At 47.1% G+C, this 287,245-nt stretch overlaps 3 protein-coding genes, 1 long non-coding RNA gene, 1 other non-coding gene and 3 pseudogenes across 14 annotated transcripts; 2 read left to right on the top strand and 6 right to left on the bottom strand.

Annotated features, from left to right (window-relative positions):
* The first annotated feature begins 18,310 nt into the window (after positions 1–18,310).
* On the top strand, positions 18,311–34,133 carry LOC112444193 (uncharacterized). The gene is made up of 3 exons (XM_059881100.1): positions 18,311–19,050; positions 26,567–26,639; positions 31,120–34,133. Exons 1-3 carry the CDS (start codon positions 19,001–19,003, stop codon positions 31,768–31,770), a joined length of 774 nt encoding a protein of 257 aa, XP_059737083.1. The 5' UTR covers positions 18,311–19,000; the 3' UTR covers positions 31,771–34,133.
* On the bottom strand, positions 32,837–99,182 carry MALT1 (MALT1 paracaspase). Of its 2 annotated transcripts, XM_002697836.7 has the most exons (17): positions 98,787–99,182; positions 84,508–84,674; positions 74,014–74,135; positions 69,756–69,915; positions 68,071–68,249; positions 67,546–67,642; positions 66,925–66,957; positions 63,892–63,918; positions 61,956–61,988; positions 54,044–54,247; positions 45,458–45,635; positions 44,752–44,826; positions 43,949–44,076; positions 39,282–39,431; positions 38,772–38,929; positions 37,484–37,609; positions 32,837–35,443 (listed from the first exon to the last, which is right to left on the bottom strand). In XM_002697836.7, the coding sequence occupies exons 1-17, from the start codon at positions 99,059–99,061 to the stop codon at positions 35,003–35,005; spliced, it is 2,553 nt and encodes an 850-aa protein (XP_002697882.2). In that variant the 5' UTR covers positions 99,062–99,182; the 3' UTR covers positions 32,837–35,002. The 2 variants fall into 2 exon arrangements, with proteins under 2 accessions (XP_002697882.2, XP_005224416.1); XM_005224359.5 differs by lacking the exon at positions 66,925–66,957.
* Positions 84,681–98,726, bottom strand: LOC132343799 (mitochondrial import receptor subunit TOM5 homolog; annotated as a pseudogene).
* A 22,271-nt stretch (positions 99,183–121,453) lies between the features above and the next one.
* Positions 121,454–124,038, bottom strand: LOC100295728 (BET1 homolog; annotated as a pseudogene).
* Positions 124,039–125,032: 994 nt separating this feature from the next.
* LOC101907607 (uncharacterized) lies at positions 125,033–176,379 on the bottom strand. 4 transcript variants are annotated; one of them, XR_003032365.2, is made up of 6 exons: positions 176,258–176,379; positions 173,360–173,467; positions 133,091–133,459; positions 131,125–131,294; positions 128,809–128,868; positions 125,033–128,710 (listed from the first exon to the last, which is right to left on the bottom strand). It is a non-coding gene; the product is annotated as an uncharacterized lncRNA (long non-coding RNA). The 4 variants fall into 4 exon arrangements; XR_009492768.1 differs by having other exon boundaries at positions 128,809–131,294; XR_815277.4 differs by having other exon boundaries at positions 125,033–128,868.
* Positions 129,637–262,260, top strand: ALPK2 (alpha kinase 2). 6 transcript variants are annotated; one of them, XM_005224149.5, is made up of 13 exons: positions 129,637–129,725; positions 144,632–144,759; positions 149,113–149,230; positions 176,280–177,999; positions 220,429–223,768; positions 229,879–230,026; positions 231,110–231,237; positions 231,334–231,369; positions 234,114–234,388; positions 235,931–236,019; positions 242,471–242,688; positions 248,125–248,173; positions 261,371–262,260. In XM_005224149.5, the coding sequence occupies exons 2-13, from the start codon at positions 144,636–144,638 to the stop codon at positions 261,585–261,587; spliced, it is 6,462 nt and encodes a 2,153-aa protein (XP_005224206.1). In that variant the 5' UTR covers positions 129,637–129,725; positions 144,632–144,635; the 3' UTR covers positions 261,588–262,260. The 6 variants fall into 6 exon arrangements, 5 of the variants coding, with proteins under 5 accessions (XP_005224206.1, XP_059736771.1, XP_059736772.1 ...); XM_059880788.1 differs by lacking the exon at positions 261,371–262,260 and adding an exon at positions 256,769–260,668; NM_001192248.1 differs by lacking the exons at positions 129,637–129,725; positions 144,632–144,759 and adding an exon at positions 133,662–133,707 and having other exon boundaries at positions 261,371–262,143.
* A 17,548-nt stretch (positions 262,261–279,808) lies between these two features.
* On the bottom strand, positions 279,809–283,224 carry LOC781927 (tripartite motif-containing protein 64-like; annotated as a pseudogene).
* Positions 283,225–285,999: 2,775 nt separating this feature from the next.
* MIR122 (microRNA mir-122) lies at positions 286,000–286,084 on the bottom strand. Its single transcript, NR_030958.1, has one exon. It is a non-coding gene; the product is annotated as a microRNA mir-122 (primary transcript).
* Positions 286,085–287,245: the final 1,161 nt, after the last annotated feature.

Raw genomic sequence — 287,245 nt, 5'->3', positions numbered from 1 at the left:
CTCATATCTGCAGTGGAGGAGAAAAAAGGCTTTCCTGAGCTGCAGAAGAAAGGAGAAGGGCGGGACGGAGCCTGAGGCACAGATTAGAGAATTCGAGGGAGATCAGATCAGGGAGCACGGAGAGCTCTGGTCACTAAAAGGAAAGACTGAGCGACTAAGGGTTGAGAAGTGAACGGAAACGTTTCACTTTCAAGCAAGGACCCCAATCAAGCGCAGCTCCAGGCTCTAGGGGATGAGTTTAGGGGAGGAGAAATGGGCCTGCTAGCAACGCTGAACGATCATGAACCATCTATAGTCTCAGTTTAGGAGACAAAGTCTCTGAGTGTGGCTATGAACTTGTCAGTTATACAAGCCCTGGACTTGTTAGAAGTGATCAGCTGTGGTTGCTGGGGACGTTCAGTTCCCCCCACCACATGTGTGAGCTGCCCATATTGGGAGAGGCCAGGCCAGAGGTTGCTGTGCTTAGGATGGAGGTGGAGACTGGATGGGGTAAGACCCTACTACCCTCCCCAGTTCCTGCTCCTGCATGCACGCTAAGCCCTCGTGGCAGGAGGGATCTTGAAATGTGCCACCTCCCCCCACCCACTCCGCCATCCCATCCCCCCGCCCACCACGATGTCCTGTCCTAATCCCAGGGTCTGGGAACATGATGCAATAGCGTGTGCTGCCTGTGTCACATTACATGGCAGAAAGGGAGTCAGCAGATGTCGTTAAGGTTATTAATCGCTTGACTTACGGTTAATCAACAGGCATATTATGTGGATGGGCCTAACTGAATAACACGAACCCCTTGAAAGCAGAGAGCGTCAGCGGGCTGAGGGCAAAAGGAGAGGTCAGAGAGACTGACAGTGTAAGGAGCTGATGCCCCTTTGTTAGCTCGAAGATGGAGAGATCCCACACAAGGACCGAAAGAGCAGCCTCAGCAGACAGCCAGAAAGGGAACAGGCACTGGAGTCCTCTAGCCACAGGAGGTGAGTTTGGCCAACAAGCTGAAAGAACTTAGAAGTGACTTCCTCCCTAGAGCCCAGCTCAGCTGACATTTTGTTTTCAGTCTTGTGATGCCCAGAGCAGAGCATTAGGTTAAACCTAACCTGCAGAACTGCGAGTTAATAACCAGGGGCTGTTCCGAGCGCCTAAGTATGTGGCATTTGTTACGCAGCAATGGAAACCGATACAGCCTGTGGGTGTTGGACACTGAGCTGGCTAATACAGAGACATATCTGCTGCCTTCAAAATCTTTCATCCTGTGGGGATGACACAGGCAGGCAGGCTGGTGCAAAGAAATGCAGAACTGGACTTCTCTGGTGGCCCAGAGGTGAAGAGCCTGCCTGCCAGTGCAGGCGACACGGGTTTGGTCCCTGGAAGGGAAAAGTCCGCATGCGGGGGCAGGGAGGTGGGCGGGGGGGCAACTAAGCCCATGCACCACGATTACTGAGCCCGGGCAGCTCAGTAGTAGATCCAACGGGCAGCAACTACTGAAGCCCAAGTGCTCTAGAGCCCATGTTCCACAAGAGAAGCCACTGCAACAGAACCACAATGAGAGAAAGCCCGTGCACAGCCGTGAGGCCCCAGGGCTGCAGCAGAGACCCAGCACAGCCAAAAATTAAAAACTAAAGAAGCAATGCGGGATTAAAGCGGGGCATGGAAAAGTCTCTGAAAGATCACTGCTGAGATGTTCTGGGAAGAGGGGACTCTGGGCTGTGATGGTAAGGCCTGGGATCAGGGATGCTGTGAGCGGCTCCAGTTATAATACAAGCCCCAACATTCAGGTGGTCCTGGCGCCCCAAGGATGCTCTGTGGAGGGCTGGGGATGCACATGAGAGCAAATTTCCCCCCTCTTTTTGCTGTCAGAAGCAATGGGAAGACAACCCAGAAGGGCCGACTGTACAGCACATGGAACTCTGCTCAGTCGTGTGGCCAGTTGGGTGGGAGGGGAGTTTGGGGGAGAATGGATGCTCGAGTACGTATGGCTGAGTCTCTTTGCTGTTCACCCGGAACTATCACAATGTTGTCTACTAATCGGCTACATCCCAATACAAAATACAAAATTTAAAAAAAGCAGCGAGAATTTAGTTAAGGGAAAGATATAGGGACCAAAAGGCCGTTTTTGCTAAAAATTAATGGACTGCCCGCTATTGCGTTTATCACAGATACTATTCGTAGACCATCTCTATTTTGCTGTAAAAAATGCTGCTAGTGCCCAGTTATCCAAAATTCTGTTTCTTTTTCAACAGTACTTTATAAAATGGCAACACAGGAAAACAAAAGGAACATTCGGGAACCCAGGGGAGATTAACTGTCAGCCAGCTGAGGCAGGTCCTCTCTTGGGGACAGCTTCATTCCTTCTCTTTTTATCTCTGCAGACTTTTCCCCAGGACCCCATCGGATGAGCGTTTTAGTGAGGAAGATGCACCTTCTGCAGCTCCTCCACTCTCAGAAGGGTGGGAGGCGGGGGGTCAGGTGGGGTGGGCAGTGGCTGATGGGGAGGGGGAGGGGAACTAATGCTTACTAACTGTGGCCTGTGCAGTCCCCAGAAGAAATGCACTTCAAGGGTGTCATTTGCCTCCTGGCAACTAGCATCTCGAATGACCTTGACAAATGACTGGGAAGACATCCCCTGGCTTTTGCCATATCAGCAGCTTGCTTAGCCCATAGCTGTGTGTCTCCTTCAGATTCACTGAACATTTGCCCTCTTCCTTCCCAACCTAAAAGGTGAAGAACTGGAGATTCCAGTGACGAAAAAGAGGTTCAACTGCCCAGACCCACCTGTCAGCTTCCACTCACTTACATATCTGTCTTGAGTTTATATATAGTTTTTCAGTTCTTTTCCATTATAAGTTACTATCAGATACTGAGTTTTCTGTGGGTGCACGCTCAGTCATGTCCGACTCTTTGAGATCCTACAGACTCCGGGGGATCTTCCCGACCCAGGGATCAAACGTGTGTTTCTTGTGTCTCCTGCGTTGGCAGGTGGATTCTTTACCACTGCGCCCCCTGGGAAGCCTTAAGTATCTGTCTTCAGTATGGCTGTTGGTTGAATGTTTGTGTCCCCCTCAAACTCATATGCTGAAATCCTAACCCCCAAGGTGATGGTAGCAGGAGGTGGGGCTTGAGGGGTGATTAGACCACGAAGGTGGAGCCCTCGAAAGTGGGATTGGTGCCTTTCTAAGGAGACCCGAAATAGTTTCCTTTATGCTTTTTGCCATGTGAGGACACAAGAGAAAGATGAAGATCTCTGAAGGAGTGGGCCGTCGCCAGACATTGCATCTTCTGGGGCCTTAAGTTTGGACTTTCCAGCCTCCAGAACTTTGAGAAATAAATGTGTGCAGGTTTTTTGTTTGTTTTTGTTCAGGTTGTCTTGGCCACACGGCACAGCTTGTGGGACATGGACCTTAGTTCCTCAACCAGAGATTAAACCTGGGACCCGGGCATTGAAAGCACAGAGTCCCAAGCCCTGGGCCACCAGGGCATCCCCAGTGTCGGTTGCTTGTAAGCCGCCCAGTCAGTGGTATTTGCTATGGCATCCTGAACACACTAAGACAAGTACCATGGAACCTGTCTTGGGGTTTGGGCACAGGAGGGAAATTGAGGACGGACGTGGTGCCGATTCACTCATTGTGGCATGATTAGCTTCTTGAAGGCGCCCTTGCCCTCCTGTGATGGCAGCCTGTGAGTACTGTCATGCAGGACGTGTGCTCAGCCTTGCTGCAATGGTTCACTCATTTGTCTCCTGCAGGGAAGTTTCCGCATCGTGGCCTGCCACGTGTTGTTCCTGACCACCTGTCTGGTTTCATGTTTGGAATTCTTCCCTCCATACTGAGAGCTGCAGCCACTCTGAGCTGTTTTCTCCTTGTGCCCTTTCTTCTCCTTTGAGAAAGCATTCTCTCCATCTAGAAGCTTCTGGACACCTCCTCCTGTCTCCTAGGCAACCTTTTTTTTTTTTTTAACAGGTAAAGCGTTTTTTATTTATTTCCTTATTTATTTTGGGCTGTGCTGGGTCTTCACTGCTCTGGGGGCTCTTCTCTAGTTGTGAGCAGGGACTGCTCTCATGTAGAGGTCCTCAGGCTTGATTCTCACTAGGGTGGCTTCTGTTGTCGTGGAGCAGGGGCTCCCGGGCATGTGGGCTTCAGTACTTGTGGCTCAAGAGCTCAGTAGATTGTGGTTCCCACGTTCTGGAACACAGGCTCAATACTTGTGGCACACGGGCTTAGCTGCTTTGAGACATGTGGGATCGAGCTTCTGGGACCAGGGAACAAACCTATGTCCCCTGCATTGGCAGGCAGATTCTTAACCACTGGACCACCAGGGAAGTCCTAGGCAGCCTTCTTCTTCTTCAAGTCTCAGAGCAAACTCTGGCACTGTTACACTCTGTGATGCTCTCAAACACACAGGAAAGGGTTTCCCCAGGCTCCCACCAAACCTGAGTGGCACGTGTTACTGTCCTTGTCTGCTTGCCTGAAAGGCCCTCCACTGGACTCAACTGCTTGAGGTCAAGATTCTGTTTTGTTTTGCTTATTTTCGTATTTGTATCAGTAACATTATCTTCCTTCCATAATACATATTTGCTGCCCGAATGACTCTAGAGATTACAGGGTGCCGTGGAGGTGACATGTGTAAAGGGTCTGCTTTCTAGCAATGCTCATCCACTACAGGTGTTCATCCCGTGTGGAGCATCCCGTGGGAAAAGAGAGATCACACTGGGAAAAATGCAGAACCCTTGAGAGTGAAGCCACTGGAAATGCCAATATCCCTGGGGGGAGGGTTTATTTGAGGTAGAAGCAGAACAATGAGACTTTGGAAAGTACTTCTGAGACTTTCAGCTTTGGGGAACTTGGGGTGGATGACACATCAGGGAGGAGAAAAGTCAGATCCCAGCTTCCCCTTGGCACTGGTGCTCATCTGCAGTCTTGCGGGTGTCAAATGCTGTCCGCCCTAGGCAGAGCAAGCACACCCTTGTCTCCTCCCCAGCGATTGCACCTGAGCTGACAGGTACATAGGAGCGTTAGGTCCGTTTGTTCTCTAATCACGGTTCCTATGCTCAACAATGATGAGCAAATAGTGTGATAAGCTGTCATTTTAAAAAAAACTTAACAGAGGAAAGAATAGAAGATTTGGAGTCAGAAGACTCCCCAAGTTCCAGCCTTGACTCTGTCACGCTCTGCTTCTGTGATCTTGTCAGGCGAGTGTATTCTGCTCGGTTCTGTCTCGTCACAACAAAGATTTGGAGCGACGGACATTAAAGCCCTCGGCGCGTCACAGCTCTCGGGTCTTGGACAAACCATGTTATAGCTCTTAGACAAATCAGTGTTACAGCTCTATTTTATTTAGAAGATAGCAGGAGAATCCATCCTCGAAGCGTAAGGGCATGCCAATCCAAAGACGCTAAGAGAAGAGAGTGGAGAAGAGAAGAGACAAGAGCACACACACGTGGGGAGGGGTGGGGGGTGGAGAGAGAGAGGGAGAGGGAGAGGAAGAGAGAGAGAGAGCCCTTTGGCTCCTCTTTTTATATGTTTTTTTCTTCCTCCGGGGCCTGCCCTATGCAAATTGGGCTTAGTCAGGAGTTCTGTTCTACCTGAAGTCCTTACTACGGTCCTCGGACCTTCCTTTGACCTTCCTCTATTCTCTTTTCGCGGGCTTTTCTCATTCTTGTCTTTTAGCCACCGCCATTTTGGACTCTTTTTCCCTATTCTAACTACCTAACATGCCCCCCTCAAGAGATGGGAGGCCCAATTCTTTAAGAATAGGGGCGTCGAGGTCTTTCTGGCTACTTCCTGCTGAACGGGGACGGCGAGGTGTATTGGGCCTCCCCGCCTTGCTAGCGTCAGGCCTCAGAGTCCTCATAGCGGTGTCTCTAAGGGTGAGTGATATTTTCCGTGGTCGGCTGTAGTTTTATATCTTTGTTGAACTGGCACTGCATGTTGTAGCTTGTTGACCCGGTCAGAGACAAAACAGGTTAGACGATTGATAATACATGGAGCAATCATAAGCAGCATCAATACGGCATAATAAGGACTAGCAGGGGCATTCGCCAATTTTAAATCCACATCGCCAGGATGGCTCAAGTCCCTCCTTGTTCAGGGATCAGGAGATCTATCTCCTGTCTGTTTTGGAGTACAGTCTCTGTCAAGCTGTGTTGGCTCTTTCTACTTTTTCTGAAGACTGAGGCCTCCAGGCACAATGGAGATAATAAGTAATGCCCAATGCTTTGGAGACCCCTTGGGTGACCTTAGAAGTAAATGATGTCTTCTTTTTCCATCCAAGACAAAGCTGCTTCCATCAGTGTACCGGATTTCCTTAGGACTGGTCAGAGGATCTTCCGACAATCCCTCTCGGGGTTTTTTCCAGTGGTTCAATGGTGGTTTACTTGGTGGTTGGTAAAAATAGTTAGTTTGCCCCCAAAGGAGAGTTTTAAAGCATCTTCTATCATGATTGCAATAGCTGCAAGATTTCGAAGGCAGGGGGGCCAGTCTCGGGCAGTTGGATCGAGCCTCTTGGATAAGTAAGCTACAGGCTGGGGCTCAGATCCCAAACCTTTGAGTTAACACTCCCAAGGCTATTCCCTCTCTTTCATGGACATAAAGTTGGAATGCTTTTTCTGGGTCTGGCAACCTCAAGGCAGGTGCCTGAGTTAAGGCCTGTTTTAGTGTAGCCTCTGCCTTCTTTTGAGGAGTTCCCCACATCAGTGGGATTGAATCATCCCATCCCTTTAAGCTTTCGTATAAGGGCCGGGCAATTAGACCATAGTTGGGTATCCAGATTCTACAATACCCAGTTAGCTCCAGGAAAGCTCAAAGTTGTTTTCGAGTTGTGGGAGAGGGCAACTGGAGGATTCCTTGTACCTGATCAGAGGACAGCCTCCTAGACCCGTGTGTAATCTGAACTCCCAGGTAAGTGACCTTTGTCTCGACCATCTGTGCCTTAGCACGAGAGACTTTATATCCGCTTTCTGTCAAGAAGTTTAGAACCTGAATTGCATGTTGTTGGGCATTTTCCTCATCTGGAGAGCAGATTAATGGGTCATCTACATGTTGTAATATTTTCCCATTAGGTCCCAGGTCCAGATGTAGGAGATCCCGGCTAAGGGCCTGTCCAAACAAGTGGGGGCTATCTCTGAACCCCTGAGGTAATACTGTCCAAGTCATCTGTTGGTGTTTTTCTGCGGGGGCCTCCCACTCAAAGGCAAAAAGATATTGGGATTCTTTAGCCAGTGGTATGCAAAAAAATGCATCTTTGAGATCCAAGACTGTAAGCCACTTGGCACTGGGTGGGATTTCTCCCAAGATTACATAGGGATTGGGTACTGTGGGATGAAGGGAGACTACAGCTTCATTTATGATCCGGAGATCTTTAACAATTCGCCAGGTTCTGTCCTTTTTCTTTACTGAGAGGATTGGGGTGTTACATGGTGAACTGGTGGGGACCAATAGCCCACAAGCAAGGAATTTATTTATTAAAGGCTGTAGTCCCTTTAATAAATAAATAAAAAGAGAGCCCCTCCCGAGGCTCTCTTTTGAGGGGATATTGTTTCCGGTTGGGAAACCGAGTAGGATCTCAGAGGGCAATGATGACCGGTTCAGCTTGGTGGGCTCGTCCAGGAATCCCCTGGTCCCACACCTGGGGGTTAGTCTTGTCCTCCCATGGTTTTTGGTCCCTCTCTATTGGAGAAGGTGTACTGGGTTCTTCAGTAGTAACCAGGAGCTGTAGGACCCTAGGGGCTGAAAAGCTTTCCATCACAAGGGTGGTCCCCAGTTTAGTGAGTATATCTCTTCCCAATAAGGGGGTAGGACACTCAGGGACCACCAGAAACTGGTGGGAAGATATTTGTCCATCCCAGCAACAAAGAAGTGCTCAGGTGAATCTTTTAGTAGTTGCTTTTCCTGTAGCACCCAAAATGGTACAGGTTTGGGAGGAGAAGGCTCCGGAGTAGGAGATCAAGACAGAGTAGGTAGCCCCCGTGTCAAGCAAGACATTCTCAGACCTACCTGCCACACCAGCTGCACCCTTGGCTCCAGCCCCGTGATGGTTATCTGTGACAGGCGGGCTGCCTGGAGCGGGCCGCTTCAGTCCTCTTGAACCATCGTGAGGGAAGCCTTGGCACTTGACCTTGAGGCTCTTGGGTCCCCAGGACAGAGTGCTGCCCAATGTCCCAGTTGATGTCATTTGTGGCAAGCTGTTCTAGGAGACTTGTCACGGTTTGGACACTCTTTGGCCCAATGCCCCGCCTGTCTACAGATCAGGCATTTGTCTCGTGCCTTGTCCTTCGAGGACTCGGGGTTTGCCATAGGGCTTCTCTGGAGGGCGGCCAGCATCTGGGCATGCCTTGTCTCTTTCCTTCTCTCCCTCTCCTGGGCCTTGGCCTCCTTCTCCTGTTCTCTGTTATAAAAGGTATTGGTGGCTGTCTGGACCATCTCATCTAAAGAGGCAGCAGGGTCCTGCTGCTGTAGCTGTTGTAACTTAATTCTGATATCTGATGCACACTGGGACAGGAATTTGTCCTTTAAAATCACCCGTCCCTCGTAAGAGTCTAAGTCCAGGTTGGTAAACTTTTGGAGGGCCTCTTTTAGCCTCTCCAGAAAGGCAATGGGGTTCTCATTGGGCTCCTGAGTTATTGCTGAGACCCGGGCATAGCTAATTACTTTTTGTTGGTCATTGGGCTCCTGAGTTATTGCTGAGACCTGGGCACAGCTGATTACCTTTTGTTGGGCTGCTTTCAGTCCTGCCTTCACACGGATTAGAAAATGATCTCTTTCCCAGATGTGCTCAGGGTCATTATAATTCCAATTAGGATCGGAGGAGGGGACTGCAGTTTCCCCTACTGGGTATCTATCACTGGACATGTGAAGCCCCATTGCATACCTTTGGGCTTCCTTTAAGACCCTAGTATGTTCAGGGTCAGATAAAGTTTGACTAAATATGACCATTATGTCCTTCCACATCAAGTCAAAGGCCAAGGTAATATGTTGGAACGTATCTATATATCTGCCTGGGTCATCTGTATAGCTTCCCAGGTCTTGTTTGATCTGTCTTAGTTCTAAGAGGGAGAAGGGCTTATGGACCCGGATTGGTCCGAATTCTCCTTCAGTTTCAACTAAGGGACATACTCGAGCTGGCTTTTGTGGAGGGGTGCTCTGGGGTATGGGGGCACGTTTGGATACAAGGAAGAAGCACTAGATAATTCGGGAGCTGTGGGAGGCTCCAGCCTCTTTGGGGGCATGGGAGGTGAGCCTTCACGGTGGGGGTTCCTCCTCTTGGTTGCCTTATGACTAATACCATCTGCCTAGTGGGCTCACTTTTAGGGCATACAACAATCCCATACTTAAGACATAGTTCCTTCATATCTCTTGCTGCTGCTGCTGCTAAGTCGCTTCAGTCGTGTCCAACTCAGTGCAATCCCATAGACGGCAGCCCACCAGGCTCCCCCGTCCCTGGGATTCTCCAGGCAAGAACACTGGAGTGAGTTGCCATTTCCTTCTCCAATGCATAAAAGTGAAAAGTGAAAGTGAAGTCACTCAGTCGTGTCCAACTCCTAGCGACCCCATGGACTGCAGCCTATCAGGCTCCTCCATCCATGGGATTTTCCAGGCATATCTCTTAGTCGAAAGAAAATTTGGACATAGGGGATCTCTGTCCATTTCCCTTGTCTTTTGTAGAAGAATTCTAGCTGCAGGATGGCATTGTAATTTAAAGTCCCATCCTCAGCTCAGTGTTGCTCGTCCCCCAGTGGATACTGTGGCCACGCAATATGTGGCACAAAAGAATTTCAAGCGACTCCTCCTCATAGCTAAAGGATCAAACAGCTTCCAGTTATCAAGAATGCATCTCAAGGGTGTCTGCCGGGAAGTGGAGTGGTTATTTCCCATCTGAAAGACAGTCATGACAGGGAGGAAAAGGAAAAGAAAAAACTAATAGGCCTCCTTCATTTTCCATGGGTGGACTTCCTTAGGGGAGAGTCTTTCTGAAGCTTATCCTACCCAGTACTGTTGCAACCTGAGAGCCAGGCGTCCCCAGGTCAGGGTGCAGATCCCCATGCAGGCTGAGGCGTGACAGCCTCCTAGAGATCGAATCCCCGGGCAGGTCGAGGCGTGATGACCTCCTGGGACCCCTGGGACTGGAGGATCCCGGAGCAGGTTGAGGCGTGACAACCTTTCGAGGACCAGATCCCTAGGCAGGTCAAGGCAGGTTGACCTCCTGGGACCCCCGGACTGGAGTTGGGCGTGCCCAAGGTCTCCAGTGTGACCAATGCTGGGTAGGATTAAGGGGTTGTAATCTTAACTCATTGCTGGTTTGCCCACCGTGGATGGGAATAGATATCACTCTCTGCTTGTGTGATCTGAAGTGGTTTTTTTTTTTTTTTAATTTTGTACTGGGGTATAGCCAGTTAACAATGTTGTGATGGACATTGTCCCAGGAGGACAGCGAAGGGACTCAGCCATACATATACACCTGTCCATTCTCCCCAGATTCCCCTCTGACCCAGGCTGCCACATTTATTCTTGTTTGTTTGTTTTTTTGGCCAGCCACTCCCTGACCAGGGATTGAACCCAGGCCTCCACGGTGAAAGTGCCAAATCTTAACCACCAGACCACCAGGGAACTCCTTATCTTAAGCTCTTGGTTTCTCAAACATATCATCCTCAAAATGATGTGTGACAACAGCAGTGATGGCTCCACAGGGCTGTGCTGCTGCTGCTGCTAAGTCGATTCAGTCGTGTCCAACTCTGTGCGACCCCAGAGATGGCAGCCCACCTGGCTCCCCCGTCCCTGGGATTCTCCAGGCAAGAACACTGGAGTGGGTTGCCATTTCCTCCTCCAATGCAGGAAAGTGAAAAGTGAAAGTGAAATCGCTCAGTCGTGTCCAACTCTTCATGACCCCATGGACTGCAGCCCACCAGGCTCCTCCGTCCATGGGATTTTCCAGGCAAGAGTACTGGAGTGGGGTGCCATCGCCTTCTCTGCCACAGGGCTGTAGTGACTGTCAAATGAGATTCCTTCAGTTCAGTTCAGTTCAGTCGCTCAGTCGTGTCCGACTCTTTGCGACCCCATGAATCGCAGCACACCAGGCCTCCCTGTCCATCACCAACTCCCGGAGTTCACTCAGACTCACGTCCATCGAGTCAGTGATGCCATCCAGCCATCTCATCCTCTGTCGTCCCCTTTTCCTCCTGCTCCCAATCCCTCCCAGCATCAGAGTCTTTTCCAGTGAGTCAACTCTTCGCATGAGGTGGCCAAAGTACTGGAGTTTCAGCTTCAGCATCATTCCTTCCAAAGAAATCCCAGGGCTGATCTCCTTCAGAATGGACTGGTTGGATCTCCTTGCAGTCCAAGGGACTCTCAAGAGTCTTCTCCAACACCACAATTCAAAAGCATCAATTCTTCAGCGCTCAGCCTTCTTCACAGTCCAACTCTCACATCCATACATGATCACAGGAAAAACCATAGCCTTGACTAGACAAACCTTTGTTGGAGATTCCTTAGATATTGGTAAAAGATCTTTTCTTTCAATGGCAAAATTATCTTTCATGAAACTATGAAATAAACAAAGGTCAAATTTTATCTAACTCATTGGTTAATGTGCATATCAGTAAGATGTTCAAACTAGCTCCAGTGAAAATTTGAGTTACAGAGATTTTTATTCTCCTTGGGACACAATTCCTTTGTATTGTCATGAATAGGAAAAAAAAATGTGTTGTCAGTTTTCTGCAACTTAACTTCTATCCCTGCAGAGCTGTTAAATAGCTTAGTCCATCAAAACCCATCCAAAGTGCACAATGAATGGACTCGGACAATCCTTGGAAGGTCCCCTAGAAACGCCCCCAAGCGCTCTGCTACAAGGATGCCAGGGTTCTCTTTTGCCCATCCTGACACCCAGTAGCTGGGTACTGTGGGCCCTGGATAATTGTCTCTAGTCCTCTCTTTCTCCTTGACAAACACTTCACATCTGCCCCCACCCCCACACCCCACCCTCTTCTCCTCTGGACTGGATCCTTAGAGAAAAGCCTGGCCCTTCTCTTCCAAGGCCACTCTCCTTTAATTAACTTTCCTTTCTTATTTTTTTCAGTGGTTTCCTTCTTCCTCCCTTATGGTTCCTGCTTAGAAACAGCTTCAAATCCCTGTTCACTTTAAAAACAAACAGAAAAAAAATATGAAATTGCTCACTTGTTTGTGCAGTTATGCTCTATAACAACAAGAAAAAAAACTTGCACATTTTGATAGCTTACAACAGAGATCAACAGACTTTTTCCTTAAAAGAGTCAGGTAGTAAATATTTTAAGCTTTGCGGACCGCGTGCGTTTTCTGTTCCTATTTACTTTGTTTTTCTTTACAACTCCCCAAAAATGTGAAAGTCATTTTTAGCTTGTGGACAGTACAAAAAGAGGCTGCTGGCTAGATTTGGTTTAGAGAAACGTGTTTATTTTTCACTCCTGCTTCTGAGGCAGAATGTATTTGCCCCTCTCCCCACTGATGCTGGGTATGACTGTGTGCTAGTCTGGCCAGGGGAATGTTGGCAGATATGAGTTGAGAAGTACAGGCTTGAGTGGCAGCTGGTCTGAGAAAGATGAAAGACAAATGGAGCAGGCCTGGACCCAGAGCCCAGGGCAGAACTGGAACCACGCCGGCTGAGCCCAGCTTAGATCAGACAGACCGTCACCAGCCTGCGACGGGCAGAATGGATGCTGTGCTGTGCTTAGTCGCTCAGTTGCGTCTGACTCTTTGCAACCCCATGGACTGTAGCCTGTTAGGCTCCTCTGTCCATGGGATTCTCCAGGCAAGAATAATGGAGTGGGATGCCATGCCCTCCTCCAGGGACAATGGATGATGGACTGCTCAAGTGTGAACGGCCTAAGAGGGGAATTCAGCAGTTGTACTTATTTACAATCTGTTTTACTGGTGAAACTCTTAGACTGTGTTTCTGAAAGTGTAGTCAGGGATCACCTGCAAAGTGTGATCAGAACACCTGGGTTACCTGTTAGTATTAATATCAGTTCCCCAGGGCCTCCCCTTGGTGGGACTAATTTGGAATACCTGAGGGGAAGACTTAATAAGCTGCGTTATTACTAACCTCCCTGAGGAGTTTGAGAATTGCCGTTTCAGACTCTTCGTGAGTCCTTTGTTTCAAATGTAATAACTGCCTTCATTGGAAACCTCCCATGCCCCAGATGCTTTGCATATCTGTATGATCTTAGTTTTAAATCTTACAACAACTCTTAGAGGTAGGTCTGACTAGCCCCATTTTACAGCTAGGGAAACTGAGGCTTGGAGAGGTTGGATAACCTAGGATCACATGTCTATGATTCTTCTACTCTCCCGATGCCCACTGGCATAGCTTAAGTTGGTTTGCAGCTTTGGTGTTCCTTGACAGACACAATTATGCAAATCGCCCTGTGCTGTCAGTTCTAGCCAGAAACAAGCTAGTGACGCAAAGGGAAGACTAGAGCCAGGGAAGCCCATGGGGTCGCAAAGAGTCAGACAGGACCGGCCCACCGAACACCACCAAGAGCAAGGGGACGGGAGAGGATCTGAAAATGGCAGGAAGCTCTGCCTGAGGACAAACGTCAAGGGAAGGGGCGGGACCAGGGCTGCTGGTCCGGGTTGATGGGCTATTTCTGGTTCCCAGAGAAAGGAGGGAGAGAGGGGGAAGGGCCCACCAGGCCCAAGGGGCTGAGTGGTCCCACCTGAGACAGCTCAGAGTGGCGCCAGAGACTTTAAAGAGAGCAAACATCACACAGGTGGCTTTGATGACCTTAGAATTGCCTGGAGAGGGTGTTTAAAATGCTGTTTTTCAGGTTACCCCCCACCCCCAGATTCTGACCTACTAGCTCTGAGCTATACCCAGGGATCTTCCTTTTCAGCAAGTTTTCTGAGTCTGATGTTGGTTTTTTGAGATCACACTTTGAAAAACTTTGAACTAAAGAAATGATTCACAAATGCTAGATCTTTCCCTTTGAAAAAACCACCTAAGGAACATGTATAGTGTAAATTCTAAATGCCGAAAAATAGAAGGAAAAAAAAAATTGGAAATCTTATCAGTCAGGGATACTACTACCAACATTTCGATACGTGAATTCTCCCACATTTTGTGTGTGTGCACCTCATAGATGGGGCCGTGTACTATATTACTCTGTGGCTTGCTTTTTGCATTTAACCATATGTGTTAACATACCCTCGAAGTCAATAAATGTAAACGCACCTCATATTTATGGTAAGTTTTTAGGTATCGGTGGAATGCTTGTTTGAGGGGATTCACATCCGTCTCGACTTGCACTATTAAGCAAACACTACCCTTGGGTAAGGCCAGAGCCTGGGCTCGTCTACACCCCAGTGCCCTGCCTCAGCCACACTCTACAGAGTCCTGCCTGGGCTGGGCGAGGAGGAGCCCTTGGCTGGTTCTGGGCAAGCAGCATACTTTACCAGCATTGCACGCACACACTCAGGGCTTCCAGAAAGCCACCCAGGGAACTGTCAGCCTCTGCTGCTAATCCTGAGGGTTTTCCGGCTCCAAGGCTACCGTCAGTTCTCAAGGCTGGCAGCTCTGAGCTAAAGGAGCGTCCATCCCCACCCCACCCCTACCTCCCACCCAGGGGAGCTCCTCAGGGACGGGGTTCAAGACTGACTTAAAGATTGAAACCATGAGCCAAGTGAAGAGTTGCCTGAGTCGGCGGCTGCCTTTGAACTGGAGAGACGGCCACCTCCCCCAGGCTCTCTCCTCCCGGGGAGCCCCACACCCCTGTCCCCGCCCAGGGGCCCCAGCAACAATGCAAAGTTCAAATCTATGGCTACAACGAAGTGCATTTGGGAACAATCAGCAGGCCCCTGACCTCTGACCTGTGACCCCAGGGCTGCCCTCCCTGCTTCAGAGCCGGGCCTTGAGTCCTTGGAACCAAAGGAAAAAAAAAAATGTGTATAGAGGCCCATTTTTGAGAAGAAATGAACTTAAAATACAATCACTAGTAAAACTTCTTTAAAAAAGTGATTGGGATAATAGGCTTCAGTCTGAGAGATAAACAGACAACATGGCAAATCCTTTAACCTCCTGTCCGGGCCGTAAAGGGGCCTGCGTTTGTATTTTCCTGGTGCTTTTATGACCTCGCCCCGGCCTCTCTCTGCCTCTGGACCAGCCGGCACAAAGCCCAGCTAATCACAGAGCAGTTTCGGAAATGAGGGTCTAGAATGGAATTTCCTCCTCACGCCCTCCAGGCCGCAGCCTCTTCATGGCCCTTCCCTTTCTGGAAGGCTGTGCTTCCCCCGCCACCCCCACCTCGGGAAACAAAGGGGCTGTTTCAAGCTTTCCTTGGAGCCTAGCGTGCCCTCTGGGGGTACAAAAATTCAGTGAAAGCACTTCTTTATGCTCCCTTCCCAGGGGTAGGGCTGTCAGAGGAAAGAAAATAAATCAAGTACCCCACATTTGAAGGCAGGAGGAGAAGGGGACGACAGAGGATGAGGTGGTTGGATGGCATCACTGACTTGATGGACATGAGTTTGACTAAGCTCCAGGAGCTGGTGATGGACAGGGAAGTCTGGCATGCTGCAGTTCATGGGGTCGCAGAGTGTTGACTGAACTGAACCCCACATTTGTGGGGTATACTATGTATAAATACCTGTGTGTGGGGGGGATACAAAAGTGCATCTTGTAGCTAGTAGGAGCCTTGCCTTCAAAGAGCTTCCTGTTGGAATACCATTGCTTATCAGAGCACAGGGGGGAAATCAATTCACAATTCAAGACTGCAATCCAAGCGATCCTGCGACAGAGGAATGTCACAGGCCTTAAGAGTTCAGGAAATGTTAAATATTCCTTGAACATCTCTTCTGCCTGCCAATCAGGAGATGCAGGAGACAGGGGTTCGATCCCTAGGTCAGGAAGATCCCCTGGAATAGGAAATGGCTACCCACTCCAGTATTTCTGCCTGGAGAATCCCATGGACAGAGGAGCCTAGTGGGCTATATAGTCCATGGGGTCGCAAAGAGTCAGACATAACTGAGCATGCATACACACACATTTCCCTTGCTGACTCCCCAGGCAAGAATACTGGAGTGGGTTGCCATGCCCTCCTCCAGGGGATCTTCCCAACCCAGGGATCGAACCCACGTCTCTTACATCTCCTCATTGGCAGGTGGGTTCTTTACCACTAGTGCTAACTGGGAAGCCCTATTGGATAAGATAAGGGATTGCAAAGACCCTTCGGTGGTAACTTGTCTCAGAAGGTGGTTCCCATCTGTTCTTTCCTTCCTTCTATACTTAGGCCACTTCCTCTTGGAGGGGTGTAGTCTAGTTCTTTGCTTTCTTGAATCTGCACTGGCCTCTCAGTGCTTTGACAAATAGAAAATGGTGGAAATTATGTTCTGCCAGTTGCAGCTTAGTCGGTCAAAAATCTGCCTGCAATGTGGGAGACCCCGGTTCGATTCCTGGGTTGGGAAGATCCCCTGGAAAAGGGAAAGGCTACTCTCTCCAGTATTCTGGCCTAGAGAATTCCATGGACTGTATAGTCCATGGGGTTGCAAAGAACTGGACACAACTGAGTGACTTTTTCAGTTTGTTCCAGGCCTGGAATTTAAAGGGACTGGTGATTTCTGCTTCTTTTCTCTTATGAACCCAGCAGACATTGGAGCCCATTACTGCCCATGTGAAATGGAGTATTTCCCACCATATCATAAACAAGGACGCCACAGCCATCAGGGATTCTGGTCTTGCACATGTGTTTCTGAGCCCAGGAAGGACAATGTCTTCTATCAGGCGGTTGCTGCCATGAGCCGCCACCACTCCCTGTGGTGAGTAAGGAACTAAGGATGTGAAATATCAAATCACAGGATACTGGCCCCAGACAGCTGAGATACAGGTGAAAGGAAGGGTTTCAGCAAGCCCAGCCTCTTGCATCTTTTCACATATAGAAAAGCAATACATTCCTTAACTTGAGATGTCTGATTTTCCTTAATTAACAATAATCTTTTGATATTCAGACTACCTGACCTTCTCTCAGGGTTACTTGAGGTGCTGCCTACTGGGCTTGAAGTTCTAAAAATTACCACGCAGCAATGAAGACCTAGCACAGTCAAAAAAAAAAAGTATATATATATGTGTGTGTGTGTGCTTAGTCACTCAGCTGTGTCGGACTCTTTGTGATCCTTTGGACTGTAGTCTGCCAGGCTCCTCTGTCCATGGAATTTCAGGCAAGAAGACTGGAGTGGTTGCCATTTCCTTCTCCAGGGGATCTTCCCATCCCAGGGATGGAACCCAGGTCTCTTGTGTCTCTTGCATTGGTAGATGGATTATTTATCACTAGCACCACCTGGGAAGCCCATATATATATATACGGAGGAGGGCGTGGCACCCACTCCTGTATTCCTGCCTGGAGAATCCCATGGACAGAGGAGCCTGGTGGGCTACGTCCATAGTGTCGCACAGAGTAGGACATGACTAAAGTGAATTAGCATGCACGCACACATATGTATTAAGAAACAATAAAAAGAACAAACTGCCAAAATGTTGGGTACTGAGAATAAACGCTGTGAACAATCAGGAAAGGGGAGATGATGGCTCTGCAGCATCCAAAGGGCTTGCAGTAGAGTCAGGGGCGGGCTCTCCCTGAAAGACTGGGAAACCAACGTAGGGGGACTGTGGGAGAGAAGGATGATCACAGCCAGTACACATTCTTTGAAAATGTGATTTTTAATGATTACAGAATTTTCCGTCTCATGAATAACCACAATTTATTAACCTATCCCTGTAATTTTATACATTGATGAGGTTGATAATTTTGGCTATTTTAAGTAACACTAAAATGAAAGTCTCTAAAAAAGTTTTTGCATGCATCTGATCATCCTTTGAAGAGAGATGACTAGACATGGAATAGTGGGCTGAAAGGCGAACATTTAAAAATATTCTTGATAGTCATTGCCAAGCAGCCTGCTAAAAAAAAAAATTGCCCACTCACACTTTGTCCAGCTGTGTCTAAGAAGCCCGGCCTTTCTTACTTAGGTTACAAATGAATGAAAAGAAGACATAAAACTATGTACTGTCTGACCTTTTTTGTAAATATGTGAAAATAGATGGAAAATAACTCAAAATGTTAACAGCGCATAACTCGGGGTGATGAGGGTTTATAGGTAATTTGAAAGGAAATGGCAACCCACTCCAGTATTCTTGCCTGGGAAATCCCATGGACAGAGGAGCCTGGGGGCTACAGTCTATGAGGTCACCAAGAGTTGGGTGCCACTTAGTAACAGAATGTTTTTCTTTATTCCTTTCTATATAAATTTCCTAAATACGATGAGCATTACTTTTAAAACAAAATTTTTTAAGCAGAAAAAGGAATATGACAGAAAGAACACTGCTCAAGTCAAAGAGAATGGTGTTGTCCCAGGTCTCTGTTGGCAGGGTCAGCTCGCACAGGCCAGGCAGCCCTGCTGGGCTTGGGGCTGGCTCATCTCCACCGGCCACCAGTGCGTGTCTGCTCAGAGAACCATGAAAATCACCTGAGCACTTACAAACGTCCTTCCCAGAGTCCCAGCCCAGACTCACTGAATCTGAACTTGTAAGGGGTGGTAGGATAGGGTGCGGCATCCGCATGGATACTTGTAAACAGCAGCTGCTGCTGCTGCTGAGTCGCTTCAGTCATGTTGGACTCTGTGCGACCCCATAGACGGCAGCCCACCAGGATCCACCGTCCCTGGGTCCCTGGGATTCTCCAGGCAAGAACACTGGAGTGGGGTGCCATTTCCTTCTCCAGTGCATGAAAGTGAAAGTGAAGTCGCTCAGTCGTGTCCGACTCTGTGCGACCCCAACGGCAGCCCACCAGGCTCCCCGGTCCCTGAGATTCTCCAGGCAAGAACACTGGAGTGGGGTGCCATTGCCTTCTCCGTTAAACAGCGACTCATGTCCCCTAATGAGCAGTTTCGGGGCGAGCACCCCGCACTGCACCCTCTGAGGAAGGCCCCGCGGGGTGTGGACCGCTCCTCCCAGCAGAGCTGCAGCCCCACTGCGGGGCAGAGCGGGAAGGGCGGCGGCCATGGCGGAGGCACACTGTGCGTTCTCCCGGCGTCTCGGCTGCAGGCAGAGGTGAGACGCGTGATCCACACGCACAGACAGTGAGTCGGAACCAAACAAAAGCGCGTGTCTCACCGGGGCCGCCGGTGTCCCCTTCGTGCAGGTGCCCTGGGGGTCAGAGGGGCACCTTCGCGGCCCCCCGACTCACCTCGTGTCGGGGGGCTGGGGCCTGGCTTTTGGGGGGTCTGTGGTTGAGGAGAGGCCTGGTGGGGGTCAGGCGAAGGGAGCCGTTAGGACGAGGCCGTGCGTGGCCCTCTCGCCGCGGGGCCAATGGGGCGCGGCCACCCCGCGCTGGCCAGGCTCCCGGCCGCCTCTGGAGCCTGGAGATGAGGGCAGTTCCGTCCTGCGCGGGCCCCTCCGGCCGCTTCTGCGGGAAGGGGGCTGGGCCTGCCGCCGGTTCCCTCAGCAACGGGGCCTGGCCCGGCTCCCCCGTGCGGGGCCCCGGCCGGGAAGAGGGAGCGGCGGCCTCTCCGGGCCTGACCTCCTCCGGGGCGGTGGGCGCCCCCGGGCACCCGCTTCCAGCGGGCGGTGCGACGCCTCGGGCCCTCCCTGGACGGAGGAGGCCGCAGAGCGGCCCGTGGGCGCAGCCGGGCTCGTTGTTTCCGCGCCGAAACGCGGGTGCGGCGGGGCCGGCGGGGAGGAGGCGGCAGGAGCCTGGGGTGAGCCTTCCCTCCGGTGAGGAGGCGCGGCCCCGCTGCCTGCGGCTGCCCCTGGCCTCCCGCCCCCGAGCTCGCGCTGGGCATTTTCTGACCAGCCTGTCGAAACGAGTAAGCATCCTTCTCAGCGTTTCTGTTTCCAGGGCCTCTTAATGGCTTCTCCCACCGGATTCCCCTTGGCCGCGGGATCCGCAGGCTTCCGCCCGCCCCGCTCCACCTCCTCTCCCGTGTTGCCGGGTCCTTTCTCCCCCGCTGCCTCATTCTCTCCCCCCACGTTGCTTCTCGCCACCTGTCTTTTATTTCCTTCTCTCACGCCCGCGCACACACACAGACATGTGCACACACAGACACGCACATACACAGACATGCGCACACACACAGACATGCGCACACACACACAGACATGCACACACACGCACACACAGAGACATGCACACACTCAGACATGCACACACTCAGACATGTGCACACACATACAGACATGCACACACACATGCACACACATAGATAGGCGCACACACAGATACGCACACACAGACACGCGCACACACAGACATGCGCACACACATACATGCACACATACATGCACACACACATGCACACACATAGACATGCGCACACACAGGCACGCGCACACACAGACATGCGCACACACACACGCACACAGAGACATGCGCACACACACGCACACAGACATGCACACACACAGACATGCGCACACACAGACGTGCACACAGACATGCACACACACACACAAACAGACATGCGCACACACACAGACATGCGCACACACACCCTGTTGCAAAGACGAAAAGCCTCCCATCTTCTTTCTAGCCTCAGTTTTCTGTCAGGAAAATAAAAGTCCTGATGGCCTTGAGGGGAGTCGATAAAGCCATCCAGGCCTAGAGACATTGGCAAACTTTGTGAACCGGAGAGGCCCCGCTTTAGAGAGCTGTCCCTACTTATGTTTAGGTGTCTTGGTACTGAGCGATGTGAGCTTTCAGATCTGGAAACAGCTGCTGCACAAGGACCACTTTCCTGACCACGCCCGGGGAGAGAGATGCTAGTGTACTTCACACGCTTTACATTCTCAGAAATACTATTGCTGTCTTCCGCAGGTACCCCTTGCTGTTTTAAGGGACTTCCACAAGGCCATTTCCTTAGGGACTGTTGTTTCAACCTGGGAAATGTCATGCTGTGGAGTGTCACGTGGAGCGGGTTCTGTCACCCTTCCATGAGGTAGCTTTTTGTTGTTGGAGCATCATCAAAAATACTCAGGATCCAGTGAACTGAAAGTCCCTCAGTCGTGTCCAACTCTTTGCCATCCCATGGACTATACACTCCATGGAATTCTCCAGGTCAGAATACTGGAGTTTGTAGCCCTTCCCTTTTCCAGGGGATCTTCCCAACCCAGGGATCGAACCCAAGTCTCCTACATTGTAGGCGGATTCTTTACCAACTGAGCCACCAGGGAAGCCCCACACGTCCCTGACCCACAGCCAAATAAAAAGATGCTGGTTCGTTTTTCACAGGGAGGAATGGGACCCCTAGTCCAGCCAGCATCTTTCTTAAACCTGCCAGCACCTTGGTCCCCAGCCCTTCACTTCCAACTTCTGCAGGTAGGGTTGCTGTGAAGATTAAAGCAGTTTATGTGTGCTGAACTTGGAGCTCAGGGCCTGGTGCACAGTGAACAGTAGTAATAGCAATAGTAATATTGCCTTTGACCTTCTGGCCATGGGAATGAACCTCTGTTATCTCCATGCGTGCCATAAACTAGTGCAAGGGTTATTAACCTTGATTCACAGAGATGGACGCTCAGGCAGGTTCAGGAACCAGCCCAGGGTCACCCAGCCAGTTAGACGGTGCCCTCCGGGTTTGAACTCAAAGCGCTCAGCATCACACAAGCTCTGTCCCAAGCGTTCGCTGTCTTTCCAGCCGTCGTGACAGTATTGTAAATGGTTTGCTTAGCCCGAGTCCCTGGAGGTTTGTTCTGTGGCGAGAAGTCCATTATGTCAACGCCTTTGAAATCAGCTGGAGGCAGTCCTCCGGTGCGTGGCTTTTAGTGCCTCCTGAGCAGGTGGAGAAAGAAGAGCAGTGACCCTGGGGTGCTTTGCAGCTCGAGCAGGGCTCCTTGTGCCCCCCAGGTTCTCTGGCGAGGCTGGGGAGGCAGAGGAGATGGCTGTTCCCACGCTCTTGTGATTTGCAGGAAAAGGAAGGCTCCCTACAGCGTATCCTCTAGATCCAGATGGTCTGATATGAAAGCATCCGAAGAGCCAACATTAAAGAATCATTTTTCTGAGGTCTTTCCTCTCTCTAGAGTCCTCTTTCCAAAGGAAAGATGCCCACAAGCACCAGGGTGACCATCTCCCTGCAGGGCAGTGAAGCGTCAGCATCCAGGGCTGGGGAGGAAAGAGAACTCGAGACAAAGGAGAGAGGCGGGCATCTCGGTGTTCTTCCCAGGCGTCCTGGGGAGTATGTTTAATTCGATGTTGGTTTCATGATCTTGGTGGGTTTTCTTGCTGCTCTCTGCTCCTTTTTTGACCAAGAAGGGGAAAGAGGGATGACAGATGAAGGGGTGTGGGTGGAGGGTGGGAGTTAAGGGAGGGATTGGACTTCTGTGGTGGCTCAGAGATAAAGAACCCGCTGCCAATGCAGGAGATGTGGGTTCGATCCCTGGGTCGGGAAGATCCCCTGGAGAAAGAAATGGCAGCCCACTCCAGTATTCTTGCCCAGGAAATCTCATGGACAGAGGAGCCTGGCAGGATGGAGTCCATGGGGTTGCAAAAGGGTATTGACTTAACAAGGGGAGGGTTGGCTGCCTGGCTGAATGGAGGTGAATGGATGCGAGGGAAGTTGTATCTCACCCCTGGCAACCCACTCCAGTATTCTTGCCTGGAGAATCCCATGGACAGAGGAGTCTGGCAGGCTACACTCCGTGAAGTCTCAAGAGTCGGACATGACTGAGAGACCAAACCACCAACACACGCGTGTGCACAGATGCCACAGACACACCCTATATGCGGACTCCCCCCCTCCCCCTCCCCCTGCAGTATTTAAAGAGAATAACAGTGCCCCCTGGTGGCTATTTACAAACAAAGTGAAGAGAAGTCGCTCAGTCGTGCAGACTCTTTGCGACCCCATGGACAGTAGCCTGCAAGAAGCTCCTTCGTCCATGGGATTTTCCAGGCAAGAGTAGTGGAGTGGGTTGCCATTGCCTTCTCCAGGAGATCCTCCTGACCCAGGGATTGAACCCAGGTCTCCCGCATTGTAGGCAGACGCTTTACCGTCTAAGCCACCAGGCAAGAGTTACAAACAAGACGCCTCTAAACCTCCACTGAAGAAGACACAGTTATGCTACTCTGTACGTAATTTACACGGGGCAGTCGAAAGTGCCCCACGGCCTGCTTGTCCTTTTCTTGGAAAATGAACCGAGCCCTAAACGTCCTTCTGAGAAGACTTTTGTAGCATTCCCGGGGGTCGTCAGGGTGGGCGGAAAATACCTAGAAAACAGCTCCCAAACAGAACGCCTTGTCCTTGGTATCTTGAGTCCCTGGCTTCGTGCTTACTTGGGAAAGAAGCAGCAGGCTTAAGGAACGGGGATGGGTGAAGAAAGTCTTGATTTCAGTAATTGATTCCAGCCACCGTGTATTTTATCTGTAAGCTGCAGCAAGAGCAGAGAACCCCGCACCGTCAGTATCATCAGTTTCTGCTTCTCTGACTTAAGCTTGGTCTCTCCAGTAATGGCCTGTCTCCCCTCGATACAATTAAAAGAAAAGCCATCCATTTGCCTCTCCAAATTCCTATCCTGTAGAGGCACTGTGCATGCGAGCTGATGACATCAGGGTGAATGCAGACATACCTGTGGAGCTTTGTTTTCCTCTTAGGAACTCAGACAGCCCAGGTCACAAGTGATCTTTGTCTTATCTTTATCTTATCCAAAAATCAATGAGATTGTGCATACACTGAGCTTAACTCACTGCCTGTACCTCCTAATTGTTCTGTAGCAGCAGCTCTGAATGTATCTGATATGTCTGGAACTCCATTTATGTATAGGAACTAAAAGTTATTTCTAGGGAGCAACATGAATTTTTAAATACTTTGGGATTTTAAAAGGACTCATTAAAAGGCATCGGGATTTCCAACTGTGAGATTTTTTATTTATGTAGGAGTTCAAAGAGTGCTTTGTAAATGCTAGCTTATGAATCTTCACAAAATCCCTTGGAAGTGACTGGCCAAAAAAGGGAACACAGATGAACTGTTAATCTGAGTAATATGGCAGTAAAGTCAGGACAGGGCAAGGAACAAGCTGTTCTCAACCCGCTGACCCCGAGTCTGAAGCCGTAAAACTCCCCTGTAAACAACCTGGATTTGCACTGTGAGTTCTAGGTAAGGGACACTCTTTATTTGCCCCAAGGTGGGGAAGGAATAAAGCTCTGAAAAATAATTGTGGATGAGCCAGGAGCAGGATAATAAGGGAGGAGAATGGAGGAGGGTTCTTGTTTGTCCCTTCTCCTCCCCAACATTTGATTACAGGTGAAATCAGCTGAGAGTGAGAATCAAGAGATGCAGAGAGGAGCGATGTAAGGGGCACCTGGGGGGCTTGCAGGAGGTTTTGGGGGAGGGTCTGTGTCCTTGCCTTTTCAGCTTCTGTTGGCTGCTTAGGTTCCTTGGCTTGTTGCCCCTTCCTCCACTTTCAAGGAGCACCCCTCCAGTCTCTGCTTCCATCATCACATGAGCTTTTCCTTTTTTCTCTAGCTCTCCAGATTTCTCTTGAGAAATCTATATGCAGGTCAGGAAGCAACAGTTAGAACTGGACTTGGAACAACAGACTGGTTCCAAATAGGAAAAGGAGTATGTCAAGGCTGTGTATTGTCACCCTGCTTATTTAACTTATACACAGAGTACATAATGAGAAATGCTGGGCTGGATGAAGCACAAGCTGGAATCAAGATTGCCGAGAGAAATATCAATGACCTCAGACATGCAGATGACACCACCATTATGTCAGAAAGTGAAGAAGAACTAAAGAGCCTCTTGATGAAAGTGAAAGAGGAGAGTGAAAAAGTTGGCTTAAAGCTCAACATTCAGAAAACGAAGATCATAGCATCTGGTCCCATCACTTCATGGCAAATAGATGGAAACTGACAGACCTTATTTGGGGAGCTCCAAAATTACTGCAGATGGTGACTGCAGCCATGAAATTAAAAGACGCTTACTCCTTGGAAGGAAAGTTATGACCAACCTAGACAGCATATTAAAAGGCAGAGACATTACTTTGCCAACAAAGGTCCATCTAGTCAAGGCTATGGTTTTTCCAGTAGTCACATATGGATATAAGAGTTGGACTATAAAGAAAGCTGAGCACTGAAGAATTGATGCTTTTGAACTGTGGTGTTGGAGAAGACTCTTGAGAGTCCCTTGGACTGCAAGGAGATCTAACCAGTCCATCCTAAAGGAGATCAGTCCTGAATATTCATTGGAAGGACTGATGCTGAAGCTGAAGTTCCAATGCTTTTGCCACCTGATGCAAAGAACTGGCTCGTTTGAAAAGACCCTGATGCTGGGAAAGATTGAAGGCAGGAGGACAAGGGGACGACAGAGGATGAGACGATTGGATGGCATCACGGACGCTATGGACATGAGTTTGAGTAAACTCCAGGAGTTGGTGATGGACAGGGAGGCCTGGCGTGCTGCAGGCCATGGGGTCGCAAAGAGTTGAACATGACTGAGTGACTGAACTGAACTAGCTCTCCCCACATTCCTGCTATAAGGATCCTGGTGATGCCGTCGGCTCACTGGGGTAATGCAGGATCATCTCTCCATCTCAAGGTGGTTAACCGCGTTTGCAAAATACCTCTGCCATGTGAGACAGCATTCCCAGGTCCTGGGGACTTGGACACCTCTGGGAGCCATTGTTCTGCCTCCCACACTGAGAAATCAGGGCAGAGAGACTCAGTGACATTTCAAAGAGAAACCTCTATCATATGGAAATCTTTCCATAACATCTGTTTCTCTGAGTCCAAGGAGTGTGGACCATTTCACGTACGAGTTGCCCTTGCACTTCTGAAATATGAAGATGGGACCTGTGCTTCTCCACATGTTCCCCACCTTGGGGGCAAGGGAGGTCACAGCTGGGGCTCTCCTGAGCTAGGGGTGGTGAGACCCTAAAGTTGTACACGTCTTCCTCCAGAAAGTAGGGTGAGCCTTTTAAAGTCCAGCCTTCCATGGGGTCTTAACCACTGGACTGCCAGGGATGTCGCAAGATAAATATTCAAAGCATCAGAGGCAGACACGGCCCCCCTGGAGACAGCGGGCGGGGCTTTTATTGTTCCAATTATTTTTTTTAGTACCCAATATCTGTTGAAACACTTATCTCAAAGTACATTCAAATATCACCTACTTGTACCTATACATGAAAGCAGACCTCGATTACAAAAGATAATGAACGGATAACAAAGGGAAAACGGAAACAGTGTGTTCAAAATGCCTCGGCTACAAACCAATCACCTCCCGGGCTCTGAAGGCTGTAGGTTTTGGTCTGTGAGTGTAGCTGGGTGATGAGGGAATAAACAGACGTAGGTCGTCACCAGTTAGAGTGGCTGACAGGTCCTTCCACGCCGCCGGCCTGTGACAGTGAAGTGGGAGCAGGTTGAGGGGGAAGGTCAGATAGAAAGAGAGGTTAATTAAGCTCATTGTTTGCTCAGCTGCCTGGCGCAGGTGAATACTTTCAAACCTTTTTTTCCCACCACCTACCATTACTTTGAAATAAAAGAGCCAAAATGTATTAAAGCGAAAACAAATGAAGTTCAGGCAAATCAGTTCAGAAACTCATTCGGTGTTTCTTGTTCTACTTTTTCTTTTGGCTCTTTCAGATCAAGGGATGACACGACCTCCTCGCCAGATGCTCTCAGTTCGGATCCCTTCAAGAGCTGGCAGCAAAGGCAGGTGTGAAAGGGACGAAGGGCCAGGCTCGGGGGGTCTTCCTGCTGGAGGGTTCAAGCGTTCTGGGTGTTCTGAGGTGCTTTGGGCAACTTTTTTTTTTTTTCTTTTTGCACTAAGGCGGAAATGGAGGGCATGTGTTGGAAAGAGGTGGTCTGGCTGGTAAGCATGTGCGTGAATGCCCCTGTTAACATTTTTCATGTGCGAATTTACCAATCCAGATGGACAGATTAAGGGCAGTTGGAACTGGTGGTGGCTCTGACCTTGTTCACAGATGGGAAACTCACCCTTCCCCAGGCTTCTCGGCTCCCCTGAGCCAGAATTTCTGCAGTTCTCTCTTAGACACTGCACTTCAGCCCCCGGCAAGTCAGGCAAAGCTGTGTTCACTAGCCAGTTACCTGGAGCTGGTCTGAAGGGTCCAAATGCAGGCTCCACCATTTTCTTCCTCTGTGACCTTGAGCAAGTCCAGCAGTCCTGGGGGCTCCAGTTTCCTCCTCTGTAAAACGGACACAATACCTCCATCCATCACAAAAGCCTGAATGAGAAAAGCAGCTGACATTGTGCCAGGCTCATAGGACCTGCCTGAATACTAGCTGTTGTTGTTATAGGGATTCAAGTTCTGTCTTGCTCAGCTTTGGAGCTCATCAAAGGCCAAATAACCTGAATGCATTTTATTGCTTAAAGTGTTTTGCTGTTTTAGTTGCCAAGTTGTGTCTTGCGACCCCATGGACTGTAGCCTGCCAGGTTCCTCTGTCCGTGGGATTTTCCAGGCAAGAATATGGGACTGGGTTGCCACTTCCTTCTCCGGGGATCTTCCCGATTCAATCCAAGGGATTGAACCCTTGTCTCCTGCACTGACAGGCCGAGTCTTTATCACTGAGCCACCAGGGAAGTCTAAAACGTTTTGGGGCCCAATTATCATCACTTCCCACTGACATTTCATTTGCATACTGTACAGATTGTTTTCAGAGTGATATTTGAGAGGATTTTGAATAACCTTTGGGCTTCCCTGGTGGCTCAGCTGGTGAAGAATCTGCCTGCAATGCAGGAGACCTGGGTTTGGTCCCTGGGTTGGGAAGATCCCCTGGAGAAGGGAATGGCTACCCACTGCAGTATTCTGGCCTGGAGAATTCCGTAGACTGCATAGTCCACGGGGTCGCAAAGAGTCGGACACAACTGAGTGACTTTCACTTTCTTTCACTTTGAATAACCTTTGGTTCTGTTTCTGAACATGGGCAGGGATCCCTTTGGGGGTGCTCCCTACTACTCCCAGTTGAGTTGCAGGTTTTGTCTGGCTAGTGTCTGGGGAAGGCTGGGGGCAGATGTGACTGAAGTGGACAGGAAACCCCCACCCAGCCCCTTGAAGCAGAGGGGTCTGGAAAGTTTGTAGGCGCACCATAGCCTGAGAAACCTCTGGGGCCCACCTTGGAATTCCTCCTTTATTTTTCTCAACAAAAGCAATCTCCAGGTCTCGGCCTTTTCTCTGAATTTCACCATATCTGTGCCTTGGGTTCTGTCCATGAAAAATCACAAACTCTAGAGTGGGAGCATTCTGTGCGCACTGGACGGTACTGAACGGTGCCCTTGAAATGGTTTAGATGGGAATGCTCAGGTTTAGGTATATTTGATCCCAGTTATGTGAGTGCCAGGTGGCTTCAGGAGTGTCTGGCTCTTTTTCGACCCCACGGACTGCAGCACCAGAGTAAAGCGGTGAGGGGTCAGGAGGGGCAGTGGCCACTGGCAAGGCCTCATCATGGCTTGGCTGAGTGGCTGCGAACACCGCTGCTCCAGTGGCCCTTCCCGAGGCTCCGGCCTTCCCTGTGCTCTGGGCTGCAGCGGGAAGCAAGCTCTCAGGTTGTAAAAAACCCACGCAGAAGTGAAGGACAAACGAGCTTGCACTGCCCTCTGCTGGGCTCCCAGCGCATACCCACCACTGGAAGGACATGCTGAAGCTGAAGCTCCAACACTTTGGCCACCTGATGCCAAGAGCTGACTCACTGGAAAAGACCCTGATGCTGGGAAAGCTTGAGGGCAGGAGAAGGGGATGACAGAGGATGAGGTGGTGGGATGGCATCACCGACTCGATGGACATGAGTTTGAGCAAGCTTCGAAAGTTGGTGATGGACAGGGAGGCCTGGGGTGCTGCAGTCCATGGGGTTGCAGAGTTGGACACGACTGAGCGACTGAACTGAACTGAACTGAACTCACCCAGAACTCAACAAAACACAAGGTAAGGCCTGGTCCAGAGAGCCAGGCAGGCCCCGGAGGATGGTGCAGACCTGGAGTCCTGAAAGGGGGCCCCCAACCCCTTCAGGCCCGCTGGTCCCTGCTGCTCAGGCCCCAGAGTTTCTCACTGGGGTCCGAGCCCTCCTCGGAGGGTGCAGCGGACGTCACCACCAGCAAGCCGCCCTGGCTCTCCCCTTCTGGCTGTGAGCATCAGCTGCTCCCCTGCTGGGGAGGGTTAGTCACTGAGTCTGTCTGACTCTTGCGACCTCATAGGCTGTAGCCCATCGGCTCCTTTGCTTCTCCGGGGGATCTTCCCCACGAGCTGTTCGTGTGTTTTGGATCTGATTAGGTTGAAGTGAGCTGACAGGAGTTTGTGATCAGCGGGGGAAGGTTTGAGTTCATTTCTGTGTGACAAGGTCGAGGGGACCCCAGGGAGGTGCGTGGTTGGGCTACCAGGAACAGTCCTCCGTCCGGGAGGAGCGGGTCAAGGAAGCGAGAGGAAAGCTGGGTCATCACGGCGGAGCTGAACGTACAGAGCAGTGGGAGAGGACAGAGCGTGAGAGAGCAAGACACGGGATAAAGAGCTGGCTGTGTTATTCAGGACGAGGGGAAAGAACGCGTGGTTTAAAATCCTTAGAAACTTTTTTGGGTCACGCCGTGCGGCTTGTGGGATCTCAGGTCCCCGACGAGGGGCTGAACCCAGGCCACGACGGCCAAGGCGCCAAATCCGAACCACTGCGCCACCAGGGACCTCCCTGGAGACAAGCTTCTGTTTTAAATGTTGAGATCCCCTCCGTTCTGCCATTTCTCGAGACAGTGAGTGTCTGGACTGGCGGGGGCGCGCGTCTGCCTTGGGACCAGGAGGGGGCGCAGGAGACTAACAGCAGCGGGGAAGCGGCCGCTCGGCCGGCTCCGCCCGCTCTCCGCTCTCCTCCGTGTCCTTCCCAGCCGCTCGGGGCTGGAGTCGGAGGTGCCTCACCCGCGAGCTGCCATCCTGTGCTGGTTCCTACGGCGGTCACAACCCATTTTCACCAGCTTGGCGACATGAAACAACGGAAGTTTATTGTCTCCAAGTTCTGGAGGCCAGAAATCCAAACTTCGTGTCAATGGGCAGAAAGTGAGGTCTTGGCGGGGCCGTTCTCCCGTGGGAGAGTCTGCAGGGCACGCCTTCCCTGCCTCTTCAGCTTGTAGGGGGCGCGCGCTCAGCTTGCGGCTGTGCCGCGCGTGCCCGCCTCACCTTCACACGACCTCTACTGGGCCTTGTCTTCTTTTCCGCCTCTTACACGCACAGACACTTGCCACTGGGGTAGGGACCGCCCTCATTCAGGATGGTCTCGCATCCAGATCCTTTTTTTTTTTTTTTTTGCCTATTTTCTTATAAATGTTTTTCGGCTGCACCACGCGGCTTGCAGGATCTTAGTTCCCCACCAGGGACTGAGCACAAAGGATTGTGCTTTTCCTTAGCAGTGAAATCACAGAGCCCTAATCGCTGGACCACCAGGGAATTCCCTCCAGATGCTTAGTTATATCTGCTAAGACAATATTTCCAAATAAGGTTGCAGTCACAGGTTCTGGGGGATTAAGAGATACCTTTGCTGCTATTGCTAAGTCGCTTCAGTTGTGTCCGACTCTGTGCGACCCCATAGACGCAGCCCACCAGGCTCCCACGTCCCTGGGATTCTCCAGGCAAGAAAACTGGAGTGGGCTGCCATTGCCTTGGTGTGGGGGGGCGCTATTCAGCCCACTACACCTTTCTTTTCTCTGCAGTTTAATAACCTGGTGGGTGACCTATGTTTTGTTTTTACTATGTGCCTGCTCATGCTTTTATTGGGTGACCTTACCTAATGCTTACTAGTACGCCTGAGTATTCAATGGAAGGACTGATGCTGAAACTCCAATACTCTGGCCACCTGATGTGAAGAACTGACTCACTGAAAAAGACCCTGGTGCTGGGAAAGATTGAAGGCAGGAGAAGAAGGGGACGACAGAGGATGAGATGGCTGGATGGCATCACTGACTCGATGGACATGAGTTTGAGTGAACTCCGGGAGTTGGTGATGGACAGGGAGGCCTGGCGTGCTGCAGTCCATGGGGTTGCTAAGAGTCGGATACGACTGAGTAACAAGAACAAGGAGCCCTGCGGCAGATGGTACTTGGGAGAAAAGTGAGGCTTAAGAGATGAGAGGGCTGGGCTTTGAACCCAGGGGAGCTGTCCTCTTGAGCCTAAGCCTTTTAATTTCATGCTGCCTCTTCTTGGTAGGATCACATCTCTACCAGGAAGGCTGCTGTGGCTAGAAGCATCAGAGTGGCTAAGGAAATCTGCAGTTTTATGGAAGAAAGTGGGATTGTAGCTTCTCAGCTTAAGCCCTGTAATCCCGGAGCAAGCCTCGTCACCAGCATCGTCACGGAGAGGACACAGAACGCGCAGCATAGGGAGGACACCTCTGTCCTCCCGCACAGCCACCTGCCCCTCTCCAGGTGCCTGGCATTCTGGACTTCAGGCCCGTGGGCGCCAGTGTGGGCGCTGCCTCAGGGCAGGGGGCAGCCTGTCGGTGGGCAGCTGCTGGCAGCACGCCCACGGTCACCAGCCCACACGGGGGTGGCAGCAGGTGCCCAGGCAGCTCAGTCCATGCCCAGGCGCCACGGGTGGAGGCTGAGGGTGGGGGGCTCTAAAGAGCCACCTTTCTGGTCCTTTTATGAGCGGCACCTGCAGGGCGCACCCGGGCCCTGCGCTAAGGAAGCTGGCCGAGCTCAGGGAGGGCTGGGGCGGTGGGGGCCCGACGGCTTCTCCCCTGGCTCCCGGCTGCTCACCCACGAGGGCAGCAGTGGCCCGAGGTGGCCCTGGAAGCAGACACAGGGCGTGTGGCGGACTCGTCCGGGGTCGGCTGAGCCTGCCGGCACCTGTGCGTGAGGCACGGGGTCTCTCTGAAGTCCTCCCCCAGGGCTGATTTAGGAATCGGGGACTCTGGAGAGCCCCAGTCTTCCCACCTAGGCGCCCCGGGCATCTGAAGCTGGGCTCAGCGTCGACCTTGGGCATGCTCACATCCTCTGGACCAGACGTGAAACCTGGGGGCCTGCAGCCTACAAGGGCCCTTCCATCCCCTCACGGCCCCGCTGTCGTCCCTGGGGCTGTGGCTTCTGGGACGAGGTCTCGGGAGGCCGGCCCCAGGCTAACCGGGGCCCCGAGACCGCAGGCGTGTGCTCAGAAAGCTAGCTCCCAGGTGGTGCCAGCCGACCCTTCCATTTTGGAAGCAGGCTGCCCGTGGCCCAGCCGCAAAGAGGCCTCTGTCCACCCATGGGTCTTCAGCAGGAGGCTGGCCATGCAGCTCAGGTGGGCAGGACACTGTGAAAGTCCTTCTCCTTCCTCACTGCAGTCTTTGGGGACGTCCGTCTGAATCAGCAGACAAAGCAGCGCTGAGGTCTCACCACCATTACAGTTCCTGCAGCCCCGGTTTGGGCCCCGGTCAGCCGTGTTGGTGACATCTGCCAACAGGGTCCAGGGCCTAACACTGAGGGGAAAGCTGGTTCTGAGGGTCACTTTAAGACACGGACACTTCATGGGTCAGGCCTGAGATGTGTGGAGTCAGCAGACAGCGGCTAGGATGGCTCTCAGACCAGCAGGGGGAGCCTCAGGGCGACCGGGGTTCCGACTGCTAAAGACCTTCTGTCAGAGAGTTTGCTGGCAGCAGACGTGCTGTTGACTGGACTCTGGGCTTAAGCGTCCAGCTCGCCAGCAGCGTTGGTTAACGAGATGGGTGTCTGGGTCAGTTCAGCCTGGATCCCAGATTCATCAGAGTCTCCCCTGGTTCCTAACATGCTTACAGTCTCTTCACCCGTCCCCATGGGTGTGCTTCCAGGGAGGGCTCACCTGGCCGTCCCCAACAGGCACACTTCATCTTCCCGGTGGGAATGCCACTGTGTGCCCCGAAACGAGGTTATTTCCTGGGACCACAACAAGGTCAGGTGACCCCAAAGTGTAAAATCCAGTTTTAATTTATTGTTAATGAGCTGTACCCCAATACACGATGAAAAGTTAAACAAAACAATGTTAATGGTCACTTTTCTCTTTATGAACAGGATCCTCACTCACGATTCTGTGTGAATTTGCCAATTTACTTATTTATAGTTTGTTTATAATCCCCAAGTCAACACTTGCAGCCCTTCGATGACCATTCATGGACGTGTGCAGACGGTTGACGAGTTGATCTCCCCGACGTGCATGTTCTCAGCTGAGGAGAAACGAGGCCGCGCCCTGCCTTCTTGTTTCAGCTCCCCTGCAGACATGGCCAGAAGATGCAGGCAGTGCAGGGCGAGCTCTGCCTCTGGGCCCGCCCGATGGGTCTGGGTCCCCACGCTGGCCCGTTAGCCAGGGGGCCTCAGCCAAGTCAGTCAGTACTTCTGAACCTCATTTTTTTAATACAGCAAAACAGATCTACCAGGATAAATTGTTTTTAGGAGTTAAGGTTATAGTCTAATAGTCTATTTGAGATATGTATGTGTGTAAAACACACACACGCTCCCCCCAGGAGCAATGGCTCTGTATTTGCTAATTTAGTATTCACAGTGACACTGCAGAATATTACTATGGTGAATAACAAGATAATTTATATATGACTCATTAAACCAAGCTTGCATTCCTGGGGTATATCTCACTTGCTCATGGTGTAAGACCCTTTTTATATGTTGCTAGACTTAGTTTGCTAGGGTTTTGATGATTTTTTGTGTCTATAGTCATAATAGCTAATACTCTACAGTTTTCCTGTGATGTCTTTGATTTTGTATTACGGTATGCTTTTGAACTGTTATGTTGGAGAAGACTCTTGAGAGTCCCTTGGACAGCAAGGAGATCAAACCAGTCAATCCTAAAGGAAATCAACTTTGAACATTCTTTGGAAGGACTGATGCTGATGCTGAAGTTCCAATATGCTGGCCACCTGATGTGAAGAGCCGACTCATTGGAAAGGACCCTGATGCTGGGAGGGATTGGGGGCAGGAGAAGGGGACGACAGATGAGATGGCTGGGTGGCATCACCGACTCAATGGACATGAGTTTAAGCAGGCTCCAGGAGATGGTGAAGGACAGGGAGGCCTGGTGTGCTGCTGTCCATGGGGTCGCAGAGAGTGTTCTCTCCTCTTCTACTTTTGGGAGGAGTTTACAAAGGATTGGTGCGCCTTCTTTAAATGTCTGTAGAATAGAGCAGTGGAGACATCTAGGCCTGCAATTTTCTTTGGGGATGTCTTAAAATTACTAATTCAACCTTTTCCTTTTACTGCCAGCTGCTTTTTAAACTTGCTTTTTGTAGAACCAAAGGTGATTATCTCCTAAGGCCAGTAAAATTCAATGAGAAAATACATGTATCAAGGAAGTCAGGTCCAGGGTTTATAAGATTCAGGTAAACAGCTACCAAGATTATCCAGTAGCAATATTATCCTGCTGCCTAAAGCTTTACCATAGAAAAACATTTTATTACTTCTCATGTGCTTTCATGACCTTAAGAAATAAGACATTTCAGCCCGTTCTACAAAGACTTATACACAAACCTAACTAGTATTTGTAGCCAAGTCCTGTAATCACAAACTAAAGTTCATGCGCTCCTAGATTATACACATTCTTATTTACACGTCTTTGAGTCTATCTACAGAAATTGTCCTTGTCTCGGAAGCTGTCAGGAAGGCAACGTGTAGTGGAATGAACACTGCAGTAGAAACCTGGCGGCCTCAGCTCCAACTCACAGAAGACGCCTCAGTGCGTTTCTCCCACTGACAAAAATTAGGTGAAGCCTGATCATCACCAAGGTCCTTTTCCTGGTTCTAGAAATACAATGACTTATTCTATAGTAATGCCATTCCCACTGCTCATACTTCAGAGTGGTCAAGAGGAAAACACTGTTATGTACATAAACATATACATGTCCATACTTCATACTTACAGAACAAATTAACCCATCCACAAAATCGTAAGAGGAGGTCTGTAGTTAAATAATTCCAACATCTCAAAGTCCTGAGTTTGCCACGAAATGCCTGTTAACTAATTTTCTCTTGCTACATGTATATCTATTTGCTTTCCCCCTAATATCTCACTTTATGTAAGTACAGTTGGATGAGACATCTATTAATTATGAGAACTTTCAAGAACAAAGAAGTCACTTTTCAGAAATTCTAAGCCCATCAGAGAAAGTGAATGGAATTTCATCCGTTGTCTCTACTGGCACGTTGCTTCTGCCAAACTGACACGAGTAATGGTGGGTGTGATGACTTGAAACGAAGGCGTCCGCAGTCCGACTGCAGCGACAGCCATCTGATGGCATCACGTTGCTTGAGTTACTGAGGTGGGAGTGGTAAGCACCGGAGAAGGAGTCCTGAGGTGGGCGGTAGCGGGCCGCCCCCGCGGCGCTGGCGGCAGAGCTGGGGTAAGGGCCGTTACACATGACACAAGTCTGGAAGCACGTCTTCCTCCCCGAGCCCCGGTGAATGTCGAGTTTAGCAATGAGAGGTTTTCCCACGTTCACCTCCTGCTTTTCCTCTACTGTGTCTTCCAGTCCTGAGTACTGATACGACAGACAGACTGTGAAGACCAGATGCTCCTGGGAAGGAGAAGAGATGAGCTTTGTCATTTTCATCAACCAGGAGAGTGGATCAGTCTTAGAATACCATTCACACACACATCCAGACAAAACCAAACAGCAGCCAAAAAAAGCCAGTCTCACTCTCCTTTCCCAGGTTCCAGACCCTCAAGGTAGTCTTTACGTTTTCCTTATACTAAGAAAGACTAGCTAGAACCAGCTTCCACTTTCCTCATTCCATATATTTAATTAGTATAGACAGAATCACAGAGATCTTGTGTTACATTCCTGATGAACAGTGAAGAGATATTTTTTCAAGCAGCGGAGCTTGGAAAACTGTCTTTCCCTATTACTGGAGACGGGGAATATCTTTTAATGAAACAATAATCGGCTTTATGGGACTTCCCTGGTGGTGCAGTGGATGGGAGTCTGCCTGCCTGTGCAGGGGATGCTGGTTCGATCCCTGTTCAGGGACGATCCCACGTGCCGAGCAGCAAACAAGCCTGTGCCCGCAACTACTGAGCCCACGCTCTAGAGCCTGCGGGCCGCAACCACCAAGCCCGCGGGCGGCAGTCGCTGAAGCTCTGAGCTGGAACTGCTGAAGCCTGTGCGCCTAGAGCCTGTGCTCCGCCACAAGAGATGCCAGCCTAGTGAGAAGCCTAAGCAATGCAACCAGGAGCAGCCCCGCTCCCAGTGACTGGCGGGACGCCCACGTGAGGCCCGAAAACACCCCGCAACTAACGGAACGCCCATGTGGGGCCCGAAGACCCCCCGCGACTAGCAGAACGCCCACGTGCGGCCCAAAGACCCCCCGCGACTAGCAGAACGCCCATGTGCGGCCCGAAGACCCCCCGCAACTAGCAGAACGCCCACGTGCGGCCCGAAGACCCTCCGCGACTAGCGGAACGCCCACGTGCGGCCCGAAGATCCCCCGCGACAACCAGAACGCCCATGTGCGGCCACGAAGACCCCCCGCGACTAGCAGAACGCCCATGTGCGGCCCAAAGACCCCCCGCGACTAGCGGAACGCCCATGTGCGGCCCAAAGACCCCCCGCGACTAGTGGAACGCCCATGTGCGGCCTGAAGACCCCCCGCGACAAGCGGAACGCCCACGTGCGGCCATGAAGACCCAGCACGGCGCCCCCGCCCAAAAAAATCAGCTTCATATCCAGGTGAAAATTTTAGCTGTTTTAAAAATATTATGAAGTAATAACCCACAAGCACAAGTGGAGACGTATACCTGAATCGGAGAATGGACAGAAGTTCAGAGACACAAGGCACGTGTCGGCTGACCAGCTGGGAACAGGCCGGGGCAGGTTTATGACTGCCGTTCTGGTGTGACTGTCAGTAGTGCTCACTTCACGCCCCAGGGTTTGGCTAAGGCCTCCTAGGGTCATGTAGCTCTAAATAAAACTCGAGTCTGGCAAGAATATGGTTCTATTGCAAAGCTCAACCCTATAGACCATGAAAATCATGTAGTTTCTCATGCGTAAGGTCAACAAGAAATGAAAAAAGATCAAAATAAATTCCCATTCTAATTTGTTGTGTTTTGCAGAAAGTCACCGAGCTGGGAAATGCTTATTTGAAAATGCTAAGGTCTTTACAAGTAGACTATGCTCTGTGTCTCTAACTTTTTAATAACATGGAGGGTAATGACATGCATTCTCACACACAAATCCTCGGGCCATTATTAAGAACAGAATACAAAATGTGAAAAAGGTCACTGATGAGACTTGCGGTAAAGCCGTTCTCTCTGCTTCAACTTAATATGCGATGAAGCAGCACATCTCTGGCCCAGTACACGGTTCACAGGCACAAATGCATTTTCACTTTCATAAAGTTTTCCTTCTGCTCAGTCACTCTCTGCGGCCCCGTGGACAAGCCAGACTCCTCTGTCCGTGGGATTCTCCAGGCAAGAATCCTGGATCGGGTTGCCATGCCCTCCTCCAGGGCATCTTCCCCACCCAGGGACTGAACCTAGGTCTTCTGCATTGCAGGTGGATTCTCTACTGTCTGAGCCACCAGTTATGAGCCCAGTTATAAATAGGAAAAGTAGTAACCTTTAATTTCTGCAGTGAGCTGAGTCTAGTGTACAGGCAGTGCTTGGGAAGCTCCTTTGATACTAAATAGCTGCCGGTCTCTTCAGGGGTCCCTTTATTTGCATCTTTGGGATCAATATCTAGATCCTGTGAAAACCAGAAAGCGTTATTAATGAAATCAATGAAAATCACAACATCATCTGTGACCATGAAACATCTTAACAGGTGCTGCTCTCCAATGAACTGTGATCTGAGTAGGTAAACCCTACCCAGGGCTAAAGAAACAATGGAGATAACATTCTAGAATCATAATAATGAACGGAATTCTAAATTCCTCACCGATACACTTAAGAAGTTAGCTCTGGAAGGACGGTTCCTTTCAAACTGTTTCTGCAAGCACTCTGAAGAAGCGTCCCCAGGTTTCCTTTAAGTTTGCCCCATGAGCCTGTGGCTCCTGGACTCCCTCCCCCCTTAGTCATCACTGTGGGGAAGGTGCAGGTGGATTTATGTGACTTGTATATTTAACAGGAATAAATGGACGTGCCAAAGGCAGCTTCCCCTACCCTCCTTTTTCTTCTTTTGCAGCCAACTGCTGCCAAGAGCAAGCGATCTGCGCTGTGACTTGAGAGCAGCCTTCAGGCTTGGCCGGCCCAGCGTCTGGGGCCCCATCCTGGGCCTGGGCTGCCAGGACTGCGGGATGGATCCGTCTAGTTCTGGGGTCAGTGCAGGCCGCAAGCTCTCACACAGGGCACCACCCTCCAGGAAGCCCAGAAGCGAGGGAGACGTTCTGGGGTATGTGCCTTACTCCGTGCTTACGGCTCAATTTACCGCAACGGTGCAGGAAAAGGGATTTTGTCTGGTGGCTCCTTTAGGCCAAAACAAAATGAATATCGTATCCAAGTGTTTGGAAAGAGCTAGGTTTCTATTCCAATACACTACTATAGTTTGACAAGTATGACTCCCGCTGTTGTAGTAACTATTTTGGGGCAAGTTTTTAAGAAGAGATTAATTCTGGACATATGTGTAGCACGTTTTATTCCTTCACATGTGAAATACTATTTAGGGTAAGAGAAATTAAAGGCTTATTTCCTGGGTGAACTTAAGACACTCCTAAATTTAACATATTTAAGGTATTTTGGCGATCAGTTTTTAAATATTATGAGTATTAAATACAAATATTTTTATATATGTAATATATGTATACATACTTCCTTTATAGTTAATCATAAACTTTTAAGTTTTCAAAAATTTAGTCTTTAGTGAGGCTATACCATTATAGTTTAAATAAAAGAAAAAAGTAGAGACTTACAAGTGGAAAGTCAGTAACATAGGCATCGCACATTAATATATCGGGTGGTTTGTGGACTATACTCGTATAGATTATCATGACGTTGGAAAACTCGGCTGCAAATCCTAATTGAATCTGAACACCACACTGAAATTTAAGACACATACTTTCTGGAAGCTCTAAAAAAGAACAATAAAAACTTATATAAATAATTAAAGAATTTTTGGTGAGTTTTCTGATGATAAATAAGCAACAAACAAATATTATTTATGGGGCAAAATGCTATTAGAGCTATTTCTGTTGCTTAAAAGTGTTGCAGGGAATTCCCTGGAGGCCCAGTGGTTTGGACTGTGCTTTCACTGCCGAGCACCTGGGTTCAATCCCTGGTTAAGGAACTAAGATCCCACTCACTAGGCTAAAACATATTCACAGCAAAGTCTGGAGGAAATCTGTGAATTCAGAGGGAAAGACGACTTCATGGTTTTACATGAACACATAATGGAGAGAGAGCATAAGAAGATCTCATGGTACCGTGTGCCTTGGCCCACTGGAGGTTTCGCACCAGAGACTCCGCAGAATGTGCTGCTCCCTGGATTGGGTCAGTGAGGGCTCTCTTCTCAGATAAGCTACTTCGAATCTCTAGAGCCTGCTTGCCTTTGGTAAGGTGACATTTACCCATATCTAAAAGATAAGACATGAATATAATGTTTAAGACCACATCCTTTCATTTTGGCCAAGAACCCTCCTACAAATCAAGTTATATTCTCAACATCACTTACTCACTCCAGACACCTACCAAGAACCTACTATGTGCCAGGCATGGTTCTAAGTGCTAAGGATATGGTGTGAGCAAACAGATAAAAATACTGGACCAGCTCACTTCTAAAGGCCCCTTTCTAGCTTTTACCTTCTATAATTCTATTGATGAGTCCCTAATATGCTAAGCCTTGAAGTTCACAAAGAAGTGAAAGTATATTACTTTACTGTAAGAGCAGTCATAATAAGTTTATGTGTACTCTGTGGAGAAATACGTTCAGTTAATAAACAAATGACTACACAGCGAAGAGAAAGTTAAAATATTGTGGTGTCTTTATCTCAGATTTATTTTTTAGAAAAGAAATAACGTGTTAAAACAATGTTAAAACACCATTACTGTCTCCCCAATTCAAAGTAACCAAAGTACTGTGTATATTCTTACACATATTGTAATTTTTACTCATGTAAGTATTAATAGTATATGTCAATGTTTTAGGTTTTGAACTTACTAAAAATGTTATACACGTGCTTTTCTAATACACTGTTTTCATGCAACATAATTTAAGACATGAATACTGACAAATCTCAATTTAAATTTATAAAACCATATTACATTCTTTTGCATGGATACATTACAACAAATTCATCCTGCTAAGTCACGTCAGACCCTGTGTGACCCCATAGACGGCACCCAACAGACTTTCCCGTCCCTGGGATTCTCCAGGCAAGAACACTGGAGTGGGTTGCCATTTCCTTCTCCAATGCATGAAAGTGAAAAGTGAAAGTGAAGTCGCTCAGTTGTGTCCGACTCCTAGCGACCCCATGGACTGCAGCCTACCAGGCTCCTCCGTCCATGGGATTTTCCAGGCAAGAGTACTGGAGTGGGTTGCCATTGCCTTCTCTGAAATTCATCCTATTTCTGTAAATATTATTAATAAAAATAAATTAATAACATCTGGTCTTGGAAAGTAGTTTCTTATCTGGGAAAACAGATATAAAACTCTAAGACTTGATCCCTTTTACTCAGAAAGAGATTCCAAATGTTTGTCTTTCACGAATAACAGTAAGGTCAGAGAGACAGAGGGAAGTTACAAAACAACTAAATTAAAATAAGGGCTTCCCTAGTTGTTCAGATGGTAAAGAATCTGCCTGCAATGCGGGAGACCTGGGTTCAATCCCTGGGTTAGGAAGATCCCCTGGAGGAGGGCATGGCAACCCATTTTAGTATTCTTGCCTGGAGAATCCCCATGGACAGAGGAGCCTGGCGGACCCCAGTCCATGGGATCACAAAGAATCAGACACAACTGAGCAACTAAGCACACAAATTAAAATATTCCTACTTTTTGCAGACATACATAAACTCAGTTAAAACTATTTCAGAAGCAAATCAAGGGAATGATAAGATTTAGAAGGATGCACACGCTAGTAAAGTAATGTTCAAAATTCTCCAAGCCAGGCTTCAACAGTATGTGAACCATGAACTTCCAGATGTTCAAGCTGGTTTTAGAAAAGGCAGAGGAACCAGACATCAAATTGCCAACATCCGCTGGATTATCGAAAAAGCAAGAGTTCCAGAAAAACATCTGGTTCTGTTTTACTTACTATGCCAAAGCCTTTGACTGTGTAGATCACAACAAACTGTGGAAAATTCTGAAAGAGACTGGAATACCAGACCACCTGACCTGACTCTTGAGAAATCTGTATGCAGGTCAGGAAGCAACAGTTAGAATGGGACATGGAATAACAAACTGGTTCCAAATAGGAAAAGGAGTATGTCAAGGCTGTATATTGTCAGCCTGCTTATTTAACTTATATGCAGAGTACATCATGAGAAACCCTAGGCTGGATGAAGCACAAGCTGGAATCAAGATTGCCGAGAGAAATATCAATAACCTCAGATATGCAGATGACACCACCCTTATGGCAGAAAGTGAAGAGCAACTCAAAAGCCTCTTGATGAAAATGAAAGTGGAGAGTGAAAAAGTTGGCTTAAAGCTCAACATTCAGAAAATGAAGATCATGGCATCCGGTCCCATCACTTCATGGGAAATAGATGGGGAAACACTGGAAACAGTGACAGACCTTATTTTCTTGGGCTCCAAAATCACTACAGATGGTGACTGCAGCCATGAAATTAAAAAGATGCTTGCTCCTTGGAAGAAGTTATGACCAACCTAGACAGCATATTAAAAAGCAGAGATGTTACTTTGCCAACAGAGGTCCATCTAGTCAAGGGTATGGTTTTTCTAGTAGTCATGTATGCATGTGAGAGTTGGACTATAAAGAAAGCTGAGCACTGAAGAATTGATGCTTTTGAACTGTGGTGTTGGAGAAGTCTCTTGAGAATCCCTTGGACTGCAAGGAGATCCAACCAGTCCATCCTAAAGGAGATCAGTCCTGGGTGTTCATTGGAGGGACTGATGTTGAAGCTGAAACTCCAATACTTTGGCCACCTGATGTGAAGAACTGACTAATTTGAAAAGACCGATGCTGGAAAAGATTGACGGCGGGAGGAGAAGGGGATGGCAGAGGATGAGATAGTTGGATGGCATCATTGACTCCATGGACATGAGTTTCAGTAAACTGTGGGAGTTGGTGATGGACAGGGAGGCCTGGCGTGCTGCAGTCTATGGGGTCGCAAAGAGTGGGACATGACTGAGCGACTGAACTGAACTGAACCCCATGAAAGGGGGAGCAAGGAAAGAGATAGAGGGAACATATAGTTGGATATAGGTTACTGTCAAAGTCTGAGATTCATGCTGAACATCCGACTCATAATAAAAACCGTCAGAAGTATGTTCCAAGGGACTTAGTAAAAAGTACATCACTAATTGAATAAATATTTTTTTCTAGCAGATTGTGGAGTTTTATAGAGCAAGATGGCATTCAGGTACCTTAAATGCCATATTGCCAGAACTACATAGGAAAGAATTTATCTTGCAGTTTCAAGCAATTTCATAATGCTGTTTCAAGTACAAACCCCAAAATCTGGGGTCACAGATTGACAGCAGGAACCTTATAACAGCAACCAATTTATTTCCTCTTTTGTTTCACTGGCACATAACTGAAACCGGAAAGGTGGTTTTTCTCCTCAACTGTTCGGCCTATGATCTTTGAAAACTTAAAAGTATTCAGAATAAATTATCCTGAAGAGTTCAAAGTTCAAATGTATAATAACATATAAATAAAAATATAATCCAGAAGTTCAAATATACTGGGATGCCATTTATTGACAGAACAACAGGTGGGTGAACTGGTGCTTTTTATTAAGTTTTAAGATAGTGATAGATTAAAATTAGAATAAAACATTTTAGAGTCTTGGGAGCAGATCTCACTTTGAAAATAACTGACACTCCAAAGGCTTTTTTCTTAGGCACCGGAACTTTGTCTTCAAATGAGAACTTTAAATAGAAGCCCACACAATATGTAAAACAGATAAAAGCAGAACTTCTTTGGTTGAAGAAGGAGGGTCAGGGCCCTGGCTGTCTACATTAAAGGGGAAAGTAGTGAAGTCAAATGATCCCGCTAAGGACGTACACTGATAAAAACATGAAAATAAATGAATGTGACTAATGAGCGGGTCGTGAAACATTCAGATGCCATCTCTGGAACATCCATGAAGCTCCATTTTCTAGGGAGCCAGTTTCCGAAAGAACTGCCTTCTTTTTAATATGACTTACGAGCTTCCCTGGTGGCTCAGATGGTAAAGAGTCTGCCTGCAATGCGGGAGACCTGGGCTCGATTCCTGGGTCAGGAACATCCCCCGGAAAAGGGGATGGCAACCCACTCCAGTATTCTTTCCTGGAGAATTCCACAGACAGAGAAGCCTGGAGGGCTACAGCCCATGGGGTGGCAAAGAGTCGGACACGGCTGAGCGACTAATGGTGTTAAAAAGAGACGCGTCCATCTACGGGGTAACAGGTGCTTCTCAGGGAGCGACATGAGCAACAGAGAGCAGCAGGGACGGCAGACGTGTGCGGGGCAGACCGCCAGGGTCCCGTCCTTCAAGCAGGGTTTCAAACTCCCAAATTCGTCAAACAAAAAAAAAAAGAATCCAGCCTTTTCCCACAGGGCCTCGAAATTTCTATAGTTTCATCTGTTTGACCCTGAAAGAAAATACTCATTGGACAACTTTTTTTCTCTTTTTTCCAAATAAGCAGACTGGGTGGCATCAGGCACTAAGTATTGAAAGAAGGTAAAGAGTTTTGAGGATTAAGCTTCATTTATTTCACAATCGTGTCTGGGCTCAGCCTTGCAGGTCAAAGTAATGCTACACTAACGCATACAGCTAAGCCAATGAGGAAAGCAGCAGTCGTATGAACGTTACATAAACTATTTCATTGTTCTATGAAATAGATACTAATTCCAAACCCTTGTAATGACTGTAGGATTAAAATACTCAAGAGAACCATAAGTAGCTTTCTCTTTAGTTTTTATTTTACCTTCTGCAACTTCATCCAGTAACACAGTAATTTTCTTTTCTTCTAATAACCTATCCTTTAAAAACTTCATGAAGATTCCATTTGCCAACCCAGAATGCTGTATTTCAAAAGCTTCTGCTCCTTGACACCTGCAAAGAAAGACATTTAAAAAAAAGCAAACACTTGCCCCACGAGGCTCCTATAAAAACTAATGAGTCTCATGTAATACCCTGCCTCTCACAGGGCATCTTAATTAAAGAATTGACCTTTAAGCAAGAATTAAGTGCTTTGGAACTTAGAAAAAAGATGCCAAGCTCTAAAGTGCTGAGGTCAATTATTTAAAATTTTGTATTAAGAATATCGAGGCAAATTTATGCCTAGATGGCTATGGATATTTCTAGACTTCTAATCTACAATCAAAAAGAAGTCATTGGGCTTCCTTGATGGCTCAGTGGTAAACAATTCACTTGCCAAGGCAGGAGACACGGGTTTGATCCTTGACCTGGGAGGATCCCACACGCTGCAGACCAACTAAGCGTGTGCGCCGCAAGTCCTAAGCCTGCGCTCTCGAGCCGGAGCCGCAAGTCCTGAGCCTGTGCCCCAGAGCCCGTGCTCTGCATCGAGAAGGCTCCACTGTGGGAAGCCCACGCAGCGCAATTAGAGAGTGGCCCCCACTTGCCACAACTAGGGAAAAACTTGAGCAACATCGAAGAGCCAGGACAGTAAAACACACACACACACACACACACACACACACAGAAACCCTGCTGTATTAAAAAAAAAGTCATCAAAGAATGACGGAATCGCCAACACTGAAGTCTCACGTGGCATATCCAAAGACAATGTTGGCAGTGACTCTCAGGGCGTCCAGGATTGGGATGGTGTCATCATAGTCATTTCTATTTAAAAGGCAGAAGATGAAAAGGACAGATACAAATACAAAAAGTTAAAATGGCATTCTTAAAAGAGCACAAATAATACAGTGAAAAAATACACTATTCTGTACCACATAAAGGAACTCTGAACCTATCACTTTCAACCAGCTATGTATTTACCAAATGTAATCCAGGACACCCCAACAACTGAGACAGCAGAGAATCACCCTTTTTTCTTGTTAGCTTTTAAAACTGGAGTTGCACTTGAACTCGGGCACTGGATTTTGATTGGTAAAAGCTGAGCAAGCCAAAAGATGCTAAGGGCCCCCACTCTTTTGAGTTTTGAGTCTGCTAATTCCTGGAGGAATAGCTGCAGGGATTGTAGAAGATGTTCTAAAGGCAGTCTGAGGGGCTATATGAGTTAGTACCCATGCCCTTTTGCTCACCACTTCTATTCTACAGCAGGCAGGAAAAAGTTGAAAACACACAGAGAAAATCTATTTTCTAGTTTTCTTCTTAATCAGTCCCACTCTACAATCTAAAATTCAGCAACTCTAAGTGTTCGAAGGCTTCCTGGGTTTGCCATCAGATTTAGCTTGTCGAGGCTGATGTTTAACTGCCATCAACAAGCCTCCGCGTGGAGACTGGAGTCTACCTTTTTCTGCACATGTCCAGCAGGAACACGTTGAGTCCTGTTTCCTTTTCTTGCATCAGTTTCAGTATATTCTGTACACACAGACAGTTTTCAGACCTATACGGATTTGGAGCATCCACAGGGACCATAAAGCTGTTCCCGAAGTTCTCATATCCATGTCCTGCGTAATACAACAGCCCTGAAGAGCAAGAAAGGAGAAACTGCAATCTGAGCAGGTAGCAGTCTTTAAAACAAAACCATGACTTACTTTCTTGACATGAATGCATACTTATTTAAGAGAGATGCAACTACGAACACATTCAAGTGTTAACTGAATTTGCCTTGAAAATTATCTTGGCAACAGTCTTCATTTAAGTACTGAATTTTAAACCAACATCAGGATGCTATCCTGTGCAACTAGAGAAGCAAGTCAGAAAGAGAAATACCAGATGATATCACTTGTATGTGGAATCTAAAATGTGACATAAATGATCCTACCTATGAAACAGAAACACGGACGCAGAGACTAGACTGGTGGTTGCCAAGGGGCTGGGCTGTGTGTGAGGGGCTGGACTGGGAGTTTGCGATTAACAGATACAAACTGGTATATACGGGATGGAGAAACAACAAGGCCTACTGCCAGCACAGTGACCTGTGATAAACCATATGGAAAGGAACATGAAAAAGAAAGCACACGCACACACACATATACGTATAACTGAGTCACTCTGCTGTACAGCAGTGATTACCATACGATAATTCAACCAGTACCTTATATGTAAGAAATTTTTAAAAAGATGCTCCTCTGAAGTGTATTTTAATTCATGAAAACGGCACATCTATAACCAACAGTATAACGCGGAATGCAATTTCACCTCAGGATGTTTAAAAACAAACAAGGCTGAGGGCTCCTGTGGCTCATCTGGGGTCTCTGAAAGCAGGGCTTCTCCAGGCAGGGCAGTCTCTCCTTCATCTGTGTGTTCCTGGCACACAGCAGGAGTTCAGTGAGTGTTTAACCGATGAAGGAATAAACACAGTTCAGGGGAACAGCCACTGCCATGCCAGGTTTAAGAGATTCCACAGCATTTCCTTATAATATTAGGGGGTTAGAAAAATACCCATGTATCTTTTTCTAGGCAGGGAAGGGAAATCTCATTTCGTGGATTGCTATTTTTTTGTTGCTGCTGCTGCTGCTAAGTCCCTTCAGTTGTGTTCAACTCTGTGCGACCCCATAGACGGCAGCCCACCAGGCTCCCCCGTCCCTGGGATTCTCCAGGCAAGAACACTGGAGTGGGTTGCCATTTCCTTCTCCAATGCATGAAAGAGAAAAGTGAAAGTGAAATCACTCAGTCGTGTCCAACTCTTAGCGACCCCATGGACTGCAGCCCACCAGGCTCCTCCACCCATGGGATTTTCCAGGCAAGAGTACTGGAGTGGGGTGCCATTGTTATGCAGGTATAAATATCATTTACTTTCTATAGTCTGAATTAATCTAAAATCTGTGTTAGTTTTAGTGTTCACAGATGAGTTATTATTTCTTTACTGAGAAATGGTACTATAAAAAATCACACCAAACAACTCTAAACACCTTCTTGAAAAGAAGTTGGTTTTTGTTCTTAAAAAAAATTCAGTGTGGGCTTCCTTATAAAAATGTTTGACATTCCTATTTGCTAGGAATACTTGTGAACATAGTCCCCTAGGCCGGCACTCTGGTGCCCACTGATTCTTCTCCGTCAACAGTCTGAAGTGATGACTTCTTTATGTGTATTCTACAGTAAACAGTAAAAAGGCATTTAGAAGGAGAAAAAAAAAAAGCTAATTCAGCTGCAGCCCCCAACTCCCAGCAAGAACGTGGTTTTCAGCAGGAAAGAAAACTTGCTTCCTTGGTTCCACAGGGCAGGATCCAGGTTGTCAACTTTTCCTGAATTCCTACTTAAATAAGAAAAATGGTTCTTTCATATGTATCATTCTGGGTAAAAAAATGACAAAATGGACACACACTGGTTTGTTCATTGTGGGTGCTCATCATCATGTACGTGGCAGGGACGATGAAAAAGAAATGAACACAGAGCTCCTGGCCCTGAGGGTCTTGCAGCTCATTCAGGCACGCTCACGCTATCAGTCACACACAGAAAAGCCGGCGTGTAATTAAATAGCACACATCATGGGATTAGAGCAACGCTGTACGAGATACATAAAGTGCCGAGGGGAGCATCAGCATGAGGGGAAGCGACAACGGATGGTCCAGAGAGAAAGGAACAGTCTGGAAAGGCAGGGAGGAAGGAAGGTGCCTTATAGGCAGCGGGCACAGAGACCAACAAGGCCTGGCCCTGGAATGACAGCTAACAGAAAGGAGACCAGCCTAGAAGGAATTAAATTATTGCTGTAAATCAAAGTGTTTAGAAAATCACGGTACACAGTGGGTTTAATTAGTGAATCAATGAAAATCAAGTAAGTGAAAAGATAACTCACAGAATGGGAGAACATGTCCGCATAGACAGATTAGTATTTGTGAGGACACATTATATATCTACAAGGACACTTTGTATCCAGAATGTATGAAGAACTCTTCAACAAGAAAAAGACAATTTTAAAACGTGCAACAGACTTGAATGAACATTCCTCCAAAGAGAACATACAAATGGCAAACAGGCACAGGAGGAGACGCTCGATATTAGCAACCATTAGGGAAAGGCAGAACAAAACGGTGTGACGCCCCTTCACACTCATCAGGAGGCTGTGACCACAAAGGCGAGAGCGAAGGCAGGCGAGGGTGAAGAGGGAGTAGGAACCTCGTTTGCTTCTGGCAGGAACATACGGTAGCGCAAGCCCTCTGCAATCAGGCGGTTCCTCAGCAAAACAGCATTCTATGACCCAGAAATGCCACGCCAAGGTAAATATCCAGGAGAACTGAAAACACGTGTCCACAAGAATGTGCACATGCACTGTGTTCACAGGGGCACTAGTTCTAATATCTAAATAGTGGAGAATGGTTAAATGTCCATTTGCTGATCAATGAATAAACGTTCTCTATCCACACAGTGGATGATTAATTAGTCATAAAAGTAACGCTACAACACAGAGGAAGCTTGGATGCACTGTGCCAGAAGTGACTGAAGCCAGACCCAGAAGGACTGGCAGGGAGTGACTCCATTCCTAGCAGAGTCCTCGGGAGACAAACCCAGAGGCAGCGAGCGGTTTGCTGCTGTCGGAGTCTGGGGTCAGCAGGAATGAGGAGGGACAGCGAGTGGATACAGGGTCTGGGGGCCGATGACAACGTTCTGGAGTTAGCTGACTGAACGACATTGTGTGGACACTGAAAATCACTGAACTGGGACCTGCTGTGCAGCGCGGAGCAGGGAGCTCAGTTCAGGGCTGTGCGGTGACCTGGAGCGGTGGGACCGCGGGGCTGGGGGGAGGTCCGGCAGGGAGGGGGTCTGTGTACACACGGCCAATCATCACTGCACAGCAGAAACTAACGCAACGTGGGAAATAAACTACAGTTCAAGAAAAATGTTTATAAAATGAGGGAAAGACCCATGTACTTTAAAAGTGCAAGATTTACACTGTCTAGTATTCAAAATCTGACTCCACTCCCTGTCCGTCTCTTTCCTGCTTCCAGAGCAAGATACGCTTATTTGCAATCTCCATGGCCCTACTCAAGTCACACTCTCTTCCCATCTACCCAAATCTTTGCCAAGGCTTGGGCTGATCTCAGGTTCAGACCCTGGGCAAGTTATCACCTGGCCTTCAGCTTCTGAACACATTTCAGTCCCACCCTGCTGGGAAATCCTACAGCAGCCTTGACACTTCAAATCACACACGGGCACTTTACAGTTCTATGTAGACACAGTTTCTTTGATAAAAGTAACTGTAATAAAGAAATTTTATATCTGCATGGCATTTTCATGATTTTCATAAACATGATCAGATTTTAACCTGTAACAATTTTTAAATGACCTACTTTATAGGTGAGAAAATAAAATTTTAAAACAAATAATATGCTTAAAATCATATAGCTGATAGGTATTTGCATTCCATACATAGCGTTTTCCCCGTCCCATTATATTAGGGGGCTTATAAATTTCCTCAGATGGTAAAGAATCTGCCTGCAAGGCAGGAGACCCAGGTTCGATCCCTGGGTTGAGAAGATGCCCTGCAGAAGGGAATGGCTACCCACTCCAGTATTCTTGCCTGGAGAATCCCGTGGCCAGAGGAGCCTGGCGGGCTCCCATTGTGTCATTTAACACATCTGGCTTCAGCAAGGCTTGACTTGGGAGCAAAAGCAACTTCAAGGGAGGGAGGGTTTAGCCTCCCTCATGCAGGAAAAGCTAGGTGTGGTCCAGTGTTTCAATGCTGTATGCCCAGGTCTGCCATCACTGAAAAGGCACTGACAACAAAATACCGTTTGATCACCACAGAGCAATTCATGACAAATGTAATAAGCATTTTGTATCAAAGTCTACACACAAATTATACTGCAGGAGGGTAAGCATTTTTATGTAAAATAACTAGGCCAAATGACTGTATTTTAAAAATTCCATCTCTAGTACTATTTGTACATTTAAACCACTCTTATTACTCAAGGATAGAAGGACAAAACGGATCTCTTTTAAAATGTCAAAGAATTCAATGGGGTTAGAAATAAAACCTTATAAAATAGATCTTTTAGGAATTTTATTTCTTGGGAATATGATTTCCAAGGTTACAGTCTGTCAGAGAGACTTATTTTTTGTCTACAGAGAACACAGTTGCTTAAATGGAAGGCTTTCCCGCTTGAGTGGCGCTGCCGTGCACTTGGCACAGGGCTTTTATTGGAACGTGAGCGTCGCCACCACCAGCGACCTGCAGAGCGGTTACTCGAACACATCAGGCACTGCTGGAAGCCCGAGCTTTACCTCAACAAGCTCACAGGCGTCCCACGACACGTGCCTCATAGTGAGGCAGCAGATGTCGTCGCTGCCGCCCTACAGATGCGGAAGCTGAGACACGGAAGCGTTCGACAGCTCACCCACTTCACAGACTAATAAGGGGCACTCCCAGAAGTGAGCTGCCAGCTGGATCAGCTGCTGCGCTAGGTTATGCTGTCTCCTTACAACCTTCTGCTGGCTTTCAAGGTAACGTTACTCTCAGAAAATAAAAAATGTCGGTGTACTGGTATTTCCACGATCTCACCATGCCATCTCTTTAAAAACTCCTTTTTTTCCCCCGATGAAATCTTAGGCTGAACCTTAATACATAATAAGAGATAAAAGTCAATTTCTCTATTGAGGCCTGAAGTGGAATGTTATCCAAATCCCCTATTCGTGAAGGAAAATCTGAACTCAGCAAACTACGACAACAACGGCTACAGTATTTCGAGGCTTTAGCATGCCAGATATGTGGCTGGTTGTTTTATCTTACTTGTCCTGTAACAACCGCATTAACTTGTCTATCCATTGTATACATCCTTTCTGGCTTAGGAAAGTGAAGTAACTTGGTCACAGACACATAGCGAGTGAGCAGAAAAGCCAGAGTGTTGAGTCCAGGGTTCGTGACTGTTGGGTCTGCTGCTTAACCCCTGAGCTACACTGACGCGAGTGGTTCCAGCGTGAGTGAGGCTTTGGCCCTATTCTAGCCAGGTTCCTTGAACCTTCTTTTCTATTGAAGCACAGCTCAGCTGCAGCAGGTGATGAATGTAGACAAGTGTTAGGTGGGGTGGACACTAAGCCAAGGACTTACTCCATCCTAGCTTATCTATATCGGAGAAGGCGATGGCACCCCACTCCAGTACTCTTGCCTGGAAAATCCCATGGACGGAGGAGCCTGGTAGGCTGCAGTCCATGGGGTCACTAAGAGTCAGACACGACTGAGGGACTTCACTTTCACTTTTCACTTTCATGCATTGGAGAAGGAAATGGCAACCCACTCCAGTGTTCTTGCCTGGAGAATCCCAGGGACAGGGGAACCTGGTGGGCTGCTGTCTATGGGGTTGCACAGAGTTGGACACGACTGAAGCGACTTAGCAGCAGCAGCAGCAGCTTATTTATATAACTGAAATCTTTATCCTTATTTATCTTCAAGGACAGGTAACAAATAGGTCAGTTATTCCTGTTTCTAGCTTGTGTTTTTAGTGCTTATATATGTTTAAAAACTGAATTACATATTCTGTTCTGCTAATTTTTATTTCCTTCACAAACCCAAGGGCAGTATAATACAGAAGGGCATAAACTTCAGTGCCCATGCTTTCCACGCTGACACTGCTCTTCTGAAACTCCTGTGGCTCTAGCTCTGCCTCCCCTGCCCCCCCAAAGTACTCCTGGTCCCCGGGGCTGCCAGCTGGACGTGAGGGCACAGCCCAGGGAACATGCCTATGCCCTCTGGCCTCTGCCACACTTACATTGAAAGCAGATGTGTCTGGTGTTTGGGATATTCACAATACTTCAAAATATTATGCAACCACCCTGTTAAGACATGAATCAGTCGTATTTAAACATTTTTCTAGCTTTTTAAAAAAATATATATTTATTTTTATTTGGCTGCACTGAATCTTTGTTGTGTTATGTGGGATCTAGTTCCCTGACTTGGGATCGAACCCGGGCCTCTTTACTCTATATTTCAAGTTGATGTTTTTATTTTGGGGCAAAGCTTCAGCATAAGATAAACTCTTCTTACTAGAACTTTTAATATTTCTGGTTCTCAAGTTTCCAGGGGCAATTAAAATTTAAGTTTTGATTTTATTTTTAAGTTTTGATTTAAAAAGCTAAAAAGAATTTAAAGCCAAGGTAATAATGCTAATAAGAAATTACAATAAATAATCAAATTCATAATTCTTCATATAATTCCTTAACTCTTAAAATACTTCACCAATCTCAAAACCCAAATTGGTAAATATTTTTTCCTTGCACCTCATTACCTCTGGGAAAGTTTTAGAAGCCTTTTCCTGTTTAAGCCATCTATGCACTTAACAACTGAGATAAATTATGTAATATAAAATTAATCAACTAACCACCTTATTAGAGACTAAAACTATAAATCAAGTACCACAGGGGCACATTTGTATTGTATAGTCTATCATTTTCATAAGAAAAATGGATTCTCAGAGTCATTACTTTATATGCTCATGAATTAAGATTACATTGTTAAAACATCAGAATAATGTTGAAGTCCCAAATCTGAGATATTTACTTTGCTGATTCACTTGCGTAGCAACTGTAATCCTTGGTACTTAAGAAGAAACTCATTTAAAACTTACTGAGATTTTAAGATTTTCCCCCATCCTATATACAGTAATGTGCTAAATCTTGAAAGAAGTTAGTTTTTTCTTCCATTAAAAATTCTACTTTGAGTATCTTTGTTTCTTTGTTGTTAGGTGTCTAATGATGTCTATCTTCTTTGTGAATTGTACCTTTTATCATTAAAAATTATTCATCTTTGTTTAATTAAAAAAAAAAAAACTTCTACTTTGAGAACCTTTAGCAATTCTATCAAGTTTGCCTCATCATATTAGTCTAATTAGAAGTAAAAAGGCTAAATAAAGGAATTATTGAAGTAAAGTAACTGGAAAGATATAGAAGCCAAATCAACTTGGTTTAGCGTGGCATCCTGACAGCAGGTCTGGAAATGTTACTTTCCTGGCAGCTGGATGTTATTATACAACATCGAAGGGAGCACAGCTCTGAGAAATGCAGCTGAGAGTGACAGCTGGCTTCCCATACTTGTGGCTATGCCCATTAAAAGAAAATCACCAAAGAAACGGCTTATTACTGACAGCATACTCTCTCTTTAAAGAATCTTTACCATAAATTTAGTGTTCTTAATATATTTAAATGAAAGAATGAGAAAAAACATTAAAAAAAATTTACTCTTAGTATTCTTGTGGAGGTCCATCTTTAACCTGGGCTTCCCGGGCGGCTCAGATGGTAAACAATCTGCCTGCAATGCTGCAGACCTGGGTTTGATCCCTGGGTCGGGAAGATCCTCTGGAGAAGGAAATGGCTACCCATTCCAGTACTCTTGACTGGAGAAGTTCATGGACAGAGGAGCCTGGAGGGCTATAGTCCATTTCGTCGCAAAGAGTCGGACACAACTGAGCAATTAACACTTTCATCTTTAACTGTATCTGGGTAGGACTTTAGTTTACTGATTGTTCTCATATGTCTCACTCATCAATATTTCCTTGTTAAATTTTAGTTCCCACTAAAAGGCCAGAAAATACCATGCAATAGTTAGAAAACAGAAGAAAACATGTGGAATGTACATTCGGGTACAACTTTTTATACTCCACACACACACATGCATATTAGTATTTTACATATATGAATATACAATTTGCTATCTGGTCACTGAACTTTACTGTAGCTCTTGTAGTCAATGAAACAAAATCACGTAAGATAGGTTGAGAATTCTACTAAGAACAACACTGTTTTGAGACGTGAAAGTAAAGACATCAAGTTAATTAGTCACATGGAACTAAGGAATGAAGATCAAATCCATCTTCTATTACAAGAATAAAACTTTTCAACAGTCCATTTGCCATGCCTTTCTCTGCTTTTCAATTCTCAACCTAACTTGTACAACAAAAAGACAAGGGGATAATTACAAAAGCGAAGATGATAAGTATCTTACCATAGACTCCTTTGTCTAAAAGCAGTAAAAATTCATCCACGGCGTTACGCATCTCATATTCAGTAAGATCCAACAGTGAAACGACTTTGAAATCTAGCTGTCTTAACAAGTTGGTCAATTCATACACATCCACCAAAGGAGCTTTAAGCTTGGGATGCTCCCAATAATTCATATTTCCTATCAAAAGAGCAACCTTGTCCTTTGCTGTTAAAAAAAAAAAAGAGGAGGAGGGGGAGACATTTAAAGGAGGATATAAAGTTTAAAAACAAAACGCAAAAAAAGAAGGCTTTACAGATAAGATTTCTTCATTTTATTTCATTTTAGAGCTAGGCTATCACTTTATGTAGTAGACCAATGCACTCTACTGAGGAATACAGAAACTGGTGAGTCAAACAACTGAAATTCAACTTAATTGATGCTTTGGAAAATCAGGCAAAGGATACTAACTGTACATGAAGCGAACAGTAACTAACATTACAGTAATACTTTTACTGATTTATAACAGAAGGAAAGAATGCTCAGTATAGACTTTTAGAGCAAATTTAAATAAAGAATGTTTGGAATTGGGTTCCTATCAAATTAAGTTCTGTTCTACTGATAACAGAAGAGGCCAGAAACAAAACGGAAGAGGCCAGAAACAAAAGGAATACCGAAACGAGGGACGAGAAGAGTTCCCATCAGAGCAGGTGAGGGGAAACCAAAGACAGAGAGCAGAGCTTAACAAACACTGCATTCTCTATTTTCTGTTGCTGTACTGTCTCCTCTTCGCTTCTTTTTTAAAAAAAAACCTCCCATTTGGGTGAGATGTGGCTGCCTCAGGGCGGTGTGAAGCATTTTTGTATGACTATCTTAGTAGTTCATTTTCTGACCTTAGTGAACTGCTGCTGCTAAGTCACTTCAGTCGTGTCCGACTCTGTGCAACCCCATAGACGGCAGCCCACCAGGCTCCCCGTCCCTGGGATTTTCCAGGCAAGAACACTGGAGTGGGTTGCCATTTCCTTCTCCAATGCATGAAAGTGGAAAATGAAAGTGAAGTCGCTCAGTTGGGTCCGACTCCTAGCGACCCCATGGACTACAGCCTACCAGGCTCCTCCATCCATGGGATTTTCCAGGCAAGAGTACTGGAGTGGGGTGCCACTGCCTTCTCCGTTAGTGAACTGAGGCTTTGCTAAAGACGTGGTCTCATAGAAAGAGCTTTTCTGTCGTAAGGGGCAAAAAGATCCACGTGTTGTGTGCTCAGTCATATCCGAATCTTTGCGACCCCATCACCTGCAGCCACACCAGACTCCTCTGTCCACGGGTTTCTCCAGGCAAGAATACTAGAGTGGGTTGCCATTTCCTCCTCTGGGTGATCTTCCTGACCCAGGGATCAAACCCACATCTCCTGCATCGGCAGGCAATTCTTTAACTACTGAATCACCTGGGAAGCCTAAAAAGATGCACACCTGTGCCTTTAAAAGCATCAGCTGGCTTTATTTGGTACACAGCTTGTCCAAAAGAGTTGTGGAAGGCTGAGCATAGTCTAGTGCTTAAGAGGTCTTCAGAACTGTACTCTTGCTAGCGGGGGTGGAGTTAAAAGTAGACTTGAGACTGTGCGTGATACGAGAAATCTGAGGTTTCTCTCGAGGGCTGGCAGCAGGGTGTGTCCAGCACACATTGGGGTCTAAATCTGTGATGGAAACAGCAGGAAGCAGTGGAGAAGGTGTAACAGGAGGGTGCGGCAGCCCCAGCCACACCCTCTTGAATCTCTGCAAGAAAATTAGAGATACCAAGGGGACATTTCATGCAAAGATGGGCTCGAAAAAGGACATAAATGGTATGGACCTAACAGAAGCAGAAGATATTAAGAAGAGGTGGCAAGAATACACAGAAGAACTGTACAAAAAAGATCTTCACGACCCAGATAATCATGATGGTGTGATCACTCACCTAGAGCCTGACATCTTGGAATGTGAAGTCAAGTGGGCCTTAGAAAGCATCACTATGAACAAAGCTAGTAGAGGTGATGGAATTCCAGTTGAGCTATTTCAAATCCTGAAAGATGATGCTGTGAAAGTGCTGCACTCAAGATGCCAGCAAATTTGGAAAACTCAGCAGTGGCCACAGGACTGGAAAAGGTCAGTTTTCATTCCAGTCCGAAAGAAAGGCAATGCCAAAGAATGCTCAAACTACCGCACAATTGCACTCATCTCACACACTAGTAAAGTAATGCTCAAAATTCTCCAAGCCGGGCTTCAGAAATATGTGAATTGTGAACTTCCAGGTGTTCAAGCTGGCTTTAGAAAAGGCAGAGGAACCAGAGATCAAATTGCCAACATCTGCTGGATCATCGAAAAAATAAAGAGAGTTCCAGAAAAACATCTATTTCTGCTTTACTGACTATGCCAAAGCCTTTGACTGTGTGGATCACAACAAACTGTGGAAAATTCTGAAAGAGGTAGGACACCAGACCACCTGACCTGCCTCTTGAGAAACCTGTATGTAGGTCAGGAAGCAACAGTTAGAATTGGACATGGAACAACAGACTGGTTCCAAATAGGAAAAGGAGTACATCAAGGCTATATATTGTCACTCTGCTTATTTAACTTATATGCAGAGTACATCATGAGAAACACTGGGCTGGAAGAAGCACAAGCTGGAATCAAGACTGCCGGGAGAAATATCAATAACCTCAGATATGCAGATGACACCACCCTTATGGCAGAAAGTGAAGAGGAACTCAAAAGCCTCTTGATGAAAGTGAAAGTGGAGAGTGAAAAAGTTGGCTTAAAGCTCAACATTCAGAAAACGAAGATCATGGCATCTGGTCCCATTGCTTCATGGGAAATAGATGGGGAAACAGTGGGAACAGTGTCAGACTTTTATTTTTGGGGGCTCCAAAATCACTGCAGATGGTGACTGCAGCCATGAAATTAAAAGATGCTTACTCCTTAGAAGGAAAGTTATGACCAACCTAGATAGCATATTAAAAAGCAGAGACATTACTTTGCCAACAAAGGTCTGTCTAGTCAAGGCTATGGTTTTCCCAGTGGTCATGTATGGATGTTAGAGTTGGACTGTGAAGAAAGCTGAGCGCCGAAGAATTGATGTTTTTGAACTGTGGTGTTGGAGAAGACTCTTGAGAGTCCCTTGGACTGCAAGGAGATCCAACCAGTCCATTCTGAAGGAGATCAGCCCTGGGATTTCTTTGGAAGGAATGATGCTGAAGCTGAAACTCCAGTACTTTGGCCACCTCATGCGAAGAGTTGACTCATTGGAAAAGACTCTGATGCTGGGAGGGATTGGGGGCAGGAGGAGAAGGGGACGACAGAGGATGAGATGGCTGTATGGCATCACCGACTTGATGGACATGAGTTTGAGTGAACTCTGGGAGTTGGTGATGGACAGGGAGGCCTGGTGTGCTGCGATTCAGGGGGTCGCAAAGAGTCGGACACGACTGAGCAACTGAACTGGACTGAACTGAATGTCACCAAAAATCTCTTTGGAATTTCTTCCTTTTCCACACTAAGGTCGAGGGTTAAACAAGGTCTGGAGAAAAATTAGAACCAACTCAAAGACAGTGACTCCCTCAACGTGGCAAAATACCCCACTTTGTGAGAAGACTCAAATACTTTTTTTTTTTTGGCCTCACCATGCAGTTTGCACATTCTTAGTTCCCCAACCAGGGATTGAACCCCAGGCCCTCAGCAGTGAAAGTGTGGAGTCCTAACTACTGGACTGCCAGAGAATTTCCTTTGTCTGGTATCTTTGTTCTATATTCACATTTTCAGAGATACCTTGCAAACTGCCTATTCTTTTGAGTGCACACATTAAAAAAAAAAATTAAACAATACTTAAGCCACATTTCTGATTCAATAAAAGTCACTTTAAGTCTGGTACAAATGATAATCTCTTCTCCTATCCCAAAGAAAAGGCCAGTTTTCAAGACTATTTTAATAGGCAAATTCAGTCATAAAGCCTCTACTGTCTTTCATTTTAAAACTCAAAAAAAAAAAAAAAAAGTTAAGAATACTCAGGGTGGATTTCAGTTAGGAGGCAGTATAAGATTTACTATCACCTGTATTTCCTTATTTTTTTTTTTTAAGTTTCTTCTTAAATAAACTAGAAATGTACTGTTACACTAATTTACCCACTATATACCAAGACATTAGCTGGCTAATCCACAGAAATATTTCAGAGCATTGTTTTCTGAGCCCATTAACCCTATCAGAGTTCAGAACCAATCTTAATATACTGATGGACTCAGACTCAGTTCAACTTGCTCCTCAGTGAGGGGAGCTGGAGCCTGGGGTGCCGGCCTTTCATCATTATAGCCCCAACCAGGGGCCTCCCAGTGAGATTCTCAGAGTAAAGAGTCTGTGTTGTACAGCGGATTTCTTGGTGGGATATTATGACAATTTAGTATGTATCTTACACTGGGATATTATGACAATTTAGTATATATCCTACACTAAGTTCTACTGGCAGAAAAAAGTTATGAGATATGTAACTGAAAAAAATCACCGGGGTCTTTAGAGGGGAGGAAACAGTTGTTAGACTAAGCATGCAGGCTGCTCCTGCTAAGATCACTGCTTTTGTCATCTGTTTGGAAGGGACACTTGGTACAGTACACAGATGCAAGGGTTTAGCCACTCGAGAACCATGGGGCCTAAAAGCTATGTATCAGTAATTGACCACAACTCTTCAAAAACTTTTCCCCAGTGATAATGTGGGATCTTCATTCCCCGACCAGGGATCGAAGCTGCCCCTCCTGCATTGAAAGTGCAGAGTCTTAACCAATGGACCTCCAGGGAGTCCCCCAATGATAATTTTAATGCTTAGTTCCTAAAGTGTCTTGAGGCATCTTCTTGAGTTTGGTAATAGAGATGATGGGTCAGAAACTTACCTTGCCCACTCTACTTGCAAAACAGTTCCTGAACGATAGTTGAACTGGGGTGGATTTAGAACAGAGAAGTAGACTGCGGTGGCCGAAATAGGAGATGACAAAGTCTGGTTCCAGGAATTAGTAGTAGAAAGGGAAAGAAAAAGTCAGGGACATGACAGAGAAAGAAACAGTAAAATTTGAAGTTGAGGAGATAAGAGTAAGGAATCAAAGAAAACTTCAAAATAACAACTATATAAGCAACTTATGATGGGTTTTCAAGTGATTAAAAATAAATGAAACTTTCTGTAGAAAAACATTTACTGTAAGAGCCACCCACAACTTCTTGAACACATACCATTCACTGGAAAAAGGGAACACAGACACCAGCTGATTAAGCAACAGAATAAAACCACTTCAGAAAGATATTTTCACTGTATGATCCTAGACATCTTCTAAAGCTTAATGAAATGTATTGCTTAAACTCTGGTACAAGTTACACCATTAATTCCCCGTCTGATTATTCTAATAGTGTGCTACTCATTTCATCCAAAAATGAGTTAATGTTTATTAGCAGCTGGAGAAGGACCTGGTAACACTGAGCGCTCCGTCAGCATCTGTTAAATAAAGAGCCTCCGGCCATCTGTCGGTGACTGAGCCCTGACACCAAGTCTGAGTGAGTGAGCAGACGGTCCTTGTTGGTCCCATGCGTCAGGTCTTCGTCTTTCTACGTCCTTCAAAATAAAGCCCAAGCTCCTCAGTCTGGTGACAAAGCCATTGGTACTCTAGTCCCGGCTGCCCTTCGAGCTGTGGTGAGAGACGGCCCCCGAGGGTAGCCCCTCATGGCCTCCTTAGGCAGTGAGGCCCCTCACTCTGCCCCCTGGCTCTGGCTCCGAGTCTGGGCTGCCCTGTGACCCTGTCTGAGCATAATATAGTGGGACACTCTGCCAGTTCTGGGTCTAAACCTTAAGAAGTCCTGAGAGCTTCCGGTCTGGGGACTCAGCCACCGTGCAAAGAAAGTAAATTACCTGGTGAGACCACAGGTGGGGGAGGAGAGGAGAGAGTGAAGTAGACTGAGAATATTACAGGACAGGAAAACAGGGGGCCATATGCCCCTTTAAGGGGACAGCTACTATTTAGTCACAGCCTACAGCTGTCACTCTAAAGCTACCATTTTTGAGAGAACTTATAAACCTGTATTTGTATATGCTGTCTGATCAGTGACAGCTGATTCTGTCTGAAGCCACTGTGCGGGACCCCTCCCGCAGTTAGTGCCCTTTCTCCACAGCCTGAACAGTCCCATGGAAGCTCCCCTCCGTGCTGTCAGCCTTCACCTCCATGCTGACGATGCTGCTGACTGTGTCTCCGAGCCTGGCCTCTCCTTAGAGTTCCAGACCCATGTGTGCAAATGCCTGCTGTGTACCTCTGCCTAGACAAGACACAAACACCTCAAACTGGTTAGGCCAAAATAAGAGTCCGCTGCCGTTTGAATCTTGCTTTTGATCCTGTGCTCTCTAACTCAGTGGGCTGTACGACCACCTGCCTCGTGGCCCAAGTACGAACCTGAGCAGGCATGGTGACGCCTCTGTACTTTTTGTACCCTAGAGTGAGGTGATGAAAACAGCTTACCGATCCCATCATCTCAAGGTCTCCTGAACCTGCTCTGTCTTCTTCTGCATTGACTTGGTACTAGCCTGGTTTAGAGTCTCATCATCTCTTTATCTGGACTATTGCAACAGTCTCAATTTTTCTCTTAACTTAAACAATGTCTCCCTTCCAGTTCATTTTCTATACACTGATACAAGACTGGTCTTTTGGAGGGACAAGCTCACCCCTCTTTCAAAGCTTCCTTCCAGTGGCTTGTCTGAGAAATGGGGCTCCTCACGACCTGGTCTTAATTTGCTTCTCTAAGTTCCTGCTCTTCCTGCTCTAGAGCAGGGGTCCCCAACCTCCAGGATCTAATGCCAGATGATCTGAGGTGCAGCAGATGTAATAATAATAGAAACGAAATGCATAATAAGCATAACGTGCTTGACTCATTCCCAAACCATGCCCCCACCTCCAGTCCATAGGAAAACTGTCTTCCACGAAACAGGTCCCTGGTGCCAAAAAGGCTGAGGACTGCCGCCCTGTGGGCATGGTGTGTTACTCGCAACTTCCCCAATACAACAGACACCCTGTCTTCTTTCTCTACGACGTTTCTTTAGGATTTCACGTTTCCTCTGTCTGGAAGGCCCTTCTCCTATTCATCCTTCAACATGCAGAACTGCTATAGCAACCTCTCAGGTGCTTTCCTAACCTCTAACCCCACCAAGATACAGTATTAGTCGCTTCTGTGTGACCTACACATGCTTCTTTCTGCTTTTATGTTTATTTTTTTGCACATTGCCAAACCAGAAATCACTGCACAGAAGCTGACCTGGCCTCAGAAACTGAATTCATAATCTTTTTATCTATTTATTTTTTTTTTTGAATTCACAATCTTTTTATTTATCTTATTTAAAAAATGTATTTATGTGGCTGTGATGGGTCTTAGTAGTGGCACGAAAACTTTCATTGCAGCATGTGGGATCTAGTTCCCTGACCAGGGATTGAACCCAGGCCCTCTGCATTGGGAGCATGAAGTCTTAGCCACTGGACCACCAGGGAAGTCCCTCATAATCTTTTCAAAGTCTCCTATTCTATACTTTCTTTTATAAATATCCAAAATAAAACATGTTATTCAAATATTTTACAAGTTGTCAATTTTAAAAGTCTCAAATCCCTTCATAAGCCCCATAAAAGAGTTGTAAGCTACAATTATATTTGGTTACAGGGCTTTCCTGGTGGCTTAGATGGTAAAGAATCCGCCTGCAATGTGGGAGACCTGGGTTAGATCCCTGGATCAGGAAGATCCCTTGGAGAAGGAAACTGCTACCCACTCCAGTATTCTTGCCTGGAGAATCCCTTGGACAGAGGCACCCGGAGGGTTATAGTCCATGGGTCACAAAGAGGGGGACACAACTGAGTGACTAACACTTTCATTTTCAAGCGTTTTAAAGCTCTACTTACCCAAAGGTTGGTCAACTGTTTGCTCTTGATTATCTACAGAAAGATAAAAACAAAAAGATAAGCGAGTTGGTCCCCATGACACATCTCCGAGGTTAGAGGAAACAGTGACAGTCCCATCGGCAGTACAGCGAAAGGCAGAGTGGTTACAGCTGGTTCATGGTTTTGAGGTTTTCAGGTTCCTGATTAAAAACTTGTACCTGGATGGGAGCTGGAATCAGGGGCAGGGAATGGCTCTGGTAACAGATTGCTACAGCTGAGGGTGATTCTCTTTAACATGTTAGGTAGAAATTACAGCCTGAAAACAGTTGGTGGTGGCCATGAAGAGCAGCAGGAACGGTTAACATTTACTGAATGCTGGCCTGGGACTGTTGCATGTGTTGTAAATATAACTGATTTTAACAACCACACTTTGTGAGGTATATACTGCTATTACCTCCATTATATAGGTAAGGAGTCTGAGACAGAAAAAGACTGAGTCACTTGCCCAGTGTTAGCAAGCTAGGAGATCTCATTCCATGGTTATGCTCTTTGCCATCATCTATACATAATATGAAATACCTCCAACTCTCAGGGACCATGCAGGAAGACACGCTGGGGAAGATGGACTTCAGATGGTCACGTGTCTCTTGCTATAGACAGGGTAAGTGTTTGCATTTTTAATAATATATATGCTCTAAGAGTCCACTGAAAATATATTCAGTTTTTTCTTACATGCTTTGGTGTTTCTAATTCTTGGGGAGCAAGGATATAATGAAAAAGGTTGGGGAAATTTCAGAAGCTTAGTGCTGTTGGTATGCAAAAGTTTTCCTGAAATAGCTTTTCAAGATGCTCACTGAAGAGCATGAAATAACAGACACATTTAGGAAAAGGGGAATTCTAACCAAGTCAAGAGAGGCAATCAGCTACAAGACGAGGATGGCTGTTCCAAAATCACTTAGTTTTGAGTGTTTGAAGCAAATCTCACGGAGGTTTCCTGGAGCTCGAGGCTGGCCCAGCAGGAATGACACCCTGGTAACAGGGCCCTTCTGCTTTGTTTCGTGGGCTTATAGTAATCAGCAAGCCCAACCATCGCTCACAACAAGAGATGTTTAGTAATGAAACATAGGCACAAAACTAAGCAAACTAGTTATGGCGTGACAACAACAAGAAATAACACATCAAGAAATAAGAGGGATCGCTACAAATATTAACTGATGTAGCTCCCGTCTGATCCCACTCTCTCGAGGTTTCATTTTCAAACAGAGTCAGAGGTTCCCTCAGTGCCTTTCGGACTCATGCCCTCTGCCTTCACGATTACTATGCCTTTTATCTCAGGCAAGTCTGCTCTTTAGCTTAACTTGTTCAGAAATCGGTTCTCACAAAATTGGCCAAAGAATGATAAATATTCCTGCCAACTATTAGTCTCTTCATAGCCAATGATCAACCACTCGTCTGCAGAGCATCAACAGTCCCCACTGACAGTGGTTTTACTTCAGATACAGACACCCACCCAACTAGTTCAGACATGTTCAATGTCTGAGCAGCTCTGAACGGGGACCCAGGGGTCTGGCGAGCTCAGAAGTGGAACTCCTGCCACTTTTTCATAGGCTGCTTCTTGGCTCTCAAATTAATTTCATGCACTTCTCCATTTAGCTGCCTTCTTTATTTATAGTCATTCACAATGATAAAGAAATACACTGATATTTTATATTGCCTCAGTATATTTATTTTCCTACCCTACAGTCTTACAATTTAGGGTCTTTTTAATATTTTCACTTGCATGAAATTGAACTTCATGTTAAGTACTGATTTCAACCCTAAATTATGATATGTCAATCAAGGGGAAAAACCCCCACTAGCACTGCTACAGCAAGAGAATACTGCTAGTGTCTTTCTAAGTTACTGCATTCAATAACCTGGAACTCTAAAATGAGTGTTTTATGTTTGCATTACTCACCAGGATGCCCGAGATTAGTCAATTCATCTAAAATAAAATAAGAGAAAACAGATGAAATAATCTTTAAATAATTTAACTGCCAATTTAGTGTATATAGGAAGACTGATCAAAGAAGTTGACTCTGTGCTATTAAATCATGTTACAATGTTTTATCAGGTTAGAACTTTTTAAATGCCTTAAATGAGAAGTCATGCACATTGTGAGGAGGGGAGTATGCTGTTGTGGACATCAGTTAGGACTCCTAAGCTATTCCTATGTTCATCAAATGACAAAAAGCTAAACAGACTCATCTTTAATTTGATCAAAGTTTTGTAGATGTTCTGGCTAATTATGGGACAAAAACAATCAAGAGACAGGTTTGTCTATGGCCTCAACTATACACTTCTTGAAACTAATTAAAAACCTCAAATGATATTTTTAAAAATAAACGAGTTTAGAACAGTTTAAGATGTACAGAACTATTTCGAGGACAGTGCAGAGTTTCTGCATACACCCACCTACTTTCCCTATTTTTAACGTCTGACGTTAGGAAGGCATATTTGTCACAGTTAATGAACCATTAATGTTCTTTTTTTGTTCCAGGACCCTGTTCAGGACACCACGTCACATTTACTTGTGTTTCCTTGGGCTTCTCTTTGCTGTGACAGTTTCTCAGACCCTCCTTGTTTTTAATAACCTTGACCACTTTGAGGATTACCGATAAGGTAAGGTATTTTGTGGAATGTCTCTAAATCGGGAGATATCTTATGTTAGACTGGTGGAATGTGTTTTTAAAGGTATTGTGGTTTCAGAATTGTTCATCTGTAGCCCCTTGGTGGCTCAGATGGTAAAGAATCTGCCTGCAATGTTGGAGACATGGGTTCGATCGCTGGGTTGGGAAGATCCCCTGGAGGAGGGCATGGCAATCCACTCCAGTATTCTTGCCTGGAGAATTCCACGGACAGAGGAGCCTGGTGGGCTACAGTCTGTAGGGTTGCAGAGTCAGACAAGACTGAGTGACTACACACAGCACACAGCCTCTGGCTAATGGAGGGAGAGAATCATCTAAGCAAATACCTATGACATTACAGCTACCTATTTTTCCTTTACAAATTTTATGAAGATAAAAGTTAACATTCACAATAAATTACAAATGCTATACTACTCATAAAATGTGCAGTAATTTCTGTGATATAAAACCAACTACACAGTGGTATTTGCTACAGTATGGGGTCATGTACAATTTCTTCCATCTTCTGTGTTCACTCCTTCCCAGGTACTCAGGCCAGCACCTGTTCTTCCATCCTATAGTCAGTGAGGCTCAGATTCTTATTATCCGGCTGTGCTGTGTCTTCATTCGTTGCTGCACGAGGGCTTTCTCTGGTGTGGCTCATGGGCTCTAGAGCAAGGCTCAGCAGTCGTGGCGCACAGGCTGAGTTGCTCCGAGGCATCTGGGATCTCCCTGGACCAGGGATCGGACCTGTGTCCCCTGCATTGACAGGTGGGTTCTTAACCGCTGGACCACCCGAGAAGTCCAGGTTTAGGTTTTTTGTTGTATTCTCATTCCATCCTGGGCCTCCCCTCCTCTGACCTCCTAAATGATCTAAAACTTGCACACATGTATTCACCACTACAACTGTCAGAGTGTTTTCACTGCCCTTAAAAAGAAACCCTGAGTCCCACCTATTGAACCCCTACCCTCTGTCCCAATCAGGGATCTGTAACAAAGCACATAAAATTAAACAGATCACATCAGGTTCTACAGGTAAAAAAAGATAAGGTATGTTGTAGGACATCGCTGCTGTGTGCCCATCCACCAACTATAAAATGCCTCAACGCTGCAGATTTTTTTAGAAAGAAAAGTTGGATCTAATTTTTCCATCTGAAATTTTGGGAGTAATTTAATAACAGATTTACTTGAAAATTATTATCTAGTAGTATGTTCACCGCTGCAAAATTGTAGGGAGATTCTTGCAGGTAAAAAACCAGCTAGGAGGTAACCGACACGCATCACCCTGAAACCAGCGATACTAGTTTACTCTTTTTCTTAGAGGTCTGCAGTGTTAGGAGATTTTAAAAATCATGCAATTAGGTGAAAAAGAAGGAAGAGGAGTCTGTTTAGGATCTCTTTACAAAGATTCCCTCATGCAGGGCCCACAGACCACGGGATTACAGTGCACCCTTATGCTAGAGAATTCTTTTTGACAACTAAGATTGGGATGAAAATAGTAATTTCAGAACTTCAGAGTGACACCATAGCAATACAAAGGACAGGGAAACCAAGAAACATAAGAGGCGACATTATTTTCTTACTTTGCCCAAGTAGAGCCAAAGATGTTTATAACAGGTTAAAGAGGCAGAAATTGAAAAAATACTTTGCTATCCATAAATCTCATTTTGCAAAACAGTGTGGCACCACAGCAGGGCAGGCAACTTAAGCTTGAAAATTTACTCATTACAACTTATGTATAAGGCTTTGGTTAATCAAAAGAATTTGGAGTTTATGTTAAAATAACTTGCAGTTCTCTGTGTAGTATGGTAAAGGTGACATGATACCTTAATCTACAGTCTTATAACATCAAAGAATGGATCTTATAAACTTATATTAAAACAGTATACTTATTATTACATAAAAAAATGCATTAAACAATAAATCTCCAGTCCTGAAACTGTTATAGAAATTACGTTTGCATTTGAGAGGCATTTTGTCATGGCAAACAGATAGATAAAATAATCTAAACAACTATCCATGACAGGATAGCCATGTATTTTTTTAAATTTTATGAAGACAAAAATGAAATTAAGAATTAATCACACTGTTCACTATCCGTAAGATATTGTTGGAAATTAGTTATTTTAATAATGTGTCAATTGAATAGTGTCTGGAGCAATTTATGAACCCTTGAAGACTAAGATACAGTATCCTTGCATTAAAATCTTTTCTTATAGCCAGTATTTTTTCCATCACTGCACTCAGTAGGCCAGGGCACTCCACCAATCCCAAGATGAACCAGCATGCAGGATATTTGCTTTCAAACCAAAGGATTACGCTACCTTCAGTGCATTCCACTGCCTCATCTGTTCTTCCTTGTTCCAGAGAAAACAAATGTGAATACATTGTGATTCATGATCTTAGGAAGGGCGGTCATCAAGCAAACAGAGATAAATATCATAGAAATATGTTGGCAAACCAACATACGTATCAATTGCATCAGTATCTCCTACTATTAACAACATCACTACATGCATGAAGCTGAAACAGAACCAACTCCCAAATTATGTATTTCGTAAGTGGCACTGTTGATTAATAATCATTCTGCATATGTCTGTGATGTTTGTTTATTTAATAATGTTTTATTAAAAACCTTTTTCCATTAAACCCAGGGTTTTTTTTTAGCTAAAGCTCAGAATACATTTTTTGCCATAAATGTTTAATATAAACTATAAAAAACTAAAAAGGTCTAAATAAATAATCTTTTTTGGTTCTTTTCTGTTCTTTATGTGTGAATCCTCATTATTAATTTAGGATGCATTCTCTCAAATTTCTATTTAAGCAAAAATAATTCCAGATGCTTAACATACCATTAAATAGAATGGGTGAATAAAATTCCCACTGCTCAGTATGCTTCATCTTATATAGCTCCACTGGTCAAAACCCTGAGTGGGACTGCTTACCTACGATGACGTCTACTTTCTTGCTGTCTTGACTCTCTCGATCATTATATACACGACACCAGTAGGTTCCTTGATGCTCCAAATCCACATAAGGTACCTAAATCAGTATCAGAACATGCACATATTGACCGACTCTTTAATTTTAATTTAAAATGGCTTGGAGAAAATTATTATTATTTTTTTAAACCCTACAAAACTGAACATTGCAGACTTTCCTCCATTTTTTCCATTCATTACATTAGGTCAAGTACTAGCAAGCAAATAATACAATGACTCTAACGGTAGTGAGTCTGATGCGACACTAGTTGACACCTTTCAGGTAAGCACTTACATATGGGCTGGCACGGTGTTCTAGCCCTTTTGTAAATACAAGAATCAATTAACACTGGATAATAAAGATCGTGAAAAAAAAAAAAAAAAAACTTGAAAACACCCCAAATATGAATCACTATTCACTGTGATTTTTCATTATACTATTTATTTCCATATTAACCACCCCAAATGTCCCCGAGACCAACTTCCTACCATGTATAGCTTTTTTGTCTCGTGTGTTAATCGTGATTCATTTTTGAACCACTGGTACTGAGGAATGGGGCTTCCGACAGCCACACACTGTAAGATCAACGTGCTGCCAGGCATCAGCTTTTGGGACTTTGGTTCAACACAGATTTGCAACTTGGATTCAGAGATGCCATCCCAACTGCCTTAAATTAAAAGAAAAATAGCAATGAACATAAAAGCTCTAAGTTAAAAAAACCTTTTAAAACTTTAATTAAAAAAAAAATGCTTTCAAGTTCATCCTTCATTTTTTTTCCCCACAATCTTTAATAGAATCTCCCAAATGATATTTCAGAAAACTGCTGCACTTCTAGAAATATTAAGAGATGTTCTATGGATAAAGGATGCTATGGACAAATAAGTTTAGAACATTCTGGGTTAAACAAAGTTAGACAGATTTCTTTACTGCAGAACTTCTCAAAGTATTAGCATGCACTATATATTTAAGAGGGGAAAATAGTTTATGTGGTTTCTAAATGTGCTTAGCCATGTTTGGTAGAGCAAAGGACTTAACATCTTGAGTGACATTCATGTTAAAAACAGAAAGTTCTATGTTCCGCTGTTTGATTTTACTTGCCTTTTTGAAATCAGGAGTTTTGCAATTAGCACTGAATAAATATGGATGGGTTATCCCTAGCATTTCTTTCCAAGGCAGATATCAGAAAGCATTTTTTATTGAAGGCTCATCTGTCAGTCTTTAAGAGCCTTGAGGAAAGAGGGCTTGTCAATGAGATGTGGTAACAATGAAATTCTGTGTCTAGCACATTGCAGGTGATCAATAATATTTGTTGAATGAACAATATTCTATTCATAAACATGAAAGTTCATTACATGCACAGAAATACTCTAAAAATATATAAACCACTCTCTTAATTAATCATGACTATTTCTAGAGACTTTACTCAGGTGTGGGAAAAGCTAAACTGAGAAGAAGAATGGAAGACACAATTGGTAACAAAAGTCTGTTTCCCCCATGCTGTTTGTCTGGCAAAAACAACAAACGTGGTTCCTGACTGTGTGTGTGAATAAACAAAATAATACCTGACGGCTACTCTTCAGAAGACCTTGGGGTTCTTCCTTGATCAATACCGGTTACTGAACTAAAAAGCGGACGGGCAAAGAGGGGAAAACTGGCTGGATGGAAGGCTGCATTGCAGTGACTGATACACTGTAAGCCCTGCCACGCCAGGATCAACTCTACAGACGGACTTTATTCCATGACACAACTTTTTAGAAGTAATACAATAAATAGTTAGGGAGAAAAAAACACAGTATAGAAAGGAACTCAAAAGTGACCAAGATTGCATTAGATTTCTTTTCTCCTCCAAAATCAGAGACCACAACATTCAGACCCATGAAAGGTGGCAAGTTTTCAGAGGTCGGCAGCAGGGCCAGATTGAGAAAGGTCATTTTATCCCCAAACATCTGCATGTCTCTCTTTGTCTGTCTGTCTGTTCATCCATCCATACAGAAAAAGAATCAAAACACATGGGATAAAATCTCAACGACTGGTGACATTACACCAGGGGAAGCACATATACATTATATTGGGTGAGTACTGGCTTTGATACTTTGAAATGATTTAAAAGCAAACATTTAAAGTAAAATTCAAAAGACGCAATTCCCATCCCAGCACTCAATTTATCACTTACTCTGGAAGCTTTCTGTTACTTCTGTGATATCGCAAACATCCAGCTGTGACCACTGGCTAAATTCAAAGGTGAAATTATTATTAACTCGACAGACATAAAAGCCTGCATCTTTTACATGCACTGTGTTAAAAACAAGTTCCGATGCATTTCCATTCGGGATCTGTGAAAGAATCAACACGAGGGTAAAAGTGAATGACTCGTCAAAATACGCCTTATAAACTGTGCTGTGCAAAGTGTATGATTTCCTGGGAGCTTTGAAAAGTGTATCTTTTTTCTCCTCGTTCTAAAATTTATGTTCCTTAAGAAGCAAACAATAACATGTTGAATAATTTAGGACTGAAGTCATTGAAATCCAGTCTTTTACAAATCTGTTAACCAGCCAGTTAAGCTCTATCCCATATATCTTTCAAAAACTCACCAACAGTGAAGTGTCTATTCTGTCCTTTAAAATTGTTTGATCATTAGTATTTACAGGCTTGAGAACCACAACATTCATGAGCTCAGTAGCCATACCATGAAGAAGTAAAGAGATCACGGAAAGTCAGGCCTGGCTGCACATCTCAGCTCTGATCAAATTAGCTGCGAGCATATGAGCAAGTTTTACCGAGACCCCAGTCTCTCACCTGCAGAGTTTTATCCGAGGGTAGAGGCCTTGACGGCACACTTCTCCCAAGGCCTGGGAAGTAAAGAGCTATGGGAAGCCTGTTGGTGACAGGAAGGACTGGCCATTCAGGGGTATCCCAAGCCTTCCTCCCGGGCTTGGGTCATCTCAGCTGCTCCCATCAATTTACCACCACCATCCAACTCTGGCACATTGCCAAGGTTTCACCAGGTGCCTCCTTATACAGGGGCCCCCTTGCAAAGGACTTTAACACACTCCCCCCTCCAAGCCCCAACCAACTGAATTCAGCTCGCTCTCTTCTCAGAACCAGCACCAGAGCAAGGCCGTTTTGCTCAGGATCTGACAGCTGGGATGGAGACTGCCCTGAGCACTGCCTGCCCACCCTCCCACATGAACCCACCTAGTCTGCTTTCCTACTAGAACAGTCCTGGGTACTTCCTCTCTCCTGCAACCCCACTCCTCTCAGCCACTGACTTCAGATAGGAATCTCTCCTCTTCCAGCTGCTGCTGCTGCTAAGTCACTTCAGTCGTGTCCAACTCTGTGCAACCCCATAGATGGCAGCCCACCAGGCTCCCCCGTCCCTGGGATTCTCCAGGCAAGAACACTGGAGTGGGTTGCCATTTCCTTCTCTATTCTCCCAGAAACCCCTCTGTAGGTATTTACTAAAGAAACCCATGTTTCTTCCTGTAGAGGCTCTTTCTTTCTCATCCCTTTCCTGTAACTTTAACCCAGCATGGAACTACTGCTTTTGTAAGTTCCCACATGAATAAATTTTCTCTTCTCAATCTGTATTCTGTCAGTTGATTCACTGGCTCCCAGGGACAGAACATGAGAGGGCAGAGGAAAAGTATTTTCCTCTCTGACAATTTGATTCCCTCTGGACTTGCTCCTTCAATTTTCTCTACTTTAGCATCTCTTTTATTAGAGCACTCTCAAAAACATCCTCTAGTACCTTTATATCTTAAACAAACAAACAAAATCCCACATATCCTGCCCTGGACCCGTACACCTCTCAGCAGCACTGGAAATGCTGACCACCCTTTTCTTCCTGAAATACTTTCCCAGGGGCTTCCGACCATCCTCTCCTGGTCATGCTCTGTCTTCTCTTGCGAATTCTTCTTAGTCTCTCTACTGCTGCCTCCTCTGCTACACACACTTTCAGTGTCGCCTCCGGGGGTATCCAAGCTGACTTAGATGCATTCAGACATGAATAGGCACGTCAAACTTCATGGGTCTGAAACCACACTCCTGACTTTTCACCCTGAATCTCTTCCTCTCCCAGTCTCCAATACCTCAGTATATAAGAGGTCCCCAGAGGCTGGAGTGAAACATCTAGGGTCATTCTTGGGCTCTGTGCCTCTCCCCTCGGGCTCCCTCCCCATTTAGCCCGCCAGATCTGATGAGCCCTGTCTCTAAAATAAAGCAACGCACCCACGCTGCTCCGTCTCCCCTGCCCTGTCCGAGCTCACACCACTGCTATTTCCAGTCTAGTGTAGGCGTTAGGTAACTGGTCTTTTTGTTATGCTCTTGCTTCCATTTAAGTAGTGAAGCTGGGGGACTTGCCTGGTGGCCCAGGGGCTAAGACTCTGCTCTCCCAGTGCAGGGGGCCTGGGTCCGATCCCTGGTGAGGGAACTAGGTCCCACATGCCGCAACTAAGACCCGGTGCAGAGAAATAAACACAGACTAAAAGGAAGCAGCATGCTGGTGCTTTAAGAACATAAAGCCTCCCGTTACTTCTCCTGTTTAAGACCTTGAGTGTCGTCTCCCTTGGTCTCACTCTGCTTATCTTCTACAGCTCTTAACTCACAGTTATCTCATTTGCTCCCTGTCTGTCCCCAGAGGAGGGGGCAGGGCCCTTGGGTGTCAGGCTTCACCATCCGGGCCTTAGAACCCGGACAGGTGCCCCACAAGTGGTTGTGAGACGAATGCCTCCTGTATCAGACTATGAATCTAAGGGTTGAGACAGAACTCGACTGGTGAGAGCCTTAGAACCCATCACAGCTCTTCAAATCCAGTGGGCACGCCTCTTCTCCTCAGTTTCTCCCCTTCTCAAAATCAGGACACAGTTCACACGTGATGTACGGGGTGGCCAAACAGCTCCTTGGGCTTTTCCTGTGACACCTTATGGAAAAACCCAAACGACCTCTTTGGCCAACCCATTACTTACCATAGTAAGATCTGCCCATGATTTCTTCCTCAAAGGCATTCACTGAAATGAAAGCCACTCTGCAGTTGAGAGCTACGGTAAAAGTGACTTCAGTTACCACCCCTCGAGAGCCTAGGCACGTAAAACGTCCTCTCAGTCAGGCGCTCAACGCCCAGCGATAGGAATGTGAGGGGCTCCTGACAGTCAAGCGCCCAGCACAGGCCTGTCTGCCACTGGCGCCCACCCAGTCCCATCGCTGCGGTTCACAGCTACCCTGGCTCACCCGGGTGTGAGTGACAGATATTAAAAGCTGTACAAATCCCCATGCTTCTTCTGAGGCACAGGGTGACCCCATCAGAGGAAAGAACGTCATTTTGGAACAACTCTTGAGCTTAAATTCATATTTGCAAATGGAGTTTTAGTGTTGAGTTGAGAAGAAAGTTTGGTTATGTGACTCACAGGCTGAAAAGAATAATGGAGTTTCAAGGTGCCATCTGGAGGGCAGGCAAGGAGGTGGGTGGATGAGGGAGAAGAGAGAAGCTCGCAAGAGTGGAGCTCGACGGCCGGACCACTGAGAAACCCCCAGCGGCGGAGTGGCTCAAAGAACGTTTAGTGACTTTTTTATCATCATTACTTTTAAAATTGGCCTCACTGCACAGCATGTGGGATCATAGTTTCCTGACCAGGGACTGAACTTGTACCTCACGCATTTGGAGTCTGGTGTCTTAACCACCGGACCACCAGGGAAGTCCTTTCAAAGACTGTTTAAGAAAAGAGAATTTCAATATGCAAATTTAAATTATTTGTTCCGTGGCTCAGGGATATAATCCTTTCACGAAAGGCACAAATGTCTCTCTCTACCAACCTGAATTTTACTTCAGAAACTACCATCAAAGCCTAAATCTTTTGATATAATAGTTATGTGGAATGCTAAAAACAATACTGCCTTTCATGCTGCTTTGAAATCCTCTTAAAGATTATGATTGGAACAATCTGTTGTAAAGAATTCTGTATATCTATGTCAGAAGGTATTGGTGATGTTTCCCGTTTACTAATATTTTTGCCCCAGGTACTCCTGATTTTCCACAGTTTTCAGAATACAGAACTGATCTTATTACTGCTTAAAAAGTAATGATTATTGAATGCATCAGTAATAACACTGACCCTTTAACAAGGACCTATCAGGCCCTTTAACAAAATTCCTATAAATATATTAAAGACAGTAAGGTTAACTAATTTTCTTTTTCTCTCTTTTTTGTTGTTGTTCACTCAGCTGTGTGCAACCCCATGGACTGCAGCACGCCAGGCTTCCCTGTCTTTCACTATCTCTTGGAGATTGCTCAAACTCAGCTCCATTGAGTTGGTGATGCCATCCAACCATCTCATTCTCTGTTGCCCCCTTCTCCTCCTGTCTTCAATCTTTCCCAGCATTAATCTCTCTTCTTTTTACAGAGGAATTAAAAGACATTTAAAAGACATTAAAATTACCTCTTTATTCATTTTGAACCATTGATATTGTACAAAAGGATGTCCAGTTGCCCGGCAACACAGCTTCACAAACTGTCCCGCCAAGACTGCTTTGGATTCGGGGTTTACAGTGATCTTTATTCCTTAAAAAAAAAAAAGAAGTTATATAAATAGAATCAGAGAAGAGGGGCTTTCCTTGTTTATGTTTCTGAAACCAAAAAAAGAAATATTTTGGAAATAACCTGCATATTCATTCTTGCTATAAATCACTTATTCAGATCTCTTCCCCATCAGATGGTGAGTCTGTGAGTTCCAGGCTCTGTAAAACCAGGAGGAAAGAAACTCACCTGCAGAAGACTTTGATCGACCACATCCCCCTCAGCCCTGACGACTGGGGGTGAAAACTTTTCACTGTATTTCTTCAGTTCTGAGAAATATTTTTTCCACGTCCTAACGCCTCTGAAATCAGGATGTGCCTTTAGTAACTGTCTGAGGGAGCAGTCAGGGTGCACTCTCAGGGCCAGCTCTGGTACTACTTGATCACAAGTGCTTATACGGTCAGCACTTCAACTCAGGTAGGGGCATGGTTTTGTAAGACAAGTGCGAGTTTAAATGCCATTGAAATGTCTTCAAAAGACATTCCCTGGAGGTCCAGGGGTTAAGGCTTTACCCTGTAATCCAGGGCATGTGCGTTAGACCCCTGCTTGGGGGAACTGAGATCCCATGTGGCTCCTGGCCAGAAAAGATGAAACATAAAACGGAAGCAATGTTGTGACAGATTCAATAAAGACTTAAAAAAAAAAAACTGGTCCACTGGCGGGGGGTGGGGGGGGGGGAGAATTCCAATGCTATGGTTTAGCATTAAAATAAAACTATTCTGTAAGCAGAAAGGCAGAGAAACAGAAGAGCCCCATAAAAATTTGATACATGTGATGCAAACATTTCTCATCTGAGCAATGACTACCAGCATCAAAACCTGGAAAACTTTTTCTTTTTGCGGGGTAGGGGGTGTGCCACATGGCTTGTGGGATCTTAGTTCCCTGACCTGGGGCCTCAGCAGTGGAAGTCTGGAGATCGAACCACTGGATCGCCAGGGAATTCCCCAAACATGGAAAACTTCTGAGAGGAGCTTCTTGTCAAGAATCCTGGAGTCAATAATGGAATGCCTCCCCCTCCCTCTCTCTCAATCACTCCCTCTGGGGAAGCCCGATGAGAGTCCCTGGGGACACCTGCGCGGCTCTGCAGAGGCCTGGGCGGTAAGGAAAGCAATGCGGGCCTCCTGCCAGCACCCACGTGCACGAACCATGTGAGGAGAGGATCGCCAAGCCCTATTTGGACCTTCAGATAGCTGCAGCCCCGGCCGATGGCTGGACTGTCACCTCATGAGAGACGCTGAGTCAAAACCAGCGGCTCAACACTCCTGGATTCCTGCCCTCAGAAACTCCGAGATAATCAGTGGATGGTGATTTGAAAATTCTCAGTCTTGGATAATTTGTTATGCAGCAGCAGATAACTGACACAAAAGGAACCAAGGCTAGGACATTTCACACTTGCCAGGGTTTTAATACATAAATCTTGGCTTTTGTGCTAAATCACTTCAGTCGTGTCCAAGTCTTTGCGACCCTATGGACTGTAGCCCGCTAGGCTCCTCTGTCCATGGGATTCTCCTGGTAAGAAAACTGGAGTGGGTTGCCATGCCCTCCTCCAGACCCAGGGATCAAACCCACGTCTCATGTCTCCTACATTGGCAGGCGGTTTCTTCACTACTAGCACCACCTGGGAAGCCCAGCTGGCTTTCAGAAAGGAGAAATCATCATTAAAACTTATAAAACATACTTTCCCGCACCTATTTTTATTTTTCCTCACATATCCTGAACATGATCTCATATCTTTTTCTTCTACAACCCAGTAATGCAAATGATCAAAACAAGATTACCACTGAAGAGGAGACAGACCTAAAGAACAGCAATCTTAATACATGAAAGGTACTAAACTCTCAAGGGGAAGAACAGTATATAAGACAAAACAGGCATGTGAAATCCATGCAGGAAAGACACTGAATAAAACCAAAATTCAAAACGAGTAAACACTTATTGCATTCCTGTCATATCTGAGGGTCTGGAGAAACTCTGGAAAATCAGTAAATACAGCAGGGCCTCTCAAAAAAAAAATTTTTTTTTAACTCCTGCCAAGGAAAAGCTTTCATATTCATTCATCCTTTATGTGGATGCCAACTGGGCACAGGATGGCTGACATAACAGCTTTCCTGAATTCTGTTATCCATGTTAGTAGGAAAGTATATGTTGAAGTCAGAAAATGGGATGAGCACTCTTACTTAAGCCAGAAAATTCACACACTATATTTTAATGCTCGCATATACTGTTCAACTGCCAGGAGAGACTTACAACTTTAAGACGCAAGGATTCTCATTTCCAACGTTTAAGCATGATAAGAGAGGGAAGAAAAAAAGTTGCAAAAACAACAGAAGGGAACGAGTATAAATTTGAACTATAAATCTAGGCGTTGTAGCTAAATTGGCTTTAAAATGAGGGTGCCTTACAGCCACCTTGGATGTACTGTCCCCAAGCCCTCGGGACACAGAGCCTCCGCGCCTCCTAGACCCCCCAGGCTTCCCCGTCTCAGGGAGGACAGACCAGGTCTCAGCCAGCCCCGGGCCTCCAGTGACTCACGACAGACCCTCCGCACACTCCCTTCTTCTCCACGCGTAATTCAGCTGCAAGTCCTGTCAGCTAGGCTTTCCCACGTCTCACCATCTCCCACGCCGTGATCTCAATCCAAGCCACCGTCCCTCCTGACTGTTGGCCACAATCTGCTAACGTTCTTTCCTTACTTCCAACCAGCAGCTCAATATCTTTTTAAAACAAATTGATCCACAGCTCTCCTGATTAAAAACCCTCTTTGGACCTCCGACTGCACCTAGAATACGACCCAAGCTCCTTATGTGGTCAACGAGGCCCTCTGTGAACGGACCCCTCTGCCCTCGTCCTGCTGGCTCCTTGCCCACCACGCTCCAGTGATGCAGACTTCTTTCCTCCAGAAGACAAGCTCTTTCCTGCCTTTTTGCTTCCCGGTTCTCTGCCGGATTTCTCCCCTGACCCCCAGTGTCTCATGGCAGACAATTTTAACATCCAGGTCTTCAGCAGTTCTGGGAAAGGTCTCTTGATGGGTAAGCCCCCACCTTCTTTCTCTATGATAGTCTCCCAGCTTTGTGGGCTTCACTGCACTCATCACCTGAAGTCTCATTTCTTACTGTCTCACCGACTCAATCAGAGGTTCTTGTCTTAGTCATCGGTTCACCTGATGCCTAGAACAGTGCTTGGCACAGTGGAACAGTGGGTGTTCAACACATATTTGCTGAACAAATGTGTATTATAATAATAAAAATGACTACAGCAGCAATTTTACTGGCTGCTTTATATTTGCCTGCCATTTTGATTTCTAACCTTCAAAATAACCATGGTAATTAGATCAATGTTACAATGAGGAGAAATGAACTTAAGTCATTTGCATAAAGTCATCCGAGTTACCTTGGGTAAATTATTTAACCTCCCCAGGACTAATTTTTTTCTCACTGTAAAATGGCAGAACCAGGATGCAAACCTAAGTTTTCCTAGGCTTCAAAACTCTTTTAAGCCTTTGATCATCCCAGTGCTCTTTTTCCTTCCACCTTTACTGAAGAACAGCGGACAAAACTGCTTATATTTAGGGGTACAACACGATGGTTTACTAGTTATACATATACGTGGCAAGTGAAATGCTTGCCACGATAAGTTAATGGATACATTCGACAGCTCACACATCGTCATTTTCCAGTGATTCTTTTTTTGGGGCCCTGAAGCACGGGCAATCTGGCTTCACAGGTGGTTCAGTGGTAAAGAACCTGCCTGCCAATTCAGGAGCCACAGGAGACGCAGGTTCCATCCCTGGTTTGGGAAAATCCCCTGGAGGAGGAAATGGCTACTCACTCCAGTATTCCTGCCTGGAAAAGTCCATGGACAGAGGAGCCTGGTGGGCTACAGTCCGTGGGGTCACAAAGAGGTGGACACGACTGAGTGCACAGCATGTGAGATCTTAGTTCCTCAACCAGGGACCAAACCGGCACTCCTGCACTGGAGAGCAGAGTCTTAACCACTGGACCGGCAGGCAAGTCCCAGTTTTCTGGTGACCCTTAATGTGTCTCCCACGCTAACCCTATATTCTGCCAGAGTGAGTCTCTCTTACTGGAAGGAGTGTGTCTTGCACCACAACAGTGCTTCAAAATTTACCTTGGTGAAGAGTCCCTGCTATTACACAAAGAGACAAGAGAGGAGAAAGAAGAAACTGAAAATCTTTCTCTTTAGAGGGTCTTAAAAAGCAATGAATGACTTTAGTCGAAGCAGGCCATGTGACCAGGATGTTCCAGAAGCATCCTTTGTGGGAGACAAGACTAAGTAACTTTTAACAGACATTCAAGCTCACAGTGTATACACCAGTCCCGTGCCAACGGTTTTAGTTGTCTAAGTCTTCAGGAAGCAAGCAAAGACATGTCTTTATTATTTATTGCTTCAAAGACTGAGAACTGAAAGGCAAAGTGTGATTTGAAAACCGCCCTGGGTGAGGAGTAAAGAGAGAAGTCAATACCTCCCATGTTTCAACCACATATGTTTCCTTCCTCCCACGTCATGTGTGCATGCGCGCGCGACAGGGAATGGTGGTCACCTCTAACCACCCTCGTGCAGTGCCCGCTAGAAGGTGCTGAAACAAAGTCGTGAGGGGAGATGGCGCAGAGCTCTCGGGAGGGTGTTCACAGGCACACAAATGAAAGCTCTATTTTAAAGGGTGATCGCAGTTTCCTGGCAAACAAGCCTATTTTCAGATAACATCTGCAAAGAAGTCAAATAAGTTACTTGATTTCCTGTAAGGTGGGGACAATCTGACTGGGTCTGATGGCACACGAGGATTGTGCTTTCAACACACACACCTGTATAGAACAACCGGTTCAAGATATGTAACAATAAAACCCCCACTGGAATTGCTACACAGATAAACAGGGGTGATTCTTGACTTGACAGAAGGACTCCTCATCAGCTCCCTTTGCCTTATTCTCTCTTACAAAGCCCTTGACACTGATGCAACTCACAACTTTTCCAGGAATAGATCTATTGTGTACATTACGGTGCATCTATTTTCAGAAGCCATGAACCAAAAAAACCATTTCCACCATTTAAAACCCTCCCTTCGAGGTTTTATTTTGAATGTTTGTAGGCTATTACTTGGAGAAGGAAATGGCAACCCACTCCAGTATTCTTGCCTGGAGAATCCCAGGGACAGAGGAACCTGGTGGGCTTCCGTCTACGGGGTCGCACAGAGTCAGACACGACTGATGCGACTTAGCAGCAGCAGCAGGCTATTATTGAAAAGCACCCCAGAGAGTCCCATGATAAACACCATCCCTCCTCCTTTAACAATTTTCCCTCATCACACAAGCAGTGTGTGTCCATGCCCTTTCCTCCTTCAGGTCAACTGACGTTTGTGTCTGCTGCGGCTAAACCTGGTCTCCCAGCTCACTCTGCTCATGCTGCCAGCCACCAGCTCCCTGCAGTGTCCTGGCACGGAAGCCCACCCTCCCAGTCCTCACCAGCACTCCCCTTCTGTTTCCCCACTTTCTTAATCTTCCTTCCAGTTTTACCTCTTTTTTCTTCTTAACATCCCGCTTTCAGGAATTTCTGTTGTTCATGAAACAAGATGAGTCCCTTGTAAGTAAGATCTAGTACCTGAGTGGAAAAAGCAATGGCACCCAACTGCAGTACTCTTGCCTGGAAAATCCCATGGGCAGAGGAGCCTGGTAGGCTACAGTCCATGGGGTTGCGCAGAGTCAGACATGACTGAGCGACTTCACTTTCACTTTTCACTTTCATGCATTGGAGAAGGAAATGGCAACCCACTCCAGTGTTCTTGCCTGGAGAATCCCAGGGACAGGGGAGCCTGGTGGGCTGCTGTCTATGGGGTCGCACAGAGTCAGACACAACTGAAATGACTTAGCAGCAGCAGCAGAAGCAGCAGTATCTGAGTACTTTTTAACTTGTCAAGAAGAAAAAAACTGAGGTCGGTGGGTCAAAGAGGGAATTGAGTATGATAATCCGTAGTTAAGCGTCTCAAACAATCTAGACTCTTCCTAGCATTACTGGAGATGACAGTGAATCCAGGCCAGGTTCTGATCCTACTTTTGTCAAAACCAACTGTGATTTTGGCCAAATGATAACTTCCGGTAATCTCCTTTTCCACATAACTGTGTGCTCACATTTAAAATTTAGATGTTCGGGACAGTCCTGCTCTGGTCCTTCACAGAACTGTGAAGATAAAAATGTGAAGTAGAGGTATCTTAGAAACTGAAGAATAATAGCCATCTTTGCTCTTATCTTACAGACAATGAAAGTAATAAAAAATAAAATTGATATCAGAAACATAACCATGAGTATGTGACAGGGAATTAAAGAAGAAAAATGAATTGACATGAAAAAGGAGTGGGGAAGAATGGAAAAGACCTCAGTGAAACCACATGACTCTGCCAGCATGGCTGAAATGTACCCGCGGCAAAGCTCCTTTTATGTAAGAATGAAATAAAATGGCAGCATCACAAAACTGGAGCAGAAAGAGCCCTGGCGTCCATCTACTGCAACCCTATGTAGGTCTCTTACCACTCCTGCATCACCAGGAAGGTTCTTTACCACTAGCGCCACCTGGGAAGTCCGTGTAACACAGTAATTCTCTCTAAATGTCCCCCACCCTCCAGCCCCTGCTTAGTCGATTCCAGGTCAGAGCATGTCTTCTTGGCAACAAATCTCGTGATGAGCACGACCCTAGCTGATAGAGCTGATCAGTCTGCACTCAAACGGTTTCTCTTAAAACAGAGCCTCACAGATGGTGCTTACACCTCTGCACTCAAGACAAAAGCACCTCAAATAGCACATCTAGGCTTATTTGTGTTTGCCAAGGCTACAGATGCTAATCGTGGTTGTTTTGAGACCAGGATCTTTGACCCTTTAATTAAAAAAAAAAAAAAAAGGTCTGAAAAATCATTACAGACTTCTGGTTCAAAACAGTTTCAGTGAATTCATTTAATGCCCCTGCCCTTCTCCAATTTCCCCTGAAATGCCGAGAGGAATAAAAATAGGAAAACAGTGAGTCAGAGCTGGACAATGCGGATGGACACCGTCCATTCATAAAAATCATAAGCCATTTCTCTAACATAAAGTGCAGACTAGACTAGTCTAAGAGGCAAGCTGGCCAACCCATGTGCCGTGGAGAAACCCAACTGGAAGGAAGGCAGAAGAGGATAAATCACAATCTTCTGCAAAATATATCGGGTATCCGAGCCCATAGAGCACAAGAATTTGGGCGTGCGTAACCCTTGGCTTAGACCTCAAATGAGCAACCACAGAAGTTAGCTCCTCATCAAGGCAACTGTTGCAGTAAGAGACGGGGGAGCCCTCCCCATCTACGTCTGGGCCACCAAAACAAAGACATCCGAGAAATCCAGTACCATAGCCATCTCCTATGGCCATCTGTGGCTGTCTTCCCACAAACAACGGGAATAGAAGATGGCAAACTCAGACTAAAATAAACCTGAAGTCTCCCCTTCTCCTTGTATTTAGGCCTGAGAGGCCTGTTTGGAGGTTTACAGCATCTTGGTCTCTCAAACCAGAGCTCTCTATAAGGACAATCAGAGAAAAGTCATCAGATTTTTTTGTGGAATAAGAACTAATATCCTTTTATGAGACTGCATTATCAAAAAAAGAGAAAATATTAGAATATTCCCACTTTGTATTTTCACCAAGATTCAGGAACACACTGAAAAGGAAAAACTGGAGATTTATTTATACTTGTTTTACGATTATACTGGATTTGATGAATTACATGTTTGTCTTCCCTCCTAGATGATGAGTTTTGAACGCTCAGGAACTACTGTCTTAGTCATCTTTGAATTCACAATACCACGCACAATGCCTGGAATAGCAAAAGTATTAGAGTACAGCAAGGTTGACTGAGTGAACAAAATCCCACATTAAGCTGATTCTATCAGGGCTTGCATTCTTAATTACAATGGTTTTTATTCTCAATGTCCCTACTGAAATATTAAGTTCTTCTTTAATTCTTAAATTTCTATACTCTAACACATGTAAATACAGTAAGTTTTAGATTACTCACATAAGATTTAGGAGGAAAGCTGACTGTAAATTACGAGTTTTTTTAGATCCCCAACTACTTCCTCTTAAATCAACAATGAACATTCAAGTAACAACCAATTTCTAATGTATGGCTAATCCAACATAAAACTTCACAGAAATAGTGCCTCGCTGGTAATGCAGAAACTTCTCTCTTTTTCCTAGTCTCCCCTCAAATGTGAAAAAGCCCCAGCGTATAACTGAAAAAGCCTATAGGCCTAAAAACTGAATGACTTGCACAAGGCAATGCTGATGGCAAAGCGCTGATCTTACTACTTGGAGAGAAACACAAAGGGCAGAAACAGAGATTTTTCCAAAGATGATGACTGAGTTTATTAGGATGGTACTGTATTGGCTGCTGCTGGCTTATCACATCAAAATAGGAAATAGTTAAAACTTTCAGGCATATCTATATACGCAAATAAATATGTGACTCCATTTCAGTCCACCCTGATTCACACACAGAAAATCTGAAAACCTTCAATCTCAGGCCAGCGATCACAACACAAACCATGAGATGAGTGTGCAGCCTCCTACATACAGGTCAACACAGCCTCATCTCCGCAGCTCCCCCAAATCTGCGAGGTAAAGAACATTTACTTTCGTTTTATAGACTTGACAGGGTCATTAAGTGCAATTGCTGAAAAACCTAATGAGATGTTATATTTATACCCACAGAAGTTTCTTAAGTTTTCAGAGGCCCTGGTATTCTATAAAGCAGAACTTTATAGCCGAGTGCCCTAGGCTGGTAGATTTCAATCACCACAATGCCGGGGCACTTCTGAGACACTGGGGATATAAACATTAGTGAACGTCACCTGAAGGACTGGTTTACTGTTTGGTGATGGAGAGCACCTGCATCTAGACGGGACCTGTGTTAGCACCCAGTTATTCCTAACCAGGCCTCTTCCGAGAAAAGGCCCTGAGAAACACTCATCAAGCATTCGATATAGTCGGTAACACAGAGGAGGTGTTTATAGGAGGCTGTTTCACCATCTGCACTTGGCCTGGAAAAGCAGGGGATAACCTGAGAGTCCAAGCTTCCCGGCTTACAATCCAGGGTCCATTTGTAGTAGAGTTCTCAGTTCCCCATCCTCACCCTGCAGCACCCAGTTTTGTCTTGTCTGGTGATCCACCAGACAAGACAGTTTCTGGCAAGCTGATTAACCCACTCCCTCCTGGTTCTCCGCCAGGTGAACTGGCATATTCCATCGCGTTGGTGGTGACAGGTGCAGGGATGATGGGCACATGACCAAAATCAGTTAACTTGCTAGAGAATCCGATGATTTTTGCTGAGACAAGGATAAATGCCAGGAACAGCTAGTAGACACCTTATGACTCTGTAAAAGTCAGTCCTGGGAGGAAGTCAATGACAGGAAAGGAAGGGCAGAGACGAAATCCACCTTCTTGGAAACAGGGCTGCCCCCTGCCTTTCCTGAAGCCGAAATTGCTGCAAGACTTTTTGATGGAACCAAAATACTCCCTTTATTACGGCAACCTGCACTGAGGTTTCTGGTACATGTACTTCACAATACGCCTCTATACCACGTGTCCCTAATTTCCCACGTCCCTGAGAAAGGTCTGCAGTGTGGCTACTGTCACATGACCTGGATGACATGGTCCCTTCTGCTGATGTCATGGTAACTGACCAACTCCACCCATAGCTGTGGAAAGGAAGGACTGTTTCCTATTCATCACATCTGACCTTGGAAGTGAGCAACTTCACTCAATATTGGTATATTCAGGGGAAAAAAAGTAACTCATTTGGTTGAGTTACTCAACATTTCAAAAGCACCATGCTGGTTGGCAAAAAACTTCAACAATAAACACCTGTCATACTTTATCTCGTTCACATACATACACATAAATAAATATATGTGTATTTGCTTTCTTGGCTGTTCTATTTCAACATAAGTTATAGAAACCTTACCCCTCAACACTTTCACATGCACCTCCTTGGAATAAAGACATTCTTCTACAGAATGACACCACCATCATCACATAATAATTCTCTAATATCTAACATGTATGTTGTATTCAAGTTGTTTCAACTGTCCCCAAAATGTCTTCTATAGCTGTTTTTTTTTTTTTGAAAAACAATCCAACTGAAGTTTTTGTATTGTATTTTCTTTTTATGCATTCTTTAGTCTCAACCCAGGGGAATAAATGAGGCTCCATATGTGTACATGTTCCAACAATACTGAACACAATTCATCTGGTCAAATGAGACACTTCCCTCTGAGTTGGCCTCTTTGACCTCCTGGAGAACGTGCTCACGGGGAAGGCCTACCTGGGGGGCTGAGAAGCTGAAGGACCTCGGTGTGCTCCATGGCCTGCAGGAAGTCGCTCAGCTCCATGACTGTACAGCCCTTCTCAGCCAGCAGCTTCAGTAAACACAGGCTGGGGCTGCCTTCAGGTTCCAGGACCTTGAGAGAACACTGCTCCAAGTCGAGACAACTGCCAATGACAGATTTAAGTCAGGTCAGCACCCTTTCTTCAGTGCGATCTGCCTGCTATATGCCTTTGGCCCCATCGAGGGTGTGGCAGGGAATAAACAGTCGAGTGGTGGAAAATGGTTTACAGGACAAATGGCTGCCGTCCCTTTAGACAGTCTCCTGATGATGCTCACCTTGTATAGCAGAAGTTGGCAAACTTTTCCTGTAACGTGCCACATTGTAAATATTTTAGGCTTTATATGGGCCTCAGGAGAAGGCAATGGCACCGCACTCCAGTACTCTTGCCTGGAAAATCCCATGGATGGAGGAGCCTGGTAGGCTGCAGTCCATGGGGTTGCTAAGAGTTGGACACGACTGAGCGACTTCACTTTCACTTTTCACTTTCATGCATCGGAGAAGGAAGTGGCAACCCACTCCAGTGTTCTTGCCTGGAGAATCCCAGGGACGGGGGAGCCTGGTGGGCTGCCGTCTATGGGGTCGCACAGAATCGGACATGACCAAAGTGACTTAGCAGCAGCAGCAGCAGGGTCTTTGGTGTACCTTTTGTTTTATAATATTTTAAATATAAAAAAATGTTCTTGGCGCATGAGCTATACAAAAACAGACCGCGCTCTGAATATGGCCCATAGGCTGTTGTTGGCAGACCCTTGCTCTATTTGACACATTTTGCCTTAAAGCCATGCGCTTTTCTTTCATAAGCCTGTCTTCTTTTTGTTGTTGTTTAGTTGCTAAGACTCTTCTGACTCTTTGCGACCCCATGGACCGTATCCCACCAGGCTCCTCTGTCTATGGGATTTTCCAGGCAGGAATACTGGAGTGGGCTGCTATGTCTTCTTTACTGAACTAGATAAAAGTACTACTTGCAAACAGAAACCCTATCATCCACTGGATTGGCCAAAAAGTTCATTTGGGTTGTTCTATACCCTTTTCTGGGAGGGTGGTAGACATAATTCCCTTATAATTAATACTTGCTAGAAAATGGAGTTTGACATCATGCATAACTACACCAACATTCGTCAAGGCTGAATATCACAGGTATAAGGGAGTATTATGACCATTCTTTGCAGCCAAAGATGGAGAAGCTCTATACATTCAACAAAAAGAAGACCAGGAGATGACTGTGGCTCAGATCACGAACTCCTTATTGCCAAATTCAGACTTAAATTGAAGAAAGTAGGGAAAACCACTAGACCATTCAGGTATGACCTCAATCAAATCCCTTATGATTAAACAGGGGAAGTGAAAAATAGATTTAAGGGATTAGATCTGATAGAGTGCCTGATGAACTATGGACGGAGGTTTGTGACACTGTACAGGAGACAGGGATCAAGACCATCCCTGTGGAAAAGAAATGCAAAAAAGCAAAATGGCTGTCTGAGGAGGCCTTACAAATAGCTGTGAAAAGAAGAGAAGCGAAAAGCAAAGGAGAAAAGGAAAGATATAAGCATCTGAATGCAGACTTCCAAAGAATAGCAAGAAGAGATAAGAAAGCCTTCCTCAGCGATCAATGCAAAGAAATAGAGGAAAACAACAGAATGGGAAAGACTAGAGATCTCTTCAAGAAAATCAGAGATACCAAGGGAACATTTCATGCAAAGATGGGCTCGATAAAGGACAGAAGTGGTATGGACCTAACAGAAGCAGAAGATATTAAGAAGAGGTGGCAAGAATACACAGAAGAACTGTACAAAAAAGATCTTCATGACCCAGATAATCACGATGGTGTGATCACTCACCTAGAGCCTGACATCCTGGAATGTGAAGTCAAATGGGCCTTAGAAAGCATCACTATGAACAAAGCTAGTGGAGGTGATGGAATTCCAGTTGAGCTATTTCAAATCCTGAAAGATGGTGCTGTGAAAGTGCTGCACTCAAGATGCCAGCAAATTTGGAAAACTCAGCAGTGGCCACAGGACTGGAAAAGGTCAGTTTTCATTCCAATCCCAAAGAAAGGCAATGCCAAAGAATGCTCAAATTACCGCACAATTGCACTCATCTCACACGCTAGTAAAGTAATGCTCAAAATTCTCCAAGCCAGGCTTCAGCAATACGTGAACTGTGAAATTCCAGATGTTCAAGCTGGTTTTAGAAAAGGCAGAGGAACCAGAGATCAAATTGCCAACATCTGCTGGATCATCGAAAATGCAAGACAGTTCCAGAAAAACATCTGCTTCTGCTTTATTGACTATGTCAAAGCCTTTGACTGTGTGGATCACAATAAATTGTGGAAAATTCTGAAAGAGGTAGGAATACCAGACCACCTGACCTGCCTCCTGAGAAATCTAAATGCAAGTCAGGAAGCAATAGCTAGAACTGGATATGAACAACAGACTGACTCCAAATAGGAAAAGGAGTATGTCAGGGCTGTATATTGTCACCCTGCTTATTTAACTTATATGCAGAGTACATCATGAGAAATGCTGGGCTGGAAGAAGCACAAGCTGGAATCAAGATTGCCAGGAGAAATATCAATAACCTCAGATATGCAGATGACACCACCCTTATGGCAGAAAGTGAAGAGGAACTAAAAAACCTCTTGATGAAAGTTAAAGAGGAGAGTGAAAAAGTTGGCTTAAAGCTCAACATTCAGAAAACTACCATCATGGCATCTGGTCCCATCACTTCATGGCAAATAGATGGGGAAACAGTGGAAACAGTGTCAGACTTTATTTTTTGGGACTCCAAAATTACTGCAGATGGTGACTGCAGCCATGAAATTAAAAGACGCTTACTCCTTGGAAGGAAAGTTATGACCAACCTAGATAGCATATTAAAAAGCAGAGACATTACTTTGCCAACAAAGGTTCGTCTAGTCAAGGCTATGGTTTTTCCACTGGTCATGTATGGATGTGAGAGTTGGACTGTGAAGAAAGCTTAGCGCCGAAGAATTGATGCTTCTGAACTGTGGTGTTGGAGAAGACTCTTGAGAGTCCCTTGGACTGCAAGGAGATCCAACCAGTCCATCCTAAAGGAGATCAGTCCTGGCTATTCGTTGAAAGGACTAATGCTGAAGCTGAAACTCCAATACTTTGGCCACCTGATGTGAAGAGTTGACTCATTGGAAAAGACTCTGATGCTGGGAGGGATTGGGGGCAGGAGGAGAAGGGGATGACAGAGGATGAGATGGCTGGATGGCATCACCGACTTGATGGTCACAAGTCTGGGTAAACTCTGGGAGTTGGTGATGGACAGGGAGGCCTGGCGAGCTGCAATTCAGGGGGTCGCAAAGAGTCGGACACGACTGAGCGAATGAACTGAACTGAACTGATGACCATAAGATATCTCTTCGTACTTCCCAAACAGTTTTTATCTTTCAGCTATAAAGGTCAGTTACCAGAGTCAATTGACTTGTTCTTAACAAGTAGAATTTTTATGTCCACTCAATCAAAGAGTCTCTTAACATCTTCCTGGGCCTATTCATCTGCAGACAGGAGTAGAAACTGCAACCAAGCTCTTCATTCCATTCATTCATATGTGATGTTCAGTCTTCCTATACTGCCCAACTTCCTTAAGATAAAAGGGGTGACTCACAGCAGGGCCACACAGATGAGGAAGTTCTGTATGGAGATTACCATTCTCGAACATCTTCCGTTTCACCTCCTTGGGGTCCAACTTCCGTGCAAGGCCCTCAACCCAGAACACCTGTGCCTCAGGGCTTCCAGCAGCCGCCCTCTCTTGTAACATCTTATGGAAAAACCCAAACAAACTTTTTGGCCAATCCAATATATGTCTTCTTAATTCCTCAATACCTAAAATTTTGTCTGGCCCATATTAATCATTCATAACTGAAAGACTATTGAGTGAATTTTAATCATAATTGAAATGTCTGGAACCCTGGATGGACGGGGTCAAACATGAACATGGTACCCCAGCTGTGGCAGAGAGAAGGTGAGAAAGCTTTCATTTGGCTTAAAATATTCTTAATCCACATTCATTTTGACCAGTTTTAGTAAAAGGCTACCATGGCATTTATACAATATGATGGTCACCCAAGATTTATAATTCTGTGATAAGGTTGGTTATTTCATAAAGGAAAACATGCATCCAACCAAAGTAACTTCAGCACTAATATTCTACCTCATAGGATTGTTAGAATTAATTTAGGCAATCCATGTAAAAAGTACTTAGCACAGTATGTGTCAAATAATAAGCGCTCAATTGAATCGATCAGTTTTCCTCTGTGAGTTTCATTTGCTTCCTCTGTAAAGAAGGGCCCTTGGACTAGAAAATCTCCAAATTCCTTTCCAGTTCTAAAACTGTGTAATTTGGGAATTACAAAGTTCAGATTCCAGTTATTTGGTTCTTCCTTTACATTTTAATCTCAAACTAGACCCGTGACATCCTCAACCCCTCAGTGAAACTGGGAGGCAAGTGGCAGGGGCAGCTGATATTTCTACAGAGACTGTGAGGTCTAACCTGGCGGGTCTTCTGAATCCCACCTCCAAGACTTACTGGCCTGAGAACTACAGGTGGTTTTAAAGTTTAAGATTGCTCATTTGAAAATGATGTTCACCGTAACTCAGAGTGTGATTGTGGTCATTGAATCGTGGGGTCTGGCACATGGTCAGTGGCCCATAATTTTTTTCTTGCTTGCTTTCCTTTTGGGTTAGACTGACATAATATGTAGCTTCTAACTAAAATGTAATAAATGACTTGCAAAACAGTAAAACAAACAAACAAACAAACAAACTCAATAAAATTTAGCTCTTATTAAAAAAATGGGAATATTAAAAGAATACTAAGATTAATTTCTCAGTTATGCTTATTTCTAAAACTGTTTTAGCTTTTCCTTAAAAATTTTTTTTGAGGAGCTACTGTTTTGGTAACCTGAAGGTATCCTCTAAAGCTTACTATCACTAGTATTCTAGCTAAAAATTTGTATATTTAATACTCTATCCTTGTTAAGCTATTTCACATCCTAAAAGATGATGCTGTGAAAATGCTGCACTCAATATGCCAGCAAATTTGGAAAACTCAGCAGTGGCCACAGGACTGGAAAAGGTCAGTTTTCATTCCAATCCCAAAGAAATGCAATCCCAAAGAATGTTCAAACTACCGCACAATTGCACTCATCTCACACACTAGCAAACAATGCTCAAACTTCTCCAAGCCAGGCTTCAACAGTACGAGAAATGTGAACTTCCAGATGTTCAAGCTAGATTTAGAAAAGGCAGAGGAACCAGAGATCAAATTGCCAACATCTGCTGGATCAAAGAAAGAGCAAGAAAGCTCCAGAAAAACATCTGCTTCTGCTTTATTGACTATGCCAAAGCCTTTGACTGTGTGGATCACAATAAACTGTGGAAAATTCTGAAAGAGGTAGGAATACCAGACCACCTGACCTGCCTCCTGAGAAATCTAAATGCAGGTCAGGAAGCAAGTTAGAACTGGACATGAACAACAGACTGATTCCAAATAGGAAAAGGAGTATGTCAGGGCTGTATATTGTCACCCTGCTTATTTAACTTATATGCAGAGTACATCATGAGAAATGCTGGGCTGGAAGAAGCACAAGCTGGAATCAAGATTGCCAGGAGAAATATCAATAACCTCAGATATGCAGAAGACACCACCCTTATGGCAGAAAGTGAAGAGGAACTAAAAAGCCTCTTGATGAAAGTGAAAGAGGAGAGTGAAAACGTTGGCTTAAAGCTCAACATTCAGAAAACTAAGATCATGGCATCTCGTCTATCACTTCATGGCAAATAGATGGGGAAACAATGGCAACAGTGACAGACTTTATTTTCTTGGGCTCCAAAATTACTGCAGATGGTGATTGCAGCCATGAAATTAAAAGATGCTTACTCCTTGGAAGAAAAGCTATGACCAACCTAGACAGCATATTAAAAAGCAGAGACATTACTTTGCCAACAAAGGTCTGTGCAGTCAAAGCTATGGTTTTTCCAGTAGTCATGTATGGATTTGAGAGTTGGACCATAAAGAGAGCTGAGTGCTGAAGAATTGATGCTTTTGAACTGTGGTGTTGAAGACTCTTCAGAATCCCTTGGACTGCAAAGAGATCAAACCAGTCAATCCTAAAGGAAATCAGTCCTGAATATTCATTGGAAGGCCTGATGCTGAAGATGAAGTTCCAATACTTTGGCCACCTGATGGGGAAGAACTGACTCATTGGAAAAGATCCTGATGCTGGGAAAGATTGAAGGCAGGAGGAGAAGGGGACAGCAGAGGATGAGATGGTTGGATGGCATCACCGACTCGATGGACATGAGTTTGAGCAAGCTCCGGGAGTTGGTGATGGACAGGGAGGCCTGGCATGCAGCAATGCATGGGGTTGCAAAGAGTTGGACACGACTGAGCAACTGAACTAAACTAAAAACTAATCCTTGTTAAAATGTCAACAATAATGTTCCAAGTCAACTGTTCCCAGTTCTGGAGGCACAACCTGAAGTCCATGGTGAAATCATAAAAGTAAGGACAATAAGATCGTCTTTTACTCTAAGACTGTCTTTCCTATTTTTAAGTGTCAAAGTGTCCTTTCTTTTACGAAATAATGGTAATTGTGATGATTGCAAAAACAAAAGCTGAAGATGCCTGTCAATCCTCTATTTTGTAAAGTGTTTTTGTACTAGTCCAGGTAATGCCTGAAGTAAGGAACCAGTATTGGATTCAACATAAGTATTACCAATTTTTCAAATAATTATAATATGAAATTTATAAAAACAAGGATGCTTTATGTGTAACTTTATGATTCATAAAGGTTATCAAGATCTAAGAAATAAAGATGTCATCTTGTCAAATGCAGCCAAATGATGCTTTAATTAATCTGTATATTGATATGGAGAGAATTAAAAACCATTTAATTCTCCCTCCCACCCAAATGAAGAAAAATCACATTGAAGCAGACGACAACTTCTCTTTCAATACAAAAGGCATTGGAGAAAAACAAGGTGCTCTATCTCTTTTCCTTTTACTGATTTTTCCACATGGGCACCAGCTATCAGCTAAGATGAGGTCTATACATACTCAATATTTCTTTCCTTCCTTTTTTTAGTTACATTCCTGTAAGGCTGTGCTTTGAAGTGGTTTCTACCAGCCCTAATCTGAAATTTCTGATTTAATTAAAAACACTGTTTTCTTACTGAAACAAAAAGACTTTGCTTAAAAAAAAAATCTGTATTTTTTTTTTCAGATAATTATAGATATTTTTATTTGGTACTACCAATGCACCAAGTTGTAATTTCTTTAAGGTTAGTTGAAATGTGGAATTGGAAACCTCTGAACTTTTTTTTTCAATGAACTTTTTATATTGTTTAATGCAGACACATTTGGTTTACCTTGTTCTTTTTAAAATAAAACTATATTTTACTTTTAAAAATACATAATCAAATAGAACATATTCTACACCGTTCAGGGTACAAACCTTAGTACTGCTTTTACAGTCATTTGCTTCTCTTCTTGGTACATTTATACTTTAGAATCCTTATTCATTAATTCAATAACTACTTATTACTCACCTAAAACAGGCCATTTTTGCCAGGGATTGAGACTACAGCGGCAAACAAAATCCCCCATCCTCCCAGATTTTTCTAGAGAAGAGGGACAGAGGTCTGTGTGTTCATCCGTCCTGTGGTCATAAGTGTTTTGGAGAAAAACAAAGCAAAGCAAGGGGACAGGTAATGCTAGAGTGGATGGAGGAGATGATTTTAAACAGTGTGATCTGAAGAGACCTCACTGAGGTGACCTTTTTTTAAAAAATGTAATCAATGTTATTTGTTTTTAAAATTTTCATTGAAATATAGTTGATTTACAATACTATGCTAGTTTTAGATAAGTGATTCAATTATATGTAATTATACATATATTCCTTTTTACATTCTCCTCCATTATTATAAGAGACTGAGTATAGTTCCCTGTGCTATACAGTAGGTCCTTGTTGGTTATCTATTTTATATATAGTAGTGTGTATATTTTAATCCCAAACTCCAAATTTACTCCTCCTTCCTTTCCCTTTTGGTAACCATAAGTCTGTTTTCTACATCTGAGAGTCTGTTTCTGTTTTGTAAATAAGTTCATTTGAATAATTTTAAATTAAAAACTTTTTTTGTCACTTTAAAACTTCTCATTTTATATTGGGGTATGTTCTTTTCATTTTTTGTTGTGGTTTTTTGGCCACACGTGTGGCCATGTGGAACCTTAGTTCTCTGACCAGGGATTGAACCTGTGCCCCTCGCATTAGAAGTCTGGAGTCTTAACCACTGGATTACCAGTGGCTTATAGTTCATTAACAACGCTGTGTTTCAGAGGTACAGCAAAGCGATTCAATTATACATAAATACACAAATATATATTTCTTTTTTCTACATTCTCCTCCAATATAGGTTAATATAACATACCGAGTATAGTTCCCTGTGCTATATAAGAGCTCCTTGTAGATTAGCTACTTTCTGTATGATAGTATATATTTAAAGCCCCAAATCCTAATTTATCCTTCCCTCCTTTCTTCTTTGGTAACCGTAAGTTTATTTTCTTTGTCTGTGGGTCTACTTCTGTTTTTGTAAATAAGTTCATTTGTATTATACTTTTTAAGATTCCAGATATAAGCGATATCTGATATCATATGCTATTTGTCATTCTCTGTGAGAAGGTGAGTTTTAAGCAAACACTTGAAGAGATAAAGGCAAACATCTCAGGCTGAGCAAACAGCAAGTCCAAAGGCCCTACAGTCTTCAAGGAAGGGCAAGAAAGCACGTGTGACTAGAGCAGAGCCAGGAAGGAAGATGTTTTTGGGTTGGCCAAAAAATTATTGGGGTTTTTCAGTAACATCTGCCAGAAAAATGCAAACGAACTTTTTGGCCAACTCAAGAGCTAACCGGGAGTTAAACAATGTTTTTACTGAGACAGAGAAGTCAATGGGAAGGCTCTGAAGGAAGGGAGGATGAGACCTGATTTAATGTTTTCAAAGAAGGATTCTTCGTGCTCTGAGAATAGACTGGGGTGGGGAGCAAAGAAGGAGTAGGAGAAGTTAGACGGCTGCTGGAACAGCGCAGATGAGAGGGAACAGTGGCCTGGCCCAGTGTGGTCACAGAGAACCCTGCGTTCCAGACACACACTGGAGGGCTGGCAGTAGGCAAGTGCTGACCCAGTGGATGAGGCAGGGAGAGGTGGAGTCAGGAACAACTGCAGGTTTTGGCCTGAGCACCTGGATGGATGTAGCTGCCCTTCGCTGAGATGCAGGAGAGAAAGGTTTACGGCGGAGGGTGTGCTGAGTTTTGGATGCGCTGCATTTAAGATGCCTATCAGTCATTCAAGAGGAGCGCTGCACGTACAACCTGCACTGGGAGATCACCAGTGGAAGTTCAAGGCGAAGACACGGGTTGGAGGTGTGAAGTGAGAGCAGTGAACCTAAATATACATCTGTAAAGCCATGAGACTTAAGGATAACACCAAGGTAGGCAGGGACTAGATGAAGAAGTGCGGATCAAGAGATACAATGCCTGAGCCCTCAGGCATTCCAAAACCCGGAGATGAAGAGGCAGAGACCGAAGAGATAGGCAGGAAATCTGTCATAAAGTGCTCGGGGCAGGATTTTATAGCTGAAAGAGCCCTTTCCATACTTATGGCAAATAAGCAGTGGCTGACTGCCTTCCCTGGTCCACGTCCCACAGCCCCATTTCTAAGCTCCCTCCTTCTTGGGAGTTTACATGGCATTAGAGCCTCCTGAGAGCTCTACCACTTGGGGGCTAGAATGTTCCATGTCTCCCACAGGATTCACTAGCTTGGGCAAGGTGCTCAGAACCTGTGCTTTTCTACACTGACAGCAGACGGTGTTCAATATTAGCTGAGTGTGGTGAGAAATGGAATATTTCCGGATGTCACAGTCATCAGCAATTGCAGCCACCAAGGAGGGTGTGCTGGTGAGCCCTGAGGGGACTCAGGAAAGGATACCTGCCATCTAGCAGCCACCAGACTGCAGGAAAGGAAGCTCAGGATGAGGAAAACACAGGACACTGGGCCCAGGCAGCTGAGGCGCATATCAAAGGGATCACTTGGCTGAATCCAGACTCCTGCATCTTCCCATACATCTTGCTGTGGCTGTTTAGTCACCAAGTCATGGGTTCTTCGTGATCCCATGGACTACAGTCTGCCAGGCTCCTCTGTCCATGGGATTTCCCTGGCAAGAATACTAGAGTGGATTGCTGTTTCCTTGTCTAGAGGATCTTCCCAATCCAGGGATCAAACCTGTGTCTCCTGCATTGGCAGGCGGACTCTTTATTGCTGAGCCACCAGGGAAGCCTTCCCATAGATAAGAAAGCGCTAAATTCCATAACTTGGGACATTTGGTTGTCTTTAATTTACAATAATCTTTTCATGTTCATACTGCCTGCCCTTTGTTGCAAAACTTCTATATAAGCTAGCTCCTTCCCTCGTCTCCTGGGAGCAGTTTCTCAGAGCCATCTGAAATGCTGTCTCCCAGACCAGGGTCCTCATCTTGCCTCCAAATATAACATAACTCACAATGCTCACGTTGTGCATTTCTGAAAAGTCAACACTGGACTGGAACTAGGGCTGGGTTTATATTTAAGGCATGTACATGGTTTGGGGAAGCTGAACTATATGCAAGGATTCATCCTGAATCACTAACAACCATCTGGGAACATTCTTCATTCCTGATGGTCAGTTGAGAAAGAACTCTTGTGGCTTATTTATTAAATTCTTATCTGGTCTGAAGCAGGTTGTGTAGAGGAAAAAAGGTGAAAGAAACAGAACAGGCAACCTTTTGGGGTTCTACGTCTGTGAACCAGCGACTGCGAGGAAAGCACTGCACATCCTCCGGGAACTGCTATCGTTTGGACTAGACTCACTGTAGTTCCTGGGTTTGACACTAGAGAGAAATGCCTTTAGGAATTTTTACTATTAAAATCATAGATGATCTTTTGCCATTGGTATGAAAATAACTTTAAAATGGCTAAACAACAACAATGAAAATAACTCTTTCAGTCTTAAAAAGAAAAAGCATCTATTTCCCAATAGAAAAGCTGTTATTCCCCAGCTTCCCAAGTTCTCAGGGCTAACTTTTGTTAAGTCAGTTTAATTCTTTTGATCTCAATAGGTATCTGAGCTTAATGTTCTCCAGTTCTCCAACCTTCAGGGTGGCCTCCACTTTCCCCAGCACAACTAACCTACTCTGAGCTAACCTTCACCATCCTGGAAGCCTGGTCCAACTCCATCTGTCTCCAGCAGACTTCCTGCTGTGAAATCCCCAGTATCCACAAATTTATGCCCTTTGCAGCTTGTCTCCTCTGGCTGGGCAACTGTCCTCTCTCTACCCTCCCTTCACCAGAGAAGTGGCCTCTGATTTTTCCATTAGTTCTCAAAGTGAATATCATTATGTAACAAAATTTAACTGAAGGCCTGGGCTTCCCAGGTGGCACTAGCAGTAAAGAATCCACCTGCCATGCAGGAGATACAAGAGACAAGGGTTTGTTTCCTTGGTCAGGAAGATCCCCTGGAGGAGGGCATGGCAACCCACTCCAGTGTTCTTGCCTGGAAAATCCCATGGACAGAGGAGCCTGGAGGACTACAGTCCAGAGGATCAGAAAGAGTTGAACATGACTGAAGCAACCTTAGCACGGATGTAGGCAACTGAAGGCTTGGGGAGGAAAACTGAACACCTGATGTCAGGTCAGTCAGTCAGTCAGTCGCTCAGTCGTGTCTGACTCTTTGTAACCCCATGAATAGCAGCACGCCAGGCCTCCCTGTCCATCACCAACTCCCGGAGTTCACTCAAACTCACGTCCATTGAGTCGGTGATGCCATCCAGCCATCTCATCCTCCGTCGTCCCCTTCTCCTCCTGCCCCCAATTCCTCTCAGCATCAGTCTTTCCCAATAAGTCAACTCTTCGCATGAGGTGGCCAAAGTACTGGAGTTTCAGCTTTAGCATCATTCCTTCCAAAGAACACCCAGGGCTGATCTCCTTGCAGTCCAAGGGACTCTCAAGAGTCTTCTCCAACACTACAGTTCAAAAGCATCAATTCTTCGGCGCTCAGCTTTCTTCACAGTCCAACTCTTACATCCTTACATGACCACTGGAAAAACCATAGCCTTGACTAGATGGACATTTGTTGGCAAAGTAACGTCTCTGCTTGATGTCAGCTAAGCACCACTTTTTGATTCGATCAGTCGTTTCATCGGGGCAGGGCCTTACTGAGGTTCTTCTCTGTCCTTCATAGCCAAATAGAGGAGTGCTCACTTAGGAGAACCCTTTATGCAAGGCTAGAGGCTTCCTTCGGAGAAGGCAATGGCACCCCACTCCAGTACTCTTGCCTGGAAAATCCCATGGACGGAGGAGCCTGGTGGGCTGCAGTCCATGGGGTCGCTAGGAATCGGACACAACTGAGTGACTTCACTTTCACTTTTCACTTTCAGGCATTGGAGAAGGAAATGGCAACCCACTCCAGTGTTCTTGCCTGGAGAATCCCAGGGACGGGGGAGCCTGATGGGCTGCCGTCTATGGGGTTGCACAGAGTCGGACACGATTGACGCGACTTAACAGCAGCAGCAGCAGAATATAGGAGTGGGTAGCCGTTCCCTTCTCGAGGGGATCTTCCCAATCCAGGGATTGAACCCAGGTCTCCTGCATTGTAGGCAGATTCTTTACCAGCTGAGCCACAAAGGAATCCTAAGAATACTGGAGTGGGTAGCCTATCCCTTCTCCAGAGGATCTTTCTGACCCAGGAATTGAACCAGGGTCTCCTGCATTGCAGACATATTCTTTACCAGCTCAGCTACCAGGGAAGCCGAAGCCTTTATGAGTATAAGCTAAATGTTTGACATCTTTTTTATCTTCTGAAACTTTCTGCCAAAATTGGGCACTTAAAAAACATAATTTCGCATGGGTTTTTGCGTGAATTTTCTTCTCTCAATTCAGATTTATAGAATGTCTAAGAGAAGTTCTATGTGTGACACATAGAATCTTAACTAACAGTTCCTGTTCTCAAGGAGTTTATAGACATGTACAAATAATTACAGTACAGGCAAAGTTTAGTCATGAGAGGTTAAAAAATTGCTAAGGGATTCAAAGGCAGACCCAAATCATAACAGTGATCTTCCCAAGTGTGCTCTGGGAAACCCTACTGCAGTTCCTAAGACCCTTTTCACAGGATCTCCAAGGTCAAAATTTTTCAAAATACTACTGAGATTTTATTGATCTTTCTCACTTATTCTCTCAGAAACGCACATTGGAGTGTCCAGTGTTACCTGACCTGTGACAGACTGCATGTCGGAGCTCACAAAAGATGCTGGTTCTCTGGGATTAAGATAAGACATTCAAGAGATTTTCAAAGTGCCAAACAATGCCACTTTCCCTAACATTTTTCGTCTTGGAAAAGTTTGTTTTTCCATAAAAACATGTAATTTCTGTTAACATGCAATAAATTTTCTTTTTAAATATTAAAAAATTCTGAACTTTCATTTCTAATATGGTAAATTAATATCAATCTATGTTTGTATGCATGTAACATACAGAACCCACTCCATCTTTGGGGTCTTCAATAATTCTTAAGCGTGTAAAGGAGTCTTGAGAGCCTGAAGTTAAGTTCCAAGAAAACGGTCTTACTTATACTTGAATGTTCACGGTGAAATCAAATGGGTTTGCTGGAGGAAGACGGGGAGTTTAGTTTCAGTCTTTCCCACCATCCTTCTTCTCTCGATCTTAAAGCCTCACGAATTCCTTCATCTCAAACCCTTCACCTTTGCCATCTCTCTACCTGCACGAACCCTACCTAACTTTCCTCGGGTCTTCATCTAGGTCTGCGCATTTGAAGATCTCTGGAATGACCGCCCTAACGTAATGGTCCCCAGACACCTTTCCTGGTATTCTTGGTTAACCCCGATCTCTTTCAGCTCAAGAGGAGGAGAGTAGGAAAAGGGTATGGACGACCGGAGTCCAACCTAGAACCTCTGTGCGTCCAGAGTCTCCGCCTGGAAAGCAACTCAGGTTCCCCCACCCCTTCCCACTGGCGGCCCCCGCACCACTCGCGCGGCCCCGAGGCTCCCCAGCCCTCCATCGCCGCGTCCGCCCCAGCCCGCGGCGCCCCCCGCCCCAGCCCGCCTCACGTGACCCCGCCACCCCCCGGGGTCCCGGGGCCGCACCTGAGCCGGAGGCGCCCCCGACTCCCCGCCACCTCGGCCAGCCTCCTCCATCCCCGGCCCTCGGGCGCTCGGTCCAAGCTCCCGCTGAGCCTCCGTAGCAGCGGCTCCGGAAGGCGGTTGAGGGTCGCGCCGGCTGCCGCGGGGAGCGGCGGCCCCGAGGGCGCGGCCGTCGGCGGAGACGAGGTCAGGGGCGGCGGGGCCTGCAGCAGCTCCCCGCACAGCGACAGGTCCCGCGCCGGCGATCCCAAGCCGGCCGCGGCTCCCGCCGGCCGCATCGCGCGCCTTCCGCTCGCCGCAGCGCTGCGGAGGCAGGGGCGGAAGGACGAGGCGGAGGGCGCTGAGCGGAGCTCTGAGGAGGAAGCGCCGCTGCCCGCCCCGCTGAGACCGGTTTGCCTGAGGGAGCCCGACGAGCCAGCGGCGCCCGCCGCTCCGGGGGCGGGGCCGCCCACTGCGCGCGCGCGCGCACCTCCCCTGCCCTCCGCACCGCCTCCCTGCACCGCCTCCTCAGCGCCGTCGCCGCGGAGGCGCGCCCTTCAAACGCCGGGGAGGTGGAGTCGGGGCTGGGCTGGAAGGGCCGGGCCGTGGCAGGTGGAGGAGGAAGCGGCGGAGGAACCACGCCTGGGCGGCTCTACTACGACGGGGAAGCCTGCGGCGTAGGGGCTTCCCAAGGCTACCGGAGGAGGAATGCTTCACGTCAAGGAGCGAGCGCGCGGCTTTCCGTCGCCCGGCCGGCTGCTCTCCAGAGGCGCGCTCGGCTGACTCAGTGACACCGGCGCCCGGGCTGGGCCACCTCAGCGAAGGCGTCCTCGTTTTCGGCTTAGATGTGTATGGCAATGCTGAGGGAAGTAGGGCTAGAGATCCAGACAGATACTTAATGGAAATTGTCTGAAATCTCTGCCTGGACTTAAAAAAAAAATAAAATAAAAACAACAACAACTTGGGCTGTGGTGTATTTAGTTAGATCTTGGAAATGATTTTTAGCAGGAATCATCTGGTTTCCTCCGAGTCAGACTGCCACCCACAAACGTCCCAAATCAAAGCAGGCAACTTTGGATGCCCTTCCCTGGAAGGCTCCAGATTAGATGAAATGACAAACGTAGCGGGTACCTGCACGCGCTTTCCCTCACTTCCAGGCCATTGCCCCATTGAAAACTAGAGAGTAGTTTGGGACAAAAGCGAGCCCGCAACTTAATGAAGTGTGACTAGCCAGGTAGCTCCCAGACAGTAGGCTTCCTGGTCTAATTTCTTGTGGTGTTAACTCTTGCATCACACGGGGACAGCAGGATTTCCCGTAGCAGTAATTTGGACACCCAGGTTCTACTTTGTCAGCGTGGTTGCTCCATACAGTCTCCATCGCATTCTGTTGTCAGTATCCAGTGATTTTTTAAAATTCAGAGTAGGTTCAGAGTTCAGAATGAGGTATAACGACTAAGCTACAACCTTTGAATCCAAGAAGACATTCTGGATTCTAGTTTTATGACTTTTAATAAGTTACTTAATTCGCCTCATCTGCTAAAATGGAAATGAAAGTATAATAGTGTATGTCTCACTCTTTGCCCAAACCCAGGTATACAAGGCGTGACCAGGGAAGCTGGAAGAAAATACAAGGAGCAATAGGAGCTGCACACATGTTTTATTCGCAGTGGCTGACCCGGCCAGAAGCCAGACATGGACAGTTCCCCGGGCTGTTTCAAGTGGTGCTTATGTAAGTCTACAGAACAAAGGTGGCATGTGGCCAAGCAAGTACATCATGATGCCCGTGGGCATTGCTATATATGATGCCAGCTGTTACATAACCATGCCAAGTCATGTTTACAGAACATGGGAGAAGAGCGAGAGGATATGGGCAAGAGAGCCTGACCATCACCATCTTGGCTAATTGCTGTTTCTCTACAGTATATATAGAGTTGTTACCACAATTAAAGGAGTTGATGTATGTAAATCAGTTAACTCTGCTTAGCATGTTGTCGTTGTTCAGTTGCTAAGTTGTGTCTGACTCTTTGCGACCCCACGGACTGCAGCACACCAGGCTTTCCTGTCCTTCACTATCTCCCAGAGTTGACTCAAACTCATGTCCATTGAGTCAGTAGTAGATTATAAATGCTGGCTGTTGTTCTTACAAGTGCAAATGCTTGTGTCATACTCAGTTAGACATGGTAAACTTTTTCCAGTTACTTCTAGTGTCTTCTGGTTTTGTCCTCAAACAGTGAAAAAATATTAGAGTGTATTACTTGCAGGTACCAATTATGGAAATCAATTCTTTGGTCTTTATTGATCTCATCATTATTGGTTTAGTCCTCTGGCTTTTAAACTTGAGATTCAAGGGAGTTTTTAAAAGTGTGCTACATGCAAGTGTTTGCTTGTGCACCTGCATATTCATTACCCTGAGAATAACCTGGCCAATCTGATTGAGTATATTTTATCCAATACAGCCCAGCTGGGTACTGATAATGTCTGTAACCTCCCACCCCCTCCCCTGCTTCTCCTCTCTGCCCCAAGACAAGTGCCTCCCTCGTTTCACTCTAGTCAGGGCCCTGTTTTTCACCTAACAAGTTTATATCCTAGGCATTCACCTCATCCATCATCCTCCAACCTGTACCTTGGACTAACATTACATTTTATAACTGATCTTTTCCACCTCCCAATCAAATGTTAATATTTTTTAATGTAATTTCACTCCTAGGGTTCTCTTATGGGGCATGGTGGTACAGTAGAAAAGAATGTGACCTTTAGAGTTAGCCCTGAATTTGAATTTTGATGCTGCCAGTCATGAACGGTGTGACTTCAGGCAAATTACTTAACCTCTCAGCTTCAGTTTCCACATTTGTAAAGAGTGGAAGATAATAGTACTTGTTTCAAACAATCGTTATGAGAATTAAATGAGAAATAATATGTATGCGTAGAAAGTGTCTAGGAGAAGTAGATGCAGTTTTATAGTGCTCTCAAAGTTGCCACGTTAATTTTGGGAAAAACATAGTAAACAGTAATTCAACTGCCTTTTCTGTATCCGCCATTGTATTTCTATAAAGACAGGAGAAAAACAGAGCGGGGATTTGACTTTTCAGTGCCTCTTGGACATTCACGCATGTTTACAGATGATGTACTTGGCAGCTCTTCCTCGGTGGTGGAAAGTGACTCAGGGCTTTGTGAATCCAGACAATTTGCAGGAAGCCTGTGGTTTCATTCTATAGAAATCCATTGATGTCATCTTTGAAACACAGATCTGGAAGATGACATAATTTTTTTTCCTTTATACAATTTGACTAGGGAGTGTACTCTAGCCAAAAATGCCAGAATGCCATCATTTTATATCTGGACAGATTTTCAAAAGGTCCTGGGATCCATATATGACAGAGGAAAGGAGACTTAACTGGCTTCCTCATCTCTGGCTTTATTCCATGCCCAGCACCCTTTGTGACCTCTGACTCATCCTCTGAGTTAAGTCCATGCAGTCTACCCTCTGACACAAGTTTCTCCACTTTCCTTGCAGCCCCTTCTTGCCACCATCTCCTAAAGGATTGGGGGGATTTTCCCATTTCAGTTTCAGCTTTGGGATAGCAGCTAAGTATGTGTTAATATTCCATAGCCTTCCTTCATGATGAAACATCCATGCCAGAGACTACATTCACTTGTCTACATTCATTCATTCACGAATATTTATTCAATACCTGCCTTGTGCCATGTTCTGGCCCAAATACTGTTAAAGGATGGTTTTCATTTTGTTTTGTTTTTATTAAGCCTGCATTTTTTAAAATAGAGCGGTATTAGATTTACAGCAAAACTGAGAGGAAGGTGCAAAGAAATCTTATGTATCTTCTGTCCTTACATATACATAGCCTCCCTCATTCTCAATATGGCCCATGAGCATGGTACACTTGTTACAACTGAGGAACCTACACTGACATGTAATAATCAGTCCGTAGTTTACATTAGGGTTCAGTCCTGGTGTTATATATTCTGTGGGTTTAGACAAATGTATAATGATATATTTGCACCATTATGGTGTCATACGGAGTATTTTTTACTGTCCTAAAAATCCTCTCTGCTCTGCTTATTCATCCCTTCTCCCTCCCAACCCTTTGTAATCGCTGGTCTTTATTCTGTCTCCATTATTTTGCCCTTTTTCAGAATAGTCCATATAGTTGGAATCATACAGCCTTTTCAGATTGGCTTCTTTCACTTAATATGTATTTAAGGTTCCTTCGTGTCTTTTCATGGCTTGGTAGCTCATTTCTTTTTAGTGCTAAATAATGTTCTGTCATCTAGATGTACCACAGTTTGTTTATTCATTCACTTACTGAAGGTCATTTTGGTTGTGTCTAAGTTTCGACAACTGTGAATAAAACTTCTGTAAAGATCTCTGTGTAGGTTTCATGTGGACAAAAGTTTTCAACTCCTCTAAGTACCAAGGAGAGTGATTGCTGGACCATTGGGTAAGAGTGTGTTTAGTTTTGTAAGAAACTCCAGACTATTTCCCAAAGTGGCTAGATCCTTTTGCAACCCCACCCGCAATGAATGAGAGCTCCTGTTGCCTCATAAAACCTGGCCAACACTTGGTGTTTGGGTGTTTCAGATTTTGGATAAGATGGGTTTTTTTAAAAAAATAAGAAACTTAAAACCATGACTCTCAACAAATGTGCAATGAACACAAGTCAAAGATTTTATTTAACACATTCGTGAATGAAGGAAACAATATATAAACTCAGCAGGGAGTTGAAATGTATTAGCTTAATAGATGCAAAGCAGCTTCTTCCACAGTGGAGGAGGGAAATCCATTGAACCTTCCCCGACAATTTATCTGTTTATAATCAAGAACTATTTGCATTAGTATCAGTTTTCTGCAACTTCTGTCTCTCAGAGTTGCGAAATACCTTAGTCAAAGGCAGAGATAACCCAGATAGATGAGCTAGTTAGGATACCCATTACGTTTTACATCTTTGTTAATTCTTTCTTAGAGTGGTTAGAGTACATGCATTCATGCTCAGTCACTAAGTCGTGTCTGACTCTTTGTGACCCCATGTACTGTAGCCCACCAGGCTCCTATTGTTTATGGGATTTCCCAGGCAAAAATACTGGAGTGGGTTGCCATTTCCTCCTCCAGGGGATCTTCTCCACCCAGGAGACACTGAATCTGTGTCTCCTGCATTGTCAGGTAGATTCTTTACCACTGTGCCACCAGGGAAGCCCGTGCTTAGAGTACAAGGTTGACTGAATACAATCTCTGCTTATGGCAAAGAAAGGGAGTAGTGAGTGAGTAGTCTGTTGGCAGCAAGAAGGAAGACTGAAAATACGAAGGGGAAGGTACCATGTGGAGCATTAAGAGAGGGGAAAACAGAAACAAAAACTCCTCACATACAAAGGAATTCCTAAGAGGCTGTCAGCAGCTAGTTTAGCAGCACTGTATGAGATGGAAGACATTCCCATGTGCAACACACTCCCATAGACATTGCCGCTTTCTCCTTCCTAGTCAAGAAAACGTATCTGAGCAATAACACCAAGTATCATAGATACGGCATTACAACAGGAAAAGTCTGGAATCAGGTCTAATTTCCTCTCTCTAATGCCAGTCATTTAGCTTCTTTATAATTTTGTTTATTTTTGGCTATGCTGGGTCTTCGTTGCTGCGAGGGCTCTTCTCTAGTTGGGGCGAGCAGGGGCCACTTTTGGTTGCAGTGCACAGGCTTCTCACTGCAGTGGCTTCTCTACTGGCAGAGCGTAGTTCTAGGGTATGTGGGTTTCAGTAACTGCAGCATGTGGGCTCAGTTGTGGTTCCCGGGCTCTAGAGCACAGGCTCAATAGTTGCGGCTTAGTTGCTCCTTGGCAGGTGGGATCCTCCCAGACCAGGAGTTGAACGCATGACTTCTGTATTGGCAGGCAGATTCTTTACCACTGAGCCATCAGGGAAGCCCAATCATTTATTATCTGCAAAGCAAATCAGAAGCGCTGATACATCAATGATTAGCACTAGCAAATCACCGGGCATGCATTTCAATGGAAGGTAGGGACTGCAATTGATGTGACGTTTCTCATGGCCGTGAGACACTTTTTTGGGGTTTTCAAAAGGGTGCTATGTTAATCCACCCAAGTCTTTTGACTTTGTGACACTAACAATCGCGTTGGACTGTGATGTAGTTTCTGAAGAAACTAATCTAATAATATTTACCAACTATTATACTAATCAGTACTCTCTTAGGTTGTATGAGGAACACTGTTGGCCATAGCAGTGTTCATCTCATAAGGGCATCACAGTTCCTCAAAAAGTTAAACATAGAATCATCATATGACCCAGCAATCACTCTTCTGGAACAGACCCAAAAGAATTGCAAGCAGCAAGTCAAACAGATCCCTGTACACCAATATTTGTAGCAGCATTATTCACAGTGAACCAAAATGTGGATATGGCCCAAATGTTCATTAACAGATGAATGGAAAAGCAAAACATGCCACATATATACAAAGCAATGTAAGGTAGTCTTAAAAAGGGAGGGATTTCTGACATATGCTCTAACATGGAGGGACCTAGAAAGCATTATGTTAAGTGAAATATGCCAGAAAGAGAAGGGCAAATATTGTATCATTCCATTTATAGAAGGTCCCTTGAATAGGCAAATTCATAGAGACAGAAAGTAGAATACTGTAGAGGTCAGCAGAGCTGGGGAAATGAGGAGTTACTGCTGAATGAATGTCAAGTTTCTCTTCAGGATGCTGAAAAAGTTCCGGAAACGGATAGTGGTGATGGTTGCACAACGTTGTGAATGGACTTAATGCCACTGAAGTGACAAGTGACAAGTGGAAGTTGCTCAGTCGTGTCCGATTCTTTGTGACTCCATGGGCTACAGTCCATGGACTTCTCCAGGCCAGAATGCCAGAGTGGGTAGCCTCTCCCTTCTCCAGGGGATCTTCCTAACCCAGGGATCAAACCCAGGTCTCCCGCATTGCAGGTGGGTTCTTTACCAGCTGAGCCACAAAGGAAGCCCAAGAATACTGGAGTGGGTAGCCTCTCCCTTCTCCAGGGGATCTTCCTAACCCAGGGATCAAACCCAGGTCTCCCGCATTGCAGGTGGATTCTTTACCAGCTGAGCCACAAAGGAAGCCCAAGAATACTGGAGTGGGTAGCCTCTCCCTTCTCCAGTGGATCTTCCCAACCCAGGAAGGGTCTCCTGCATTGCAGGCGGATTCTTTACCAATTGAGCTATGAGGGAAGCCCACTGAATTATTTACTTAAAAAGTTAAAATGGTAAACTTTATGTTGTATATGGTTTACACATACACACTAAGGAAACTTAGAAACCTGAGAAACTTTAAAAACATACTGATACCTGGCCACAATCCTCAGAGATCTGATTTTAATTGGTCTGAGGTCTTCTTTAGTTTTTTTTTTTTTTTTTTCTTAACAGTAGTTCTAAAAGTCCCTCAGGTAATTTGACTGCACAGCCAGCTTTAGTCTTCAGGGTGGTAGTATACAGCCTCGACTACACATTAGACGCACCTGGGGAGTTTTAAAATATATTGGTCTGAGTCTCACACCCACAATTCCAATTTAATTGGCTTGGTGATGCTGCCTGGTCCCTGAGAATTTGTTCTTGAATTTCCCATCTGTTTCTAATATGCAGCCAAGGTGAGACCCACCACTCTGGGAGAGTCCAGGATCTCAGCCTTTCATTCCACCTTTGGAGAACTAGCACTTCCGTTTCCGACAGTGATGAAACCAAGGGCATGGTGGGAAAGGATCTTCTGATGAGTCAGAGGGCCAACTTCTTCAAGGCTACTTGATTCTTTCTCTTTCCCTTTACAGTCAGAATGTTAAAAGTAGGAAAACAGAGCAAACCAGCAGAGAGTCCAGGAGAAAGAGGTCCAACTATTTGGCTCATTCCTGAGGGAGAAAGGCTCTTTATTCTTTTAGGCATCTGGCTCCTCCCAGCTTCTAACATGGGCACTAGCCCCCCTGCCCAGCCCAGGTCCCACTTAGATTCCTCCCTCTCCCCAAGAGAGCCTCAGAGCTGACCTATCTGGCCAACATTCCAGAGAGCCAGAGCTGTTAAGAGTATCTCGATCAAGGGACCTTCGCCCTGGAACTGTCCAGACAGTCCATTGGACAGGTTCGATCCCTGCTAGGGGAACTAAGATCCCACATGCCGTGTGGCCAGGAAATCAAAACATAGAAGCAATGTTGTAACAAATTCGATAAAAACTTTAAAAATGATCCACATCAATAGAATTTTTTAAAAATTCTATAAGCTTTTCACTGAGCAACTCATGAATTTTATTAGAAAACTTCAGTAAATATATAAAGATATAGATACTATCTGTATATAGATCAGAACACTGAGGCTCCTAGAAATTTTTATGGTATCTTAGTAAAGATAAACAATAATTATTTCATAGTAAAGGAGAAGGGGGCGACAGAGGATGAGATGGTTGGATGGCATCACCGACTCAAGGCACACGAGTTTGAGCAGACTCCGGGAGATGTGAAGGACAGGAAAGCCTGGCTTGCTGAAGTCTGGGGTCGCTAAGAGTCAGACGCGACTTAGCGACCTAACAACAAAGACAAGTGAGAACAGCGTGAAGTGCAGATGGGGTTGTCTGAAGAACACGACACTCGTCAGGGTCAGCGCTAAAGAGCGCCTTAGCGGACTTTGGCCAATAGCTGCAATTTCACATGAGAGCCTTGTGGCCTAAAGACGGTTTCTCTCTCTTCTTAAGCCTCTGCCATAGAAGCTCTCAAAGTGTGGGCCTGGGCCCGACAGCATCCACTTTTTAGCTATGCAAATTCTCGGGCCCCACGCCAAACCTACTGAAGAAAACTCATGGCGTGGACCCCCTTCTATCACCTGAACGAGCCCTTCTGGTGAGTCTGATCCACGCTGTCTGAGAACCAAACCCCCACACTTCAGCTTTAAAATAACTTCTCTTAGATCATTTTCAGCGACACAGAGAATTACTTCCTGTTTTATGTCTAAATTTATCTCTGTAAAGCTTTGCAGGGCGTGGCATGCAGTCTGCACAAGGGCAGAGGCACCTTCACGGGTAACAGTGGAGAGTGGGGTTCAGCAGAAGCGGGATATGCAGACAGGGTTGGTGGTTGGCAGGCCAGGGTGGGACAAGGGCTGGTCTTCGCCCCTTCCCATTCCCGCTCATCGATAGCTTCCTGGACCAAGATCTACTCCAAAGAGGAGTGCAGCACAGCTCATTTGGGGTCTGGGTTTCAAAGACAAGTGACTCTGAGTCGAGGGGGCACAGAGTGCGGATAAATGTTAGGAGAAATACGGGAGAGACGCGGGTGTCTCATGGGCTGATTGACACCGTTCAGAAGTGGTCTGAATAAAGCGACCCAGAAGGGAGAAGGGTTTAGCCCTCTGGGAGCTGAGCACTGACAAGCTGAAAAAGCTCCAGATGACTGGCTGTGGTCCAGGGCAGGATTCTGCTGCTCCCCATCCACTCCTGCCAGCCCAATGTTAGGGGAGAAGCCCAGGTCCTCAGGCTGCCCGAGGGATGGGGATTCAGGATGCCAAGGGAGCCATCTAGGTGGCCTGTGTTTCTGAGGTCTTCACCATGCTCTTTGGAAGGACTGCTCTGTCTTCCTGGAGTGGCACTCTCTTCTCAGAAATATTGCTTTTCAGCACATGGTTCAATGGGAGCCCCCAGTTTCTTACCAATTGGCTTTCTTAATTTACCTAATGATTGGCTGGAGCTAGGTATGATCCCCAATATTGGTCAGTCCTGGGGATTTTTTATTTTATTTTTTTAATTGGAGTATAGTTGCTTTATGAAGAAGGAAATGGCAACCCATTCCAGTATTCCTGGCTGGAGAATTTCATGGACAGAGGAGCCTGGAGGGCTACAGTCCATGGGGTTGCAAAGAGTCAGAAATGACTGAAGCGACCGAGCAGCCATGGTTGCTTTAAGTCCTGGGGATTTCTCTCTTTTTTAAAAAATAATTTAATTAATTTATTTATTGGATGTGCTGAGTCTTCACTGCTGCGAGGGCTTTTCTCTAGTCGTGGATGGGGGAGCTACTCTCCAGGCTTGGATGTGCTGAGTCTTCACTGCTGCGAGGGCTTTTCTCTAGTCGTGGAGGGGGGGAGCTACTCTCCAGGCGAGGGGCGAGGGTTTCTCGCTGCAGTGGCCTCTCTCGTTGTGGAGCACAGGCTCCAGGGCCTGAGGGCTCAGTCGTTTTGGCTCCCGGGCTCAGTAGTCATGGTGCTTGGGCTTAGTTGCTCCGAGGCATGTGGGATCATCCTGGACCAGGGGTGGAACCCGTGTCCCCTGCATTGGCGGGCTGATTCTTTACCACTGAGCCACCAGGGAAGCCTAGTCCTGGGGATCTCTGACCTTTGACTTGATGAAGAGGGTCTCCAGCTCTCTCAGTTGGCAAGCCCATGAGGTATGAGTCAGCCCTCCTACGGCCGTGTCCCCGCCAGCTATGGGGAAGAACCCGTCCACAGAGGGAGAGATTGACCCTGAGAGAAGCAGCCATGAGAGATGGAGAAAGCGGCACTCCCACCTTGCTTGTGGTTGTCCCCGAAGCCCAACTCACACTCACCTTTCCTGTACTGCGGTTGGCTGAGCTGACAGATTTTTCCCTTTTTGCTGTGGGGGAAGGGAGAAAAACTTTCCTTCTACCCTCTTCTGTTCTGTACCTGGGGCCTGTGAATTACACTGGTAAACAACAAATGAGCAGGAGAAAGGGTTTGTTTCCAATGCACATGGGAACCATCAAAGGAAATAGCTGGCCTCTTAAATGGTTAAAGAATTGTATACCTAATTTAGTGGAAGAGAGTCTTATGGGAAGAACAAACAAATAGGCTTCTCTGGAAAGACAAATGGGTTTAGGAAGAGAGATGGGAGATGAGAAAGTTTGCGACAGTGCTGCTTGACACAGGTATGAGTGGCCTTTCTTGTTCTTGAAGCACACACAGTGACACACAGGGACACAGCCGTCATTATAATACACAGTATTTGCACTGCCCTAAAAATCTGTGCTCCAGCTGTGTACCTGCTCCACCCTCATCCCTGGCAACCACTTCCTTGTTCCTTCTCTGGAGAAGGGAATTGGGTTAGGTTTTATTTGGCTTCTCCCTTGTTGGGGGTATGTCCAGCCTGAAGAGGAATTTATGGGAGCCTTATTTCCCAGAAGTCATTGCTTTTAGCCAGATAAGGAAAGTTCCTTATCTGAGGGCTTTTTTTTTTTTGCATCTGTTGAATCTCAAATGTAGCACCATATACCCCTTGTACCTAACACGTATATAGCTTCCCCCGTTAGCAACGTCACTCATTAAAATGACACATTTGGTAGAATTGATGAACCTGTACTGCCGCGTCATCATTATCCCAAAGTTCACGGCTACTGCTACTGCTAAGTCACTTCAGTCGTGTCCGACTCTGTGTGACCCCATAGACGGCAGCCCACCAGGCTCCCCGATCCCTGGGATTCTCCAGGGAAGAACACTGGAGTGGGTTGCCATTTCCTTCTCCAATGCATGAAAGTGAAAAGTGAAAGTGAAGTTGCTCAGTCAGGTCCGACTCTTAGCAACCCCATGGACTGCAGCCCACCAGGCTCCTCCGTCCCTGGGATTTTCCAGGCAAGAGTACTGGAGTGGGGTGCCATCGCCTTCTCCGCCAAGGTTCACAGTTTACCATAAACTTCCCTCTGGCTGGTGTACATTCAGTCTGCAGACTCGGGCTTCCCAGGCGGTGCAGTAGTGAAAGAGCCTGCCTGCCAACACGAGAGATGAAAGAGATGTGGGTTCAGTCCCTGGGGCGGGAAGGTCCCTTGGAGTAGGAAATGGCAACCCACTCCCGTTCCTTGGACAGAGGAGCCTGGTGGGCTACAGTCCAGGGGTTTGCAAGCTGTCGGACATGACAGAGCAACTAACACTAAGACACAAATGAATGAGAGTTCCTGTTGCCCCACAAGCAGGCCAGAACTTAGTATCATCTGTGTTCCAATTTTTGGTCATTCTAATAGGTGTGTAATCGTTCTTTCTAAAATTACGTCATCTGCTTTATAAATCCTTTATTAAGTATTCTTGTACCTCTTTAGAGCTTAAAGTCGACTTCAGGGGCCTCAGCTGAAAATTTCACTTTACCATCCTGTTACCCTTATCTTCCTTAACTTGGTATTTCCCCAAACTCATTGATATCCATAAACTTGCGGATGTAAAAGCTCCCACATCTTCATGATATATAGCAATGACTTGGAAGGCTTATTACTTTCCTCCCTTGAGAAGCATTTTCCTTTATTCCTACCTGTCATTTACTGTCACTGAGCCAACACTTGGAGCTTTGCATACTCTTTCATATCATTATGACTAGGTGGTTAGAAAAATTCGCTTGTGTAGAATTTCCCCAAGAATTTTATCACTATAAGTAATTTCCATCTGCTTATTTGTACAGTATTAATCAATTATCCTTTCTTTTCTTCTGAAAAACATAGTACTCTTCACTCAATGGATAGGTTGTTTTTGCATTTATTTATTTATTTAAATGGGAAGAATGTCTTGTACAGTCATTGTGAGGATTAGACATGTTTGTTTATTCATTTTATTATGATGATGATTTTGGCTGTGGTGGGTCTTCGCTGCAGTGAGCACGTTCTCTCTAGTTGCAGCACACAGGCTCTCTGATTGCCCCATGGCATGTGGGATCTTAGCATACCTGTGTGCTCTGCATTGAAAGATGGATTCTTAACCACTGGATCATTAGGGAGGTCCCTGTTCTTGCATTTAGACTCTCCTGCATTTTATGACAGATTCCTCTTAGGGCGTCCTCTGGAACAAACATATATATATATATATATATATATATATATATACTCCTTTTTTGCATGGAAGTAGCATTGGCAACTTGGTAATCTAGCTCAGCGGTTATTTGTAGTATCAGTTTTACCAACAGTAATACAGTTTCATCCCCAGCTGTCTTCAGAGCTCTTCAAAGGACACTGCCTAATTCTGTTAACTGAATTTTCAGGTGATCTGCCAACTGAGTTTTAAATAGCTTCTGTTTAATCGAATGCCTTAGACCTATTTGCTTCAAAATACATTTGGAAATAAGATTATGCCTACATGATGGCATAAAGAAAGACCAGGGCAGAGCAAGCTTAACCGCTGCAATCAGTCACATCGTTCCCAAGTGCCTGCTTGCACTGCCTTGCTCTAGTACAGAACGAAGTAATAGGGACTCGAGGTTTTGACTGTAAACTTGGTTTCATCGAGTTGTGTTTCCTCCCTTTGTGGTTAGCCACTTGGGAGGGGATTTCCGGAGATGCAGGCAGTACAGTTTGTTTCCCAAAATATTTTGCATTGTTTTGAGTGAGAGAGTGCGTTGCCTACTGTGCAAAACCTGGGTCTCTGAGAGCTAATATGACATATAGCTGTAATCACGTGGTCAGAATTTGTCTTAGTGGTGAGGGGAGGCCCCTCTTTCATAAGAAAAGGAAACTTTAAAAAAACATATGTTCTTTTTTAGTTTGGTAAAATACACGCAACATAAAGTGAATCATTTTTCCTTCCAGGTTTATCGAGGTATAATTTAAGACTTTCTATTCTAAATTTATGAGTTTAAGGTGTGCAGCACAAATACTTGACTTATATACATCATGAAATGATTATCAGTATAAGTTCAGTGAACATTCATCATCACATAGAGACACAAAATTAAAGAAATGGAAAAAAAGTTTTCTGCTTGATAAGAACTCTTAGGATTTACTCTCAACTTTCGTATGTAACATGCAGCAATGTTAATTACATTAACCATGTTGTACACTATATTCCTAGTACTTATTTATCTTATAACTGGAAGTTCCTACCCTTTGATTGCTTTCCTTCAGTTTCTCTTCCCTCTGTTCCCCACTACTGGTATCCATAGATCTAATCTCTTTTTTTCTATGAGTTTGTTTGCTTGTTTATTTGTTTTTAAAGTATAATTGACCTACCATATTATGTTAGTTCCTGTGATTTTTTTCTATCCTTTCAAATATGGTAAAATACACATAACATTTTTTTACCATTTTAGCCACTTTTAATTGTCCAATTAGGGCTCCCCTGGTGGCTCAGCAGTAAAGAAGCCGCCTGCCAACGCAGGAGATGTAGATTCAATCCCTGGGTTGGGAAGATCCTCTGGAGAAGGAAATGGCAACCCTCTCCAGTATCCTTGCCTGGAAAATCCCATGGATAGAGGAGCCTGGCGGGCTACAGTCCCTGGGGTCGCAAAGAGTCGGACACGATTTAACGATGAAACGACAGCAACAAGTGTAAAATAAGTGGCATTAAGTTGTCGTTATATAACCATCACCACTACTTATTCCCTGAAGCTTTTAATCATGCCAAACAGACTCTATATCCATTTAATAATAACTCCCCATTTCCCCTTTCCTCCAGCTCCTTGGTAACCTCTATTCCACTTTTTGTTTCTATGAATATGCCTCTTCTAGGTACTTTGCATAAATGGAATCCTGTATTTGTCCATTTGTTTCTGGCTTATTTCACCATAGTGCTTCCATGGACCCTCTGTGTTGTAGCATGTGTCAGAAATTCCTTCCTTTCAAAGGCTCTTCGTAGTCCATTGTATGGATTTGGCACATTTGTTTGTCCATTCATCTGATGATGGACATTTGAGCTGTTTCCAGCTTTGGGTTGTTGTGAATACCGCTGCTATGAACATGGGTATATAAGGGTCTCTTTGTGTTCTCATTTGTAATTCTTTTGGGTATAATATACCTAGGAGTGGAGACTTACAGTAATACCACTTTTTGAGGAACTGAAGAAAGGACAACTTTTGAAGTATTTTTTTTCTTCACTAACCACAGGTTGCCTCTGCAAATATGATGTGATGGAATGTCTCAGAATACACTATTGCCATTTAGAGCCACGTGGTTTGAAGTCATGGGTACACCCCCCACAGCCCGTGAAATGTTCTAGAAGCTGGTTTAGCATTCCTGATACCTGATACTGGCTGGGGGAGGCAATTCACTTTGGGGCATCTTGTCTGAACCCATGATATCACCTTACAAAGAACTCCAAGTCTTTTCCAAAAGCACCCTGATTTTCAGGACAACCCCAAAGCTAACATTGCATCCTTGGATTGTTCCGGATTGGATCTCTACAGACACGGACTAAATCCCAGGATTGTCCAGGCAAGACTAGAAAATCACCTAAGCCACCTACCTCTTTCTAAACTATCAAATTACTTTTGTCACTAAGTCCTGCCAATTTTAATTTTTCCATATCACTTGATCCTATCTTCTTTCGTCTCTGCTGTCACCCACCTAGTCCAGGTGACCCTCACCTCTCTTATGAACTTGTGTGATGGCATTTCACACTGGTCTTCCCTCATGTACCCTTGTTCTTCACACTGTAGCCAGAATCAGTTTTGAAATTCAGATCTGATGTCAGCAATAGCGGTTTGGTGGAAGGGGACCAGACAAGATGATTATAGAGTTCATATGGAAAAGTAAACGGTAATAATCAGGAAGTTTTTGAAAAGCATGCATAGTGAGAAAAGACCAGCTCTAGCAAAAAGCAAAGTAGATTTAAAAAGCCATAAATACTAGAACAGTTTCATGTCATTCCATGGCTAGGCAGATCAGTGGAACAGAATATAGAACCATAAAAAGAGACCCCAGATAGATGAGAACTTAAATTATAATGAAGATGACATTTTGAATCACTGGGGACGCCAGTCCAGGTCTGATGCATGAGACTGGGTACTCGGGGCTGGTGCACTGGGATGACCCAGAGGGAAGGGATGGGGAGGGAGGTGGGAGAGGGGTTCAGGATGAGAAACACATGTGCACCCGTGGCGGATTCATGTCAGTGTATGGCAAAACCACTACAATATTGTAAAGTAATTAGCCTCCAATTAAAATAAATAAATTTATATTAAAAAGAATCACTGGGGAAAATTCGAATAAATAGGTGCTGAGACAAATGGGAAAAACTGTTTCCTTGATTCATGCATTACACCAAAACAAATTCCAAGTGTATCAAAGATTTAGGTAACTTAAAAAAATCTTAAAACAAGAAGAGAATTCAGGAGAATGTCTTCCTGCCCAGGATTTGCTAAAAAAAAAAAAACTTTGACCATCACCACCAACTTTAAGAATTTGAGGGGCTTCCCTGATGGCTCAGTGGTAAAGAAGCCACCTGCCAATGCAGGAGACACAGGTTCGATCCCTGGTCTGGGAAGATCCTACGTGCTACAGAACAGCTAAGCCCGAGCACCACAACCATTGAGCCTGGGCTCTACAGCCCGAGAGCTGCAGCTGCTCAGCCTGCACATCCTGGAGCACGTGCTCTGCAACAAGAGAAGCCCCTGCAGTGGGAAGCTCACACACCACAACAAGGGAGTAGCCCTCACTCGCTGCAATGAGCGGAAAGCCCATGATGCAATGAAGACCCAGCACAGCTGGAAAAAAAAAAAAGAATTCTAGGAATTCAAAATTTCAAAACAAATGAGTGACATATCCTGAGTTCAGAGGAGGGAGAAGGAGGAAGGTTGGGAGGAGGTGGAAGGAAGGTGTCAGCAAGGCTACAGTGGGAGAGATGATAATAGAGTGTGTTTGAGGGAAAATAAAGAGATGGGCCAATGGGGGAGGAGCAGAGTCCAGGGAAGCATTTCTACTGAAGGGTCAAGGTGTTCTGGTCCTGGGAGGGAGCTCTTGGGTGGTCCAGCTTCTCAGCAGTATAAAATATATTCGCCTTGGGAGGTCTCGGAACTGCTGATGATACATGCCATGGACAGTCTGTGTCATCGATTAAGCTCTGATCCATACCCATTACCAGTTGATAAAGCTGAAGTATGGCTGAAATGGACAAAGTCAAAGAACCTGAGCAGCTTGAATGTTTGAAGATAAGGTTGGCCTCCTGCCTACACAGGAGCAGAACAATCCTGAAACAAGACCTACATTTCCCGCAGAATTTGCTTCTAGGTCGTCTTTCATCACAGGACAAGAGAGGACTCAGGAATGTCAGGCTGAGAGGTTTTATTAGCCTCTCATTAGCTTTATTCCATTAATGATGGGCAGGGGTGGGGGAGGGGCGGTTTTCCTGGTGTCTCGGTGGTAAAGAAGCTGCCTGTCAATGCAGGCAACTTGGGTTCGATCCCTGGGTCAGGGAGATCCTCTGGAGAAGGAAATGGCAACCCACTCCGGTATCCTTGCCTGGAGAATCACATGGACAGAGGAGCCTTGCGGGCTACAGTCCATGGGGTTGCAAAAGCGATGGATACGACTTAGCGAGTAAACAACAGCGGCGAATTAATGATGGGGAATTCTAGAAGCAAGGGAGACATGAAAAACAGCAACAGTGTTTCTAGAAGTTTGGTTCCGTGGCTCTCTGCTGACAGCCTCAGAGGGCAGCTGGGGTGCTGGGAAGTGGTGGTGAGAGTGGCTGACCTGGCAAGAGGTGGTTGGTACGCTGTGGCCATGGTCCCATCACTAAGGCGGGGGGAGTTGGACAGAAACAAATGGACTCCAGTGAACACTCATAAAGTAAGTGAATGTGGAGAATGCTTGGGTAACACACACACATGCTAACTGGTTGTTTTAGTGTCACGATCACATGTAGAGATACCTGCAGGTGGAGATATTTTTCACCCTGGTATGAGGTTCTCTTTCTGACTTCAGGAAGATAGGTTTGTACAACTTACGAGAAAATAAAGAGAAAGAAGGGCCATGTTTTCAAGGGATGTGGGCATAAATCCTCTCATGGAGGCAGTGAAAACATGCCGGAAAACGAAGCCCAGAACTCAGCCAAAGAAATCTTTTACACCTAGAGAGGAATCTCATTGCGTGGAATTTGTGTAGGACTCTGAAGTTCAAGAAAGTGAGAGAGGCAATGGGGGGTACAGTGGGCTTCAGAAAGCTATGAGCTAGGGGAGATACCGCCTTTGTGAAGTTTTGTTCCAGGTAAGGAACTTATCTTGAAAGAAAAGTTATGACAAACCTAGACAGCGTATTAAAAAGCAGAGACCTCACTTTGCTGACGAAGGTCCATATAGTCAAAGCTATGGTTTTTCCAGTAGTCATGTATGGATGTGAGAGTTGGGCCATAAAGAAGGCTGAGCACTGAAGAATTGATGTTTTTAAACTGTGGTGCTGGAGAAGACTCTTGAGAGTCACTTGAACAGCAAGGAGATCAAACCAGTGCATCCTAAAGGAAATCAACCCTCATCAGAAGGACTGATGCTGAAGATGAGGCTCCAATACCTTGGCCACCTGATGTGAAGAACTGACTCATTGGAAAAGAGTCTTATGCTGGGAAAGATTGAAGGCAAAAGGAGAAGGGGGTGACAGAGGATGAGATGGCTTGGTGGCATCACCAACTCATTGGACATGAGTATGAGTAAGCTCTGGGACATAGTGAAGCACAGGGATGCCTAGTGTGCTGCAGTCCATGGGGTGGAAAATAGCTGGACATGACTTAGCAACTGAACAACAGCAAGGAACTTACCTTTTTCCTGCTATTTATCAATTAGATAAAGTCAATTGGCCTCTTAATTGATGGCATAACTAGAAAACTAAATGATAGGAACAGGAAACATCATACTTTGCCAAAACCCTGACTTAAGATCAGATTAGCTTTTCTGTGTTCTAGAATGAATGTTATTGGGCTTCCCTGATGGGTCAGTGGTAAAGAATTCCACTTGCCAATGCAGGATACACGGCTTAGATCCCAATCTGGGAAGGTCCCACATGCTGTGGAACAACCAAGCCCCTGCACCGCAGCTATTGAATCTGGGCTCTAGAGACCAGGAGCTGCAGCTGCTGAGCCCACAAGCCACAACCGCTGAAGCTGGAGCGCCCTAGAGCCCGTACTCTGCAACAAGAGAAGCCCCTGCAATGAGAAGCCCATGCCCTGCGACCAGAGAAAAAGCTTGTGCAGCAACGAAGACCTAACACAGCCAAAAATAAAATAATAAAAAAGAATGTTATGAATGCAGAATTTGGGGCATTAAAGTCTTCAAGGCTACCTGACCAGCAGGCAACACGTGGTACAAAAGTTCAGGAGAGCTGTCCCCCTGACCTTTGCAGAGATCCTTGGGGCACACGTGGTGCCCCCGCCACCTTTACGTTTGTTGGAGGATGGTCTCGTGTGGTGTCTTGTTACGTTTGAGAGCAGCATCCTGACACTGTCAGTTGAGCAAGTGTCACACGAGGTGGCTGGTGGTAATTCTTGTCCCAGGCCTTTGGCTCCCTGGATATCTGTCACGAGGAATATCATGTTCGGGAGGATTTATTCACCAGGCGTCTGCTTCTTGGACTCATGGGAACTGAAATCCAAAGTAACCACTCAAAGCTACTGCCTTATTTCAAATTCTATTATAAAGTAATAGTAATCAAAGCGGTATTGTACTGTTGTAAAACAGAGACCAATGGAAGAGAATAGAGAGCCCAGAAGTAAAACCGCTTGTATAGAGTCAACTAAACTTTTACAAGTAGGTGCCAAGATCACACAATGAGGAAAGTTTCTTCTATAAATACTGCTTAGAAACTGGATATCCACCTGCAAAAGAATGAAACTGGACACTTTCACCGTACACAAAAAGTAACTCAAATGAATTAAAGATTTGAATGTAAATAACGTCTGAAACCATAAAACTCCCAGAAGAAAACAGAGGGGAAAAGGTTCTTGACATTGATCTTGACAATGATACCTTGAATATGACACCAAAATCACAAGCAACAGAAGCGAAAATACCCAAGTGAGACTGTGTCGAACTAAAAGGCTTTTGCACAGCTAAGGAAGCAGTGGAAAGGCAACCTGCAGGATGCGAGAAAAGATTTTCAAACTTTATACAAATTATACTTCAGTATTCTGGAAAGAATATAAAATTCAAATCAAAAATAATTTTAAAGGATAGACAAGGGAGCCATTAACTGTTTTCTTATACATTTTAAAAAGTTTTACTGAAATATAGATTACATAAAATAAAATTCTCCGAATGTTAGTGTATGACTCACCAATGTTTAATATATTGATAGTTGTGCAGACATTTACCACCATCCGGCTTCAGAGCATTTCATCATTTCCCTAAGTTCCGTTGTGTCCATTTGCAGCTTATCTTCTCGCCTGCCCCAGGCCCGAGGTAACTGCTGACATCTTTTTTCTCTGTATAAATACAATTTGTCTCTTCTGGACATTTCATTTTACAAACGGCACCATTCATTATACGGCCTTTTGCACCTAATTTTTAGATTGATTTATTTACTGATTTTTGGCTGTACTGGGTCTTTGTTGCCGCTCGAGCTTTCTCTAATCTTGGTGAGTGGGGGCCACTCCAGTTGCAGTGTGTGGGTTTCTCACTGTGGTTAGCTTCTCTCGTTGCAGAGCACAGGCTCCAGAACACAGGCACAGTCGTTCGGACCCAGGGCTTAGTTGCCCCCAGCCATGTGGCATCTGTCCAGATCAGGGATCAAACCCGTGTCCCCGGCACTGGCAGGCGGATTCTTCACCGCTGATCCACCAGGGCAGCCCCTGCATCTAGTTCTTTACTTAGCATAATGTTTTTGCCTTTCTTCAGAGTTGTAGCATGTATCTGGGTCCTTTTGCTTTTACTGCTGAATAGTATGGACGGATGTACTATAATTTGTTTTATCCATTCACTGGATGACTGCTCCTTGGACTGTTTCCACTTTTTGGCATACAGGTTTTTGTTTGGATATGTGTTTTCATTTCTTACAGGTAGATTTCTAGGAGTGGAATTGCTCGGTCGTATGGTCAGGTATGATACGGTTTAAGAAACCGCCAAACTGTTTTCCAAAGTGGCCGTGCCACTGGCAGTGTATCAGTGTTCCAGTTTTTTCAGATCCATGTGAGTGCATGTGGTATTGTCTGTCTCTTATTACAGCCATCCTACTGGCTATGTAGTGGCATCTCATTATGGTCTAATCCCTTAATGATTAATGGTGCTGAGCACCCTTTCATGTGCTTATTAGCCATTTGTGTATTTTATTTAATTCAATATCTAGTCAACGCTTTTGTCCATTTTTTAGTTGGGTTATTTGTGTTTCTATTGTTGAGTTTTGAGAGATTTCAATAATATATACATTTCAAGTATATAAATATAGATTAATTTAAAGAATATACATAATATGTTATCATATATAAATATATATATATATATATATATAATGGTTTGCACTTTATCCCAGTCTGTGGTGTGTAGTGATATCCTTTAAAACAAAGGAATTTTTAATTTTAATAAAACTCAATTTCCCAATTTTTTTTTTTCTGGATCGTGATATTGGTGTCAGAAAAAACACCAATTTGATGCTTTTGAACTGTGGTGTTGGAGAAGACTCTTGAGAGTCCCTTGGACTGCAAGGAGATCCAACCAGTCCATCCTAAAGGAAATCAGTCCTGAATATTCTTTGGAAGGACTGATGTTGAAGCTGAAACTCCAATACTTTGGCCATCTGATGCAAAGAAGTGACTCATTGGAAAAGACGCTGATGTTGGGAAAGATTGAAGGCAGGAGACGGGGACAACAGAGGATGAGATGGTTGGATGGCATCACCAACTCAATGGACATGAGTTTAAGTAAACTCCAGGATTTGGTGATGGACAGGAAGACCTGGTGTGCTGCAGTCCATGGGGTTGCAAAGAGTCAGACATGACTTAGCAACTGAGCAACAACAACCAGTCAAGAATGTCATCAGTTCAGTTGAGTTCAGTTGCTCAGTTGTGTCCGACTCTTTGTGATCCCATGGACTGCAGCACGCCAGGCCTCCCTGTCCATCTTGTATGACCAAAAAGAATGTCATAGAGACTTGCTATTAGTACCCAAAGTTGAGATTTTCTCAACCATAAATGCTTCTCATATTGTTACATGAGCAATCAAATGGTGATTTTCAGAGCATTAAAATGGCTGCCTACATTGTCTATCTTTATAGTTGCTTTAGAGTGAGAAGATTTTCTAGCCTCCTCATTGAGTCATAGTTCAGCTCAGTTCAGTTCAGTTGCTCAGTTGTGTCTGACTCCTTGTGACCCCATGAACTGCAGCACACCAGGCCTCCCTGTCCATCACCAACCCCCGGAGTTCACTCAAACTCATGTCCATTGAGTCGGTGATGCCATCCAGCCATCTCATTCTCTGCCATCCCCTTCTCTTCCTGCCCCCAATCCCTCCCAGCATCAGAGTTTTTTCCAAGAGTCAACTCTTCGCGTGAGTCATAGTAGAAAGACCTAATTCCCATTTCATTCTTTTTTTAATGGCAGAAAAAACTCTAGTCTTTAGACCAGAACCCTACTCTTGTACCTATACCCGAATCACTCCCTTAGCTGTGGAGGGTGGAAGCCCCTCAAGCACCAAGGAGACTGAGAATCCTAGACATCTGGGTTAAGGAAAAAGGCAAAATCGATCCTGTTGTTGTTGTTCTTCAGTAGCGCAGTCACGTCTGACTCTTTGCAACCCCATGGACTGTACCACACCAGGCTACCCTGTCCTTCACCATCTCCTGGAGTTTGCTCAAACTCATGTCCATGGAGTCGGTGATGCCATCCAACCATCTCATCCTCTGTTGTCCCCTTCTCCTCCTGCCTTCAGACCCTGCAGCATCAGGGTCTTTTCCAATGAGTAAGCTCTTCACATCAGGTGACCAAAGTATTGGAGTTTCAGCTTCAGCAATAGTCTTTCCAATGAATATTTGGGGTTGATTTCCTTTAGGATGGACTGGTTTGATCTCCTTGCAGTTCAAGGGACTCTCAAGAGTTTTCTCCAGCAGCACAGTTCAAAAGCATCAATTCTTTGGTGCTCAGCCTTTTTTACTGTTCAGTTCTCACATCTACACATGACTACTGGAAAAACCATAGCTTTGACTAGATGGACCTTTGTAGGCAAAGTAACGTCTCTGCTTTTTAATATGCTGTCTAGGTTTGTCACAGCTTTTCTTCCAAAAGCACGTGTCTTTTAATTTCATGGCTGCAGTCACCATCCACAGTGATTTTGCAGCCCAAGAAAATAAGGTCTGTCACTGTTTCCACTGTTTCCCCATCTATTTGCCATGAAGTGTGCATTACTACTCTCTACTCTGCCATGGGGTAGTATGGGGTAGTAGAAAAGTGCATATAGAAACAGGGCTTTATAAGCAAAGGAAGAAACCACAAGAAAAAGATTGCTTTTTAAAGATTGTGGTTAAAAAATAACATAAAAATTTTCACGTTAACCATTTTTAAGTGTGCAATGTAGTAGTGGTAAGTATATTCACACTGGTGTCAAATACCTCTTCAAAACTTTCATCTTGCAAAACTGAAACCCTGTACTCTTAAAAAAAAAAAAACCAACTCCCTTTTCCTCCTTCCTGCATAGCTTTTATTAAATAAAAATTCATAGCTTCTACATTTCAAGACTTCACAAATTCATAACGTCTATGTGTCAAAACCACCAATTGGAAGATAGAGCTTATTTGTAGCAAATTATTTAAGAAGTGTTTTTAATATGTGCAAAAGGAAAACACTCAACAAGCAAAGCTGACCCCAGAAACTGAAAATTCAACTCATGAAAGAAGGTCCAAATGACTTGTAAAACACTGCTTAACCTCATTGGCAATCGAAGAAATTCTGCTTCTAAGATTGGCAGAAATGTTGTCAGTAATAGTGTTCAGTGCCAAGAGTCACTGCTCTCGAAGTGAGATGGGCAGGCTCCCTCACGCTGGTGCACACAAAACGCAGCACAACTGATGGAGTTTCATTGGGCAGTATATTTCAAAACCTTAAAATCTTTGTAACTTTTGATCCCTTGATGCCACTTTTTAAAAACTTTTATTAAAAATTTTATTTTTGAAGCCCATAAATGAGCAAATTCCAGAACAGTAGCAATACAGACAATCTCACACCATTTTGACATCTACCTAGCAGTCCAGTTTTGCATTTTGTTTCCTGTAAACAAATACATTGGATTAAAACAACAGTGTCCTTAACCCCAAGTTCAATGTCTGAGTATTTCCAATATTTATTTTGAGCACATAATAAAGCAGAGGCAACTACTTTTCCTGAACATTTTATTTCCATTCAGAGCTTAGCAATTACTTTAGCTTCACATTATTCTGTCATAAATGATAACCAAATGGCCTAAGGGGCTAAAATCATAAAATTATTATAAGCCAAGTCAATGTCATATATATATATATATAAAGTTAATATAAAATGACAACTATACTGGTACATATTTGTTTTGGATCCTACTAGAAATATGCCAAAATAACACATTTTAGTAAAGACTGAGGTCCTTGGGTAGAGGAGGGGAAGAAGAGTCATATCATCAAAAATTATTAGGAAAACTGTAGGTAAAAAAAACCAAAACAACCTACAATTTAAACGAAATAAAGGAGGGAAGAAGAGTACAACACTGGGGTGATGACAGTTCAGGAACACACTCCCCATCTATCACAGACTCGCTCTCCACCTCAGGAGCACAGCACCAGGCTCTCTAGGCATTACTGCTCTCTCACGAAGTTCTTTATGTGGAACAGAAACCTACATTTATGGTCACAACAGAATTTTATAACTGCTCTTTAATCTCACAGCAAAAAACAGGAAAAAATTGGTAGGGCCAGAGTGAACCTCAAAACATCTCAGTACCCCTGAAAATAGGGGCAAAAAGTGAATCATTAAGAAACAGTATCCAAAGAGCACTGTATTATCGATTTATAAAACAAGATTCAGCACTCTTTGATGGGACGAGCCATAGTAGCTGAAATTTGGAAATGTTTTGATGCTGATTTTTTTTTTACTGATGTGGTACTCCAAGCTGTTAAGTTGGAACAAATTCCAAACTCACACTGACTTGTATCACCTCAGTTTAATAATCCAGTGAATGACAAAAAAGACAATGAGAATAGCATCACAGCACAGCAACTTCGTTTGGCTTCCTCTGGATAAAAGCTTCAGTTTTCCCAAAGTTTTACCTATAAATCCAGTTGTAGAATCAAACTGTGAATCCATTTCAACTAATAATTTATTTTGATGTTTAACTTCATGCCCTGTTTCGATGGAAAGAGATTTTATCGCAGTTACTTTGTTTCTCAGACTTTCCGTGAGTCTCTCATTCTCCTCTTCACAGGCACTATGCCCACTATTAGGATAGCCATAGTTCCCATACTTGCCGGGGGTACTCCTTCACCCAGGCCTGCACTGCTCAACCTGCCAGAGGGCAGAGGGGTGGGTAGGAAGAGGCCAGGGACCACCTGGACTGCGTCCTCAGGACCAGGGCCCGGAGAAACAGCAACTGCTTCCTCCAATGTGCCACGACATCAGTCCCTCGGTGCCTCTTTTAATATCCTATCCTTAGACTAGAGCGATGTGCCCAAAGGTTTATAAAAGCAAAAATGCATAAGCAACCTAAGTATCTAGGATTAGCACACTGGCTACACAAAGTAGTATAAGACATTCATCGGACAGAACGGTGTGTAGGCTAAAGAATTCTGAACGACAGGCCCATGTTAAGTAACAAAACCCGACAAACAAACAAGAGAAAAGAAAGCATAAAAAATGCACAAAGAGAAAATACAAGAGCAGAAGGAGATACACCAAAATGGTAGTTATCTTTGGGTTGTGGGAGATCTAAAATTTTTTAAATAAAAATATCAGAAATTTTTAGTAATGAGTACATTTTACTCTGATAATCAGAAGGAAAGCCTTAAAATGAAACGTTTGTAAAATACTTAATATACATACCATACACAAATATTTTTAAAAATTTAAACTTCCTTACACCAATCAAATAATTAATTTGACTTAGTATTTGTGAAATTGGGCCTAGGGCTCAATCTATAAATTTGTAAAAATTGATATATTCTCCTATTCTGACAGTTGTAATACTTTTTTTGGTGACTGTTTTGAAGTGAAACTGAAGCATAGGAATAACTGTGCTAAAATCTTATAATAGAGGTTTGGGGTTTTGTTTTTTTTTTTTTGGGTACTTAGACTGTCCTACACAGTGAAATTGAATTTTAACCTGGTTTTGATTCTTGCGGTTTTAGGTAGCTGTATTAGGTACTTTATGAACAAGATGTATTAAATACTTCTTAAAAATTTTTTTTTAATTTTATATTGGAATATAGTTGATTTACTGAAGAAGGAAATGGCAACCCATTCCAGTATTCCTGCTTGGGAAATTCCATGGACAGAGAAGCCTGATGGACTATAGTCCAGGGGGTCACAAACAGTCAGACACGACTGAATGGCTGTGCACATAGTTGATTTATAATGCTTTGTTAGTTTCAGGTACACATATACATGTATCTATTATTTTTCAGATTCTTTTCCCATTTAGATTATCATAGAATATTGAGTAGAGTTCCCTGTGCTATCGAGTAGGTCTTTGTTGATTGTTTTATATATGGTAGTGTGTTCAGTTCAGTTCAGTTCAGTTCAGTCGCTCAGTCGTGTCCAACTCTTTGTGACCCCATGAATTGCAGCACACTAGGCCTCTCTGTCCATCACCAACTCCCGGAGTTCACTCAAACTCATGTCCATTGAGTCAGTGATGCCACCCAGCCATCTCATCCTCTGTCGTCCCCTTCTTCTCCTGCCCCCAATCCCTCCCAGCATCAGAGCCTTTTCCAATGAGTCAACTCTTCACATCAGGTGGCCAAAGTATTGAAGTTTCAGCTTTAGCATCAGTCCTTCCAAAGAACACCCAGGGCTGATCTCCTTTAGAATGGACTGGTTGGATCTCCTTGCTGTACAAGGGACTCTCAAGAGTCCTCCAACATGACAGTTCAAAAGCACCAATTCTTCGGCACTCAGCTTTCTTCACAGTCCAACTCTCACATCCATACATGACCACTGGAAAAACCATAGCCTTGACTAGATGGACCTTTGTTGGCAAAGTAATGTCTCTGCTTTTCAATATGCTATGTAGGTTGGTCATAACTTTCCTTCCAAGGAGTAAGCGTCTTTTAATTTCATGGCTGCAGTCACCATCTGCACTGATTTTGGAGCCCAAAAAAATAAAGTCTGACACTGTTTCCACTGTTTCCCCATCTATTTCCCATGAAGTGATGGGACCAGATGCCATGATCTTCGTTTTCTGAATGTTGAGCTCTAAGCCAACTTTTTCACTCTCCTCTTTCACTTTCATCAAGAGGCTTTTTAGTTCCTCTTCACTTTCTGCCATAAGGGTGTTGTCATCTGCATATCTGAGGTTATTGATATGTGTACATGTTAATCATAAACTCCTAATATAGTAACAGTTTCCCCTTGTCTTATACATTGCTATTATTTTATGCTGTTTTTATTTATTTATGTATGTATTATTTTTGACCACATCCCATGGCATGTGGGATCCTTGTTCCCCGATCAGGGATCAAACCTGTGCTCTCTGCATTGGAAGCATGGGGTCTTAACCACTGAACTGCCAGGGAAGTTTGGATTAAATGCTTCTGTAAGGTGTTCTGTGAACATTACTAGTTCTTTTGCTTCTGTACTTGAGGGAAAGGAATACTTGTGGAGTTGACCTACTTAAGTGACTGCATGTGCTCAGTTGCTCAGTTGTGTCCGACTCTTTTGCAACCACAGGACTGTAGACCGCCAGGCTCCTCCATCCAAGGAATTTTCCAGACAAGAATACTGGAGAGGGTTGCCATTTCCTCCTCCAGGGGATCTTCCTAACCCAGGGATGGAACCTGCATCTCCTTCCTTGGCAGGCGGATTCTTTACCCACAGAGCCCCCTGAGAAGCCCAAGTGACCTGAGTGACTGCTGCTGCTGCTAAGTCACTTCAGTCGTGTCTGACTCTGTGCGACCCCATAGATGGCAGCCCACTAGGCTCCTCCATCCATGGGATTCTCCAGGCAAGAACACTGGAGTGGGTTGCCATTTCCTTCTCCAATGCATGAAAGTGAAAAGTGAAAGTGAAGTCGCTCAGTTGTGCCCGACTCTTAGCCACCCCATGGACTGGAACCTACCAGGCTCCTCCGTCCATGGGATTTTCTAGGCAAGAGTACTGGAGTGGGGTGCCATTGCCTTCTCCGTGAGTGACTAGCAGCCCTTTAATATAGAGGGAACTGAATGCAGGTCGAAAAGGCCTGACTTGGGTCACGTCCACTGAACGAGGAACTGCATATACTGCAGAAGCTCTGAGAGTCCCTGGACCCTGGATGGGGTGAAGTGCTGCTCTCCACAGCGGGGGACTCTCCCCACACAGCTCCCTGCAAGCTGGACTGACCTGCTCAGTTCCAGCTTGGCCCGAGGACCCTGGCAGAAAATCTGATCTGACCTGACATGTGGTTGGTACCCAAGCTCAGCCAAGAATGTGCTGTGCTGGGAAGGGCATCCGTCACTCAGACCGTTAGACGCGAGCATTCGAAGACCTCCTGTGCCAGGAGGGATAAGGTGAGCGATAAACCCCTCACGGACCAATTCAAGCCCAAGTTATGGGAGCAGAGAGCAGCTAAAGGACCGTCTGGATTTGCTTGAAATGTTCAGACGTGTGGGAAACTGACTAGATCCCCTTCCCCAGTGAGCCCAGAGTGGCCAGTACGTTGCATGGCACCCATTCATTCCACATGCCAAGAAACTAAAACAGCCTCAAAAGCCTTTCAGAGAAGCAATTAAATGGCATCTGATAAAAAATACACTTCCAACTCTGCTCCTTAGATGAAAAATCTCTCATGTGAAGAGAGTTTTCTTCCTTCTCCTGCAGCTTTAGATAAACAGCTTACTTAACCATTTTCTCTATTCCATACTACTTCACTTGATATGATGCCAAACATTCTTATGTCTTTATTTTTAATCACAAACTCACATATTTCTGATGCTATGCGAGAGACACAAATATATGCCTTCCTTTTTTTCTCTTCAACATCCCTCCTATTCTTTCTCCTTCGGATAGTCATAAAAAGTTCAGAACAGTGACCCGGCCTGAGTTTAATACCAACGTCAGAAATTCGATGGCTGCAGGCTAATGAGATGGCTAATCCATTATGTGTGTGTGTGTGTGTGTGTGTGTGTGTGTGTGTGTGTGTGTGTGTGTACCCAGGCAAGAATACTAGAGTGGGTAGCCATTCCCTTCTCCAGGGGATCTTCCCAACCCAGGGATTGAACCTGAATCACCTGAGTTTCAGGGAGATTCTTTCCCATCTGAGCCACTACGGAAGTCCCATATATATATATATATTTAAATTCTCTGCTCCTTAAATTTATTTTGCTAGGGGGTGGATGGTAGGAATTGAGGGAGCTTGTCTTTCAAATTGTTTGTGAAGACCAAAATTAAATTTCATAATGTCAACTTTTCCATTTAAGAATTCCCAGGCAACTCTTCTTTCAAGATCACATCACATTTATCTACTCTGTTGGGTTTATCCTGTCATGCTATGTGTGATACTTTTACTTTTTTATCATCACAACCTCTTTCTCTCTTCACTGTCACCTTAACATTATCTCCTCTTATCTGGAAATGACTTTCTGCTGTGAAGAGGATCAGGCTTTAAATAAAACCAGTGGATATCCACATTCACAAATACGTGGTGATTTCTACATTCTGTTGCATTTCATGGAAACGTGTTCCCCAAGAGACAGTCATTATTTTAAAGTCTCTGAGTTTTCAGTATCTTTCTTCTCAAATGAAGGTACAAGTGAAATAAGCAGAGCACATCAACAGTACCCTTGATACCTAATAATTTAGATGATGATTTTTCATCTTGTGAGAAGTTACATTCCACCCAAGCATAGCGACACACACGCTGTGCTGTGTTAAAACAATTCGCTTTTGAGGATTATAACGCTCAGTAGGGAGTGAGTATTTGCAGTTGTGTCCCTTTCAAAGTCACCCACTTGAAGCTGCTAATTTTAGCTGTGAGTCTCGTAAAAGGTTTCCATCTAAGCTGTCAGTTTCCAGGTACAGTGCATTAAAATACTTTTGCAAAGCGGCAAAGTGGTTACACAGCGATACTTCTGGATTTTTCTATGTTCTTTCTTGGAACTGGACAAAATTCAAGAAGAGAAATGCCCATGTTACAAAACCCACTTTGACAGCAAGAACGATTCTTGATAATTTGGAAAAAAAAAAACCAAACAAACCAGGGCTCATGGCAATTCTTCTCTGGATTTCTTCTGGTCTTCCTCTCTTTTCTTCTTACTCTGGCAATCAAAGTAGACAGAGAATATGCACTTGTGTGCATGTGTGAGTGTGTGTGTTTGTGTGTATGAGAGAAAGGGGTGTTTGGGAGCGAGGAGGGGACCACGGGGGGAGCAGGGTGGAGCCTGCCTTCCTGTGGCTTCTGCTTTTCTCAGAGAACTTCAGAGTGATGGTGATGCCAGTTCTAAATAAATAACATATGACTCTTATTTTTTGCCTGCCCTCCTCCCTTCCCCTCCCCCACTTTGGGTTTCCTATGTGTGTTTCAAGTGCCTGATAGCCTTGGTGGGAGAACTGCTGATGCTCCTGTGGCCTTGATCACCTTATCAGGCAGCGAGATCCTGCTTTTCTGAGACGAGCACCTGAACCTGAGGTCTGGCACGGGCTCTGCCAAACGCGGCTGTCTCCGAGCCATCAGGGACAGCTTGTCTGCGTTTCATCAGCTCGCCCGGGGCTGCGTTTCACCAGGCCCCTCTGCCAGGGCCTCCCCGGCAGCGTCAACAAGGGTCACACCTTCTGCAGAAACAGCCCTCAAGTTTCATCACTGTGATGCTAAAAAGTATTCTCCAGCTTCAGCAATGACCTAGTTCATTCAGGGGCAGGGAAAAAAAAAAAAAACATGCTCTTCTTCCAGAACGTCCCTGGGCACGGAATTTTCCCTCTTAGGAAGACAGGAGCTTTCTTGGAAGCAGACCCAACTGTGCTTTGAAAAACTTGGGAAAAGACCCCGAACCCTGTCACTCCTCTGTGTCCCCTGTCCCGGGAACAGGGACGCCCACTCAATGCCTGGCACACAGTCTGGGGACCCACAGCCGAGCTGGCCCTCCTGACACGCCTCCTGGACAGAAAGTATTGAAAAGTAAGTATCTAGGCTCTGGTTTTTAACATAAGGAGTGGCTGTGCTTTACATATGCTGTTGTTTACAGTTTCTGCAAAAGGGAACTAAGCCCCCTGTTTCCTTAGGAACTAGAACAGGGTGAAATGAGTAGGGTCTACAGAGCATGCTTGGGTACATTGCAGGGTTTTCAAGTGGCCAAATGCTCCTTTTTTTTTTTTTTTTTGTTTCATTTCTGTCCATTCTGACACTTTTGCAAATCTATTATTATTTTTTTTTTAATGACCATTTTGGCTTGACAGCCATTTTAAAAGATTCTTTCACCTCATGGCTATCTCAATAATTAGGAAAAAAATAAACATTAAGGATGAATGAAAAGAATGATTTGTGAAGGCTTTGCAAAGAAAAATACCGTGAAAATCTGAGGTAACAACCCAGGTGACGCAGCCCCCCCGTCGGTACTTCTGCCTGACATATTTGAGTGTTTCAGTCAAAAGTTATTCCTTTTATGGGAATAACTTTGAGAAGGGACCCAGCGGTCCCTTGTCTGATGACAGGAATGAAAGCTGCTGCACAGCTCTCAGGCATTTCAAAATGGCCGGTGTAAACATTCACTGAGTCTTTGAAACAGGTTTTCTTTCCTTTTTAAAAACTGGGGTAAGAATATTTGAGATCTACTGTCTTAATACATGTTTAAGTGCACAAAACCATATTGTTAAAAAAAAATAAAGCAAACAAAACCAAAATGGAAGAAAAAGAAAACAGTATTGTTAACTGTTGGCATGACACTGTACTTGAGTTGCTAACTAGGATGTTTTTGAAAATTGAAGGCAAAAAATCAACCCCAGAAAGATCCATGAAACAGCAGCATGGTCAGATTCTGATGAACACATCTGAACTCAAAGCACTGATTAAGAGTGTCAGTTACAGACATCTGGCAGGCATTTAAAAATAGATAAGAGCGGCATTTAGAGCTGCTGTTGCTGTAATTATTTCCCTTCCACAGCCTTCTCCTCAGGTAAAGGTAGCCCTCATTTTCGAATGATTAGTTAACCAGGAGTGGTCAGAAACGTTTTATACCGGCAATATCAGTCAAGGGTAGATCGAACCAGCTCCTTTGCTGTTGGGCTTCTGAGCCGAAACCCTGGATGTTGTGAGCCGCCTTCTGAATGGACAGAGGGACAAATCCTGTAGCAAAAGGCACTGATGATCGAGAAGCATGATCAGATCTTAAAATCCAGATTTAAAAGAAATTTAAATGGATTTCATCTCCCAAACTCCATTGTCCTTTGAAGTTCTTTGCAAAGCATGCAGTCACAATTGGGGAAGGTTTTTAGGTAGGGTGGAATTCCTAATTTTCATCACTTTGAAAAGACACCTCCTCCCAATTTAATTTACTTTCCATCACCCCACACACACTTACATGCAGCTATCAGCCTGTGGGAGGAGGATGCCGTCGAGTGTCCTAATCTGGAGGGAGGTGCAGGACGCAGAGTGGAGCTGAGGAATCAAGCCCAGGGTCAGAGGCAGGATTTGGAACCAGATCCCGACTTTAGCACAGTTTCCAGCCAGTCTGAACTCCAGTGTTCTCACCTGTAAATGGCGATAACAACATCCACCTTAACAGGATTGATGGGGGGAATCACACGAGCAAATATACCAAAAGTGTCTGTCAAATCGTAATTTATCCACAAAGACTAGTTCCTCCCCTTGGTTAATTAAAAAGCTTCTCTCTCTCTTTGCTTTTTTTCATACTGTTAAAAAAAACCCCAAAACTCTGGGACATGGTGAAGGACAGGGAAGCCTCGTGTGCTGCAGTCCATGGGATCGCAAAGAGTCAGACATGACTGAGCAACTGAATAACAGCTCTCTCTTTGCTAAAATTTCAGAATGCTTTCCTAACATAAACTATCAAAGTAATAGAAACAACACATGTTTGACACCAGGGCAATGATAAAACAACATAGACATTTATATATTTTGAAGAAAATTCTATACTTAAAAACATTTGAGAACAAAAGAAAAAAGTTTATATTTTAGAATGCATCTGCAATAAGTAAGAAAAATTATTTTTTGCCTGGAAATGGGTGATAGGGTATGTGCTATTTAAAAAGCTAAGTCGAGATTCATCAGCATCATCTGATGGTGCTGTTTAATACATATTAGTGCCATATTGGCTTCCCTGGTGGCTCAGATGGTAAAGCGTCTGCCTACAATGCGGGAGACCCGGGTTCAATCCCTGGGTCGGGAAGATCTCCTGGAGAAGGGAATGGCAACCCACTCCAGTATTCTTGCCGCCAACCCCCGCCCCCCGTGCCGTATTTAAATGGGGGTTTTCATGAATCCATAGGCATGGAAGGTAAAGGTAAATCTATGTGCACAGGATGATGTCTGTGATTAGTATGGAAACTTAGGCACAAACCCATCTTCCCTCAAAGATTATAGCTGAGTCTTGCACTGGTTCCCGTTTTTGACTAGACATGGGTACTGTAGAGCGGTCGGTCATTTCAATGCAGAAATGAACCTGCATTGTCGGACTCAGTGGAGACGGTAGCTGGTGGGGGGCGGGGGGCGATCTCAGGAGCTACGCCTGGGATTTCAAGGTCAGTGATGAGGGTTCGTAGTGAACAGGTGGCTTCTTTATTTTGGAGTGAGGGAGGGACAGCCTCAGAGGAATGGAGCAGACAAGAATCACAAGCAGGTCTCATGGGGCAGCTCCGAAGAGCTGTAACCATGTCTTTATTATTTTCCCCTGCTCTCTTTCTTAAGTTTTTATTATAGTTGTTTTACAGTGTTGTGTTAATTTCTGCTGAACAGCAAAGTGAATTGACTATACATATACACATATTTCCTCTTTTTGGGGATTTCCTTCCCATGTAGGTCACCATAGAGCATCAAGTAGAGTTCCCTGTGCTGCACAGCAGGTTCTCATTGGTTATCTATTTTATACGTAGCCCTTGTGGTCTTGACTGAGATATCCCACAGCTTTTGTCCAGGCATCTCAGGGTTTCTGGATAAATTCTTTGCTTGAGTTACCAATAGATTTGTAAGGAACCCTGTTAACTTACACTTAATTCTGTCCCAAATTCAGAAACATAAAGAAGCTTGGAAGAAAGTGATCATGTCGTCTTAGGAGGTAAAAATGAAAGGATTGTCCAACTATGTGAGAGAAAGAGCATTAAAAAGTGTTTGGAGCCTTCATTGAGGTTTCTGCCCATGTACACCCACCTGACCACCCTCCAGGAGACTTTGGACATCAGGGCAAAGAGATGGACACAAGCTGAAGAGCATCAGTTCCAGACCATCCACTGCTGAGTGCATACCACCTAGCCCCCCAGCGCCATTTCCTGCATGGCTGCTACCAGCACTTCTGGGGCCACCCAGCTCACCTTGATTGCCACTTGGTCTTCCATCCTGCTCTTAGAAAACCAGGGTCGTTCACTCCTCAGTCAGTAGTTGAAGACCCTCCTCTAGTCCCGTGGTTCTCAAACTTCTCAAACTCTTAGTGCAGCAGCATCTAGAGAGCTTGTACAGACACGTTTTCCTGGGTTCCTCCCCCAGAGTTTCTGAGTCTGAAGGTCCCGAGTATTTGCACTTCTGATAAGTTCCCAGGTGAGGCTGACAGTCTGGCCCAGGGACCAGCACCTTGAGAACCACTTTAGCCACTTCTTTGGCCTGTAATTTCTGCCCTGGTTCTTTTCAAACACTAACCGTGCCTGCTTCTCAGATGCAGAAGGCTAAGCCACAATAAGCAACAGCTGTGGAGAACACAAAAGATAAACCCATCAGGCGTCCTGCAGGGAAACAGCCTGCAGCGGAGCATGTCTGCTGGCAAGACTGAGCGTGGGGAGAACACACCGAGGTGGGCAGTCCACCACTTGGGAGGGGCTGCTTTTTCCTGCTTAGGTTAGGGCTCCATCACTGAGGAGGAGGCTGCTTTTTCCAGCTGAGGCTAGCGGGATGGTTTCAAGGACAAGCCAGCACTTAACAGTGGAGTTCGAAACTGGTGGGATTTGAATATACAGAGATGGAAGGTGGTCTCATTCTATAAAGGAAACAATAACAACAGCAACAGAAAAACCCCCAAACAAAACATGAAGGGCAGAAAGAGACAGGATGCCAATGGAAATCAGAAATTCATTAGGTTGGTTTGGTTAGTTATCCCTAGAACTTTCTTAGACAAGCATTCTTTGATTAAGCCATCTAATCTTAAATCCTTAACTTCTGTCTGTAATCTGGCATGTCCACATAGATCTTGAGAATGGAGGGCAAATGGTAGGGATTTCAAACACCATGGGCCAGGGAGGGGGAAGTACAGATGCATCCGTGTGCTTTCTAGAACATCAAAAGTCAAAAACAACAATCAGAACATTGGAATTAAAAATCAGCTCTTCTTGCTCCCCCAACTATAAAGTCCAAGAAGTGTTGTTGGGACCCCAGCTCTGGTCTCCGCACTTCTGGAGACTCTGCTGTTTTGTGTGCTTTGGTTTCAGCCTTAGGCTGGCTTTCTCAATCTCATCTGGTATCAGCCTCCCTTGGGTTCTGCATGTTTTGTTTTTCCTCGTTAGAGAGCAGGGCAAAGGACTTCAGCTTTCCACTGACTCGATAACCATGGAACTTTCTGCAGAAACCCATGTGCTGATTGGCTTAGACCTTAGCAACCAGTCACCCAGCAAGAATACTTGATCAGTTTAGACCCATCTGAGCCTGCAGAGGCAGGGAGGGGGCCGTCTAGCTTACCCCTCAGCAGGTTTGAGTGATGAGAGAGGCAATGAAGCTAGGGAGACAAGCAAGTGGCCACTTCGGGAGATTTTGGACATTTTGGAGAAAGGCCTCTAAAGTCATACCATCTCCTCCCTTAGGCTTAAGTTTGGCAGTGGGCAGTATTCACGCTTCAAAGGTTTAGGATGTGCTCAGTCACTTAGTCATGTCTGACTGTTTGTGACCCCATGGACTGGAGTCTGCCAAGCTTCTCTGTCCATGAGATTTCCCAGGCAGGAACACTGGAGTGGGTTATCATTTCCTTCTCCAGGGGACCTTCCTGACCTGCATCTCCTACTTGGCAGGTGGATTCTTTCCCATGGAGACACCTGGAAAGCCCTTTTACAAAATGGTTCTATTCTGGAATGGAATGAACCACTGGGTGTGAAGCTCCTTCTCTCTAAGCCACACTTTACTGGGGGGGGAGGGGGGGAGATAAAGAATGATTTTAAAAATTCTTCATAAAACAAACCAAGTAGAGGCAAAAATAGAAAGTTTTCTCCTGAGCCCCTCTAACTGGCTATGTTGAGGAGGGTGGAAGGAGGTGGCTGAGATAATATTGACAGTCTCCACAGCACTTGTCCCCCATCTCCAGTCTTATGGTTTTCTCCGCCCTGGCTTGCCGACAGGTGGTTTGTTCAACATAGTTAATGAAAGCTCAGCTCATTACCCCGGAGGTAGTGTTGTTCTTGCCCATTACAGGGCAGGGAGTGGGACATCCCCCAAGTCCTCCCCGACACTGGCTGATGCCTCAGATTCCACAGGATGTCACCTCTAGGTCCATCTATAATAAACAGTCTCCAAAGAGGGATGACTCTGGGGGTTGCTCTGGGGTTTTTGTTGCAGGGAAGGTGAGCTCAAGGACTCAGGGAGCCTGGGAGAATGTGGAGGCCCAACCAGAGAGGGGCTTTCTTCACCATGCGTGTTCTCAGCAGTGACCTTGATGACACATGCCTAGACCGGACGCAGCAGTTCACCTCGTTCAACTTCAAACCACAGTGATTTTAGCCAGTTAAGTCACTGAAGTTTGTCACTTTACAGCACTGTCATGTGTGCTGCGTGCTAAGTTGTCTCACTCGTGTCTGACTCTTTTGGTCTTTTGGGGTAGCCCACCAGGCTCCTCTGTCCATGGGATTCTCCAGGCAAGAACACTGGAGCGGGTTGCCATTTCCTTCTCTAGGAGATCTTCCTGACCCAGGGATCCATCTGCGTCTCCTCCATCTCCTGCATTGGCAGGAGAGTCCTTTACCTCCAGCGCCACCTGGGAAGCCCACCCTGTGTGTTTGTGGCATTGCCTTTTATCCTGAGGGAGGAGGACAAAGATAAGAAGGACAGAGGGATGTATCCTTTCAACATAATCTGCTGGAAATTAGAATCTAGAAACCTGGACTCTGTCCCCTAACAAGCTGTGTGACCTTGAAAAAGTCATTTAACTGGCCTGTGTTTCAGGGCTTCTTTTCAATTATAAAATCAAAGGAGTTATTCAACTTTGTTACAGGTCTCACTAACTTTAAGCTGTTTTGTTTTTTTTTTTTAACCCTGCCTTAACGGATTTCGAACTGCCACAGATTTTTAAGGAGAGGGGAGTGGGAAGACAAAGTCCATCTAAAAAAGAAGTTTGGAACAAACCCAGAGAGAGCAAACAGCAGCTACAGCTCAGTGTGTTCATGTTCTATGTGCCAGGCACCCTGCCGGACACCTGGAGTTGCTCACTATTAATATTTAACAGCTAAATTATATCTGTTTATTGTGTTTGCGTTAGTCGCTCATTCATGTCAGACTTTTTGCGACCCTATGGACAGTAGTCCTCCAGACTCCTCTGTCCATGGGAATCTCCAGGCAAAAATATTGGAGTGGGTTGCCATTCCCTTCTCCAGGGATCTTCCCGACCCAGGGATCTAACCTGGGTGTCCCACATTTCAGGCAGATTCTTTACCATCTGAGATTCCAGGGAAGCCATTATATTTGTTTATTAGGTAACATATATACATTTAAAATGGGCTTTCCCGAGGGCTCAGTGGTAAAGAATCTGCCTGTAATGCAGGAGACACGTGTTTAATCCCTGGGTTGAGAAGATCCCCTGCAGGAGGAAATGGCAGTCCACTCCAGTATTCTTGCCTGGGAAATCCCATGGACAGAGGAGCCTGTCGGGCTACAGTCGAAAGCGTTGCAAAGAGTCAGACATGACATAGCATTTGAGCATGTGTACATAAATTTAAACCATCCCAAAGGAAAGGCAGAGACCAGCAGTGTTCTCAATTTGCGTCCCTTCCTTTCTCCAGATACTCAGACCTCTTCGCCAGGGGCAACCAGATTACGAGTTCCTTGTAATTTCTAAAATCATTGTGTGTATAAATAAGCATATTATAATACTTATTCTTCCTTTTCTCACTATGCAAGTGATAGAATACTCCACACTCTCTTCTATACTTTATCTTATTCAACAATGTATTTTGGAGATTATTCCATATTAGTACATACAGAACTCTTCATTCTTTAAAAAAAAAAAAGAAGGTTTACGTATTTGTTTATTTTTATTTTTTGGCTGCGCTGGGTCTTCGTTGCTGCATGTGGGCTTTCTCTAGTTGTGGTCTGTGGGCCTCTCGTTGCGGTGGCTGCTCTTGCTGTGGAGCGTGGGTTCTAGGGCACTCAGGCTTCAGTAGTTGTAGGCCATGGGCTCAGTTGCTGTGGTTCACAAGTTTAGTTGCTCCACAGCATGTGGGATCTTCCTGGACCAGGGATCGAACCAGTGTCTCTTGCATCGCAAAGAGGATTGTTTACCCCTGACTACCAGAGAAGCCTTATTCTTTTTTTAATGCTCATTGCCGCTGGACATTTAAAATTCCACTGTGTAGATAGACTGTAACTAGGTACTACTGATGGACATTTAAGGTACTCTCAGTCTTTTGCTATCACAAGCAATGCCACAAGAATATTATTAGGCGCTTGTTTGTCTTCTTATCTCTGTTTTAAAAATTAACTATATCGAGGGATGTTTTACACATTGTGCAATTCACTATAAGTGTTCGATTCAGTGATGTTGTTAAATTCATCAAGTTGCAAAACCATTGTTATAGACGAGTTTTAAACCATTTTTCTCGCCTACCAAAGATTCCTTATGCAGAGCAGTTGGAGACTCCTTAAAACACTAAAGACAGAGCTACCATATGATCCTGCAGTCCCACTCCTGGGCATATATCCAGAGAAAGACATGGTCTGAAAGGATACATGCACCCCAGTGTTCATTGCAGCACTGTTTACAATACCCAAGACATGGAAGCAACCTAAATGTCCACCAACAGAGGAATGGATGAAGAAGATATAGAGTGTGTGTGTGTGTGTGTGTGTGTATACACACACATACATAATGGAATATTTTTAAAGATCTTTTGATGTGGACCATTTTTTTAAGTCTTTATTGAGTTTGTTACAGTATTGCTTCTGTTTTTATGTTTTGTTTTTTTTTGGCCTCAAGGCATGTGGGATTTTATTTCCCCAACCAGGGATTAAACTCATACCCTTTGCACTGGAAGGCACTGGAAGTCTTAAACACTAGACCACCAGGAAAGTCCCACGTGCAATAATATTAAGCCATTAAAAAGAATGAAATAGTGCCATTTGCAGCAACCTGGATGGACTCAGAGATTGTCATACTGAGTGAAGTGATTAGAGAAGGACGAATATCACGTGATATTACTTATATGTGGAATGTTAAAAAAATGAACTTGTCTATTATTAACTTATTATTAACAAGTGAACTTATTTACAAAATAGAAGCAGACTCACAGACTTAGGGAATGAACTTATGGTTACCAAGGGGGAGAGTTGGGGGTAAAGATAGGAAGTTGGAGACAGACAGGTACACACTGCTATATTTAAAATGGATAATCAACAAGGACCTACTGTATAGCACAGGGAACTCTGCTCAATATTCTGCAATAACCTAAATGAGAAAAGAATTTGATATATAGGTATACGTATAACTGAATCACTTTACTGTATACATGAAACTATCACAACATTGTTAATCAACTATACTTCAGTATAAAATAAAAAATTAAAAAAGATTCCTCATGCACACTTATTGTTAAATAGTGTTCTCTCCTGGAGAAGGCAATGGCACCCCACTCCAGTACTCTTGCCTGGTAGGCTGCAGTCCATGGGGTCGCAAAGAGTCGGACACGACTGATCGACTTCACTTTCACTTTTCAGTTTCACACATTGGAGAAGGAAATGGCAACCCACTCCAGTGTTCTTGCCTGGAGAATCCCAGGGATGGGGGAGCCTGGTGGGCTGCCGTCTATGGGGTCGCACAGTGTTGGACACGACTGAAGTGACTTAGCAGCAGTAGCAGCGTTCTCCCCACTCCCCACCTCCAGCAACCACTAATCTACTTTTGGTCTCAATAGCTTTCTTAGGATATTTCGAATAAATGGCGTCATACACTACGTGATGCCTTGTTTCTGAGGATAATGAGAGCTCTTCTGAGGTTCCTCTGTGTTGCGCCCTGTGCCCTAGTCTGCTCCTTTTTATTATCCAGAGTGTTCATTGTGTGGCTGCACCACAATGCCTATCAATTCACTAGTTGTATATTTAGGTTGTTTCCATGGACATTTAGGTTATTTCCAAGTTTTGATTATTATGAGTAATCTTGCTAAGAATATTTGTGTGCAAGTCTTTGTGTGGACGTATGTTTTCACTTCTCTTGGGTAGATAGATGCCTAGGAATGGAATTTCTGGGTCTTCTGGTAAATTTATGTTTTAAGTTTTTAAGAAACTTCCAAGTTGTTTTCCAAAGCATCTGTACCATTTTATATTCCCACTAGCCCTGTTTGAGGGTTGTTTTTTTTCATAGTCTCCACCCACGTTTGACTTTCTGCTTTGTAATAGCCATCCTAGTGGGTGTGAAATGCGATCTCATTGTGGTTTTAATTTGTATTTCCTGAATGAGTAGTGATGTTGAGCATCTTTTCATGGGCTTATTTTTTATAATTTATTGCCTCTACTTCTCACATACAACCTGGAAAATCTTACCCAAGAAAGAGCACAACACTTGCGCTCCAACAAATCTGGACTCATAGCCCAGCCCTGCCACTTGCAGTCAGTGAGGAGTTAGGTTTGTTACATCAGCTCTTTCGGACTCCCCAGGTGGTGACTCAGTGGGAAAGAACCCACTTGCCAAGCAGGAGATGTGGGTCAATCCCTGGGTGGAGAAGATTCATTAAAGAAGGAAGTGGCAACCCACTCCAGGATTCTTGCCTGGGAAATCCCATGGCCAGAGGGCCCTGGCGGGCTATAGTCCACGGGGCTGGAAAAGAGTCAGATACTACTTAGCAACTAAACAACAGCAAAGCTTCCAAGTCAATATCTGTGAACGGAGAAAGAACGCACCTGGTAGTTTAACTGTGAGGATTAAATGAGACAGTGTGTATGAAGTGCCCAGCGTGGGGGCTGACACCCGGAAGGTACCCCAAACATGTTGTAATTGTCTCTCCCTGTCTGGTCGGCCTCCCCTTCTCCCCACCCCAGATTTCTAGAGCCCATCTTTGCGGGCTGCTTTAAGATAGTTCTTTCCTTCGTCTGGCTGTGCCAGGACATAGTTGAAGCACAGGGGATCTTTGGCCTTCATCGCAGCACACATGGTGTTTCTGTTGTGGCATGTGAACTCTTCTTAGTTGCGGCATCTGGGATCTAGTTCCCTGACCAGGGATTGACCCCGGGCCCCCTGCAATTGGGAGCACAGAGTCTTAGCCACTGGGCCACCAGGGAAGTCCTCAGAACCCATCTTTGGGAAGGGTGTTTTCCCTAACGTGGGACTGGGTATTGAGTGATGGTGGGTGTGACATCCAAATCAGGAGTTACTGACGATGGCAGGTTCAGGAACCCAACTGCTGTTGGATTAGGCTGGGTCATCGGGACTGACACCTCCTGTCCCAGTGAGAAAGGTCTTACAGCTGGTTTTGCTGCCCGCCCCAGAAGAACCGGGTGCCCACTCTCTGCATGTAGGCTCAGAGCTCTTCCCTGACCCCTTCAGCCTTCCTGCTGACAGCAGCCACACCACTGGCTGCCTGTGTGGGGGCAGACTAGCCAAAATAAAGCTAGGCATCAGTCAAGGGCTTTAAACATTCAAAGAATCCTCCTATCACCTCCTAGCTGTTCTCCAGCAATGTGAGAGGACGATGTTTATAATTTTGCTGATGTTGAACCCAAAGCTCTTGGTAGCACTTCATACTTAGTTTTTGGTATGCAATTCAGAAGAGCCTGTACCTACTCAGTTTTCCTAATAACTAAATGAGATAGCTACTGCTATTTTACAGAGGAAAAAACTGAGAAAAAGAGAAATTAAGCTTGTATGTGACAGAGCTAAGATTTGAACCCAGAAACCTGGGCCCTTCATCACCACATCCTTCTCCTCTTCTGTTAAGGGTGCTGCCTATCCTGGCCTATCTATCAAAATGGAATATGTAAATATTCTTACCCAGCAGCTACATTTCTTGTATTTAGTCTAGAGAGCCACTTACATGCCCGAGGAGGCATGTTGCTATTGTTGTTTAGGCACTCAGTTGTGTCTGACTTTTTGCGACCCCATGGACTATAGCCCACCAGGCTCATCTGTCCATGGGATTTCCCAGACAAGAATACTGGAGTGGGGTAACATTTCCTCCTCCAGGGGATCTTCCTGACCCAGGGATCAAATCTGAGTCTCCTGCCTTGCAGGCAGATTCTTTACTGGTGAACCACCGGGGGAGCCCAAGGAAGCATGTACCAGGATGTTTTTTGAGACACATTTGTAAGTCTGAAAAACTCCAGCCAAGCTACCCATCATCAACACAAGAACAGACAGACTAAACATGGTATTGCTATTTTATGCAATACTGATATCATCAAGCATTAAAAAAAAAATGATGCAATCCATAGTGGATTGAATTGACCGTGTAAGACTGCTGAAACTTGATAAGTAAGGTAAGCTAACTGCATGGCAAATATGTACAATTTAGTGCCGTACATACAATAAGATTATATATGTATTTGTGTGTGTGTGTGTGTAGTGTCTAGATGACTCGGAGAAGGCAATGGCACCCCACTCCAGTACTCTTGCCTGGAAAATCCCATGGATGGAGGAGCCTGGTAGGCTGCAGTCCATGGGATCGCTAGGAGTTGGACACGACTGAGTGACTTCACTTTCACTTTTCACTTTCAGGCATTGGAGAAGGAAATGGCAACCCACTCCAGTGTTCTTGCCTGGAGAACCCCATGGATGGAGGAGCCTGGTGGGCTGCCGTCTATGGGGTTGCACAGAGTCAGACACGACTGAAGCAACTTAGCAGCAACAGCAGCAGCAGTGTCTAGACGACTATACATGTAAATGGATAGAAAAACACCTGAAAGGAAAGCAGGTTTTTCCTCTTGGGAAAGTTCTGAGATGGAGGATAGAGTTTGTGGGAAACCATTTCTTTTGTATATTTTACAGAATACAAGTGTCTGCATTTAGACTGTGTCTAATTAAAGATAAGCAAAAATTTTAAAAAAGAAAGCAACTTACTCTGGACAACACAGCTAAAATAACAGGAACATGCAAATCCTGTGTTCATTCCAGCTGCCATCCGATCGCTCCAAGGCTGTCCGTGAACCACACCCTGGCCCCCTCTGCTAATTTCAGTAATTCATTAGTTGTCCATCTCTAGCAGAGGATGATAAATCTGTCTTCAAGGGTTCTCACCTTCAGAGAAGTGAGGAAACATGACCCATGGCCTGACTTAACTGTCCTTTCCTTAACAGTCAGTGCCCCATGGCTGGGACACATGGTGACTCCAATTATGTGAGTCAAATAGTGTGTTTGTCAAGTGTTGTAAGCTGTGGGGCTTTGCTGTCAGGGAGCCATCACCTGGTTTAGAAATCATGGGTGGCACATAAGGTCTTTGACATCACCCCAGCTCTTAATGGGCTTTCCTGTGGCTCAGACAGTAAAGAATCTGCCTGCAATGCAAGAGACCTGGGTTCAAGCCCCGGCTCGGGAAGACTCCCTTGGAAAAGGGAATAGTTACCCATTCCAGTATTCTTGCCTTGAGAATTTCAAATCTTAATGGTCTGATTTTGTCCTTTCTTCCCTCTCCATCCACAGCAGTGCCCGCCTGGGAATGGGAATAGTCTTGTCTTGTAAATTACTATTACAGGTGAATATTATACCAGGAGAAATCTTTAGACCTTAATTGGTATATCACTTTTTAAAAAATCATCATGGTAACCCACAGCAGAAAAGAAAATTGATGAGAAGAGTGAAGTCTTTCCTTAAAGTCTACTGATTACCATCTTGAAAATCAATTATATAACAGATTCTTCCTTAGACCATTTACACACATTATTCTAATCTTTAGAGGATTAAGTGCTTTATAGGCAATAACTCACTTAATCTTCACAACACCCTCTGAAGTGTATACAACAATTATGCCTCCGTTTTACAGATGAGGAAACTGAGGTAGTCATGACATACTTATTGAGTTAGGAAGAGGTGGAGTCAGAATTTGAACCCAAGGTATCTGGCTCTAAAATTCTTACCCACCTCTGCTATGTTGCCGCTCAGAAGTGACAAACGGAAAGACTAGAACTAAAACTTCTGCCTCCTAGTGCACTGCTTTTCTTGGATGACCCTAATTATATGCCGTGTCCAAATCAATATACTAGGTGGAGATCTGAAGTATGTAAGTTTCACAGTTCTCATCTTTGGAAAATTTATCACACCAGAGATAAATACACAAAATATATTTATGTGGAAGACTCTGTCTCTAAATGTCTACTGTTTGTATAGAGCAAACTGTTATTTCCAAGCATGGGGTCCTCCATGCAGGATAGATTTGGCAGCAGGATGCTAGCACTGTGCCCAGAGGACAGAGTCGGGTGGGTTCTTGGGTGCAGACACACTGGTTGTTTTATGGCTGCCTTGAAATGTGCGCTGCATGGCTCCAGCGTCGTCTCTCACACTGAAGATGTCAGCCCGTGTGGCAAGGGGAGTGACTGCTGCAACTGTGTGATCTTGAACACGTTCCTGAACCTGAGTCTCGGATTCCTCATCTTTAAGATGGAGAAGGAAATGGCAACCTACTCCAGTAGTCTTGCCTGGAGAATCCCATGGACAAAGGAGCCTGGCGGGCTACAGTCCACGGGGTCGCAGAGAGTCAGACACGACTGACTAACACACACACACAGAAGATGTAGGTGGTATTAATAACCTTTTAGGTCACTTAAAGGAGATTAAGTGACATAGCATACCTGGTGACTAACCAAGCGCTGAATGCCGACTTGTACTGATGAATCCATGCTTGCTCAGAAATGCCAGCCCACTTGCTGCCCTCCCCGGGGCACCTGCCTGCTGCTCGGAAGGAATGGTAGTTTCCCAGTTTCTCCTGGAAGAAACATGTCCCACCTGGTGATTCCTTTGTATTGAGTCAAGTCCTCTTTTGGGAGGCAAACATGCATGAACACTGTTTTGTTTTTTTAATTGTCATCTTTCTTGAGTTCGTTTTTTTTTTAATGTATTTGTTTGGCTGCACCAGGTCTTCATTTCGGCATGCGGGATCTTTAGTTGGGCATGTGAACTCTTAGTTTCAGCTTGTGGGATCTAATTCCTCCAAGCAGGGGTTGAACCCGGGGCCCCCTGCATTGGAAGCGTGGAGTCTTAGCCACTGGACCACCAGGGAAGTCCCAGGTGCACACACTTCCTGAGTCCAGTAGGAAACGACTTTGAAAGAGGTGGCACTGGCTGTAGCCTCAGTTTTCCCTCTGGCTGGCTGGGCTGTGGCTGCCCTGTCATCCACCAGGAAGCGAGGTTGAAACTGCTTCTGCACTCCCTGGGGCACTGGCAACCTCTGCAGATTTCGATTGTGACCACCTGGGGGAGGGCGCACCTGGCATCAAGTGGGTGGAAGCCAGGAATGCTGCGAATGTCCAGGCCCGCCCCCACCCCCATAACAACATTTCCAGTGGCCGGTGAGAGAGCCCACCCAAGGACCCCCAACCAGCATGACCGCAACACCCGGTCTTCTGCAGGCCAAGGGACCTCATTTCTTCTCTCCCTGAGGACCACTCACAGGGTGATGGGGCTTCTGGAATTCCTGAGAAATGTCAGAGATGTCCCAGAATGGATGGTGATGTTGGGGATTGTTATTTTTCAGGCTCATGTGGCATGAAAGGATGGCAGACTCAGGAGGGCCCCAGAGGCGCGCGCTTTGTTTTTTGTCTACGTTGCTTTCCCAGAAAGTTCCTGAGAAGTCCGATGCCGTGCTTCGTTGCACAATATCAGGTAAGCATCTCTAGTTCTTGGCCCTCTGAAATCTCTGTGCAGACCAGGTTTCTTTGGCTCACAAGGGCACTGTTAAAAACATCACCTGGGAAGTTTAGTTCTGAGTAACTGATTGAGGAATTAAATCCTCTGTGACTTCTCTTTCTAGAAGATCTCTTCGAGTACCTTTCTGGACACATTTTGGTGATCCTTCTCCATGTCCTGTTGTGATCCTTGTTTAGGCAACTCCCACACTTGTTTGTTTGTTTTTTTTCCCCAGATAATCCACCCAAATTTCCTGTGGTGCATGGGAAGGGCGTGAATAACTTCACTTTAGACAATGTACCTAACTCTTCTTCATCACCTTTTACTGATATCCCCACCTTGGCTAAATTTGTCTCCCTACTGTTTGCCTTTTTCAGCTCTGCTGGTCAGCAGTGAAAAGGTTAAAACCAAGACAAACACACCCAGTGGAGGGAGAGCGAGATCAGGGAGCTGGAATTCCCCCTGCCTGGAGAATAAATAACCCAGAGCTGGTCCACAACTTTCACTCTGGGAAAAGGGATTTATTACTTATTTATTTATCTTTAGGCTCCACCACATGGCATGTGGGATCTTAGTTACCCGACCAGGGATCGAACCCATGCCCACTGGCAGCATGGAGTCTTAACCACTGGACCGTCAGGGAAGTCCCCAGGATTTGGTATTAAAAGAAAATAGAAGGAAAATTGTTGGGCAGGGAAGCAGAATTTGGTACCTTGTGAGTTGTTTTCTTCTCTTTCTTGGATTATGTCTACCCTTGAAAATATGGAGGCACTGGTGGTCTTGTCTAAAGGATGAAAGAAAACTCTTCACTCCTTTATCCCTTTTTCTAGGTCCAGAGAGGAGAAGAGTCAGTCTGTAAAATGGCTCTGCTTCCTTAGCAGAAGTTGCAATAAAATCTCACCTTCCAGTCTGGACCTTTGGGTGTAGGACTGTGCACCTGACTCCCCAAGCCGAGAGGACAGCACCTCCTCTTTCTTGGTGTTTGTCCACAGCCATCCAGATAGAGAGATGGGCTCAGGCTCACTACTGAGCCTTCAGAGTAACCCCCTGTCTCCCTAGAAAGCCCAGGATTTGGATGGGCCCTAATGTTGGATACCAGTCCCCACACACATAAGCCAGATACTTGTGAAATGTTCTGCAGGTGGCTCTCAATAAGCGACCTGCAGGTAGACTTAAAAAACAAGGGTAAGATTTTCTGGTGAGGTTTCCAGCAAGTAGAGGGTGAAAAGAGAACCACCCACTAGGTACAAGATACCACTTCCCTGCACAAGTCTCTTTTGGGGCCAATTATTCAGTTCTGTACCACATGAAGGGAAAAAACCAGTCAGCCAGTAGGAAGCCGGGGGATTCAATCAGCCCTGATTACACCTGAAATGAAACACTGGAGCCTGAGAGATCAGAATGAGTCATCCAGGCTCAGCTTGTGCATACTTGCTGTCATGGCTTCCATAAATTCAGGAACACACCAGGGAGGAGCGATGAAATGCTTCCTAAGAAGAAATCAGGTAAAGATGACCCAAAGGGGAACACAAGTCTGATAAGCACAGGCAGAAATGAAATATGATCAGCAGCTTCCTTGATGGTTTTTCAGGGAAGTTCATTTTTTTATTTTGGTGGTTTAGTCATTTGTTTGAAAGAGACTCAGCCAAGCAGCTGCTGGAGATATGTCCCTGCCTGCAGGTTTGTCCTCTGCCTGCGCCAGGGACCGACACCTAGTCAGTCTGCCTGCCTGGAGAAAGAGGAGGTGGGGAGCACAGCTGGGAAACCCCAAGTTAGAGGAGACACAGAGAGAGAGGAGGGCTTCCCTGGTGAGAAGGTATTGCTTCCAAATACCAGGTTTTCCTCCAGTATGAAGGTGACGGTGAAGGTGAAGTCGCTCAGTCATGTCCGACTCTCTGTGACCCCATGGACTGTAGCCTACCAGGCTTCTTGATCCATGGGATTCTCCAGGCAAGAGTACTGGAGTGGTTTACAATTTCCTTCTCCAGGGGATCTTTCCGACGCAGGGATCGAACCCAAGTCTCCCACATTGGAGGCAGACGCTTTAACGTCTGAGCCACCAGGGAAGCCCTCCAGTATAGGCGGCACATTTTATATGTTTGCGATGACATGGGAGCTAGTGAGAAAGCTCTGGTACACACTGGAAACCTTCCTGCCCTGTCTGTCACAAGGGGGAAAAAATTCCACGGGGAGAATGGAATTCCTGAGGAGGTTTACCAGATTAGCCCATTAGCAGTCTATTCGGTTAACGATCACCAGGGGAAGGGTGAACCCCTTCTGAGGGGGAGAGCGTAGGTCCATTTCTGTGATAACATCAGCCACACGTCATCAGGGCACCAGCCTGGGAAACCTACCTTCCAGACTCCTTCGTCCTCAGGAAGGCATGGTTTTAGCTCATCTATTTTGTTCTTTGCTTTTTCATACCACAACATACAATCAATTCTGAGCACCATTAAGGTATAATTTTCAAAAAGATAAAGTGATTCCATGCAAATATGGAGTGAACATCAAAGATTTTATTCCATTCTTTTTCCTTTTTTTAGGAACTATTCTTCCACTATTTCATTTTTTTTAAAGTGGAACATTTTTTAAAAAGTCTTTACTGAATTTGTTACAATATTGCTTCTGTTTTATGTTTTGTTTTTTTGGTCCAAGAGGCATGTGTGATCTTAGTTCCCTGACCAGGGATCAAACCTGTACCCCCTGCTTTGGAAGGGGAACTCTGAACCACTGGGCCACAGAGGTCTCTCAATTCTTTGAATGAACAGGGAACCAGAAAATATCAAGGCCTGGTCAAAGTGCATTTGAGGTATTGGGTGTTTATAGACAACTTAAATGAATGTTAGGATAAGATTGCTGAGTTAGAACGTTGGTTCATGTCCTACAGGGCCATAAACTATAGTTTATGGGGTTATCAAGTCTTCTATGTGGAGATTATTTGCATCTCTGTTGAATAAAAATTCAAAAGTTTATACGTAACTTCAAGTCTGGAGATTGTAATTAATAGTAATCATCAATGAAGCAGAGGGCATTTCCCCTAGACAACTCTGAGACAGACCTTTGTCCCATGTGACACTGAAGCAAGATACCATACACATTTTCGCCGTATTTCTAAGTTGTAGATAATTTTTCTTAATAGCTTCTTTTAAAAAAAAAATAGTAGTTAAGAGCACTCAGTCTTTTAGAAAGTTATTTATTTATTAATTTCTGGCTGTTCTGGGTCTCCGTCGCTGCACAGGCTTTTCTCTGGCTGCAGCGAGGAGGGGCTCCTCTCTAGCTGCCGTGTGCAGGCTTCTCATCACTGTGGCTTCTCTTGTTGTGAAGCACGGGCTCTAGGGTGCGTGGGCTCCAGGAGCTGTGACCCGTGGGTTCAGCAGCTGCAACTCCCGGCCTACAGAGCACAGCCTCAGTAGTTGTGGTGCGTGGGCTTAGTTGCTCCGAGGCACGTGGGATGTTCCTGGACCAGGGCTTGAACCCGTGTCTCTTGCATTGGCAGGCGCGTGCCTTGTCCCTGAGCCCCCAGGGAAGCCGTCTTAATAGCTTCTTGAGATTAGGAGCAGCACTTTTCATTTTGTGTGCTCCCCCGCCCCCACTCCAGCCCAGCATCCTCTTAGGCACGTAACATGCCCAAAAGCGCTTATTGAAGGATGTGTTTTTATCTACGAGAAGAAGCTTTTCTGGTTCCCCAATGACATGTCCATCATGCTTATCCCCATTGTTTATCATCCATTCTAATTCATCAAATCAGATCAGTCACTCAGTCGTGTCCGACTCTTTGCGACCCCATGAATTGCAGCACACCAGGCCTCCCTGTCCATCACCAACTCCCAGAGTTCACTGAGACTCACGTCCATCGAGTCAGTAATGCCATCCAGCCATCTCATCCTCTGTCGTCCCCTTCTCCTCCTGCCCCCAATCCCTCCCAGCATCAGAGTCTTTTCCAATGAGTCAACTCTTCGCATGAGGTTGCCAAAGTACTGGAGTTTCAGCTTTAGCATCATTCCTTCCAAAGAAATCCCAGGGCTGATCTCCTTCAGAATGGACTGGTTGGATCTCCTTGCAGTCCAAGGGACTCTCAAGAGTCTTCTCCAATACCACAGTTCAAAAGCATCAATTCTTCGGTACTCAGCCTTCTTCACAGTCCAACTCTCACATCCATACACGACCACAGGAAAAACCATAGCCTTGACTAGACGGACCTTTGTTGGCAAAGTAATGTCTCTGCTTTTGAATATGCTATCTAGGTTGGTCATAACTTTCCTTCCAAAGCTCTATGCTTTTCCAAAGATAGTTCACCTAGTAAGAATATTCTTATTTCTTTATCATCAGGCCAGCCCAAGCCAGAGGTAACTTGGTATAAGAATGGTCGAACCATAGATGAATGTGGCAGTGTCTCCAGCTACGAATTCTTCGAGAATCAGTATGTTCACGTATTACACCTCTATTGGTAAGTGGATGTGCCTCGAGGACTGTTGACAAAGCTCCCCATGTTCTGTCGAGTGCTGGTTACTATCAGGTAAGGTCAAAAGATTGGCTCATGTTTGCCTTTTGAGTCCTGTTAAATGCTATGGACAGTCATCAGCCACGGCCTCCAGCAATGACTGCTAAACTCTGCCTGGTAACTCATCACCCTCCTCTAATTGCTGCCATGGATGGTACATTACAACTTCATCTAGAATTTCACTCAAGGTGGCCCAGCCATTTTCACTTATTGAGTAAGCTCTTTTGAAAGTCTTGTCCTCTCTGGAAGGTTAAGAAGCACTGTGGGATTTCATTATGTGTCATCCAGCATTTCTTGTGTAAGAATGAAAGGAAGAAGTGATGGGCCCGGATCCCGTAGCAAGTTGGTGGTGGAGTTGAGGCTGGAAACCAGACCTGCTCGCCTGGTTTGAGGAAGTGGCGCGGCCCAGCACGCTGGTTTCTCATTCTTTTTCGTTCCCACAAGAACTGTGTGCTTGGGGTGAAATCAGGAAATGTCGAAGGTGAAGTGGAGAAAAGGAGAACTCCTCTGGTGAAGCTGGGTGGCTCTTGTTCCCCAGTGCAGCCAAATCGGTCTCATGTCCCTTACAGTGGCTCTGAGGAGACCGAGGTCTGCAGACGTGGCATGAAAAGGACTGAGAGGCATGGGTGTGAGTAGCCTTGGAGCTGAAAACAGCCAAGTGAAGGCTTGGGTTTGCATTTTAGCTCTGCCATTTTGGGGCTGTGTGACCTTGGCCAGTTACTTTACCTCTCTGAAACTCAGCTTTTTCATCCGCCAAAGGGTGGCTGAATGCATGAAATGACGTAATGCTTGTAAAAGGCATTATATATATATATAATATATATATTATATATATATATAGTAGTTGCTCAATATAAGCTTTCTTACTCTCTGATCTTTGTTTTTGTTTCAAAGCAAGGTCAGAGGTCACTTTACCATGATTGAAATGCTTGACTCAACTGGCCTGCAGCCTATCTAACCTTGTATTCAAGACATCTGTTTATTCGTTCATTATTTAATTTTTAAAAAATTAATATTTCTTTAAAAGTTTTTCTAAATTATGAAAGTATGATAACACATTTATAGGAAACTTGGAAAATACAGAACAAAGTTATATATAGTTTGACTGTCTATTACAGTTATTTTTTAAGTAAATAAATTAAGATTTTTAGTTGGGGGTTTCAATGTCAAACTCTCAAAAATTAATAGAATGAACAGATAGAAAAATAGGATATAGTAGACCTGAAAACCACTATGAACCAATTCAACATAATGAAGATTTATATAGTTTTCACACAACAGCAGCATACAAATTCTATTCAAATTCCCATAGACTATAAACCAGGAGACACAGGAATAATATATCCAGGGACATAAAACAATGTAAATTTGTAACATGTAAAAATTTCCTGGTCCAAAGATAATGAAATCATACAGAGTCTGTTTTCTTATCATTGTGAAATTAGGTTAGAAATCAACATCAAAAGATACCTGAAAATAAACCCATCGTTTCAAGTGCAGCGTGACATTTACCAAGAGAGACTTTAGCCCTTGAAAGCCTCACATTTATTATTTAATTTTTAAATGATATTCAGACTTCCCTGCAGCTCAAATGGTAAAGAACCTGCCTTTGAGGCAGGAGACCAGGGTTCAATCCCTGGGTTGGGAAGTTCCTCTGGAGAAGGGAATGGCAATCCACTCCAGTATTCTTGCCTGGAGAATTCCATGGACAGAGGAGCCTGGTAGGCTACCGTCTGTGGGGTCACAGACAGTCGGACATGACTGAGTGACTAACACACACAGTAAATGATATGCATCACGCAGCTACTCTATGGCAGGCATGTAGTGTAATGCCCACGTTGAGGCGAACAGCGTGAACATTGCTCAGAAAACCTCAAGTCCGGCAAGGAAGACAAGCAGTGAACAAACCATGCCATCTCCCCCTCTCGACCCAAGCACTGGGAGGCAGCCCGCCTGCCACCACTGCCCCGCAGCCACGGACTGGACTTCCTACCTCTTCATTCCAGCTTTGTCAAGGCTCTCCTCACCCTCCTCGTTACCCCAGTTAACTTAGAAGCTACCTGTGTGCTGTGCTGTGCTGTGCTTAGTTGCTCAGTCGTCTCCGACTCTTTGCGACCCCATGGACTCTAGCCCGTCAGGCTTCTCTGTTCATGGTGATTCTCCAGGCAAGAAGACTGGAGTGGGTAGCCTGTCCCTTCTCCAGAGGATCTTCCCGACCCAGGAATCAAACCGGAGTTTCCCTCACTGCAAGCGGATTCTTTACCAGCTGAGCTACCAGGGAAGCCTGCTGCCTGTATGACTCGCGGGCAGTTGCACATGGATCTGTCCAGCCTCAAACATCCTCAAACATCCTCATCTCCTTTGCATAGACCTCCCGTTGGGTGCTTATTTCCTGCTCAGGACTGATGATTGCTCAGTAGGCTGAGCACCTCCTAATGGCAGGAACCCTCACTGTTTAATATTAATATATCTATGTGTCTATCCTATATATATTTGCAGTTGTGGTTATTAGTTTGTTTATATCAGCATTGGCAAACTTTATCTATAAAGGGCCAGATAATAAATACTTCTGGCTTTGAAGCCCAGTCTCTATCACAACTCCTCAACTCTGCCATCTATGATGCCAAAGCAGCCATAGACCAAAAAAATGAAACAAACAAACAAAAATCCCCCAAAGAATCATGGTTGTCCCAATAAAACTTTATTTGTAGAAGCAGTTGGGGGCCAGATTTGGCCCGTGGACCATAGTTAGCCAGCCCCGGTCTAGATAGTAAGATCCTTGAGGGCCTACACACTGTACTTCGTATGTATTCCAGTCCTACCTTTGTGCCTCTGAGCACTCAACACATATTTCTTGATTGATTGATTTGGGTCTTACACTAAACTAAAATATTATACTCACTTTATAACCAGAAGAGAAGCTTAATGTGTATTCTTTTACTGAAGGAATACCATTTAGGAATTGAGATTTGCTAACTGTTGTTTGTACAGGCTGAGGAATATAGACAAACCAAACATTTTGTGGGGTGTTAGGAGTGGGGGGTAGCCATGCTGAAACCCAGGGGCAGACGGGTGGGTTACAACGGGAGAGACACAACACAGGAAGGAGAAAGTTAGCAAGGGAGCTAGTGCTACGTAAAGGTCAGGGCTCTCGTTCTCTGCTCTGAAGTTGAGTAGGGCAGTGATTCACCCTAAAATGAAAAGTTTAATAGAACTGGACATGGAACAACAGACTGGTTCCAAATAGGAAAAGGAGTACGTCAAGGCTGTATATTGTCGCCCTGCTTATTTAACTTATACACAGAGTACATCATGAGAAACACTGGGCTGGAGCAAGCACAAGCTGGAACCAAGATTGCCGGAAGAAATAGCAATGACCTCAGACATGCAGATGACACCACCCCTATGTCAGAAAGTGAAGAAGAATTAAAGAGCCTCTCGATCAAAGTGAAAGAGGAGCATGAAAAAGTTGGCTTAAAGCTTAACATTCAGAAAACTAACATCATGGTATCTGGTCCCATCACTTCATGGGAAATAGATGGGGAAACAGTGGAAACAATGGCTGACTTTATTTTTCTGGGCTCCAAAATCACTGCAGATGGTGATTGCAGCCATGAAATTAAAAGATGCTTACTCCTTGGAAGGAAAGTTATGACCAACCTAGACAGCATATTGAAAAGCAGAGACATTACTTTGCCAACAAAGGTCCATCTAGTCAAGGCTATGGTTTTTCCAGTAGTCAGGTACGGATGTGAGAGCTGGACTATAAAGAAAGCTGAGCACTGAAGAATTGATGCTTTTGAACTGTGGTATTGGAGAAGACGCTTGAGAGTCCCTTGGACTGCAAGGAGATCCAACCAGTCCATCCTAAAGGAAATCAGTCCTGGGTGTTCATTGGAAGGACTGATGTTGAAGCTGAAACTCCAATACTTTGGCCACCTGATTGATGCAAAGAGCTGACTCATTTGAAAAGACCCTGATGCTGGGAAAGATTGAGGGCAGGAGAAGAAAGGGATGAGATGGTTGGATGGCATCACCAACTCAATGGACATGAGTTTGGGTAGACTCTGGGAGTTGGTGATAGACAGGGAGGCCTGGTGTGCTGCAGTTCATGGGGTTGCAAAGAGTTGGACACGACTGAGCGACTGAACTGAACTGAATTGAACTGAATGCACTCTTTCCAAGTTCCTGCCATTTGAAAGGTAGACCCCCAGCTGGGAACAGTATTCAGTCCTAATGCAGACGAATAATAGTAGGGCGATATGATGGTGCAGGACAGGGAGGCCTGGTGTGCTGCAGTCCACGGGGTCACAAGAGTCAGACCCGACTGAGTGACTGAACAACAATATGATAATAGATGTGGCTTCATTTTTTTTTTTTTTCTGCTTAATAGTAAATATGTTGGATACTAATAATCTTTAAAAGTTTTGGTGTCCTACACTCGGAGTTCTGAGCTGTAGCTGCCCACGAGCAGGGCAGTAAACCCACCAACACTGGTCCTTCACTCTTGACAAAGTCAGTCCCCAGTCCAGGTGATTCCCGTGTGTTGTCCAAGATGCAAATGCTTTAATCTGAAAATATTCATCTGTAAAGTAGTTTGACTTCTACCCATATGTTACGTGCTGGTTAGGAAAATGAATAGGATTTTGTGCAAATGCCTTTCAAAGACTGAAAGTTAGTTGTTAGTAACCATATTAGTCTTGAATTTTTTTGCCATTATCAATGTACCATAAATCACCAGATCAGTGCATAGTTTCCCAAAGAAAAATACTTTACCTACCTGAGTTTAGTCTCTCAGTCTAAAGAGTTCTTAGATATTTGAGAGCTCCTGTTTCTGTTTCCTAAGGGCTTTTCCTGGCTTAGTGTCCCATCTGCACTTCTGCTGTGAGGCTGCGAGCCCTGCTGCCGCGTTTATCCGCGTTCTCGTCTTCCCTCTTTCCTCAACTGGGTAGTACTTCTCCCCGCATTCTTCCTGCATTCTTGTCGTATCACTCTAATCCCCTGAGACCGTGTATTTACGGCAAACAAGGCTATCTGGAGAGATTGATCAGTGCTGTTGTGACCTTTCCACTACCACAGGTCAAGTGTGCTTGGCAGACATAAGACATGGAAAGCCAAGAACGTGTTGGGAGAGAGAAGCGTCACTGATAACCGTACAGCTTGCACTGTGGCATGGAAGCATTTCCCCCCTCAAGATATAAGGCTTGGACTTCCCTGGTGGTCCTGCGGTTAAGAGTTTGCCTTCTAATGCGAGGGGTGCGGTTTTGATCCCTGGTTGGGGAACGAAGATCCTACCCACATGCCTCGTGGCCAAAACACCAAAATATGAAACAGAAGCAGTATTGTAACCAATTCAATCAGGACTTTAAAAATGGACTTCAAAAATCTTAAAAAAAATAAAAAATAAAGATGTAGTGGTTGGGAGGAGGGGAAGAAAATGCAAATAGATGTCTTCTACCTCATCATGAAAGCAAGTCGCAATATATATACAAACCGTGAACTGTGGTCTCTTATGAATGGATTTTAAAGACAAGCAGTGAAGCAACAGATGACAACGTGTCTAGGAACCCACACCTAGAGAGAGACGCTCGTCTCCGCAGCGTGGAGGCCTCTTTCGATGGTCACGGTCCCATCCAGTGGTAATGAGGGCGCGTCTAGGTTAAGAGTGAAGCAGGAGGGAAGGGAGGGGGGAGGTCAGGGCAGGAGCCCCAGTCAGAGGGATGGGAAGCAGCCCCGCTTGCTCTCTTGTCGGCTCAGCCCTGGAGTTGGCTGGTCTGGAGGCGGACCTGGTAGACGAGCTGGTGGGACAGTGGCCGGGAGAACCGCACCCACCACAAGCATTGCTCATATGTGTGCGGGTTGACTAGGGTCCCCCATATTCATGTTCACCTGGAACCTCAGAGTGTGACCTTGTTTGGAAATAGGGTCTTCCCCCGCTCCACCCTCAATACCAGGCGCTCAGGGCTCTTTATTTATTCCTTTATTTTCAGCTGGGCTGGGTCTTCGTGGCTGCACTGGCTTTACCGTCTGGTTGCAGCACTCGGGCTTCTCCTTGCGGTGGCTTCTCCGGTCGTGCAGCACAGGCTCTAGCGCACAGGCTCAGTCGTTACGGCACACGGGCTCGATTGCTCTGAGGCACGTGGGATCTTCCTGGACTGGGATCGAACCCATGTCTCCTGCATTGGGAGGTGGATTCATGACCACTGAGCCACTAGGGAAGCCCAAAAGTAGGGTCTTTGCAGATGTACTGCAGAAAGCCCAGGCCTGTCGGCGGCCCCCCGAGGTGGGAGGGGCTAGGGGAGATCATTCCCGAGCCTTCAGAGGGGTGTCCCTTCAGCGTGGCCCTGCTGACGCTGTGATTTTGGACTTCCCAGCCGCCAGAACAGTGAAGGAACACATTTTTGTTGTTTTATGCTGTTCTCTGTATGGTGGTTTGTTATGTCCACTCTAGGACATTCATACGTGATATGTTTGAGTATTCTTTAAAAAATGCTGCCCTTTACCTACTTAGTATAGGACTGACCTTTTTCTTCTGATAACCAGAGTGCTGTTCCCAAGATGCCAGCTGAGTTCATCCAGGCCACCTGGGAGGCGTCAGCGGATCCAGGGGCAAAGAACATTTTCCAGCTCTGCCCTAAGCTGGGCATTGATTGCTCAAGATTTTGAAGGGAAAAAAGTCCATCTGAGGGTTTCCCGAGTCACTTATGTTTTTTGACCCCAGGGAAATCTGGTCATGTCTGGAGGCATTTTCGATTGTCACAGCTGGGAGGGGGTGCTTCCGGCATCCATTGGATAGTGGCCAAGGATGCTGCTGAATGTTCGATATTGCTCAGGGCAATGCCCCGCAACGAAGTACCTACCACCCATTCTATAATGCCAGTAGTGCTGAGGCTGAGAAATGGTGTCATCAACCATCCAAAAACAGAGCGCCCGGAAGCAGCAGCAGCTGGTTAGTTCTCCCAATTCTGGGGGCTGGCAGTGGCTGATACTGCCGGGGTCACTCGCGCTCACTCGTGGACTTGAGTCAGTCTGAGGCTTGGCTGGGCTGGGAGGTCCAAGATGGCTTCACCAGGAGGTCTGGCAGTTGATGCTGGCTGTTGACTGGGCCTCCTCGCTTCTCCTCCATGTGGACTCTGATCCTCCAGTTGGCTAGAACTGGCTTCCTATACGTGGGTCTCAGGGGAGCAATATGGAGAAAGCTCCAGGAAATGTTCTTGTTGAGCTCCATCCCAACACCACCTCCACCACATTCTCTGGACCAAAGCAAGTCACAGGGCCAGAACAGAGTCAAGACGCAGGAAGAGATTTCTTGAACAGTAGAGTAGAAATGTCACACTGCACCACGGTGTCCATAACCGAGTGAAAGGAATTAGTGGCCACATTTTGCAGTCTACTATATCTCATGCTATGTTGCTCAGTCGTGTCTGACTCTTTGTGACCCTGTGGACTTTAGCCCACTAGGCTCCTCTGTTCATGGGATTCTCCAGGCGAGAATACTGGTGTGGGTTGCCATCCCCTCCTCCAGGGGCTCTTCCTGACCCAGGTATCAAACCCACATCTCATTATGTCTCCTGTCTTGGCAGGCAGGAGTTTAATAATAAGCTTTGCTGCTTGTGAGTTATGTGACCTTAAGCAAGTCAATTAACTTCTCGGAGCTTCAGTTTCTTCATCTGTAAAATGAGTGTTTGTGATGATGTATTGAGATGATTTATGCAAAACAATCAGTGGAGAGTACAGGGCACTGCAGCAAATTTGTTTTTAGTTAGCAGTTAACACTCCCTGAAAGTCTTTTTTTTTTTTTTAAACCAAACCATGGGACAACCCGCGGAAGTGCCCCATCCCGCAGCCAGGAAGCCACTGCTCCGAGGCTGCAGGAGCCCAAGCCGCCTCCGCCCCGGGGTCGCCCTCCCAGGTGACCACACCTGAGAGCGGTTACCCGCGGGCTAGGCCCTGCCCTGCTACTCCCTGAAAGTCTTGTATTCCCAAAATTAATCTGAGAGAATTACTTTCTCCTAGCCAAGTGCTTAGAGCCAGAATAATTTTATACGCATAGTTTTGAAAGTGTTAGAATCAGTTGAGAATTTTCAAAGACAAGAAGAAAATAGATTTTTAACAAGAGAACTATAATCCAAACACAGGATTGAAGCTGTTTTTATCATATATTGACACTATACACTCTGTTTGGATGGTTTTTAAAAGGTGGAATCTGTGAATCTGAATCTGTGACTTCAGTGAAATCTGGGTCTTCTCAGTTTTTCCTCATGTCTGGATGGACAGATGCTAGGAGTCTTGGAGCACTGTTAAATTCCTGAAGCCACGCTGGTTTGTAGCTGGCAGAGGGTTGTTCATAAGTGCTTGTTGTCTGAGCCCAACTTCGGCCCTCGAGGGGCCCTCTGCCTATCTCTATACCCAGGGAAACCCAAATTCTTTCTCAGACATCTCAGAAACATGAGGTGTTGGTTGTGAATGTGGCTGGGCAAATAAGAAGAGGTCAGTCGGTTAAGAATACCTCCATTCTGGGGACTTTCCTGGCGATCCTGTGCTTAAGAACCTGCCTTCCGATATAGAGGACATGGCTTGGATCCTTGGTTGGGGAACTAAGATCGCACATGCCTCAGGCACCTGAGCCCACACCCACAACCACTACACGCCCCAGAGTCTGCACCGCAGCTAGAGAGGAGCCCATGCTCCGCAAGGAAAGACCCTGCCTGCTGAAAACTAAGACTCGAGGCAGTCAAAAGTAGCAAAGTATTTAATTAAAAAATGAGAATATCTTTATTTTTGGAAGGAACACCTCAAGGAACACATCCTGCCAAAGGTAGAAGGGTTACCATCAACTTCACTTGCAAAGGACAGGAGATTGTATCCACCATTGAAAGCAAGGATTTGAATCCAAAACTGAATATGGATTTAAATCCCAGATCTGCCTCTTTCAAGCCATATCATTTTGGGCAAGTTGCTTAAGCTGTCTGGGTCACCATTTCCTCACTTATAAAATAGGGGTAAAGATAGTATCGGCTTTAAAGGGTTGACCCAGGGATTAAATCAACACATGCCAAGAATTTAGAATACTCTTTAAATAATTGTTACTTTGTGCAATTTGAGTATGTTCCCCAACACGCCAAGCCATGCTCATGCTCAGTTGTGTCCAACTCTGCGACCCTTTGGACTGTAGCCTGCCAGACTCCTCTGTCCGTGGGATTTTTCAGGCAAGAATATTGGAGTGGGTTGCCATTTCCTCCTCCAGGGGATCTTCCTGACCCAGGGATTGAACCCGCATTCCTTGTGTCTCCTACATTGGCAGGCAGACCTTGAACTATAATTTTGGAACTGATTAAAAAGAGGGCAATTTAGAGGTAAGAAAGGCAGCTAAGTTTGGCAGCATTTCCCCCATCTGCTGTTTCCCTCTTGGAGAAGAAAATGTAATTAACATGTTTGATCAAGGACTCATTTGGTGGAAATAAAGATGACTGAAACTTGCTGCAATTTGGCTAAGAGGGAAAGGCATTTCATCCGAGGTTGGAAAGCATTTTGTGAACTTTGTGTTCCCGTGAGCTTAAGTAGGTGTCACAAATCTTAAAGATGAGCTCTAGTGCTTCGGGCACCAGGACGGCTCTGTGTCCGAGCATGGAGCCAGGGCGGGCTCCCGCAGCATTCTTCCTGAATGAATTCAGCCGCCGTGCTTCGTGGCTGTTCCTCCGACCACTGCCAGAAACAGTTCTTAAGTGAGTCGCAAGGGTCTGATGAGAAGCACCCATTTGGTCCCCGGGACGATAGGGCCATGCTGATAACCTGCTGCCCGTCTTCACTTTGTGGTTTTAACTTCAGAGGTGAGTGTCTCAGCGGAGTGGATGGTGACAGGGCCACGCCACTGGATGCTCAACCTTTCTTGTGTGCCCGCTCATCCTTTCCTGGGACAGGACTTGAGCAGTTGCTCCCACCACGGTGCTGGCTCTCAGGGGAGATCCACGACTCTCAGGTGACAGACCAGTCCAACAGTCCCTCCCCAGATGGTGGGACACCCAGAGAAAGGTGCACTGGAAACTGGACACACGCTGAATGGCTCTGGAAAGTCCCCTCCATTGACACCTTCTGAGAACTTGGAGAAGACCAGTAACATGAGGGAAGTTCATGGGCCAACTGGGGTTCACTCTTCCTTTGTAATCCCAGAATCATGGGGTGAATTTCTGAGAATTGGAAAGAGGGAGAGTCTGGCTGATGCAGAAATTCCAGCACTAGCAATCACCTGACCAACGTTGATGTCCTCTTTCAAGGTGAGCCTCATAGAGACATTACCTGAGGGACATCCCTGGCGGTCTAGGGGCTAACACTCTGCCTTGTAATGCAGGGGGTCCATGCCTGGTCAGGGAACCAGAACTAAAATTCCACACGCCACAACTAAAAAAAGATCCCACGTGCAGAAACTGAAGATCTTTGCATGCCTCAGTGAAGACTGAAGATCCTGCGTGCTGCAACTTAGACCCAGTACAGCCAAATAAATAAATAATATTAAAAAAATTTTTTTAATAACAGCGAGTTAGGGCAACTGGAACTGAATCAGGTCTTGTGAGTCCAAGAAAGGTTTTGCTTCAGCTCTGAGGGGAGATGCAGGGAGAGATGGGACTAAGAACATAGTTTGATTGGGAACATATTTCCGTCCTGACCAGCCCAGCCCTGTTTTCTCCCTGGCAAAGGTCTCCCATGAAATTTACCTCCACTTTCGCTTCATCACCCCTGGGAACCTCTCCTGCCCTCCCCACCACCCTCTGCCTTTCACTGTCTTAGAATTCTGTGCTTGCCTTGGACACCTGCCTCAGACTCCATCAGTCCTGACTGCCTGGCTTCCCTGCTCCAAAACCCAGGCACTGGTTCACTTTCTCTGAAACCTATAAGGCTAGACCAATCCCAGCACCTTCAACTTCTCAGCTCCTGAGCCATCAGCCCAGGCCTCAGGCTGAGTCCCACGCATGTAGTTGGGGAAGCCTGATACTCTGGACCCTCCCAGGATCCCTTCCAAACCACATCTGAGCCACCCTTGAACCTAGGAATGAGCTTGATACATAAGAGGTGTCTGGATCTGGCATGATTTGTTGACCTTGCCTGTATGAGCTCAAAAATACCGCAGACTGGGAGGCTTAATCAATAGAAGTTTATTTCTCATGGTTCTAGAGGCCTGAGGTCAGGGTGCCAGCAGGGTGGGGTGAGGACCCTCTTCTGGGCTTGCTGATGGCTGCCTTCTTGCTGTCTCCTCACATGGCAAAGAGAGAGAAAGTGGTTGGGGGAGGACAGGCTCTCTGCTATCTCTTCTTGTGAAGGCACTAATCCTATTGCGGGGGCCCCACCCTCACGATGTTACCTAAGCTTAATCACCCCTCAAAAGCCCTCTTACCAAACACCATCATATTGGGAGTTAGGGCTTTAACACATAAATTTGAAGGGGACACAATTCAGTCTATAGCACTGCTCCAAATTTGGAAGGCGTCCCAGCCATGCACAGGGTCAGGCCTGGACCAGGCCAGTAGGGGTATATGTGGGACCACTGGTTAAGAATCAGAGATTTGCAGCACTCTGCAAGCCATGAGTGGGTACTTAACAAGGGCTGGCTTCAGAGTCATAACCTCCCAGGTTCAACTGTTAGCCCTACTTCTTGACTGGGCATGTCTGTATCTATAAAGGGTAAAAGAAAAGAAAGAAAGTGAAGTCGCTCAGTCGCGTCCGACTCTTTGCGATCCCATGGACTGTAGTCGACCAGGCTCCTCTGTCCATGGGATTTTTCAGGCAAGAGTACTTGAGTGGGTTGCCATTTCCTTCTCTAGGGGATCTTCCTGACCCAGGGATCGAACCCAGGTCTTCTGCATTGCAGGCAGATGCTTTACCCTCTGAGCCACCAGGGAAGCCCCATAAAGGGTAAAGTGGAAATAATAACAGTATCTACCTTGCAAGGCTGGGGGAAGATGTCCTGAGATAATACATAAAGGGTTTCTAGAACAGTGCCTGGTACTGACCAAATGCCAGGTAAATGTTCACTTTTTCAGGGTCTTCTGTGTTTTGTTAGATACTGTTAGTCACTCTTAGTCATAAGAGTTTAAAAGTGGGATTACGTTACCTTCCCATTTCAGAGAAGATGGGGGCCAAACAGATCTCGGAATTATTTTTTTTTAAATAATTTAATATATTGATTTTTTGGCTGTGCTGGGTCTTCGTTGCTGCACGGACTTTTCTCTGGCTGTGGCGAGTGGGGGCTGCTGCAGGCCTGCTCTCTCGCTGTGGTGCTCAGGCTTCTCACTGCGGTGGGTTTTCCTGTTGCAGAGCACGGGCTCCAGAGCACAGGCTCAGTACTTGTGGTGCATGAGCTTAGTTGCTCCTTGGCATGTGGGATCTTCCTGGATCAGGGATTGAACCTGTGTCTCCTGCATTGGCAGGCAGATTTTTTTTACCACTCAGCCACCAGGGAAGCCCTTGGAATTCTTGAATGAGAATCTTAGTGTGATTCCAGAGCTGGTTTAGAATGACCAGGGCTTATATAAGTGTTAAGAAGCCTAGCCAAAGGCATGGACTCTCCCCAGGTAGGCAGAACAGATGAAAGACTGTATGTGAAGCTTGGGGCAATGATTCGGTTCAGAATTGATCGTTAACTAAATTCTGAGCCATCCCTGAGTTCCAGTGTTACTCAGGCCTAGGGTGCTCCCGCAAGACCCTTGTCCTCACTCTTTCTTCTTCTGGAATGTTCTCTCCCCAGATAACCCCGTGGCTAGTTCTCTTACTGCCTTCAGGTCTCAATCACCTGAGACCTTCTCTGACCCGCCATCTAAAATAGCACCACCTGCCCCCAGCATGTCCTGCCTTCCTTGTCTTGCTTCAGTCTTCACGTGGCACATGATGTAATGTGTGTCGTGTGGGCACACGCACACACACACACACTTATCCGCTTTGCGTAGGTGTGATAGGCACACAGTGCGCTCCTCACATTTGAAGTGTTGAGTTTGGTGCGCTCTGACACGCGCACACAGCCGTGGCACCATCACCACTGTCAAGAGAATGGACACGTTTAGTCTCCCAAGGGACCTCTCTGTGCCCCTCTGCACCCCCACTTTCTGGCCCTCTTTGTGCCCCCCCCCCACCATCCTCACACAACAAGCTTTTGGTCCCTGGAGACTCTCTTAATCTTTTCTAGAATTTTTATAATTAAATGAGATCGTGGAGCATGTACTCTTTTGTATCTGGCTTCTTTCATGCCACGTAATTATTTCAAGAATCATCCGTGTTGTTTGGTGTATCAGTGGTTCCCTCCTTTTTTGGCTGAGCAAAAAAGGAGGTTTTTGGTTTCTGAGTTTCATAGTTTGGATCTCCCAGAATTTGTTATCTTATACTTGGACACGGGTTATTTCCAGTCCTGACATGTATTTATTTATATTTTTGTTTGTCATAGTTTTCCCCCAGCTTGAAGGTAGGTTCCACGGCAGCAGAAACTTGTCCGATCTGTTCCCTGCTGTACCCCCAGCACCCGGGACAGTGAGCTCTGTGGGATGAATTACACAATGCATATGGTGCATTTGTTATGTTCTTTACTGAATCTTCATCTGAGGGGAGGGGAAAGAGCTGATGGCATGCGGGATGCGCCACCCCTAAATATGATACCTTGGCATATGAAAGATCTTAAGTTGAAGGAATTTTTAAAAAATGGAAGAAGCAGAGAGATCATTCTGACCTTCCCCCGTCACCGTTCTTCCCAGAAAGAGGTCCTATTAATAAAACTCCCCGTGAAAGGTGCATTCCCTGTGCCCAGAGGAGGGAAGGCCTTCTCATCACCAGAAACGGGGAAACTGGGGCAAGAGCTCTGTACAAACAAACCTCGTGAAAGTCACACGTATCTCCCCGTGGCCTCCTCACCACTTACTGCCCACAGCGCACACCTGTCTTGTCAGGCCTTCGCACAAATTTATCATTTCTGCGTCTACACAGTATAAATGCTTCTTGTTCTGGTCACTTCTCTGAGTCTTCACTCTTCTGTGAAGGCTCCACGTGCATGTGCGATCTGGTCACTTCTCTGAGTCTTCGCTCTTTGGTGAAGGCTCCACGTGCATGTGCGAGTTAAATAAACTTTGCATGTGTTTCTCCTGTTCCTCTGTCTTTGTCAGTCAATTTTTTCTCCCCACAGAGCCATGCTCTGGACAGCCTTCTGAGTTTCGGGGGAAGGATTTGAATCATGGTGGCTTCTCGGTGGTCAGCCTGCCGGTCCTTCAGGGGCTGTGCTGTTTAAGGGGGTATGAAGATAGGGACTGTTAAGAGGCCTCCTGCGGGAGCCATAGGACCAGGCCACCACGCCAGTGGCTCTGATCACCCACTAAGCTGTGGGAGCCTGAGCTTCCGGTCACTCTGTGGCCGCACTTCTCTGGCTTTGTCATCCCCGGTTCCCTGGACTGCTGCCCCAGCTGTGGGATGCTTCTTCCTTGCCACTCCTGCCTACTGCTCCCCCAGCGAGGGGCTGCTCCCCCGGGCACTGTGCCAACTCCCCACTTTCCTGTCTGCTGCCAGCTGCCGGGCTGGCTCCCCCAGCAGGCACCAGGTGATATGGGAGCAAGGCAGATGGGCCAGGGAAGAGGACCAAGGGGGAGGCAGCTGGCACCAAGGCTCTGACAAGAGAGCAGCAGGCAAAGAGAAGCAATCACATTGTGAACGGTTCCTTCCCTGACCACAGTCTCCTAGGCTGCTTTTGAGAGAGAAGTTCTCCGGTCTGTTTTTGCAGTATTTCCTCCTGCCTGGGTCGAGCAACTAGTTTTTTAAAAAAGCGAAACCAACTCAGTCATAAAAAGGAATGAAATTGGGTCAATGATAGTGATGTGGATGAACCTAGAGTCTGTCATACAGAGTGAAAAAAGTCAGAAAAAGAAAAACAAATACCGTATATAAATGCATATGCATGGAATCTAGAAAAATGGTCCTGATGAACTACCTGCAGGGTAGGAATAGAGATGCAGACGCAGAGAAGGAACTTGTGGACACAGTTGGGGGAAGGAGAGGGTGGGAGGAACTGGGAGATTAGGATTGACATGTATACACTCGTTGCTCAGTTGTCAAGTCATGTCCGACTCTTTTGCAACCCCGTGGACGGTAGCCCACCAGGCTCATCTGTTCACAGGATTCTCCAGGCAGGAATACTGGAGTGGGTTGCCATTTCCTCCTCCGGGGAATCTTGCTGACCCACGGGTAGAACCCATGTCTCCTGCATTGGCAGGCAGGTTCATTACCTCTGGCCCACCAGGGAAGCCCATGGGTAAAAGAGCCAGCTGGTGGGAAGCTGCTGTAAGCACAGGGAGCTCAGCCTGCTGCTCTGTGACGACCTAGAGGGGTGGGCGGGAGGCTCCAGGGAGAGAGGATGTATTTACACTTACAGCTGATTCATGTTGTTGTACAGCAGAAGCTATCACCACATTGTAAACCAATTATACTTCAATTAAAAAAAATAAATGAAATGAACAACAAAAAAGGCAAAACCAATTTAAACAGCCACTAAATTTCACAGGGGCATCTGCTCGGCATTTCCTACAAACTCAGCTCAAATGGAGGTGCCAGTCAAGTGACAGCTGATATTTTTCTGAGGGTTTAATAAAGGGACATTCGCTTTTCGTAGACGTGGTGGAGTCGTAGAGCTGGAAGCGACTCCAAGGCCTTGTCTTTCAAAGTTGATTTTCCCTGGGAGCTCGTTAGAATACCAGAGTCCCAGACCCTGGCCTGGAAAATCAGATGCTGCCTTTTAACGAGATCCCGGGTGATTAATGTGTGAGAGGCCCTGTTCTATGGATTATCTGGCCCCTGGCTATACCTTACCCCTAGAGAACTCTTGAAAAATATTGATACTTAGGTGATACTCCCAAGAAATGCTGATTTAATTGGTCAAATGCAACTGGTCCAATCCAGTTCCATTATAGACCCAAGACCCGGAGTGATGGTGGGACCCATCCAAGTTCCTAACAACTGGTTAGGGCCAAAGCTAGGATTAGCCAAGAATCGTGTCCTGTCCCCCACTGCATCTCATTCTGCTAGGGCTGTTCTCCAAAACAAGTCTACTAACACACTTGCTGGAGTAGAGCTCAAAAAGAAGTGATTGTGAGGACTTCCTTTAAAAATAAGGATTCACAGACATCCCTAAAAGTCCAGTGGTTAAGACTTCACCTTCCACTGTAGGGGTTGCAGGTTCGATCCCTGATCCAGCATCTTAAACCAAAATCATGGCCAAAACCACAAAACATTGGGGCGGGGGGGGGAAGCAGAAGCAATATTGTACCAAATTCAATAAAGACTTAAAAAAAAAAGGATTCATGGAAGGCCTATCTTATGCCTGGGATTGTCCAAGAGCTGGGGCTTCCCTGGTGGCTCAGATGGTGAAGAATGTGCTACCGTTGCAGGAGATCCAGGTTTGATCCCTGGGTCCAGGAAGATCTTGCTTTTCTTTTCTTTGTTTAAATTTTCCTAAGCACTGTTTTTATTTGTAGAGAGTCCTAACCACTTCAGAGGCAGGAGGAGAAAGGGTTTTTTTCTTTTTTCCCCAAACCAAGGGCCTCTGTAACGCTGTCTGCCCTGACAAGCACACATGCCAGCGGCGTGGCTGTGAAGTGACTACAGTGTTTAATCTCTCGCTGCTGGGATAACAAGGTGACGCCAGTCTCTGCTTCTGTAAGAATCCTGAATTTAGGATTTTTGACTGTCACTACTCCAACTTCTATTTCTGAAGGTTTGAAATTAACTGACAGCAGACAGGCATAAAATCGCAGTTTCCACTGTCCGTTCAAATGTCCCATTCATATGTTTTCTTCACTATTTTCTCCCAAGGAAGCTGGTTGACCCCTTTTGCTTCACTCCTGCTGCAGTGGCTTTAACCCATGGTAGCAGCAGTCCAGTACTCTTGCCTGGAAAATCCCATGGACGGAGGAGCCTGGTAGGTTGCAGTCCATGGGGTCGCTAAGAGTCGGACACGATTGGGCAACTTCCCTTTCACTTTTCACTTTCATGCATTGGAGAAGGAAATGGCAACCCACTCCAGCATTCTTGCCTGGAGGATCCCAGGGATGGGGGAGCCTGGTGGGCTGCCGTCTATGGGGTTGCACAGAGTCGGACACAACTGAAGCGACTTAGTAGCAGCAGCAGCAAAGCCCGTGATCTCATGGAATAGAGTCAAGAGAGAGGGAGTCACACGTTAGACACACCAACAAAACTGGTCCACGGTGGTCTTGGAGAAGGAGGCAGGAAGCCGCTAGCTTCTGGATCCATCTGACACAACTGGATATTTTGCTGTTTGACCGGATGCTAGGAGGGAGTGGAGGACCAACTCCAGGGTGCATGGCCCCAATAACTGGTAGAACAGAATTGCACATTTTTGTGAGACGGAAAGCAGGTTTGGATGAGAAAAATCCAGGTTTGTCTTGGAGCATGCTGGGTGTTTAAATGAAATAGCAGTGTTAGTCCTTCAGAATTCTAAGCTAACTGACTTCTGTGAAAGAGCACTGGGTCCTCTGAGCCAGGGTCCAGGGTTGCCTGGTTTTCTGTCCTGCTCTCAAGAGGCCATGTCTTTCATAGATGGATTTGCAATTTAATCTAGGAGTCTTGCTGTTGTCACCATGTCCTTTGAGATTTCCGGAGACGTTCTGGGACACTGTGCCAGCTTGGTGGCCTGTCGGTGAGGCCGGTGGTGATGGTTTCCAGCTACCCTTGAATTTTCTTTTGAGAAGAGGGGTCTGTTGTCTGTTCACTAAGCCTGTTGGGAGTAAAGCCATGAGATGGTGTCCTTTCTGAAACCAGTGTGCTCATGTCTTGTTCACAGAATATCTGGTTGGTCTGCATTTGATCCTAGAGGTTCAAAATGCTGCCACATGCTCAGCACTTTTGTGCCAAATGAGAGCCAGGAAGCCACCCCCTGACATGCCCGGGCCTAGACCTAACCCTCCTCTGCCGTCCACTGAGCGATTCCCTCACCTGCTTCACCAGGTCCCCAAGCTGATGTTCTGTTAGCTCAGTGCCTGCTGAGCCTCAGTCACCTAGGAGGCTGAAAAATGCCAGCAGCACAGCCCATCACTGAGATGCTGCTTAACTGGTTTTTTGTTTTGTTTTGTTTTGGTGGGGCCCTGGCACTGGTAATATTTTCCGCTCTTTCAAACAGGTTTTATTTTTTAGAGCACTGTTAGGTTCACAGCAAAATGGAGCCGAAAGCAGTTTCCATACCGCCCCCCGCCTCCAGTGCAGACTCTCCACATTCTGCATCCCCTCCCAAGAGCAGGGCGTTTGTCACAATTGGTGAGACTCTCGGACACACCGTTACCAGCCCAAGTCTGCAGTTTGCATCAGAGCTCACTCTCTCTCGATGTTGTGCATCCCATGGGTTTGGGAAAATGCCTGATGACACCTGCCCACCAATATCACATCCTGCAGAATGGTCTCCCTGCCCTAAGACTCCTCTGGCACTGGCAGTTTTTATAAAGCACTGCAGGAGATTCCAGGGCAGGGCTGAGAACCACCGATTTAGAGCTTTGTGTGTCCCGGGCCCTGCTTTAAGCCCTTTCCAGGAATTAGCTCCGTAACCTCATGTCAGCCCCGATGCAGATCCAGTGATTGTCCCCCATCACACGGCGGACGGACGGCGTGTGAACCCAGGCGGGCTGGCCGCCAAGCCTGCCCCTACGCACAACACGCTGTACTCACTTTGCAGCCTGCCTCTCCCATCTGCTCAGAATTGCACCTGAATGGAGAGGGACAGCAGACTTGCCCGGCAGTTCGCTCCTGAGCAGAGTTCCATGCCTTCCAGCCCCCGACACCCACCCTTCAGGGCCTCCTCCCCACACGGCTCATCTCTTCGCTGACCCTCACCTGTGACCCGCTGGGTCTCGCTTCTATACATCTGCCTGGAGTGCCCGCCCCTCCTTCCTGTCCAGCCAAGTCTAATCCTCCCCACTGGGCTCAGGTTACCCGCTCCTGGCTCTGTTGCCCGAGATCCAAGCCACCCTGACCTCTCCCCTCCTGTCTGGCACAAGCACTCCCTGCCTCCACGGTGCCTTTGAGAATTCGATGACTCTGAAGTTTGCAAATCATGTCCTGCTCCCTGTTTAATACCTGAGAGTTATCTCTTGGCCAAACTGCTAGCTCCCCCAGGGAAGGAAGCAGGTTTCATGCCATCCATGTTCCGTCTCCTTTTTCAAGTGCCATGCCGTGTGCCGGGTGTATGTGCTTGTAGGTCGAACAGGACTTAGGGGAGGATGGGATGTTCCTGCTTAGCTGGAGGCCTCAGGTGAGCGGGGCCACTCAGCCTCACCCTGGTACCCTGTGCAACATGGTGAGCCTCTCACAGAACAATTTCCACTCCTCCCGAAATGAGCACTCTCATCTGCTTCCCGAAGAACTGGAGCTTGAGGTCCAAACCCCTCAGTCTGGGATGCAAAGTCATTCATGATGTGGACTCCACCTCCTGGTCAGTAACTCCTCCTGCTCCTAACTGGCCTGGGTCAGCCCCACCTTCTGCCTGCGTGTGTGCGTGTACGCGCGTGTGTGTGTGTGTGTGCGTATACGTATGTGTTGTATGTGTGTGTACATGCTCAGTTGTGTCCGACTCTTTGCAACCCCGTGGACTGTAGCCCGTCAGGCTCCTCTGTCCGTGGGGTTTTCCAGGCAAGAATACTGGGGTGGGCTGCCATGTCCTATTCCAGAGGATCTTTCCAGCCCCCATGTCTCCTGTGCCTCCTGCATTGGCAGGTGGATTCTTTAGCACTGTGCCACCTGGGAAGCCCCGTCCCCTGCCTTCTTTGGGTCAAGTGCAGCAGAGAGCCAGTGGCCCTGGGAGAGGGGGAAATGTAGGTTCCAGGGGCCAGCTCTGTAATAGTGAGCACAAGAGGGGACAGGGGCAGACGGTCCCTGGAGCAGCACAAACCAAAGCCCCCTTCATCTCTCCAGATGTCTGGTTCAGCACATCTGTTGGATAAGTAACTAGATAAATCCGTGCATGTCCAAGGAATCTCTTTATCAATTTTAAAATACATCTAGCTTCTTGCAGAAAATATCAAGAAATTCCATGTGTTTGTAGTGTTAGAATTCTTCCATCTCCGTAATGAACGTAGCTTTGGGGCATGGAAAGGAAACGCAAGCCTTACTTACTCCTTTAGTTATTCTGAGTAAGTCAGTTTATAAAATGGACAATAGCAGTTAGGCAAGTCATAAAATACAGACACTTAGTGTCAGAAAATATTATGACCTTCACCCTGTGCTCTGACTGCGGGAAGGACAAGGATGTCATCATGTAAGTATGCACTGAGCCCAGCCTCCCCCCAGTGTTGCACAGGCAGGCTCAGGGAGGGGCCGGGGAGACAGCTCGTTCCCAGATCTTGTTTTCTTCCACTGGAACATGGAATGAGTAATAGAATCATATCTGAAATTCAGAGAGGGTTCCAAATCTTCCCTCTAGCCAACAGTTTCAGCTTCTTCTCCTACCAGCTCTGCCTTCAGGGCACCTGGCCACATCTCACAGTTTGAGTTTCAGCACTTTTAATGATGGTGAGAGCATTTTGGGGGAGCGGGCAAATGACATCCAGGAGACAGAAGGAAAGGAGCAGCAACAGGAGCGGGCTCATCTGCTTCGCATTCCACACAGATGCAACTTATCTTATTTGTGCCACTGTGGTCATGAATAAGGGCTTCCCAGGTGGCTGAGTGGTGAAGAATCTGCCGGCAATGCAGGAGACCTAAGAGACCGGGGTTCGATCCCTGGGTGGGAGAGATCCCCTGGAGAGGAAAATGGCAATCCACTCCAGTATTCTTGCCTGGAAAATCCCATGGACAGAGGAGCCTGGTGGGTTACAATCCATGGGATCGCAAAAGAGTTGGGTATGACTTAGCGACTAAACAGCAATAATAACAACAATCATGAAAAGATAAATGTATGAAATAATGCATTTGAAAGCACGACACCCTTCGGGGATGATGAGAATCATGGTGACAGAAGTGGAGGGATTTAAAAGTGCATCCGTTTGGATTGGTCTATTGCACCAACGGCTAAAGAAAAAAATGACTCCATGTCTTTTATTGGACTTGATACATTCTGTTCCCCAACTCCTTGTCTTCATGGTCTTATTTTATAACATCACTAGTCCTGTGGATCCTTTTCCTGGGTTCTTAGTTCTTACTCACATTTATGACACTTGTTCACAGGACACAAAACCATCCCAAGGAACTTCTAGAATTCGCGCTACCCCCAGCCTCCTGCCCCCCCCACCCGCAGCGCCAGCATCAATGGTAACCAACCTCCTCCTTCCCAATCCAACATATCCGTTTGCCTATTGTTTGCCGTAGTTGTTATCCCCTGCTGCAGGCAGCCGTGATGTGAAACTATTGGCTCTGAAATTTTTGGACAAAAACTCTCTCAGGAAAAATATTGTTCATATTGACTGAGCTCTGTCACATAAAGACAGTCTTGTGGGTGAGGTCGTCCAGGTCAGCACCAGACGGGTCATAATACTGATTCCCTGGGAAGGGGGCTTCAGGAGCAGGGGCTTCCCACCCTGTTCTTTCTCCTTTAGTGGTTACTGGGCTGCAGATTTTCACTGATTGTGGGCTCTTGGTTCTTGAGACTACCATGCAACTGGGGATAGGGGAGAGGGCTAGGGTGAATTAAATTGCAAAAAACTCACTCTTCTTGCTGGGAGTCAGCCATTTTTCTTGAACAAATGCTACCTACTTTGCCCTTGACTGGTGTTGAGAGCTCTGAAAAAGTTGATTCAGACAAATGCTGCCTTCTCGTTGTAAAGGAGGAAACTTTTAGGGGTCCTTTATGTCACAGTTTTTGCTGATGCTTTTCATCTTCTACTTCATGCCGTTTAGCACAGAATTGACTCACATTGTTATAAGTGAATATTCATATTATTTCCTTAATTTAGAAGTTTGGAAAACTTGTATCTCTTTATAAGCTTGATAGTTTCCCAATACTTCAAGGCTGTTCTGACAAGGGTAAGAGTAATATTAATGAATGTAATTCTTAAAAATATTGTATATTGAACCATATTAATATTAGGAAGATCTCATGAACCAAGTTTTTCCAAATGACCAATATATGCTACAAAATCACATATGGGTTAAAGATCCATGTAAAATGCAGTGCAGACCAACAGATTCTGTGTCACATGTATGAAAAATTAATTGATCATGTTTTGGATTCCACATTGCAACTAATCTTTGTGTGGTATCAAAGAGGTTATCTGAAACCAGATTAAAAAGACCATTAAAATGCTGGTTCCTTTTCCAACAACGTATCTGTGTGAGGCCAGATTTTCTTCATATACTTCAACCCAAACACTGTAGTGCATCCCATTGAAAACAGAAGCAGATACAAAAAATCCAGCCGTCTTCTATTAAGCCACAAGCTACATGAAAAAAATGTAAAGCAATACCACTCTTCCAGTGTTCAAGAGCTGGACACGACTGAAGCAACTTAGCATGCACAATGTTACTTTGTTTTGCAAAAAAAAAAAAAATGTTTTTTTCCTCTCTGGTGCTGTCCTGGTATTTTTCATGAAAATATGTCATTTATGCAAACTTGTAATAAGGCAATTTTTGTTCTTTTTGAAGGAATAAACAAATGTTTTCAATTTTTCCATAACTTTAATATGGTCAACATTGGTGGATATTACCCCTATAAACAAACGTCTGTTGAATCCTCGATTATTTTTGAGCGTTTAAAGGGTCCTGCTGCCAAAATGTTTGAGAAGCTTTGGTTTAAACCAAATAGTTCAAGCTCAGAAGAAGCCCCATTTACTTAAGGTCTCATGCATCCCTTTTTCTCTAATATGGAAGTGATTCATTTAGAAAGAACCTAAGAGTATTCAGGCAAGATTTTCACAGCAAGGTGGAGGAAGGCTGCTGTCTTCTTCAGCCGAAAGGAGAGGTATGCAGGTATGCAAGGAGAGCGCAATTAATTGTTCAGGGAATTTCTTCCTGAATGGTTTTGAATTCCTGTCAAATCACCGTGGGGCCCACAGGCAGGCCACTCTGCCAGCACTTCACCAAGATTCTAAACCCCAACCTTGTGTTCATGCCATTTCAACGGCTACCACTGAGGTCCCTGCTTTGAATTCCCTTTGCCCTTCTGGAATGCACCATGCAACTTGGCACAGAACTGACTGTAAGCGCCTCTGAGAAGCTTACAACACCTCTCTGGGAGATTTTTAGTCATTTCAGGGCTGGACATGATATCTCCCCCATCTCTTTTTTTTAATTTGGAAAATTTTATTTATTCATTTGGCCACACTGAGCAGCATGTGGGATCTTAATTCCCCAACCAGGGATTGAACCTGAGCCCCCTGCGTTGGAAGCTTGGAGTTTTAACCACTGGACCTACTGGGGAAGTCCCTCCTTGACTCCCCGTCAGCTCTTACCGTTATATTGGTTCACACTCTTGTCGTCAGTTTACCCATGAAGATGCAAACTCAGAAAAGAAACCCTTTACTTGCAGATGTGATCTTTCTCTACACCCTGTCATTTCCCTCCTCTGTATGTGCACTTTCTAACAGGACACACAGAGCCAGGCATAAGAGTCAGAGACTCTGGTTTCCTCTCTAAGCTCCGCCACTTACCAACTTTGTCACTTTGGGGGAAATGACTCCTTTGAGCCTTAGTTTTGCAGACAGGGAGAAACCAGCATACTGTTTAATAGAGGAGGCATTCAACAAGGCTGGGTTTCTTGCCGGATTTTCTCCACCTCCTCGTTAAGATGCTGAGAAATAATTATCTAGGACATGCCAACTGCAAACCATAACTCTCTCAAAGGCACTCATTAGACAGTGAGAAGTTAATTATACTTAATCCAGTTCCTCTTCCTCTTTAATGTACTCAGGATGACTTGTAAAATCTTATATCAGCTAAAACACATGTTCCATAAAATCTGACATTACTAAATCATAACATTCCCATATCTGTTAATTTCATCATTCAGAAATTAAATGCACAGAATCCATTGATTTTCGCCATATTTTTCTAACATTTGTTGTGTTTTCCCTTCTTGAGTTTTGTGAATCGCCTCTGTTCTCTCCTTTATTCCTTTCTTACCTGTCCTTTGTGCCTCTCAGGCTCATTTTTTCCTCTTCCTTTCTCTTCTTCCTACGTGAATCATAGTACCTTCAGGGTAGCTGGTTCGTTCAGCAGATGGATCATGGCCTGGATAGAAGAGGAAATCAGAATTACTTGGGATTTTCCAGAAGCCCCTGGGGGCTGTTTTATACTCTGTTTAAGCTCTCTTGTGTGCATGCTCAGTAGCTTCAATCCTGACTCTTTTCGACCTTATGGACTGAGGCCCGCCAGGCTCCTCTCCGTGGGATTCTCCAGGCAAGAATACCTAGAGTGGGTTGCCATGCCCTCCTCCAGGGGATCTTCCCGACTCAGGGATTGAACCTGAGTCTCTTGGATCTCCTGCATTGCAGGTGGATTCTTTACCACTGAACCACTGGGGAAGCCCCATTTAAGCTCTCAACTGAGGCCAAATCTCCAAGAACGCATCAGAAAGATGCATGAAGGGAATGACGTGGGCCATGTGAAATGCTCCTCTCAGCTTCAATTGAAGAGACCTCAGCCTAACTAATAATGAGGATGAGGATGTCTTTGAGGGTAGGCCAAGGACAATTCGTAGCAGAATATGTTTGGGAACTTGAAAAGTAAATTCTTAGGCCCTCTACCCACAGATTCTTCTTTTTCAATCTTTGTTTATTTATTTACTGTGCTGGGCTTCCACTGTGGTGTGCAGGAGCTTTACTTGGCATGTGGAAGCTAGTTCCCCAGGAAGGGATCAAACCCTCACCCCCTGCATGGGGGAGTGTACAGTTTTAGCCGTTGTTCCCCAGGGAAGTCCCTAGCCACAGATTCTGATTCAAGAATTTGAATCTGATGTAAGATTTTACAAGTCATCCTGATAGTTTCTGCAGACTTCTTAAGAACCAGAGAAAACCTGGTCTTAGTGCTGCCCCATCCTTTTTTTAAAAAAGTTATTTATTTGTGCCAGATCTTAGTTGCAGCACGTGGAATCTTTGATCTTTGTTGCAGCGTATGACCCTGACCAGGGATTGAACCCAGGCCCCCTATATTGAGACCACAAAGTCTTAGCCACTTGACCACCAGGGAAGTCTCCCCTCCCCTTTTTAAATGGAGTTCTATTTGACACTGAACACCATGTAAGTTGAAGGTGTACAATGTATTGCTCTGACACCTTTATATTATAATATGACTGCCATAGCAATGTCAGCTAACACTCTCATCACATCATGTAATTATCATTTTATCACTTTCGCTTTCTTATAGAGTACATATGGCGTAAAGTTTCTGCTTCACAAAGTCCTTTCACCCTGATTTTGTGATTTGAACCTCAGAATAATCTTGTGAAATAGACAGGAGCAGCTACTGATTCCCCCAGAAAGTTGCCCTAAATCTCATTCTCCCTGTGCTATTGGCCATGACAAATCCAGAGATTGGCTATGGGTCAGGCCTGGCCAACCTCGGGCACCTCGAGTGTCTTCTACTTGAGAATCAAGTTGCCAAAAAAACAAAGCATTAATGCAGTTGAAATTAGTTTGTGCTTTCTGAAGATGAGGCCTTTGTGAGTGGGTACCCAACAGTTGAAGGCTTATGAGCACATGTGAGGTCAGGAGACAAAGAGGGCCCTCCAGTAAGGAAGAGAGAGGATAAGGAAGACTGTGTCCCACGGCTGTAAACATCTAACACTGACCCTCCTGGGGGAGACATTTGTGCATCTCTTACACGTGTGAGTCACTAACAATCTGACCATCACCTCTGAGCCTGAGCTAGACCCTCAGCTCCTGCTTTCTGAAGATGGGTAGTACATAAAACACCAGCAGTGTTACGATGAGGTCAAATGAGATAAACAAAAGTGCAAATTCAAAAGCAGAAATAGGGACGTCCCTGGTGTTCCAGTGGCTAAGACTCGGTGCTCCCAGTGCAGGGGCCCAGGTTCGATCCCCGGTGGGGAAACTAGATCCCATGTGTGCACGCGTGCAGGTGTGCGTGCCGAGTCACTTAGTCGTGTCCGACTCTCTGCGACCCTATGGACTGCAGCCCGCCATCCCACATGCTGCAAGTAAAGATCCCTCATGTTGCAGCAAAGATCAAAGATCCTATGTGCCTTATCTAAGACCTGGCACTGCTAAGTATTAACAAACAAATAAAACTTAATATTAAAAAAGTGGAGCAGGTACAACACGTGTTTATTGAGACTGCAGAGCCTGGAGAAGTGTTCTAAGGGGAAAGGTCAGCAAAGCAAGTCAGGCTCCAGGCGCCATGTGGCTCCAGTCAAGAAAGGGAGGGGCCCCCAGCACCATCCTTTCTGGAGCAGGGAGAGCAGGCTTGGTGTGATCCAGGATTCGGTTTCTTCCCTGCTGAGCCAGAGCCAAACACTGGGCGGGTACTGGTCAGGATGGCATGTGGACATTGGTTTTCAGCCAGAGGGGTTCGTGGCTGTGGTTTAGACTTTATAGTCATGTTAAATTAAAGAGGAAAGGGCACTGTTCTTCATGCACATAGTTCTAGTATGGTGTTAGCTTTACAGCCTCCTGGCAAGAACCCTGTTTTCTTAGCACAGTCTTTAAAAGAATTACTGCTTACAGTAGCCCACTATAAGATTCAGAGTGCTTTAGTTTTTTTGTGTACTATGCATTCCTTCAGAAAGTAATGCTGCTTCAAGTTTCTATACCATAACATGACTTAAAATAAAAGAGAGAAGAAGAAACTAGAAACTGTTTCCCCATTCATCTGAGTTATTCTCAGCATTTTCGATTTGGGGTAAGACTGTGAAAGTCTTAAGGGAAAATGCTGAGCATCTCAGCCCGTTGCCTCTGACCACAAACCCCTTCCCAGGGGGACCCCAGATCTTGAGTGTGCAGGAAAACCACGGTCATTGTGTGTGTGTGCCAGGATGCAAGGCATGTCGGCATGCAAACTTACGTGTCTCCTCTCTTCATCCTAGCTGTACCCAAAATGACACTGCTGTTTATCAAGTCTCTGCTCGGAACTGTTTTGGGATGATCTGCTGCTCTGCTTCCATTGAAGTGCAGTGCCCGACAGAGGACCAACCACTCTCTCCCAACCCAAAAGATGACGGGCACACAGGTTGGAAACACGACACGGAGACATATGAGCAGGAGAGCCCAAACCACACTGATGAGAAAGAGCATCCTTATAAGGAAGGAGAAGGTATCGCCTCGGGGCCTCCTACATCAGCTGACGCCCCCTCCTCCAAATCCAGCGGTGCTCATTCACTCCAGGTATCGGCCGACCGTGACCCTGGCGCGTCTGGCTCTGACAACCCCTTGGCGGTTAAAGACACGAGGCAAACGGAAGAGGCTGGTGGTGCTGCTAACACAGAGGGCGTTGCGGACGGGTTGCGTTTTCCTAGTTCAAGTGATGCTCCTGATAAACAAGATGTGTGTGGCCACAGGGCCGTGCATTCCGAAGTACCAAGGTTAACAGATGGTGCCTTAGACCCTGAGGGCCCTAACGAGGAAGCCTTGAACTCTAGTCACCAAAATGCCAGAGTCCAGAAGTATATCAGCTTCGGCCCGGCCCTGACACGGGCAGACTCGTCCGCTCCTCCAGGTACCAGGCCCGTCAGCCCCCCGGCTTCCAGCACAGACTCTGACAGTGACTATGAACTTTGCCCAGAGATAACCCTAACCTGCGCCGAGGAGTTTTCAGATGATGACCTGGAGTATCTGGAATGTTCCGACGTTATGACAGATTACTCTAATGCGATCTGGCAAAGGAACCTGCAGGGGACGGAGCGTGTTTTTTTATTAGAAAGCGATGACGAAGAGATGGAATTCAGTGAGTGTAGCCTGGGTGGGTGTGCGCGTTTCTTCAGTGAATTGGGTTGCAGGCCCCCGGTGTCAGATGACACGGGCCCCATGGATGCCACCGCTGGCCTCTGTGGTCATCACTCACCACCCCAAGAAGTGGGGGGAAGGAGCAGCCGGGCCTCCACGCACAGAGCCTCATCCTTGCAAGAGGGGATGCCCCTGCCCCTGGGACTTCAGCAGGATGGACCGGCTATGGTGACAGACCTGGGCAGGTATAAACCACCCGCTGCCTTGGAGGCTGCTGAAGACGGTTATCCAGGAATTCAAGGAGAAACCAGAGACAGCCACCAGGCCGGAAAGGAATTCTCTGGTGACAAGCTGCTAAACATGGATAAAGCGGTGGCAGGGACAGAGGGGAAGCACTTGTCTGGTGAGTCAGGACAGCCAGGGATGAGCCGGTGTCTGGAGACCAGGGCTGAGAGAAGAGTAGGGGGAAAAGACGGATGGAGCCAGCGGGGCTCTGAGAAACCTGCCAGGACGTGGCGGCCGGGAATTAAGGGAAAAGCCAAGAGGCTGAATTCCAGCCTGGAAGAAAGGACGGCGGAAGCCTCCCTGGATCGCCTCTGTCCCAAGGGACCTGTTAAGCACCCACTAACCCCGAGTGACAAAAGAGTCAGCTCCCATGCCAGAGCAGAGGGGGCTGATCTGAAGCCCCAGTTGCCTGCAGGAGGCCCTGAGGTTCCAACCCAAGCAGAGCCAGAAGTGAAAACCCTGCAGGCTCCACCCGGCTTGCTCTCCAAGGAGGAGACCTTGCACTTCCAGAGAGAAGGGGTACGGGTTACCGACGTATTTGAAACGTGCAAGGTTTCAGGCTGGAGTGATCATCCTCAGGTAGGACTCCTCTTTCACAGTTTATCAGCTCAGATGTATTTGTGTGTGTGTGCGTGTGTGTATTTCCTTTCCCTCCACATTCACAATTGCTGTGCCACAGTGTACATCAAAATAATTCTCTCGGTACCACCAGGGGACTTGTGAATGACAGGGGCTGCTGCTGGGAAGGAAATCTGGTTTTGAAAAAAGGCCCAGATAAACCCTAAGCCATCCTAATTATAGCAAAAGACAGATAGAAGTGAGAGGCACTAATGGGATTCTGGACAGCTGGAAAAAGAAATCTGATATTTTGTCTACTGCATGGGTTTTATCAGGCAATGTCACTATTCAGAAAGTTTTCAAGCAAATGTTTTGGGTGTAGTCTTTAAAAGAAACCAAAACATTCTTTTTGGTGATTTTCCAGGACACTTTTGAAACTTGGTAAGTGCTGGCTTTTATCAGAATTCATAGAATGAATGAGAGATTTTGGTGTGTCTAAAAGATTTGCAGAATTTGCTTAATGATGCTGGAGAAAGTAGAGAAAGTAGACTTTGCTGTGCTCAAAAATCTAAGTAGATTTTTGAATGAATCTCTGTTTTATTTTTCTTAGACCACATAGTGTAAAAGAGGCAAAGAAAACACTGCAGGAATTAAAAAAAAAAAGTTTTACCCTGTTACTGATTTGGGGGTATATTTGAAAGAGATGGAAAAATTAATATACTAAGGATGTTATGTGATATATGAATTTATTATATTTTTAAGTGTACAGGGTTTTAAGTCGGCTTTGAACTGATGCTATATTATGGCCAAGATTTGATTTCTGTAAATACCCACGAAAAGTTATTTATCATTATTTTTACTCGGCCTCTGCTTTCCCTTCTCCCAACTCTGTAGTAGGAAGTATTGTTTTTATAGAAGACTAGATAATACTCCAAAGAAAACTAAATATTCCCAAGTGCATTCAGTTATTGAGTTCACTTTGGGAAAAAGTAAAAATTTAATGCACTGATGATTTCTAAAGGCCCACTCATAAAATAGCCAATCTGAAAAAATCTCCATATGTAAGGTAGTTTTTCTTCCCTGAGCAGATTCTTCTGTTCCACTGGCCAAATTAGCCATGTGAGGGCCACATTTACTCCACTCTTTTGCAGGAGTGCCAGCTTTACCCTATGTGGTTGTTTAACACAGCAGTGACCACAGACTCAGGCCCGAGATACATTTAAGGAGGGGTTTTGGCCAAAGAGTAATACAAAATTAAGCTGCAGCGTTCATTTCTCCATGTCAGTAGACACAGCATGTCCTTTTCTGCTCATAAACTACTCTGCCTTGCTCAGCTGGGTGCCTTTTCACAGCTGTTTGGCATCCACACCGAGCATTTCACTGGGCAAATTATTTCAGTTATTAAGCGCTGTGTGAAGGGGGAGGTGTTGCCCAGTGGCCTCCCAGAAGTCAGAGGAGGGGAAGGGGCTATTGACAAGGCTAGTTTCAGACCCACTGCTGTGCAAGGCAATTCCTAGCTCCCTCAGCTGCCCAGAGCTGAGAGGCATCGAAGGAGGGAGCCCCCTCTCTCATCCTCAGCTTGTGCTCTAAGCTTGATTCTGAGATGGAGAACTCTGGGGACCAGCAAGCTCTCTTGTTTCCTGGCAATGCAGCGAAATAAAACAGGCCGTCTCTGGGACCCTGTCGTCTCTATTGAACTTCTTAGGGCACTCTTGCTTACACACTCACACATTCATGAATGCACACCCACCTTGCACGCTCTCAACTCAAGGTCCCATCTGTGTTTTCAGGCATGACCAAGGCAATGATCTCAGAACGATGAATATGACTTTTTAGATAGCTTGCACTCTGCAGGTGGAGGGACCATTTCTCACTTTGTTGTTCTCTGTAGCAGAGCCAGTCTCTCACTCAAGTGTCAACATGAGTAGAAGCTGTATATTCAAAAACAGTTTTGTGCTGTAGAAAAATTTTGACTAAAGCAGGAAAATTATGCCACAGGGATAGTGGTATAGTGAGCACAGATTTCTTTTACCCATGCAAAAAGTTACTCCCTAATTGTGGATGTCTGTGCTTCTTACATATGTGCACAACATAGCCAGATGTATATCAAATGGCTAAATATTGCAAACGTGATACAAAAGCATTAGAGGGTCATTGAAAACCAAATCAAACTTTTTATAATGTTGCTTAAAAAAAAAGCCCAAGTTATGGGGGTGAATCCTCCCATAACTAAGTCAAAAGACATTTAGAATATTTATTCTCAGACATCTGAGGCTCATGAGAACTTAAAATTTGAAATGGCTAAAAATTCTTGGTTGGGGGTAATATTAGCAAATTTGCCCATTCTTGACTCTTGCCTGATTCACTTACCTTTAAGGTGCCCAGCAGTAGAAACAGTAACCAGCATCTTATCTTTTAGGATGTTCTCTTCATCTGTGTGTTGCTTTTAGCTTCTGAGAAAAATTCCATGTCTCTAATTCTGTGTTACAGCACAAGGCTGACGTGTAAACTAAACCATGTCCAGGGGTCCTTATTTCCTGTCTTCCTTTCCCACTCTTGCAAAGCAAGGCCATCTTGTTCTGATCTGTCTTGGAGTAGTACTTGCTCAGGCTAAGATTGGAAAGCCCCCAGTGTCTACATTTATGGAAGATTCCTAAATTAATCCCAGTTTGGGAGTGGAAAACGGAGAGGGTACCCCAGGCTAACTTGAATCGTCTTCAAGGATGGCACTGCCAATCCTTCACCTTGGTTCTGATCTTGCTTTCTTGATCCAACTCAGAGGCGAGGCCTGCCAGTCTGCCCATCTTAAGTTTCCCTGTAGCCATACTGGGGTAAGATCATCCTTGCTTTTAAATCAGAAGTGCTGTGTCTGTTCTTCTGCAGAGTTGCCCAGCCTCACCCCAGAGAGATTTGCATTTCTTTAAAGAGATGGGATCTCAAGTACACAGTATGGAAATGCATTCTTAGGTTCTGATAATTAAGAATCTTCCTGACCAGGATATAGCACTAAGCTTAGAAGGTGAGCTCCATGATGGTAGGCAGGCTGGTCACCGTTTCGTTCAGTAATATGTCCCAAGTCCTTGGGATCATACTAGTCATATAATATGCGCTCAATAACTGAATGAGTAAGTAGCCACATGGTACTAGGTTGCTAGATTGAGTCCTCTATCTTTTTTTATTAATGAGTCTGGCTAGAGGCTTATCACTTTTGTTTATTCTTCTCAAAGAACCAGCTTTTAATTTCTGATCTTTGCTATTGCTGTCTTTGCCTCTGTTTCATGTATCTTTATGATACATGCTCTGATACATGATACGGCTCTGATCTTTATGATTTCTTTCCTTCTATTAACTTTAGGGCTTTTTTGGTCTTCTTCCTCTAGTGGCTTTAGGTTTAAGTTTAGGTTGTTTATTTGAGACTTTTGTTTCCTGAGGTATTGCTGTAAACTTTCTTTTTAGAATTGCTTTTGCCGTGAATTCCAGGTATTGTCAAGTATGATTCTAATAATCACTGATCTCAACAATTTGTGGTCTTCATCTTCCTAAGTACATTCCTTGATTCCCTTCACATACCAACCTTCCACTAGGAAATTGCTGTCTGCTGCTCTTCTGGCCCTGGGGTAGATTCATGCTGTGCTTAGTCGTTTAGTTGTGTCCAACTCTGTGACCTTTTGTGTTGTAGCCCGCCAGCCTCCTTATCCATGGGATTCTTCAGGCAAGGATACTGGAGTGGGCTGCCATTTTCCTACTCCAGGGGATCTTCCCGACCCAGGGATCAAATCCACATCTCCTGTGTCTCCTGCATTGCAGGATTCTTTACCCGCTGAGCCATCTGGAAGCCCCATCATTGGGAATTGATTGGTTTATGCCAAGCTGGCCACACCTTGCACATGGCTTGCCTTGCGAATGCCAGTGATTCAGATACAGCCTTGGCCTTAGTGGTGTCTTATCAGCTCTCACTCACTGCTAACTGGATCCGGGAAGACCTCACCATATCCCCAAGCATTTGGGGCCTTCCACGATTATGCCTCTGTCTACCTGAGAGGCGAAGCAGACGTGCACACTGGTTTCCTCATCTGGAAAAGGAGGCAGTTTCTCATACAGGCAGTGCTTTCTTCCACCTTCAGGTCTGGAGTGCCCTCGATTGGCTTGTTGCCAGCTCAGTTCACCTGGTCCTTCAAGGCCAAGGTGCAGGCTCCTTCAAATTGCACTTCCCTGAAGCACATTCCTCATCTTTAACTGTGATTTCTTCTTCCAGAGAAACAACATTCTTGTCTGCATTCTTCGTATAATGTAGTGGGCTCTGGAGCCATGTTTGGTTCCTGACTGTGTGACCTGGGAAAAACTAGTTAAGCTCTCCCAGCCCAAGTTTCCTCATTTGAAACGAAATGATAGCAATAGTAACAACAGTAATAATAACAACCACCACCTCACAGAGTGCTGTGCAAATTAAAACTTTCATATAGGGACTTCCCTGGTGGCTCAGATGGTAAAGTGTCTGTCTACAATGCGGGAGACCCAGGTTCAATCCCTGGATTGGGAAGATCTCCTGGAGAAGGAAATGGCAACCCAGTCCAGTATTCTTGCCTGGAAAATCCCATGGATGGAAGAGCCTGATAGGCTACAGTCCATGGGGTCGCAAAGAGTCGGACACCACTGAGCGACTTTACCTTCACCTGGGGGTCTAGTGGCCTGGATGCCATGCTCACAGTGCAGGAGATTGGTTCTATCCCTCGTTGGGGAACGAGATCCCACATGCTGCAACTAAGACCTGGCACAGCCAAATAAATAAGTAAGTAAATATTAAGAAGAAAAGATAGAGCCATGCATGTAGAATGCTCAGCACAGTACCTGTTATGCAGTTAACATTTAATAAGTATTATCATTTTTTTTGTTTTGTTACTTATCTCCCCATATTAAAAACGTTAAGGGCTGGCTACAAGATGTTTTTTGCTTTTTCTTAATTGAAATTTTTAATAATTGTCCATGCATAGATGTAAGAAATAAGACAGAGAGGCCACTATACACTGTGGCCAGCTTCCCCTGAGGCTAACATTTGGCAAAACTCTGGTATAATTTTCACAACCGTGATGCATTGATACCATCTGCTGATCTTGTTCAGATTTTCCCTTTTTACTTATACTTGTGTGTGTGTGCGAGTGTGTATGTGTATTAGGATCTACAGAAATGCGTCACTTGTGTGCATGCACGCTAGGTCACTTAAGTCGTGTCCAACTCTTTTGCAACCCTATGGATTTTAGCTCGCCAGGCTCCTCTGTCCATGGGATTCCCCAGGCAAGAATACTGGAGTGGGTTGCCATGCCCTCCTCCAGGGGATCTTCCCGACCCAGGGATTGAACCCTAGCCTCTTACATCTCCTGCATCCACAGGCAGGTTCTTTACCACTAGCGCCACCTGGGAATCACTTGTGTGGGCTCATGTAATAAATGTGATAAGAAACCTCACCTTCATCTAAGTTCAGTCCAGTAGTTAGGCAGGCTGTGTAATTTACACACCAACTATATGGCAGCTTGCCACGTGCATGGCCACCCAGTGACAGGGCAGGTAGTAGGTCTCCAGTGAGTTTTTTTAAAGCATAGAGAAAATATAAGTGGATCATCTAAACTTGCCTGCCATGTAGTTTTCATATCTGGGACAGAACAATCTGAGATTTGCATTTAGTTACATAATAAAATATGTGCCCACCCCCACCAACGCCCCCGCCCCCGCCAAACAACAACTGCTAACTCTGACTCAGGGAGGTGGATAAGCCAGCCCTCTGCTGATGATGGGAAGGACAGAAGCTTATAATCACTCATCTCTCAGCACATGGCTGCCACGCCTCTTGTCAGCACCACGCCATGGTTGACTCAGGGAGTCACACAAACGTTTGTTTCGTTTTTGATCACAAAGCCCACTCTGCCACTTCTGCCAAAAACCATTACCATCCCAGGCCTACAAGATCATGCCTCACTGCAGGTCTTGGACTCAAGTCTTTGTTAAGTAATCCACGGACGCTCCTAAGTACCTACAGCCTTGCTACTCACCGTGTGGTCTGCAGACCTGTTTGTCAGAATATAGAATCTCAAGCCCTGCCCCAGTCTTGCTGAATCAGAATCTGCAATTTTAACCCAATTCTTGGGAATTCGTAAGCACACTAAAGATCCAAAAGTCTTGGTCTGCAAGGAGAGATCTTTCCCAGGTTAGAAAAGACCCTAAGGCAATGCGTCTCAAGCCTGTGGACCTTAAACCATCTGATGCCTGAGTACCATCCCCGGCTCCCCACCACCCCAAGATTCCGATGTGATTTGTCTGCAGTGTGGCTTGGGCACTGAGGGTTTTGAAAGCTCCCAAGTGATTCTCTATACCTCTGAGGTCGGGAATCTTAGCTGTAAATATCAGGTGCCTAAGTCCCACCCTCAGAGATCCCAATTTTGGTGGTTGAAGGCCCTTGGGGAGTGGAATGCCAGTGTCATGCGGGTGGGCTCCAGGCCCCAGACTGGCAGAATGGGGCTACCTTTCATGAGAGTTTGCACCCCTCATGAAGGCATGCCCCCCCACCCCCCCATCCCCCCCAGGGATTCTGGAGCCCCTTGCCCTGATTTCCCTCCATCTTAGCCAAGGAACAAAGCCCCAGGTCAGTCAGTACTACTTTTCAAATTGGGGCAGTGGGTGTTCTCTGGTGTATTACGTTGGACAAAAGTAAGTGTAATTTCAGACCATGAATTTTAAATCATTATAGCTAGGTTCAAACACATCTTTATTAATCAAAATAGGAACCATTACAATCAACACACTTTTGCCAACGAGAAATAAGTTTGTTTTTCCAGTAGTGTAAAAATCCATGCTTCCGGATTCGACAAACGTCGGAAAGCGTTTTCTGCCTCCTGCTGGTTGTAGACGCATTTTGCCTGCAAAGGGTTGTCAGCATGGTGGAAGAAGTGGCGGTTGGTGACAGGTCAGGGGAATGTGGTGGATGAGACAAAACTTCATAGCCCGATTTGTTCAACTTTTGGAGCGTTAGTTGTGTGACGTGCAGTTGGGCATTGTTGTGAAGAACTGGGCCCTTTCTGTCGATCATGCCGGCTGCAGGCATTGCTGTTTTCAATGCATCTCATTGATTTGCTGAGCATACTTCTCAGATGTAAGGGTTTAGCCAGGACTCAGAAAGCTCTAGGGGATCAGATGGGCAGCAGACCACCAAACAGTGACCGTGACCTTTTTGGGAGGTTTTGCACGTTTGGCTTTGAGATGTGCTTTGGGCTTCCCTGGTGACTCAGATGGTAAAGGATCCGCCTGCAGTGCAGGAGACCTGCGTTCAATCCCTGGGTTGGGAAGATCCCATGGAGAAGGGAAAGGCTACCCACTCCAGTATTCTGGCCTGGAGAATTCCACGGACTGTATAATATACAGCATAAAAGTTAAAAAAAAAAAAAGGTCCTATATACTATAAAAAAAAAAAAAGTCCCTAAGTGGGCCTTAGGAAGCATTACTATGAACAAAGCTAGTGGAGGTGATGAAATTCCAGTTGAGCTATTTCAAATCCTGAAAGATGATGCTGTGAAAGTGCTGCGCTCAATATGCCAGCAAATTTGGAAAACTCAGCAGGGGCCACAGGACTGGAAAAGGTCAGTTTTCATTCCAATCCCAAAGAAAGGCAATGCCAAAGAATGCTCAAACTACCGCACAATTGCACTCATCTCACACGCTAGTAAAGTAATGCTCAAAATTCTCCAAGTCAGGCTTCAACAGTATGCAAACTGTGAATTTCCAGATGTTCGTGCTGGATTTAGAAAAGGCAGAGGAACCAGAGATCAAATTGCCAACATCTGTTGGATCATCAAAAAAGCAAGTCCAAAAAAACATCTACTTCAGCTTTATTGACTATGCCAAAACCTCTGACTGCGTGGATCAAAACAAATTGTGGAAAATTCTGAAAGAGATGGGAATACCAGACCACCTGACCTGCCTCCTGAGAAATCTGTATGCAGATCAAGAAATGATAGTTGGAACTGGACATGGAACAGCAGACTGGTTTCAAATAGGGAAAGGAGTACGTCAAGGCTGTATATTGTCACTCTGCTTATTTAACTTATATGCAGAGTACATCATGCAAAATGCTGGGCTGAATGAAGCACAAGCTGGAATCAAGATTGCTGGGAGAAATATCAGTAACCTCAGATATGCAGATGGCACCACACTTACGGCAGAAAGTAAAGAAGAAATAAAGAGTCTCTTGATGAAAGTGAAAGAGGAGAGTGAAAAAGTTGGCTTAACGCTCAACATTCAGGAAACAAAGATCACAGCATCCAGTCCCATCACTTCATGGCAAATAGATGGGGAAACAATGGAAACAGTGAAAGATTTTATTTTCTTGGACTCCAAAATCACTGCAGATGATGACTTCAGTCATGAAATTAGAAGACGCTTGCTGCTTGGGAGAAAAGTTATGACCAACCTAGACAGCATATTAAAAAGCAGAGACATTACTTTGCCAACTGAGGTCCATCTACTCAAGGCTATGGTTTTTCCAGTGGTCATGTATGGATGTGAGAGTTGGACTATAAAGAAAGCTGAGCGCCAAAGAATTGATGCTTTTGAACTATGGTGTTGAAGAAGACTCTTGAGAGTCCCTTGGACTGCAAGGAGATCCAACCAGTCCATTCTGAAGGAGATCAGTCCTGGGTGTTCATTGGAAGGACTGATGTTGAAGCTGAAACTCCAATACTTTGGCTACTTGATGTGAAGAACTGACTCATTGGGAAAGACCCTGATGCTGGGAAAGATTGAAGGCAGGAGGAGAAGAGGGTGACAGAGGATGAGATGGTTGGATGGGATCACTGACTCAATGGACATGAGTTTGAGCAAGCTCCAGGAGTTGGTAGACAGGAAAGCCTCGCGTGCTACAGTCCATGGGGTTGCAAAGAGTCGGACACGACCGAGGACTAAACTGAACCGAACTAAATAGTAAATGCATTCCTGCAACACTCCACATTCTAGAAAATCACATGAAATATCAGGCCTTCTGGGGAAAATAGTACTCCCTGCATTTTACTTCAGAAATAGGCCGTTTGAAAACTAGAGACAAAAGCAAAAAGCGGACCCAAGAAGTTCATGTGGACTATCCAGGGAGGCGGCCCAGGTTGGCCAATGGCAGCCACGGCAGAGATTACATGTTTATGAGGTCACTGGGTGGACGTGCTGGCAGCCCTTAATGTGAGCAGATGGAGGCTGAGACGGGAAGCCAGCAGTGGGTCTCTGTGGGGCTGTCTGTGAGGTTGGGCCTGGGAAGTGCCACCTGCCTCCAGATGTCCAGGCCTGGAGCGCGCCTCTTAGGAGGCAGGAACGCTGGGCAGATTTCTTTTTTTTTTTTTCAAATTTTATTTATTTTTTAAATTAGAGTATAAGGTGGTGTTAGTGGTAAAGAACCCGCCTCTCAATACAGGAGACATAAAAGTTGCAAGTTCGACCTCCTAGGTCAGCAAGATCCCCTGGAGGAGGGCATGGCAACCCACTCCAGTACTCTTGCCTGGAGAATCCCATGGACAGAGGGGCCTGGTGGGCTACAGTCCATGGGGTCACGTAGAGTTGGACGTGACTGAGGCAACTTAGCACGCACGCAGAGTTGATTTGCAATGTTGTGTTAATTTCTGCTCTACAGCAAAATGATTCAGTTATATATATAGATAAATAGATTCTTTATTATATTCTTTTCCATTATGGTTTATCTCAAGATACTGAATATAGTTCCCTGTGCTATACAGTATGACCTTGTTTATCCATTCTGTATGAAGCAGTTTGCAGCTCCCAACCCCAACTTCTCCATCCCCTCTTCTGTTCCCCTAGGCCACACTTTTAATTTTATTAAAATACAACCAGAAAGGGTGCCTGCTGCCAAGGCAAAAGCTGAGTTATAGGCTATTCCCTTTCCCGCTCATGTTGGCTGTGATTTACTTCAGCTATTCTGGGGTTCTTGCTGGGCCTGCTAAGTCATTTCAGTCATGTCTGACTCTTTTTAAGTAGCCCGCCAGGCTCCTCTGTTCATGGGATTCTCTAGGCAAAAAGACTGGAGTGGGTTGCTGTGCCCTTAGCCTAGGCAAAATTTCCCAAGAACCAATGCACACCCATGAATGCATCAGGCTACCTCATTACAGAACATGTGTTGTAACACAGAGACACCTCCTGCACCCCACAGTGGGGGCTCTGAGTCCTCAGGGCACTGCATCCGTGTGAGGGCCTAGGTGATCTGTGCTGCTAAGGTGAATTTTTTTTTTAAGATTTTTTTTGATGTTGACCATTTTTAGAGTCTTTATTGAATTTGTTATAATATTGCTTGTGTTTTATGTTTTGGAGTTTTGGCTATGAGGCACGTAGGATCTTAGCTCCCCAACCAGGGATCAAACCCACACACCTTTCATTGGAAGGCCAAGTCTTAACCACTGGACTGCCAGGGGAGTGCTAAGGTACATGTTTAAAGAGCTCTGAATTTTACCCCAGAGTTTTGGTATCCACACCTTTAATAAGCTCTCTAGGTCTCCCAGGGACGGCGGAGCCTGTTGGGCTGCTGTCTATGGGGTCGCACAGAGTCGGACATGACTGAAGCGACTTAGCAGCAGCAGCAGCAGGTGACTCTCATGAGCAAAAGGTTTTAAGCCATGGGTCAATTAGACTGAGACCTCGTGTGACCGCTACAACTTGAGGCATTTCTGTAAAGAATCACAGGCGTTTGAAACACAGGAAGTTTAGGCCTTGTCAACTGTAACCCCTTCACCCTAAGAGGAAAGAGCTTCATGATCTGGATTTTCTTCTGCTTTCTAGTTGGCTTACTATAAATGCAGCTTGGGCTTCACCTGTCCGGCCACTGAAATAAATACAGATCCTGATTTATTGTAACTAAATCCAAAACAGGTGTGCCATCTACAGCTGAGTTTTATTTTGAGGCGTGGTGCTGGGACAAGAATTTGGATGGCAGCAGTGGAGGCGGGGAAAGGGGGTCCTTTGGCTCCAAGGGTGGGTTTTAGCCCTGGCAGTAAATCTCTCATCGCTGCCTCGAGTGGGAGCTGAGTGCCTGAGACGTGCGTTATTGGTCTTTTTTTTGCAATGACTGAAAACGAACTTGCTTTACTGAAACGGGCTAACCAACCATCTATCAATATGGACACCAAAGCTAAGGTAACCAAAACAGTGTGCTAGTAGCTCCAAACCAGGGCTTCCCTGGTAGCTCAGTGGCAAACAGTCTGCTTGCCAGTGCAGGAGACATGGGTTCAATCCCTGGGTCGGGAAGATTCCCCTTGAGGAGGAAATGACAACCCATTCCAGTATTCTTGCCTGGAGAATCCCATAGACAGAGGAGCCTGGCGGGCTACAGTCCATGGGGTCACAAAAGAGTTGGACACGACTTAGTGATTAAACAACAACAGCCCCAAATAGATAAATAAATAAACCAAACTGAGTAGAGAAAACAGAATGAGACCTAAGAATATACTGGAATTTGGTTTATGATAGAAATAACCTGTCATGTTTTAGGAAGGAAGCAAAATCTTTAAAGCAGACACAATTAGCCATCTGTGTGGAGAAAAAAATAAGACCAGTGGACCTCAGATAAACACTAAATGGATTCCTGGGTTAAAAATAAAAAACCCAAACTGTAAACTACTGGAAAAAGTATTGGAAACTATTCTTATGACCTTGAAAGCCATAAGATTTGGGAATGTAAAGAACATCAACAACAACAAAAATGAAGAAAACATGATCGTTTTGATTATTTCAAATTTTATATAACAGAAAATATTGTAAATCAAATTAAATGAAAATGACACGCTGGGAAATATATGTAGAACATATATATCATAGACAAGTATTAATTTTCAAGGTATATAAAAACAGATAAGTACCCTTAAAAACTGAATTTAAAATAGGTAAAAGTGAATAAATATGAAGTTCATAGAAGAGGGAATATAAAAGTTACTAGCTCAGCTGGTAAAGAATCCACCTGCAATTCAGGAGACCTGGTTCAATTCTTGGGTTGGGAAGATCCGCTGGAGAAGGGATAGGCTACCCACTCCAGTATTCTTGGGCTTCCCTTGTGGCTCAGCTGGTAAAGAATCCACCCGAAATGCAGGAGACCTGGGTTTGATCCCTGGTTTGGGAAGATCCCCTGGAGAAGGGAAAGGCTACCCAGTCCAGTATTCTGGCCTGGAGAATTCCATGGATGTCCATGGGGTCACAAGGAGTCAGACACGACTGAGCAACTTTCACTTAAAAACATATGAGAAGCTGTCCAACCTTGTGAGTAATTAGGAAAATATAAAATTTTAAAAATATCATCCAGATAGACAAAAAAATTAAAAGATGATAACATCAAGATACTCAGATCGTGGAGAAATGTGTTCATTGCCAGAAAGAATGTAATTTGAAGATATCTTTTAACTCTCGAGAAGAGCCTTCACACAGACCCAGGGAGACATGGACCATAATGTGTTTCTCAGAATTGTTTGTCTAAGGAAAGACTTATCCGGAAACAGCTAAATAAATGCAACCTGTTCAAATGATGGGCATCTCAAAGCATAACACAGAGCGCCAAAGGCAGAGTGTACATCGGTCCATAGCACGTGAGCCGTCTATGCCCTCCAGACCAACCCGGAACAGTGTATGCCCTTTGCACGTACATATGACAGCCCACCCTGGGCTTCCCAGGGGTCCAAATGTGATCACAAAAGTCCTTCTAAGTGAGCGATGGAGAGAGGAGACTCAGAGAGAGCTTGGAGATGCTGTGCTGCTGGCTTGGAAGGTGGAGGAAGGGGCCACGAGTCAAGGAACGCAGGCAAACCTCCAAAAGCTGGAAAAGGCAGAGTTTTTCCTCTGGAGCTTCCAGAAGGAACACAGCCCTGCCGACACCATGATTTTAGCCCAGTGAGATCCACGTCGGACTTTTGACTTTCAGAACTGTAAGATAATAAATTCTGTGTCATTTCAAGTGACTTGAGTTTGTGGTAGTTAAAGCAGCCATAAGAAACTAATGCAGACAGAAAGGATAATTTTAAAATAAAGTACCTCCAAGCGAGTCAGGATATTCTTCTTCAGATTTTCACTTCAGGTATCTGAGCAGGAGCCAATTTATGACACGACTTTGCAAATCCTAGTTGTCTTTGGCTTAGAAATCTGACACGGGAGAGAAAGCAAGAAGAGAGAGACCAGCTTCATTTAAAGCAAGTATGTTGGAACCTCCCCAGCAGTCCAGTGGTTAGGACTTGCTTCTGGTGCAGGGGGCCAGGGTTCGATCTCTGGTCAAGGAACTAAGATCCTGTAAGCTGCATGCCTAAAATAATAATAATAAAATAAAAATAAAATATAACACTTTGGGGAGTTTCTCCAGTTATTCAGCAGTAAAGAATCTGCCTGCAATGTAGGAGATGCAGGAGACGCAGGTTTGATTCCTGTGTCGGGAAGATCCCCTAGAGGAGGAAATGGCAACCCACTCCAGTCTTCTTGCCTGGAGAATTCCATGGGCAGAGAAGCCTGGTGGGCTACAGTCCATGGGGTCGCACAGAGCTGGACACGACTGAAGCAACTTAGGATGCACATAACATTTTGGAATTCAGGAAGCCTTAGGGAGAAAAGATAGAGTCATGGACTCCACAGCTAATCCACATGAGAATTAGGGTGCCTCAGATGTCTCCATGGTGTCCAGAGGAACTTCCAGCCTGAGAATGCCTGTGAAGTGGCTGGACTCCAGGAGAAAGCGTCCTGGGAAGAGCATGCCCAGAACATACCTTTTGACCTCAGGGCAGTCCGAGAGGCTGAGATGGTGCAAAGGAGGCTGGGAAACTCTGAGCAACTGCTGGTGCAGTTTCCCAACTCGATGCTACTGACATTTGGACTAGATAATTCTTTATCCTGGGCAACCACGCATGCATTGCAGAATGTTTTTAGCAGCATCTCTGGCCAGTAGCAATCTCTACCTGTCATCTCTACCCCAGTTAGCAACCAAGAATGTCTCTAGACAGTGCCAAATATCCCCTGGGGGGAAGGGCGGGGTGTAACAAATCTCACTCCATGTGTTGATTAGCTCTGGGTAAATTCTGTCCCCTCACTAGTGACAGCTGGGAAAGAAGCTGTTATTTCATTTACTTTATTTTTTTTTTTACAGTTTTATTGGAGTATAGTTGCTTTACAATGTTAGGTTTCTACTGTACAGCAGTGTGAATCAGCTATATTTATACACATATATCCCCTCTTTTTTGGATTTCCTTCCCATTTAGTTCACCCCAGAGCATTGTGTAGTGTTCCCTGTGCTGTACAGTAGGTTCTTATTAATTATCTATTTTATACATAATATCAATAGTGTAAATATGCCAATCCAAATCTTCTGATTCCTCCCAAGAAGCTGTCATTTCATTTATCTTTTAAAATTTTTATCTGTTTATTTGGCTGCACCAGATCCTTAGTTGTGGCATGTGAGCTCTAATTTCCTGACCAGGAATCAAACCCCGGGCCCCCTGCATTGGGAGTGTGGAGTCTCAGCCACTAGACCACCAGGGAAGTCCCCAATTTCATTTAAATCAGCGCTGTCCAACAGAGATTTCATGCACGCCACGTATGTGACAAGTATGTTCACAAACTGTGCCACCATTTCCTCTATTTAGTTCCAGAATACTTTCGTCATCCCCCAAAGAAACCCTATACCACTTCCTGTTCTCCTGTCCCCCATCCCTTTGCAAACTCTAATTTCTGTCTCTGTACGTTTGCCTATTCTGCACATTTCACGTGCAGGTGAACCTTGTTTTATTATGTTTTATTATTGCCTCTATCATGTTTTGCAGACACTGCATTCTATTTTGAAAAATCAAAGGTTTGTGGCAGCCCAGCATCACGCAAGTCTGTTAACATGATTTCCTCAACAGCGGTTGCTCCCTTTATGTCTCTGTGCCACATTTTGGTAATTCTTACAATGTTCCAAACGTTTTCATCATTATTATATTTTTTATGGCGATCTGTCATCAGGGATCTTTGTTGTCTCTACTATGACTCTGGAAGTCTCAGGTGATGGTGGGCATTTTTTAGCAATGAAGTTTTTTTTTAACTGTCGTTTATGCATTTTTAAAAGATATAATATTATCACACACTTAATAGTGTAAACATAACTTTTATGTGCACTAGGAAACCAAAAATTGATACGACTTGCTTTATTGCGGCGGTCTAAAACTGCACCACGATCTCTCTGATGCCTGCTCTAAGTGGAACCATACAATAGGTGGGGTTCTGGTCTACCTTTTCCACTTGGTATAATGTTCTTAAGGGTCATCCATTGTTAGAGCATCTCTCAGTACTTCTTTTCATGGCTGAGTAATATTACATTGTATGAATCTCCCGCACTTATTTTTGTCCATTCATCAGTTGATAGGCATTTGGGCTATTTCCACTTTGTAGTTATTATGGGTAGTGCTGCTATGAACATTTGTATAGACGTTTTTGTGTGGACATATGTTTTCAGTTCTCTTGGGGAGATAGCTAAAAGTAGAATTGCTGGGTAACTATGTATAACATTTTGAGGAAACCTCATACTGTTTTTCAAAGCAGCTGCACCATCTTCCATTCCCACCAGTAGTGTTTGTGGGTAAGCCACAAATGTAATTAAAAAAAATTTTTTGGAAGCCACATTTTTTTAAAGTTTAAAGACACTGGTGAACTTTAATAATATAAACTTTAATATTATATATTATTAACTTGGTATAACAAAAATATTACAATATACAAACCATATGAAAGTTGTTAGTGAAATACCTTACTTTTTTTTGGTAATAAGTCTTCAAAATCTGGTGTGTATTTTATACCCAATTTGGACACTCTTCATCGGAAATACTTGATCTGTATTGAGATTTCATGATATTAACGGTCGAAGGAGTAGACTCACATAATCCAGATGGTTCTGAACCCACTTAATTTTTTTCCTAATGGAGTCATGCATCATTTAAACATTGTTACGTGTGTTAATAAATTAACTGAATAAAAATGTAAATTCAGTCCCTCAGTGGCACCACGCGTGTTTCAAGTGCTCACTAGTCACATAGGGCTGAAGTCCTTATTGCTGAATTCAGACTTAATTGAAGAAAGTAGGGAAAACCACTTGACCATTCAGGTATGACCTAAATCAAATTCCTTACGATTATACAGTGGAAGTGAGACACAAATTCAAGGGGTTAGATCTGATAGAGTGCCTGAAGAACCATGGACGGAGGTTCATGACATTGTACAGGAGGCAGGGATCAAGACCATCCCCAAGAAAAAGAAATGCAAAAAGGCAAAATGGTTGTCTGAGGAGGCCTTACAAAGAGCTGTGAACAGAAGAGAAGCAAAAGGCAAAGGAGAAAAGGAAAGACACACCCATTTGAATTCAGAGTTCCAAAGAATAGCAAGGAGAGATAAGAAAGCCTTCCTCAGCGATCAATGCAAAGAAATAGAGGAAAACAATAGAATGGAAAAATCTAGAGATCTCTTCAAGAAAATTAGAGATACCAAGGGAACATTTCATGCAAAGATGGGCTCGATAAAGGACAGAAATGGTATGGACCTACCAGAAGCAGAAGATATTAAGAAGAGGTGACAAGAATACACAGAAGAACTGTACAAAAAGATCTTCACAACCCAGATAACCACGATGGTGTGATCACTCACCTAGAGCCAGACATCCTAGAATGCAAAGTCAAGTGGGCCTTAGGAAGCATCACTTTGAACAAGCTAGGAGAGGTGATGGAATTCCAGTTGAGCTGTTTCAAATCCTAAAAGATGATACTGTGAAAGGGCTGCACTCAATATGCCAGCAAATTTGGAAAACTCAGCAGTGGCCACAGGACTGGAAAAGGTCAGTTTTCATTCCAATCCCAAAGAAAGGCAATGCCAAAGAATGCTCAAATTACTGCACAATTGCACTCATCTCACACGCTAGTAAAGTAATGCTCAAAATTCTCCAAGCCAGGCTTCAACAATATGTGAACCGTGAACTTCCAGATGTTCATGCTGGATTTAGAAAAGGCAGAGGAACCAGAGATCAAATTGCCAACATCCATTGGATCATCAAAAAAGCAAGAGAGTTTCATAAAAATATCTACTTCAGCTTTATTGACTATGCCAAAGACTTTGTGTGGACCACAACAAACTGTGGAAAATTCTGAAAGAGATGGGAATACCAGATCACCTGACCTGTCTCCTGAGAAATCTGTATGCAGGTCAGGAAGCAACAGTTATAACTGGACATGGAACAACAGACTGGTTCCAAATCAGTAAAGGAATACATCAAGGCTGTATATTGTCACCCTGCTTATTTAACTTATATGCAGAGTACATCATGCAAAATGCCAGGCTGGATGGAGCACAAGCTAGAATCAAGATTGCCAGGAGAAATATCAATAGCCTCAGATATGCAGATGACACCACCCTTATGGCAGAAAGCAAAGAACTAAAGAGCCTCTTGATGAAAGTGAAAGAGAAGAGTGAAAAAGTTGGCTTAAAACTGGGATGACCCTGAGGGATGGGATCGGGAGAGAGGTGGGAGGGGGGGTTCAGGATGGGGAACACATGTACACCCATGGCTGATTCATGTCAATGTATGGCAAAAACCACTACAATATTGTAAAGTAATTAGCCTCCAATTAAAATAAATAAATTAAAAAACTCAACATTCAGAAAACTATGATCATGGCATCTGGTCCCATCGCTTTATGGCAAATAGATGGAGAAACAGTGGAAAAAGTGGCTGACTTTATTTTCTTGGGCTTCAAAATCACTGCAGATGGTGACTGCAGCCATGAAATTAAAAGATGCTTACTCCTTGGGAGAAAAGCTATGACCAACCTAGACAGCATATTAAAACACAGAGACATTACTTTGCCAACAAAGGTCCGTCTATTCAAAGCTATGGTTTTTCCAGTAGTCATGTACGGATGTGAGAATTGGACTATAAAGAAAGCTGCTGCTGCTGCTGCTAAGTCTCTTCAGTCGTGTCCAACTCAGTGTGACCCCATAGACGGCAGCCCACCAGGCTCCGCTGTCCCTGGGATTCTCCAAGCAAGAACACTGGGGTTGCCATTTCCTTCTCCTAAAGAAAGCTGAGTGCCGAAGAATTGATGCTTTTGAACTGTGGCATTGGAGAAGACTCTTGAGAGTCCCTTGGACTGCAAGGAGATCCAGCCAGTCCATCCTAAAGGAAATCAGTCCTGAATATTCATTGGAAGGACAGATGCTGAAGCTGAAACTTCAATACTTTGGCCACCTGATGCGAAGAACTGACTCATTTGAAAAGACCCTGGTGCTGGGAAAGATAGAAGGCAGGAGGAGAAGGGGATGACAGAGGATGAGATGGTTGGATGACATCACGGACACAATGGACATGAGTTTGAGTAAACTCCAGGAGTTGGTGATGGACAGGGAGGCCTGGCGTGCTGCAGTCCATGGGGTTGCAAAGGGTCGGACATGACTGAGCGACTGAACTGAACTGAACTGAAGTCTTCTCAATTGGACAACCTAGCTCTAAATTATTTCTTTGTAACAGTGATTTTTAAAAAACATGCTGCCCCAAGCCTCAACCTTGGTTTTCTTTTCTCGTCTATAGCTGATCCAGTGACAAGTTGTAAGTTCTTTTTTAGAACAGTTTTGGGTTCAGAGCAAAATTGAGAGGAAGGTACTGAGGTTTCCCTTTTGCCCCTGTCCCTCCCCAACTGCTAACATCCCCCACCCAGAGCGGCATGTTTGTTATAATAGTGAACTTGCACTGACATATCGTTAATACCCTAAGTCCATAGTTGACATTAGGGCTACCCTTGGTGGTGTACATCCAATGGATTTTGACAAATGTATAATGACGCATATTCCCCATCGTCATATGTTGTTGTTTAGTCACTCAGTCGGTCACTTTTGTGACCCCGGTACTGTAGCCCACCAGTCTTCTGTCCGTGGGATTCTTTAGGCAAGAATACTGGAGTGGGTTGCCATTTCCTTCTCCAGGGGGTCTTCCCAACCCAGGGATTGAACCCACACCTCCTGGATTGGCAAGCAGATTCCTTATGCTGAGCCATTAGGGAAGCTCATTAGAGTATGCAATAATATTTTAAAGGCAAGGGCTGCTTCCTGCATGTCATGTACTCTTAGCTAAGGGTCGAAACACATGGCAGACAGCAGCGATTATCAGCTCCTGAGCCCCTCCAGCCTCCCATCTCTCACCCCACGCGGACCTGGTTTCTAGTGACAAGCCCTGACTAAGACAACCCTCCACTGCCAGGACCTTGGCTCCCCAGTTGGCATCCTGGCAGCCCTGAAGCTTGTTGGGCAGGCTCCACTGTGTCTCCTGTATCACTTTGAAAACAACATGCCACCCGCCCCCAGCCCCCTATCGGGTTGCTGTCAAGCTGCAGGACAAAAGAGGACACATTCCAGCCGCACTGGAGGTCACAGGTGATCGGGCCTGGAAAGTCCAACGTGCAATAGAAAGCTGGGGAGTGGGAGGGGAATAAGCTTTTCCCTTAAGTGTGTTTTTGTCCTGCATTTTCATCCTGAGACTTCTAAGGGACTCCTGTCCGAAGGTGGATAAACAGCATCTCTGGCTTCCCAGAGGCAGAGGTCACAGCCCGTTCTCTCAAGGACCCTGGACTTGTGTAGGACAGAGCTTCTCAGACTGTCACACCTGTGCAGGTCACCCGTGAAGCCCATGACAGCTGCTTCTCATCGGGCAGGTCTGGGGAAGGGTATGTGCTCCTGAATTTCTAGCAAACTCCCAGGGATTTCCGGGGACCACACTTAGGGTAACAAGGGCTGAAGGCTGTCCCCGGAGAGTAGTCAGCGTGTCTTGCTCGTCCGTTCCACGCTCGTCCACGCTCGGTTGTCTGATCAGCGCCTAGAATAGCCCACGCTTATGGAGTGTAAATGCGCGCCGGGGGCTGTGCTAAGACCGCAGTGCTTTGCGCACTTAATTATCTCAACAATCCAAGGGGACAAATCCTGCTGGTGTCTGGGCTCTGGGTCAGGATGTGGTGCAGCCTGGCTTGGAACAGAATTTGCCTGAGTCCAGGTCCTAATTGTGACGTTATACAGCTTCCTAATTCCATGTAGGGCTGAGTCCCTTCACTCTCTTTAGAACTGAAATAAACTCTGATGATGGTGGTTGCCCCTGGCTGGAGACTGGGTGAAGGGTAGGAGGAAGACTCGTCTGTCATCCCACACCCTTTCACTGGATTCCTTGCGCATTTTGTGCTGTGTGTGTGCATTACCCATTCAAATAAATAATTGGTTTAAAAATAGTTGTAAAAAAAATAATAAGCCCATAGCATTCCTATTCATAGTTAGAATATATACAGGGGCCAGCGTCAGACCCATTCTCAAGGGGATGTTGACTAAAAAATATTCACAAACTAAAAGTTGAGTTGTGATCGTATCTGACTCTTTGCAACCCCATGAACTGTAGCCAGCCAGGCTCTTCTGTACATGGAATTCTCCAGGTAAGAATACTGGAGTGGGTTGCCTTTTCCTTCTCCAGGGGATCTTCCTGACCCAGGGATCAAACTTGTATCTCTTGCACCTCTTAAATTGGCAGGCAGATTCTTTACTGCTGCAGCATTTGGGTTTTTATTCAGTTCAGTTCAGTTCAGTCACTCAGTCGTGTCCTACTCTTTGCGACCCCATGAATCGCAGCACGCCAGGCCTCCCTGTCCATCACCAACTCCCGGAGTTCACTCAAACTCACATCCATCGAGTCAGTGATGCCATCCAGCCATCTCATCCTCTGTCGTCCCCTTTTCCTCCTGCCCCCAATCCCTCCCAGTATCAGAGTCTTTTCCAATGAGTCAACTCTTCGCATGAAGTGGCCAAAGAACTGGAGTTTCAATTAGGTGGGAATTTTTAGGACTTCAAACCCAGGAGGCAGCCTCTCAAGTAACCCTGAGAGAACTGCTCTGAATTGGAGACTGGGAGCGGGGACCTAGGATATATAGGAGTTTTGCAACAAAGATCAGGTAGTAGGAACAAAAGATGACTGTTTAAAAGAAAACTAGATGTCAAGTTAAGGAATTTAATGGTTTCACATGTATCGGAAGATACTACCGTCTGGGCTCACTGACATCATATCTTTGATTCTCACCTCACATCCTGAGTTTGTTTCCTCGGTCCTCACCAGCTCACCATCCGCTGGTGGCTGCAATCACTGAGGACTGTGATGTCCTTTGTTTACTGATATGGCAGGAAATATTCCATTTATCAGGAATCAGATGTTTGCCTCTAACCTGGGCATTTGGCATCACGATTGCGATGAAGGTTCTTTGGGATACAGCCACATCCTTCCCATCCTCCATAACGTATAGACAAGGCTGGCTTCAGCTCCCACCAGATGATAACTGATGTAAGCCTTACCGCTTGGCCCGTGGGGACTTCTTCACAGCTGGTAGACTCTAGGTACAATTCAATGGGTAGAAAATACTGGTTAAAATGGTGCTTTACAAACTCATAGGTGAGATTCCTTCTCTTTAGACAACTGGGCATGGGTCTGAATTCCATGGTGCTTATCTTTGTTCTTTTGTGATATCACACATTAGCAGAGAGGGGAAAAAATCATGGTAGTCAGTAACTGGTTGTCCTCAGCCCTCGTGGTGCCCTGATGGGATTCAAAGCTCACTGCTAGTCCACTGGCCTCTGCTCACTGCCATGCTCCCGGAAATGTGAAGTTTCAAGTATATGTTAAAGGAATTCAGGTGAATTACTTTAGAGTCCATATACTGAGTGAAGTGGAAGCGGAAGTGTTAGTCACTCAGTCGTATCCGACTCTTTGTGACCCCATAGATTGTAGCCCACCAGGCTCCTCTGTCCGTGGGATTCTCCAGGCAAGAATACTGGAGTGAGTTGCCATTTCCTCCTCCAGGGATCTTCCCCACCCAGGGATCAAACCTGGGTCTCCTGCCTTGCAGGCAGATTCTTTACCAACTGAGCCACTAGGGAAGCCCATAGTGAATGAATCTAATTGCTAAAAAGAGGCTCTCTGGAGAAGGAAATGGCAACACACTCCAGTATTCTTGCCTGGAAAATCCCATGGACAGAGGAGCCTGGTGGGCTACAGTCCATGGGGTTGCAAAGAGTCAGATGCAACTGAGCATGCACGCATCAGAAAGAGACTCTGACCTAACCAGTTTTTCCTGAACACATAAACTTCCTGCATAATTAGCCATACTTAAGAGTGCCAATAGGAGAGCATTAACAGCTCAGGGGACATACTAGGGTCCAGTCTGGCTGGAACCTGGTGTGTATAGATGAAAATATTAGGAAGGTTGGTCTGGAGACTGTGGAGTGGAAAGACACCCAGCCAATGCTGGGCAAATAGCACGATGTTCCTGCTGTGCTCAAAATAGCTTTGGATACTTCCACCTGCCTGCCCACCCACCGCCCCCCCCCCAACAACAACAAAAAAAAACCCCACTAGTCTAAAGTTCATTTGCTTCACACATACATACAATAACCACATGCACCTTCCCCAACCCTCCACCTCTCTTCCCGTCACTAACAGAAGGAGAACAGCACGTGTATGCAACAGAAGCCAGGAGCCTCACAGGTGGGTGGCTGGAATCCGCCCGGACATGTGGGTGGAAGAAAACGCCTGTGCATGCATGCTAAGTCACTTTAGTTGTGTCTGACTCTTCAAGGTCCTACGCACCATAGCCCACCAAGCTCCCGGGTCCATGGGATTCTCCAGGCAAGAATCCTGGAGTGGGTTGCCAAGAAAACGACTGTAACTCTGTCATTTTGACAGCACATTTGCAGACGGCAGGAGACGTCCTCCCTGGTCTGTGGAGTCCTCGCTGTTCTGCAGGGTTGTGACATCAGCCCATATGCCATCCCGGTGCTCCTGATCCACTGAGGTCACTGCTGGCTGGGGACCATTATCCTGGCCCACGTGGACTCCGGTCTGGTGGCTCCTGCCCTTTCTGCACCACACCAGGGACCTGTTGGCCCATCATGGGAGACCCCACACTGCCCAGTCCTCTGAGGCTCCTGCTGCTTCCCTCAGGAGCACGGCCTTTCCCTCTTGGAAGCTAATGTGCTAATTCCATATTCCATATGAGTAAGAGCCAACTCATTGGAAAAGACCCTGATGCTGGGAAAAATTGGAGGTAGGAGGAGAAGGGACAAGAGAGGACGAGATGGTTGGATGGCATCACCGACTCCAGGAGATGGTGAAGGACAGGGAAGCCTGGCGTGCTTTAGTCCACATGGTCGCAAAGGTCTGACATGACTGAGCAACTCAACAACAATGCTAATTCCATATTAGCTAATGTGCTAATTCCACATTTGCTAATATGTTAACTCCATATCTGGACCTCAGCGGAGACGCCCCAGGTACCTCTGTCCTCTCCTTTGTTCCCTGACCAGCAGCATTCCTTCTCATTAGGGGAAGTCTGTCTCTGCTCAAAATAGTCTGTTTATCCAGCAAATATTGAATGAACCCCCACTCTCTGCTAGACCCCATTCTATGTGGCAGGGATGCAAAGGTGAGCAAAGCCAAGCACTCCACACTCCATCCCAGGGTGCTCACCTTCCCGTGGGGGACAGAGAAGAAGTAGACATGCCTGTATCATCAGCAGTGATGGTGCTATAGAGACAGACACAGCAGGAAAGAGAGGGAGGGCTGGCGCTTTGGGAATGGGGTCTGGCCTCTCTGTATCTTCTAACTGTTCTGAAAACACTCTAACCCTGACATTTTAGGCATTTTAATGCCCAGGAGCTCAGAATCTAGAATACAGGCTGGTTTTGCTTTTCCCTCACCACATTCCACCCGAAGACAGTGGAGGGTAACCTCTCCATCTGCCCAACTGCAGAGACAGCAGAGGATGTTACACAAGGAGAAAAGCAGCCATGGAATAAAATCCCTTCAACAGCATGGTGATGGGAAGGGGAGCAAGGGGTGTCCCACTTCCGTCAGGGGCCTGCTGTGTCCCTCTGTCTCCCCATCTCAAGTTTTTGGGTGGCAGCTCCACTCTCACGGGGACTCACGGGGTTGGAGGGTCAGCCCAGAGACTTCAGGAGGACAAGACCATTTTCAATGGCTGAATATGCTCATTCCATGTCCATCACTGTTACTGTGCTGAGCTTTTCAGAGGACCCAGAAACACTAAGGGTTGGCTTGAAAAGACACTAACAGATCTGAACTCAGAGTAAGTCAAAGCCACAAGGCAGCAGGAGGGGCCCCGAGCGCGGGCAACTTGCCTCCACCCCTTGCGCACCCTCACACCCCAGTCTCGCTTCTCAGTTTACCCTCATTGCGAGGGGCAAGCGTGGGAATCCTGAAGGCAGAGAAGAAACAGGAGAAGCAGCAGCCGGCTTCTCCTAGGGCCCGTCTGATGACACCTTGCTTCCTGGATTTTGAATATCTTCTCTGCAAAACCGCTCAGATCAGCTCAAACCTCCTAATTTCTGGGGGCATTTCCACGTTTCCCTCCTCTTGACACGTCACCTGCTAAGACTGCACCCACAGGCCCTGCATCGTGTGTGAAGCTGGTGTTCTGCTCATGTGTGATGGACCAGGTTTCTAAACCTTCCACCAACCCCCCAGCCAGATCCTTGGAGAGTCTTCTGGGAAAAGGGAGGCAGAGAAGCTTCTTGGCCTGTGACTGATCCAAAGAACCAGCAGAGGCAGCAGGGACATGGGTCCTGAGGACCCCAGGCAGGATCCTCAAGAGATGCAGTAGGCTGCAGGGGACGGGCCCCAGACCATGTGGGAGGAACAGCAGTCCGAGATGTTGCAGTCTGTCTTCTGATCAGGGCTAGAACAGCAGAGGTCAGGGTGTGGCCTGTGGTGACAGAGATGTAGCATGGGGTCCACCTCACCCCACTCCACCGTGATGTCCAGTGTTCCTCCCCAGGACCTGCCTGCCATCAGAGGGGCAGACATACCACCATGGTTCCAAACCTACGGTGCTCCTCCTGGCAACTCCGGCCACACTCTCTTCACCCTACCTCCACGCACAACTTCCACACAAATAACTAAGTCGCATAGTGGCTCTGACAGAGCCCAGAGATGGTACCTGAGTGAACTCATGTTTATTTTTTTTATTGAAGTGTTGTTGACTCACAATATTATTTTAGTTTTGGGTATATGATATAGTCATTTGCTATTTTTATAGATCATATTCCATACCAAGTTATTATAAGACATTGACTATGCTCCCTGTGCTGTGTGTTACATCCTTGTAACTTACATATTTTATACCCAGTGGTGTGTGCCTCTCAGTCCCCTTCACCTATTCTGCCCCTCCCCTCCCCTGCTTGGGCTTCCCTTGTGGCTCAGCTGGTAAAGAATCCGCCTGCAATGAGGGAAACCGAGTATGATCCCTGGGTTGGGAAGATCCCCTGGAGAAGGAAAAGGCTATAGTCCTTGGCGTCGCAAAGAGTTGGATACGACGGAGCGACTTTTACAGACTACCCCTCTCTCCTCGGGAAACACGAGTTTGTTGTCTCTGTAAGCCTGTTTCTGTTTTGTTGTATTTGTTCATTTGTCTATTTCTTGGATTCCACAAATAAGTGAAAACATTAAGTATTTGTCTTTCTTTGTCTTCATATTCCACTAAGAATAATACCTTCCCAGTCCGTCTGTGTTGTTGCAAATGGCAATTTCATTCCTTTTTATGGCTGAGTACTGTTCCACTCTATATATATGAAACACTTCTTCTCTATGCATCCATATGTTGATGGGCACTTAGGTTGCTTTTATATCTTAGCTATTGTAAATAATGCTGCTGTGAACACTGAGGTGCATGTATCTTTGTGAATTAGTGTTTTTGTTTTCTTCAGATAAACACCCAGAAATGGACTGACTGGATCCTACAGTAGTTCTATTTTTAATTTTTTTGAGGAAACTTCATACTGTTTTCCACAGTGGCTAAAACCACTTACGTTCCCACCAAGTGTTCTCCACATCCTTGCCCACACTTATTTAATGCATGTCTGTTAAGCACCTACTTAGCGTATCCAGCATTCCCGTGAGCAGGCGCGTCAGTCCCGTAAGCGTGTAGAATGCAACTCCTCATGCTGGGAATCCAGGAATGGTCATGCTGCCCTCCTAATCTTCACTCCCTGCATCTGGCCAGTCCCCGGTTCCTGTTACTTTTCCCTCTACAGCAGCTCCTGAGTTGGAATCTTCCTCTCCGTTCCGGTTTCCAAGGGCTGCCATAACAAGTTATCACCTTGCGCGGCTAAAAACAACAGATTCATATTCTTTCGTGGATCTGAAGGTCAGAGGTCTGAAGTCAAGGTGTTGGCAAGGCTGGTTCTCCCTGGAGACACTCTCTGAGGGAGCAGTCCTTCCCTGCCTCTCGCCAGGCTTCCGGTGGCTACCAGCTGTCCTTGTAGCCCCAGCACTCCATCTCTGCCTATGTGGTCACGTGGCATTTTCCCTGCGTGTCTCTGGGTCCAAATGTCCCTCTTCTTATAAAGTTCCATTCTAATCCAGTATGACCTCATCCGAACTTAATCATATCTGCAAAGATTTTACGAACAAATAAGGTCATATGTACAGGTGCCAGGGGTTAGAACTTGAACATATCTTTCTGGAGGACACGATTCCACCCACAACACACTCCATCCTTCAGCCACCACCGTAGCCCGGGCTTCATAATGTTCTCTGGGTCATTGCAACAGACTCCTTGGGCCACTGTTCTTCTCTTGTAAGATACTGTCCACGTTACTGCAACAATCTTCTAAATCCCAAATCTGGGAATATCACTGCCTTGTTTAAACCAATGAGAGCATCACCTTCCTGGCTCCTGGCAACCTTGAATGGACCCTCTTGCTATAAGAGTAACTTTATGCCATGTGCTGGGGTCTCCAGAACCAGACTGTGGGCTCTTCCAACTGTCTCCCTGCTCCCGCCCTTCCCTTTGCATCCTGGTCATTCCAGATAAATGGACAGTCGCCCACCACAGTGCCTTTGTTTGTGCTGTTCCCTCCACCTTCTCTCCTTGTAGGACATCTGCCAACCTCCTGGATTTTGCCTCCCTGCTGTTGTTCTGTTCCTCAGTCATGTCCGACCCTTTGTGACCCCATCAACTGCAGCACACCAAGCTTCCCTGCCCTTCAACATCTCCTGAGTTTGCTCAAACTCATGTCCATTGTGTCAGTGATGTCATCCAACCACCTCATTCTCTGTTGCCCTCTTCTCCTCTTGCCTCCTTGCCTTTCCTTGCCAGCATCAGGGTCTTTTCCAATGAGTCAGCTCTTTGCATCAGGTGGCCAAATACTGGAGCTTCAGCTTCAGCAACAGTCCTTCCAATGAATATTCAAGGTTGATTTCCTTAAGGATTGACTGGTTTGATCTCCTTGCTGTCCAAGGGACTCTCAAGAGTCTTCTCCAGTACCACAGTTCAAAAGCATCAATTCTACAGCACTCAGCCTTCTTTATGGTCCAACTCTCACATCCATACATGACTCCTTCCTCACACAGAATTCAGGTTCTAGGAATGCACAATCTTTCCTGGTGATAATCTTTCCCCAGGAGCTAGGGTGAGGCCTGGCACATAAAGAACTCTCCAAACTCTTTGTTGAACAAAGGAATGAAGGAATTCATAAATGTAAACACACAGGCTAAAGTTCTGGATCTTTCCCTGCTTCACTTGCCCCTTCTCCTCTCCCTGAAGAAAAATTCATCTCTCCAGTAAAGTTTCACCTAGTCTCTTGCTAGCCTTTACTGTATATTTCAGCTGTTTGTTTGCCCAGCTGGGTTGTTGCTCTGTGAGGTAGGTGGAAACAGACTCTGGGTCTAATTCATCTATAAACGCCAAGCACACACACACAGTACCTGCCAATATCACCTGTCGAACTGAATTAAATCTAGTTACAGAGGCAAGACAGAGACTCACATTCCCCCACCCACTTCAATGCATTGTCTCCACTGTATTTACAGAGCTGAGAGTGGGGGCGGGGCAGGAGGTTAAAACTGCAAATTCTGTAAGTTCCCCTTTCTGCTGATGCTTGAAAAATTATCTTTCTGAGTCAGCACAGGTATTTTGATACTGCCTAGAGATTTTGGGCTTTTTTTTAAGTGATGGTTTAAAAACAAGTGCTTTCACATTTACCATCAAACTGATGGTGTTGTGTGGGAAAATAACCATCATGAGAACAGTTTATCTGCTCAGCTTCTAAGGCTCTAGTTCGGGGTCTCAATCGGACTACAAACATACGGGACTCTGCCATCACTGCCGCTCCGTCACAGGTGGACGAGCCTGCAGCTCAGGCATTGAGCGGTCCCCCTCCAAAAGCAGTCTGGAGTGGTTGACGCTGGTCATGGGGTCTGGGCGCTGGGACGGCAGCCTTCAGGAGGGTGGATAGACTCATAGCGCTGGTCATGGGGTCCGGGCCCTGGGATGGCAGCCTTCAGGAGGGTGGATAGGCTCATAACCCTCAGTCAAATCCACTGCACCCCCTTCACCAGTCAAGATTGTTTTCACTGTTTCCACGAGACTTCCACGACCTCCAAGCAGCACGGCTGCCTGGGCTGTTCTCCAGGCACTTGGAGTCAGCTGGGTCTGGTTGGAGCTGGGCTGATGGAGACTGATTAGGCACCGCCTGCCCCTGCAACTGGGCATGAGCGAGGGGCCGGCTCAGTGACCTTTTGACCTTAGAAGACTGAAACTCCACCCTCAGATCGCACTAACAGCCTCCATTTTGGGACGTGGAGAGAACCATTACCTTACCTTTTTCTCATTTCCTATCAGGTTTCCCCACCCTCGCCAGGCCTCAGACTCAGAGAAACCTCCAGGTTTCAATACCCACCCTCGCCAAGCCTCAGACTCAGAGAAACCTCCAGGTTTCAATCCCATAAATACCCATAGCCCCCTAGCTTCTTCCCTGGGTTAGGAAGATCCTCTGAAAAAGGAAATGGCAACTCACTCCAGTATTCTTGCTTGGAGAATCCCCATGGACAGAGTAGCCTAGTGGGCTGCAGCCCATGGGGTCGCAGGGAGTCCGACATGACTGAGCGACTTCACTTTCTGGCTTCTGCGCAGGCAACTCTGTGTCTCCTCCTGTAGCTGCCTCACTTAGTTATCTCACTCAGAAACCCTCTTTTCTAGAAGCATTCGGGGGGTCTGGGCGTTTTGGTTGCCAGGCTTGGGGAAGAGAATTTGCCTCAGTAGCAAGAGCAGTGACAAGGGGGTAGACTCTCTGCTGTACTTTTCCCTTCCTGACAGACTTCACTTTTGCCACAGAAATAAGAGTAGCCTCCTGAAGAAAACCAGCCTCTCTCTGTGCTGTTGCTAGAGCCTCCTCCCTCTTAGCGTCTCCATTCCTCACTCTAAGCCACACACGTCTAGCCAAGTGAGGAAGCTCTGCTGCTGAGTGTTGAGGGCGGGCTCTGGGGAGGGAGGGCCAGCAGGGGAGGCTGGGGAAGAAGTGGGTTGAAAAGTGTCCCCCACCCAATTTCTACACCCACCTGGAATCTGAGAACATGAGAGCAACCCATTAGTTGAGGTCAAAAGACAAAACTTCTTCCCTAGAGCCCTCGGAGGGAGCTTTGCCCTAGAAATACTCTGGTTCCAGACTCCAGCCTCAGAACTAAGAGGGTGGGGAGGAGATGTGTGTTCTCTTAAGTCATCCAGCTTGTGATAACTTGTTTCTGAAGTCGTAGGGAAAATCCCTAGTTGTACAGGGAGCTTACTAGGGGAAAAAAATCCTCCTCTATTTTTGCCTCCGTCTTCTTCCAGAGCAGTTCGGGACTCGGGGCGGGCCTCGCTTTGGCAGTGATGTGGGGATGGTGATTAGGGTTGTATTGAGGAAAGCAAACAGGAGAAACAGGTGTTAACTTTTGTTTAAGCAGGGAAATAATCTTTAAAGTCAGACTTTTGAGAGATTTCTAAGTTCCTTTCTTCTTAGAGTCTTATTTCTGCACAATCAGAAATTGGGAGCATGTAAGGGTGTGGATGAGGGTACTAGCCCTCAGGTGCTGGAACAAAAAGGCTGATGGTCAGGGCTCGTGGGCACGTCATCCCAATTTCACGTCTCCTGACTTTCAGGATTGTGTTAGAACAAACTGAGGGAAACTGTGGACAGGGGCTGTTTTTTCTGCTTCCCTTTTGGGACAAGCCTAGCCAGCCACCCCCATCACCTACCAGTATGACCCAGCTTCCACTCTCCCCATTTTTTTTTTGCTGCAAAAAACCTTATTGTTTCCATTTGGTCCAAGGCTGGGAGAGGGCTCCAGGGTGTTACTAAAGCCTGCCCAGTGGCTGCAGAGCGGGCTTCAGGCAGAAGCCCTGACATTAGGGGGCCTCTTCAAAGGCCCCTGGGCTCCAGAGGCTCCTAGCCATGCTTGAGGGTGAGTCTTTCAAAGATACTTGCCTAGCCCAGCGTTGGAGACCAGTCAGCCTGTACAGGTGAGCAGAACCTGAAGGGTTGAAGTGACTGTGAGGGCCTGCTTAGTGAGATAATTGTTCCCTACTCATCCCTTGAACCAGAGAAGGCAATGGCACCCCACTCCAGTACTCTTGCCTGGAAAATCCCATGGAAGAAGGAGCCTGGAAGGCTGCAGGCCATGGGGTCGCTAAGAGTCAGACACGACTGATCGACTTCACTTTCACTTTTCACTTTCAGGCGTTGGAGAAGGAAATGGCAACCCACTCCAGTGTTCTTGCCTGGAGAATCCCAGGGACGGGGCAGCCTGGTGGGCTGCCGTCTCTAGGGTCGCACAGAGTCGGACACGACTGAAGCGACTTAGCAGCAGCAGCAGCATCCCCTGAACCCCACACGTGGCCAGGGAGGTAAGATCAGCGCCAGAGGGGAAGATAGTGGGAACGCGTTTACTCACACGTATGAGAAATTACGTGTGAGTCTTCAAACCACTGTGAATGCAAATGCCAGCTCAGCATTTTTTTTAACCTTAGCTCCAAATCACTGCGTGGAGTCCCAGATGGTTTTTAAAAGTCTTTCCTCTGGTAACTTCAACTTTCCAGGAGCTTTTTAGTGAATCCTCTATCTACAAGGAGAAAGGTGGTTTTTGACTGCTCCATCAAAAGATTCCTGAACTTCTAATCTGCACGACACCCCTCCCTACTCCCACCCTGCCTTTGCGTCCCCTCATCTTTAAAGCACGGGTGTTTAAACTTAACCCTCTGGCTGCATATTTGAACTTCACAGCCCCGTCAGCTGGACCCACCCCCGCCTTTGGTACCTGATTCCCCTGGTGCAACTGTACTAATGTTCTCTGGAGGTAGAGGTTGTATGGGGAACCCATTTGTCAAGGATAAACAAGACACCTCTTTCCACTCAGGACAGGTGGCTTCCATTTAGACCTAAAGAAGATTGAGGCCAACACACCAAGTCACTAGCAGTGAAGAGTGAGTTTAATGAAAAGAGCATATTAACTAAGGGCTTCCCAGGTGACTCGGTGGTAAAGAATCCACCTGCTAATGCAGGAGACCCGGGTTCGGAAGATCCCTGCAGAAGGCGGTGGTGCCCCACTCCAGTATTCTTGCCTGGGAAATCCCATGGACAGAGGAGCCTGGCGGGATTTCCATGGGGTCACAAAGAGCTGGATACGACTTAGCGACTAAACATTAATGAAAGCGCAGGACCCTCGGGGAGGTTATCAGGTAGATCAATGTCTCGTCACAAGTAGAGAACCAGACTCCGAAGGGACGAACACTCCCTGCCTCTGTCAGCAAAGGGACATGGAACTAAGAACCGACTGGATGTCTAGTCCTCTGCCCTGTCTTTTGAGAGCCTACTATGAGCCTTGCTCCATAATAAGACTAACCCTGTCCTCCTCTCATGGATCTCACTGTCCAGGGAACTTTGCTTCTCCTGAAGAAGCTATCTCTGAATCTGATGGGGTAACTTACTGCGGGCTTAGGTAATGGTTCCCTCCTAGATCTGTACTCTTTCGGGGGATATTTCTTGTTTAGCCAGAAGCTAAACCTAAGGACATAACAGTGGTCCTGCTTACCTGAAATACAAGGCCTAATAAGGGGCTCTTCAAACCCCAGTCCTGGCATTTTCTCATTTTTGGTGATGGCCATCCATGACAGGCAACCTGCCTATCTATGTGTTGACGTTCAGATTTTCCAAGTGCCGAAGGAACACCACCCGTGTACACTTTGAAGCTTCGCTGAGTAGGCAGGTAATGTAGCAGCCATGTGACAAGTATTTCCTGTTTCTAAAGTTTACAAGAACTGGCTTCGTACCACGTATTGTCAGGGCAGTACGGTAACTGCTACTACTTTGGTTTTGGTTTTGCTCACAGGTGCTAGAAACTGTAAAGAGATTGACTTGCATGCTCTCCTAGAACCTGACTAAGGTTTCATTTTTCCCTCCTCCTTATCCAATCCGAGATCTGCAGAGAAGCTTCGACCTGTGGGAAGTAAATACCACCACACCAAAAACCCACAGCTGGGATTCACTCCGTGGCCTCTGGGGGACTGGGGGAGGGGAATCAAGGAGCTCAAGTGGGTCTGGAAGCTCTTAATTCTTTGCAAAACTAAGTTGAGGGGAAAGGAGACTTCCTGGGTGAAAGAAACCAAAATTTTTCTCAACCCCAGTGAGGACTATTCAGTGCAGAGGCTGTCAGCTGCTGGTCTTGCCTTGTGTGGCTGTGATGATTTTCATTGGCATGGACCAGCGCTGTGTGCCTCCACAACACTGCAGAACCAACTGGGGGCCCGTGTCCTGACACAGTGCAGCCCCTGAAAAGACGGGGCACTTGGTACATAGAGGAAGGAGAAGCGGAAGTGAGTGAAGCCAGACACGAGCTGGGGATTGGGCTGGGAGGCGTTCTCCAGCCCACTCTCTCCCCTGGTCCTCGCTGGGGGCCCTCCCTGGCTCGTTCTGACTCAGTCTATTTATGTGTCCTTTCCCCTAATCAACTCTCCTAGTTGAGGCAGATCTTAGAAGCCTTAGGAGTCAAAGGGAAAACATGGTTTCAAGTGGAAGGTGAGGTTTAAGCCCCACTTCAACGTTTGTATTGTTTCCATGGCAGCAGGTCATGGGACACCAAGGCGAGCGGGGGCCGGGAGATACACTCCAGCCCTCTCGTTTTACTGTGGAAGAAACCGCCTCAGAGCCAGTGACTTCGCCAGAGCCATTGCCCACGAGGGAGTGCTTCCAGGACGACACCTGGGTTTTCCGAGGCCGGCTTGCTCCATCCGTCACCCCGCTCCCCTTTCCTCTCACCTCAAGTGTCAGGCTGTTTGGCATGTAGCAGAACAGCAGAACACCCAAGTGTCCAGAGACGCTTGGTGGCATGCAAGAAAAAGCATCAGCCTTCCTGACTTTGCTTATGTTTGTGTGTATTCTAGCTGCGTATGTGAAGGGCTTCTTCCCCAGTGGCTCAGCGGTAAAGAATCCACCTGCTGTGCAGGAGCCACAGGAGACATGGGTTCAATCCCTGGGTCAGGAAGATCCCTGGGAGGTGGGCATGGCAACCTACTCCAGTATTCTTGCCTTGGAGAATCCCATGGACAGAGGAGTCTGGTGTGGGCTACAGTCCATGGGGTCGCAAAGTCAGATACAACTGAAGCAACTTAGCACATACGCATGGGTATGTGAAAATCAAAGCTCTCATCTCCCAACAAACTGTCAGATGCAGCAAAACAAAACTGTCCATGGGGAAGGAAGACAGTTGCTTTTCTGAGCCATTATGCTTTGGGAAGGCCAAATGCTGAAGCTGAAATTCCAATGCTTTGGCCACCTGATGCGAAGAACTGACTCATTTGAAAAGACCCTGATGCTGGGAAAGATTGAAGGTGAGAAAAGGGGACGACAGAGGGATGAGATGGTTGGATGGCATCACCAACTCAATGGACATGAGTTTGAGTGAACTCCGGGAGTTGGTGATGGACGGGGAGGCCTGGCATGTTGCAGTCCATGGGGTCACAAACTGAACTGATGCTTGGAGTTTACCACGGAATGGCCTCATGTGTTAGAATAACTGGTATATTTCTCTTTAACATGACCCAGTCCTAAGTCCTAAAGGCACACATTTCTGTGTCATTTTGCAAACATTAAATGTTTTAATGTCAAAGTGCTTAGAGCAGTGCCTACTGAGGCTTAAGGGCTACACAGGGCTTGGTGAGCATCGTTGGTGGTGGTGGTGCTGTTGCTTCCATCACCTGAGATACACAAAAACGCAAGCTCCCGGCTTGTGCTCTGGCTCACACCATGTTACCAGGCAAAGATAGCTCTGTGCACAGAGCCTGTAAGCTCTAGGAAAGGGCGTATGTCCATCATGGAAACCAGTCCTCTCCCAGGAAATCAAATTGGTATTTCAAAAACCTGACTTTCCCAAGAAATCGGGTAGGGTGGCAACCACAGCTGGCGGAAGATATCCTGTCTCCAGGGAGAGTCTGAAGGAAGGAGAAGGGGACGACAGAGGGATGTGAGATGGTTGGATGGCATCACCAACTCAATGGACATGAACTTGAGCAAACTCTGGGAGAAGAGTGAAGTAGAGGGAAGCCTAGTGTTCCTCAGTCGACGGGGTTGCAAAGAGTCGGACGCGACCGAGCGACTGAACCAACAGCAAGGAGGGTCTGGAATGAAAATTGGTCAAGTGAAGAGGGTGTTTCAGGACTGGAGATCTTATTTTTTGGCCACGCTGTGTGACTTGTGGGATCTTAGTTCCCCAATCGGGGAGCGAACCCTTGCCCTCAGCAGTGAAAGCGTGGAGTCCTAACCACTGAATCACCAGAGAATTCCCAGGATTGGGGATTTCAGATGTGGGACCTCCACCTTGTGTTTTCACATTCACAGCCTTAAGCAGAGCTCCTTTCTGGACATCCCAGCAACTCCTAAAAATAAACTCAAGTTCTTGAAATATTCTGGTTTGCCTTTAAGCTTTCTTTGGCTAGGGGACCTGGGCTATTTTCAGTTCCACGTCCCCAGGTGGTATGGATTTGATCTATCGAATGACAAATGACGCCAGGCCCATAGTGAGGGCTCAGCAGATAACTTGGGAAAGGTTAGCCGTGGGCGGGGCTGCAGCCAGCCAGGAGGCTGGGGAGTGGGGAAGCTCCCATTTAAAAATTCCTGGAACTGCAGGGGGAAACTGATGTGCAGACAGCTGTTGGAGGATATGGGACTATTTGTGTCTAGTCCAGATAAAGAGGAAACAACATTCAGGGAGCGTCTAAAAAGAGAGAAAATTGTACCATGCCTGGGGGGACCTGGCTGCCTATGGCAGGAATGCCCAGCTGAAGCAAAGATCTAAGGGGCTTAGCTCTCCTGGCTCTGGGTGGGTGCATGTGGCCTTTGAACCATGGCTTCTCCTTTGATCTGTCTTCTCACATTTCCCCGTCCTCCTCCCCAACCTCCTACTTCAAGTTCACCTTGCCCCAGGCCCTATTGATCCCCTGGCACTTTGACCAGCTCCCGAGACATGCAGTCCAGGAGCTACACCCGATGCCCTTTTTGACACTGTCCTTCAAACTAATCCCTGCCTGAAGCTGCCCAGTGCCTGCTGAAGGGCTCCAGGTGAACCTAACGTGCCTTTTCTTTCATCCTTCAGACATATACTTTCCTTTAGCATCAGTTAGGAAAGCTCTCAGCTGCAGTTAATAGCATAACCAATGACCAGTGGCCGTAAACAAGGACTCGGGGGGTAGAAGGGCTCAGTGTTGATCCAGTGGCTTAAGGATAGCTGCCACTTCCCAAGTCCATCCTTTTTGCTCCACCAGCTAGAGTATGACTGTTCATTCTTGTGGTTACCTCATGACTACAAGGTGATTATTGCAGCACCAGGCATCATCATCACAGGAAGAAGGAAGGGGTTAGGCAAGTTACCCACCATGTCTGTATAAGAAAAGCAAAACTTCCTTGAGAGTTCCTTATTGGAATCCCCCTTACTACTTAGCCAGAACTGACCCCCGGGCCCCCTCTAGCTACGCAGGAGACTGGGAGGACATGTGGTTTTCCAGCTTCCTTTAGTTGTAAGTGGCAAGGGAGAAAAGGGGGTTGAGCATGCTATTAGTCAACCAGAAGTGTCTACCATATCTGCCCACTCTAATGAAGTAGAGAAGTCTCCTGTGATTGCACTGGAAGTATCCAAGAATTATCTTAAGAGTTGATATGGAAGACAGCACCCTCTGGTTTGTGCACTGCAGGAATCTTCTCCAAGTGAAAGAGGATTTGGTGATGGCTTTTCCACTCCTGGAACAGAACCGTTTAAATTCCATCCATTTGGCCGTTAGCACGACTCGTCAAGAGTTGCTATCCATCTTTCCCCCTGTACATCTTGTCTCTTCAGCTGGATTATAAGCTATCTGAGAAGAGGGATCTTATCTCATACCACCTTCTATTGTTAGTTACTCAAATTAGTGTCATGTCCTTTGCGGCATCCAGGACACGCCCACTAATGAAGATAACCCCCGAACTTCATGGGGTGAGTGAAGAGACTACACACCTTCCGTGGAATCAGAGACTCACCTAGGAGGCAGAATTTTTTGGAAAGGCTAACAGACGGAAACAATGTGTTTATAGAACCCAGCATGTTGGCTAGAGATGGGATTGGAGGCTATTGTGCAAGCAGGGTGTAAGTTTTCAAGCTGCTTTTAAAACCAGGTTTGGGGGTGTTACTAAGTTTGGTCTACCCTTCCCCCTCCTTGTAATTCATTCATGTTCATTCATTCCACAATAGAGTCCCTACTAGGTGCTAAGGTTCCGAAAATTCAGCAAAGAATAACCTATTCCTACCCTTAGAGCTTGTGAGGAAGCTGATAAGTAAGCAGTCATAAGAAGCAGGATCACTATAGTCTCATACTCAATGTGTCTCAGCAGTTCAGAAGTTCTGAGTTTAAGTTAGAGGGCATTCCCAACCCTTGGGTGGGGCTTGCTTTAATTTCTCTTGGCTAGAAAACCTGAGTTGGAAAGGACTTTAGAATCAGCTGGGGCTTCCCTGGTGGCTCAGACAGTAAGGAATCTGCCTGCAATGCACACGACCCAAGTTCAATGTCTGGAGAAGGCAATGACCACCCACTCCAATATTCTTGCCTGGAGAATTCCATGGATAGAAGAGCCTGGCAGGCAAAAGTCCAGGAGGTTGTCAAAGAGTCAGACACGACTGAGTGTCACTTCTCAGTTTCTAGAATCAGTCAGTCTTGGCTTAAAATCCGAGTTCTGTCACTGACTGTGGGACCCAGGGGCAGATGTCTAACCCCTGACCTCAGTGACCTCACATGCCAGTTCTCCGTTACTGCCTCTCAGGTCTGGAAGCACCCTTCAATACACGCTTGGTGATCAGTTTCGTTCTCCCACTTCTGTAAAGTAAGCACCACGTGAAGCTCACAGTGGAGGCAGGGGAGGAGGAGGAGGCTTCCCATCTGCAGCATGGGCTGGGGAGACGGCTGCAGCCACAGGACCCAGACCCTGGTCCATCTGCGGCCTCGTAGCCTTGGCCTGGATGTATTTGCCCTGCAATCCTCTCTACTCCGAAACCACACTCTGCACGGCCAACCCTCCTGCTCGCACCAGCATCCACTGTCTCCCAATGCAGGCCTCTGTCATCCCCTCTCACTGTCCCCGCCAGGTGTAACCCACCCACCCACTGCCCCTGTGGGTCCCTGACTCCCTCTGACCACTGGCGCCCTGCCTACCCATGGAAGGCAGTGGTGTATGGCTCGCCCAGCAATTCCAGACCAGCAAATTCTCTGCTACCTGGTGGCCTGATTACACCTTTCCCGGCTCAGTCTATGCCCCTTGCAAGCGGTCCCTTCTCAGGGTTGTCCCTCCCTTAGGGCACCATGGGCTTTTCCAAGATCTCCCAGCTCTTCCTCTATTGCCGTTAACAACTCTTGCTACTCAGCTTCCGTTACCTGACCTACTGTGTGGTTTCTGTTTCCTGATTGGACTCAGGGTATTGAGATCAATGAAGAGATGCTAGTGTCTGTATCTCAGATTTATTTTACCCCTCGAATGAGAAAGCCAGCATAAAGCCTGTAGAGCACTGCTCCGCTCCTTAGAGGTGCTGTGTCTCCTGCTGCAGCTATGACTGTCTTTTCACAAAATAAGGGAAGCGAGTGTCAGTGGGTGCCAGGCACTTGACAGGAGAGTGCTGACGTGTGTGTGGTTAGCCTTAGAGGAAGAGACCAAGGGTCAGAGAGGCTAACGCGGTTACGAGGGGTCATGTGCGCAATGTGGGATTAAGCTGAAGCCGAGGTGGCTAGCCCTCCGAGTCCACACACCATGCTGGGTTTCCGACGAGAGCCCGAAACCCTCGTCCTCACCTGAATGAGAACAAATTTCCTACGTTAACAATCGCCCGAGTCTCCCTGCTCACTCCATGATGAGAAGAGCTGAGCAGCAGGAGAATCGTTCGCTGGAGGTCTTTCGTAATGACTTAACTAAGAGAGTGCCTCCTGAGAGAAAGGTCTGACTCATGCGAAAGGTGTGAGCCTGTGGTTTCCCTTTCTCTGAGCTGGCCTCCGGGGAGCCTGACCTTGAAACTGATGCTGGGAGCCTCGGCAAGTATGCATTGGGCTGTTAGAAGTGCCACTCGGAGAAAAATCCCATGGGTTACAACGTGGACTAAATGCTTCATCAGCAGTGGGACCAGTTTGTATGGCCGGTTGCTTGAACCTAACATCCCAAAGGCCAGCAGTCCTTATTCACTGATGCTTCTCCAGTCCCTAGAGCAGCTTGGTATATCAGTTCAGTTCAGTCGCTCAGCCGTATCTGACTCTTTGCGACCCCATGAATTGCAGCATGCCAGGCCTCCCTGTCCATCATCAACTCCCGGAGTTCACTCAAACTCACGTCCATTGAGTCGATGATGCCATCCAGCCATCCTCGGTCGTCCCCTTCTCCTCCTGCCCCGAATCCCTCCCAGCATCAGAGTCTTTTCCAATGAGTCAACTCTTCGCATGAGGTTGCCAAAGTACTGGAGTTTCAGCTTTAGCATCATTCCTTCCAAAGAAATCCCAGGGCTGATCTCCTTCAGAATGGACTGGTTGGATCTCCTTGCAGTCCAAGGGATTCTCAAGAGTCTTCTCCAATACCACAGTTCAAAAGCATCAATTCTTTGGCACTCAGCTTTCTTCAAAGTCCAACTCTCTCATCCATACATGACTATGAAAGTGAAAGTGAAGTCGCTCAGTCATGTCCGACTCTTTGCGACCCCATGGACTGTAGCCTATCAGGCTCCTCTGTCCATGGGATTTTCCAGGCAAGAGTGCTGGAGTGGATTGCCATTTCCTTCTCCAGGGGATCTTCCCCACCCAGAAAATGAACCTGGGTCTCCCACATTGCGGGCAGACGCTTTACCATCTGAGACACCAGGGAAGGCCATACATGACTATCAGTTCAGTTCAGTCGCTCAGTCGTGTCCGACTCTTTGCAACCCCATGAATCGCAGCACGCCAGGCCTCCCTGTCCATCACCAACTCCCGGAGTTTACCCAAACTCATGTCCATTGAGTCGGTGATGCCATCCAGCCATCTCATCCTCTGTCGTCCCCTTCTCCTCCTGCCCCCAATCCCTCCCAGTATCAGAGTCTTTTCCAATGAGTCAACTCTTCGCATGAGGTGGCCAGAGTACTGGAGTTTCAGCTTTAGCATCATTCCTTCCAAAGAAATCCCAGGGCTGATCTCCTTCAGAATGGACTGGTTGGATCTCCTTGCAGTCCAAGGGACTCTCAAGAGTCTTCTCCAATACCACAGTTCAAAAGCATCAATTCTTCGGTGCTCAGCCTTCTTCACAGTCCAACTCTCACATCCATACATGACCACAGGAAAAACCATAGTCTTGACTAGATGGACCTTTGTTGGCAAAGTAATGTCTCTGCTTTTGAATATGCTGTCTAGGTTGGTCATAACTTTCCTTCCAAGGAGTAAGCGTCTTTTAATTTCATGGCTGCAGTCACCATCTGCAGTGATTTTGGAGCCCAGAAAAATAAAGTCTGACACTGTTTCCACTGTTTCCCCATCTATTTCCCATGAAGTGATGGGACTGGATGCCATGATCTTCATTTTCTGAATGTTGAGCTTTACGCCAACTTTTTCACTCTCCTCTTTCACTTTCATCAAGAGGCTTTTTAGTTCCTCTTCACTTTCTGCCATAAGGGTGGTGTCATCTGCATATCTGAGGTGATTGATATTTCTCCCGGCAATCTTGATTCCAGCTTGTGTTTCTTCCAGTCCAGCGTTTCTCATGATGTACTCTGCATATAAGTTAAACAAGCAGGGTGACAATATACAGCCTTGACGTACTCCTTTTCCTATTTGGAACCAGTCTGTTGTTCCATGTCCAGTTCTAACTGTTGCTTCTTGACCTGCATACAAATTTCTCAAGAGGCAGGTCAGGTGGTCTGGTATTCCCATCTCTTTCAGAATTTCCCACAGTTTATTGTGATCCACATAGTCAAAGGCTTTGACATAGTCTATAGTGCTCAGTAAATATTCAAGTGGATGAATTTTACATGGTCAAGGATTTGCCATGTTTCTTTACATATGGGGCTTCACTAGGCTATCTTAAAGTAGGATTGTATTTTAAAAGGTAGAAGGAGGAACACGAGTGTATGGTAGTAAGTAGGAAAATGACTTTCATAAATCAAGGCATGACACACCATGGCTGTAACATGCCAGTGACCAAACTACCCTAGTCAAAGCTTGCTTGTCCTGTGTTCATCTTTCCCAGGCATTAGCCTCTTAGCTATCACCTATAACTCTAATGACTAGGAAAGTATGGTAACATCCCGGGGAACAGTGGCTTTTTAAACTGGAGCCCTGTGGAAAAAACTGTCCTGTGCCTGGCAGGGAATTCTACACTATAACTGGCTGGCACTGATGTTGTGATGATGGCAAGATCTTAAAATAAAGGACTGACATAGGTGGTGGAAACTCTGGCAGGGGAGGAAGGCTCAGAAGAGGGTCTTGGTGTTTTTAATCAGATAATCTCACTACACATCTCAAATCATGACTGGGAAGCTGCCCACACTTTCTATGCATAATCGTTCAGAAGGTTTGCGCTGTAGCTCACAGAAACTGAACCAAATTAGTAAGTGAAAAGAACATTCTCTACATATTATAGGTATTATAGAGAGAAAACCATGAACACAAACTCCTGGACACCTCAAAGGAAACCTTGCTTGCTTACTGGAAATAATTTATTTTCCCACTTCCATTTATCACAATGGAAAATATACAGACTGCTTCTTTTTAGAAACACCAGGATGTGAGCCAGCAGTGGGCCTGCCTGTGGTTAGTCTCTTAAAACAGTTGTCCCCAGAACAGAAGCAGACAAAGCCCAAAGTCTTTCAAACTTAGAGGTGTAGCGGGGTGAAGTTGGGCAGATCTGACTCAGCTGGTGTGTGGTGTTCAATACTGATTCCTTCACGTGTTTACGGAGCCCCTGCTGGGGACAACCTGTGTCTCAGCACAGAGTGGGCGCTCCCTGCCGTGGATGCTTTGCCTGCCACGTGTCCCCATCACCTGGGGTTCTTTCTAACACACTGGGGTGAAAGTTGCTCAGTCCAACGCTTTGCGACCCCATGGACTATACAGTCCACGGAATTCTCCAGGCCAGAATACTGGAGTGGGTAGCTTTTCCCTTCTCCAGGGGATCTTCCTGACCTAGGAATCGAACCAGGGCCTCCTGCATTGCAGGCAGATTCTTTACCAACACTGGAGGTGTTTGTTAAATGCTTGTTGACTCGACGAATGGCTCTAGCATCCATGGAGTTCACAGCATGGGAAGCTATACAGAATTTCTCGTTCAGTTAGCACTTCTACACCAATAAAATCTGAGGTAAATGAAAATTTAACTTAAGGTAGCCTTAATGTAAGGAAAGATGAATCACTGCTGGCAGCAAGCAGTATTTTAAGACTTTTTAACCTACCTGGGGCAGGAATGATGGGCAGTGCCGAAGACCAGTCATAACGCCACTGCCTCATTAGAGGTGGGTTCAAGGGCACACCTTCTCAGTAATCAACCAGCAAGCTGGCCTCAGGGGACAAAGATTGCTCTTTGTGGCAGGGGGCATGTGTAGACCTATAGCTGGTTCATGTTGATGTAGAAACTAACACAATAAAGTAATTATCCTTCAATTAAAAAAATCTAAAAATTCCTTTTTGCTACTTTACAGGCACTGCATGTTTTACTTATGATCATGTGAAGTTTCTGGAAAGATTCACATGAACTCTTGTGACTTAATCAAAAGTTTAGCAAATAATTTAACATAAATTCCATATTTTTTCCTGAGAAGGAAAAAAAATCGGTTGTCAGGTGGCCTTTTACTTATAATGGGAAATTTGAGGATCTCTTGCAACATAGAGTTGCATTTCTTCAAGACATCTCACGACTAGAGAGTTCGGGAATTATTGTTTAGATCTCAATTATTCCTTCTACTCTCATTGTTAACTAGAGTCATCGAGGATTAACACTCTTGGGATTGCAGTTAGGCCTATTGTGGGTCTCCCAGGAACAGTTCTATTAATACCATTTTTCATCTTCTAGGTACAAATTCAGGAAACAGTCAGGGAGCAAATCTCTCTCAGCCACATGCCGGCTTTCTCGGAGCCTACTGGGGAGGAGCCTACTTTTCCTGGGACCACAACAGAGTCCCTCCCCAACTTAGGAGGGATCGACAAAGAAAGTGCATCATTGGCCAAACACCCGGAGGTAGACGGTTGTACCCAAGGGGCACGGCATGAAGAAAACCAAGGTGACAACACGCTCAGACGTTCTGGAAGAGACCTGGGGCGTGTGCTGAGCATCCCAGAAGCCAGCAGTGAAGCCACGTCCCCCTGTGAGCTGTTGGGGCCTCCCCCCCAGCCCCAGGCTGCCTCTGCGTCCCCTGAATTTGCACATACTGTCCCCGCCCTGGAAACCATGTGTGCTGCTGGGCCAGGGGACGGAGTAGCTGTGTGTGGCCCGGAGCGTCTTGAAGCAGGTGACCAGGAAGCATGTGATATTGTGGGCTCTCCGGTTGGAGCCCCAGTTGGTAAACATTTGCCTCAAGAAATGTGCTCCCTGGACTTAGAGCTGGCAGGTCAAAGCAAACCACCTGATTTATGTCCTCCCGATGACAAGACTCTGGATGTTCTCTCTCAGACACAAGGTCCTGAGCCTCCCCAGACTACGTGCGGGAGCAGTGGCGAGAGAACCTCTCCCGACTCCCCTCTTTTCATCAGCACTTTCACCTGGAACATCTCACAAAAAGCCAGTAAAGGTGCCACCGGGGAGGATCTAGCCAACATAGAGGGTTCCGCCTCCACGTCGGCCTCCATAGTAAAGGCTGGCCAGGAGAGGCTGAGCCCCAGCCACTCAGGGGACCTTGAGGAAAGATGGCCTCCATCTCCAGAGAGCAGCTCTTCCGTTTGGGCCATAGAGGGCAGTGACAAGAACTCCAGCCCCGGTGCCCCGGACTCGGCAGACATACCGGCAGGTCATAGTCCAGTAACGAAGTTTCCTCGGGAGAAGCCCACAACACTAATTGCTGACGTTGAGTGTTCTGAGGTGACTGGGGCGAATAGCAACACATCTGCTCTTTCCGTTGCCCCGAAAGGCCACCCATCCAAATACCTCGCTGTTTCAGTTGCTGGGGACAGCCATGCAGGTGGCCCTGAGGAGAGTTCACCTCGGGCACCAGATGGAAGTGCTTCTCGACTTCCTTCCAGTGTACAGTTGGCTCATGTTTTTAATGGTTCCACAATCAAATCTTCAAGAGAGCTAGGACCCATGGCTCCCAGTGGACCCGGGATCCATGTCCGAGTTCCTCAACTCCCAGAGGGAGAGGGTTTTGGTGGCAGTTCCCCTCTTCAGATTAATAACCTGTCTAGAAAGAAGAGCCAGGCCAGGCACACAGCAGACACGAGGACCCTTGAAGAGAATTTCCAAGAAAAAGGAAGTGAAACGGCAGAGAGGGTCCAGCAGGGTTCTTCTGATGATAATTCCCAAGAAACTTTGCCCACGACATCTGTCGGACAAGTGGAAACAAACTTGGTGCCCTTGGACTGCTCGTCAGCCAGCTCCACAGAGAGGAGAGGGCAGAGCTCGGGCACTCGTGTGTCTGTGGTGGCTGAATCTCCAATGAAAGATGACAGTCAGCCTCTGAGCCAAGCTCCCCTTCTCTCTAATGTCCTTCTGGACAAGTCTAAAGAGAGAAGTCCGGGATGTTGGGAAGCGGGTAAAAAGCTGAAGATCATAACTCTAGAGGCTTCTGTTTCAGAAACCTGGCCACTGGGACAGCTGACAGATTCTGGGTTCAAGGGGATGGCCGCTGGTCTCATTCCTGACAGGATCCGGGCAATTCCTGATGTTCTAAAGGCGGGTGCTGCCGTGCCTAAACCGGGCCCCTCTAAGACAGCATCAGCCTGCAGTCCTCAGGTAGAGTATAGCTCAGCAATTGCTAATAACCGAAAAATCCATAAAAGGGAAGAACGAGCTGGCTGTGCAAGTTGGAGTTGTCTTTCCTCCCAGTATTTGAGCCAACGCAGATTCCTGGAGTCATCTGTGGACCCTGTAGAGGGAAAGAAAGTCTGTGTCACAGGCTTGCTCCCAGAGGCTTTCAGAACTGGAAGGAAGGAAAATGCTAACCGTGTGAGCCAAAATCGAGATGAAAACCGACTCAAGAGGGATCGCCCCGCCTTCTTTAAGCAGCTCCTGTCCTGCCCTAACATCTTGGAGTCCTCTGTGGACCCCACTGATGAAATGAGTGTGGGCTGGGCCAGGGTGGAAACACCAGAGCCTTCTGAGTCCACACTGGGGGCCATCGCAGTGGAGAATAAACCAAAGGGTGGACACTTGGACCAGAGGCTGGAAGTCCAACCTGCCATCTTGCAAGTTCCGTGTGCCCAGCAAAGTGGGGAAACCCCTCCAAGTGAAAACGGCACCAACCAAAACCAAGGGGACTGTGTGGGATGGGAGGCAGGACAAAGTCGCCGTGAGAGAGCAAAGGGGGACATGCGTTCTGCCATTTTGCCAGTCCCAGGCGCTGTGCAGGGTGGGGAGGCGATGCCAGGGGCACACATCAGAAGCCAAGTACAGGAAGACGGGGAGAGGCGCTCAGGGGGGCCTGGACGCAGTAAAAGCAACGGAGCAGCATTAGTGTCCCCCGCCCTCGCTCTCTCTGGCGGTCTTGCCAGGGTGAACCCCCCATCTGTTGGAGTCACTACTCACAGCTTCACAGCTCGGAGTGATGACCTTTGTGAGGAGGACTCCGTGGAGCCCAGAAACCACGAGCATGCCTTTTCTGACTCAGAGGAAAGGCGAGCTATGAAGAGTGAGTGGAAGCAAGCGCCCTCTTCCAGGGGTCTCACCCGGGGGCCTTTTACATCCTCTCCTGAAAGAAGAGGCATCGCAGACTTTTCAAGAAGCCACAGAATTGAGGAACGTGAGATAGAGGAGACCCCCGCTGGGGAAACCAAACCCACAGGCACATCTGGCTCCCCGGCGGGGCCCCTGGCATCTGTTTCCGGAGTACATGCGTCAGCGAAAGCTCCTAACATGCTGCTGGATCCCTACCAGCAGGGCTCCACCCTGGGCCATGGGAAAAAGTCGGGGGAGGAGGAGAAGGTTGGCCCCGTGGCGGCCCAAGCCAGCCATCCACCCCCGCCAGCAGCGATGAAGTCACCGGAGGTCAAGGAGAAGCAAAAAACCCCAGGAAGTGGACACTTAGCTGAGGGGGTAAAGAAGAAAATTCTGTCCAGGGTGGCCGCCCTGAGGCTGAGATTGGAAGAGAAGGAGAAGGTGAGAAGGCACTCGGTCTTTGAGAGTCCTAAGCCTGAAACGTCGGTCTCACGCACAGATGAGAAAGGAGAGCCCCAGAGGCCACCTTGCCAAAGCGAAGGGAGAGGTGAGGGCTGTGTTGCTTCCTATCGTAGTTTGTGTTTGTGGACCTTGATGGCAAGCTTGCGTGTCCTCCTGCGCCCTTGTAGTTAGGGTGCATGTCCGCTGGGCAGGCACTGGATGCTGGGACCAAGTGGTCTGACGTGTAGGCTGGTGGGTCTCAAACGTGAGTGACCTTGGGCTCCCCTAGGGGGCTCGTCTAGAGAGATGTTCAACTCTTTGGGACCCCATGGACTGTAGCTCTCCAGGCTCCTCTGACCATGGGGATTCTCCAGGCAAGAAAATACTGGAGTGGGTTGCCATGCCCTCCTCCAGGAGATCTTTCCAACCCAAGGATTAAACCCAGATCTCGCACATTGAAGGCAGATTCTTTACCATCTGAGCCACCAGGGAAGCCCATGAATACTGGAGTGGGTAGCCTATCCCTTCTCCAGGGAAACTTCCCGATGCAGGAGGTCTCCTGCATTGCAGGTGGATTCTTTACCAGCTGAGCTACCTGGGAAGCCCATTAAGACAGATAGCTGGGCCCGACCTAGAGTTTCTGGTTCAGGAGAAAGTGGATTTCTACTGAGCTCCCAGGGGATCTACTGGGAGTCCCCCTGATCCAGGCTGCCTGTAGGTAGGCTTAACTGAGGGAGCACACGGTGAAGATGCTTCCTGTTTAATTATCCTTCAAAAAACAGTAAAGAAATAAGCATTAGACTGCAGTAGCCCAGGTGAGAGATGACTTGGATCAAGATGGTAGCAATGCATAGCAGTGACTAGTGATGACATTCTGTAGATGTTTTGTAGGTAGGAACCACAGGATCCGCTAACAGATTGGATGGAGGCTGTGAGAGAAAGAGAAGGCAAGGATGACTCCGTGGTGTTAGCCTGAGCTACTGTTGAGTTGCGGGGTTGCTGTTTACTAAAACAGGAAGACTGGAGGAGGAGCTAGTTGTTCTGTTAAAAAGGTCCAGAACGAACTTTTTCTAAGTGTGCAGTTGTGTCAGGGCTCAGTGCTGAGGCCAGGAAAGGACCACAGTATCAGCCATCAGGGATCCCGAGGTGGTTGTTTTCTGTTGGAGTGCCGTGAAATTTGGGGACTTTAGTAACTGACATTAAGCTCATGCCGTCTCTAACATAGCCTTTGGATGTCTTTGAGGCAGTGAATTTTGTAATGCCTTGTTCCTTTGTTGTTAACAAATGATTTGTACTAAGAGGCTTTATCATGTCATATAAGAGGACTGAACTTTCAGTCCCACTCTTACCAACATGGGCGTGTTCCTTTGGGTACGTCATGGTTTTGGTGGTGGTTTAGTCAATAAGTTGGGTCTGTCTCTTTTGCAACCCCGTGGACTGCAGCCCGCCAGGCTCCTCTGTCCATAGGAATCTCCAGGCAAGAATAATGGAGTGGGTTGCCATTTCCTACACGAGAGGATCTTGCTGACCCAAGGATAGAACCCAAATCTCTTGCGTCTCCTGCGTTGGCAGGAGCTTTCTTTACCACTGAGCCACCAAGGAGCTCGTTGGTGCTTTTAACACTGGAGGCCCTCAAAGAGGTGAATGGGAATTCCGTGGTGCGGGAAAGTTTAAAAACGCTTTCTAGGGGGAAAACCAGACTCCAAAGTTTGGGAAACCAAGTTTGCTCAGAGCACAGTGTATCTAGAAGGAGGTCTGAATGGGAGCTGAAGATTGCTGAGATGGGAGGGGAGGTGTTTGCTAGACTGACTTACTCCCACGGAAGAAGGTGCTGCAGACACAGTGAGAGAGGTGTTCAGCCCTCGTGTGGCCCGTCAGCATCAGGAGCCGTTGAACGGCAGAAGGCTGGCGTTAGGTTTAGAGGAGGAGAGGGACGCTGGTTGTCCAAGTCCATGTCTCTGACTTTAATAGAACAGTTACATCTGAGCCCAGTTACAGGCGACAACACGCGTTTTAGTTTTTTCATCTATTTTTGGCTGTGCGAGGTCTCTGTTGCGAGAACTCTTCTCTAGTTGGGCTCTCAGGCTTCTCGGTGCAGCGGCTTCTCTTGCTGAGGAGTGCAGCCATCAGTAGCTGTGGCCCACGGGCTTAGCTGCTCTGTGGCATCTTCCTGGACCAGGGATTGAACCCGTGTCTCCTGCATTGGCAGGCGGATAATCTTTACCACTGAGCCACCAGAGAAGCCAAACGCTGGAGTTTTGGTGAGAGGGAGGAATAAGTTTTGTATGGAAAGGAGATTGAAGATGCCAATTTTAGGAGACGGAAAGGCTCTGGGGCAGCGTACATTCTGTATCTTGCACTTGCGGCTCTTCACTGTGCTCGCTTCCAAAGGCGGGGCAGGCCAAAAGGTGGAGAAGACGGCTGGGGTGTCCGTGGCCGGGAGGCTCTGCGCTCCGGGACAGGTAGCTTGGGTGGAATCTGTCACGGCCCTGTGAGAAGACATCTTTAGTGCATAGTGAGTGGCTGTGTACTTTCTGCCTGTTACGATGTTACTTCAAATAAAAGATTAAAAATTCAAAACATCAACCAGTGTAGCTAACTGGTATAATTAGACCACATGCTAAACAGGATTTACAGAAAAACATTTAGGTACAATCTGGGAGTCTCCGTGTAACCATTTTTTGCATTAAAAGTGGCGTGGGTTTTCTTTCAAATTTAAGTATAAAACTTCTTTCCATCTCACCCTGCCCTTTGAGTCTGAAGTCCCCAGGGTCTCTGTTCCAGGTTTCAGACCCCCGGGGGCTCAGAGTCCTGGTAACTGCAGTCAGCTCTGCTTTGCTTGGGGGAATCGCATCGACGCCAGACTCCATCCCATAACCCAAGATCCCAGCCACCGCTTTCCGAGCTCTTTCGCACAAAACCTGGTAAAAGTCAGAAGAGATGGTGGCCAGGTAACACGCTGGCCCTGGACTGGGGCACAGCGCTGCGAGGCTCCTCTTAGCAGAGACCTCACTCCCCGTCTGCGTCAGAGGGGCCCGCAGCCTCGGCTGCAGAAAAGGATCACACATGAAACAACTTCCCCAAGAGGCATCCAACCGCATTCTAGTGATAGGTTTCAAAACATTTAAGGAGTAGAACTGTGCTTTAAAGACTCAAGTGGTTTCAGCCCAGAGGCGGCGGGGGTGGCCGACTTGTTTGGAATTGTGTGTCTCCGCGGGACAGAGGACTGACCAGGTGCTGTCGGAGGGTTGCTGTCGGAGGGTTTGATCTCGAGCTGCTCGGCCTCCCCAGGGCGAAGGGCTGCAGCCCCGGGAAGCACAGCCTTGGGGCGAAGAGGCGGTGTTGAGTGTGAGGGATGACTTGGATGACTGAAAGAGGACAAACCGAGGAAACCTTGATACTCAAAGCTTAGTGCAGCCAAAGCTTTAGTCACCAGGGGACTTCTCAATCCTTTGCCTTCAACACTTGGCCAGAATATACACACAAGATAAACCCAGCTTCACTCCTGGGCCTCGGTTCAGCTCCTTCATCTGTTTTTTTTTTTTTTTTCCCCATCCCTCCCACACAAAAGGGGGCCCTCTCCCAAAGCCCCGTGGCCCTCATTCAGCTCAGCTGGCCATGTTATGCCTTGCTCTGAACCCCCTACCCTGGTTTCGGTCTTCAGAACCCACAGCCGGCTGTGGGCAGGGCTGGCAGACTTAGGAACACTTAGGTGTCAGGAAATCCTCCATGAAGGGTCCTGGAGGAAATGTGTCCCAGGTGGGCGATGGGCGTGGTCAAGACCCTGGACCAAGATCTTGACAGCGGGGGTCAGGGCACCTACATGGTGGCCACCTCGGGCCAGATGAAGCGAGATGGGTTTTGTCATCTGTAGGACTCGGTATATCTCATCTTTCTCCCGTAATATCGTTAGTGCCCGGAGATACTCTCTAATTGAAGAACTCTTTACCTGAGCATCCCATATTACTTCTGGGAAGAAAAATAAGCTTTTAAAAACACATTATATAGCCAAGCCAAGTCTGTTGCCAAGAGAGGGGAGGCACACTGACGATTTCACAGCAGTGGAATCTGAGGCAACAGAGCAAACAGCCTCAGTGTTGATGGCTTTTGGCTGTGGATTATATAACACAACCACAGCTGTGTAATTGTGGAACTTGGCGTGTGATAGACCACCCCCCACCTGTCCGGTAACCTCAGTACCTGCCGTGTTGTTCTGACCACTGGGTGTTAGCCATCCTCCTCTGGTCTATGCTGCCGCCCAGTGGCTACCCTGAGTAATTACACACTCACCCGGTGTGCCAAGCTCTCCTCCCTGATTTGGTTTTTTTCAAGATCACGATTTCCTGAGAGGGATGGATATTTAATATACATTGTCGTGGCTAAGTCGTGTGTCTGATTCTGTGATCCCATGGTCTGTAACCCACCAGGATCCTCTGTCCTTGGGATTTCCCAGGCAAGAATACTGGAGTGGGTTGTCATTTCCTTCTCCAGGGGATCTTCCCCATCCAGGGATTAAACCTGTGTCTCCTGCATTGGCAGGCGGATTCTTTACTGCTGAGCTATCAGGAAAGCCCATTAACATTCCTACTCCTGTTATAACTTATAAAAAATACATTAAGGATTATAAGTTCACTACTAAAAACAGTTTTAGCAAAAAATAGAATATCAAGTCTGTCTTAAATGAATTAGATAATCTACCTTTAGACATACCCGATCATCCATGATTTTAAAAGGTGACGTTCAAAGAGCCCTGAATGTCACCTAACCCCGGGCACTTGTTTCTGTATTGCTGCTATTTGATTCAGGCAGACAGTTCTGCTAATTGATAGCGGACATCACTGAAATCCATTAGGATATCTTCAGCAAAGACAACTGTGATCAAAGAGCAAGATGGATGAATATTCAACAAATAACTTACTGGGGTTTTTTCAAATACTTATCTGGCTGTGCTGGGTCTTAGGGGCACCATGGGGAAGCCTGCGTGTGTCGCGCGGGGATCTTTTCATTGTGGTACATGACACACTAACTGTGGCTCAAGGGCCCAGTTGCCCCTTCAGCACGTGGGGTCCTCCCAGACCAGGGATCAGACCCGTGTCTCCTGCATTGGTAGGCTTGATTCCTAACCACTGGACCCTCAGGGAAGACCCCAGCAAATAACTTTTGCTAAGATGCCTTTTGCGCCTGGCGTTGGGCCATGCTGCGTGGCTGGTCCAGGTTTCATTCTGCTCCCCAGTCCGCAGCTCGACGTTCACCTGGCTGTCACCTCGCAGCATCTTTGTCTGGTCAGGTTCTGTACACTAGGTGTCGACAGCCGTCCTTTCCATGCTTTTTTTTTCAATCTCAAGTTCTTTTTCACCTTGTGCGTTGCAGAGCTCAAGGAATTTTAGGTAGCGAAAAGTGGGACTTTTTTTTAAGAGTTCATATCCAAATCATACTAGCTGTCTTTAATAAATTTACAAAACCAGAAAGTTGACAAATTAAGAGGTTGAGGAATCTTCAAATAAAGCCAAGGGTCTTTTAGCATTTGTTTAGTGGTAAATAGACTCTACAATTGCTTCATCTTCTTTGATTTCTAAGAGCAGAGAAGAAATTTTCAAAATGGAGTCTTAATTTCTGCCTTAATCATTATTTCTAGGATTTACATGATTTCTCCCAAACTAGAAGCAACACTGTTTAAAAGGTGGCACACATCAAAATTAGGAAACAAAATCCTAATGATCATGGGAGAGTCACTTTCTGTTTCACATTAAAGTAGATGTATTTCAGAGGGCGGTGTTTAATAGGCAGCCATTCCACATTGCCTGACAGGTGGGATTAACTACATCAAGATCTTTTCATAATTGAAAAGCGTGCTTATTGCTCCTTAACACACTCAAAGCAAATTCTCTGTGTCTGCCGAGCATGCCAAGGTGTGTGTGTGTTAGTCACTAAGTCCTGTCTGACTCTTTGCGACCCCATGGACTGTAACCCATCAGGCTCTTCTCTCCACGGGATTGGGAGGGCTGAAAAGGGAGTTTTCGATTAGACTGACTTGTTCATTTCCTATCTGTTTAGGAAAGTGACATCTCCCTCCAGACACTAGGTTTCCTCATCAATTAATGGAGGATAATAATGATCTGTCTCTTGGCTTTGAGAGAATTTGATAAAACAGGAAAGTCTAAAAGCTCTTCTGCACTTCTCATAAGAACACCGACCTACAAGTTTTCTCCTTTCCAGCTCCAGTATTACTGAAAAAGATCCAAGCTGAGATGTCCCCTGACCACTCTGGAAATGTAAAGTTGAGCTGCCAGTTTGCAGAGATTCATGAAGATTCTACCATCTCGTGGACAAAAGATTCAACATCGATAGCCCAAGTGCAGAGAAGGTGCGTTATCCGCCCTGGCTACTTTTCACAGTTTATTTCACAATGTGGTTCTAAAGGAAAGGAGTAAATCACAGGAAATAAAGGAAGGTCGAAGCAGAAACCCCACACCCACAGTGTCCAAGAGGAGTGACAGGTACCTGGACAGGGAGGAGAGCAGAGGGCGCTCACCCGCTGCAGCCACGAGCCCCTTTCATCCTCCAAAAGCGGGGACGCCCGTCAATCATCTTCTGAGGTTCCGTGGTCCCAAGATTAAAGAGCTCTCCTGCCTCCCAGTGCAACTCGCTGTCCTCATAAATTCCCATTAACCTGACAAAAAGCTCAGACGAAGCTAAGAAGGTAAATCAAAAGAAAAAACCAATCTGAGGTTATGGAAAAGTGGCATCTCCCAAGGGTGGAGAGCCGCCATCTCTAGGATGGGGATACCAGTTTCTATCTGGGGCCCCAGGTTTACTAGAGGAGATGAGGGGGGAGATGAGCGAGCGCATCGTTGCTGAGAATCCCCCGGGTAGAGTGACCCGCCCTAAATTAGCCCCTCTCTAGCAGTAAACGCTCGCTCAAGTGAGCTGGTGAATCAGGCTTCGTCTGTCGCCCCTGAGGAGGTGTGGCTCCTTCTGGAAACAGATCCCCTGGTTCGATGGAAGCCAGTCTAACTTAATCCTCACAAGCTTCTGCCAAAAGAGATCCCAGTTCAGCTCCCCAAGTGTTCTTAAGCCCCTAGTCTTGTCACAAGTCAGCTGAAAGTGAAAGCTCAGTTGTGTCCAACTCTTTGCAACCCCATGGACTGTAGCCTGCCAGGCTCCTCTGTCCATGGAATTCTCCAGGCAAGAATACTGGAGTGGGTTGCCATTTCCTTTTCCATAAAAAGTGAGGCAAATCAGTTTTCTGTATGATTAAGTGTCTGCTTGGAACACGTCTTTGTAAACTGCTCCAGATGCAGCTATGGAAGACTCGAACTCTAGATTTGTCTCTATAACATCACTCCAGAAAAAATCTGACTGGGCTATGATTGAAATAAAGCTGCTTTGCCTAAAAGTGCAACTTCAGAGCAATGATGCTTGTCCATGTCCGTGTCCCCCACTGCAGAGCAGGAGACAACTCCATGGTGAGCTTGGCCATCCTTCAAGCCAGTCAGAAGGACCAGGGCCTCTATTACTGCTGCATCAAGAACAGTTACGGGAGAGTGACCGCTGAGTTTAACCTCACCGCCGAAGGTAAACCTCAGCTTTGCCATTTCCAGTGAAAGCCACTAGCCCCTGTCAGCTCTGGGATGCTCATTGGTGCTGAAGGCTTTCTCTTCTGTCTTCTAGTTCTCAAACAGCTCTCAAGTCACCCAGATGTTAAAGGTAAGCGAATCTGAGCCCAGTGTCAGTGGAAGTGGGTGCACCCTAAACCATGAGACAGCTTCTAGAGACGAAGGCAGAAGCAAGTGTCCATCAGCATTCCTGACGAAGCAGGAGAGGGCTCAGGAATTGCCTGGGAAACCAGGGAAACTCATAAGCTGTTTCAACCTAATCGCAGGGCCTACGACGAATGGGTTAGGCTACAAGTGCCCAGGGGGAGTTAAGATCAGACTGTAGCGGTGCCGTCCTTGGGACCATGTGGTGGGGGTGGGGGTGGGTTGGGGTTTAACTTTCTCTGTGAAGCACCGGCTGTGCATCCAGCCACCTCCATGGGATTTTTCAGCCTCTGGCACTTTCACAGTGCATTTTGGTTCTGCCTTTTTTTTTCTTTTCTATCGGACTAGCAGTTGCACTCGCTGAGCAGATTCTCAGAGAGTCAGATGTCTGGGAGAATAAGTCCATTCATTTGCATCTTAGTAGAAGTGAGAGGTGGACTTCTGCGCTTTCTTACGGCATTAATGCACCGCTGCTGCAGCAGCGAGCTAACAGCTGCCCTGGGGCTGCCGCCGAGTCCATGCACTGCTGCTGCAGCAGCGAGCTAATGGCTGCCCCTGACACACAGGCTGCCCGGGGCCGCTCGCCGAGTCCATGCGGCCTTGCGTCTCCTCTTGGGGACAGGTACTCACTGCAGTAGGTCATCTGCTGGCCAGTTTCTCACAACCCGCCTGGGGGGTGGGGAGGCCCTGATCTGCAGTTTGCTAATCTCCGTGATGCAGGCACTCACCGCGGCCAAGGTTACACTGCCCGTTTGTACTATGTATGCTGATTTTTTTCTTCCCCTAAGCAAACTAAAATCCTGAGATCTTTGAAAACAAGCTAGTACAGACATCAAGATGCAGTAACATCTAGTAATTAAAGACAAGGGGCTGGGATCTCGACTTAAATGGTCTATTAAATGTTGTGACTTATCCAAAACAGACTTAAATGCAGTCTCCTCACAAACCATTCAAACACTGCATACCTGTGTGTCATATGCTTGTATAAGTTTATAATCCTCTCCCTACATCTGTCTCCATCCCCCTGAAGTCTAAATATGCAAAAGAATATCCTTTTCTCCTATCAGAAAAAATCAGAAGAAGGGGTTCTGTCTCGTAAGCTGCTTAGCACCAGTGGGCATTCCCCATCGCAGATTCTTGCTCCGACCTCGTTAATTTAGGTTTGCAGAGACTCATTTCTCAAGGATTTTACCAGTCAGGAATGAGATCCTAGTGGGGGTGAGGTACTGGTCTCTGCAACCGTAGTGCTGTGACTGCCACCATTGGGTGGGAGCCTGGACCCTGAAGACGTCACCTTCTCCATGTGACCCAGGGGTCTGATTTCTATGGCTGGGGAGGCCGTACCTTCCTCTGCTTCCTGTGTACCTTCTGATAAAGAAGCGTCAAGTGACTTCACCTGGAGGAATCGCCCCTAGACACCTTATTTAAATCTCCAGAAGAGGCACATATAATTTCACAAGTTGATCTCTAACTAAAAATCTAATAAAACCAAGCTGGTGGGAGCGCCCAAAAGGAATGACTCAGAGCTAGAACGACTTAATGATGGTACACAGGGCTTCAGAGAGAAGTTCTAAGATGCATCTTTCTTATAGTTTCTCCTGGCTAAGTAGACATTCCTGGAAGTCACGGACAGGATTATTGAGGATGGTGGAGTTCGTGCTTGTCGTGTATTTTTTCTTAGGGGAAGTTGCCCATCCCCACCCTTGTACGCTGCTGCTGCTGCTAAGTCGCTTCAGTCATGTCCGACTCTGTGCGACCCCATAGATGGCAGCCCACCAGGCTCCCCCGTCCCTGGGATTCTCCAGGCAAGAACACTGGAGTGGGTTGCCATTTCCTCCTCCAATGCATGAAAATGAAGTTGTTCAGTCATGTCCAACTCTTAGTGACCCCATGGACTGCACCCTTCCAGGCTCCTCCGTCCACGGGATTCTCCAGGCAAGAGTACTGGAGTGGGGTGCCATTGCCATCTCTGAATGATACAGCTGCTAGAAAACTTTTTACAGAGAGATCCAAGATGATTCTACTGTGTTTCAGTTTCTCTTCAGAGGGAACTCTTTTCTTGTTTTGGGTTGTACCTGCCTACTTCTTTAATCTACCACAGGCATTCTTAAGAGGCAGTAACACCCACAAGCAGACAAAATTGGGTCTTGGGGAGGCAAAAAACTTATTTTTGTTCACAAAGCACAGATGTATATATAGTACATAACCAGATACACAGCACCTCTGTGGCAGTCACGTCTTATGAGGAGCAATTACGGGGGTGGGAAGGCTGAAAAGAATCCTTGCAAGGAGGCAATAATGAAAAAAGAAAACTGGGAAGCGCTGAGCTAGCAGATCTTGTCAATTCTTGTTCCCTCTTCCACATTTCGCTCATCTTTTCCGCTTGCCTTTAATCACCTGGCCTGATCCTGTTCACACTTTCTAGACCTGTCTACAGTCCTTTTTCTGGCCTCGCCAGCTTTGCCCCACTGTCCTCCAGTCCCCTGGGGGCCTTGCCTTGCTCTATATCCTCAGTGACCACCTCCCCCACCTCCCCGTCAAGCGCTGCCTCTGCTGGGAGTCCAGCAGGGCTCCAGCTCCCTGCGTCTGTGGGTCAGCCTTGCCCTTCGCTGTGCCTGTATGGGGATGCTCCTCAGCCAATGAGCAGGGCTGGGGGTGCTTCCGTGCAACGGAAGCTGTGTTGTGTTCTAGTATATGAAGAGATTGAATTCAGCCAGCTCATCTTCCGAGAGGACTTCCTCCGTGACAGCTACTTCGGGGGCCGCCTGCATGGCCAGATCGCCACGGAGGAGCTGCACTTCGGGGAAGGCGTCCACCGGAGAGCCTTCCGCAGCAAGGTGCTGCGCGGCCTGACGCCGGTCTTCAAGCCCGGCCACGCCTGCGTGCTCAAGGTGCACAACGCCGTCGCCTACGGGGCCAGAAACAACGAGGAGCTCATCCAGAGGAACTACAGACTCGCCGCGCAGGTGGGTCCGCCCGCCCTGAGGGTGCCGCTCGAGGTGGGAGCCGGACCCAGGTAACCCGAGGTGAAAGTCCGACTCAATTTGATGTAAGCGTCGCCAGAAGCGTGTCTTTCTCCATGGTTACTAGACCAAGGCCAAATGCTAGAAATCAAACCTTGGTCTTGTCTCCACGAATTCTTGGCCTCGTGCAGCCAGGTGGGACTTGCCTGTGTCCGGAGGTGCCTCGCCAGTTTCTACCTGGGCTGGGATCACTTCCAGGAAGGCTTCCTAGGAAGCCCCGTCAGATCCCCGGGGCCTTGAATCTACCTGGACACAGAATGATATGGGATGCCAGGATTCTCAAAGGACACCTAAAGTGACCCCATGGACTGCAGCCCGCCAGCCTCCTCTGTCCATGGAATTCTCCAGGCAAGAATACTGGAGTGGGGTTTGCCATTTCCTTCTCCAGGAAAGGACAACCAAAGTCAAGGGTAATTTCTGGAGGCTTCTGATTGGTTTTAGGGAAGAGGAAGGGGGCTGGGGTACAGTCCAAAGGGTCAGCGTTTGTCCTGGTTCCTGCCTTCCTGAGTCATGTTCAGTATCCGCCCATAAGCTATGGAGGAAGATGGAGCCAAGTCTAAGCTCCTTCCTGTGTTGCTGGGTGGCGGTACCCTTGAGGCAAGAAGGGAGTGGGGTAGGGGGGAGGGAACACAGGCTTCTCCCCCACATCATCCCCGCCCTGTCCATGAATTTCACTCAATGCCAGGGCTGGCCGAGCTTTCAAGAGAGCTGGGTATAGCTCTTTCACAAACCAGGGGCCCTTAAATTTTTTAACCCATAAAATGAATAGGCCAGACTCAGGTCTCTTGGGTGCTCTCAAACATCATCCATCCGGGGTTGTCTCAGACGTGGAGATGGTCCTGTGGGCTTGGTGCTCGTGAAGACAGCCCCTCTCCTCTGAGCACAAGATTCTGCCACACATTCCTTTCTCTTCCGAGTCTATCCTCCTCAATTTGCTTTCAGGGAGTATTCCTTCCATCTGAAGTACCGTCTGGTCCAGTCATGGAAAATCCCCCAGCATCCAGATGCCCACTTAGAAAAGCCCTACAGACTAGGAAAGCAGAATCCAGTTTGCTTTTCCTAAGCCAACAATCTTGGCGAGGTGTTCGTTACTTACAGCTTGTTATACCTTTTCAAAAAAGAGAATCTTAGTCGGGAGAACTCATGGGAAACCCAACCATCCGCACACACACTTCATCTGAAACCCTGTCCGGGGACCCGTCCCCTTAGCTCAGGGTGAACTTCAGCCACGCGGGTCCTAGAAACGTCATGGTTCAGGGACACCTCGCCCGGAGACCACGTGGCCGTCACCTGCACGGCTCCTTCAGGTCTCAGAGCTCCTGCAGCTGCCGACTGTGGGCTCTGTTCATGATGCTTCTGCGCCCCCAACCCCGGGGTGGGTTTGCAAATGCATTGAGTCGACCTACGGTGGGAAACCTGAGTCTCACTGGGCAGCGCTCTAGCTTTCTTCTCACCCCTGGGGTTTCCTGTGTTTGGCTGATCTAGGAATGCTACGTGCAGAACACTGCCAGGCACTACGCGCAGATCTACGCCGCAGAAGCCCAGCCTCTGGAAGGCTTCGGGGAAGTGCCCGAGTGAGTGTCTCCCCCTTGGGTTGGCCCGGCTCTGACTTGGGGACGTGGGCGGGCTGGAGGGATGAGAAGCTGGGGAGAAACGGGGTGTGTTTCAGCGGGTCTGTAAGCTCCAAGAGGGCGCACATGGCTGCCACCCTGCCCTTCACAGGGCCTCCAGAGGCTTATAGAAAAATACTCGAGAAATATTAAAGTGTATGGATATATGGAATAATTCAATAAACATGTATACCATGTTAAATAGAAAATCTTATCTACTCATGGGTATTATGTTGTCTAAACCATAAACAGAACAGCAGATCGCGAAAAACTCAGTCCTATGATACAACAAGTAAAGACGGTGGTGCATCAGGGAAAAGCAAATTGGAAAATCAGGGCCGTGGGAGTGTAGTCCCTGCTCCGTGGAGCACGACGCGGAGGCGCAGAGTTTACCCACTGAGGTTATTATACTGACAAGTATCTGTTGGCCCACGCGCATGCTGGAGTGTCTGGAGCTCGTGTATACCGATCTCTTATCTGGCTGAAACCACACGTGGGAAGACAAGGGGCTGTGCCAGGGCCCGTTGGAAACTGCGGACGGAGCAGTCGTCTACACACCAGTGCGAACGGGGAAGAGGGGAAAGCAGGAAGGGCCTGTTTCTTGTCCGCGTCATCTCTGTGAACTCACAAAAGGGAAGAGAAATCCCCTTCCCGAGCAGGTGTGTTGGGCACACCACATACAGCCTCGTGCTTGCTGCCCTTCAAGGTTTGCCTGTGTGCTCAGGATACATGCATGCCTGCCGGGTCGCTTCCGTCACGTCCGGACCCTTTGAGACCCCGTGGACAGTAGCCCTTCAGGCTCCTCTGTCATGGGATTCTCCAGGCAGGAACACTGGAGTGGGTTGCCACGCCCTCCTCCAGGGGGTCTTCCTGACCCGTGATTGGACCCGGGTCTCTAACGTCTCCTGCACTGGCGGGTCCTTTACCACTAGCGCCACCTGGGAAGCAATTCTCAGCAACTTCAAGGAAAACGAACTTACTGCAAAGAAAACCACTTTCAATTGCTTTCTGTTCAGTGCACTGAGGTGGTCTGGATTGTCTGTAGCGCTCAGCCTGTTCTTCTCCAGCCCCTCTTGCTGCTCTGTTCTCTTTTGTTCCTGGTTGAGGAGGAAGAGTCCACCAGGCGTGGCACCAAAGTGCCCTCCTGCAGGGACACACTCAAGCTTTGTGCGAACTGACTCCTACAGGCTTCTCTAAGGAAAAGAACACAATTATGAATATCAAGATGCCTCCAGGGAAGGACTCAGGCTTAATCGGCTTCCAGCAGATATGCCACCGCTCTGGAAATGGCTGTGCACGTTTTGGAATCCAAATACCTTTCCTTACTGTGGGAGAGTTTGACCTCATTCATGGACAAGGGCAGGATATGGAGGGATAGTTCAGTCGTTCAGTCATATCCGACTCTTTGCAACCCCATGGACTATAGCATGCCAGGCCTCCCTGTCCATCACCAACTCCCAGAGTTTACCCAAACTCATGTCCATTGAGTTGGTGATGCCATCCAAGCATCTCATCCTCTGTCGTCCCCTTCTCCTCCCACCTTCAATATTTCCCAGCATCAGGGTCTTTTCAAATGAGTCAGTTCTTCACATCAGGTGGCCGAAGCACTGGAATTTCAGCTTCAGCATCAGTCCTTCCCCAAGCATGGGATTGGTACTCAGCATCCGTGTTGGAAGGGGTACCCACGTGGTGGCTCAGGACAGTGTCCTGGCCTAGATCCTGCTCCTGAGAGAAGTGCTCTGCCATCTGAAACTGGGTGGGGAGAGGGGAGGTGTGCTTCTCGTGTTTTGTTTTATTTTTTAAGGAAACACTCATAAATGGCAGAAGAGGGTAAAGTGCACCCTGCCAAAGACCGAGTTGCCTGCAGAAGGTTTTCTTTGGAATGGTATGTTTTGTGTCTTTAAAACTCACCTGAGTGTTGTATCCTTCTTCCCACTTTGCTAACGTTTTCTCTACAATCTTTGACTCGAGGTGATACCTGGGGGTAGCCTCCAGCTGGACTCCCGGGAGAGGACAGGTCGTGGGTGGAGCCCACGTGTCCTCCGTGCTCTGGGAGATCCTTCCAGCTCTGCTCTCACCGCTGGGGGAGCAGCCCCCCGCAACCCTGTGTGAGTGCAGACCTGCCCAGGGACCCCTTCCTCGTAAGAGACAGACCTGAAGTCTCACATCACTGGGGGAGGACCTGCCCCGGGTCCCCAGAGAGGAGGGGATGATGGTGGTGCCTGTGATGGCATCTCTGGGGGGAGGAGGCCTCGCCCTACAGTCCACATGACTCCTCCTAAGCTTGGCTTTGGTCACGGAGTCACACAGGATTGTTCTGCATGCTTACCTGTAGAGATTCTGGCTGAAAACCCGGGGCACTGCCGAGGCCTTCACTGTAGGGCTTGTGTGTGGTTTTACTAACACAGCTGACCCCAGCCTCCCCGCCTCCCCACCCGGTCACCATCATTGGTGCAGGCGACTGTCACACCATCACTTTTTTCTTTTGTCACTTAGACCTTTCCAGAAGCCTCCCTTCTGAGCCTTTAAACATCTTGATAGTTGTTAGGTATAAGTCCCTAATGCACGTTCCTGTTTGTTTACCCATCTGACGATCTGTACTAAACATATTCTTCATGTTAACAAACATCAAAAATTAGCTTCTTACCTCTTCCTCAGGGTGGCTATCATAATTTCTGCTTTTAAGCCCTCGAAAACGGCATCTGTTGTGGTCAGACTTTAACGAGATGACCTCTCCTTTGACTGTCAGGTCGTATCCTGTATCAGTCGTGACTAGGAGGGCTGCTCCGGGCCTCTGGTGAGAAGCAGCCAGAGACGTTGCTAACCATCCTGTAATGCACGGGACAGTCATCGCCCAAGAATTACCTGGCCTCAGATGTCCGTGCCAAGACTCAAACTTTGTCCTGTATACATATTCTTTTTTCCCCCAGACACTGAGCATTTACTACGAGCCAGGCTTTGCTCCAAGCTAGGTGATGGGCACTTAAAGAATAAAAAGAAAATGAAGCAGGTTCTTGCCCCTCACAGCCAGCAGGAGTGTGAGGCATGCAGGACAAAACCCAGTGCGTCGAGTGCAAGGAGTTATGGGGACACGGAGGAGGAGGAGGAGGGAGGGGGTCTGGAAAGGCTTCCGAGAGGAGGGTGTTGAAGAGTGAGTCAGAGTCCTCCAGATGAAGGGCAAGGGTGGAGACTCACAAGCAAAGAGGGCAGCATGTCCAAAGAGATGAAGAGCCGAGAAAGGAGGTTTCCAAAGAGACGGAAAAAGTTCAGCAGATCTAGCGTGCTGGGAGGCAGAAAAAAAAGGGGGGGGCAGGCTAAGAGGCGGGAAGCCAGGAGGCCAGAATGCAGAGGACTTAAAATGCTCAGCTGATGAGCTTGGAACGTGTTCTCTTGGCTTTGGGGGTGAGGAGGAGGCAGGGGTTAACCAGGAGCTTTAGCAGGGCAAACTTGAGCCACAGAGCAGACACGTCATTGTTAATAGATTTTATCTTCAGAACAGTTTTAGGTTCACAGCAAAATTGAATGGAGGGGACAGATTTCCACACCCCATCGCCTTCCTCGCCATCTACACCTCTCACCAGGTCAGAGCGTCTGTCACAATGAATCTGCACTGACATACCATCACTGCAGGCCCACAGCGTACATTGGGGTCGTGCCTTCTGTGGCCTGGACAACCGACTACTGATGCGTCATCACCATAGAGAGTAGTTTCGTTGCCCTGAGAGTCCTGTGTCGATGCGGCTCTTACAGCTATCTCCCTGGGACAACGGATGTCCAGGGACAAGGCCCAGAGGCTGGATGCGGTGAGACCGGTCTGCAAGTGGTTGCTACGGCCCCAAAAGGCGGCAGTGACGGTGGAACTAAGCCTCTGGCGTGGGGAGTTTGAGAGAACAGGCTTGCCTGACTTTCCGGGGCCAGGTGTGTTTAATCAGACTTACAGAAGGAGCCGGGCTTCTGTGATGGCTCAGCCATAGAGAGTCCGCCTGCAACACAGAAGATGCGGGTTTGATCCCTGGGGCAGGACGATCCCCTGGAGAAGGGAATAGCAGCCCACTCCAGTACCTTGCCTGGAGAGTCTCATGGACAGAGGAGCCTGGGGGCCTACAGTCCATGGGGTCGCAAGAGTTGGACATGACTTAGTGACTAAACAAGGACAACAACGTGGAGGAAACAAAAAGGGAGAGGAGCCTGACATGAACTTATTGTGGCTCAGCTGGTAAAGAATCCGCCTGCAGTGCAGGAGACCTGGCTTCAATCCCTGGGTTGGGAAGACCCCCTGGAGAAGGGAAAGGCTACCCACTCCAGTATTCTGGCCTGGAGAATTCCATGGACAGAGGGGCCTGATGGGCTGGGATAAGCCATAGGGTTGCAAAGAGTTGGACATGACTGAGCCACTTTCATTTGCCCCTTGAAGACGGTGAAGGCAGGGTAAGACTTGTGTAGGTGTATGGCAGATGGATCACTGCACAGGCCACAAGCTACTCAGTTGATTTTTTTTGTTGAATGGAAAGAATGCATGAAAGAATGCAAAGGTACAGTTTCCAATAGACTCTACAGATGTTGGAGTTGGGGTAAATAAGTAGTTCAGTCTCTGCATGTTAAATTCGAGGCGCCTTTTAGACATCAAATATAGATGGAGAGTTAGTTGGCTGGAGACGTGTCAGGATTTCAGGGGAGAGGTCTGGGCTGCTGATGTAAATGCGGACTGTATTTAAAGCAAGGGAATGTAAAACTAGAGAATTGATTGCAGAGCAAGGAGAACTGTCCCAGGATGTGCCAGGGTGTAAAGGATGGGGAGAAACCACGAACCAGCAAAGCAGACAGGAAGTAGCCAGGGAAGCAGAAAGGAAACCAAAAGGAAGTGAGTTTCTGGAGGGCGGGGGAAAATGTCTTAGAGACAAGTGAGATCAACTCTTCAGTGCCACTGAGAACAAGTCAGATGAGGGCTAAGAAGGGAACTGCTCCGCTGGGCAACGTGGTGCCCCAGACTGAGGTTTTCTTAAGCAGAAAGGCCGCTTTGGGTTCAGGAGAGAATGGGAGGGGGAAAGGGTTGTAGGCGGATTTGGGTTTTGATGGGAATGGCGAGTCGGGGTAGGAGTGGGTTGCCGGTCCGCAGGCTGTGGAGTCATCACAGCGTGCCCACCGGGAAGGAGTCTGCAGAGGGACGGTGAGGCAGGAGTGAGCGGGCCCCACCGGTCGGAGTGTCCTCGAACCTTGGGGAGGGGCTGGGGTCCAGGGCGCGGGTGGGGCGAGGGCTTGGGTCGCAGCCAGAAGGGCTGGTCCTTGGGGGTGGGAGCGCGTGGCGGTGGCAGCTTTTAGAAGCTCTCTCAGCGTTTCTGTTTTCCCGGTCCGACCAGCAAGCTGGGTGCTCAGCGTAGAGTGAGGCTGGGGGAGGTGGGAGGAGGGAGGGTTTGGGTGGATTCCCTAGGGCGGTGGGCCAGTGGGCAGGATCTGACGGCTGACCCCCGCATCGCAGCATCTTCACACATGCCACCAGGGGTGCAGAGCGGCCCCTGTCGCATGCAAGTTTGATCTCCTCCTCCTCCACGACCCTCCAAAGTTTCTCACCCGGCTCAGTGCGAAGGGCGGCGTCTCCCAAGTGGCCCAGGCCCCCCTAGTCCCGCCCCCATTCCTTGCTCGGCCGCCACCACCCTCCAGACATGCCGCCCCTCAGTCTGAACTGCACCCCGCGACCCAGGCCCCCGGCCAGAACCTCTCCATTTGCCGTTCCTTCCACTTGGAATGTTCCTGCCGAGACGCCCTCATGGCTCCCCCCGCAAGCCCCACCTCCTACAGGCCTCTCTGCTCAAATGCTCCTTATTTTCGAGGCCGCCTCCGACCTCCCCAAATAAAACGACCGCCCACTTGGGCTGCTCCGGTCCTCCCCACTGCTCTGGTTCCTCACGGAGCACAGAGCGCGCTGCACCTATTTGCTGCCTGGCGCCTGCATTTAAATGTAAGAGCGTCGAGAGCAGAGCTTGTGTCGTCTTTAGTATTTTCTAGAAGGACGTCTGGGAGGGAGACTGACACAGAAGCCACTGAGTGAATATTTGCTGACCGAATAAAAGGAAGGATGGATAGAAGGGTGGATATATGCTGGCTGGACGGAGGTATAGTCACCTGACCAGTGGGTCACTGATGGACTCTAACGATGGCTATAAAAAGACATTCATTTCTACAGGAGCAATTAAACTCCATCTGGAGGAAGAGTTTCTCATCAACTCTAGGAACAAATAAAAGGAACACCCCCCCTTTTTTTTTCCATTAAATAATCACTGGCAGATATTTAGTCTACATCTGATGGAACCCGGGGGTTTATCCTACAGCCCGCTGCTCCTCCCGGTCGGGTAGAATGTCCCCACGTCTTTATTCCTACGTGACAACACAATCCTGCTCATGGTCTCTTTCCTTCCAGGATCATTCCTATTTTCCTTATCCATCGACCTGAGAATAACATCCCGTACGCAACCGTGGAGGAAGAGCTGATTGGAGAATTCGTGAAGTATTCCATCAGGGATGGGAAGGAGATAAACTTCTTGAGGAGAGAGTCGGAGGCTGGGCAGAAGTGTTGCACCTTCCAGCACTGGGTCTACCAGAAAACAAGTGGCTGCCTGCTGGTCACGGACATGCAGGGTGAGCAGGGCAGCTTGGCCCGGGTTCCAGGGATGGTCTGGAACGTTCCTGGGGGCGGAGGGGAAGCGGATGGAACGATCTCCTGGGTGCAGACTGTCAGCATCTTCACCAGCAGAAAATATTAACTAATGTCTCATGAGAAACAGTGACAAAGGAGCCTGAAATGACCAAGCCAATCGAGTAACAAAGTACACTTTAATAATTCATTGCAATTATAATTATTCATAATGCCTTCCCATTACAAGAGGTAACCAAAAATTGGTGTTCTGTATCCTCAATAGGCACAAAATCAGGAATACATGTATATATGAAAATCCACACATACCAAAAGATTAATTAAAATGTAAGAATTCATTCGTAGTAGGTGAAAGGGTCTTTCACGGGGGCTTGAGATTTCAAGCTCCCCTGGTGAATTTACAACACTTTTTCCATTTATACCCACCTCTTGGGGAATGCATTTGGGGTGTGAAATGGGGACGTCATCATTAAATTTCTCACAGAGAGGCCCTGAGACAAGTTGCAGTTTGGGGTTTCCCCAAGACCACCAGCCTGCAGCTCACTGATTTTCTGGGAGGACTCATGGAACTCAGTAAGCCATTATGTTCGTGATTACGGTTTACTACAGTGAAAGGATACAGACTCAAATCAGTAAAGGGAAGAAGCGCTTGGGGAAGGGTCCAGGGGAGACCAGGTGGGAATTTCCAGGTGTCCCCTCCTGGTGGAGCCGGGGGTCAGTGCCTCTTCTTGGAGGATAGGGGTGTGCATGGAGCACTGCCATCCAGAAATGTTCAGCCGAGATTGGTTTAGGGACCCATCACTGCTTGCCCGTGGGATGACCTCAGTCTCCAGCCTCTTTGGACAGTTTAAAAAAATCATCTGGCTGCACTAGGTCTTGGTTATGCCGTGTGAGATCTAGTTCCCTGATCAGGGATTGAACCCAGGCCCCCCTGCATTGAGATCACAGAGCCTTAGCCACCGGATTACCAGGGAAGTCTCCTCTCTAACTCTTAGCTTAGTGGTTACCTCCAAAACGTTGGGCAGAAACAATTCCTTTATTTAGGCCAAGTTCATCTTCTGTTGCACACAAATGTTCGAGTGCAAATATTTGGGAGGGGACCCCAGGAAATGCTGGTAGGAGATTGAGGAAGTGTGGCAGGCGAAGAGAAAGTCAATAGGGTGCCTGATACCCAGTCACCGCTGTGTATTCCTGAAGCTGATGCCTGGTGGGAAACATCTGGGAGGCTGAGCAGGACAAGCTTCTCAGCAAAGATCACACTTGAGGAGCAGGTGTGTTTATACACCAGCTCCCCTTAGTAACCAGCAGAAGGCTGCTGCGGTGGGGGGGTGTGAACTCCCCTGGATTTGCCACCGGCACGTGGGCCAGCCCTGCTGAGCGCAGCGAGGGCATGTGACCCGAGAAAGGCTCTCAGGCTGAGAGAGGCTGGTGGAGGCACGTGAGGGCACAGCCATGTGCATGCACGCAGGGCGGGCAATGGGCTGCCACCCCAGCAGCTTTGGCCATGGGGGCCTCCCTTTTCGTTTCCAGATGACAACGCTTTAGGAAAAACCTGACCTATAACTGGGTACCTGCTAATGTCAGACATTGTCACACGCAAGGACCCCGAGCTCTGGAGCCTGGCGGTGAGGAGAGCCCCTGGCACCCCCCACGTCCCAGCCGTGAGCGGGCCGCTCACCTTTGTGTCTCAGTCCTTTCCACAGGGGGTGGCTGTGAGGATTACGTGAGAGGAGGGCATTTAGCACAGCACTGACACAGTGTTCCCTATTTTTAAAATCTTTTGAAATAACCATAGGGATGAGAAGTTGCAAGACTGTGGAGAGGCGTCTCCATGTATCCCTCACCCGGCTTCACCTAATGACAGCACCTTGCATAGCTATAACACGGTCGAAACCAGGAGGCTGACGTCAGCACAATGTAATAAGTCTACAGACCTAACCTGGAGTTCATCAGTTTTTGCCTGCTTCATTTTCCCCTGTTTTTGTTTCATCTTAATAGCCCTGCCAAAGAGACATCATGATCCCCATTTTACAGATGGAAAAACAGAGGCTGGGAGTTAAGGATCTAATTATGGCTGTCAATCGGCTGCTAAGAGGGGTCCCAGACTCCAACCCACTCTTTCTTTTTTTATTTTGAGTGCCAGGCATCCCTGTTTATTTTTTAAATCAAAGTAATTGCTTTACAATGCTGCTGGTGTCTGCTGGACAGCCACATGAATCCTCTCTGAGCATACGTGTGTCTCCTCCCTGTCGAGCTTTGTCCTCTGATGACGCGTGATAGTGTATCTGCGTCAACGCTGTCCTCTCAACTTGTCCCACCCTCTCCTTCCCCCGCTGCAGCACACTGTTTCTGAACCCCAAGCTCTCTCCACGAAAACTCAAATTTACAAATGTGCATGGTTTCCCAAGTATCCCTTAATGTCGAAGGCTGCTGTGAGGGGCTCCTCTGAGGCCAGCCGGAGAGGGCAGTGTTCAGACTTGCAGGGGAGGCTGACCTGCAAGCTGAAGACAGCCCTAACCACTCACTCATGAAGAGATGCTGCTGCCACGCGCTCAAAACATGGTCTTCACAGACAGCTGTTTCACCCAGACTGTCTGTGCCACTCTCAGACTCACCTGTCTTTCTCCTTCCGAGTTAACTTTGTGTCAAATACGGTTGTTACACTGAAAAGCAACACTGGGAGCCTCGTGCATGGCTAATTTTGCTTCCAGGCACTGGGCAACAGCTACGGGGGAACCTGACATCACCTTATGGTGACATGTGTGGTTTAAAGTGTTGGCACAGTGTCTCATAAGGGTGCTTTACTCTCTGCTACTGGGCAAGATTTCCATTATCTCCATTGTGGCACTAGGCAACACCTATTCTCTAAGCGAGTCCTACGTTTTATCGTTTTGCTGAGACTCTGGAATTAGGATTTAAAAAATCCCAAACAAACCCAAGCTCAATTATCGCTTTTTCTCAGACTCTTATTTTCTCCCTGGTTGCCTTCACGTGTTGATGGGATTGTAGTGAGTCCTGCAGGTTTGTGGGGTGAAAGGTGAGCCTGCCACTGGGCCCCAAGGCCCGCACGCACTGAGACCACTGAGATTGCTAAGAAGCTGTCAGCCTGATAACCAAGGACTCAAATTCTGGGTTCTTGTGATACTGCCTTCTTCCGCCTTCCGTCGGAAACAACCCGTAGATGACTGTCATCCCCGACACGCTTTAATAGCTGCACACCATAATCCAAATTAGCGTCCTATAGAGACCCTAAATAACCTTGGTTGAATTGCTGGCAAATCATTAAGCCGAGTGAGAGGTTTCTTTTTGAAAGTCATATTCTGCTTTTCCAGTGTCGGTGACAGCTGGTAATTGTGAGATTCGAGGAAAAGCAATTCCCAAGCTCAAGGACCTTTTTGCCAAATGACTTTAAAATTGGACTTCTCTGCGGCTTAGAGCTGTAATTTTTAAATACAACATTTTCTACGAAACAGAATGTCCAGAGAGGGCTTTTGCAATTCAGCGTTTTTCCTTCCCAAGTACAGTTCCTATGACAAAAACCACGTGAAGCATTTCTACGTATGTTTTCGTTGTTAACAGCTTTGAAAGCACGAGGCGCATTTTAGTGACCAGCAGTGAAAGAGGTTTTTAGAATGCTTACTGGTGCCCTCAAAGTGCTGTGTCTAACTCGGCTCCCGGGGGCCCTGCAGGAAAGCACGGCTCTTTGTTCCTGTCTGTCCGACCAGCCTGAGCAGCCACACGGCCTGTGTCTCCACCGCGGCTCAGGCAGGTGTTGCTGGATCAGAGCTCGAACCCTTCAGCCGTTGCTTTTCTGAGCCTCAGGGAGCAGTACTCCTCGGAACGGAGACCGTGGGACTAGGTTGCCATCCGGCCTGACCCTCAGGGTCGGCTTTTGCCGGGAATGTTGGTTCCCCTAGCCACAGCCTGGCCTGGCCGGGACGAGTCAGGGGCGAGATACGAGAAGGCGAGACCCAGGTGGCGTGGCACCATGGAGCCCACGTGTGCATGCCAAGTCGCTTCAGTCATGCCCGACTCTGCAACCCTGTGGACTGTAACCCTCCAGGGTCCGTGGACCCCATGCCCTGCTGTAAAGGACCTGCCATCAGGCGGCGTGGGTGAGATGACAGCAGAGGTCCGTGGAGCTGAAGCTGTGCCCACAGCCACCACCCTACAGAGGAAGGAACAGAGCTGGTGTCTGGTCTGGAAAGGAGATTCTGGAAAGGCCGTAGGTCACCCACACTCTGGGCATCAGAGAGGACTGCCTTCCAGACAAGATGGTGCTTGAGAGAGAGGCACCCCCTGCCACCCCGCCCCGTGGAAGGTGGAAATCTTGCTGTCTTCCTCCTCGCAACATAACAGGACTTTCATTCTGTTTGAATCCCCGGTTCCTGAGCCATTGTCCCAGCTGCCCCTGCTGGGGGTTGGGGGAGAGGAAGAAGGTTCCTGTATGTTTAGGATTCTGACAAGGATGCCCAGAGCTCTTCACTGACCCAGGGTGGGATGCTCAGAGCTGTGGTGTTGGTTTGCTGCGCAACCGGCCCCCCCCCACCACCCAACTTCTGATGCTTTAATGCAGTGGTCCCCAACCTTTTTGGCACCAGGAACCAATTTCATGGAAGACAGTTTCTCCGTGGACCAGGGGTTGCAGGGGTGGGCATTGGTTTCAGGATGATTCAGGCGCATTATATTTGTCGTGCACCTTATTTCTGATCTAATGCCACCGCTGATCTGACAGCAGGTGCTGGTCCATGGCCTGGAGGTTGGGGACCCCTGGTTGAATGGATAGAAGCTAGGATAAGCATCAAAGGGTTAGACCATGGGCGACACATGTCTGCATCTCCAGTCCAGTGGCTGAAAAGTATACATAAAACTCAAGAGGTTTTCCCTGGATCTAGAGCCGGCCCAGATAAACCTGAATCAGACGCTGTCTTTATGGAGATGGGAGGGTGTAGGTCTGGAGCCTGGCCTTGAACTGAACAGATGCCGGTCTTGAACCCTCTCACTGTTGAACTTGGTCGGCCCAGGCCACACCCAGCCCACTTCCTGTTGGACAAGGGCTTCCACGCTTATTGAAGAGCACGGAATAGACCTAGGCCCACAGCAGAGTGTCTCTGGGGAGAGATCTCCGGGGCTGGTGCCGGGCCCCTGCTCCAGCAGTGGGGTGGGCCAGGCAGGTAGAGGACATCTTCCCTGGGCGCATGCTTCGGCTGGCTGCCCCCAAAGCCCGCCTTCCCTATTGTGGCCCCGTAGGCTGGAGGCATATCTGGGATGCTGTCTGCTGCTGCTGAGGGAAACAAGGGAAGTGTTTCTGCAGGAAGGGACAAGACGGGGCTGGGATGGCCCCTCCCCGTGAATGCGTGGTCCCTCTCTTCCGAGGAGCCCCGGGTAACACGTGCTGTCTTTGCTCTCTCTTCCTGTAGGTGTAGGCATGAAGTTAACTGATGTTGGCATAGCAACAGAGGCTACAGGGTGAGTAGAAAAAAAAAATCTAGTGCCTGTCACTCAACTCTGGGTTTCCAAACACCTTCCGGCAGAAGCGATTTTGTGTCCCAACCGTGGACGACAGATGCTCGTGGGATGAATTCAGTTCACGTCTCTCACTTACCTAAAATATTTATGGACTTCATTCTCCCAAGGAGACTCATGTGGTTTCCTAACTTTGAAACAAATAAGAACTCTGAATATATTTCAAAATTAATGATCCACAGGAGTGCCATGGGCGGAGGGGAACGCCAGCATTATTGGGAATTTTTTTCACTAGGAATATTCCATTTTTCCACACTTAATATTTTGACTGTTGGCTTATTTTAAAAATTTGTGCAATTGAGTGCAGTGAATTCAACTTGTATATTTTTAATGTATTTTCCCTGCATGTGTGCTAAGTTGCTTCAGTCATGTCCAACTCTTTGCAACCCTATGGACCAAAGCCTGCCAGGCTCCTCTGTCCACGGGATTCTCCAGGCAAGAATACTGGAGTGAGTTGCCATGCCCTCCTCCAGGGGATCTTCCCGACCCAGGGATGGAACCCGCATCTCTTATGTCTCCTGTATTGGCAGGCGGGTTCTTTACCACTAGCGCCTCCTGGGAAACCCGTATTTTTCCCTGTACTCTGCACCAAATACTTAGTATTTTAGGCAGCGCCCAAACTCCCATGGTTGATTAAAGGGCAGATGACTATGGAAGGGCTATGATTGATGACTCTGGTTGTTATCAATGGTGTTGATTTCCTAACTTCGGGTATCGCTTTGCTTACTGTGGGGTGAGCAGTGCCCAGGTGGCCCTAAGATCATGTTTTACTGGGGAGTCTCTTGAAAAAACGGTCTCTTTTCTCTGCTTTGCTTGACCACCAGTAAGGAGAAAGCTGTCTATCTGTGCTCCTTTGTGAAAATAGAACTCTGGGTTGGAACTGCTGGGCTTTCTCCCACTGCTGATGTCCCCGTGGACTAGGATTATTTGTAAGAAGTGGGAAATGGGGTGGGGGCAAGTGAGTTTTAGGGGTGGCTTGTGTTTTACAATGGAGGCTCTTCTATGGTTCGGGCATGACGAAGCTGACAGATCAGGAGATAGTCGCCACTGAAAAGAGTTTGTTACTCAGTTCCTAAGAGGAAGGGGCTTGCCAGACCATGGCGGGGAGCACCACAGGGAGGCCCCAGGGTCAGTCAGGCAGAAGGAGGGGAGGGGAAAACCTGGGCGAGAGCTTGGAATTGAGTCGTCTGTAAGTTTCTGGGAGGCTCTGGGGTGTGGGGCTGAGTGGCGCTGTCCGCTGCCTGCCCTGTGGTGACTGGGGCAGGGGGCCCAGAGTGTGAGACCCGGTAAAGCGGATGGTGGGAGTGGGCTGCAGGTTGGTTAGCTGGCCTATGTGAGGCGTTCTAGAAGGCCAGTCGTTGTCTCTAGGAATTGGCTGACCCTGGCAGGGGGAGCCGCCCCTGCCTGCAAAGCTGCAGATCTCAAAGCATCAGAAACACATACGATAGAACAGCATGATTGACATAGCTCAGTCTCCTACAGCTGGGAGCAACGTGTTTACTTGGGCTTTCTGGTGATTTCAGACCACTGGCATCGGCAGTCCTTTAACAAATACAATTTTCAATTAGTATATGAAGGATGGAGAGAAGAAGGGATTTGCGAAAAGTAGAAAGGGGAACACTCTTCTAACCTCCAGATCAACAAGTCTGCTTCATGAAGTTCTCAGTAACCACGCAGAAGCTTTTAATCTGGCTTTAGAACGAAGATGCAGCTTGACCATGTCCCTGCTCAGGATAATAGCGTTTTGCGGTAGAATGATCTCCATGCTGCACCCCCGCTGCTGACCAGAGCCGTGTCTACGAGTCAGGGATGTGGGTCCTGGCTGTGGGCTTGTCAAGAGCGTATGTCGTGGGGGGTGGGTATGATGTAGTGAGGGCAGGGATTTTTTTTTTTTAAAGACTTGGGTTCAGCTCTTGGTCCTGCCACCTACTTCTGATTCTCCTGTTGGTAACCTTGCTTCTTGGCGTCATAGACATTTGGCCCACATGATGGAAGGGGCAACAGGGCATCTTGGTTTGCCCAGGACAGTATCGTTTCATGCCTGCCATCCTTGCATCCTGTCTAGTTATTTGTCCTGAGCAAGTTTCCCCGCTTAGAAAATGTGTGGTGCCCCTATTTATTTATTTATTTATTTACAAAGAGATTTTCCTGGACCTCAGAAGAATTTCCCAAGTTAGAGCTTTCCTTCACAGGCATCATGTCCTTTGTAGGATATGGCAGATCCAGGCGTCACACAGACCTGCTTTGAGTGCCGGGTTCTTGTCTCACCGGCTCTGTGGACTTGAGCCCTGACGTTCTCAAAGCCACTGAGGCACAGATGGGGACCCAGGCTGGTCCTGAGAATCCCCCAGCTCATCTGCATCCCGTCCCTGAGGCTCAGCACGTGCTTGATAAACACTGGCCTCCTTCCTCGGCTCATGCCCCAGCCTGACTTAAGAGTAGGCGAATTCCATACCATTATTTGGAGCCACTTTCCATGAAAACCAAGCAGAAACCTGCCCAAGAAGTTTCAAAGACTAAGACAAGCATAAGAGTGATGATTTAAGATGTCTTTTAAAAAGCATGTTAACAACTTCCAGGAACCTGGACCATATATTTTTTTTTTCTCGTAATTTAAAAAAGAAATCCAATCCCTTTGGTTTTGTTCTCAGCTCTAATGTGACTTATCTGGCCTGGGACAGCTGCCCAGCACCCATTAGAGCCGAGAGCTGGCACCCAGTGCAAAACGTTGTCTCCTAAGTGTTACTTATTGCCTCCTCCCTGAAAAGGGGGTGGGAGAGAAGGGAATTCTGAAATGTCTGAGAAATATTAGCTATTAGGGGTATTAGATCATCTTGTCCATTGTGTCTTTAAAAACCTTTTATTTAAACTTTTGCAGTCACTTTTTTTTTTCTCTCTAAAGAAATGTTTCTTAGCTCAGCTTGAAAAAACTAACAAAAGAGGAATCTTCTCTGATCAGAGTACAAGGCGTAGGGTTTGGGAGGTCTCTTTGGAGGTCCCTGGGGGCTGTGTCCATCCCGTCTTCTTTCTTCCCAAGGACAGAGCAGGAGGTGCAGGGAAAGGGGGCCGCCTGATCACAGGCTGCAAGGGGTCCCTAGGGCCAGGAGGCAAGATTCTGCTGAAGGAACTCAAGGAAAAGTCAGAGCTGCAGAAGGAAGTCTGGGCAGTCAATGCGAGAGATTTGGGGAAGGGTTTCAAGCACAAAGACAGCGTAAACAGACAGGAGACGTGTGGGGACGTGTGGGACACAATCTCGAACGGGGGAGAGAAAGGCTGGGGAGCCTGGCGGGTGTCAGAGGCTCCAGAGAGCAGGAGACGTGGCCAGGCATCTTCTCTTTATTCTTAGCAAGCCCCCAGGGCTGGCTTCCTGCATCCGTGCAGGAGACGGCCAGTTGGCCTGCTCTACTGAAGCCTGGGGACAGGCGCCCCTACCCTGAGAAGCAGTCCTCCGTGTGGGCATCATTACATGTGTTCTTTTAATCACGTTGAAAAGAACACCAGGCTGCCAGGAGGTGTGAGACTATTTTAAGATCGCTTATAATATTACAAAAGAAAATAGGGGACCATCATGACTTATTCCAATGCGACTTTACCTGGTGGTATGATCCTTAACACTGAAGCGTGGCGTATTCTGGAATACTTCATACCCCCACACTCCTTCAGCAATGTTGAGTACCAAAACTTCATGTCACAACGTGTGGCAAGTCGGATTGCTTCAACATCTAATAATCCATCTTCTAGGAAGACCAAAGATACTAACCCCACTGTCGAACATATTTCTGATTTGAAAATTGCCCAGCCATTTAGAGTTCTCTGAAGGGCGAGAAGGAAAAATGCCTAATTCCGTAATATAAGACTCGGAAATTTAACCTAATCAAATCAAAGTCGGTGTAAACCAACACCTGTTGGGGAACAGAGCCGCAGCTGTCTCAGTGGGTCCTGCAAACGCACACCTGGCCTGGTCCGCCCAGTTTCTGGGGAGAAGGCAATATTGCCGTCCAGCCAGCAGAGGGCGTCAGAGCCAAGCTTTTGTCCTCTGTAATCTCTGCCCCAAAGTCCGCTTCATGTTGGTGAAAGACAAAGAAAAGTACCCTGGACAGATTTCTTCGGAGGCAGTGAGCCTTGAATTAAACTAGGGTCACTATAAATAGGCACAGACAACTCCCTCTCTGTGGCCACCAGGCTGTCGGCCAGTGTCAGGCCCACAGGATCGTAGCGTGTGTCAGAGTCCCTGACCCGGGAGCCAGGGCTGGGCAGAATCATGAACGGCTCGTTCTTGCAGAGGGGCAGCCGTGGGGGGACAAGGCCCCCGAATCACGGAGGACGCACCGTGAGGGCAGTTCCCTTAGGGAACCAGGCCCTCCTGGTGTCAGTGTGACGCCCCATGAGCCTGAAAAATCAGCAGACTCCTACACTCAGTCAGCTGAGTTCCAGAAAAAGCACTCTGCCCTCCAGCCAAGAGCAGCCCCTGGGGAGCCCTGCATTGGGGGTGGTGCCACCTGCGGGTGCTGAACCCAGACTGAATCCCGAGACACCCTGGTGCCTGGGGAGGAAGGGCTGAAATGAACTTGTGGGTGGAAGGAGGTGGGCTCTGATACTGGAGAAACGCTTAGAACAGGCTTGAGGGTGTGGTCACGTGGGTGTGGGGCCATGTGCTGCATATGTGTGTGTGTGTGTGTGCACATCATGTGCTGCATATATGTGTGTGTGTGGTGACTCTGGGCAGACTCTTTAATACAACGCGTGAGTCTGCCAGGAGGGGAGGAACAACGGGCTCAGGTCAGACTCCCCTGACCTCTCGGTGCTCTGCGCAGCAGGCCACGTTGCTGTAGATCCCGGCATTCTAGCAGACTCCCCAGTGCCAGGCTTCAGAGGACCAGCCTCCCAGGCCTAAGGGGCCTGATAAAGGCGCTTTCACACGCCCTGGATACCAGACACCTGCTGTCGGGTCCTGCCACCATGGTCTCCTTCTCTGGAAAGCAGCCTGAATCCCGTCTCAAATCCGATCAAGCCCTTATGTAGCAGAGCTAGGTGGCCAGCGTCTGACCTATTCGGCCAGTCCTTGCCATCAAGGTGGCCTGGAGGCCCGACAGGAACACCTATTTTCACAAATTTTTTTTTTGCCAGTGTCAGCACGAGCAGTGCTCCTAGTGTGTGTTGAGAGTCTCCTGGGCTGAGAAGTCAGCTAGGAGGACCTAGCATCCACAGAGAGGCAATAACGTTGGCAGTCCAGCAGCCTCCCCCCAAAACCTTGTAAAGGACCACAGAGTGACTGGAATTGGAGCAGAGGGCTCCTCCCACTCCCCGGCTCTGCTCGCTAGTTACCCCACTGCCCGCTCCCCCAACTGAGGACCGGAGGAGCACAGCCAGGCTCCTCGTCATTTCCAGATGCAAAGACAAGTCTGCACGGAAAGATCTGGAGAGACTGGACTTGAGATCACCCCCGCAGATCAGTGGGGGATGCTTGTGAAGAACAAGGAGGAGGTGATGGCTAAGAGAGCTGGGGTCACCGTGCCTGGGCCAATAGGGCTGGGTGAAGACCAGGACTGTCTGGAAGGAACTCCCGGTGTCTCCTGAAAGGTCTAAGCAAACAGCAGTGATGCGGCTCCAGTTTCGGGGGTGGAGGAGGGAGCTGCCTTTGGAAAGAGGCGTGGGGTGTGAGTGGGTCTGAAGGCCGCAGGGAAGGCGCCTGGAGGTGGGGGGGCGAGTTGCAGAACGCGGGCCGAGCAGAGGACGCGGGGAGGAGAGGATCCCCACCCTGGAGGGCTCCAGGGCCTGCCCCACGAAGCCCTTCCGCACAGGCACCTCGTGAGCGCGGCTGCTTGCCGGCCCCACCAGCAGCGGAGAACCAGATGGGGGGTGGCTGTAGCCCCCTTTCCCCTCTGCGCGTTCGGCTTTCCCCCTAGCCGGGGTTGGGTGTCAGGGAAGACAGTGCCCGGGCTGGTTTCCATGGAGGCAGCATGGCTCTTGCTCCAGCAGCGGCCCGAGGGAGGCTGTGGAGGCGCCAGAAGGGCAGCAGGCACGCGGGGCAGCCCCTAGGAAAGCAGCCGGCCTGTGTTCCCAGGGGCGCGGGGCCTTCCCGTCTGTGTGGCTGTGAGCTCAGGGACAGCTCGGAGGCCATGGGAGGCCCCGGGCCCACGAGAAGCAGGAATGACCCCCGGAGGCTCTGACAGGCGGGGGACTGGGTGGCTGGACGAGGTGTTTGTGGGGGTGGGTGCTGAGGTCTGGAGGAAAGAGGGCAGCTTGGAGAGCAGTGCAGAATGCAACGCCTGGGAAACGGTTCGGCTCTGTTACACATGGGTGTGCGCTGTGCTTAGTTGCTCAGTTGTGTCCGACTCTTTGTGACCCCATGGATTATAGCCCACCAGGCTCCTCTGTCCGTGGGATTCTCCAGGCAAGAATACTGGAGTGGGTTGCCATGCCCTCCTCCAGGGGATCTTCCAGACCCAGGGATCGAACCCCAGTCTCCCACATTGCAGGCTGATTCTTTACCAGCTGAGCCACCCATCCGCACCCTCAAAGAAACCAGGAGTTTTACAGCAGCGTTTTTCACAGATTGCCATTGTCAAATAATTTGGGGAAACCCCGACTTGGATAAATAAAGGTAGTTTCTTTAGTGTGAGACTTCCTTCACAGAGTCTTTAAAGAGCTGATGTGTAGTTCGAGTGCCCAAGGAGGCAAGGGGAGCGATTATATGGCATTTTTCATAATATTTACACCACAGATTTTTTTTAAAGCATCTTGTGAGACTCTAGGAACATACTTTGGGAAGCACTGACTACTCACAGGATGAAAAAGGTAGTGTGGCTTATGACCTTCTACGAGTGGCTTCTGGCCTCAAATCTCCGTAGGATGGCTGCTTTTGCTCAGAACATTCTCTGAACTTTCACCCATCCCCTCGCCAGATAAGGCCAGAGCTGTTAGTCCTCCGCGACAGGCTTAGGACCCACCAGGCAATGGAGGGAAAATCATATCCCTGCCTTACGTAGCCCTGTATCACAGCATAATATTTTTTTATTTGTTCACACTTCCGTTTCCTATGCAAAATAGCCAGCTTTCTGGAAAAGAGCCGCGACCCTTTATTTAATCCTGTTTAACCCCTGCAGTGTCTGCCATGCAGCTGTTGCCCAGTGAAGAAGCACAGGAACACTTATGAAGACACAGAGGGTGTTGATGGAGCAGCGGGCATCGCTAGGTGGTTCCCGTGGGCGCCCCCTAGTGAGAAGCACAGGAACACTCATGAAGACACGGAGGGTGTTGATGGAGCAGCGGGCATCGCTAGGTGGTTCCCGTGGGCGCCCCCTGGTGTCCCTCCTTTTACCCGCGGGCGACAGTCTGTTCTGCCTGTTTGTACACCCAGCCCTGGTTTCATTTCACACACAGATGCTCCCCTGCCTCCAACTGGGGTTTATTTCAGTTCTCTCCCTACATCCTCAGCCTGCGTGTCATGTCCTCCTGCTGCGGCTAAGTCGCTTCAGTCATGTCCGACTCTGTGCGACCCCATAGACAGCAGCCCGCCAGGCTCCTCTGTCCACGGGATTCTCCAAGCAAGAGCACTGGAGCGGGGTGCCGTTTCCTTCTCCATCATGTCCTCCTAGCTGTTCCTTAAAAATTAAACCCTTCTTCAGAAAGGCTCTCAAACTAAAGCCTCTGTTATAAATAGCTCTGGCTGGCTTCTAAAGGGGTTACCAACCTGTGGGAATTCTCTGTAGGTTTTTCTTGTCTCGCCAAATCGTCTTTAGACGAATCCTTTATTAAGCCCGACAAGAACCTTGATTTCTTTCCTGCAGCCAGGGGTGGCGGTTTCTGCAGCTTGGCTCCACCCCTCTCCTGTCTCCAGGCGTCTGGAGGCAGAAAATTGCACAGGGAAGTCCTGCTAAGTTGGAGGAGAAGCCGGCTCTGCTGTCAACTTGGTATGAGCCTGGAAGGCTGCACCATCCATAATCAACATGAGAGGAAAGAGGAATTGTTTTTAAGCAGGAAGTCAGCCTAGCATGATTCCCACGCATAGGAAGTGTTGAACTAATCTGTGTAACACTCAACAAAATGCTAGCCAAGCAAATCCCACAAGCTGTCAGGAGGATCAGGCACCATGATCAAGTTGGGGTCATTCCAGGGTCACAAGCATGGCTCAACATATGCAAACGAGTCAGTGTCAGACAAAAGACACGCGATCATAGATGCAGAAAAAGCATTGGATAAAATTCGGTATCCTTCATGATTAAAAAGAAACTCTTGCCAAAGTGGGTGTCCAGGGAACACAGCTCAACATGGTAAGAGCCCTTCATGACAGACCCACGGCCAACACATTACTAAATGGTGAAGCGCGGGATAAGGCTGTGTGGGGTACAGGCAGGACACAGAAATAAACAGCTTCCTAGCTCCTCTGGAAGTGGGTCATGACAGTAATGTTTATGAGGAAATGTCAGGAATGAAATGTCAGGAGTGAAAGAGGTCGGTTCCGATTTAAAGACGTTTCTGAAGTTGAGGACGACACGAGACCATTCGCGCCTTAGTTGATCTCCTGTTCCTCCACAGGAACCAATGGCATCAGTGGGAGCTCAGAGCTGCATTAATAGATACACGGGATTTCGGACCCCACCCCAGGCCTACTGAATCCAAACCAGCACGTGAACACGGCCCTCGAGTGATCTTTATGCCCCACTTCCGTCCAAGGGTCAAGATATTTAAGAAAAGACTCTATCGGATGGTGTTCAGCAGCATAAATTAATCGTTCCATGCCTGGAGATCATGAGAGAAGATGGATGAGTTAAAGTGACGGACTAGAAAATTATACTGATTTGAGGATAAGGATAAAAAAGATTCAGTTAATAAAATGCAATAGGACTAAGGCGTCTAAAAGTAGAAATGAGTGAGAGAGTTCTCAAACGCAGGTGGTTATTGTTTCCTTTGTGTTAGGTTCCTTGGCTTCTGTAACGAGTCAACCACACACCAGGGAGCTTAAAACAATAGAAGTGCATCCTTTCCCGGCTCTGAAGGCTGAAAGCTGAGAATCGGGGCGTCGGCAGCACTGGTTTCTCCGGAGCCCTGAGGGAGTGTCCCCTCCTCTCTCCTTGGTCCAGAGTCTTGCTGTCCTTGGCATCCCTTGGCTTGTAGACGTGCGGCCCCCACCTCTGCCTGCCTTGTCCCTTGCTGCTCTCCCAGTGTGTCTCTATCTTCTCAGTAGACACCAGGAATATTGGATCAAGGTCCCGCTCTTCCCCGGAATGACCTTATCTTAATGGCATCTGCGATGCCACTGTTTCTGAATAAAGCTCCATCCTGAGGTTCTAGGAAGGACATGACCTTGGGGGATACTGTTTACCCCACTACATCCACCCAGTAAGAACAGCAGTGGCGAGTGTCTGCCCTGGGGACCTGACAGGGGAGCTGTTGTGATGAGAGAGGTGTGGCCCCCCAGTGCTGAGGGGGGCGTTTGGCACACGTGGCCTGCCAGGTGGACCCCAAGCAGAAGAGCCTGTACTTCCTACCTCCTGGGTGTATAGCTCCTTGCAGTGATTGAACTCGTGTCCTTTGAAAAACTCTGGGTTCAGCAGTCTAAAAGCACAAAGAATGTGGCCCTATTTTTCCCCTAAGCAACTAAGTCTTATTTATTTTTTTTATTTTGCTTATTTTTCTCATAAAAAACTACGTCTGAGAGAATAAGAGGTCAAATAGAAGCCCAGAGTCCCTGGCTGAAATAGAGACCAAATTGTGAAAGGAGACAGGCTTTTAATCCTGCAGATGCTAGGCAGCAAAAATAGATGAACTGAGATGGCTAGGGGTGGGACATCCTCTATTACCCGGGAGGCCCAGGTGGGGGTCCAAAATTAGGTGGAGAGAGAATGGGAAGTTTAGCAATGCGATCTGGAGATGCCCTGGGCTGAGGTCAGTTAGCTCTGAGGATGGGGCCAGCATCCATTCATCCGTCCCCTGGACCTTTATTGGAAAGCCTCCACTGGACAGGTATTCTGAGCATAAACTAGTGTCCTGGGAGAGATCAGAGTCTGTACACAGAAAGGTGTACCCTGAATTCTGAGAACTGGTTGTAGTTCTCACAGAGATAGAAGGAAAATTTGGAGAGATGTCGTCTCATGGTGTCAGAGGGCCAGGGAGGCTCCACAGACGTGCACTCAAGCTGGGGCTTGAAAGGATCTGGGGGCTGAGTAAGGGGCTCTTTGGTTGAGCAAAGCTGTTTTCACTCTAGAGTTGTACCCTGCCTGCACGTGGCCTTCTGCAAATAAAATCAGCCTCCGTCTCTGCTTCCTACTCCAACTTTCCCTGAGGACTCTAAAGAAGGTTAGACATTCCTGGGAAGATAGCTGGGCTCCCAGGGGCTACTCTAGAAGGCCGACAGAGCCGGGCTGCCCAGAAGTGCAGCTCCTTTGTTCAGACTCAGCCGTCTCCCATTTCAGAGGTGGGAACCCCTATGTCGCTGTAAGGGCTTGCTCGTTACACAGCATCACACACGTGGCTGCCAGGGTGGGCTGAAGCGACTAGCGAATTCTCTGGGAGGTCACGGTATGAATTAGTGATTCTTCTCTGCAGAGAGTAGGTGGTGTCAGTGTTTACAAGCAAGCCTCGAGACAGCCTTAGACAGATGGCTGCGACTTGTTTCCAACATGCTTAACGAGGGAAGCTGCCCTTGGCTTTGATCATCCCAGTTTGGGAAGCTCAGTTTATCAGCATGAGACAAGCATCCCATCTGACAGTCACAGGTCCAGGGGGCCTTGCGTCCCTCCAGGGGATGGATGTTCAGGCGCCGTGGAAACTCAGGCCGGATGACATGGTTGGCAGTGGCATTTTTTTTTCCTACCCGGCTAGAGGCAGCACCTGTCTTGGGCTGACTTTTCTTCCAATGGAGGAGCTTGGCTTTTAAAAACTGAGTCATTTGTCACAAGAAAATAGACTGTGGGCCCCCGGGAGGCGGGGAAGAACCGGGCCCCCCACAGGGAAGAAGAAGGGGCAGGCTGGGTGGAGCGACTCACTGATGCTTCAGCTTCAGAGATAAAAAGAAACCTCTCATGCCCCGAACAGCTTAAAACCCAGCTTGGATGTCCTGGGGAAGAACGCACCATCCCAGCCCATTCATTTCACGTTTGTTGCCCTTTATGGTTTCTGCCCGCAAATGAAGGAGGCCCAGCTTCTTGAATCGTATTAGCTACAGACTCAGCACGAAGCCAGCCCTTGTAGGCTTCCTTCTGCCGATCAGTGTTTGGCCCGATTAATCAAACTCGGCCAGAACTCACTCACACCCAGCAGGACCAGTTCCCTAGGCAGGCAGCCTGTGCAGTTGTGCAAGTCCCCACACTCAGAGGGGCGCCGAGCTTCATTTAACACACATTCCGCTGTTGCCATCTTCAAAGTCTTAATTACTGCCCAGGGAACCCGTGTTCTCAGTTTGCACTGGGCCCTGCAAATTGTCGATGGTCTGCTATGCCACCCACGCCCCTGCCTCCCTCAGCAAATCTCAGATCTTTCCATCTCAGCTCCAGCATTGCCTCCACACAAAGCCCCCACCAGCTGCACCAGTTAGAACACTGACAATTATAACACAGCCTGGCCGCCATCAATGGAATAGCATCCTCTGCATGTCATGCACTGCCCTGGGTGGTTTGTGTGGATTTTCTCCTTTCGTCCTCCTCTCAGCAGCCCTTCAACCCACTTTCTTGCTGGATCTTCGGGGTCTGTGGGGGTCTGGGGACTTGTCCATCCAGGAGGACACTCACCCCCCACGATCGAGTTGTGAGAGCATAGTCTTTGATTTGAATATGAAATGTCCCAGCTAAAAGGAAGAGCCCCAAGACCACCCCAGGCTGGAGGCTAGCATGGTCCCTCTGGGAGCCGCCAGACACAAAGGCGCAGGTTCTTCTCCTCCCGGGGAGAAGGCGCAGCATCGCAGGAGAGCGCCCGTCTGCGGCGGGGAGACTCCGAGGGCCATACCCACTTGCTCTGTTGTCTTGGGCTGGCCGCCCGGCCTGCACTCCTTCAGTGACAAGTTGGTTGGTGGTTTAGTCACTGAGTTGTGTCCGACTCTTGTGACCCCATGGACAGTAGCACGCCAGGCTTCTCTGTCCATGGGATTCTGCAGGCAAGAATACTGGAGCGGCTTGCCATTTCCTTCTCCAGGGTCTAAATTCAATTTCTTCCAGCCCGAGTTCCAAGATGGCTTCATTCAGAACCTCCGGGTGGGATGGAGGGATGATTCAGATCACCAAGAGATTTTCAGATTTTTATGGGGATGGCCCAGCACTGGTCACTTTGATTAAAAAGCAAAGGGCTCTGTATGGAATCTGGAAAAACGGCGCTGATGAACCCAGCTGCAGGGCAGGAGTAGAGAGACTCAGATGTGGAGCGTGGACTTGTGGACACAGCAGGGGAGGAGAGGGTGGGACGGACAGAGCGCGCAGCACGGACATGCGTACACTGTCGCCTGTGAAAGAGCTCGTGGGAAGCTGCCGCTCAGCTTGGTGACCTCAGCTCCGTGCCCTCTGATGACCTGGAGGGGAGGATGGGGGTGGGAGGGAGGGGGGATAAGCGTAGGCTCACGGCTGATTGGTGTCCAACGGCAGCAACCAGCACACCATTGAAGAGCAATTATCCTCCAATTAAAATCTTAAAGATGCTGACACAACAGAACGGTCAGCCCCTAGGACATCCGTCTCGTCACAATCTTGGGTCTTTACTGCCCACGCCAACGGCTTGCGGTCTTTACTTCACTGCACAGGTTTTGTTTTTTCTATTAATAGTCATGTCAGCCGTTGGCCATTCTGGCCTAGGGTGGGAATAAATATGGGCTTCCCAGGTGGCGCTAGTGGTAAAGAACCTGTCTGCCAGTGCAGGAGACTTAAGAGCCGCAGGTTCGATCCCTGGACTGGGAGGATCCCCGGGAGGGAGGGCATAGCAACCCACTCCAGTCTGCTTGCCCGCAGAATTCCACGGCCAGAGGAGTGGCGGGCTGCAGTCCACGGGGTCGCAAGGAGTCGGACACGACTGAAGTGACTCAGTACACATGCACACAGAAATAAAATATATTTTCTGCACACCATGAGTTTCCCTGTTGAAATGTTTCTTTTAATACTGGTTGAAGGGTCCTGATTTTTTTTTTAAAGAGTTGTTTCCTTCCACCCAAACTCACAGGTACAAAGGATTTAAAGGCAACTGTTCCATGACCTTCATCGATCAGTTTAAAGCCCTTCACCAGTGTAATAAGTACTGTAAAATGCTGGGGTTGAAGTCGCTTCAGGACAACAGCCAGAAGCAGAAGAAGCCAAGCATCGGGCGGAGCAAGATTCAGCCCGGCACCACAGCCGTGAAGAAGGCGGCCTCCGGGAGCCTGGCAGAAAAGAAAAGCTAACGTCTCCCATTAACTAATGGTCACTGGCTGGCAGCACACAGCCTCGTGGGGAGAAATCTGAAAACACCCTGGAGGGAACGCACAGCCTGCAGCGTGACGCGACCGTCTTTTTCCTACCGCCTGTTCTCCGAGCTGCTTCCAAAACCGTCACCTGCTGTCTTCCCTGAGATGGTTTCAGAGCCGGCTTGGCGACCAGACTTACGGGAGACTGGACCCACTGTCAGTCGCAAAGAGGTCCTGTTTGTGGCCTTTGCACGCCCTCACGTTATGTGTCTGTCTGTGTGTCACCGTGATTGCCGTGTGGCAGACTCGTTCCCCTGCAGACTCTGCCCACAGCCCTGTCCCTCACCAACCGCCTTCTAACCTCGAGGATTCCAGATGCATCCAACTGCTACATCGACAGGAAACGTGAACTCCGTCACTGGGTCGAGCTGTCGCGCTGATGGAGACGATGCTGTTGTAGCTGGAGGGGGCTTTCGAAACGTCAGGCCATTTCCCATCGGCACTCACACATCCCGTTATAACGTTCTGTTTAATTAAACTCATCTTTAGATACAAAGTGTAAGATGCATGTATTCACCCAGACACTTGTTCTTCAGAATTTGTGCTGTATTTCGCCTTTCCCCAGGATTAGTAATTTAGTACTTTCCTAATATGTCTACTGGAGCACAAACTATTTTCATCTGTGTTTTCTCCCTGTTCTTATAAGCACTGCTTCCAGGTTAATGCGCTTTCTACCTTGCTCTCTAAATCCAAGGGCTGCCTGCCCTATGTGGGATTTTTCTAGAAGATGCGTACAAATCCTGGCTGGGGTACACAAGCTCACAGGGTTCTAGCACCTCCGGCTCGTTCTCGGCGTGGGGGCGGGGTGGCAAGGGGGCTCCTTGCTGCCAGTCTGGGTCCTGCCCAACTTGGAGCGGAATGGCTCCCGCTGACCCCATTGGGCAAGAGGAGATGCTCTGAAGACAGCTCTCTCAGCCCGGAGTGAGAACGCCTCAGGCCCCAGCAGCACGTTGCTACTAATTACAGACTATTTTTAGAGCCGTTTTAAGTGTATGAAAATGAGTGGGAAGTATGGACACGTCCGGTATGGCCCCTTCCCCCATTCCATATTTCCTCCTATTATTAGCTTCTTACATGAGTGTGATACCTTTGTTATAACTGAGGAACCGATGTTGATTTGTGACAACTCATTCAAGTGCATACTTTACACTTCCATCCACGCTTGGTGCTCACACTCTCTGGGTTTTGGCACGCACGTGATGACACCCAGGGTCATTTCACTGCCCCGATATCCTCTGCGCTCCGCCGGTTCCTGCCTCCTTCCCTTGAGCCCCGGCTCCTGGGAGCCGCTGGTGGTTTTACTATCTCCGTACTTTTGCTTTTTCCAGAAGGTCACATAGGAGGAGCCCTACACGATGTTATCCTTTTCAGATAACTGGCTGTTGTGTAAGATGATTCAGCCACTCCCTGACTGTATCTGGCAGGATGGTTAGGCCTCCTCTGAGGAGGAGGCTCCTCAAACTGAAAGCGGACATGACCTGGGGTCTGGTGGAAATGCAGGCTCTGATGCTGGGGGCTGCATTTCCATCACCTTCCCTGGGAATCCGAGTGCTGGCGGGGACCACGCTTGTGGCGGGTGGGGGGAGGTTCTAGATCACAGGGAGGAGGATCCTGAAATGGTGAGGGGAGCAATGAGACCTACAGTTCCCCAGGCCGGTTCGCTGGAGGAGGCCCCCAGCTCCTTGGATTGTTTTGAAAAGGGATTTGAAGGAGCAAACACTGCAGCTGGCCACAGCTCCTCTTTTCAGAAAATCTGCTATCTCCAACTCTTCTTCTGACGTGATTCCCCCAGCTACAGACTACAAAACACTCATTTTTCTACGAGGCTGCCTGCAGCCTGCTCTCCCCACGGAGATCCTGCGGATGTATTTGGCATTGAAGTTCTAGAATGTTCCATGGTAACAGGGCACAGGGCACATTTTGATTGAAGTTAGTGCATGTACGTCAGTGTGTGACCTAAGGACCCTCTCTTTGGTAATTTGTAACTATAAAAAGATCAGTACTGGGACTTCCCTGATGGTCTAGTGGTTAAGAATCTGCCCTGCCATGCCAAGGATGTGGGTTTGATCCCTGGCCGGGGAACTAAGATCCCACATGCCTCAGAGCAGCTAAGCCCTGCACCACAGCTAGAGAGTCTGTGCACCACAAGGGGAGATCTCACATTTTGCAGCTGAGACCTGAAACAGCCACAAAATAAATATTAAAAAAAATATATCAACACAACTGTTCAAGAAAACTCTGGAAAGGTGCAAACTGAAAAGCCGAGGTCATCCAGTAACTCTCCAGCTGGCTTTGAATTTGGACTTGGAGACAGTTGAAGGGAAAGGATTTCCTCCCAGATTTGGCATTTTGCAGGCAGCCCACAGGGAGGCTTGGATGGAGCTGTCCCTGTCTCCTTTTATGGATGCTCAGATTATTTTTCAAAGTGCCTTTATTGTTTGTTGGAATCTGATTTCGTCTGTCTATAAACATTTGGAGGACCAGGGACAGAAGGGGTGCCCGCAGTGGGGTTTGTCCCGGCCAGTGCACCCGGGGATGGCCTTTGTGGGGCTGTGTGGCCATCTGTCCAGCCACCCAGACCCTAACCTTCTGTTCTGTGATGAAAGGCCGTTTTTCTCGCACAGTCAAATAACAGGGTGTGTGTGCCATGAGCTCTTGGTTGGTCCAAGGTCTCCGAAATACCCCTGCCCGTTGCCATTATTCTAGCTTATTCTGCATCACATCCAGTTCTGTTTTTTCCCATTTGTCTCCGGAAGTGTGAGCTGTTAGGTCTATAAACCCAACGAACGCTCAACCCAGGACCCAGCTGGGACAGCCTGGTGGGTCCAGCTGGGGATTTTGTGCCTGAGGCCCGCAGGGTGGTCATACACGTGGAAGCATCTCCTTTTCCTAAAGGGCTCGGCAGTGGAGCTCCGTGATGGGTGGACAGATGACAATAAATGAGCACCTCATTCAAACATGCTTGTGCTTTCAACGGCTGGTTTCATGAGGATGGCGGACAGATGAGGACTTGCTGCCGCTGGCATCCTGTCCTGGCGACGTATGGTTTGGGACGCAGGGCTGCCCAGCCCGTGTGGATATCTCACAGCGTCTTGTAGCAGCGCCTCCCTAACCGTGCTTCTGATGAGCCTCTTAATAGCAAAGGGTTTTAATAGATTGTTAATAAGAAGAATACCCAAAGAAGTAACAATTATTTTATAAAGTGTTCTCGCTTCTAAATATGCATCCTGTTCTGTGTGTGGGGGCAAGTGTCCAAGTGTTTGCAGACGGGAGGCGCTGGCCTGGCCCCATCCTGGCTGGCTTCCTTTGTCTACGTTCTGCTCTGCCAGCCCAGCGTGTGCAAAAGGGAACAGATGGGCGCTTCTCCTCCAGTTAGATCTGCAGATGCCACTTTGGCTTAGAGCTCTGAAAAGCCAGAGACACAAAAACCTCTCTGCCTTCCAGCTCCCTGCGGTGGCAGCTCCTAAATCCTCTGAAAACCAGCTTCTTCTCAACCCTCCTGTAAAAGCTGAAAGGCAAGATGGACCCCAGGTTCATCTGTGTGGTCACGTGAGCAGACTTCACCCTGACAGATGCAATGAACAAATACTTAAAGTACAATGGTACCTGCAAAGAGTCAGACATGACAGAGCGACTGAACAGCAAATTGTACCACTAGATCAAGAATTTTTAAAAATCCATTATTTATAAGAGGCCCACATGGACCCAGGTAGAAATCATTTCAGACTTTTTTTCAAAAACCACATATTAAAAAAAAAACCTTTTATTTTGTATTGAGGTGTGACGGTTTCAGGTGAACAGCAAAGGGACTCAGCCATGCATATACATGGATCCATTCTCCCCCAAAGTCCCCTCCCGTCCAGCCCACCACCAACATGGAGCAAAGTTCCATGTGCTATACAGGAGATCCTTGTTGGCTATCCATTTTACATGTAACAGTGATTACATGTCCACCCCAACTCCCCAACTATCCTTCTCCCTCATCCCTCCCCACACCCTGTATAAGTTCGTTCTCCAAATCTGTGAGTCCATTTCTGATTTGTAAGTTCATTTGTAACATTTCTTTTAGATTCCACATATAAGGGATGTCATACAATATGTCTTTCTTTGACTTAGTACGATAATCTCTAGGTTCATCCACATTGCTGGAAATGTTAATTTCATTCTTTTTCATGGCTGAGTAATTATGTATACACATACTACATCTCCTTTACCCATTCCTCCCTTGATGGACATTTAGGTTGCTTCCATGTCTTGAAAACCACACAGTCTTGATCAGATATGATCGCAAAGAGCAAGTTGGTCAGCATTGATTTCAGGGGCACAGACTTCTGTTTTAGCACCAGAAGCAGTTCTGATGGGACGACTCCACTCTGTCTGCTTCCCCAGCCCATCCCTTCTCTTTCTTCACTCACCTCTACATGGATGGTAAGGTTTGGCTGCTTCCCAGAGGTAACTTGTCCACGATCCTTCCTCTGTAGTCATTTCCCGGGGCTGCTGTAACAAGGCACCACAGACGGGGTGGCTGAGACCACAGAAGCCGCCGGGCTCACGGTCCTGGAGGCTGAAGACCCCGGCTCGAGGTCGTCTTGGTGGGGCCCTGCTCCCTGCCACGGTCCTGGAGGAGGCCCTACTCAGGCCCCTCCTCAGTTCTGGGAGTTCCTCGACCTGTGGCCCAGGAGTGTGGTCTTCTCCCCAGGTGGGCGTCTGGGTCCGCATTTCCCCTTTTTATTACAAGGACACCCGGGCCACTGGCTCAGGGCGCTTCCTAACCAAATCCTCATTTTAGCGTGACTACCTCTGCATGGACCCTGTCTCCAAATCAAGTCACATGCCGAGGTCCCTGGGGGTTAGGACTTAGCCATGTGAGTCTTTGCAGGGACAGTTCAACCCAGAGCATGTCCTCATTCTTCACGCACGAGAAACGGGAATGCTGCCCTTTCGTTCTGCAGCGGATGGGCTGTGAACGTGAGGCTTGTCATACCCAAGCATGTTTATCCTCAGACTCCCAGGTTAGTGTATCTCTGAGCTCCAGACCCTCCTATGCTATAGCCTCGTCAGCATCTCCATCTGAATTTCCCGCTGGAGCCTCAAACCTGGTCTACACAACACTAAGCTCGTGACTTTCCCCAGATCTGTTTCTCCACCGTCTTCCTCATCTCAAAAAATGGCAGCTCCATCCCTCCAGCTCGTCAAGCCCCAAACCCAGCCGTTATTCTTGTCTCTTCTCTTGCCATCAGGAACCACGTCCAGGGCACCATCCAGTCCTGTTCCTTCCCTTTGTGCACACCCACGATCACCTCTGTCCCTCCCTCCTGGGGCCAAGGCACTGCCACCACCCACCTGACTTTCGGCAGAAGCTTCCTACCTCGTCTCCTGAATTCTGGCCTTGTTCCCACTTCAGCCTACTTCAGCAGAGCAGCCAGAGTGATCTGTCAAAACCAAAAATGGGAGTAAGATGCTGCTTGTCTTAGAAATGTCCAACGCTCTTACAGCATCTCTGCTGCCGAAGAGTAAAGGCCAAATCCACTGCAAAGGCCAACGAGACCCCACCCTGTCCCCCAGCGTCCCTTACCTCGTCTCGTACTTGTTCACGCGGGTCGTTCTCTGAACACTCCTGCCCCGGGGCCTTTGCACTTCCTATTTCTCCATCTGAAATGCTGCTCTCCAGAAATCTGCCACCTCTTTCAAGTTTTTGCTGAAAGTCATCTTCTCAGGGAGTCCTTCCGGACCAAAGAGTCTAACTTGCAAGCCCCCTTCCTGCTTCCCCTTACTCCCCTCTGAGCTTTATATCTCTAACTTTTACACCAGGTGACGTAATATAGATTTTACTTGTTTTACAATTGTCTATTCCCCTTTGCATCAGACTGTAAGTTCCATGAGGGAAGGATTTTTCTTTTCTGGTTTATTCACGGCTGCATCCCAAGACCTATGCCAGATTCCTGGCGCAGAGAAGACCCTGTGACATAAAGATTTGTTCACAGAACAAACACCTCTGACCCACCATCTGATGTTCTCCTCTGATGGAGAAATAAGGCATTAACAAAATTTATTTATCTGGCTGGGTTGGGCTCAGGAGTCGCTGTGTGGGCTTAATTGCTCTGAGGCATGGTGGGATCAAACCTGTGTCCGCTGCACTGCAAGGTGGATTCTTAAGTACTGGACCACCAGGGAAGTCCCCGTAGGCATTTTTACGCATGTCAATGTGATAAGACAGATCTAACTTCCCTTGACACCTTGGCATGAGACTGTTAGGTCTGAAAACCTTCTAAAGAAGGAAGGCAGCGTGGTGAGCAATGAGGCATCCAGTCTCTGCCCCTCCAGAGACTGGGGGTTCCAGTTTGGCTTCTAACACTTACCAGCTGTGTGAGCTTTAAAGAATGACTTAACCTCTCTGAACCAGACTCCCTCACAGATAAGTTGTTACTGAAGCAAACTTGGGTCCCCTCGCCCTCCTGCAATAAAGCCAGTCTCCTGACACTGGGTTGTGGTGGAGGAAAGTGCAGCTTGCCTTGCAAGGCCAAGCAACGAGCACAGGCAGCTCGTGCTGGAAAGGCCTGAACCCCTGACGGATTTCAGGGCGAGGGAGGGACAAGCAGCCCAGGAATGGTTTGCTGATTGGCTGGTGAGGTGATCGAGCGTCAGCATCAGCTTTCTGGCTTCAACCTCTCCAGGATCTGCACGCTTGGGGTCAGCACGCAGCTGATTTCTTCCACCTGGTGGGGATTTCTGACTCTGCTAAACAACCCGAGGATATGGTTCAGAATATCATCTATAGCCCTTGAAGAGGAACTGAAGGTCCTTGACTGCTTTATGGCTAAGCTCTTAGTTTGTCCTGCTTCACTCTTTTCTTTTATTCCTGGGTTTCCTCACTTTTCTGATTAAATTTGCTCTTTGGAACTCAGGGAGGGCCTCAGAGGCTAAGGTCTTTCCACAGACGAGAGGCAGAGGGCACAGCAGGGCCCTCTTGGTGACAAAATAAAAATGACGTCTAACTTGCAAGGACGTGAGAATCAACTTACATAGAAAGATAACTGACACAGGCTGGCAGTCAGTACATATAAAGCATCACTGCAACTTCCAAGCTTCGACATACTTTTCAGCTTTAAGTTATTGATAAATATCTGTATCTTAGTCGTAATAGAGGAATGAGTTTCATGAATCATTGTACTCTTTACTAGGGGAAAACAATACAATCAAACAGCACCTAGAATGACTTACAACTGTAATAAAAATTCTATTTTTTTCTTATTGAGAAAAAGAAAAATGAGAAGAAATCATGTCATGTGTATTTTCTTTAGAGTTCACTTTTCAAGTCATTTCACCATGGTCTTTTATTGATCGTGGGCTACACAGCCCTACTACTGAGGGGATTGAGCAATCAAAGTCTTAATAATTTTCTGCATGTCTCTTAAAAATTCTCAATTTCAAGCATCAAGGAGCCTTTGCTGCCTAAAAAAATTGGTCCAGAAATTGCTGACAACCCAGCTGCATTATCTTCCTGCTGTTTTTTTGGATAAGCCCAGCTTTGATCAAAGCCCTTCCAACCACCAGTTCCCTTTCATCTTCCTTTTTTTCTGGAGGAAGTGAATTTTGAACAGAGCATAAAAGGAAGTGACAGGTGAACAGAGGAGAAAGGAAGGCAGTCCCGTGGAGAGAATCTCAAGAGCCAGGGTTCGGAAGCAAGCAGAAGAGCATCCTTGGATGACAGCAAGCAAATCTGCCTGGAAACGCAGGGGGCTTCCACTGAATAGGTAGAGAAAAGCCGCGGTCTCGGAGGGCATGATGGAGCGGAGGCCCTTTGCTGACCGGTCAGAGATTGGCTTGTTTTTGTGGCTCTACGTGTTGCTGGAGGCTTAGCACAGATACATCTTGAGCGGCTAGAATATGGAGAAGGTCGCGCTTGCCCAGGAAGGAGGCAGGCTGGAGGAGCAGAGGGGTGGGCACCCTGCCACATGAAGCATCTCTGGGCCAACAAGCAGCCGGGAGGGGACCCGGAAACCAGAAAGACACGGCATCCTAAGGGGCTCAGAAGCAAGCCATGGGCAGCCTGGAGGGGCCCAGAGATGGAAAGGAGACGTGAGGGCAAGGCAGAAGCCCAACAGGCAGTCCCATTTCAGCACCTGGAAACTTCCAACTCAAAGCAGCTCTTCCCAGGGTTCTGCAGGGCAGGGGTCAACCCAGCACACAGGCCTCCTCCACCGGAAGGACAGCGACCGGCTGAGGTGGGAAGATCCTGGCAACTGCAGTTCATTAGCGGCAGCTGCTGTTTGCGGGGAGCTCAGCGAGTTTCTCAGAATCGACAGACCACGGGAAAGCTCACCCTCGATAGCCAATTCACTCGGCACTGCTGTGGCTTCCCGGAGGCCGAGCTGTGCGCTCACTGTGTCTGTATCCACGTCTTCCTCATAGAGTCTCGGGATGCAGTCATGAAGATCAGCGCAGCCTCTGCTGTTGTTTCCAGATCTGCGTTACCAGGAGCCAGTAAATCAAGCCCCTCACTGCTTCCATCCCCTCACTTTCCAAAAAGTCATAAACAGGGAAAGAAAAGCGCCCTCGCTGCAGCAACCCGAGGGTGTGAATTAGATGTGGTCCTGTGCCCATGAGTCATCTTCCTCCATGCTCCTTCCCACGGATGCACTTGCGATAAACAAGAAAACCCACCTCTACCCCCGAGGATGCATTGAGCTGAGCTGAGGGCTTCTGTTTCCTGCCATCTGTGCTCACTGTGTCCCCTCTAGAGTTCCATTCCGCCAGACAGTCCCTTTATGCAGCACACGGGGTCCCCAAAACCCCAATCAAGCAAAATTCTCTTCCATCAAGTCCAATTTTAAGTATCCTGCTGCTGCTGCTAAGTCGCTTCAGTCGTGTCCGACTCTGTGCGACCCCATAGACGGCAGCCCACCAGGCTCTGCCATCCCTGGGATTCTCCAGGCAAGAACACCGGAGTGGGTTGCCATTTCCTTCTCTAATGCATGAAAGTGGAAAGAGAAGTTGCTCAGTCATGTCTGACTCTTCGCAACCCCATGGACTGCAGCCCACCAGGCTCCTCTGTCCATGGGATTTTCCAGGCAAGAGTACTGGAATGGGGTGCCATTGCCTTCTCCAACCCCATCCTTAGGTTACCTAAGAACTTTCCAAAGTCACTTCACTAACATAACAGAAGACACCTTTATAGCTCTCAATGCTTAGGAAAATGCTAAAAAGGGTTTTAGAAGCTCTGTGCCAGGAATGGGGACAAAGATGAAATATATGCCTTGCATAAGCCGCAGTACCACAAAGCTGCACAGAGCTGTGGACAAAGCTTCGCAGGAGAACCATCCCCTGTGCCTGAGATACAGGGCACACGAGGCCCGTACAACACACTCAAGCACTCAAGAGCCTCTCGGAGCGCCTACCCTTGGGCACTTGGCCAGATCAAGGGGGCACTCCAGGTGGCGAGTTTTGGAAAAGGAAGGCAGCTGCTTCTGCAACTTCCAGTTCTACCAAATTGCAAGCGGTGCCGAGAAACGTAAGCACCAGTTTCTAAAAGTGAGGAGCTGTGCTCCTTCCGGGTCCAGCCCTGATCGCGGGGCCGCCAAGCCTCTGCCCACGTGACCTGAGGTCGGGAGACCCACAGGTTCTTATGTCACAAAACACTTTCTTCATCTTTCGTTTCGCACCCAGGAAGTCAATCTCCCGGCGAGGATGCTGCGTCTCAAGATACAATGCAGATAGGTTGTCAGAGAGGATCACTCATGTCCTCTCTTTGCGTAGGAAGCTGGAAGGGAGTCTGGCAATGGGGCGGAATGATGTCACCCTCTGTGTAGTGCGGTTGATGTCTTCGAAGGGTGGGTGACATCATTAATGCCTGATGACAATCTAGGAGGAGAGTCGTCTGGCATCCGGATCCCTCTTTTCTCAACAAGGAAACTGAATGGGGAGGAGATGTTCGGTGAGTTACCAGGGCTATTTATGACTCGGCACCTGAGCCAGAAATCTTTTTAAAATTGTGGTGACATTGATCTATAACATAAGTTTCACGTGTTGGTCACTCAGTCGTGTCTGACTCACACGACCCCAGGGACTGTAGCCACAAGGCTACTCAGGCTCCTCTGTCCACGGAATCTCCTGGGCGAGAATCCTGGGGTGGACTGCCATCCCCTTCTCCAGGTTCCCTGTGTCCACCACGAGTCTGCCTTCTGTGTGCACGGCAGTGTGCTCACCATCAGGTCCAGTTTCCAACCACACACTTGGGCCTCTCTGCCCACTTCACCCTCCCCGCCTTCTTCCCTTAGTAACGACCACCCTGGTCTCTGTACCCCTGTGTACCCCAAGAAAGCCCTAATGCCCTCACTGAGCTGAGCCCCAGCAACCTCCAGGAGGAATACCGAAGCCAAGGGAAAGCAGAAGGGGCCCCTGGCACAGCTTGGCTGCCCTTCCCTCCGCTCTGCCGGGGCCCCACTATCACCGCCCCAAGCTGGCCTAGGGCCTCAGGCCACAGTGCCGGGGTCCCCCTATCACTGCCGCAAGCTGGCCTAGGGTCTCAGGCCGCAGTGCCGGGGTCCCCCTATCACCGACCCCAATGGCCTCCAGGTCTCAGGCCTCGGTGCTGGGGCCCCGCTATCACCACCCCAAGCTGGCCTAGGGTCTCAGGCCTCAGTGCTTCCGGCACGTTTCCTGAGACAGAAACACCTCCTGGCTGGGCCACTCTGCTTGTCAGCATTAACTTCTCAGGGTGCTTACAAGATGCTTCAGCAAATAACTTTAGTCTGTTCCATTTTTATTTTTCTATCTGTATCCCGTCACAGTGCAAAAGAATGGCCACAGTTTGTGCAAATACACGCATGTGTTTACCCCATTTCTAGATACACAGTAAATAGTCCTGAAGGCACAGCACGTGAGCGGGCGGTTCGCAGGTCACTCTGCTTTCTCCCCAAGTTGTGAGTCATCCCTCCCCCGATTTCGTAAAGACCAGGATGCTGGTTCTGACCACCAGACTCCCCTCATACTTAGTCTAGGCTGAGATTTGGGTGGGGGGCTTCCGCCACTCTCCAGAGCCCAGGCTTCGCCTTCTATGCACCCACTGCAGCTCCAGGGGTCACCATTCTGCCTGAGAAGGTTACTGTCACAGTAGCCACTGAAAGGGCTGGGGTGTGTCCACATGCGGCACTTGGGGAGGGGCCCAGCCAGTCTCAGGCATAGATGGGCGTCTGGACATCCTCTCCCGGACACTCCAGGGGTCTGAGCAGGTAGCTGTCGTGGAACTGTCGCTCCTCACGACCAGTGAACAGCTACTGTAACTCTTGAAAGGGTCGCAAGTGCAGTGCTGTGGGCTCAGCCTCCGGGGGCGCCCCGTGGTACACCCCTGCCCAAGTCCAGTCCGCCCAGCAACCCCGGCCCACCCTCAGCCTTCCCCTCCCCATTCCCATGCTGCTCCCAGCCTGATGACCCTCCCTCTCCCTCCCCCCTGGGTGGGAGAAGAAAACTGGCCTGCTTTTCCCTTTGATTCTAAAAGGCCTGTTTGGGGGAAAAGCGTTAAAAACTGTACTTTCATTTTGCCTTCGTTTCCTATTCCTAGCATAGTGATCTGTTTCTCCTCGAGGCTGCATCACATCTGCCTCCCACTCCCAGGACAGCCCATTCGGGGAAGAGAGAAAAAATAAAGTACCCTCTATCTGCTCCTTCTTCTCCTTTAGAAAAGTGTGTTGGTCGCTGAGTCATGTCCGACTCTCTGCGACCACATGGATGTTAGCCCGCCAGGCTCCTCTGTCCATGGGATTCTCCAGGCACAAATACTGGAGTGGGTTGCCATGCCCTCCTCCAGGGGATCTTCCTGACCCAGGGGTCGAACCCGGGTCTCCCCCATTGCAGGTGGATTCTTTACCTCTTCTCTAGAATCAGGACCCAATTTTGTTCAGAGAGGAAAAGTGCTTAGTTAAAATACTGTTTCCCAGACTCCCTTGCAGTGGAGCACAGTCTGGCTCACAGTTCTGACCAATGAGGCCTAAGTTCTCACTGAGGTGGGGCTTCCAGGAACTTTCTTTAACGAGGGTTCAGTTAGAGTGCAGCTGCACTCTGGGCCCTTCATCCTGTAAGACTTTCCCTCCTGGATCATGAACTTGATAGCTGGAGCTCTCGTAATCCTGTTGTGACCATGAGGACAGACCAGGACAGACACCCAGAAAGACATAAATTGCTGAAGACACTACGATCCTGCTGCACCAGCCCCGGGCGCCTTACCTCCTGATTTTTAACTAAAGGAGAGAGGGAAAAAAACTTCATTTTTGTCTAAATGGATTCTTACTTGATACATCCTTTTATATAAGATGTTTCTCTTAAAAAATAAAGCTCTCAGCGTCATTCCATACAGAATGTCTTGTTCAACAGCAGCAGGGGTGCTCGGCTCTGGCTGTGCGTTACTGTCACCTGGTGCGCTTTAAAAATGTCGGGGCCTGGGTCCCCCTCACAGATCCTTAGGTAAGTCGGTCTGGGGCAGAGCCTTAGGCAGAGGATTTTTAAAGCTCTCAGGGTGATTACCATGTGCAGCTGCGGGCCCCAAAACCCTGCTGTTCTAGTTTCCAAGGCAAGAATAACTGGTTAATTGATTCCTTCTGCTGCTCTCATTCGACACTAATGGGCACCGTGGTGGACCGTGTCCGTCGCCCGGAGGTTTATCAGCGTCACCTGCTGGGCTGATTAAAGCTCAGGTTGCTGGCCGCGCGCCCAGGGCTTTGGCTTTACCGGGCCTGGGGTGGGCCGGAGAACCTGCATTCTAACAAGCTCCCAGGATGCCGATGTGGTAGTGAGGGGCCAGAGCAACAAAACCAGGTATCTGTCTGGTTTTCGCCCCAGGCCCTTCCTGCCCTGCCACCCCCCTGGGCCCCGAACCTACGGCTTTCTCTAGTGCCCTCCTTGAAAAGCAGAACATTAGCTTGCTCCCTCGGAAAGGACTTTTGGGCAGTACCACCCTAGAAGCTTAGGCCAAGACCCTTCCCTCCTCTGTCTGAAAAAGCCTTCACTGTCTTCCAAGGTTCCACTCAGAGGTCACCTCCTTCAGGAAATCCTCCTTTCAGCCCCACGTCTGTGCTCCCAGAGGCCTCGGTCCCGCTATCTCTTTGCACTTGCGTGCAGTTGGCTTGTTGAGTCCCTTTTCTCCTAAGACAGAAATAACGCTTTCTCTCTCTGTGCCTGAGATTCAGCTGAAGCTCCAATACTTTGGCCACCTGCTGCAAAAAGCTGACTCATTGGAAAAGACTGATGCTGGGAAAGATTGAGGGCAGGAGGAGAAGGGGACAACAGAGGATGAGATGGCTGGATGGCATCACTGACTCGATGGACGTGAGTCTGAGTGAACTCCGGGAGTTGGTGATGGACAGGGAGGCCTGGCATGCTGCAGTCCATGGGGTTGCAAAGAGTTGGATGTGACTGAGTGACTTAACTGCCCTGGTCTCTGTCTTCCTCACCCTCCAATCACACTTTGCTCTGGGGACTTTCGGTGTTATTTTGCTCGGCAGAAGTTGTCTTGCTGGCACCCCAAGCCTCCTGCCCTTTCCACCTCTTGTTCTGAAGTTCCTGATCCCGGAGTTGTTGCTCAGAACAGTGGTGCTCACCTGGGGGTGATTTTGCCCCCCATCGGGGGCTCTGTCCACCTCTGGAGATATTTCTGGTTGTCACACCTGGGAGGCTCTACCAGCCTCTACTGGGTCCAAGCCAGGGATGCGGCTCAATGTCCTCCATCCTTCGGACAGTTACCAACGACAGAGAATCCTCTGGCCCAAACTCAGTAGTGCGAAGCTGAGAGACCCTTCCCCCTAAGGCCTCCCTGGGAGTGGAGAGGCCCCTCTGCTCTTGGCCCAGCAGCGCTGGGTGGGTTGGTTAGTGCCGGTCAGTCTGTAACACAACAGTTCCTGGGGGTGGGCTGAAGGGGTCTCCTGCACCAGCACAGCTGAGAATCCTCAAGCTGGTGATGGTGGTGATGACGGCTAACAGTCATTCTGAGCTGTGGCCTGAGGTGCACAAGGCAGGCCCTCCCGGGCTCAGGGGCAGCTGAGCAGAGCTGAAGCCTCCGGCGCACCTCAGAGACAGAGGGACAGCGCCGTCTTTGTAGGAGAGCTGCCAGGAAGGAGAAGCCTCACAGAGCCGAGGAATTGGCAAGATGGTCTCAGAGAGGACCGTACCTGGGCGCCCTAGGGAACTGAAGCTTCTGCTCCCATCGCTGCGAGGCCTCGGCTCAGTGGCTCAGGGAAATGGGTGGGAACCCTGGCAGGAAATGGATCCTGGGCTAAACGAGCTCATGAAGAAGCGCCCTGAAGCCGTTTTCCGGATCCTGGCTGGCAGCTCTTTTCAGACGAGCTTCTCTGACCCAGGACGCGGTGTGTGGGGCTCAGAGCAGCGCTCCTCGCCACCCAGAAGAAATCAGCCTTTGTGGGGCTGCCCCCAGGGCCCAGGGGCCTCAGAGGAGGCTGTGGTTTGTCTCCAAGATTTCAGAATGTAGTGTAGAAGGTAGGATCCTTCCAGAGATGCAAAGAGAACGTCCCAGTGGAACCAGCTGAGCACTAAGAACACACGTGTCTATCACAAGATACTGGAGAGCGGAAGGCTGCCCACAGGAGGGCCTGAAACGCAGACTAGAGGCCTTGGTGTATGCTTAGGCGAATGACTATTGCTTCAAGTCAGAGCTCCTTAGCCCTCAGAGGGTCAAGGACCCTCATGACGGTTGGATGACAGCTCTGGACCCTCACCCTAGGAAAGTGCTTCTATGCATAAAAGGTCATTGTCAGCTTTGAGGGGTTGGAGGATCACCCTGGTTGCATCCCTGGACTCGGGATTTAATGCATCAATCCTTAGGACCAGAGAAATGCCAGCATTTCAGGCTGGCATCTGGCAAGAGATAACCACAGAGCAGCTGTTCAGATGATTAAAGACAAGGTGTTTGGCAGGAAAAGAGGCCAGTGGATGAGAGAGACAGGCAGCTGCATAATTGTAACAGTATGGACATTGGCCAAAATGAAATATTGATTAGCAATTATATGGCCCAGTGAGTGGGGACAGGTCCCTGGAGCCAGGCATGCAATTCTTGGCTTTACCAATCATTTATGTAGCCAACAAATATTTAACACAAACCCACTGTGTGTGAGCTGAGGATATAGCAAGGTTTCTTTGTGCCCGACCTTCCAGGCTGGACACAGAAAATAAACAAGTCATGTCAGGTGGTGAAGAGTGTTAGAACGAGGGGGGAAGGCTTCACTGAAATGACAGCTTTGAGCAGCTACAAGAACAGGTGAAGGAGTGAAGTGTGCATGTGTCTGGGAGACAGGTTCTGGACAGGAAGCAGGTTCTGGGGCAGAAGCAGACTTGGCACATTTGAGGCTCAGCAAGCTGGTTGGTGGATGTGCCATGGAGTGAGCAAGAGGAAGAGCAGAAGATGAGGTCTGTGTGCGAGGGAGGTATGGGATCCTTGGGTTTTGTTCTCAGTGGGATGAGAAGCCATTAAAGGATCGTGAGCAGGGAAGTAACACGATCTCATTTAGGTTTTTAAAATTAATTGAGTGCCAGTGGAGAAAGTGAATGGGTGTGGTCAACATTCTCGTGATAATATTAATGACAGTCATATTCTCTTGCTTTGTCAGATAAGTTATTCATTCTTCCTCGATCTTGATGTGGGGTCAGCAGACTTTCTCTGTAAATGGTCAGATAGTAAATATTTTAGGCTTTGTGGACCGTATGGCCTCTGCCATCTTACTCCGCTCTGCCTTTGGAGCTTGAGAACAGCCATCGACAGCAGGTAAATGAATGAACCTGGCCATGTTCTAGGGGACGAGCCATCCCAACCTGCCTGGGACAGAGGGGTTTTCTGGAATCTAAGAGTCGCCTCTTTCCTAGCTCAGCTGAGATAATGTGGGCAAGTGGGGATGCTTGGCAAATTCCAAGAAACCTTTATGAATGCTGAGATTTGCATTCTGTGTATATTTTATGTATCATGAAATAATATTCTTTTAATATTTTCCCCAATACTTAAACATAAAAGCCATGCTTTGCTCACACAGAAACAGCCTGCATTTGACCCACAGGCTGTAGGCTGGCAACCCCTGGCCTTGAGGACCCATCAGTGACAGGCACGACCACGCACACCTGCCCTTCTGTGTCCCCTCTCCATCGGGCCGCCAGGGATCCCAGCCCCTGCCCACCTCTCTAGCCCCATCCCCTGCAGGTCCCTGTGTTCCTGCCACACCAGCTGGCTTCAGGGTTTTTGTCTGTTCTAGACTCCATTCCGCTTGGAGACTTGACATGTGCCACCCCCTTTTCCTGAGAATTCTTCCCCTACCTTTTCATCTGGAGAAGGAATAGCCCCTGCTTAGAGTGAGAGTTACATATTACTCTCTGCTTTAGACTTTCTCATACACACGCCGTTTGTTTTTTCTGCCCCAAGGTTGACCAGCAGCCTGTGTCCCGGCCTGGAGTGAAAGACGCTCCAACGGGAATACAACCAGTTCTCTGGCTCCGGAATCCAAACTGCGATATGGGGAAGAAGAAGCCACTTGGTAGCATAAGAAAAAATTAAAAAGACCCCCCATGGAGGCAGGCAAGCAGAAACCATGAAGTGGTAGGGCCATGAGGCCCCAGAGAAGCAGAACATAGGCGTAAGCAGTAGTCACAGTTGAGCAGAAGCTGGAGGCGAGGATGGAGGCAGAAAAGGCGGCAGGAGGAGCAGCCGTTGCGATGGCTGAGGCTTGACTCACAGCTACAGCCTGCGGGGCGACCAGGCTCTCCAGGCTCTGGGGTGCCCTTGAGTCCTGACTATCTTTCCACTCTCTGCAAGGCCTTGCCTTATGACTGTTTGGGGGCTTCCGTGTGATTCCTGTCCTCTGGCTGCCATGTAACCCCTTCCAAAAAAGCTCTCCCCAGCTCAGCACCTTACATATAGTAGGTATGTGTGTGATGTGAAATGTGTAAGAATCTCATCACTTGAGACAATCTAAGAAAAAACTGCTTCCTGCAATCAAAACTTCCTACCACACCACTTACATTCTGAGGTCATGATTTGTATCCACTTTCTTGGGGATGAATATAGGGCTCTTTCCATGTCTTCCACAGTTCAGCACATTGATCTCTGTAATTGCTGAGCAAAGGATCCTATCTGGAAGAGCCTGAGCTCGTGGAGAGACACGGGCGTGTGTGTGCTCAGTCACTCAGTAGCGTCTGACTCTTTGCGACCCCATGGACTGCAGCCCACTAGGCTCCTTGGCCCTGAGATTTCCCAGGCAAGAGTACTGGAGTGAGTTGCCATTTCTTTCTCCAGGGGGGATTTCCCAACCCAGGGATGGTACCTGGGTCTCTTGCATCTCCTGCATTGGCAGGCAGATTCTTTACCACTGAGCCACCTGGGGAGCCCAGGAAAAATCTCTGGTACAAGCTGGTAGGGTGCTGGGAGGGGGACCCTAAATACAGCAGCTGCCCATCCAAAGGGTGGGTGACAATCTCTCACTTCTTTGTATCCAGCAGCTATTGAGAGCCAAGTGGGAGACAGAATATGCTGTCTGGAAGATAGGCAGCCTTAAGAAATGAGAAGGACTTTAATTGTCTCTTAACTGGGCTAAATGTGCTGGGAAAGTGAAGAGACTGGTTCTCCAGGTGGAACAAGATTAGTTCTCATCTGGCACGTTTAATGGGTCAGCAGAGTCAATCGAACAAGCTCTTCCACTCCTCTCCCTCTCTGCCGCAAGCCTTTGAAAACTCATTTTATCAAAATTAAAGCTAGATTCTGCTGTCTGCTGCTGCTGCTGCTAAGTCACTTCAGTTGTGTCCGATTCTGTGCGACCCCGTAGACGGCAGCCCACCAGGCTCCCCTATCCCTGGGATTCTCCAGGCAAGAACACTGGAGTGGGTTGCCATTTCCTTCTCCAATGCATGAAAGTGAGAAGTGAAAGTGAAGTTTTTCAGTCGTTTCCGACTCTTCGAGACTCCATGGACTGCGGCCCACCAGGCTCCTCCATCCATGGGATTTTCCAGGCGAGAGTACTGGAGCGGGTGCCATCGCCTTCTCCTATGCATCACTATGCTACATTAAATACCAGTGTGCTTGGACACAGTCAGGTATCCTGTGGCCTCAAATGAAGTGAAGGGCAGCAATATCCCCAGAGAAGACGCTCCAATAAATGGTCCAAAAAATGGACAATTCATGGAGATTTAAGGCAAAGGAATGGTACCAAAGGGGAGGAAAAGGCGGAAGGAAGGGAACTATATATGAGGGAACTTCCGAAAACATCAGAGAAGCTCACAGCTCCATTATCATAATCCAGAAACACTCCAATCCTACCCGGAGGCCTTTCCACAAACTGAACTAAGGGTGGGGAGGTGGTGGACAGAACATACTGACTGTTCACCTTTGTAGAACACAGAAAAAATGCTTCTTCAGACCAATACTGATACTGGCATCACTTGTGAAGATGCTTTTACAGCCCCCCAGAACCCAGCTGGAGGACTCTGCCATGTCCAGCTCTCAGCAATGCCTCCCGGAGGTGAAGGCCCGAGCTCCCCAGGATACGGCACACGCCCCGCCCATCCACCCTCCCTCCCCCGGGACTGGACGCGTGGGGTGGTCATCCTCAGACATCACACTTGCATCATCGAGGATCGCATGGTGAACGGTCATTGTCTGACTCAGAACATTGTTCATGCTGAAGTTGTTCGGCATGTGTAGGAATGCAGAGACAGGCCAGGAAGGGAGCTCTGGGTTCACGGGCTGAGGCTTCTGCATCTGTGCCAAGTCACTTGTTTCCAGCACATTTTCCAAGCCCTGGAGCAGCTCTGTGTCCAGCTTGAGGCACATCCCATTAGCTCTCCGTACATTTCTTTCAGCCTTTCTCTCTGTTGAGTCATTCTGAACACGGTCTCCTTGAGCTGTAGACGAATGTCCTTGGCCTCTTTCTTCAGGGCCTCCAGATGCAGCTGCTCCTCCTCCTGGAGCAAAATGTATATCCTCTGGTACTAAGCTGTAATCAAGAGCTTCCTTAAGGCCACATATTCCTTAAATGACTGAAGTTTTTCAGCTTCCTGGTTCAGAATTTGCATTTCTCTCATTTTCCATAAAGAGCCCATTCTCTCCAGAAGTTTCTCCCGGGATTCCTCAGCAGCCCTGTGTATCGGCCTGTGGCTGTGAGCTGCGTGCTCGGGGCGTTCAGAGCAGGCCCACAGAGCAGGGTCTGGTCAGCCTCACAGAAGAGGCCTTTGGTGTGTCACACAGACCTGCTCCTCAGAGCTGGGGTCGTGGTCAGCTCTGGCCTGCCGGCCAAAGGCTCAGACAGGGACGGCAGAAGTTGTGCCCACGGTTTATGGAGACAGCGTCCAGGAAGTAGTTCATGCAGATGGAGCAGGTGATCCCTTCTGAGGCAGCTCCTAATGAATTAATTTGGAGTACTCGGGTAATGAAATCCTTGCCGACCGCAGCGGTTGTAATGGGCAGGGACAAGTCCTGCCTGTAGGGGGCAGTATTGCAAGAAGCGAGTGGTCCTGGGCTCAGAGCGCTGGGAGCGGGACTCCGGCCTGAGTGCTTTAGTTGGAGGTCTTAGCACTGGCGTTCTGGAAAGGAAGGGAAAGTCCCAGTTGAATGAGATTTTAAAGGAATTTTACCTAGCTCCTTGGCGAAATTTAAAATTCTGCACATACACGTGCACTACAAATACACATACACAAGCACACGTGTGTGCACACAGACACACACCCCCGCCAAATGGCAAAACGTGTTTCTTTCACTTAAAAGGTGGTCTTGTTTCTGAGGCTGTTTGGCTGTACTTTTGAGAGGGGAGCGCCCCACCAGATACGAACTCCCAGGTTCGGGGTTCCACTGCTTTCTGGGGAACTGCCGGGAAACGTTTTGGAGACAAAAGGTAACCCAACCTCTGTCGAGCTGAAAACTTCTACACTTCACTCGTCAAGGTCACGACTGAATTTCTCTTTAATCGGGTGGCCGCCTGAAGCCCCCGAGTGCTGTGTCTTTCCCTTATTCGTGCCTTTCTCTCACACCACAGATGGCGATTCGTCCTTCTTCCTCCCCCGCCCCCCGTATCCCTTCTCTTTCCTTCACAAAATCTGAGGTTCAGCTCTGCCCTCATTTGCCTGCATCCTCACTAGACTGCGTAGTCTATACGTAAATTCTGGGAGACCACCTCAGCTCTGCATTCAGTGACCAGCTTGGCACCTGGCATGTAGTAGGAACACACGGTTGACGTTGGCTGAATGAATGTCTTCATCTTGGAATCCCATGCAGAGTGTTTAGATATTCCAACAGAAAGCCAGAAGGAAATTGAATATTCAAGGGAAGAAAGTGGGTGCCCCCCTGGCCTTCCTCCCCACAGGCCCTAGTGGCGCCCACCATGGCTTTGCCCCCAGTGGCTTCCTTGAGCCCCTGCCAAAGGAGGGGGAATGGACGGGCAGACGGGCGTTTGACTGCTGGCCTCGGGCTGACTCTTCACGACAGGGAAAGAGGCAGGGGTGCTGTGACAGGGACCCAGGCTGCATCGTGAAAGAACCAATTCACAGCTCACCGAGCTCCTGTGAGGACTGTTCTTCACGCATGTAACTGAAGAGCGCTCGAATCCAGTCCCCAGCTCCTCCTCGGGCCCCTCAGCAGATCCCGAGCTGCCCCTGAAGCTGGTGAGTGGAGAAGTAAAAAGAGCCAGATCTTTCCCTCACAGCCCTGCCACCCAACCCGACAAATGGCCCTGGACTTACAACCTGTTGGCAAGTAGCCTCATCAAAATACATGAGTGATTATTTTCCCAACAGTAACTTAAAAAAAAAAAAAAGTATAACTTCAAACATTCAGGGTTTCTCTGTCTGAAAAGACATGGAGGGCATAGCTAAAGCCTGTGGTGCCCTGTCTGAGGCTCCGTGATAGTATCTAGTGCCCCGAGGCCTCTGAGTCTTCATTTGGGTGACGACCCAACAACTCCTGGATGGAGAGCAGCTGGGGAAAGGGACGGGGCCTTTTTCCCTGTGTCCCCAGAGCCCGGGACAATACCAGACACACAGTCACCACACAAGCCTTGTCTGTCCAGGGAATGGGAAGGATGCAGAGAAAGCGCGTCAGCACAGACTGTCCTCCAAAGTCTAGAATACCAAACTGGGGACGGGGGTTTCCTTGAAACCTGAGGAAGACAGTTCTCAGATGAACAAAAGAGCGGGGGACTTGACATGGTGTCTCGTGACTCAGCAAGCGCCACTTGACTCCCATTCGTGCCCACTCTTGGCGGGTGATACTCAACAGACTACCACAGGGATGAAGCGGCCAGGACAGCATCCACCTCGGCCACAGACAGATGGGATGATGGCCTGAGCATATTCCTTAACCTTCTGGGCTTCCATTTCCTCATGGAAACAAAGAGGAAATGGGTTTCTAGTCCTAACAATATACTGTCTTCTGATTCAAGGAAGTAACCAAGCAGAAAACATAGATTTAAGAAGCATTGAAAAAACAAGGGTAGAATAGCCATCTATATATGGTAACTGTTATGCCGCCTCACAGGCCCTCCTTGGGGCTGGATGGAACACTGGGCAGGCCCTCAGTGGCAACAGGCACGTTCCAGGTACCCATGGTTCTAGGCTGAAAGGATTCTCCTCGCAAAGTGCAGGCCTGTCTCCTGGGGGAAGGAGACGTCTTAACGTGGCTGCCTGGGCTGTCTGCCCACGTGGGATTTTAACAGCACTTCCAAGGGAATCCTTTCATCTTGCAAATGACATTCAGAGTCAGTAAGTGTCCCTGGGATGCTTTTTGCAGGCAACTAGCAGTAATCATCCCAGTGGGAGCTGGAGAGATGCAAGCTGGGCTGGCGAAGGAGGCTGTGATTAGAGATGTGGGTGTCGGGCTGGAGGAGACGTGGCCTCGCTACGTGTGCTCCCCACGGACCTGCAGGAAGAGTGGGTCCCCAGCCCTGAATGCGGCGTAAACTCAGGCAGGAATTGCAGTGAGCTGTTATGTGAGCCAACCTGGCGGAAAGGACGCAGGTTGTCCTTTTTTGGGGCCCCCTGTTTAATTCCATCTGGGCATAATCTTGAGCTTCGCAGGTGGCTCCAGTGGTATAGAACCCACCTGCCAACACACATAAGAGACACGGGTTCCATCCCTGGGTGGGGAAGATCCCCTGGAGGAGGAAATGACAATCCACTCCAGTGTTCTTGCCTGGAGGATCCCATGGACAGAGGAGCCTGGCGGGCTGCAGTCCATAGCATTGCCAAGGGTCAGATACAACTGAAGTGACATAGCACGCATGCACAAGCAAAACCTCAGGGTGAGTGCGAGTGAGGAGGGATGTGAGAGGCCAGCCTGGAACTGTTGCTGAGCCTGTGGACGCACTTCGGGGCAGGCAGTGCCTCGCGGTTGGCTGGGTCCCTAAGTTTGCTGGTCTGTGTCTGAGTAGTTTGGCCATCTGCTTCCTGATCCCAAACTACTGCTTAGATGTTCCTTTTCTACCCTTATCTTTGACTTCCCGGTTTCAGGGTTTCGTGGTATTTGGCTTTCTCTGCATCTGAAGAACTCATAGGGAAAGATCGTCCTATGACTTACCCCTCTCCTATCCTAGGGGCTTCCCACAGATCCCCGAGAAAGCAGACGGGGGCCGAGAATATGGATCCAGTACCGGGATGTTAACCCAGCTTCCACGCAGCCTCAGTGGTGAAGCATGAGGCTTTGTGGAATAACCAGGTCAAGGAAGGATAATAGCTAAGGGACAGATCCTTAGATTCAGGAGCCCCGCGTGACCAGACCATTCCAGAACCACGCCCAGTCTCAGTGGATGCCGAGTCTCTGTGGATTCCAATCCTGGCAGCTTTGTTCTGCGCTGTCTGGTCAAGTGAAATATTGTGCACAGGGTGATTCGTGCAAAGTCGCGCTCTCTGCCTACTCTCCTTCTCCTGCTCTCCAGAAAAACCCAAAAAAGAAGTATCAGTGTGTGAATTATTTCAGAGGGGTCTGGCTCCCCTCTTGAGCATGGACAATGTCAGGAGGGAGGAAATATGGGAGGGGAAGGAGCTGGGGGTCAGACAGGAAAGGACCCTCCTCTTCTCAGGACCTGTGCTGTGTACATAGGCATGTGGACTGGACTCACGTGGTCCTTTCCAGCAATGAACTTGGAACTCTTTTGCGGAGTTTTGTTCATTTGATTCCCGCCCCCCGCCGCCCCTCCCCCGTCCCCGACGACGTAACTGGAACAATTAGAATAGTCTCAGACACACGTGAGGCAGTGAACGCCCACTAATTTAAAAGCCTGCCCAGCACCTAGGGCAGTGCCTGGCCCAAGGTAGCCACTCAATACGTGTGTACTTGATAAATGAGGGGTAAATAAATAAATAAATCAGAACTGGCCTCTGATGGTCACTCCAGCCCCTTTCAACTTGGTTAAACCCGGTGGTGGCTTAGTTGCTAAGTCACCCGGTGGTGACTCTTGCGACCCCATGGACTCTAGCCCACCAGACTCCTCTGTTCGTGGGATTTCCTAGGGCCTGGCACTGGAGCAGGTTGCCCTTTCCTTCTCCAGGGGTTCTTCCTGACTCAAGGATCAAACCCGCATCTCCTATACTGCAGGCATAGATTCTTTACCACTGAGTCACTAGGGAAGCTCCTGATTAAACATATAAGTGTTCATATAGCCAAGTCGCAGGAGAGAAGTTTTAGCCCAGCGTAGACAGAACCTACCTCTTACTTTAAACTTCTCAGAGAAAGAACGTGTTTCAAACCAGACCACCCAGCTGGCCAAGTGTCCCAGGCGCTACACTGGGCTTAAAATGCTCAGATTCGCTATGACAGCCCATATGTAGTTCATGTAATTTCCTGATGGAAACCCATCAGGACCTAGCATCCAAATTCAGCAGTCAGCCTGGTGACTGATCAAAATCAGTAGGAATCAAACACATTCTAGAATTTCTGAAAGCTCATTTAGGCCATGTACAAGTTTATTGGAGAGTCGTCTTCATGATGACAAGTAGAAGATCCACATACCTTCATTTTTTACCTATAAGCATGTGGTTTACAAACCCTAGATTTAAACCAGCTTTAGTTTTCCGCATCTACCATTTTCCTCTCCATTTCAGCTCAGTAAGCGTGGGTTGAACAATTACCACGAGACTAACCTGGTGCTTGGGTGCTCTGGGGCACGGTGTAATCGCTTTATTGACTTGGGAAAACACAAAGACTCAAAATCAATTATTTAAAACAACAGCATGAGGAGAGGCAACATTCAGATGACATGTTGGTTATGAGCACGAAAGGACCAGAATTTCCTCAGCAGTGACACAGGACTGGGAGCCCTGCTGTAAGATGAACTTTCCTGCCCATACCGAGCAGATGTCAACACCTTCAGGGAGCGGAAGGATTGCCTAACAGTAGCTATTTAGTGTGATAATGGCGTTTGATAGTTTGGACACAAACACCATTGTCACACTCCACAGCTCTGCTAAGGGAAATCGGTAGCCGTGGAAGTGTTAATTTCACTTGCACCTTCCACCAGAGTCTCTGAGCATCATCAGAGAATCTCGTCAGTTTCACGGAGAGACCTGAGTAAAGAAAAAAGAGGGATAACCGGTTGGGAGCATCTTGAGCAATGGAGAGAAAGAAAGACGCTGGACTTGTGTGTGCTGCAACACACATGCTAATAAAGGGATCCGTTGCCTGTGATCTGCGGCCACCCGCAACGGGAAGGAAGACTTCCTGCAGAAATGGATGGGAAATCTGGTTGCATCAATTTTCTGAAAGGGCGAAGAGAGAAAAAGAATCCCTAGTGGGAACTGATTTTAGAAAACAAATACTTAGTGGAAGACAACATCATAAACGGTAATAACACGACTGGAGTAATGGATCCTCCCTGACTCTCTTCCTCACCTTCTACCCCAGTCCAGCATCAGTAACTGGGGTCAGCCTTGCAGTCTGAGAACAGTTATGCTGCATGGGGACCTAGCGTTTAGACAAGCTGTGATCCACTCTCAGTATGGCTGTTGGATACAGAGGCGTTTACAGGGGCTCAGATGTCGAATCTCACCGCAGTGGTTTCCCGTCACAGTAGCGAGTGGGAGATGGTGGTGGGGGCTGGGGGCGGGGGGGCAGAGGAGGAACATGGAAAGAGAGAACTATTCCATTGTGTTAATAATTCTCCTTTTCTAGCCAAAGGGAGCCTCCTGTGAATAAATCCTCCTGGTTTACTTGATTTCCTGTTGAAAATGGTTTCTGCCTAATATATGCACTCCTGCCCACAATGGAGCATGAGAGGAAATAAAGCATTTTATCTAATCCTTTCTTTCCCCCAAATGCTGGAAATGGAAAAGGGTAGAGGCCAGTTTACTCTTTCCCCCAGGATAACTGAGTTGTTAACCAGAGCCTTGCTTTGGGTATAAAATCAACCCATTCTTAATAACTGGAAAATGAAAGCTTCTGCATTTATTTTTTTTTTCCAGTAAAAATGGCCCTTATTCACAGGCAGGCCTTGCAACAGCCCTCTTCAGCCTGGGCTGTGTGGTTGTGAGCATACCATAAAAGTCACTCAGCTTCTACGGTCAGAATGTTGATCCCTGCCTCTTTTTTTCCTTTCTAGTTTTATTGAAATGTAAAACATATTCATTTTAGGTGT

This window comes from Bos taurus, chromosome 24 (genome assembly GCF_002263795.3).
Source record: "Bos taurus isolate L1 Dominette 01449 registration number 42190680 breed Hereford chromosome 24, ARS-UCD2.0, whole genome shotgun sequence".
Lineage (NCBI taxonomy): Eukaryota > Metazoa > Chordata > Mammalia > Artiodactyla > Bovidae > Bos > Bos taurus.
The sequence above is the reverse complement of the archived record's forward strand: the minus strand, read 5'-3'. Positions and strand labels throughout refer to the sequence as shown.

Bases quoted from the DNA above. Each gene is read 5' to 3' on its own strand.
- LOC112444193 (XM_059881100.1), top strand. From the start codon at position 19,001: ATGGCGGAGGCACACTGTGCGTTCTCCCGGCGTCTCGGCTGCAGGCAG. The intron at 19,051-26,566 runs GTGAGACGCGTG...TGGCTCTTTCAG, and splicing joins CGTCTCGGCTGCAGGCAGAG to ATCAAGGGATGACACGACCT. The intron at 26,640-31,119 runs GTGTGAAAGGGA...TCTTCTTGGTAG, and splicing joins AGAGCTGGCAGCAAAGGCAG to GATCACATCTCTACCAGGAA.
- MALT1 (XM_002697836.7), bottom strand. From the start codon at position 99,061: ATGCGGCCGGCGGGAGCCGCGGCCGGCTTGGGATCGCCGGCGCGGGAC. The intron at 66,958-67,545 runs GTAAGCAGTCCC...CTCTGGAACAAG, and splicing joins GAAAGTAGACGTCATCGTAG to GAAGAACAGATGAGGCAGTG. The intron at 38,930-39,281 runs GTACCATGAGAT...GTTCTTTTTTAG, and splicing joins CCAGTGGGCCAAGGCACACG to AGCTTCCAGAAAGTATGTGT.
- ALPK2 (XM_005224149.5), top strand. From the start codon at position 144,636: ATGTGGCATGAAAGGATGGCAGACTCAGGAGGGCCCCAGAGGCGCGCG. The intron at 230,027-231,109 runs GTGCGTTATCCG...CCCCCACTGCAG, and splicing joins ATAGCCCAAGTGCAGAGAAG to AGCAGGAGACAACTCCATGG. The intron at 231,238-231,333 runs GTAAACCTCAGC...TCTGTCTTCTAG, and splicing joins GTTTAACCTCACCGCCGAAG to TTCTCAAACAGCTCTCAAGT.